Below are 262,938 nucleotides of genomic sequence, written 5' to 3'. Positions count from 1 at the left end.
GTTATTAGCCAAAAACATAGTGAATAAATATTGAGCACATTGTTGGACACAAACATATGATATCAATGGTGTGAAAACATCCATACAAGCCTAGATTACAACTTGGAGCAACAAAGGAAGCTTAGCCTAAACACATGGTGAATTTGCAATTAAAACCGTAGGATTCAAGCTCTTGATGAGTGGAGTTGGGATTTAGAGTCGGATCGTCGGAGAGTAGGCCGGACCTTCCTCCTCTCTTCTTCCTCTCTTTCTCTCATTTCTCTTTCCCGCCGTCAACTCTCTCTCTCTCTCCAATCCCTTTTCTCTTATTCTCCTCTCCCCTGACACCTTTTTTCAATCCTTTCCAACCACTAATTCTTTTCTCTCTCCCCCAAAAACCGTCCCATCCACTATCTCTCCTTTCTTTTTCTGCCACATGAAACTGCAATATTGCGGTTAGAATTAATTCACCCGGCCGGGTGGAATTATTAGGCATAAAATTCACCCGGCCGGGTGACCAATTTTGAGGACTTCCTGGAATTTTCGTATTCTGGAAATCATACCCGGCCGGGTGGAATTATTAGGCAAACAATACACTCGGCCGGGTGCCTCATTTTGAGAGCTTTCTGACAGCTTTTTCACCATCCGAGCTTCATTCTTTGTTGCACCATTTATTCATCTTCCTACACCACAAAACATACTTTTGCGAGCATTAAACTATATAAATCATGTAAAGTTAGGAGAATAAAAATGTACAATTTGATTCACATCAAATACCCCCAAACTTATTTGCTTGCTCGTCCTCGAGCAAGATCACATAAAACACAAAACTTTGAAGCTCAACTCACAAAAGTTTTTCCAAAAGTTTTCATGAGAGTGAATCACGTAGAGACATGAATGACAAAATCTAAACCCCCAACAATTCCAATAAAGATTTCCCACTCTCTAGAACCATCACTTATCAACCTAGAACTTCAAGTCAAGGTGCATGTCAAAGTAAGTCCAAGCATAGGATCATACAACTCAAGCCGTCATCATTGACTCATCAAGCATTACTTATTACATAGACTCGCGGATTTCAAATCAAACTTATTTAACTCTACCAAACTATTTACAAAACATCCACAAAATGTCAACAAAAAGGTTCAAGGTCTTAATTCAAGGTTGTAATGGGGCTAAGGATGAGGTAGGATAAATATGGATAGTGAGCTCAAAGGCTACACATTTGAGTGCCAAATTCTTCCCTCCTACAACTTCCTTCCAAAGATCAAACAACAAAAAAATTACAACCAAATTCTCACTCCCCCAAACTTGAGATCAAATCTAGACAAGATTACTTCAAACAAATATAGAAGCTTTATCTTTATTCCATCAAACTTATTATTTTTTTTTTGATAAAGACCTCGACTTTTGCAAATTTGGAGGTCGTCTTTTTCTTTTTCTTTCTTTTCTATGAACTTCATTCTTTTCACATTACATCACATCAAGTCTAAAAATGTCTACACTTTACAATTCACCACCCAACACTCAAAACTCAAGTCACCAAAGCTCAAACTTGTTTTTAGCACCCAAATAGTAGCAAGGTCCATTGATGAGGCAAAAATGAGGCTTATTTAAGTGGCTAAGTGATTGGCTAAGTGTTAACACAAATAATAGGGAATTAAGCTCAAAGTGGCTTCTAGGGGATCATGTATAGGACTAGACATGTGATCATTTGGCCATGAAGTTCAACCTAGTGCCTTATCCTCCCATATCATTAACACAAATAAATGCAAGCACACAACTCGATAAAGCCAATCGATCCAAAATAATTTCCACAAGACATATGACTTTCATACTCTCCTCAACTCAAGAAATCGGATGTAGTCACAACATGCTCTTTCAAATAAATTCATGCACAGAGTCTATCCATCCTAAGCTTCAAAGATCAAGTAAGATCAAGCAAGATTTCCAACCAGAAAGCCGAAGATCTAACATGCACCCGTCAATTACATGATTCACAACACTTTAGCATATAATACACCCAATAAACATGCATCAAGCATAAAAAATCATTCAACTTCAAACAACCCCCCAAACTTGAATGCTTCATTGTCCTCAATGCAAGCAAGGAAGAACATAAAAAGGAAAGGGAAAGAATACTCCCCCAAACTTGGCATGATATCCATAGTGCATTCGGGTGGGTGGGTGGGTGTAAGTTCCTTTGTGGGTGTGGTTCCTCCTAAGCTCCAATGTGAATCCTATCTCCATGTTGCTCCTACAAAAAGAAAAATTAAAACACCAAAAAGAAAACAAAATACTCAATTCATAAAAATACATCGAAGGAAAGAATCGAGCAAACAAAACCCTCGATTTATTAAGAGAAAATAAAAAAAAACTAAAAACTCATTGGGTTGCCTCCCAACTAGCGCCTTTGTTTAAAGATGTCACTCCAAGTTGCTCACGAGGCTTGTATTATTCTACACCTTTAACAATGAAACATACGAAGGGATTAAAACATCAACCTAATCGCGTGCACTGAACATGTTTGCGACGTATAATTCACAGTCAGCTGAACACATGTTCCATGAATTAATTTTCAATGATATTAAATTCCTGCGGAAGCGCGGGAATAAAAGATCATCTACTATAGTCACCTACTTAATCCACTATCAAATTATCCTCTGAACAATTCTAATTCGATAGCAATCCAACAATCAATCAATCCTAAACTATGTTAAAGAGACAATAGCAGAGGAATTAACATCACTACGTTATTAGCCAAAAACATAGTGAATAAATATTGAGCACATTGTTGGACACAAACATATGATATCAATGGTGTGAAAACATCCATACAAGCCTAGATTACAACTTGGAGCAACAAAGGAAGCTTAGCCTAAACACATGGTAAATTTGCAATTAAAACCGTAGGATTCAAGCTCTTGATGAGTGGAGTTGGGATTTGGAGTCGGATCGTCGGAGAGTAGGCCGAACCTTCCTCCTCTCTTCTTCCTCTCTTTCTCTCATTTCTCTTTCCCGCCGTCAACTCTCTCTCTCTCCAATCCCTTTTCTCTTATTCCCCTCTCCCCTGACACCTTTTTTCAATCCTTTCCAACCACTAATTCTTTTCTCTCTCCCCCAAAAACCGTCCCATCCACTATCTCTCCTTTCTTTTTCTGCCACATGAAACTGCAATATTGCGGTTAGAATTAATTCACCCTGCCGGGTGGAATTATTAGGCATAAAATTCACCCGGCCGGGTGACCAATTTTGAGGACTTCCTGGAATTTTCATATTCTGGAAATCATACCCGGCCGGGTGGAATTATTAGGCAAACAATACACTCGGCCGGGTGCCTCATTTTGAGAGCTTTCTGACAGCTTTTTCACCCGCCCCTCCGGTAAGAGCTGCCGCCTCCGCCGGTGCAACCAGCTCTCCCCTCAAGTCAAGCATCGCGCCTTCACCCCGACTAGGAAGACACCATCATTCACGCCCACTCGCGCTTCGTCAACAAATGGGCCACCATTGTCCCCTCCTCTCCGGCCGCACCCGCAACGCAATAAAAAACCACTGCAATTCTACCATCAAGCGCACGTGCTCCTCTTTCACCGAAGACGACAACTCCTCCCTTGAAGAGATCTGTCACCTGCCGACTCCACCTCTGCCACTTATTTCGCCCTTCCCAGTCCCTCCACATCCGGTTCTACCCACACCAGCTCTCTGCTCACCGATCCGCCCACGAGGCTTAGTCTCTCGCTCCCCGAGATCGACTCTGTTACTCACAACACTGACTCACAACCCATTCCCCAAAAATTCAACCTAATTCTGTACAATTGCTGCCACCGCAGCCAATTCAACCGATGCAACGACAAGCGGGGGTCAATTCTGTACCCTTCAGCGCGGAATCGATATGAGTGATGCATGAGATAATTCGAGCAGAGGTAAGGAATTACATAGTTGGATTGGAGAAGTAGCGACGGCGAATTGAACACCAGGAGAAGCAACATCATAAATTGATACGAACATGGTGAGCAGATCGAACTCGACACCCTTCCGCTTCAGCTTCTCGACGCACTTGGCCAACAACGCCGAGTCCTCTTTCTCCCGGGCCAGCATCTTCTCGAGATGGGATTCGGCGTGGTCTTGTGCCGGATGGCCTAGATGAAGCCCAGAAGAAGAGCAGGGAGCAGAGGGAACCAAATCAGGAGTGGCGGCAAAGGTGGGGGCGGGCAACGGCGTCGGATGAGAGTGGTGGAGTGGAAGGGGAAAAAGAGGGTGTCGAGAGAGGATAGAAGAGAGTGTTTGGAGAGAGAGTCCAAATTTGTTTTTAAAATAAGAAAAATATTAATTATTCTAATTTAAATCTCTGCATTAGTCAAAATTGTTTAAATTGCCGTTGACCGTCATCTTTAAACGGCACCGTCCAAAAAAGGACTAAATGTGGTCCGATTTCAAATGTGAGGGACCGAATAATTCAAAAGACAATGTTTTGGACCAAAATAAAAAAAAACATCAAATGTTAGGGACCATTTTGGAACTTTAGTCTAAAAAAATTCTTTTTCCAGTGACAATATAATTTAGAAAAAAAATTTATTTAAACAAACTAATACCCCCTTCGTGCTATAGAAGTATGTGTTCTTTCCTTTTTAGTCCGTGTCACAAGTATATGCACTTTTTTATTTTGGAACTCTTTTCTCTCTAATGAGTGACACTCATTCTCCACACGAACAATACTTTAATTACTTATTCTTTCTATTTCTTATACTTTATCATGTATCAAAATTCATATACAATCAAAATTGCATATGCCATCAACTATCACTTGATTCACTTCTCCATAGATAAGCACTCATTAAACACTGAAATATAATGTTAGAGGAAAAAGAGAATTGAGATTACTGAAATATTAGGAGAAGTAAGAAATTAAAGTAAGAAATTACAAGATGTGATGTGTAGTGGAATTTGACTTTTGTGAAAAACGTTGTGAAATCTCAATTTGGAGGAAAAAAAACGCTAGAAAGAGATAATTGAGTAGATGATATTGTATGAGATAAAAAACTGTGCATAGGAGATAATTACATGTTGTAAAAGGAATTTAAAAATTATTTAAAACTGAAAATCAAAAGAAAAAAAGAAAAAAAATATTAAAAAAAGGGTCGCTCGAGTTGGCGCTAGTTTTGTGCGCTCTGCAATGCAATCCTCCTTTTTAGATATTTTTTGGTATTTGAGTTTTTCTATTTTGATCATAATAAATCCAGAAATAAGTAGTGTGAATTGTGAGTATAAGTAACCGCCCACCGTCGCCGGGATCTAGCACTCCACTATCAACTATAACACTGCCATCAGTGTCCGAGTCTTCACCGTCAACGCCGACTAGCCAAAAATAGCCGCTAGATCCACTAATTTTGAAAACCCATGGCTTCTCACTCCTATTCCTCACCACCAAAGGAGAGAGATGGAATGGCCGCTGATGATCAAAAGGAAGAAACTCGATTCACTTTTCATGTATTCCCTCTCTCTCTCTCTCTCTCTTCACCTTTTTCTCCACGTCACTTTTCACCATTCAAATCATTACACACACTACCCGAAAAGCCTGCTACATTGATTTATCAATATGCATTCTGCATAAACAATCAAATTGTTACATACACAGATTATAATATTTTACATATATGCTTTTATCTGTTAGTCACTGCTTGGATCTGGAAATCATTTGCTCCATTTCGTTTAGACACCTTTGTACCTCAAATTCAATAAATTTTAGGGCAATTTGTATGGAAAGGGATTTTGTTTCAGCGGATTATTTGGTATATGTGGACCTCGATTCACATTGATATATATATGTATATGCAGAAAGAGGAGGAAGACAGAGAGATTGATCTGGCAGGCACCGAGCCTGAAAGCCCCTTGCCCCTTACTGTCACTTCAAGGGTAAATCTCTCTCCCTCTCTCTGGCTCACTTGCTCTCTGTTTAGTTGCCTTTTTATTGTTCTCTGTTGCTTTAATACCATTTCATTCCGTGAAAATTGATACGATGGTTTTGGCTTGAAATGAGATGTTTCGATGTGCAGGTACTGTATATGTTGGGGGATATTACAGCAGGTCCTGCTTATAGGTTTGCACAATGGCTTGAGCTTGTTCGCAAGCGCAGCAGCAAGTATCGGGCCTCAGGGTTTCCTCACCGGCCTCATCACACTGAGAGTATGCCCTTAAGGTTTGTCACGATTCTGCTGTGTTTGATTTTGTTTATGGATATATGAGTGCTGGAAAATTGTTTCTTCAAGTGCAATCACTCGCTAGCAAGTGTACTTGCAAATAGATTACTATGAACTATTATGATTGTTTGCTAGTTTAAATTAATTTGATTTTTGAATCCAACGTGCGCATGCAATCTTTCTAATGATAGGCTCTTTCTTCAAGCTGTCAGCCTTGTGCTTTTATGTAGCTGTTCTCATTTGTTCACGGTATATCCATCTGTTGGCTTCCTATTCTCTTGATATATCTAGGATTCACTGAATAAAGGATGGATCCTTGGTGACTGGAATTTTTGGCGGATGTGCACCAACTTATTTTAGGTATAAATAGTTGTTATTTTGGATAAGATATAAATCTTGAAACTGTTGTTGGTCAAATTCTCTCTCCTCTGTAACTCACTATATATATCTTCACCTAGGATGATATAAAAAAGTGGTTATCATGGTAATGAGTTGAGATAAGCAAGCTAGCATATGTAGAAGAGTGCTGTTGGATATCTGCATCTTCTGTAAACGATGGAGCAACATGTTTGACTTCACTTATTATTCCTTTTATGCATGGTTAATGATAATTGCTTTTTTTTAAACAATTATTGTGAATGGTTTTCTTTCAGTTTAGAAGAATATAACGTTGATTTAAAAACTTCCCCCCCTGAGCAAGCCACAGAAATCAGCTTGTGGGACAGACTTGGTAAATCTGATATGTTAGACATTGATTCAAGCTCCTTCTCATGGAACACACTTTCTTCGCTTCACCATACGGAGCATAGCAGCAGTACGGAGCAGTCTGAGGATGAAATGACTAGACCACTGGAGGTTTGTCTTTGTCAAGAAATAACATAAACTGATTGCTCTTTTTGATGGTTATTGTATCTGATGTTTCTATACATTCTTTTGGTGTAGTTGTATCTCAGGAATTCATTTTAAATCTTACTGTTGGCACAGTGTGCAGTTTATTCTCCATAGTTTTTTCTGTAAACAGATTTATGCCAGGAAATCCACACAGTTTGTATTGTTGTTGTATAACACTTAGCATTTCTTGTCCTTGATGATTTAGAATCCATAAGAAAACGAATACCTATAGGTATCCCATTTTAATAGTACTTTCTTTTTTTCTCTATATGCCAATTAAAATATAGGAACAAACACTGTCGAAACTTATGATTTACTGCTAGAAGATCTATTCCCTTATGTAAATTATACTCCCTCCGTATTAAAAAAACAGAAACATTTGAAATGGCACGAGTTTTAATGCACAATTGGTAAAGTAAGTGAGAAAAATTGGTAAAAGTAAGAGAGAGGAAAACAAAAATGAGTAAAGTAAGAGAGAGGAAGAGAAAAAGTAGTGAAAGTAGAATTAGTGGATTGTGGGGTCTATGTCCTAAAATAGAAAGATTCTAAAGTTTCTATTTTTAAGGAATGGCCCAAAATGGAAATAGTTGTTATTTTTAAAAAACGGAGGGAGTAGCTTTGTATATTCCAATGTGTTGTCTTTTCGTATAACTATTTTATGTTTTAATTGCCTTTCTACTGATTATTCTGTTATTTCGCCGGGGCAGGTCACCGTCAATTCTGGCGGTGTTGTTTTTTTCGCTCTATTTAACCAACCAGAACATGATGAGTCTTCTCTAAAGGAAGCTGCGGCAGTCATAAAATTTTCATCATCACGGATGGCTACCCAATCGGAGAGACTTGGCTATGAATTTGCTAAGTGGCTAGGTGTCAAAACTCCACAAGTAGTACCTCCTTGCTTCCATTACTCCTTAATCTTACACGTGAAACAAAAATTTATACTTGTCAGACATTGTACAAATGCAGGCTAGGGTCGTTCATAATGCCAGCCCCGAATGGCAGCAAATAAAGGAAGCTGCAGAAAAAGCAAAAGATTCTGCAATTGCAGAAGGGGATGAAATTGGTGAAATGACTTGTTCAGAACTTCTGGAAGCTCTTGAGCTTAGTCGCTGCCTTCTGGTGATGAAGTATGTATAGAAATGTCAATTGCAATGGTGCATCTAGTTATTTATAAGCTCTGCTTCTTAATAAAACTGGCATATTGGTGATCCTATTTCAGAGCACGGGGTTTCTGCATTTAATGCAACTGTTATTGGGTGATACAAATGTTATTTATATAAATGTCTATTGCAGTAAAAGATTTTCCATTGAGAATGATGACTTAGAAATCAAAATCTTATTTAAAAAGTATTTTCTGTAAGGTACTACCTGTGAGTATAAATCTCTAGCAGTTTTCTGGTAATACACCACTTTATAGTAGCTGATGCATAAATTAGAGAGCATGCATCTTTGACGATACTTAGCATATACAATTTGCGATGACGTTGCAGTTATGTCCATGGATCTCCTTTATTGGAAACCTCAAGTGCTTTTGAGTCACGAGAAGTTGCAGAAAAGACTGCAGCAGCGCTTGGCAGGATTTTGATGTTAGACCTTGTTATTAGAAATGAAGATCGCCTTCCTTGTCGCCATCTCAGGTGGCGTGGAAACACAGCAAATTTGCTGTGGGCTGAAAAAAGTGCTGGCGCAAATATGGATGCGCTAGAGTTGGCTTTCGATTCAGCAATCAATAGATATAGACCAAAAGTTATTCGGGCACTTCAAAAGGAAAGAAGAGCAACTTCTATAGACAGTAGTAGACTAAGCCCTCCGCAGCCTGCATTGGTATCGCAGAGTTCTGATGTTTCTGATATTCTAGAATCTCCAAAATCTAGCAATATGAGTGTAAAGAGTCTTTCTTTGAATGAGTCAGGATGTAATGATCTTCATATTCTGGCAATAGACTCTGGGGTACCTCGAAGACCACCAGCTGGAAAACGTACAAATGACCAAGCAAATTACCCTAAGCTAGTTGAGCTCCTCATAAATAGTTCGGAGTATGCATCACAGCTGTTGAATGAAATAACCAGTGGAAAACTGGGGACATCGCCAGAAAATGCTGATGTAACGACTGATATACGGGAATATGAAATGGCCTCAGTTGTACAATCATTCAAAAGTGGATTTCGAGCAGCACTCAGGGACTTGCAGGGATTTCATATTTTCCTTCTTACTCTTTACCAGAAACTAGATGGTCTTTTGAGAACTTTTCTCAATATTGTAAATAAATCTACTTGCGGTGATCTTGACAAAGAGGATCTGGTGGTTCCTGAATCACCGTCACAGGCCCACTTTCTACCTTCACCTAGCAGGGATCGGGGCTCCACTGATAACACTTCAGATCTAAATGATTCAGAATCACTGAGAGTAGGGCCGAGACAGCCATCTAGCGGATTTAGAGAAAGTTTAGATAGCTGTTCTCCAATATCACGCGACAATTGGCATGGAAAGTCTGGCAGGGGGAGTGGAGAGCCCTTACGTAGCTTGCGATTGACGTCAAAGCTTCGTGACTTCCACAAATTTGCAAAGGTGTGCAACATGTGTAGTAAATACAAAAATATTATCTAAATGAGCTATTGTTATTTAGTCTTTTGTGGCTGAAGACATTTAATTATCATCTATGCTCTGAAATGTTTGTAGTTTGTCATTCATCTATAAGCTGATTATTTTCTTTTCATAACATATTCTCTGGTATCAACTAGAAGCGGCAATATGTTGGAAGATTCATTGCCATATTGCAGTTGTAGTTTCTGTATCAAAATTCTTGATAGAACTTTTTAGGAGCTGCATACTTCGTATTGGGTATACTTTTTGCATCTGTTTCATTATTGGTTCTTCGATATTCTCTTTCAGATGGATGCAGAACTAAACAAAGAATTAGAACAGTGCACTGACATGCTTAAGAATGATGCAATTAAACTGTGCCAGGAGAATAATTTCACTACTGGGTTCTTTGAAGGCAGTGATAGCAATTATATGGTTGATGCTTATGAGCTAAAGGTGTGATTTGAAGAGCTAGTGCAAGTTTGATATTGATAACTCTCTTCGTCTTTCCTTGGAAGTAATCTAGGGTTTTTAATTATCAGGTCAGGCTCGAGCACATTCTTGAGAGAATAGGATTAATATCTGAAGCAGCAAACACAGAAAAGCCGTCACCAATATCAGGCAGTCTGTTTATCGGCGGGGCACTCGCTGCTAGATCTGTGTACACTCTGCAGCTTTTGGGGATTACACATATTTTATGTCTGTGCTCGAATGAAATTGGACAGGCAGATTCTCAGTTTCCTGATTTATTTGAATACAAAAACTTTTCAGTAAGTAGTGCCTACACATTTTTTCTTGCTTTTTTCACACATATAACTCTTATGATCCAGGATTTTTGCTCTTCTACTAAGAAAATGATCAAATGCTGGGCCATAATACCCTCTTGAACAAGAACATCTTCATGTAATATGTAGCTTGTGTTCAGAAACTAAAGGAGTATAATCAAGTTAAATCTCAGTTTATTGATTACATTACTTTATCCTTTTTAATGAAAAAAACCTTAATCGTATCTTTGTCGCGTTGTCTCAGTTAGACTTTCTTGACCCTGACTCATCTCTGTCACCAGATATGTGATCACGAAAATGCTAACATCAGTGATATTTTCCAAGAAGCTCACGATTTCATCAATCATGTTGAGAAAATGGGTGGTAAAGTGTTGGTTCATTGCTTTGAAGGGAAGAGTAGGAGCGCAACACTGATTCTCGCCTATCTGATGCTCAGAAAGTAAGTTCACAGTAGCATCCGTAATTCAGAAAACAAAGAAGATAGTTAATTCAGCAATGAACTACGCCATCTTTGGCATTCCATTGCTTGGAAATGTAATATTTATCTTGTCCTTCCCTAAGAAATTCAACTTGAAGTTTCGTCTATTGCAGAAACTTTACTCTATTACAAGCGTGGAATGCGCTGAAACGAGCTCATCGCAGAGCCCAGCCTAATGATGGGTTTGCGAGGATTCTGTTGGACTTGGACCAAAAGTTGCACGGAAAAGTCTCAATGGAATGGCAACATCGCAGACCGATGATGAAGGTGTGTCCGATCTGTGGGAAGAATGCTGGACTGAGTAGCAGCTCTTTAAAACTTCATTTACAGAAGGTGCACAAGAAACTATCATCTGGCAGTGTCGACAGTGCCATGACTATGGAGATACAGAAGGCACTCGATGCACTCAAGATAAGTCGAAGTGGAAGTGTCAGCCCTACCCAAAGACAATCTCCCTCAATGACCGAAGAATAAACAAGGTTTACATATTGTCTCTTTTATTCATCTCATCACTTATTCAAGAAAGAACTTTGGAGTGCTGTGCTTTCTTTCATTTCATATCGAGTGTGCGATACAAAGTTACTATTTAGGCTACTAATACATGCTTGCTAATGCTTCCCAAGACTAATCGAGTGAACACAGGTCGTGAAGCCATGACTTCTGACCAAGTCCGGTCTTGGCAAGTCTGCTTCTGAATGATAGGTTCTGAGTTGAGCAGCTCATGTATCATTTGTTCTACTTCGAATGTTCCGCTTCTGAGTTCTGAGTAAAGATCATATGCAGACTTGTTCTCGAGGACTCTGATCCTTCATTCGTAGTTGGGTTGGGTTGGGTTGGGTTGGCAAATGTTGATATCAGTCCCTGCCACAAATTATGCACAATATTGTGCTCAAGACCAGGTGGCTTTGTTTCTGAAAAGTACTTCAGTTTGAATTTATGAAAACTAACTTATTACACTTACTCGTGGACGGAGGAACTACTATTTTACAATTTTGGTCCAAGTGTTAAGAGCATCCGCAGCGGTGGCGGTTGGCGCCACCGCCGTCCGTGCCAGCGGCAAGGCGAAGGACCGCCACCGCTGCAACCGCGCCGCTGGCACGGCGCTGCTCGATGTATCGAGCACGTCCGTGCCAGCGGACGCACACGTGGCGGTCTCCCATTCGCCAACGGCATAGCCGTTGGTTTCAAACATTTTTTTAATTTTTTTTTTAAAAAATCGGATTTTTATTAAAAAAAAATCGATAAAAAATAAAAAAAATAAAAATTTCACTTCCCCAAAAAATTATATCTGTTTATAACCGTTTTTCCCCACTTTTTAATTTTTTTTTATTTTTTTTACCCCAAAAATACACACTTTCATCTATAAATACCCCCAATTTCACTCCAAAAAATTCACACTTTCACTACACAATTCTCATCATCAATCTCTCATATCCATTTTCATCTTCCTCTCACACCCTACAACACCACTATGTCCGGTAACGACGACAACCCAAGCGGCTCTCACGGTTGGAACCCCGAATGGTTCGGTTCGCAACCGTTTCATAGTCCGGAAACGGAATATTCGGCCCCTCCTCTCACCCAAGATTCGGGCGTTCCGAGTGGCTACCGGCCATACCCAATCGACGATCAAGGTGCCTCCGATGGGCGCTACGGGTGGACACCGGAGCCTAGGCCTCGCGCCCCTTCCCAAATGCCGAATCCTCCATCTCGCGCCGGTGTCCGCACACCGTACTCACCGGCGGAGATGGAAAGATTGTTCAAGGCGTACTTGGAAATCTCCGAAGATGCGGTGGTTGGAACGAACCAATCCGGCGATCACTTTTGGTGGCGCGTCTCTAGCCGGTACAATGCACACCGGCCGCCGGGAACGATCGAGCGCAACGAGAGTATGGTGCGCAACTGCATCGGCCGAGCCAACGAAGAAATTGGCAAGTTCAACGGCTATTTCATCCAGGAGTCCCGGAATGCCGGGAGCGGCCGAAGCGAGGTCGACATCATCACCGCCTCGCTGAGCACCTACCAATCCATGAACGGTAAGTCGTTCAAATATCTTAACGTTTGGTAGGAGACGCGGACGCACCCGAAGTATAAGGGAGGCATAACATCCTCCTCTAGCGGCTCCTCCAAACGCTCACGGTCGGCATCCCTATCCGACGCCGGCGAAGAAGTGGCTAGCCAACTCGCCGAAGCTAACTTGGGTAGCCCCGATGCCCAACCAAGCGGTTCCCGACGCCGACCGCAAGGTAGGAAGAAGGCGGCGGCCGAACGACGTCGCGCCGCGACTCCATCTGCCCCTGCTCCCGAACCCGCACCCTATGTTCCACCTCCACCCCCGAACAACTCGTTGTGGGCCCTTTTGGCCCAACTCAATTTGGCCGATAGGTCAACTATGACCCCCACGCAACTTCAAACGCACGAGTCCATGATATTGGGTCTCCAAAAATAATTGGGGTTGGTGCCGCCGGATGCGTAGTCTTCCTCGGGTTATATTAGCCAATAATTATGTAATTTTTAATTTTTAGTATTTTAATTATGTAATTTTTAATTTTTAGGATTTTAATTATGTCTTTTTATTTTATTTGTAATTTGTTATTTTTATTGTGGTTTTTTTAATGAATTTTAGTATTATGAAAATGTTTTTGTGTAATTGAATTTTATATTAATTGTGCTCGTCCTTGCGGAAGAGCACAGTTGTGGGTGTTGTGCTCTTGCCAGAGAGCAGGCATGAATAGTACCGCCCGGGCCCACAACCGTGCCGCTGGCAAGAGCACGGTTGTGGATGCTCTAATGTTTGTTAGTTTTGGAACTATTTTATTAATATTAATATTTTTATTTGATAAGAAAATTAAAATAATTTCTAAAATTCGAAATTAGAGTTTCAGCTTTGAAACTCATAACACTTAAATTGTGCCCTCACCAGCATCAATAGCTTCGGCCACCGTCTCCATCTTGATCTGGTTGAGAGTTGGTCGCAATCACCGACAAGGGACTTGTCTAAAACAAATTAAAATGTGTTGATTCTATAAATATTCACTTATTAGGGTTTATGAATATTGTCGATATCTGCATGCTATTAAAATTTTAGATATGAGCAAGTAGTGAGAGAAATTCTGGATCCGAACTTTTAAATGACAATATCAAAATACGCAAGACTGAACAAAGATCAAATTGATCATTTATTTTGTCCAAAATCCCCACATCAATGTAAATAATGAATAATCCCATTTCCATCTCCAATGCCCCCAACAAGACGTTCCAGAGAAAGAGAAACCGAGGCACCATGTTTTATTATCATTCTCATTGACAATTAAACACCCTCGCCATCTATTCTAGTGTAGAACTTACCTCCGAAGCAAAAAAAACTACAACACGCACTAAACTCCATATAAATCATCTTCTAACTGATGGCCTGGGTCGATTTCTTCCAAACGACAAGCAATGTGCAGAAGAAACGTATTACCAGGTAATCGACAAGCAGTGCAATCTAGAACACCACCGGTTCAGGAGATGGTTCTGGAGCAACGCCACTGCTACCATTCAGAACTATGACTTTGCCATCAGAATCAACATCAACAATAACTGAATCACCTTCTTTGATCTCACGTGCAAGCATTTTCTCTGCCATGCTATCCTCTAATAATCTCATTATAGCTCGTCTGAGTGGTCTAGCTCCGTAGCTTGGATCATATCCTTCATCAACCACCCTATCTCTAAACCTCTCAGTCACATTAAGCTCAATATCCCTGACTTCCAGTCGCTTGAACACCTCCTTCAGCATAATATCAGATATCTGCTTCACTTCAAGCTTGGTGAGCTGTCGGAATACAATCATCTCATCCAATCTATTCAAAAATTCTGGCCTGAAATATTGTTTAAGCTCCTCAGTCACTAGGCTCTTGATCCGGTTGTAACTGCTGTCCTTCTCATTGTAATCCAGATCAAAACCAATACGACGGCCTCCCTTCTCTATTACATTACTCCCGATATTTGACGTCATGATCAGAAGAGTATTTTTGAAATCTACTGTTCTACCTTTACTGTCGGTCAACCTACCATCTTCAAGAATTTGAAGCATCATGTTGAAAACATCAGGATGGGCTTTCTCAATCTCATCAAAAAGCACAACTGTGTAAGGACGACGGCGAACAGCCTCGGTTAGCTGCCCACCTTCAGTGTAACCAACATATCCAGGAGGTGAACCAATGAGCTTTGAAACTGTGTGTCTCTCCATGAACTCACTCATATCAAGTCGGATCATAGCTTCCTCGGATCCAAAATAATAGGTAGCCAAGGCTTTAGCTAGTTCAGATTTCCCCACACCAGTAGGACCAGAAAATATGAAGCTAGCAATAGGACGGTTGGGATTTTTTAGCCCAACCCGGGCACGGCGAATAGCACGACTAATGGCTTTAACAGCTTCGTCCTGCCCAATGACCCTTGTGTGGAGTGTCTCCTCCATCTTGAGGAGACGTCCAGATTCATCGACTGAGACTTTCTCAACTGGGATACCTGTCCAAGCAGAAACGATATGCTGAATGTCAACTTCAGTAACAACAGGGCCTCCTTCCCCAGCCTCAGTTTCTGCCTTGGTCATCTCCTTGTTCTTTTCAACAAGAATGGACATTTGTGCCCTAAGATCCATTTCTCTATCACGTAGCTCTCCAGCCTATAAAATAAATAACGGCATACAAAAAGCGCAGTATGCAATATCTCAGTTCCAACCCACATTTAAAATAGCAGTAATCCATATTCCGGATTTGACATCTTAACTATATAGGACAATTACATCTGCATTAGATATTATGTGCACAACTTACCTTCTCAAAATCTTGACTTCGAACAGCTTCATTCTTTTCCTTTGTTACCCCCCTGATGAACTTTTCTAGTTCCTTAGCATCTTCAGGAAGCTGAAAAAGGTATAAGAATCATCATAACCATAAGGAAGAAAGTTGAGTTAGCTATGAGGCCAGGGCTTTACCTGTGCATGTTGGAGTCGGACCCGGGACCCAGCTTCATCAATCAAATCAATAGCTTTATCAGGAAGAAATCGGTCACTGCAACATGCAAGCCGATATTCATATAAAGGTTGGAGGGAAAATGTTCAGTTTATTTGGTGTGTGCAAAAATTTCCTTTCATTTTTACATTCATAATGTCCGCAAAAGAAATTACAAATACAACATACAACTGATATAACCAGTTTCTTTTTCTTGATGATTGAGAAAAAATGGAAACAACTGTCCCAGGTCGATTGGTCCTTCAAGTACATATTAATCATTATGATAGAGAAATGTCTTACTAATTATACCTGATATACTGATGGGACAATTGTGCTGCAGCGACTAAAGCTTCATCTGTGTAGTGAAGCTTGTGGTGTATTTCATACCGCTCCCGGAGCCCTTTAAGAATCTCAATGGCCTCATCTACAGTAGGTTCAGGAACCCTAACAGGTTGAAACCTTCTTTCTAGTGCAGGATCCTTCTCAATGTGCTTTCGGTATTCATCGAGTGTAGTAGCCCCAATGCACTGCAATTACATTATTAAGTACATGGATATGATATAGTAAGCACAACGAAGATGTCCACAAATGAGATGACTATAACTAACCAAATCTACAGATAATAGGGGCAAAGTTGTTAGAATTGTATAGCATTCAGAAAAGTTTCATGTTAAAGTCAAAACGAAAATCAGTATCCAACTGGAATTCTCATCAGTATGCAAACAATCCAGGATTTATAGATTATATCAGTCCGGTGAAGATTAAAGATTTACAAGCTCTTTCACCTGCCACAGATCAGTAAATATTCTTCTTTATCCTATATACATGACACAGAGATCGCCTACCACAAAAATTATCTAACCACTAATACAAAAGAATCGAAATGCATCATCTGCGGATAAGAATGACCCGAGTTAGTTTTGGCCAGGGAAAAGATTATTGAAGTCTATGCTCATAAAGAAGAGTATACTGAACACTGAAACTAACAACCTCAAAAATCTAAAATATTCATGCTTCATCTTTTACATGGTATTCTTCTGAAGCTTACCTGCAGTTCACCTCGAGCTAATGCGGGCTTCAAAATGTTTGCAGCATCAATAGCCCCTTCAGCAGCTCCTGCTCCAATCAAAGTGTGTACTTCATCAATGAAAAGTAGAATGTCATCACTCTTCCTAATCTCATCCATCAACTTCTTTAATCTTTCTTCAAATTCACCACGATATTTTGTCCCAGCAACAAGGAGTCCCATATCCAATGTTATCACCTGATATGTAAGAAAGTATTACATAGACAAGAAATGACGAGGAATAAAAAGGAAAGGGAATTTGTAATTTGGAAAATGTATTTTGAATCTGATCATCGTCCCGTGAATAATCAAATATTCTTCCAGAAGTGGACATCAGTTTCATAATTAAAGCAACAGAGAATTCAATTGTTTACATAGATGTCAAGGCAGATGCTGTTTGATGTGCTTGGGGGTTTATTGTTCATCAAAGAGTCAAAGACAACATTTTTCAAGGATTAAAATAATGTAAAGCTTTGCGGCTATTTCTTATGATAGACATAGTAAGTGTTGGTGTAACCTTTTTCCCCTCGATAGTCTCGGGAACATCTCCATTTGCTATTCTTTGAGCAAGACCCTCAGCAATAGCTGTTTTCCCAACACCAGGTTCTCCAATAAGGCAAGGATTATTTTTTGTGCGCCTTCCCAAAATCTGGACGACCCGTTCGATTTGTTCCTGCCTTCCAGAAACTGGGTCCAATTTACCCTAGAAAGACAAAAGTAACTTCTATTATACCTCCATACAGGTCCAATCTCATAAATAAAAAAAATCAAGAAAACTTACCTCTTCTGCAAGCTTGGTTAAATTGGTACCATACTCCTCAAGAGTGGGCATATTGCTGCCAGAGCTTCTATCTCCTCCCCCAACAGCAGCAGGATCTTGATTCTCACCTATCATTCTAATGACCTATATTACCAAATGCATAATCTTTCAATTTCAAGGTAATCATAAAATGATAAAAATAACCAGACGTTAGGAAGGAAATCCCAATACTTGCCTGAGTTCGAATATTATTGATGTCAGCACCTAAAGCCTCTAGGACACGTGCAGAAACACCTTCACCCTCACGCAGCAATGCCAGTAGCAGGTGCTCTGGTGCAATATAATTGTGTCCTGAACCAAAAACATATATAAATAACATCGAAAAGGAAAGAGAATCTGTCTTCACATTAGTCACTGTCAAACAATTGGTAGCAAAGCTAAGCAAAACAGGACAACTTAACAGACCATTATCACAAACTAATAACTAAAAACTTGGCCGTAAGTCATTGAGTAATATCTAAAAAGTTAGAGAATGAAAAAAAAAACTTTGCAAGACTAGTTACCAAGCTGACGGGCTTCCTCAAGCGAGAGTTCCAGCACACGCTTAGCGCGAGGGGTAAATGGTATCTCCACAGCAACAAATCCACTTCCCCGTCCAATAATCTTCTCCACCTCAATCCGGGCATCTTTCAAGTGTATCCCAATGGCCTTAAGAGTCTTTGCAGCAAGTCCAGTGCCCTCACCAATGAGCCCCAACAATATCTGCTCCGTTCCAACGAAATTATGTCCCAGACGCCTCGCCTCCTCCTGTGACAGCATAATGACCTTGATTGCCTTCTCCGTAAAGCGCTCAAACATGGCTCGCGGAGTCATTCGCGAACTCCTCCCTCGTCTATTGACGGTGGTTGCAGCTGCCAACTTCGATAGGAACGTGTGCTGGCCTTGGTGCAGCATGGCGTCAACGGAATTAGCTCGCCGCAATCCTGAGAAACTGCTCAGTCTCGTAGGAGCGGATCGCGAGCAACACATCATAGTCGCCGACAATCTTTTACTCTCATTAGACCGAGTAAACTGCCTAGAGCTGGTTGAAGAGGAATGCAATCTGGTTGGCTGAAGTAGAGAATGCGCCATTGCCGATTCTGCTCACAACTGAAAATATAAAAGTAGGATCAGTGGGGGGCAGTAGCCCTAAACTTAAAAAATGTAAATTGGAAGCATCAAAATCCAGATTATGTAAACAGGAAAAATATCGGAAGAGTGATTAATTTGAATTTGAATGTTCGTGCATTTAAAAAGAGGCGGCGAAATGCGTACCAGATACGCCGCCACAGAAATTCAGAAACTACTAGGGTTCAGCCGGCGGAGGAATACAGAAAAGGAGAAGAAGAGGGATGGTATGTGAAGAAGGGCGGCGTTTCTGGTTTTTGAAATTAATAACTTATTCTAATTTCTAGGTGTGTAAATAGATAAATCTGTTTCCCAAATATTCCGAATTTGACGAAAACAAATTAATGCAATACCAAAGACTTGATTAAGAAATGAGTGATGCTAAATGGTCATAATGTGGTCAGTCATAAATATAAAATATTAATAAAAATTTATGCATTTAATGATATTTTACTTGAAATTAGTTCATCTTAAAAGTATTAAATTTTCAAGACTAATTTATTCATGTGCATAAATAAGGACTAGAATACAACTAATAATAAATAATTTTGGAAATATTATATTGTGTATGTGTAAGTTTCTTTTGTGTCATATTTCTTTTTTTCTTTTAATTATGTTATATTATTATTTAATTTGTATTATATAACTACTTTTAAATTAGAATATATATATATATATATTCATGATATTAAAATTATATAATTGGTATTTAGCCTCACTTACAAATGAAATAATTTAAACTATATTTTATTTAGCATAAATATTTAAATAACTTATAAATAATAGTATAAATAAAATAAATGTAAACATTACTATAAAATTATTTTATATAAAATTAATTCAAATATTCTGGAGAGAGAATGTTGTAAATTTAAATTTGAAGTAAAAAAATTGAGAAAAAGGTAATTAAGTAAAATTATCTTAGCACTAACTATTACTATTAATTTATTGCATTGATTTTTATAATTATTTACAAAAATGTCATTGTGTGGATGGCCACATTATGGCTGCATAGCATTACTCTTAACAAATAACCGAAAAATAAAATTTTATAGTATAAATAAAATTGGAGAACATTCAAATAGACAAATTTTATCTTGTAGTATTATTTGGTTATCATGACCCATTATTATATGATTATTTATATATTAGTCATTATTATATGCTTATCAATTTATCATTAAATTATGAGATTTAATCTTATAAGTTAAACAAATATATATTTAATCATAAAATTTTCAAATTCAACGGATAATATGGTCTCATTTTGACTTTATCAATACTCCATTTTTTTTCTTTTATTGATAGTCTATGATATCATTAGTTTTTTTATTTTAGTTTGATTTTCACATCTAGTAACCTTTTTAACAGAGACAATGTGGGGTTGGGATTTGCTTCTGGTTTGTTCATCAAGAGTTGTTGGGCCAGTTGATTGACTTATCCAGTGTTTTGTGTATTGGGAATTTATGGGCCAGCCCATCATATGTATTTTTATTGGATTGCTGATAGGTTTAAGTGACGAATTTGCCCTCATAGAAAAATGTTCCATTTTGCCCTATCTACATCATCCAAGAAAGCCAAATTAACATTGTGTTTGTCATAAAATAAAGTCACCCCTAAATCAAATATGAGATGGCATATAAGCATTTAGTTTTGTGCACATTAAATACGTTACCAACTGTTTGAGAATGTAATAATCAATACACAAAATATAGAATCTGAAATTGGATGAATGATGATGAACTCAGTTAGAAGTATGGCTCACTTCACATAGCTCCAGGGACACCGGGCAATGGTCGCTACCATAGAAACCTGAACAATATAATTACACCAACTCAGACATCGTTCAAGGAAAATAGGATGTGTTCGTTATGAAATAACAAGATATCTAGTGTGATATACCTTCCATTTCGATACCATGCCCATGTGATTCACAAGCGACGATTCTCTCCTTCCATTTCTCTGAAACAACAAAGTAGTCGATTCTCATTCTTTTCCCACGGTATCTGCAAAAGTTTTTAGTTGGTCCGAATGAACTCCAATACAGAATGGACTTATATGAAGAGTGACAACCATCAATCTCATCAACCCAACTCAATCTTCATATGAGTTACATTTCTAGTTTCTGGCAGGATACAACATTAAATAAACAATAAGTTCTTACTTCCCGATGGGGTTCCCTGACCAGGAGAACCCAGGTTCCGTATCTGTATCCTTGTGTAAATGTCTATATGCATCAACCAGAGCTCCCCTGTGTACACAAAAGTCTAATCACTGGGTTTCTTATATTCAAGAAACGCAGATGCTCTGAAAATATAAAAAGGTAAGAAAAATATACTAGTACTAATATTTAGACAGGTATCATTTCTTGATGTGCTTAGATATCTAATATAAGCACATCAAGATACGTACTCTTTTAGAATGGAACCAAAACGCATCCTCTCGGACAATGTGAATCCAGGTTGGCCACAATCCTACATTGTAAATATATATCTTACTTAGATCTTCATCCATAACTTTTCGCGGTATAGTATGTTTGCAAGATAATCAACTTAATAACAATATAAATTGCAGCCATTTATGCCGAGATAGTTTCGCAACATGGCTACCCTTATTGTTTCCTTCACAAGACTTACTGACTCTTGTTTCAATACTAGACACCATAGGCACCAATTTAGCTTCTACAATGCATCACCTCTTTGTTGGGTGGAACATAACCATTGAGCTTTGCTGCAGCAAAGAATTCAGGATGGCTTACATCTATATCTTGATGACTGCACGGTAGAATAGTGACAACATATTAGAAGAAGGGTATCAAATTTATGAACGTAAGAACTGAACTTCATGTCGCTTAAATTGGAGTTTTAATGTAATATACTCCAGTATGGAAGTCCATTACTTTACATTAATGTTTGTCACTAAAATTTGAGGTATGATGAAATACATAGCTAAGGGAACATTCAATTTATACAGTTGGAATTCAACCTGACTTTTTAAATGTTGCAAACAAGTACCAACCTTTCACTTTTTCTAATTAAAACTTGCCCAAATTTTTAAAGATCCAAACTTGCAAATTCCAGCTGTCCAAACCCTTAATTCAAGAAATCATAGGTTGGCCTTTGACTTCCTCAAGGAGAGTAACATTTTGGCATATGGGTTAACGTCCATTACTTTCTTTGAGTGATGAGTCTCGACATCCATCTGATGGAAACTACTGGGAACTGCTGTATTGGAATTTATCACAGTCAATAAATATTGGATGTCAAGCCGTATGTCATAAGGTTCCCCTCATTGATTCTGTCAAAGCCTAGCGTTTGATTTCTTGAATCAAGGGCTCACTGCAGGAGCTTGAAACTTCAGTTGTCAGAATATTAGATGGAAGATGATTAAGTTTTATAGGACAGTGTATAATTCAGTGACAGGTTGATTAAGATAATATGAAATAAATATTTTACTAAAAGTTCACAAAATACACCTTATAACTGCAAATAAGTGAGAAAAAAACTGTGAATCTTGAAAACCTGGGGAAGGGGGAAGTATAATTACAGCCGAAGAACCATATATTGTTGAAGGATTGTGAAATAAGAGGTTACTTATGTAAATCAAATACTATGAATTTGGAAAAGTACCTGACATTTAGATCGCCACACCAAATTAGGGGCTTATCAGAAGTTCTGGTAACAAATTCTAACATCCTCTTATCCCACTTTCTTCTCCTCTGAAATGAGGATTCCTCCTCTTTCCATCCATTGTTCGGAACATATGTATTCAATACACGGAAAGATTCAAATTCAGCCAAAATAACCCGGCCATCAGGTTCATGCTTTGAACCTAAAACGAGAATATTTGTAACTTTCTAAAATCTCATCCAAAATATAGGCTGCAGCATTTCAAAAGACAATCTCAGGCATGTCCATATGATTTTTCAGATCTTGATATCTCCATCTAATACGGAAAATACCCACTAATTAAAACGTAAAATTTATCCCAATTTTGAAGTGTCCACTTCCAAATAATTATTCAACTATGTCAAACTAAATTGGATCAGGAGAATCCTTCACCTACCAACAAATGGCCAGGCACAGTCATTCTTATTTCATGGAGTTCTCCATGTCACCTTTCTCTTTCCTCCAAGCAATTTAGAATCAGTTTACTCATTCACGCCTTATATTTGGTACTGTTGTTCCCCCTGAACTTTCATATATTAAATAAAACCTTCACATGTGATTGTTAAAATTATACACAAAATGAAAAAATCGGATACTTTTTTCCATTGAGAATCATCCAATCTTGTTTACATATACACAAAAGTATACATTATAGCATGATGCATCAGTCAAACATTGGCCTTATAAACTCCCTTTTCACTCATTACACCTTGTTCCAACAAATTTCAGAAGTTTTAGTCCATCATTTCAAAATTTTGGCATGATTTTGCAGCTATTGAATACAACTAAAGTGCAGACACTTCAAGGCTTGTAACTTATTCTCCACCAAAGACACGAGAGATGCCCCTGTCCTTTACCAAATAAAAAATTAATAGAAAACATAAACTTTTAAGCTGGAAGATACATTAGCTGGAATTAATTAACTTCCATATGCCTGGATACTCTGCTTCATATGTTATGTATATGTGAATACTTTCAAATCAAGCAAAATCTAAGAGCTACTGATGGAGTTAAGGATGTTCGTGAAAAAGAAAAGATTAAGTATGAGAAAATTTAGAACATAAACTGTAATTGAGAAGTGAGGCAGCAAGGAGCAAGGTTCTCAGGCTGACGCCTGTGGAGAAAAGTTAGTCGATGACCTCTCTAAGAGAAGTTCCTTTGGCCGAAGCCTACCAAAGCAGAAAATTTGCAGACTAAAAAGATAAATCTTGTGATTATTCTAAATAACTCCCACCCTACTGATTATATAACAAAATAAACTAGTTCCAGAAGCAAAATCCTGGACCATCCCTTTGTTCCAACCCTAAATAACTTTTTCAAATTACGGAAATAAAAGATGACAGTGGAAATGAAAAGATATTTGATTCCAAAGAAATCAATCTGTAACAACTACATCACACAACAATTAGCAAATATGAAGATAGTTAAGTAGCATATTATTGCCTGACATGAAAGTATTACTAACCAACCATGTAAAGCAAGTAGAATCACATTGATCCGCTATTCAGCTTCTCTAGTCATACAACATGGTTAGCATCAACTATTTACTTTGATAACTACAAAAGCATAAGAAGAAAGTATGTTGACTAAAGGAATTACTATTTTTTTATAGTGACTTCAGGTCAATGTGCTTGAAGTTAATTATGTCCATCATATTCCATTTGCTTTTCACAATTAGAAACACCTATCAGTTGTCCTAATGCAACATCACCAATATATTGGATTGGTATGAGATCTAGTACGGAGTATATAATAGTGAAACATACACAAAGAGAACCGCAACTGCCTAAGAATGAATCTCAAGTAGCACAAACCTGCTTGATCAAGTGAGAAAGACACTTTTTTGGGGTTGAAACACTTTTTTATGAATAATGCAGTTCCGGCATATTTTGTATCAGAAAGAGACCACCACACATTATAGTCTCTGAATGGCGCACTTGACAATGCACGCGTCACAACCTGCAGAGCTCAACCAAATAGAATTAGTCCATAAACTCAATTGCCGGAATTCCAAATGTCTGCTAATTTATGGATGTGCTGATGGCTTTGATTTCAGTACTCAAATTTCATTTTGAGAGATGAAGTAACTACTGAATCAACACTAAGTAACTCTGTAAATGGCCTTATCTTAATGCATACTGAAAAGACTGAACACTACTAGTATTTTTTTTACTTTTGTTTTCCTTCTCAAAAAGACCCGCATATTGAACCTGTAGACAACAAGTTGGAAACGGAATATGCAACTTACCAGCTTCTCCTCGCGTGAGGAGCTAGTATCATCTTTTAATTCTCTCGGATTTCTGGGCGCACCTTTAGAACCGGCTGCAGGCATCCTTACTTCCTATAAACATATTCAAGTCAGATAAACTCCAGTCTAAAGGTTCAGCTAGATATGCACAAAACATCAGAAGAAAACTGAAGAGCAGAACATGATACATCAGCAGAGTGAAAGAAGACAAGTAGGATGGATAGAAAAAAAAAAGCAGCAGCTTATAAAAGAGTGCAGATGATCCAAAAACGGTATCAACAATACTTACAAATAGAAAATGTAGAACATCTCTGTTGAAATAAAAAGCAGGGAGATGGTATTTTGATACCTGAAAGTGGCATTCCTCAATACCCCAAGCAAGTAAACATGTTTAAAATTTCTTATATACAATTTATATAGCTCGAAGCATAAATTGATCAAGGTGAACCCCAGGAATTTAATGATCATGTAAAATTTACATCCAAAACTGCTACATAAACCCTTCCCACCATGTAAAATATTTAAACCCTTCTTCCAGAACTACACAAAATAAAAATTGAAAAGCAGTAATGGAGAATCCCAGTGTAATGTAATGCACAAGACGAGCCAGAAATCACATTGCCACACGGCAATTTAGAAAATTCACAGCAACATTGTTGCAATTACTTGTATAGCAATCACGTCCGGGTCGAGATTTTGGAAGAATTTGGAGAACTCTGTCCAGTTGTTTTTTATTCTTAGCAGAAGACTGTTTGCATTCCATGTCACGAATTTCGAAGGCTTTTTCTTTGAAGTTCCGTTGTTTTCCTCATTAACGGTAGTAGCAGCAGCATTTTCTGTTGGTTTCTCGGAATTTTTTGCGGGTGAAGAAGAGAGAGGGGAGAGAGCTGCCTTCTTGCAAGAGCCATCTTTCTCAACTGGTTTGAAAAATCTCTTCATTTTTCGCTTCTGCAAACTTGTGCAAGCCCAAACTCTATACTGCGATATAGAATCCCCTTGTGCTGTTTTTTTTTTTCTTGGAACGTCAATTGGGCCAGTGGCTAGTTGGGTTTTCAAAAACAAATGTTCAACTTTCAAATTAATCGCCAAAGCTAAATCCAACTAAAAGGCTAAGAGCATCCACAACGGCGGACGTCCGGCACACCAGCAGGGAGGCGGACGCGGACGTGCGTTGCGGACACTAGAGTTTCGCGGCATTCCGGAGACGTCCGCCATTGCGGTGACACGACGGACGTCCCGATTTTTCAATTTTTTTTTTTTAAAAAATCTATATATACGGCTCGTTGAACTTCATTTCATTCACACCACTTGTTTTAATGAGTTTCTCTCTCTACTTTCATTTCTTTTGAAGATAAATGGAGCACTTTGATAGTGATTCCCCCGCCATAAGCGAGTCACGAATGCCGACTTTTCCCGTTAGAGTTGGGGGAAATGCCGGCGGAAGTGCACCGATGTCCGGGATGATGCCCGGAATGGCGCCGATGATGCCCCAACCCCAAATGGCGGGGATGATGTCCGGGTACTACAATATGTACCCCCTTGGTGTGGGATGATGCCCCAAATGCCCGGAATGAGTACCGCGATGACGGGGATTATGCCTCAAATGCTCGGGATGAGTGCCGCGATGCCCGGGATGTTGCAGGACATGCCTGCTGCTGCGGGGGAGCAGGCAGGGGGTCCACCAATCACCTGGGGACAATGCCTATCGCCCCTACAGGGATCTATTGTCGAGTGATTCCCCCCAGAGTACTCCTCTGGAGACTCAGTTCACCGACATCGAGACTTTATCTTTTGAGGAGTTGAGGCTATCTCCGGTCAGGGAGTCTCCCACTGAGATGCCATCGGCGGCATGGAGGACGCGGAGGCAAGGGAGAGGGAAGGGCAAGGGCACTACCTCGTCCGCGCATGCAGGGAATGAGGGTGGGGCGGGGGCCGAGGGGGGGAGGAAGCCGGCGGGAGAAAGAGGACCATCTGGAGCATACGGGAGTGTGTCGCGCTAACGAAGGCCTGGATCAGTGTAGTCGAGGATCCCTACGTCGGGGCTAACCAGCATATCGACAGAATGTAGTGGCGCATTAGCCGAAGCTATCTCCAATTCAAACCGCCAGGTGGCAAGCCTCACGATGGAGAGCAATGCCGGAAACAGTGGGAGCGGCTGAGGAGGCAGCTCAGCCGATTTGCCGGCATCTACCAAAACAACCTCCGCACGACAACCAGCGGCATGTCCGCCGATGATGTGAAGCTTCTGTCTCACCAGCAGTACCCCTGCAGTGAATTGGGTTTCGGATAATTCAAATATTGGGAGGTCTATCTTGTGGTGCAGACTTTCGCCAAGTTTAGTTCGGGTGTTGAAGCTGACTGGCCGAAGCGGACGAAGATCAACGCCTCCGGAGAGTACAGCAGCAGTGCCGGTTCCCACGAACTCCCTGACGCCGAGGCAGAGTTCCCGACCCCTCAATCCCGCCGCTGTCACCCGGTTGGGCAAAAGTTGCGATGCGGATGGCTAGGGGAAGCGCCAGCGGGTCCGGACCCGAGGTCCAATCGGCAGCTTCTTCCCAGATCGAACCCGAGCTCCCCTCACTCGCCCGCATACATCAACATGATTCACTTTTAATCACCATGGAGAAGTGACTTGCAGGGACTAACCCCTTATATAAGTTGATGCTGAAGGATGTCATCGACAGTATGCGGCACAATTTGGGAATGCCACCCCTGCCCGATTGTGACGACGGGACTGGAGGCGAGGACGACGAGGAGTGAGACGGGGGCCGCATTTGTCAAAGCTAGAGGTTGTTTTTTTTTAACTATGTATTTTTTAATAATTATGTATGTTTTTTTGTTTTAAATAAAATAGTTGCATTTTCTCCGCATTCGTATCGAAATTTTAATTCCGTAAATTGTTTAATTCCGCAAATTGTTTAATTTGTTGAATTTGTGAATTTTTATTATTGTGAGATGTCCGTCGGAATGTCCTTGGGGATGTCTACCATTGTGCAGTAAGATGTCCTTATGATGTGGCAGTACAGTGGGATGTCCTTATGATATGACAGTATGTGTTTTTGGGAAGTCCGTCGAGATGTCCACCGGGGCATCCGTCCCTTTATTGATGCTCTAACAATGAAAATGAATCTTTGCATTTCTTTAGGTATAAAAATATTAGTGGTACTATATTATAAAATAATAAAGTGTGCATCATTAGATGGAAATCTTTTCATCTCTTTAGGTATAAAAATATTAGTGGTATTATATTATAAAATAATATAGTGTGCACCATTTGATGGAAAGAAGATATCTACGATCTTTAAATCAAATCATATGGTCATATTAAACATATTCTTAACAACAAAGTTGTTTATTTAATTTTATTGAGTGATATACGCAAATAGTCCCTAAATTATGCGTTTTGCACGTAAACGGTGCCTAAACTTAAAAAATAACGTGGATAATTCCTAAACTAAGATGTAATCACATTTATGGTATTTTTTTTTACTATTCATTACAATTTTACATAAAAAATGCCCCAAGGCACGAACGATATTATTTTACTTTCATATTTAGGTACTGGATTTGATATTTTCTTTATCTCTCCCTAATACTAAATATTATATTTTTTTATAGTTTGAATACCTAAAATGATATTATTCACCTCATTTTTTCAATAACTTTATAGATTTGAAATATTCTAAAAAAACTGAAGGCCGCGAATAGTATTTGTACTACTAATAATCAACTACTATTACTGATAAAATATGGTTTTACGGTTTTACCAAAAAAAAATATTTAGTCCAAGCTTGATTTGCTAAAATTCCAATTGCCTCAGTCTCCATACAGTAGAAATGAAGGCACAAACAAAGTGAGGCCTAAACGCCGTCGTCAAAACCCAGCACCTCAGCTGCGCCGCCTGCAAGCTGCAGCCCAAACTCACAATCATCATTCTATTGAGAAGAGTCTCGACCAGTTTGATTTGGCTTTTCTATATTAGATAGATTTATCCGAGCTAAATTTCCGGCAACGAAAGCTTTGTTTTGTCACCACCAATCGCGGCTAGTTGAAGCCCTAACTTTTCTCATATAAAGTCAGATATTCGCTACCGGGATGAAGAATTTCGTGGATGAGAATTTCGAGCTGAATGAAGTTCAGAAACTCGAAGGTCACACTGATAGGGTTTGGGGCCTCGCCTGGAAACCAGCCGCCGGCATCGACGGTGTCCCCGCCGTACTCGCCTCCTGCAGTGGAGACAAAACCGTCCGAATCTGGGAACAGAGCCCTGCTACCGGCTGTTTCCAGTGCAAGGTTCCACCTCTCACTTTTCGTATGCTTTAATTTGTTGCTTGTGTTTCGCTTTTAAGCTTGTCAGATTTGGAGCTTGTGTATGTGTGGCTTATCTATTGACATAATTTAACAGCTCCTGATGAAATTGCTTGTGCGAATTCATAGTGATTTTGTTGTTTGGTTGGATGTAGATGTAAAATTGGGTTTTTGATGTTGTTATCGTGCAGGCAGTCTTGGAGGACACTCATACTAGGACTGTTAGATCCTGTGCATGGTCACCATCTGGGAAATATTTGGCAACAGCAAGTTTTGATGCCACCACTGCTATCTGGGAGGATGCTGGTGGTGATTTTTCATGTGTTGCCACTCTAGAGGTGATCTATTACTTTTAATCCTGTTTTTTCATGTTCATGATATTTAGGCCATCCAATGATTCCATTATGGTTCATTGTCTTGAGAGTGTTTCGTTTAAGAATGCGGAGTTAATGAAAAATGTCATCTAGGGTCACGAGAATGAAGTTAAAAGTGTGTCTTGGAATGCCTCTGGATCGTTGCTAGCCACATGTGGGCGAGACAAATCAGTTTGGATATGGGAAGTATTGCCACATAATGAGTTTGACTGTATTTCGGTGTTGCAAGGACATACACAAGATGTTAAAATGGTACAGTGGCATCCATCAGTGAATATTCTGATCTCATGTAGCTACGACAATTCTATCAAGGTAATTTTAAGAATGAAAGACTGATGCTACAAACAGTTTAGACATTTGAGTATTTTCTGATTGTTATGTGCTTAGTACTGAAATCAAGAATCAATATTTACTTTGACTGTACATTTTAATTGGTATAGGTGTGGGCAGAGGATGGGGATAGTGATGATTGGCATTGTGTTCAAACCTTAAATCAATCCAACAGGTAGTTTGTGCTCCAACTTTTATATTGAGCTATTCACAGTATGCCAAAATTAACAGCATTGATTAAACACTTATTTTCCATCTACCTTGCATATGGGTCCATCATGTTTAAGTACCCCCTTGCCCCCAAACAAAAATCCATTTGAACAAGTGTAGCTATTCTATGTTTCGTTAATAACACAATTACTTGCTTTACTAGATATTAAACTTTAGGGTGTGTCTGGTATCCAAGTTGAGATAAAGAGAAATTAGTCAAACTAATATAAATAGTACTATGAGATAGGTGAGATTGTTAATTTATATCTATACGGAGTACCAAACACGTTGACAAGGCGAGATAATTATCTATCCAGCCTAATAAGGCCTATCAAACACAGCCTTAATGTTGACTAGGATTATGATGTTAACATTTCCATTTATTAAGAAAGAGATTGTCCAGGATTATGCTGTTAACGTTTCCATTTTTCTTGTTTAATGAAGTGGACACACATCTACTGTCTGGGCTTTATCTTTTAATGCCAGTGGAGACAAGATGGTAACTTGCAGGTATTTACAATATCCATGTTGTTTCTATGCTAGTCTTGAGATATTCCAAGTTTCAGTTTACACAGTGTGTCAGTGATATATATTTTATATAGCTATAAAGACTGTCGTGATTCTAACTTCTAAGGTTAATTCAGTTAGCTTCATTTTGCAGTGATGATCTTACCATCAAAATATGGGGTTGTGACATTATAAGAATGCAGTCAGGAGATGGAAATGCACCTTGGTAAGCATCATTGTTGATTTGTGTTGGAACTTTTAGTATATGAAAGCTCCACATATCTTTTTTGTTTGTTTTCTAGTTTTGCCTGATGGAACTCAATGAATATGGAGTACGGAGATTAGAAATTACATTGAAATCTTATTGTCAACTGGTCATATTTAAAAAAAAAAGTGCAGTGACTAACACTTGTCAAATTACTGCTAGTTAGTAATGTTCAACGGGAGAAAGGAAACTAAGAAATTAAACAATTTTTAACAAAATAACTAATTACTCAGTGTGTTCAGTATGTCTTATTCAAAAATCAAAGTGGGCGGATCAATGTACATCGATGAAACTAGACCATCCTTCTTCTTCTAAGCACTCACTGTAGAAATGGTATGTGGTCACTTCTTCCAAATTTTTAATAAGTACTACTAAAAAAACTATAGGCATGATATTACGGCGCACTGTAAACAATGTTTGCTATGGTGTATATATGAATTTCATTTGATATCCCACGGAGACACTATGATTGCATTGGCAATTTGGCATAATAAAGTTTGTTTGGCTTGTCTTGATGTCTCCATATCTTCTGAAATTATTCGGTTTTCAGTGGAAATGCAATCAGGACCATTTTCTTGGATGAATGCTTCTTTGACCATCATCATTGTCGTAGATCTATTTGTACTTTTTTTTGCCCAGTTACTTGCAGCTCTCACTTATTATTATTTTTTGCGACTGGGATGACATGGTACTATTTACTCATGAACATTTTTCAGTGGTTATAGTTTCTCATATACTTCACATCTCTTATGAGGTTGACTCCATTTTCCTTTGTTGTCAGGATGCATATATCTACCCTCTCTGGTTATCATGACCGCACTATATTTTCCATTCATTGGTCACGGTAGGAAGACGTTCCTGATCTTTTCTTCATCTTTTTCTTTTCTTAGTTTCATATGTATCCAAAGTTGTGAATCATAATTGTTGGACCTAGTTTGTGTTTTATTGTCTGATTTACCAGATTTTCTATGTACTTATTTTGAGGTATTAATGTGGTAGGGATGGAATTATCTGCTCTGGAGCAGCTGATGATGCCATGCGCTTTTTCATAGAGAGCAAAGATGATTTGGTATATGTCATTAAGTTCTTTATTTTCCCCATCTTTTCGTTTCCCATTAGTTTACACCAGCCAGATCACCGAATAGCCAAAATAGACACCATATCATGGCTGAAAGGAGTTGTGCTTTCTTTTTTGTTCTGTTAATTACTACACACACTGACACACACAAACTATCTCATATATGCATATACACTTAAATATCAAAGTATGGAAACACCGATATCCCATACAGTATTTTTTTAGAACCTACCCTGAGCATTGCTGATGTATAATCAACACAAATTTTCCCTTCGAAATTTCCTTTCGGAAGACATTTTAGGTCCTGAACGGTTTGCGGCATATCTATTCTATAAATATGAATAACGTTTAAGGTGAGGAAATAATTATTCGTTTTTGTTGAAGAAAATATATCTACTAACTCGTTAAAGGAAAGGGTATCAGGTGAAAGAATTAGTATTAGCCAAAGTCCGAATTCAACAAAGCCATGTGCACATATTTTCAATTTTACAGGAAAAGTGTCTTAAAACAGGCATAAGCCTACAAACTTCAGCACTGCCCTCATAATTGTTATGCTTGTTGCATCATAGCATTCCATTTGAAGTGCATTTGTGATGGCTTAATAAACTAGTGTCTTAACTTTGTTTCTGTTTTTGTGTGTCATGGCAGGTTGATGGACCTTATTACAAATTGATTTATAAGAAAGAGAAAGCTCATGAGATGGATATCAATGCCGTGCAATGGAGTTCATTGGTAAATATTTTGATGACAAACATATATATTATGCAGCAAAACTTCCTTTATGTATAGCTTGTTACATGAACTGTGGGAACTGGGGATGAGGGTATAGATGAGGTACTCATCTGAAATGCATTATATCAAACAAACAATGCATCTAAGACTACTATGTTCTTTTCTTCCAACAGCATGTTAATTCTTAATATGGATACTTGCTAAAAGTATATGGTTTTCAAGTCTAAGGTATACCTGAATATGGTAAATTAAGATATCTTTGGACCACTTTTGCAATGCCCAGAGATGGATGCAACAATGTAAGCAGTATCTCAATACTGGGATGACATAAGTTACTTTCTTCATTATACTCTGATAATGCAAAACGGATTATAAATATATTAATCAATCAAAGTAATGCTGTAGTCCCACTCGATGTTTCTGTGTAAGCTATACATCATTGTGACGTGATTCCATCTATATGGGGTTGTTTCTCTTTCCTACTATCAGTTGCATTGAACAGGGTTGTAGGCTTGTAGCCCTGTGCTTAGATTATTTGCTATCTGAGCCCTTCACTTCACCAAGGGGGGCTTTTACTGGGTCATCGGTTGTTTTAACAATATATAAAATTATGTGAAAGATTAGATGTATAAAATTATTTGAAAGATTACATGATCCATCGTCCAACAAGTTTTAAAATTGTCAATCTACCTAAGCATGTTGTAATTAGCCTACATTAAGGAGAGAAATCTTCCCTGATATTCTGTGATCTTTTTATTCTTAGGTAAAGGCGCAACAATTAAGAAATTTTAGAATTTCTACCAATTGCTTGTTTCTATATATTTTGCATCAATAACGACATATCTAACCCCTTAATGTTTCAGGAAAACAATCGGCTTGCCTCAGCAAGTGATGATGGAACAATTAAGATATGGGAATTTATTTCTGCACCTGGGAAGAAGATGCATTTATAGGTCCATGTTTGTGTGTTATTTTTCTTGTAGAAGATAACACAATTCTAACTTCTTTCTTCCGATATTGATATTTAATGGTTGAAATAGATAATGTGTTTATGAACTTATCAATATGATATGTATGATATCCAATTTTGTGAATAAACACCTACGCCGTTGGCCGTTACAGGTGAATATTCTTGATAGTATTTATACTTGCCCTGTTTCGATGCAGTTGAAATCCAATCTTTCGTGCTACCAGTTGGAAATGCAGTATGCTATCGATTTGTCTTATTCTATTTTCTAGATACTAGTACTACTTTCTAGTGCATACTTTACTATTTTAAAGTGCTATTGCTATACATAAGTCGGTATTTATCAAGTGCAAATCATAAAAAATTTTAGTTTGTAATGGGATCGGACCCTCTCTTCACTCAAAATATTGCAAGTGAATAGTGCTTAGAAATACAATCCCACAATATTGTGTCACATAGTTATCCGTCTCTACCCCTATGTCTCTCTCTTCGAGTGCTGGGATTTCAATCCAACCTTTGGCACTTCTCTCTCTCGCTCCTCTGATGTGTTCATCATTCTACAACATAGGTATACAATAATTTGAAAAATAATGTAAAAAACAACATTATAAAAACTTTGTTCAAGCGCTATCTTATTTTCTTTTCGAAAATTTTATCCAAAGCTAAATATCTTGTTATATCCGACCCATGATACAAAACGAGCTAAAGCCGGGTCCTAAATAAGGTTAGGTATGCTTTGTTAAAAGCTTAAATCACCGATATCAATACTTAGGTATGTTTTGTTAAGAGCTTAAATCACCTAAAATCAATTTGAGTTCAGAGGAACACAAATAAACAATGGATACTTGGGAAATGGGAGCTGAAATGCAATTGTGAGACGCAATTGGAATTAAAGTGTATACGTAATCAATATCAATCTATATCCTATTCTTTCTCGTACCTTTATTTTCTCTATCAACTTTCAAGATATATAATCTTATTACACCTATCATATACGTCAGTAACGTCACTTGATTTTATAATACAATCGTCGTCTACTTATGTGCCTTACGTGTATATATATATATATATATATATATATATATATATATATATATATATATATATATATATAGAGTAGTGATCTATGGCAAACACCTCTTAACCATATAACTAGAGAACAAATAATAGCCACAAGATCAAAAAAATCAAGGGCTAATATTAATTTTCGAATTTAATGAGATATTAGCTCCCTCAATCACAAATTTACTCCATAATAACAAGTCAGGGGTATTATTGTCATTGCACAAAAAAATTAGATTATGTAAATTTTTACTTCATTTGAAGGTTAACTTCACGGACATGAAGCGAGTGGATCTGATCAAGGAGATCGCGGCGGAGTTCGAGCTGATCGCGAACCGGCTGTCGGAGACGGAGGTGGCGACAGTGGCGTCGGTGGTGGAGCTGGAGCCGCAGCATCTGGCGGAGATCGCGAAGCGCGCGCAGAAGCTGACCGGGCCGAAGAATGTAAAGCTGAAGACGGTGATCGACAAGTCGCTGCTCGCCGGAATCATCATCCGGTATGGGAATTCCGGCTCGAAATTGAGTTCAATTACTCTTAGGTTGCTGAATGTTGTATGTGAATTCAAGAATTATTGAAGAATTCGGAGCTCTGTTCATCAAAGCTAGAATTTGCCCGAGCAAAGGTGGCGATCGGTTTCAACTATAAATACGGCGAATTGAGCTACGGAAATTCTTGTAATAATAGTAATTGAAGTTCATCCTCTTCTAATTCGGCTAAATTTTCATTTTTAATTATTTATTTGATCAGAAAGAAATTTGTAAATGCTGATGCTAGAAATGTTTGATCAATCTGATTTTACTTCACTCTTGTTTAGAAAACGCTTCACTCTTGTTCACAAAACACATCACTCTTATTCTGATTTTACTTCACTCTTGTTCACAAAACACATCACTCTTATTCTGATTTTACTTCACTCTTGTTCACAAAACACATCACTCTTATTCTGATTTTACTTCACTCTTGTTCACAAAACACTTCACTCTTGTTCAGAAAACACTTCACTCTTGTTCACAAAACACATCACTCTTATTCTGATTTTACTTCACTCTTGTTCACAAAACACTTCACTCTTGTTCAGAAAACACTTCACTCTTGTTCACAAAACACATCACTCTTATTCTGATTTTACTTCACTCTTGTTCAGAAAACGCTTCACTCTTGTTCACAAAACGCATCACTATTACCATGATTTTACTTCACTCTTGTTTACAAAACGCATCACTCTTATTATGATTTTACTTCACTCTTGTTCACAAAACACTTCACTCTTGTTCACAGAACACATTACTCTTATTATGATTTTACTTCACTCTTGTTTACAAAACACATCACTCTTGTTTACAAAACGCATCACTCTTAGCATGATTTTACTTCACTCTTGTTTACAAAACACATCACTCTTACCATGATTTTAATTCACTCTTGTTTACAAAACGCATCACTCTTATTATGATTTTACTTCACTCTTGTTCACAAAACACTTCACTCTTGTTCACAGAACACATCACTCTTATTATGATTTTACTTCACTCTTGTTTACAAAACACATCACTCTTGTTCTGATTTTACTTAGACATGTAATGGGGCATGCATCCTATCTAATGACATGAACAATGAACGAATCCAACTCAATCCTCGAAACGCCGCCCGCCTCCGTCGCCTCCCTCACAGCGGCGCCCAGCTTCTCCGCCGTCTCCTTAATCCGACACCCTTCTTCCGACGCCATGAATCTCCTCACGACACTCTCAATCAACGACGCCTTCACTACTCCCGCCCTATCCTTCCACTCCCTCACCACAATCTCCATCTTCAAAACATCTGCAACCAGCGCGGCGTTGCTCGGCTGGTCGGAATGCATAGGCCACGCCGCGATCGCCACCCCGCCGTCATGCTCTCCACGCACGAATTCCACCCCCGCGATCGTGGAAGCAAGGCGAGCATTGCGGCTACGCCAGCAGCTGCACCTACGCAGATTTGGAAGGAAATCAATGGATATTTGATCGCAGATTTGAAGGAGAAAGAAAGGAAACCTACGCAGATTTAAATTTCATATTGTAATTTCCAAAATACCCTTGGCCTATTTTATATAATTAAAATAAATAATATTTGTTCCATTAAGATGTGTGGCTGAGATTTGTTCTCTAGTTATACACTTAAGATTAGTTATATCTTGATCACTACCATATATATATATATATATATATATATATATATATAGGGTAGTGATCTATGGCAAACACCTCTTAACCAAATAACTAGAGAACAAATCATAGCCACAAGATCAAAAAAATCAATGGCTAGTATTAATTTTCGAATTTAATGAGATCTTAGCTCCCTCAATCACAAATTTACTCAATAATAACAAGGCAGGGGTATTATGGTCTTTGCACATACAAAATTAAGTTACGTCATTGGCAAATTCAATTCATTTGAAAAAGAAACATTGTTCTCCTTCGTAAACGACAACAGCTTTTCATCAAAACGGCATCTTCGCCAATTCCTCCACATCATTTCCGAGTACACTTCACTCTTGTTCAGAAAACACTTCACTCTTGTTCACAAAACACATCACTCTTATTCTGATTTTACTTCACTCTTGTTCACAAAACACATCACTCTTATTCTGATTTTACTTTACTCTTGTTCACAAAACACTTCACTCTTGTTCAGAAAACACTTCACTCTTGTTCACAAAACACATCACTCTTATTCTGATTTTACTTCACTCTTGTTCACAAAACACATCACTCTTATTCTGATTTTACTTCACTCTTGTTCAGAAAACACTTCACTCTTGTTCACAAAACACATCACTCTTATTCTGATTTTACTTCACTCTTGTTCACAAAACACATCACTCTTATTCTGATTTTACTTCACTCTTGTTCACAAAACACTTCACTCTTGTTCAGAAAACACTTCACTCTTGTTCACAAAACACATCACTCTTATTCTGATTTTACTTCACTCTTGTTCACAAAACACTTCACTCTTGTTCAGAAAACACTTCACTCTTGTTCACAAAACACATCACTCTTATTCTGATTTTACTTCACTCTTGTTCACAAAACACATCACTCTTATTCTGATTTTACTTCACTCTTGTTCACAAAACACATCACTCTTATTCTGATTTTACTTCACTCTTGTTCACAAAACACATCACTCTTATTCTGATTTTACTTCACTCTTGTTCACAAAACACATCACTCTTATTCTGATTTACTTCACTCTTGTTCACAAAACGCTTCACTCTTGTTCACAAAACACATCACTCTTATTCTGATTTTACTTCACTCTTGTTCACAAAACACATCACTCTTATTCTGATTTTATTTCACTCTTGTTCACAAAACACATCACTCTTATTCTGATTTTACTTTACTCTTGTTCACAAAACACTTCACTCTTGTTCAGAAAACACTCCACTCTTGTTCACAAAACACATCACTCTTATTCTGATTTTACTTCACTCTTGTTCAGAAAACGCTTCACCCTTGTTCATAAAACACATCACTCTTATTTTGATTTTACTTCACTCTTGTTCACAAAACACATCACTCTTATTCTGATTTTACTTCACTCTTGTTCACAAAACGCTTCACTCTTGTTCACAAAACACACCACTCTTATTTTTTGAAAATCTCTTCAAACTAAACAATTTACATTTCATAAAATGAATAATTGATCAAGCTTGGGACCAAGGGCCACCTACCAATATACATACATGATACATCCCCTTTCATCACCACATTCTGATACCACAAACCTTACTTCCAACAATGCCATCCAAAAAACACAAGCCCAAGAAATCATCCATCACTAACACACCGCAGCCGCTGCCGTGTCGCTCTCAACAACAGTGTCCTTGGACGGAGTTTCTCTCAACTAACATCACCGCCGCACACAATCCGTGGCGCACCAACGCAGCTCCGCTCCCGCTGTCACCAAATCACGGCTACCACCACCAACATCAACACGATGCGACGCCCATCACAACCAACCGCCCCAACTCTGCCACGTCGCCAGTGCCTGCATCAGCGCCGCCCCAAATCGAAGGAGATTTGATCGCAGATTTGGAAGGAGAAAGAAATGAAATCACGTAAATTTGAATTTGATAATGTAATTTCCAAAAATACCCTTGGCCTATTTTATATTATTAAAATAAATAATATTTGTTCCATTAAGATGTGTGGCTGAGATTTGTTCTCTAGTTATACACTTAAGATTAGTTATATCTTGATCACTCCCCTATATATATATATATATGTAGGGTAGTGATCAAGATATAACTAATGTTAAATGTATAACTAGAGAACAAATCTCAGCCACTCATTATCTTAATCTAATGACTACATTAAATATTAATTTTCTACTAATAAAAATTATATGTGGGTATTTTGGGAAATACACTGTTCCATATTTTGAATTAGATATCATCATTTCTTGTATTTTGGGTTGCAAGTTATTGGAATCAGCGACGGAGGTTGGAGGAAGATCATCTCTTCGCCGTCGTCAAGGCCGCCGCTCGCCTCCGTGCTCGGAATCTCTCCGTAACTCTCTCTCTCACTCACACACACACAAAAGCACGCACTCTAAAATTTATTAAATGTTAAAGCCTTTGAATAAACTAGATGCCATCTGCAGAACCTCCTAGAGTCCCTCAAAATCATTTACTAGATGGTAAAGAGAACATGGCTCCATATCGATGTTTGCCGCCTCAACTAAATGAGCAAGCTGCTGCATCAGCCAAGAAATCAGCTTTTATACCAGTAACTGCGGCTCCTAAACTATCTAAAACAGCTGCAAAGCTTCCAGTGGAGCCTTTGAATCAACTAGGAGGCAGCAACGAGAATGTGATCATGATCCAACAACTGATGTCAGGTCAGGTAAGAAGCAGCCTACTGTTGAGGTTTGTGATGGAGAGAGTGTCGTCACATTAAAAGAACTGGTAAAGGAGGTGCCAATACCTGATGATGTAATAGTCTTGGATAGTGAAGATAGTGATGATGAAAATATCCCTGTGAGGTCCAAGTTGTCGATAACCAGAAGATTATAGTCTAGGAATCTGATCTCCTCTCTGTTTTTTTCGTGGCATGAAGAAGACTTTGTAAATATGAGTGAATTTTGTTATTGTTTTTTTGTTTCCTATAAATCTTTTGGTTAGATTCATTGTAAGATAAAGAAGAATAGATGTATATTTATATGAGCACAATATGTGTTTGATGAAATGTCACAGTGAGTTCATTATTTGTTGCTCAACATATCATGACTGCTCTTTACTTCACTCTTGTTAACAAAACACATCACTCTTATTATGATTTTACTTCACTCTTGTTTATAAAACACATCACTCTTAGCATGATTTTACTTCACTGTTGTTTACAAAACACATCACTTTTATTACGATTTTACTTCACTCTTGTTTACAAAACACATCACTCTTATTACGATTTTACTTCACTCTTGTTTATAAAACACATCACTCTTATTCTGATTTTACTTCACTCTTGTTTACAAAACACATCACTCTTATTCTGATTTTACTTCACTCTTGTTCACAAAACACATCACTCTTCTTATTCTGATTTTACTTCACTCTTATTCACAAAACACATCACTCTTATTCTGATTTGACTTCACTCTTGTTTACAAAACACATCACTCTTATTCTGATTTTACTACACTCTTGTTTACAAAACACATCACTCTTATTATGATTTTACTTCACTCATGTTCACAAAACACATCACTCTTAGTATGATTTTACTTCACTCTTGTTTACAAAACACATCACTCTTGTTTACAAAACACATCACCCTTATTCTCATTTTACTTCACTCTTGTTTACAAAACACATCACTCTTATTCTAGAAGATACGGGATCAATATTTGTCGTATAGAAGGATAAAACTATAGATCTAGATACGTTTCTTTTGAGTTCAATCAAAGTGTATCATGATTCGATTTCATTAGTGGGATGATTGTTAAAAAAAAGTTTCCGAAAAACAAACATAATGTTTGACTTCTCCAAAAAGAAAAATGCAAAAATATTACTACCTCACAATTAAAAGCTTAATGATATCTAACTATTTTTCAATAATTAATCTTGAGTGCACATTCGCGCTCCTGCACAGAAGTTTTCGCATGAAAATAGTTAGCAATAGAAAAATAGTAATTACGCACAATCAGCAATCACAAAATTTGATAGTGAATGAGATTTCAAAAAGTAAAGAGAAAACTGCAGAATTCATAGTCATCAAACTCGACAAATTCAATATACATATAAACTGCAGAATCAAAAGCAACTCGGCGATGAAGTCTGCGAACTACAAGATCAAACTTCATTTTTCATCTTCGAATGATATAACTCGAAGACAAAATGAAATATGCATTGCTCAAAATTTGAGGAAGCCAGAGGACTTGATTAGAAGCTTTTGGAATTTTGGATGGGGTGGAATCGGAGTGCGACGAATAGGAAGAAGAGGAAGAAGAATTGTTGATTCTAGGTTGGTAGGGCTTAGGACTTCTGTTCGCCATTGTTGAACATGTTCTTCTTCTTCTTCTTCAATCACATAAATGGGCTACAATGACAATTATACCCCCGCCTTATTTTTGTGGAGTAAATTTGTGATTAAGGGAACTAATATCTCCTTAAATTCGAAAATTAATACTAGCCCTTGATTTTTTTGATCTTGTGGCTATGATTTGTTCTCTAGTTATTTGGTTAAGGGGTGTTTGCCATAGATCACTACCCTATATATATATATATATATATATATATATATATATATATATATATATATATATATATATATATATATATAGGTTAGTGATGAAGATATAACTAATCTTAAGTGTATAACTAGAGAACAAATCTCAGCCACACATCTTAATACTCCAAATTAATGCTATGGCTTAAATAAACTTTCAGATTTTTATGAAAAAAAAACTTGTCCAAGGGCATTTTGGGAATTCAATACATCAATGTGAATTCATGAATAACATATAATCATCGTGAAATCCATGCGCCGCGCTAGCTGTCTCTGTGGCGGAGCTGCCGCAGGCTCTGCCCACTCCGACGCCTTCTTAGACGGCTCCGGCGGCTGCACCGCCGCCGTCGGTGGTGATCTCGTCGACTTCTTCGACTCCGACGCTGTATGCATCGTCCGTCGGTGGCTGTACCTCTACGTCGGACTCACCGGGATCAGCGTCGGTGGGAAATCTCTGAGGATCCAGCGCGGCGCGTTTGCGATTGGGCTAAGCCGACAACCAATCCGATCACCAAACCGGCTACGAAGGACATGTGGAAGAAAATGAGCTAGCTCAGCAGCGTCTGATTTATGAATTCGAAGCTGGTAGTGAGAGAGTGAGTAATGTGGATGGGGACTTGATTCTGACTGTCTTCAACGTTTTCTGATTTAATGGCAGATTATGGTTTGGGATTAGTGATTTTTCTGTAGGCTTTCCGCTTCTAATTCTGCCGTTGCAATCATGCTAATGCAAGAAGTTAAAACAAGGGGCAAATCATTTATTTCCACATGCCTAGTTTTCAACCTGAAGTTTCAAAGTTCTGGTCTTATTTTCTCCTTTAAATATTAAATCCACAACTATTGAGCAATCAATAGGCCGAACATTTTTAAATTATTTATAATTGTGGAAAATAGTGTTTAGCAATCAATCGGCCGAACTTTGCAATTCTCTTAAATTAGTAGACTTTCTTGGTTTATTATTTTTTAATTGTAAAGAAGGAAATACTAATAATTGTTATTTACAAAACACATCACTCTGAGCATGATTTTACTTCACTGTTGTTTACAAAACACATCACTCATTTTACTTCACTCTTGTTTACAAAACACATCACTCTTATTCTGATTTTACTTCACTCTTGTTCACAAAACACATCACTCTTATTCTGATTTTACTTCACTCTTGTTCACAAAACACTTCACTCTTGTTCACAAAACACTTCACTCTTGTTCACAAAACACATCACTCTTATTCTGATTTTACTTCACTCTTGTTCACCAAAACACATCACTCTTATTCTGATTTTACTTCACTCTTGTTCACAAAACACTTCACTCTTGTTCACAAAACAAATCACTCTTATTCTGATTTTACTTCACTCTTGTTCACAAAACACTTCACTCTTGTTCACAAAACACTTCACTCTTGTTTACAAAACACATCACTCTTATTCCGATTTTACTTCACTCTTGTTTACAAAAACAAAGAACAACACATAAATATGAAGTGATCTAATTCCAAACTCAAACACCATCAAGATTCAAGAAATCAAATTCTCATAATAGTAGTGATAAAAAATATATGCCAGTGCAGCAAACACAAAATTGAAGCAAATTAAGTGCATTATTTAGCAACAATTATCCAAAACTGAAACTCTAATCAACAAAAATCAATGATTTATGTGAGCATGGAAGTAGAATATGACAGCAGCAGCAGTGGCAATGGCTGTGACCATCCACCTCCTTCCACCGCCGATCTCCCTAATCACCATCTCCTTCTCATCAAAGCACATCTGCATTTCCTACTCCGCCAAATCTTCCGATTCTAATTTCTCCACAATCCTTTCCAAAACCTGGATTCGCTCATCTCTAGCATCCAATTCCACCATCAGCGACGCCTATTTCCTCCAATTCAGCGTCCGATTCCTGCAGAACGTGATGACGACGACGCCAACATCGACGAGAAGGTTGAATCGCGAATTTTGCAGAAGAGAGAAGAAAAGGTTGAATCGCACAATGAGGTTGAATCTCCTGCCGCCGCTGCGACAACGGCAGGTACAAGGCGGTGATGAGGATGGAGAAGAGAAGAAGAGGAGATGAATTCTAATTTGCCGACGTATCCTATTTTTGGATATGCAATGACCATTATACCCCTGCCTTGTTATTATGGAGTAAATTTGTGATTGAGGGAACTAATTTCCCCTTAAATTCGAAAATTAATACTAGCCCTTGATTTTCTTGATTTTGTGGCTATGATTTGTTCTCTAGTTATTTAGTTAAGGGGCATTTGTCATAGATCACTACTATATATATATATATCGATATTGATTTGACTCTTCTTTTATCCAAAGACAAGATAATGATAAAAGTAAAAAGAATCGAAATAGAGAGAAAAGTAAGAGCATCTCCAGTGGGCGGATGTCCCACTCGGACATCCACTAGGACATCCCAAAAACACATCCTGCCACGTCACTAGGACATCCCACCCCATTGCCACATCACTAGGACATCCCCTGCATAATCCGCCCTTCCCATCGCCCTTCCCACTAGGACATCCCGCAATAAAAAAAATCACAATAATTTAATTTTAATATAAACAAAAACTACGGGAAAGTAAAATACGGGAAAAATTACGGGAAACCAATAAACGAGCAAAAATACATAGTCATAAAACATTAAAAAAAGAGAATTTAGAAAATACATAGAATTTAAAAAAATAATAATAATTATCGGACGTCCGACCGGGACGTCCGATCCTCGCCACAGTGGTGGACGTCCGCCCGCCCGTCGCCGGGACGTCCGAGGACACCCGACGTCCTCACGGGACGTCCGTATCCGACCTTCGACCCCCCAACGGCGGACGTCTCGGTAGCCCTTCCGCGTGTCCGACCGGACGTCCTATCGGAAGGCCGTCACTAGAGATGCTCTTAAAAGAGAACCAAAAAAAGTAGTACTCCTTGTAAAAAACATTAATGGCGCTGGGTTTCAAACCAGGATAACTTTGACGAAAGAGGCATCTGCTGCGCTATGCCATTAAATGCATTTACGACTAGAAAATAAAGCAAACAGGTAATTTGATTGGACGATTCAAAAAAAATTACTATCACTTTGAATGTGACCGCAATAACATATTGAGTAATTAAAATTGATAATAATACTAGCTCCATATTTGAAAAATATGAAGATTTGAAATAGCATAAATTTTAATGCATAATTAGTAAAGGAAGAGAGAAAAATTGATAAAGTAAAAAAATTATGATAAAAATTAGTAAAATAAGAGAAGGAAAGAGAAAAAGGAGTGAAAGTAGTATTACATTAAAAATAAATAAAAAAAATTTAAAATTTTTATTTTTAAGAAACTGCCAAAATAAAAATAGTTTCTATTTTAAAATAGAAATGTATAATAAACCACGAATGCCTAATAAAGTCGACTGACTTTCTATTTAAGTTCATTCGCCAAAAATCACTATCAACTTTACACGTAAACGATTACTCAAAACTAATTAAACGAACACTAGTACTAGTTGCACGGCTCTAGGATTATATTGAAGTCAAGATTCCTACATACTAGTATAATATACTATTAAACCTAGTTGAAATTAAATAAAAAGACTTCAACGTATAAGTTCACCATCTTCTAGGCTTAGGATCATTGATTAGCGTACAAATAAAATACTAAGAAATATGACTGATTCACCATCCCTCGATAACAATTGTCATGTTCTAGGCTAAGATTATATCCAGAACCCAATCCTTACGAAATTTTCTGTTCAGTTATATCCAAGTCACATTCATTCATTTTCGTCTCTAATTTTTATAAAATTGCCAATAAAACCGATATTTACCACTAATCGGCAAGGAAATGCATACAGCTTTGGAGGAATGTAAAAGTAGGAAGATCTACAAATTATTCCACAGACGACGCCGTTTAACGGAGCAACGCAAACATTAATTCGGAAAGCGTTATAAACCTCGAAATCCAAACACTAAGGCGCAGTATTAGCGCCATTGGTGTTGGTGGTGGTGGTGGTGGTGGTGGTGGTCATCATCTTCGTGAACTCCTCGAAATTGACGAAGCCGTCCCCATCGGAATCGACCGACTTGATCATACCGGTGCATTCTTCCTCGGAGAAGCGCTCGCCGAGGCGAGAGAGGATCTGGTGGAGCTCGGCGACGGATATCTTGCCGTCGCTGTCCTGGTCGTAGAGGTTGAATGCCTCGCGCAGCTCCTTGTCGGCGGACTTGTACGGATCGGCGCTGGCGTTGCAGAAAACGGCGAATTCGTGGAGGCTGATGTGGCCGTCGTGGTCGGTGTCGATCTCCTGCATCATACGGTCGACCTCGTCGGGGGAGGTGGAGGATCCGAGGGCTTTGAGGACGCCGGCGAGCTCCTCGGCGGAGATCTTGCCGTCGCTGTTGGTGTCGAAGCGGGCGAAGACTTTGCTGACCTCGTTCATGTCTTCGAGGTACATTGAGGGGTTGGGGGTTGGGGTATTGGAGGCCATTTCTGTAGTCGCTTGATATTTTGTTATTGTGAAGACTGAGACTGGGAGATGATTGGGGGTTTGTGTATATTTATAGGCGGTGCTATTTTCTACTGTTACGCGTTCTATACTAATCAAAGATAGTGACTACCAATACATTTTTATTCTGAGATATAAAGCGTTACGCGTCGCGGAAACCTCATGTGGGTCTACTTGAATCATGCATCCGAAAATATAACTTAATTAAGTGAATATACAAAATCATGCATCGGAATATATAACTTCATTAAAATGCGTTTCCTACTTTTTATTTTACCATTACTAAATCAAACTTATGTACACAAGGGGAAGGAGAAGTGATCAATTACTAACTCAATCTCTAGTTGCTAAATACAACTAATTTAAGATCATATGATTTTAGAAATCTAGTGGTCTAAAATTTGTCACGTGTAGTTTTCGTTTTTATAAATTAAATTAAAATACATATAAAAACTATCAAATTAGGGTTTTGGATGAAAATGTCAATATAATGTTTTGAAAATATCAACACAATACTTTGAGAATGTCAACACATTGCTTTAAAAATGACATTCTACATGTATTATATTGACATATTTTATATACTATGTTGTCATTTGTTGTTGTACAAAAAAAATTAATTTTTTTTGAATTTTTTTGAATTTTTTTCAAATTTTGACATCGGAACATATGCAAGTGAGATCTCGTTAGAATCCTTATGAAATTATCTTTAATTTGATATATGTTGTGCGAAAAAATAATTTAAATCGAGAAATTTATATGCGTTTTAAAGTTATGTGATATTTTTCAAAAGTTTGTTACAACTAATTTGTTGTAAATTGCCCTTAGGTCATCGGCAACGTTGTCTATTATCCGTCTCTTAACCGTCTCATCTCTTCACTATTCATGGGCCCCACTGTACTTTTCACCCCATCTCTTAACTAAGAGACAGCATCTGCATCCTTCCATCTCTTAATCATCTCATCCCTTAATTATTCATTCAATTTCATTTTTTATTTTTATTTCCAACAAATTCAATTAATAAAAACACACTTCATTAAATAAAATAAAATTACAACTTAAAATTCTAAAAAAATAAAAAAATCACATTAATAAAATCCTAAAAAAATTAAAATTTACATAATTTAAAATCTCAAAACTCAAAGAAGCAAAAGAATATATCATCAGTTGCGACGTCTTATTCCGTGGGATCGAAGCTCGAGGCAACAAAAATTCGCGATAGACTTGGGAAGGTGAAGGATTTTATTTCGAATTTGGGAGAGAGCTCCGACGAATTTTTAGTCAGTGGATTACAACGATACTTGAAAATTCAGGGTGTTTGATTTTTTATTCGACGCATTTGCTCAAATAGATCCATGAATGGATTAAATTTGGGAGAAGAATAATGTTTTGAGATGAAGAATGTAGAGTGTTTGAGTGAGAACAAAGAGTTTTTTTATGGTGGATTAATTTGTGGGAATGATTTGATATTTATAGAAGTGATTGGGGGCTTAAAAAAATAATAAGAAGAAATTTGCAAAAATCGGCTATAAACGGCTAGTATATTTTTTGTTTTTTTTTTTAATTTTAGATTTTTTCTTGAATTTTAAAAAAAACAAAAAAACATTTTATTCGGATAAAAACGACGCCTACTCGCGGGCCGGCGAGTGGGCGTCACGGACGAACCGGAGCTCGCTACGTCGCCAACGCGTGTGGCGAGCTGTCTCGCGAGACTTCCCTCCGCGGCGAGACAAGGGACGGGATGGGGACGAGACCGGGATGAGACGGAGCCCACAACGCTGTCTCGATGCGGTTTCGTCTCTCCGAGACGAGATAGAGCCTGCAACGAGACGCGTTGCGAGTGCCCTTAATATCCTTATTGACGTTTTTTATTGATCCATATTGACATTTCAGGATTGATGATCTAGGCCCTTGATTTGAATATCTAAAAACTATTATTTAATTGTAGTTAGCAATATAACGCTCCCCATTTACAAAAACTAAACATGACTTACGTATTTTCGTACATACGTAGTTAAACACAATATCCCATAACAAATTTTTGATTTTTCACTTTCTGAAAATTGTCCACTATTATTAACTCCTTTTATTTTACTGTCACTGAATCAAATTTAATTACACAAAAAACTAACCATGACTTTATATATTTTCTGTCAAACAGAGTTAAATAGTATATACCATAACAAATGATGGCATTTTTTCCGCTGTGTCAAAAAAGGTATGAGGACACTCATAATAGAAAGAGGGGATATGTATTTATATATATTTGTGTAAATATTGGAAAGGTAGTATTACCATAATTAAATTCATCAAATAGTTAAAAGTATGGCAGTGACATTGTGGAGAAAATAAGTGGTAACTAAATTTTGGAATGATTGCTGATGTAATATATCATTATAAAGTAGAAACCACAACAAGTGATAGTACTCGATTACCTCCTCTTCCATGAAGAATGCTCTAACTATTTGTGGACTAAGCATAAGGTATATAATTGTACGATATGAACTAGAAAACGCACGGGAAACCATTTTCAACGCCATAAGTCACGATAAAAAAAAAAAGAAATCTACTTGATATATATATAGTAAAATATCGTTTAACAGAAACATAGAAAACTTAATTACTAGTATTAGAAAGGAATCTTTCATACCCAAAAGGATTATCCAATTTCCACATTTTATGTTATTTTATTTAAATATTAACTAGGACTACAAGATCTTTAAAAACTGATACTATGTGGCAAATGAAGTTTAAAACACAATATGCAACAAACAGAGCTTCACCCATAACAAATTTTCACTAACTTAATTATGTCAGTATAGTATTAATTAGTATATATCAACAGAAGTTCAGAATCCTGGCTTAAATAATCTTACCTAATGTCGAACTGCAAAAGGCAAATCCGTAAATCGTAGTAGAAAAGCAAAAACAAGCCAGTTCAAAGGAACTTATGGCAATACACAATTACGGAATGAACATTTTCATCGAGTTTAAAGAGCAACGGGACAAACAATGCACAGCAAAATATCTCATTTCTTTCCTTTTTCTTGGTAATTTATTGAAAATGACCTCAAATAAGAATATCTATCTGTTGGGTTATATTCGTCTAAAGCTAGATTCTATGTTCGTTTCCACCCACCTCTACCCTATTTTACAACAAAGCACAAGAAAAAGAAATTCCTCTGTGACCAAGCTCATGCACAATCAAACAAACTCCTATACATTTTCCTGCAAAAGAATCAGGCACTTCTGGGCCTGAAAAAACCACACCCCACCCTTCCTTTTTATACACACGAGATCTCGTATAACAAGTTCAATTGATTAGAGGTGCAGCCTGTTCACCGGGCTGCTGATGTGGGGGTATGTCACCGACAGCAGCATGTCTCCTTTGCCGTTCCCTTAAGTAAAGAACTGTAAGGAGGCAGGCGAAGAGCGTCAGAATTGTTGCATTGCCTTCCTCCATGATCACGTTCTCCACCCAAACCTCCACTTTTGGATAAACTTCCGGGAGAGAATCAATCATACCAACCTGAAGAAACACAGTCGCCGAACAACAAATAAGGCACATTAAAGAATACCCATCTTTTTTTATTGACAAAATATATAAAAATAAAACCAATACTCATTTCTCTTCCCAATAGAACCAAAAGCTATGATCACATATAATATAATTCTAGAAAGGAAAAGATATTTATACAAAACATCGGCATGCATGCACAAAACAGAAGAGCCAACATAAGTACACTAGACTCATAAGCCTCACTGGATCACGGAACTAAAAGTTTAAGTTCAAAAAATAAATGCAGGCAGTAAAGAGTAAATCCAGTAAAATAACAAAATCCAAGGATATTGGCAACGGAAAGTTATGCATGTTCATATGTAACCACAGACTGCTTACTGTACTGATATTGACCAACACTTAATCATATTACAAAATACTCACTTTTTGCGAAAATCAAAACTTAGTTACCCATGATAAACCAAAAAAAGAATAATTATGTATTTTCCGAGATTGAACTGCTAAGACCACCTTGCATTAACGACAGCACAAAAAATCATGCAAGAAAAAATAGTTTTTACCAAAAATCATAACATATACTATATCCATGGTAAAACCAGAGAAGAATAATTAGGAAAAGAGGGGGCAATCAAATTGATGTCATTATAAATCGTTCTGTATGTAACAAGAAAACATGATGCCATGTTCAGTTCCACATCACAGGCCAACATGAAAACAAGGAGAGATAAAAGTTGATAAGACTCACTAGGAAACTGTTGGCATGATTTCTTCTAATCCACAGACCAGCAAGGGAAAGGGATACAGGTAACTTTGCAGCCGGATCAACTTCTAAGGCTTGATCATAGTAACGCTTGGCGAGGTGAAGATCCAGTGGTAGTCCCAACCCATGCTCATGCATGTATCCGAGGTTGAACATGGCTTGTGCATTGGACTGAGATTTAGCATGCATATAAGCTTCAGCAGCACGATCGAAATCCCGTTCTGTACCCTATAGGGTACAAGTGTGAGAAAAAGTGTCAATAACCTCTCGAAAGCCCCATAGATGCATATATCTTAAGAAATAAGATGTCCAAGGAGTTTCACAACATTAAACAATAATCACTTATTATCGACATATATAGAATGTTAAATGCCATTACATACTCTGCCATAGTAATATGCATCCCCTATCAGCAAAGCAGCGTGTTCATTTCCCTGCTCGGAAGCTCGCCACCATAGCACACGAGCACGTTGATGCCTTTCAGCATCCGTGCAGTGCCCAGACACACCCATGCACATACTGCGTTCCCCATACTTGTCCAAAATCCAAGCAGCATTACTTTGTGCGACCTCATACCCTATCTCTGCCATTCTTGAATACAAAAGGAATGCTTTGCCAATATCACCTTTCAGATAGGATTCCAGTGCCCATCTAGACAACGAACTCCACGGCCCACGCTCTGCAACTAGTTTGTACAGAGCTGTTGCCTGAAATAAGTGCAGAATATAATTACTATATGCACCAAAAGAACTTGGTAAGTGTGAAAAGAGAAAGACGATGCACTCAAGAAGTGGAAGGGAGATGTACTCCACCACGAGGGATAATGTAAAGAGGAAATGAATTTCAAGTACTACTGCAAATCAGGCACTAAAACTTAATTCAATATTGTCATAAGGTGATCCAAGAAAGATTACCATACTTTAGACTAGGATGAGAGGAAGCATATTCTTCATTCTTACCATATGAAGATTCTTCTTGAGACCCACACCAGTATGAAACATCTTTGCTAATTGGTAGAATGCTTTCGGCTGACCTGCATTAGCAGCCAGTGCAAAGTACTTGGTTGCTATCTTCAAGTCCCGCTTAACCCCAAGTCCTTTTAAATACATCACACCAAGGTTGTAGAACCCACAAGGTTCATCATTCTCAGCAGCTTTATCAAAGTATTCTTTTGCCTGTGACAGAAGTTTGGAACATAAATAAGACGGCAGACCTCTCTGTGACAGCATGATAGACAGGGAAAGATTGGAACAATGACCTAAATATAACAGAAGGCAAACAGGAGAAACAATGAACTACAATCAGACAATACCTTGGTGTAGTTCTTTTTCTCCACTCCATAACCCTTTACATATAAATAACCCATGCCATTGTAAGCTGAATAAAGTTGTTGTCTTGATGCCAGGGTTAACCATTCTAAAGCCTTAGTATAGTTACGTTCAACCCCAGCACCTCTGGCATATATCTCCCCAAGAAGTTCCATTGACCTAGGCTCTCCCTTCTCTACCGCCTTTGAGAACCGCCGTAATGCCTTAGCATGATCACGCCTCACACCCCTCAACCCAAAGTAGTAAAATATTCCAATTTTGTACATAGCACCTGCATTGCCTTTTTGAGCCTGATATTCCAAAATCTGGAAATCTTCATCGTCCTCTCCTCTGGACTTTCTGAGAGCTTCTTTATTTTCCTCAGCGCCAGTGTGGATTCTGACAGGTTCAATAACAGGTGAATCCTTTGAAATAAGAAAACTATTAACTGCTACCTCAGCCAGTTCAGCATACAGTTTAACTGCTTTTTCATGCATCTGCAACAAATAAACGTGCGTTAAAACAACAAGATAAAGTTTACACTATTGACTCCCATTAATCTTTTTTTTTCCTAACTCATTTCTGGTTTGTTCTTTATTAAGAAAACAAGGTTCTCTCTTTAATTCATTAATCATTATATATCTTCCTCCAAGAAAATTCATGATTCCTGGAATAGATTATTCTTTCCATGACTTGGTTTAACAAGTCCCAAAGCTTATTCGTCAAAATATCCAACAAAAAGATATGGTCCAATCACTTCTGAGTTCATCTATACTTTGAATTGTTATCCTAGAATAAAGTAAAAAGCACAAAACTTTAAGATAAACAATTCTAAAATCCTACAGGAACATACTTTCTGTTTTGTGCCTAAAAAATTAAAATTCTTTAATCCACAAGTTGAAACTAAAGCAGATTCAGCAGTTGAAATATTATCAAAAGAGGATAATCACGAATCACAATTGTCCCTGTTATATTTAAATTTAAAAAATACAATATCATTTCTGCAATTGAAACATCAGGACTTATAGAAGCGTAAATCATGTCATCAACTCTATTTACATTTTGCAGTTTCATTGTTCCATCATCAAGTGAAATTATAGGGGGAAAAAATCAACACAACAAGAATACTCCAGCAGTCTTTAATTATTTCATTTATGGAATATTAACTATTCCAATTTCCAACTGAGCAACACTTCTTTGACCTGTCTGTAACCACTCTGGGTCTGGATATAAATATCTTCCTAGACTAGAACTACTTCCCTATTACCAATAATATGTCAATTAATAGCACTGAACCTCTATGGTACAAGGATAAACTATAGACACCTGAAATTCAGGCAAGATGTAATTCCACAGTCATTAAGTTGTCAATACGTAACCAGCATGGATACATCAGGAAGTTTTTCTACATAATGAACTCTCTATAGATAGTAAGTACATCTCCAATGTAAGTGGTCACAACATAACCACTTAACATCTTATAACATAATTTAATACTACTGGTCTAAACACTTGCAATAGTACATGACTAAGTCAATATGGACCTGAGCAACTTTCTTGCTCAGGTAGAGGGATCAGGTTTTTAATCCTTACAAACTCTAGGTGAGTACATTATAAGCAGATTATCATCTATGTCATTTTATAGGAGATCGAGAAGGGAAATTCCAGTTTTTCAGTTGTACTAGCAAAAAAACTGACAGGAAACAGCCATATTTGAAATGTTCAATTAAACATTCCCGATTCCTCCAGACTGGAGTACTTTCCTACATACACAAGATGAGGTGCATGTTTTACATGCCCCAGCATATACCCCATCTATTCATCTACCAAATAAATAGGTGTATATACCATCCTAACATCTCCAACCTCACTTCACCAGCTGACCTCTACAAGTGGTCAAACTATTAATGTTTCTCGTGGTACCTATATTGACATAATACTTAAGCATTACACCGATTATTGCCTGCTAGATACCAGGAAATGAAAGGTTGGAAGTACCTCATCTCATTCTGGTCTAGAGGCTTCTCTCTGACTGACACTTGATTCTTACATCACTCCATGCCAATAGAGCTTCTCCCAAATGAATATATGCTATTTACAAAGTAAGCGCTAACTTCCCGGTCTTCCCTCGATATCTAAGCCCGATCTTTTATGCATAAAGTCATCAACAGCAAAGAAGTTTCTACTCGTCCACCATAAGATTTACTACTTCATAACTTACAACCAGAGCCAAAACGCAATAATCTTATCATGACTAAAACAACCATCCATAGCTAAAACGAAAGGCTGATGCACCGATGCATCCAAATCAGGCTGGAAGTAATATGTCAACAAATTACGTAAAAATTTAAAAATAATATAGAAATCTTACTTCTTGGCGATAGTAAGTGTATGCCAATGCCATCTTAGACTGCATATTTCCGCCCTGCGCAGCAAAATAGTGCTGCAAGAATGCTTTAGCGTCGCTCCTATCCCTCCCAATCCCCATGCTATACAAAAACCCCATCACCGACTGGCCATGCGGATGCGCCAGAGTAGAAGCCGCCTCGATCTCCGCCACCGCCTCCTCAATAACCCTAAAATCCCCTCTGCTCGCCGCCTCCACCATTTTGCTCACCCCACTATAGTAAATTACCTCGTCGCCATCATTAGGGCTGGGAATTTTGGAGTTGGGATCAGGCTCGAAAAGCGGGGACCAGGAGCCGGGATCTAGGAGCCAGTCTGGCTTCGATTCGGAATCGGAGAATTCATCGAAATCGGAAACGTCGTCGGGCAGATTCGCCGCCGCCGCCGCGGTGGGGTCCGATAGATCGTCCTGGGAGAGGACGAGGACGAATGGGTGGGCGAGCGTGGCGGCGGGCAGGAGGCTGAGAAGCAGAAGAGCGCAACTCAGATGCTGGGTTTTCCGGTAGAACATTTCCGAACACCAAGTAGTACTTTGGGCTTCACGAATTGTTCCTATTCTTTGTTTGGGATGTCGATAAAATGTGGAGGTGTTCCACGTCAATGTTGTTTCTGCCCGCGAATAAGGATGTGACATGTCATCAAACACAGTCACGATTGTCACTACTCTCGGCTCAGAGGATATCCGATAGCAACTCACGTAGCTTCTCACTGTCACTTCATCAACACTAAAATCCTCCTGCCACATCATCTGGACATATAACTGGACATCCAATAGCTCTCACATAGCATTCTCATAGCCTATCCACATCACTAATAATAATTATATAATTTAATTTACAATCGTAGCAACATACGGAATTTAATTTACGAAACAAATACGGGAAAATTGAATAATACTATTAAAAATTTAAAAAGTACAATAATTTTTAAAAAAAGTACATAAATTAAAAAGTACAAGCGGTGCGAATGAAAATGACGTCCAAAGCGCGTATATATAGTGTTACGGAAAATTTTAAAAAATTTTAAAAATCTGGAACCGGTCTGATGCCGATCCGGGGCAAACAATGGCGCCGTGAGGATCGGCGTCAGCCCAAGAATCGGCGTGGGCACGCCGATTTTGACGACGTCGCTCGCAATGGTTCGGCGTCAGCACCGGCGTCCGCGAAAATTCAGCGTGTCTGTGCCGACGCCGCCAATGGAGATGCTCTCAATATTCTTGGAAAGTTGAGGTTCTCGAGGGTGTCCACGGTAGGGAGCCGCGGCGCTTGGGTAGGGGTTTGGCCGGGCCGCGGCTCCATACTGTAATAGCCGAGACTGAGACTCTCGGGAGTTATGAAATAAAATGCGAGAAATTTTATTTGAGAATGAATAAGCATTGTTATTCTTGAATCAAAATTATAAATACAACTTCCTGAATCTCAAACTAAGCATTTCAAATGTTGGAAAGAAATTTTCACCAATCTCTGTCGAATTTTCATACAAGCTGGGAAATGCGTTTAAGTCGAACTACATTATTACATGGTTGAATTCCTAGCAACTACGTCGGTCTTCAACACTAGGCCTTCTCGGCCCAGATCCCAGAAAGCCGAAGAGGCGAGTCATGGAGGAACACCGCCTCGGCAGCTAGCTATAGACACTGCCAACCAATATAGATCAGCCCTCATACCTGCCAGTCACCCACCACAGGAACAAGAAAAAGGGTAAGATAATGAGAAGATTGATAGGCAAAACAAGCAAGGTTAAGAGGCAAACCTACTTTAAGGTTTGGAGACCAAACTTGCTGAAAGGAGAAAGATGGCAGGCTGCCATCTGCCTGCGCACCGGGTACAGCAAATTGCAAAGAGAATCGCAGCATTTGCATCCCATTTCTAACCACCCTCTCTCCAGCTCTACCTGCAAAAAGGACACACAGACTGTAGTAAGTACATAGCAACAATTAAGGACTGAGAGGGCCTGCAATATGGCAACAAATGAGGCTGAGATGCAAATAAATGCATGAGTACGAGCCTGCATTTCTGCAAAGGGAACAACCACTGCCCAATCATCAGTTTCAGACGAGTACACAAGCCTTTCCCCAGGCTTTCAGTTAGACATGGGTTATAAATAGCCCCTCAACCTCTTCCTCTCTCACCATCATCACAAGCAGTCACATTCCAGTGAGCCAAGAGAGAGAGGGATCGAGGCAGCAAGAGGATTGAGGGAGACCAAGAGCCGAGTTACAGATAGCAGCCAAAATCAACACACAGCAGGTAACCTCCCAACAACTCAGTTGCATCATATAGCACACAAATAGCTAAAGCATGAGAACTTAAGAGCACAGAAGCTCAAGAACATAGGAGCATGCTTTAGAACCCAACAGTAGAGACAAAGTAGAAATCAAAGATCGGAACAGTAGGCCTTGTACACAAGTTAAGACATCAAAGCTCTCACAAATAAGCTTTGGCCCAAAGAACTTAAAGCTTGAGAATTTTAGAGCTACGAAGGAAGAAGGGACGAGAACTTAGCTCCTAGACGAAGGACCGGGCTACTGTTGACGGCCAGAGGCTGCTGCGGGACCCCTCGTGGGAGCCAGAATAGCGGCGAGACGCCGCGACGGCGCTGAACTGCCGAGGTGAGGCGGCGACGAGCAGCTGCTCTGCCCCGAACGCCACACAACGCCGAGCGGCTTGGAGCAACGTCAGTGCGGATCCCGAGAGAGAGAGCTGGAGACAGCAACGGCGGTGGCTGGAGGAGGCTGACCCGGCGTCGGCTACGCCGATTGCTCCGTGACAGTCGCGTCACTGTTTCTAGGCGAGCGGCTGTTCAACAACAGCGATGGAAGAGCGGTGCCTTCTCCCCATCGGACTCCACCGAGTGAGGAAAACCGGCGGAGGGAGAGACGCCGGTGAACGGTGATAGCCGGCGGAGAGGAGGCTAGGGCTTGCGATTTGGGCATAGCCTTTTGAGAAAGAAATGGGGGAAGAGAGAGAGATGACGGTATTAGGGAGTAAAAAAATTGGGCCTCCCCAATTCTAGAAACTTGAGCCTAAAATTATTTTTGAGTTGGGCTAGATTTAATGTGAAGGAGAAAAGAAATGGGACAATTAATTAAGCTGGGCCGAAAATTAAATATTCTGGGCCCAAGAATTTATTTCCTAAGCCACGGAAGAAAGGAACTTATAAGCCGTGAGTGAAATAAAAGCCAATAAATAATTAAGCGGACTGTAATGGTCACAGAAAGTATTTTTTTAAAATACTTAAGATGATCCGGGAGATAATTATACCCGGACAGATCGGCCAGACTCAGAATAAATTAAATCGCCGATTTAATTAAAGGTTTAAGACTTCTAATTTTAGAAGGCAGGAATTATAATAATAAGCACACGCTTAGGCATGCATTCATGCAAGATAAATAGTTTCTTAAAGCCTAATTTAAGTATATTAAATTTTGTAAAGGAACGTCGTCGCTCGACGCGTAATCTCAGGACAGGAAAGCACCGTTTTGCAGGAGTTTAAGCAATTGAGGTGGGCCTTTCTCTTCTTTCTTTTAAAGCGTGTTTTATGTGAAAACATGATTATTTGAATGAGTTGTCATGCCATGTTTTGTTTTGTGGTTGCCTATCTGTTAAATCGAATTCGGGTCCCAGTAGGTCAGTAAATCCTACTCGGACTAGTGTACACATAGGGACCGTGAGCTAGCGCTAGGTTGGCCGGTCCGTGGGTCGTGAGCTAGCGCCAGGTTGGCCGGCCCAGTGGTCGTGGAATGTGGCCACATTCCCGATTCACGCAGCTGATATGGCATATCATCAGAAGTTTAAATGACTGCAGTCTATTTTCAGAAAGAAATAACAGATTTTAGTGACCGGGATAGATTTTCAGTAAAACCCCGCGTTCACTCAGCTTGGCTGACAACTAAAAGAAAATATCTTCGGCATGAGCCCACTGAGTGCATCAAGTACTCAGCCCTGCATTTTGTTTTCCTTAATGTGCAGGTTGATTGTTGTCGAAGCCGAGGAGGTGTTGGGACAGAAGACTAAATAAGCAGAAGGATAGCTGGTGTAGTATGTCTTCATACATACTACATCTGTCTTGGTACTCTTCCGTTGCGCAAAATTTTAGAACTTGTTTTTAGCAAAGACAATTGTTCCATAACTACTCTGATTCAGTATGATTTGTACCCTCAACACATTTCAGACAATGTTTTCCTTTGATCTAAGTATCTTATGACGAGTTGAGACAGTTTCAGTATGTTTTAGTCGCGGAAAAGCTACACTTTCTTTTACTAGGGAGATGTGGTCGTGACAGAGTGGTATCAGAGCACTTTTCTTTCGCTCTGACCCAAAAACCTTCCTTCTAAGCCTCAGTCCAGAACAGTAGCACTAGGCTAGGAAGTGAACAGAATGATCAGTACAAGATCCCAACACCTCAGCTCGACACGATCAACTGCACCAGAAACAGGGGTCGACGCCCGCTCGTCCAGAAAAGAGAATTTTAAAAAAAGAAAATATTTTTCCATTTTGAGAAGGAAAATGAAATTTTCTAAGTTTTCAGAAAAAGAAAAGAAAAAAAAATAAAAATAAAAAAAAAATTCATAGTCCTAAATGGGAACGAAAATGTTTATTTGAAAAGTTTGCAAGACGCAACGTGCTAGCTGATACTTTGCATGAGATATGCTAAATGTATCTGTGATTTATGTTTAAAGAGCTTGACATGAATGTATAGATGTCATGGGGACTATGTATGTGAACCTAGAGTGCTTTAGAAAAGTACCTTAGGTGAGACTTTCAGGATCAAGTACTAGCAGAATAAGAATTTGTTACCGCCTTCCAGGGCGACGAGACCAACTAAAACCCATCAGTTTGGGCAAGCTTCAAATTCCAAGGAATTATGAGAAAGAAAAGACGAGCCAAAAAGTACTATTGTACTACTTATAGATAGCAATTAAAGGAAGTCCCTTCTTTTAAGCACACAGATAGTATACATATATATATGTTGTCACGCCCGCATTTCCTAAGGATAGGAAGTACGGTGGACCGCGACTAGGGGAGGAGTAAAGAAGCGGGGAAGAAAGGGGAGAACAAGAATATTTGACCCAAAAACATTTAATAAGAGGGAGTTCATTTCAAAACAAGGTACTGTGACGACATTCCTAAGTTAAAGTAGACAGATTTTAAATAAAACATTGTATCGGATTACAAAGCAGCGGAAAAGACCAAGAGACAGATGATGCCGGGTATGGCGACACGACACCATCCAAAAGACAAAGTAAAACACTGGTTTGGCTTCCATTGCTCAACATCCGTCATCCCCATCGCCGCTCAACCTGCACATTAAGAAAACAACATGCAGGGCTGAGTACTTATTGCACTCAGTGGACACACGCCAAAAACATAGTTTGTCATGCCATAACAGTGTAACCTTGGGGTTTTAAATGTAATGAAAATAACCCAAGTACACAAAAATATATTTCATAAACTCGACTGCGCAGTCATTTTCAGATATTGCCACCCTTATTCCCACCATCATACACTATCTGATCCAACGGTGACAAGGGGCGTGGCCACACCCCAGGTCATCTAGACCGGCCAACTTGCTCTCAGATGGCTCCCGGTCTCGTGTACACTAGCCTGAGGGTTCGCAGCCCAACAGACCCGAATTCGATTAAACATATGTGGTAAACCACTTCAGATAGGTTTCAAATCAAAACAGTTGGCAAGACAAGCAATTCACCTCCATAAACATTTCCGGAACGAAGTCCGTATTTAAGATAACCCCCATATAATAGTAGGGTAGAAAAGCCCACCTCGATTGCTTAGCTTTTAAAACAGTTCCCTTCAACCACACTTTCCTCGTAACAGTCACCCTTTTGACAGATAAATAAATCGTGATTAGAGTCAGAGTAAACGAGGTTTAAACGACAATGCATGATTCCTACGTGGATGACTTCAACATCTAACACGTTACACGTATACACACTTAACAACATCTCATAAGCCAAACACACAAAACACACGTCCGAAACACACCACGCACGCACCCAACACGCATACAACGTACCCAAGACGCGCACACGACACACACACAACACTCAAACTCCCGGCACACCCACACTGTGCAAACGGCTCACCTGGCTCGGAAAAGGTTCGGAAAAAGGCTCGGCGTCTCGGCCTGGCTCGGTACCTCGGCCGGCTGTCTCGGCCACCTGGCTCGGCACCTCGGCCGACCGTCTCGGCCGTCCGGCTCGGCACCTCGGCCGACCGTCTCGGCCGCCTGGCTCGGCACCTCGGCCGACCGTCTCGGCCGTCCGGCTCGGCACCTCGGCCGACCGTCTCGGCTGCCTGGCTCGGCACCTCGGCCGACCGTCTCGGCATCTGGCTCGGCACCCTGACTCGGCACCGTCTCGGCATCTGGCTCGGCACTGACTCGGCACCGTCTCGGCATCTGGCTCGGCACCCGTCTCGGCACCTGGCTCGGCGCCTGTCTCGGCACATGGCTCGGCACCTGGCGCGGCACCTGTCTCGGCACTGGCTCGGCACATGGCTCGGCACCTGGCGCGGCCCAGTTTACACCCCTTTTCCTCTAACCCCCGATTCTCAAACCCTATACGACAAACACACCACGCATTCTACATCCCAAAACACACCCAAACACCTGGGATCATCCCTTCAAAACTCTCCACAAAACTGCCCTAGGCTGAACCCTAAAACTCTCGGCCAACACACACGAAACTCTCGAACCAAACACTGATTTTCCCGAGCCATCTCTTGGCCAAACACATCCACATACATCACAAAAGCACAACACTCAGAAACACAACCATTGCACATGAAAACATCTCCCAAAAACATACAATTCGTGAATCTGCGCAGTTTACTTGCAAAAATCATAATAAAATCATACGACATCCAATGCAGCTGAAATTTACACGCCACACCGAAGACACATCCAAGTTCATACAGTTAAAATTTCGTACCAAAAGAAGATCGTTTGCTCAGTCAAAAAGGGGTCGGAACCCACTGTCAGTTACCAACAAAAACATGCTTCACACAAACACATAATCCCACAACTTATTCAGCATCTAACCCCTCCAAAACGTCCTACATGCATGAATTTCGAATTAAACGAGAGTTGAGGCCTTGTGTTACCTTTCCCGGATAGTTCAACGTAGTGAAAAAGCTTTACTTCCTCTTACGACTCCGATTCACGACGAAGGGGGGTATCACCTTGAGGAATCCAAGACGATGATGAGAGGGAGTGAAAGGGGAAAGGTAAACCGAGAGGGAGGAGGGCGAGAGAACTTACCGGTGAGAGAGCAACTTCGCGAAAGAGAGAGAGATTGAGAGAGAGAGACCGAAAGAGAAAAGAAAAGGAAAAGGGGGGGGATCGGTTATGAGGGAGTGGGGAGGTTGAGAGATTTGTGGGGAGAGAGGGGAGAGGGGGTTCGAAAATGGGGAGGGAGAGAGGGAAAAAGAAATTAGTTACTTAGGAGTTTTTATTCATAGCTTAATTAATTAATTCCATTTTAATTTGCCTAGGTAAACTATACCACATCCACAACAATCAAATAAACACAATTAATATTTTCCACACCATATTTTAAACACAAATTCTTAAAAGAAACATCCTTAATTAAAAGAATAAAATTCCACAACATACGGATATTACATTCCTCCCACCTTAACAAAATTTCGTCTCGAAATTTGTTAGATTACTCAAACAGTTCTGGAAACTTCTCTCTCATTCTATCTTCTGATTCCCATGTTGCTTCTTCGACTCCATGATTCCTCCACCGTACTTTCACCGAAGCAATTGACTTATTCCTCAATTCTTGCACTCTTCGATCCAAAATGGCCTCGGGCTTCTCCTCATAGCTTAGATCGGGGTTTAGGATCATCATCTCTTCCTGGTGAACTATGTGTGTGGGGTCAAACACGTACTTCCTCAATTGTGACACATGGAAGACGTTGTGCACATTCCCAAAGCTTGGTGGTAAGGCCAATCTGTATGCCACCACGCCGACTCTATCCAAAATCTCGTATGGACCGATAAATCGGGGTCTCAGCTTTCCTTTCACTCCAAAACGAGTTATTCCCTTAGAAGGGGAAACTTTCAGAAAGACCTTTTCTCCGACCTCGAATTGTAAATCGGTCCTTCGAACATCCGCATAAGATTTCTGCCGATCCTGTGCCTCCTTGATCCTCCCACGGATTTGTCGGACAATCTCTATCATCTCTTCTACAGAGTCTGGTCCGAGAATTCTTCTCTCACCCACTTCATCCCAATAAAGTGGCGATCTACACTTCTTTCCATACAATGCCTCATATGGAGCCATCTTGATAGTCGCCTGGTAACTATTATTGTACGCAAACTCAACCAATGGCAACACTTCTTCCCAACCCCAGCCTCGATCAAGCACCACGGCTCGTAGCATATCCTCTAAGGCTTGTATTGTTCTCTCCGACTGCCCGTCGGTTTGTGGGTGGAAAGCTGTACTGAAATTCAACTTAGTCCCCAACTCGCGCTGCAGGCTTGTCCAAAATCTAGAAGTGAATTTAGCATCGCGATCGGATGTAATTGTCGCTGGTACTCCATGCAAGCGTATAATCTCCCGTACATATACTTTAGCCAACTGGTCGGACCCATAAGTAGCACGAATCGGTACAAAATGAGCAGATTTGGTGAGACGATCTATAATCACCCAAATCACAGTGTTTCCTTGCTAGGATTTTGGCAGTCCTATCACAAAGTCCATTGCAATATGTTCCCACTTCCATTCTGGAATTTCGAGGGGTTGTAATTTCCCATAGGGCCGTTGGTGTAGCGCCTTTACTTGTTGACATGCTAGGCATCTCTCCACAAAAGCTGCAACATGCTTTTTCATACCGTTCCACCAAAATTGTCTTTTCAAGTCTTGATACATCTTGGTGCTTCCTGGATGAGCGGCGTATGGGGTTTCATGTGCTTCTCTCATGATTTCGATCCTCAGGCCTTCATCCTTAGGCACACACAACCTTCCCTTGTATGTGAGACCATTATCCGCTGCCTCGTGAAAGTTTCCGAGTTCACCCGTCCTCACTTCTGAGCGAATCTTTTCTAGTAACGTATCTTGCCGTTGAGCTTCCACAATTCTGGCCCTTAAGTCGGGTTCCATCACCAACGTGGCTACTATTCCTTCCACAGTCTCGGGCATTCTCACTACCTCCAACCGCATCTTACTGAACTCTTGGATTAAGCTCTCCTCGATGGTAAGAAGGGTGGCCAGCTGAGATTGAGACTTCCTACTAAGAGCATCGGCCACTACGTTTACTTTTCCTGGATGGTAGTTTATACCACAATCGTAGTCCTTTACCAACTCGAGCCACCTACGTTGGCGCATGTTCAACTCCTTTTGCTCAAAGAAGTACTTTAGACTCTTATGGTCCGTGTATATCTCACAACGGACTCCATAAAGATGATGTCTCCAGATCTTCAAAGCATGTACCACGGCTGCCAGTTCCAGGTCATGTGTCGGATAGTTCAGCTCATGGGGCTTCAATTGTCTCGATGCATATGCAATCACTTTCCCCTTCTGCATAAGCACACATCCAAGTCCCACCTTCGACGCATCCGTATACACCGCATAGTCAGTCCCTGACTCCGGCACAGCTAGAATTGGTGCGGTGGTCAATTTCTCCTTCAACAACTGAAAGCTCGCCTCACATTCTGGTGTCCAAATCATCTTGACTCCCTTTTTCAGTTGTTGTGTCATTGGCCTGGCTATCTTCGAGAATCCTTCAATGAATCTTCGATAATAGCCCGCCAGTCCTAAAAAGCTTCGGATTTCATTTTGTGTAGAAGGTGACTTCCACTCCTGCACCGCTTCCACCTTGGCCGGATCTACACGAATTCCATCTGAAGTTACTACATGTCCAAGAAAATTTACTTCCTTGAGCCAAAACTCGCATTTACTGAACTTGGCATATAGTTTCTCGTCCCTTAGAGTTGCTAGGACGGTTCTCAAGTGCTCTTTGTGCTCCTCCTCGTTCTTTGAGTAAACAAGCACATCATCGATGAAAACTAGGACAAACCGATCCAAAAATGGATGGAACACGCGGTTCATAAGGTCCATGAACACTGCCGGGGCGTTCGTCAGTCCAAAAGGCATCACGACGAACTCATAATGACCATATCTTGTTCGAAAAGCTGTCTTGGGTACATCTTCTCGCCGAACCCTCAGCTGATGGTACCCAGACCTCAAATCCATCTTAGAGAAGACACCTGCCACTCGAAGTTGGTCAAACAAGTCGTCTATCCTTGGTAGTGGATACTTGTTCTTCATCGTCAGTTTGTTTAGCTCTCGATAGTCGATGCACATTCTCATCGTTCCATCCTTCTTCTTTACAAACAACACTGGTGCTCCCCATGGCGACACGCTAGGTCTAATAAATCCCAATTCCAGTAGCTCTTGCAGTTGCACCTTAAGCTCCTCCAACTCTTTTGGCGCCATTCTATAATGTGCTTTGGATATTGGTGCCGATCCGGGCTCCAGATCGATCGTGAATTCTACCTGCCTGTCGGGTGGGGGTCCCGGCAATGCATCGGGGAAGACATCGGGATATTCCCTTACTATCGCCACATCTTCTATCTTCCTGTCTTTCTTCTCCTCCCCGTTCAAATAGACAAGGTACGCTGGACACCCCTTTCTCATCATTGTAGTGGCTTGCAGCGCAGAGACAATGGACTTGCGTCGGCTCATTGGGATTCCGTGAAACTTCGTCGGCTCTTTTCCGGGGGTTTCAAACGAGATTTCCCTTTCCCTACAATGAAGGGTAACGTAGTTCTCCGCTAACCAATCCATCCCCAAGATTATGTCTACGCTACCCATCGTCATTATTTGCAAATTATGAGCCACTAAACTGAGTTCACCTATTCCAAAGTTCACACATGCACAAGATCGGGATATATCTATAGTCCCGCCTACCGGTGAGGTCACACTCATAGTGGGTTCGGTCTTAACAGTAGATAATCCCAAAGTATCCACACAAGAAGTTGATATAAAGGAATGCGATGCACCCGTATCAAACAAGACAACTATAGGCATATTGAGAAGTGTGCCCATACCTGCCAAGTTCCCTTGCCCAGAGGTTTCTTTCCCATTTGCCGGCTGCTTCCCCTTCAAGGCGTAGGCCCTTGCTTGTGACGGCAATCCTTGGCGGCGTTGTTGCGGTGGAGGTGCAGGTAGTGCCTGGGATGGTGGACGGAAGCCTAACTGGTTCTGCCTCATTCCCATTCCCATGTTCTTACTCGGGCAATTTCGGAGGTAATGGCCTTTTCCACCACAGTTGAAGCACCTAGGGTCTCGACACTCTCCGGTATGGTACTTGAAGCACCTTCCACATTGAGGGTTCCTCGGCGGAAAGTTTGCCCTCGGTTGAAAGGTATTCTGTCTCCCGCCATTGAAGGGTGCATTCCTCATGTGTTGTGGCCTCCTGCCACCATACTGAGTTTGATCACCATCCCACCTCCTCTTCTCTTGGTGACCTGGCTGAGCTTGTAGTGGTGTCGCGTTTGTTGTCGCCACAACTCTTGGTTTAGGGAGTGCATCTTCCACGTCCAGTGCACAAGTCAAGATCTCCGAGTAGGAGAGTTCTCCTCGGCAAGCCAATGCGGCCTTTATCTCATCTCTGAGCCCGGCCCGGAACTTCACCGCCCATTTCTCGTCGGTGTCCATCAATTCGGGCGCATATCGTGCCATCTGCGCGAGGGCTCGGTCATATTCAGTTACAGTCATTCGGCCTTGGCTCAACGTGTGGAATTCTACCACCTTGGCCCGTCTGTACGTCTTTGGGACATACTTGTTGTCAATCTCCACCTTAAACTCTTCCCATGTTAGCGCTTCCAGGCGTGCAGGATTCATAGTCCTTTGCCGAGTCTCCCACCAGTAATCGGCAGCACCTGATAGTTGAAAGGTAGCGCCAGCAATGCGCTCCCTATCTGTGCATTCCATGGCCCTGAAAATACGCTCGAGACCGCGTATCCACTCTTCCGCTTTTGACGGATCTCCTTGTCCATCAAATTTTGGGGGATTCTGCCTGGAGAACGTAACTATGAATCTTTCTTGTTGAGGCGGGGGTGGAGGTGGTGGTGGTGGTGCCTCCACGTTGGGTCCTTGTCGTGGTTGGCGTGCACGTCTTGGCGGCATTCTGATTCAATATCCAAAAAGTGTTACTACAATTCTCATCCAAAAATTACCACTTTCTCAAAATTTTTCTCATAATCTTCAAGTAGTAAGATGCAACACATAGGATATATATATCAAAATCCAAATTCTCATTAAAAGAAAGGAGGTCAAACGTTGTTCTCAAGAGCAGATCGTACTGAAAGCAAAAACTGAAAAGACAACGAACTATTCTAATTCTAGACTACGACTCTATCATCCTCATCCATAGGCCCTTCCTCCGGGTCTTCGTCATCGTCCTCCTCGGGGTTCTCTTGCTGAGCCTCCTCGGGGTTCCCTTGCGGAGCCTCCTCGTAGTCATCTTCAAACCCTTGCTCACCCTCGTACATGCTCACATACTTGTCCTGATACACGACCCTCTCTTCCACATCCTGTGGGGGCTGTTCCTCTCGAGAGTCTACCAGTGCACAATACACGGCCTTCCGAAAGCCAGCCATGTCACCCACCATGTCATCGGTAGCGGCTCATGCCACGTGTACCTCCTCGCCGTTCTTTCGGCCCACTCTTTCCAGCTGTCGGGGAGCAATTCTATTAGCTTCTCAATGCCGTCATGCTCTGTCACTCCGAACTCCTGAGCTGCCCTCCAGAGGGTATCGAAGTGTGCCACGAACTCGATCAACGGTACGTGATCCTTCTTCCGGTACACTCTATAATCTCTGAGCACCCTCTGTGCCCTAAGTCTATCGCGATCACTCCGTCGCGGGGTTCGGAACATACGCGCCATCTATAGAAAAACAGAAACAATCGTCTCGCGTATAAAAACAGAGTGCATAACCGAAGAAGAGAGAGAGATATGTGTATGCAGACGTATCGCTGTTCTAAATCCAAGCCCGCTGGTGTTCGAAGGCCAAAAGTCCTTGTCTACTATCGGTCCAAAAAGCACTAGTGAAATCCTATCACGTCTAAGTTCAAACATTCAAAAGGCCAACACATACTCACATAAAAGCTCACATCAACATTCACGTCACCATTTCATCACACATCAACCACATGCTTTCATGTACATTCCACACACAATAACAGTTCATAATTCAAATAATTTCCAACTTTCCACATCACTTTGTACCCTTCCACATGTCTCAACATTTACTTAAACTTTACACAAAAACATTTTCGAATCCAAAATCACAATTTCCTCCACCTCCATATACTTTCCAAAAATTCAAAATTTTCATTACCTCATTTCAGGTTGAGTGCGATGAGTCGGATGTTGAGCCAATGACACTTTTGAAAATTTAGTCAATTATTTATTTTGACACAGGGATACACACTAAATCGAGACAGAAGAGACTCTTAGGTCCAGAGCAGAAAGAAAAACCTAGGCTCTGATACCACTCTGTCACGCCCGCATTTCCTAAGGATAGGAAGTACGGTGGACCGCGACTAGGGGAGGAGTAAAGAAGCGGGGAAGAAAGGGGAGAACAAGAATATTTGACCCAAAAACATTTAATAAGAGGGATTTCATTTCAAAACAAGGTACTGTGACGACATTCCTAAGTTAAAGTAGACAGATTTTAAATAAAACATTGTATCGGATTACAAAGCAGCGGAAAAGACCAAGAGACAGATGATGCCGGGTATGGCGACACGACACCATCCAAAAGACAAAGTAAAACACTGGTTTGGCTTCCATTGCTCAACATCCGTCATCCCCATCGCCGCTCAACCTGCACATTAAGAAAACAACATGCAGGGCTGAGTACTTATTGCACTCAGTGGACACACGCCAAAAACATAGTTTGTCATGCCATAACAGTGTAACCTTGGGGTTTTAAATGTAATGAAAATAACCCAAGTACACAAAAATATATTTCATAAACTCGACTGCGCAGTCATTTTCAGATATTGCCACCCTTATTCCCACCATCATACACTATCTGATCCAACGGTGACAAGGGGCGTGGCCACACCCCAGGTCATCTAGACCGGCCAACTTGCTCTCAGATGGCTCCCGGTCTCGTGTACACTAGCCTGAGGGTTCGCAGCCCAACAGACCCGAATTCGATTAAACATATGTGGTAAACCACTTCAGATAGGTTTCAAATCAAAACAGTTGGCAAGACAAGCAATTCACCTCCATAAACATTTCCGGAACGAAGTCCGTATTTAAGATAACCCCCATATAATAGTAGGGTAGAAAAGCCCACCTCGATTGCTTAGCTTTTAAAACAGTTCCCTTCAACCACACTTTCCTCGTAACAGTCACCCTTTTGACAGATAAATAAATCGTGATTAGAGTCAGAGTAAACGAGGTTTAAACGACAATGCATGATTCCTACGTGGATGACTTCAACATCTAACACGTTACACGTATACACACTTAACAACATCTCATAAGCCAAACACACAAAACACACGTCCGAAACACACCACGCACGCACCCAACACGCATACAACGTACCCAAGACGCGCACACGACACACACACAACACTCAAACTCCCGGCACACCCACACTGTGCAAACGGCTCACCTGGCTCGGAAAAGGTTCGGAAAAAGGCTCGGCGTCTCGGCCTGGCTCGGTACCTCGGCCGGCTGTCTCGGCCACCTGGCTCGGCACCTCGGCCGACCGTCTCGGCCGTCCGGCTCGGCACCTCGGCCGACCGTCTCGGCCGCCTGGCTCGGCACCTCGGCCGACCGTCTCGGCCGTCCGGCTCGGCACCTCGGCCGACCGTCTCGGCTGCCTGGCTCGGCACCTCGGCCGACCGTCTCGGCATCTGGCTCGGCACCCGTCTCGGCACCTGGCTCGGCACTGACTCGGCACCGTCTCGGCATCTGGCTCGGCACTGACTCGGCACCGTCTCGGCATCTGGCTCGGCACCCGTCTCGGCACCTGGCTCGGCGCCTGTCTCGGCACATGGCTCGGCACCTGGCTCGGCACCTGGCGCGGCACCTGTCTCGGCACTGGCTCGGCACATGGCTCGGCACCTGGCGCGGCCCAGTTTACACCCCTTTTCCTCTAACCCCCGATTCTCAAACCCTATACGACAAACACACCACGCATTCTTTATCCCAAAACACACCCAAACACCTGGGATCATCCCTTCAAAACTCTCCACAAAACTGCCCTAGGCTGAACCCTAAAACTCTCGGCCAACACACACGAAACTCTCGAACCAAACACTGATTTTCCCGAGCCATCTCTTGGCCAAACACACCCACATACATCACAAAAGCACAACACTCAGAAACACAACCATTGCACATGAAAACATCTCCCAAAAACATACAATTCGTGAATCTGCGCAGTTTACTTGCAAAAATCATAATAAAATCATACGACATCCAATGCAGCTGAAATTTACACGCCACACCGAAGACACATCCAAGTTCATACAGTTAAAATTTCGTACCAAAAGAAGATCGTTTGCTCAGTCAAAAAGGGGTCGGAACCCACTGTCAGTTACCAACAAAAACATGCTTCACACAAACACATAATCCCACAACTTATTCAGCATCTAACCCCTCCAAAACGTCCTACATGCATGAATTTCGAATTAAACGAGAGTTGAGGCCTTGTGTTACCTTTCCCGGATAGTTCAACGTAGTGAAAAAGCTTTACTTCCTCTTACGACTCCGATTCACGACGAAGGGGGGTATCACCTTGAGGAATCCAAGACGATGATGAGAGGGAGTGAAAGGGGAAAGGTAAACCGAGAGGGAGGAGGGCGAGAGAACTTACCGGTGAGAGAGCAACTTCGCGAAAGAGAGAGAGATTGAGAGAGAGAGACCGAAAGAGAAAAGAAAAGGAAAAGGGGGGGGATCGGTTATGAGGGAGTGGGGAGGTTGAGAGATTTGTGGGGAGAGAGGGGAGAGGGGGTTCGAAAATGGGGAGGGAGAGAGGGAAAAAGAAATTAGTTACTTAGGAGTTTTTATTCATAGCTTAATTAATTAATTCCATTTTAATTTGCCTAGGTAAACTATACCACATCCACAACAATCAAATAAACACAATTAATATTTTCCACACCATATTTTAAACATAAATTCTTAAAAGAAACATCCTTAATTAAAAGAATAAAATTCCACAACATACGGATATTACATATGTATACTAGACGATGAACCAAGAAGTTCCCAATGTCTTTACAAAGACCAAGTTATAACGAAAATAGTTTACTTTCCAGCCTGTTCGGGAGATGCATCCCTACACGGAAAGAGATCGTACCCGCGATCTAGTAAAGTGATCTAATGTGGCGTAACAAGCCCAAGTGGCTACGTGATCCAGAAGCGATACTTATAGCGTGCTACAAAGCACGATGGAGAATGTAATGTCTCACAAGAATCAGCGTTCTAAGTTATCAAGAACGATAGGAAAGATTGACCACCAGTTGCGGTTATCAGTTAAACAGCACGAGAAACCCCATCTTGGAATGTATGGTTTCCTAGAACGCGTTATTCAAGTCAGAGCTCCACAAGAACAAACAAAGAAGTGTCACATAACTAGAACCGATGATTATAATCAATAGTACTTACTTGGATTCCCAATAAGGTCCCTTCTAAGAGTCCTTTCAAAGGACAGTACCCCGTCTATTCAGACTTTAGCTTGACTCGCAAGTAACATGTCAGTATTCCTTTTTCTATGCGAGATTTGACTCATTTCCAGTTTATAGACTACAGTCCTTTGACTCATCGTTCACAGAGAGTAAAGTTTTTGATTGTGTAAGCTCCAGTCATAAATTCTAAAGTTGCTTTTATCTATTACCTTCAGAATAAGCTTATTCTTCAGACATCGTCTATGGAGACTTCTGATTGACTCACGTTTTGCAAGTAGTACGCCACTGTCATTCTTTCACGAAAGCGGTGACCCAGTTTCAGTTCCCAAAATCGGGATACTCTTATGTTCCAAGCATCGTTATTTGTTGTTGCCTCCTTTGAGCCAAAATATTGGAGATTTATATCTCGATTCCTTGGACCTATGCAATGAAATTTCATTCTTACGATGCTTACGTTGTGATCCCCAGAGTGATCAAGACAGTTAAACATTTTCCTCAGGGAATTTCATGTGGTGCTGGAACTTTTTACCTCCCTATTTTGAAATCCTACAAAGGTGAAATTTTTCGACCTCGATTCCAGTACATGTATTATTCCTAGTCTCGGAATTTTTCTGCAGCTCGAAGTTAAGGCAAGCGTATTGCACCTTTCCCTAACGAGCTTGCCCTAGCTGATTTTTCTGAATAGTTCATTTCAGTGCGTTGCCTTAATGAACCTATGAAATCATTGATGTGATTTTGTTATTCCATATCAAGATGCCTTTGAAACATGATCAATGTTCCTTCATTGCAATCGCCTACGTTTATAAATTTTCGTGGTTGATCATCTTAGGCGATGACATGTTTGAACCACTGTCCTTGATGCCCAGATCCTTTCAGTTTAATTGGACAACTGTATTGTCCTATTTTGCAGCTTACTATGGGAATTTACAGTTAATTCATTTCCATCCAGTTTTCATGACCTATCTCATGATTATTTCTAGCTCCCACCAGGGGTGAGCCTCAGCTTCTATGAGTTTGCCTGGAACCAGTTGAACTACGTAGTTCTTTGAATGAACTCAATACTTACCTTCAAGGTCGATTATCGACGAAAATTCATATAAGTTGAACAAGAGATGTTATTCTAGTCCAGTTGGGTATTCAGTAGCCCTTCAAATTTTCAGTCATACTCTCTTGTGTGAATAATAATCCAAGTTAAGACTATTAGATTAATCATTGAGTTATTGATACGAGGCTAGCAGAAAAAGGCATGGTCTCAGTTTCTTTCAGATACGCATAATAAATACGTCCCCATGGAGACACGTGCAGGAAATGATGCACCAACCAGAAGCGTCGCATAACCGACAGCAAAGCGTTAAATACTTCGAATCTACGTACCGCTTGTGACCAGCAGGTGGAAGATCGAATATTTTGTTGTATAGAGAAGCAACTAGCCTTGAGTAGAGAAATATCAAGGAATATTTGTGGATTAAATGATGTCCGAAGACGTAAAAGGCCTATATGGTAGTTTGAACGATCAAAATGCTTACTCCGAGTAAGATAAGTAAGCCACAAGAACAAAGACTCAATCATGGGCATGTAATGAAAGCCATGGAGAAAGTACGAGTGTATTCGTAGTTTATGTTTGACGGAACAAATCCCATCAGCAAAAGGGATTCGTCTAAGAGGTGGCCAGGAAAAAGGCTAAAGCTGGAGAGACATTCGGGAAGAGGAACGCGTGATAGCACCGCTACCCTCACCGTCCCTACTATGAAGGGAGAAATTGAATTTTTCCTTTTAAAAGAAGTTATCGCAAGAGAACAGGATTTAGAGCCCTATAATATAGAGCAAGGGCAAACGTTGGCAATAAAATGCGACGAATTATTCTACGATATGCCACGTCTCAATTAAGCAGCTCAGAAAGGAGCTGTCGATAGAGTTTTGTGTTAATCTGGACACGAGATCTAGATCACTTTGGAAAGTCATGCTAGATTATTTCACCATGAATCGCTCAGTCGAACCAAAAAGGGCATGGAGACAGTAGCGTTGGGAGAAAGAAGCCAACACCTCCACATGCACTAAACCAATATTCAAGGATTGACGCGAGTAGAACAAGTCTGTACTAAATCATGACGAAAGAGTCGCAGTAAGCACAAAAGCACCTTGAAAGCGGTAAAAGTAGACTACCTCAACTGAGCGAGAGGTTACGAGATCATTATGGCAGCTCAATGACTACCTTTACGATCGATGCAAGCGTTAGAGAACTCAATACCTGGCGATGAAATCTAAGATTAGAAATAGCTTCATCACCCAGACGAAATGAATTACTAAAGGAATGACTTGAATCAGTCATATTATCTCAGTCACCATATAGAATGGCGCTCAAGAAATAAGAAGAACTTAAGATCCAGTTACAAGAATAAGTAGACCTGGGTTTCATCAGACCCAGTGTATCGTTTTTGGGCGCATCAGTACTCTTCATGAAGAAGAAGGATGGGACTTTGCGAATGTGTATCGACTATCGAGAGCTAAATAAGTTAACCCTCAAGAACAAGTACCTCTACCGAGAATCAACGACCTCTTCGACCAGCTGCGAGGAGCCAGCGTATTCTCGAAGATGGGCTTGAGATCGGGTTATCACTAGCTGGGAGTTCGACAAGACGGTATACCTAAGACTGCACTTCGCACCAGATATGACCATTACGAGTTTACTGTAATGCCTTTTTGGGCTTACAAACGCCCCAGCCGTGTTCATGAACCTAATGAACCGCGTGTTCCGCCCATATTTGGACAAGGTCGTCCTAGCTTTTAAAGACGACGTGCTCATGTACTCAAAGAACAAGAAGAAACACGAGGAGCGCTTGAGAACTACGTTAGAGACGTTAAGAGCCGAGAAGTTCTATGCTAAGTTTAGCAAGTGTGAGTTCTGGCTTAACAAAGTGAACTTTCTTGGACACTTAGTGACAGCAGAAGGGATCCGAGTAGACCCTGCTAAAGTTGAAGCCGTGCAACGTTGGCAGTCACCAGCGACGCCTAATGAAATTCGGAGTTTCCTAGGACTGGCATGATGCTACCGAAGGTTCATTGAGGGGTTTTCTAAAATAGCGAGGCCGATGACTCAACAGCTCAAGAAAGGAGTTAAAGTCAATTGGACCCCAGAATGTGAAGCAAGCTTCCAGTTGCTAAAGGAAAAGTTGACCACAGCGCCAGTTCTAGCTGTGCCAGAAGCGGGAGTCAACTATGTGGTGTATACAGATGCATCGAAGGTCGGACTCGGGTGCGTGCTGATGCAGAAAGGCAAGGTGATAGCATATGCGTCACGCCAGTTGAGGCCGCACGAGTTGAACTACCCGACGGCAGATGTCACCACGGTTCGGGAACCGGCGGTTCACGGTTCGGAACCGCCGGTTCCGATTCAAGATTTGGATGAACCTGAACCGGCCCGGCCAAGTTTCGGCGGTTCCGGTTCGTGAACCGTGAACCGCCGGTTCAAGTGAACCGCCGGAACCGCCGTGCATATCCGGTTCCGGGCCGGTTCCGGGCCGGTTCGGCCGGTTCGGCGGTTCGATTTTTTTTAATTTAAAATTCAAGTAAAAAATGTAAATATATTTGCATAAATAAAATTAGAATAAAGCGATGTACAAATGCAATTTTATTGATACAAATTATAACTTCAAAATTACAAATTACAACTTTAAAATTGCAAAGTACAACTTTAAAATTATAAATTACAACTTAAAATTTACAAATTACAACTTTAAAATTACAAATTACAACTTAAAATTTACAAATTACAACTTAAAAATTATTAATTACAAAAGACTTAAAGTCTTGATTACAAATTTACAATTTACAAATTACATACTCGAAACAAAGGGGAGAAAAAAAAATAAAGGAAAAGGACTCGAGCTCAACTTAAATTTAAAATTTAAGTTGAGATGCCTACGTATCCGGTATCCTCAATGCTCAATTGCATTTTGGAATCAAAGTCCACGTAGTTCTCTTACCTTGCTTACCTATTTGGCTTGATCGGAGGAATTAGCCTACTCTTCTTTGCCGGGGAAGTAGTATTGGTCGGGTTGTACTACTTGATTGTCCCAATATACTAAAAGTATTTTATGTACCCAAACTTGCAAAGTATAGTTTTATATACCATACCGCTATATGTATTTAATACTTGCAATGTTATGTACCCAAACTTGCAAAAACGTTGTACATCTAAGATCATTTTAAGGTTAAAGTATGTGAGAAATAATTTGGTGATGTTAGAACTATTTTAAAATTATATCATAATTATTTTTATTTTGATTTTGATTTTGAATGTCATTGGAATCATTTTATGTAATACTAATATATAGAAGAATCTTAAATTTTGTGACAATAATGAAAAATAGACATTTTGCATAGTCAATATCAACAAAAGTAAAACATTAAATGATAAGTTATAGTTATTTTTTGTGTAAATAGACTAATTTGTATTTAATAAAATTGTACAAATAAATATTACTTTAGACAAAAATAAAATAAAATGACACAACTAGAATTTAAAATCATTAAACTATTTAATATAATTTTTTATAAAATAGATATATAAAGAATAAGTAATGTTTATAAAAGTCGCCGGAACCGCCGAACCGCCGGTTCGGAACCGGCGGTTCCGACGAAACCGGCGGTTCGGAACCGCCGGTTACGGTTTGCCAAAATTTGGAACCTGAACCGGCCCGTTGGAACCGCCGGTTCCGGTCCCGGTTCGAACCGCCGCCGACGGTTCTGGTTCCGGTTCGGAACCGCCGGTGACGGTTCCGGGCCGGTTCAGCCGGGCCGGTTCGGTTTGGAGACCTCTACCCGACGCACGACCTGGAACTAGCAGAAGTGGTACACGCTTTGAAGATTTGGGGACATCACCTCTATGGAGTTCGATGTGAGATCTTCACAGATCATAAGAGTCTCAAATACTTCTTCGAGCAGAAGGACCTGAATATGAGACAGCGCAGATGGCTGGAACTAGTCAAAGACAACGACTGTGGTATAAATTACCACCCAGGCAAAGCCAATGTGGTAGCAGATGCCTTGAGCAGAAAGACTGCGCCTCAAGTGGCTACTTTCCTCACCCTAGAGGAAGAGCTTATCCGGGAATTCGCCAAGATGCGACTGGAGATAGTGAGAGCCCCGGAGACAGTGGACAGCAGAATATCCACCTTGGTCTTAGAACCAGATTTAAGAGCTAGAATCATTGACGCCCAGAGATACGATGAAGCCCTAGAAAAGGTTCGTCTCAGAGTGAGGACCGGAAAAGGGGATTGTTACCGCGAAGAGGCGGATAATGCTCTCACTTTCAAAGGGAGACTATGCGTACCCAAAGAGGAGGCACTTAGGAACGAGGTCATGAGTGAAGCTCATGAGACACCCTACACTGCCCATCCTGGGAGTACAAAGATGTATCAGGACTTGAAGAAGCAATTTTGGTGGCATGGCATGAAGAAAAGCATAGCATCGTTTGTAGAAAGATGCCTGGCTTGCCAGCAAGTGAAGGCGTTACATCAACGACCCTATGGAAAGTTACAGCCTCTCGAGATTCCAGAATGGAAATGGGAGCATATAGCAATGGATTTTGTGACAGGATTGCCAAAATCACAGCGAGGAAACACGGCCATCTGGGTGATTATAGATCGCCTCACCAAAAGTGCTCACTTCATACCAATTCGTATCACGTACGGATCAGACAAGTTGGCACAGATTTATGTGCAAGAGATTGTGCGCCTGCATGGTGTACCAGTAACGATCACCTCAGATCGAGATTCAAAATTTACTTCTAGATTTTGGATAAGCCTACAGCGAGAGTTAGGCACTCAGCTGAAATTCAGCACAGCATTCCATCCACAGACAGACGGACAGTCCGAAAGGACGATTCAGACATTAGAAGATATGTTAAGAGCCGTAGTGCTCGACCGTGGAGTAAGCTGGGAGTCAGTACTTCCACTTATAGAGTTCGCCTACAACAACAGTCACCAGGCAACTATTGATATGGCCCCATATGAGGCACTATATGGGAGAAAGTGTAGATCACCACTTTACTGGGATAAAGTTGGTGAGAGAAGGATTCTCGGACCAGACTAGGTAGAGGAGATGATAGAAATTGTCCGACAAATCCGAGGGGGAATCAAAGAAGCTCAAGATAGACAGAAGTCCTATGCAGATACCCGCAGAACAGATCTACAGTTCAAAGCAGGGGACAAGGTTTTTCTGAAAGTGTCCCCATCGAAAGGGATAACCAGATTTGGCGTCAAGGGCAAGCTGAAACCGCGTTTTATCGGACCTTACGAAATCCTAGAAACAGTTGGCCCTGTGGCGTACAGATTAGCGCTCCCGCCAAGCTTCGGGAATGTTCACAATGTGTTTCATGTATCACAGTTGAGAAAGTACGTGTTTGACCCCAAACACATAGTGCACCAAGAAGGAATGGTGTTAGAACCAGATTTGAGCTACGAAGAAAAGCCAGAAGCAATTCTGGACAGAAAAGTTAAAGAGTTGAGAAATAAAAATATCGTAACAATGAAAGTCCTATGGGAGCACCACGGACGCGAGGAGGCGACGTGGGAGCTCGAGGATCAGATGAAAGAGAAGTACCCACAGCTTTTTGCCTAACCGAGACAAAATTTCGGGACGAAATTTTTTGTTAAGGGGGGTAGAATGTAATAACCGAGACTGAGACTCTCGGGAGTTATGAAATAAAATGCGAGAAATTTTATTTGAGAATGAATAAGCATTGTTATTCTTGAATCAAAATTATAAATACAACTTCCTGAATCTCAAACTAAGCATTTCAAATGTTGGAAAGAAATTTTCACCAATCTCTGTCGAATTTTCATACAAGCTGGGAAATGCGTTTAAGTCGAACTACATTATTACATGGTTGAATTCCTAGCAACTACGTCGGTCTTCAACACTAGGCCTTCTCGGCCCAGATCCCAGAAAGCCGAAGAGGCGAGTCATGGAGGAACACCGCCTCGGCAGCTAGCTATAGACACTGCCAACCAATATAGATCAGCCCTCATACCTGCCAGTCACCCACCACAGGAACAAGAAAAAGGGTAAGATAATGAGAAGATTGATAGGCAAAACAAGCAAGGTTAAGAGGCAAACCTACTTTAAGGTTTGGAGACCAAACTTGCTGAAAGGAGAAAGATGGCAGGCTGCCATCTGCCTGCGCACCGGGTACAGCAAATTGCAAAGAGAATCGCAGCATTTGCATCCCATTTCTAACCACCCTCTCTCCAGCTCTACCTGCAAAAAGGACACACAGACTGTAGTAAGTACATAGCAACAATTAAGGACTGAGAGGGCATGCAATATGGCAACAAATGAGGCTGAGATGCAAATAAATGCATGAGTACGAGCCTGCATTTCTGCAAAGGGAACAACCACTGCCCAATCATCAGTTTCAGACGAGTACACAAGCCTTTCCCCAGGCTTTCAGTTAGACATGGGTTATAAATAGCCCCTCAACCTCTTCCTCTCTCACCATCATCACAAGCAGTCACATTCCAGTGAGCCAAGAGAGAGAGGGACCGAGGCAGCAAGAGGATTGAGGGAGACCAAGAGCCGAGTTACAGATAGCAGCCAAAATCAACACACAGCAGGTAACCTCCCAACAACTCAGTTGCATCATATAGCACACAAATAGCTAAAGCATGAGAACTTAAGAGCACAGAAGCTCAAGAACATAGGAGCATGCTTTAGAACCCAACAGTAGAGACAAAGTAGAAATCAAAGATCGGAACAGTAGGCCTTGTACACAAGTTAAGACATCAAAGCTCTCACAAATAAGCTTTGGCCCAAAGAACTTAAAGCTTGAGAATTTTAGAGCTACGAAAGAAGAAGGGACGAGAACTTAGCTCCTAGACGAAGGACCGGGCTACTGTTGACGGCCAGAGGCTGCTGCGGGACCCCTCGTGGGAGCCAGAATAGAGGCGAGACGCCGCGACGGCGCTGAACTGCCGAGGTGAGGCGGCGACGAGCAGCTGCTCTGCCCCGAACGCCACACAACGCCGAGCGGCTTGGAGCAACGTCGGTGCGGATCCCGAGAGAGAGCTGGAGACAGCAACGGCGGTGGCTGGAGGAGGCTGACCCGGCGTCGGCTACGCCGATTGCTCCGTGACAGTCGCGTCACTGTTTCTAGGCGAGCGGCTGTTCAACAACAGCGATGGAAGAGCAGTGCCTTCTCCCCATCGGACTCCACCGAGTGAGGAAAACCGGCGGAGGGAGAGACGCCGGTGAACGGTGATAGCCGGCGGAGAGGAGGCTAGGGCTTGCGATTTGGGCATAGCCTTTTGAGAAAGAAATGGGGGAAAAGAGAGAGATGACGGTATTAGGGAGTAAAAAAATTGGGCCTCCCCAATTCTAGAAACTTGAGCCTAAAATTATTTTTGAGTTGGGCTAGATTTAATGTGAAGGAGAAAAGAAATGGGACAATTAATTAAGCTGGGCCGAAAATTAAATATTCTTGGCCCAAGAATTTATTTCCTAAGCCACGGAAGAAAGGAACTTATAAGCCGTGAGTGAAATAAAAGCCAATAAATAATTAAGCGGACTGTAATGGTCACAGAAAGTATTTTTTTAAAATACTTAAGATGATCCGGGAGATAATTATACCCGGACAGATCGGCCAGACTCAGAATAAATTAAATCGCCGATTTAATTAAAGGTTTAAGACTTCTAATTTTAGAAGGCAGGAATTATAATAATAAGCACACGCTTAGGCATGCATTCATGCAAGATAAATAGTTTCTTAAAGCCTAATTTAAGTATATTAAATTTTGTAAAGGAACGTCGTCGCTCGACGCGTAATCTCAGGACAGGAAAGCACCGTTTTGCAGGAGTTTAAGCAATTGAGGTGGGCCTTTCTCTTCTTTCTTTTAAAGCGTGTTTTATGTGAAAACATGATTATTTGAATGAGTTGTCATGCCATGTTTTGTTTTGTGGTTGCCTATCTGTTAAATCGAATTCAGGTCCCAGTAGGTCAGTAAATCCTACTCGGACTAGTGTACACATAGGGACCGTGAGCTAGCGCTAGGTTGGCCGGTCCGTGGGTCGTGAGCTAGCGCCAGGTTGGCCGGCCCAGTGGTCGTGGAATGTGGCCACATTCCCGATTCACGCAGCTGATATGGCATATCATCAGAAGTTTAAATGACTGCAGTCTATTTTCAGAAAGAAATAACAGATTTTAGTGACCGGGATAGATTTTCAGTAAAACCCCGCGTTCACTCAGCTTGGCTGACAACTAAAAGAAAATATCTTCGGCATGAGCCCACTGAGTGCATCAAGTACTCAGCCCTGCATTTTGTTTTCCTTAATGTGCAGGTTGATTGTTGTCGAAGCCGAGGAGGTGTTGGGACAGAAGACTAAATAAGCAGAAGGATAGCTGGTGTAGTATGTCTTCATACATACTACATCTGTCTTGGTACTCTTCCGTTGCGCAAAATTTTAGAACTTGTTTTTAGCAAAGACAATTGTTCCATAACTACTCTGATTCAGTATGATTTGTACCCTCAACACATTTCAGACAATGTTTTCCTTTGATCTAAGTATCTTATGACGAGTTGAGACAGTTTCAGTATGTTTTAGTCGCGGAAAAGCTACACTTTCTTTGACTAGGGAGATGTGGTCGTGACACATACACTGGAGGACAAGCAGAGCGGCGGCGGGGGTAGCCCATGGGCGCGCCGAGCAGTCGGCCTGGCCGAGGCTCTTGGGCGCGAGCCGCGACTCCGCCCAAGTTTCGATATTTTTTTTATTTCTTGTAAATATACCAATTCTTCTCAATTTTTTTAACCCCATTCCAACGTGGTGTTGTTTGCGTGATGTCGATAATTTTCGTTGTATAATTTATCTCTTTCTATAATAAAACGAAGATTTGGTTTTACTTTTTTTTCTTAAATTATGCATTTTTTTAATTATTATAGTCTTATAATTTTTATTCTAGTTAAATTAAAATATACCAATAATGAAAAAAAATAATTAATTTGTGACTTGAACTTGTCAACTATTAGAGCGTCCACAATAGGGGAGCCGCGGCTCCCGGGCAGGGGTTGGCTGGGCCGCAGCTCCCTATTGCTGAGGACACGGAGAGTCGTGGCGGGGGGGAGCCCATGGGCGCGCCGCGAAGTTGGCCTGACCGGGGCTCTTGGGCGCGAGCCGCGGAGCCCTATTGTGGCGACCGAGAGCCGCGGCTCCGCCCCAAGTTTCGTTATTTTTTCTTATTTCTTATAGATATACCCATTTTTCTACCTCATTCCAATCTCCAATATTTTCAATTTATCTCAATTCTACTTTCAAAAAATGGATACCGACGATGAAGAGTATCAAGTCACGGTATTGCCACAAGCCCCCTGCAGATGGGTGTACCACGTACTAATGCATACTTGATTCAACAGTTCACCAATATGCGGATGGAAATATTACATACGACACTGCAAATTGATTTGGTTGAAGAGGTCTAAAATCGTAGGGGAGGGGCGCAACGTGATATCCGTTCGCGGTGTTATTTGTGTGATGTCGATAATTTTCGTTGTATAATTTTTCTCTTTCTATAATACAACGAAGATTTGGTTTTAATTTTTTTTATTAGATTATGCAATTTTTAAAAATTATTATAGTCCGATAAATTTTATTCTATTTAAATTAAATTATAACCAAAAATGAAAAAAAAAATTAATTTGTGGCTTAGGCTTGTCCACTGTTAGGGTGGACAAGTTTTTTTTGTGGGCAGGCCAAGTTTCTTGGCCTTGGCTAATTTTTTGTGGCTTAGGCTTTGGTATGTCCATCCTATTATGGACGCCATGAGCCGATGAAGTACATAAGGATTACTCATAAGGGTGTTCACAATAGGGTGGACATGCCCAAGCCCAAGCCACAAAAACTTGGCCACAGCCACAAAAACAAACTTGTCCACCGTAATAGTGGACAAGCCCAAGCCACAAAATAATTATTTTTTTTCATTGTTGGTATATTTTAATTTAACTATAATAAAATTTATCAGACTATAATAATTTTAAAAAATGTATAATTCAACAAAAAAATTATCGGACCAAATCTTTGTTGTATTATAGAAACGGGAAAAATATACAACGGAAATTTTATAAAAACACTAAAAAAATTGTTGAGAATGAAAATTAGGGTGTAAAATGTGTGTGATGTGAAAATGTGTGGAAGGAGGTATTTATAGAAAATTTTCAAAAATAGTAAAAAAAATAAAAATTCAAAACTTGGGCGGAGCCGCGGCTCGCGCCCAAGAGCCTCGGCCAGACCGTCTTCGTGGCGCGCCCATGGGTGCCCCCCATCCCCCGCCGCGGTTCCCCCGTTGTGGACACTCTAACGGGTATAATCGAAGTTATGGGTTCACTCCAAATTGAATAGAAGCACTGGTTGTTTAGATTTTGGAACCGGCTCGGCACTTCATGTATTAATCGAACTGGAATTGATTTAAATGTTCTATTTGGTAGTGTTTCATTCAAATTAAATTGGACCCATGTATTGTTGGAATGAAATCACAAGATTGAAGGAAATCACATAAATTAAGAAATTGATACATTCCTTAATTTTTGTATATTTATTGATTTCATGTTTAGGGAAAATCTTGTCATTTATAAAAAAAATGACAGAAATCCGTGGAATCCATTCTACAATTAAAGATATGAGGACAGGCACGATTTATATACTACTTTTAGTTTGATAGTTATATGTTACTCCCTTTGTCCCAAAATAATATATACACTTTGGATTCGGCACGAGTTTTAATGCAAAATTGAAAAGTAAGAGAGATGTGAAGAGAAAAAGTAATTAAAGCATTGTTAATGGAGAATGAGTCCACCTCATTAGAGGAAAAAGAGTTTCCAAAATTGGAAAATGCATATTCTTGTGAGACGGACTAAAAAGGAAATAGTACATATTATTGTGGGACGGAGATAATATATTTTAATTTCAATTTCTAACGCCATGTGACATGATTTATATACTAGTTTCATTTTTCTTTTGACACCAATGTGGGATGGTTATATGTATATTTTAGTTTCAATTGCTAACACCATCCCTCAAACACTTCAAGGTGAAGCTTGGGGGGTTGGACTTTTTTTCTGATCGCTTAGACGACTAGCTCAATTTTTTCCGACCAGTTAGGCCATTGTCCCAGATTTTAACCCCAACTATACTGTTGGGTCAGTCATTTTTTTTGCTTTCAGACCAGATATACTGCAGGGTCAGTTAAATTTGACTGGCAACCGATGAGTCACTCTGATACAATGATAGAAATCCATGAGTTTCATCTTAAAACTAATTGGTGAATAGGCGATAAGAGGAGTGACTTATAGGATTTATTTACTAGTTTCAGTTTTATTTTGACACCGATGGGGGATAGTTATATGTTAATTTTTTTTTTTGTTTTCTCTTGACACCGATGTGGTGACCTTAAGGCCACGAGTTCAACTCCCGTCATCCGCTGAGAGATTTTCCGCCATAATCTACAATATAGGTCGAGCAGAGCAGAATTAGTTTGATTTCATCAAATGTGAGTTTGAAATACCTATGAATTGTGACCGAACCCAAAAAGAGAGAAGAAACATGTTGATTGAAGCATTCTAAACAAAACCTATAAATACAAGGTTTAGTTAAGACTAAAGAGTAAAGATGCAAAATATGTACAATGATATATCGGCAAAAAAAGTTAGAGTGTTTAGAGGTATCTTACCTATAAAATATAAAGATAACTGGCTTAAAAGTCATAAACTAAATTATCAGAGATCGGTCTCTATCTTTGAGTATATAATAGCCTTAAATCTATGGGTCAACTTTTTCATATTTCGAAATGTTTACAAATCAGCACGAAAAATTGTCATTAGACTTACCAATAAACAACCTTAAATCATTGTGCCAATTGTCTTATCTTTCAAAACGAGTACTTCCAAATCCGCATGAGGAAATTGTAACTGGCACGCTAATGAATTTCCTTAATAATAGTAATAATAAAAAAACTAGAAAAAGATAGTAGTAGTATTAAAAAAAAATAACTACCCTTCGTTATCATGGATAAATCATCACTATGTGAAAAATTCGAAAGCTTAAAACCCCATTTCAAAGGTTTAAACCCTTAACCTGAGCCCACAAACATCATCCTCTGTTCTTCCTCCGCCAAAAACTCCATCAAAATCTTAGACTAAAATCCTAACAAAATCTCATGATTCGCAACCATACATTCTAAGAGCAACAGACGGATTAAGAAGAACAAAAAATGGCAGCTTCAAGATTATTTATCTTTCTAGGGAACTCAATCCTCCACCATCCTCTCAGTTTTTCACAACCCCCACTCCTGAAATTGAACATAGCATGCCTTCCCCATTCCCTCCGCATCAACCGCTGCATCTCCTCCGCTGTCACGCTCGAATCCGAGACTCCTGCTCTCTCTGACGATGCGATTTCTGCTCACCCGTGGCCGGAATGGGTTAATTTTGTCGACCAATTGAAGGTCATAGGATACATTACTCAGAACGCCGAAGCTGCGGAAAACGGCATCAGTACGGGTGAAGAGAGTGCTGCTGTCTACAAGGAGTTGAAGTTGGTCAAGGACGCGTGTATGAACTTTGGGCGTGACCGTTTCGACATTTTCAAGTAGCTCCTCTTTTCCTTGGCCTATTAATTCGTTATGGCTATGTAAGTAGTGTGTTGAAGTGTAAATTTCGGTATGGTTTTCACTTTTCAGGTTGTTGCCGACTTCAGATATTCAAGCGATTGTAGAGCAAGGCTGTCCTAGTGTTTTCAGAAAACCGGTTAACTCCGCTAAAAGATTGAGGGCACATTTACAAATTGATGAAGGAGATGTAAGTTTATACTTGTGATATGTAAGTTTTTGTTTATTCGGGAAAATAAAGTGAGGGAGTCTGTACTTTTAAAGAGGACTTATCATTTATGTTTTGGTCTGGAATATGGATGATTGCAGGTGTGCAGTTCCTGCAGTCTTCGCAGTTCATGTGATAGAGCATATGTTTTGCTAACTGAAACTGAAGCTGCTGCACGTACAGTAGATGTAGTTCGTATGTTAATGACTTTTGCATTAGATCCACTTGTTGTTTCTGGAGACGTAGAAGATAAACCTGCTGGTCGGGAGCTTGTCGAATCATCAGCCAGGAGATTGCTCTCAGAGTTGGTCGAGCTTAGCGAAACACCTGCTGACCCTGACCTTCCAAAGCCTGCCTCTGTAGTCCACCAAAAAAAGAAGCAGTTACAGTTTGTTGATCCACCAGATACTGGAAGCTCTAAAAGTATAGATATGAAACCAGGAGATTGGGTGTGCACTGAGTAAGAACTAAGGAGAAACAATATTTTCAGATTTTTTTTATCACTTTTGCTTAGTATAAGTAAATTTTTTTATTAAATTATCATCCTCTATTTGGCTTCTTGTGTCTTACTTTGCATTAACGGATAAATTTATCCAAGTGTAGACACTCTTTGTTGCACATAATTGTCTGGTCAAGTATTAGTACTAGCTGATAATACCATAAAATTTCTAGAACTGTACCAATTTTTTAACTACTTTCAAAAGAACTGGTTGAACCTCTCTGATTTTTTTTCTGTGTGTTCTTGATGCTACAATCGCTATCATACTTTAGAGACTTCAATGAATTGGTTCATGTTCTTCTGATGAAACCTAGTGCCGATAGAGATTATTGAGTTATTTGTGTTAAATTAATTTGCTTGTAGACTACTGAACTTTCAACACTTTTTGGTTTTCATACCAAGTTTAAAATCTGGCTGTAGGTTGCACAACTATGATTTTATCTAATTTTGCAACCATAGAAGATTCTGGTCAATGTTCATGCTGACATGGATAGCTCGGAAATTGATGTGGGAAAGTATCCGACGCAGTGGTGCTATTTTATTTATCATTGATCATGCCATGCCAATTTTCCATCTATACATGTCAGCATGGCCATCAACCAGAATCTTCTATGGTTGCAAAATCAGATGAAAGCAATGGTTGAGTATTTTACAAGCAGATTTTAAAGTATGCAAAACCAAAAAGTTCTTCTTATATGATACTTTATGAGTTCATCTTTCGGTGGGGTCAGTTGTAAATAGGTCATTTGTAATGTCTAACAGTTTTCTTCTGCAGTGTATTCTTGTAAGTTTCAACTAAGTGATACATTGATGTATTCTTCCTGTTGTTCTTTATGTCTTTTGTTTGGTGAACTTCCTGTTCGGAAGCATTTGAGTTTACTTTGGCGATTCTTATTGCATTTACCACAATCTACCCAACAGTTATTCTCACTAATGATTTTAAAATATTGAAATCCCTAGCATAACATCATGGTACAAACCTATCAATTTCAGGTGCAATTTCATGAACTTTGCTAGAAATATACGTTGTCTCAAGTGTAAAGCAATTGGACCCAAGGCCAGCAGCATGTCTACTGGTGGAGGTGGTGTTGAAATGAAAAAGGGTGATTGGAATTGCGCTCAGTAAGTCCTAAGTTTCTGCTTCCTTGAATTCCAGTTTGATGATTTTATTATCTAATTTGGCCATACTGGTAATTTTTTATAATCTTACAAACTTGACTAGTGATTCTGCTATAAATTGTGAACTATGGATTATGTTTGTAGTTTGTGCATCATACGTTGTGCATATCTGTCATCATAAAAGACAATGTGCAATGATTTGGAGTGGTAATTATATGTGGAGTCATGCATGTGCCCGGATTGGGATGCAAATGAATGAAACTCTGCATTAGCTATGCGAAGCTTGACCCTGTAAAATTTATTTAATGAGGCATATCAAGATTAACAAACTTTGTATTCACAAGATTTGGCTCGTCAAGCTTAGAGCTGGTCTGTCAGTCTGCTTGTAACCTGACATTGAAGTATAAAACGAATATTTTTTTGAGATTTAGTAATATATGTAGGTAAGCATAAGTATTAGAATTAAATTATAGTTTTTGTAGATATAGCATACAATTTAGAGAACTGATTTTGTATTTATTCTTACCTAAACTGTATAGTTATTTTTTTAAATGATTGATGAATATTTTAATTTAGTATATTATGTATTAGGCTCAGCTGAGTTTGGACTTGGCTTAATAATGAATTCAGCTTGGCTACTTGGCTCAATTTGGTTAAAACCTTACCGCAATACTATGATTATGAACTAATCCAGTAAAAACAAATGTTTAGCTGAATCTATAGTATGAATCATAAATATTTAAGGCGAGGGCCTTTATGGAAGCTGCCCTGTTTCACGGGCAGTATGTATTAACACTTTTATGCAGCAAAAAGATCAGTTGGGATACCCATTATGGTGTCCGGATGGTCTTAATAATGCTTTATATGGTAGTTTTCATGCAATATATGTTTTGGTATGTTGATGGTGTTAAATTCTTTAAATTCTGTCCCACATCAACTTGGTGAAGATTACATCTAATCTATATAAGTGTGGATAACCCTCCCCCTTATAAGGCCTTTTAAGGGGTGAGTGGCCCATTTGTAATATGATATCAGAGCAGACCCAAGTCGATGATGGATTTTATCTCTTTGTCTCTTCTCTTGCCTACCCACGTGATGGAAGTCCAATGTGCCATTCCGGCCCACACGTGAGGGGCGTGTTAAAAACTCTTTAAATCTTGTCTTAGCTCATCTATATAAGTGTGGATAACCCTCCCTCTTATAAGGTGAGTGACCAATTTCTAATATGGTATCAGAGCGGGCCCAAGTCGATGATAGATTTCTCTTTATTTCTTATCTGTCTACCTCACGAGTGGAAGACTGATGTTCTTTCCGGCCCACATCGATGATGGTTCTCTTATCTCTTGCATTGCCTACCCACGTGATGGAAGACCAATATCCTTTTCGGCCCACACGTGAGGGGGCGTGTTAAATTCTCTAAATTCTGTCCCACGTCGACCTTGGTGAAGATCCCATCTAATCTATATAAGTGTGGATTTCACCCATCTAATCTATATAAGTGTGGATAACCCTCCCCCTTATAAGGCCTTTTAAGGGGTAAGTGACCAATTTCTAATAGGATGATCTCGTCATTTGGCTCATGCATTAACTCTTCCTATCCTGATGCCTTCTATGCCTTCCAATTGCACTAAACGTTGATTTATTTTCTCGAAGCTTGATTTAAAAGTTATAGTGCTTGCTGCTATGCTTGGGGGCCTTGGGGCCAATAAGATATGGTAGATTTGGTTCGATGCAGAAATTAGAATGGTTTTAATTTATAGAAATTTAAAAAATGATAGATTTGGTGAAGGGTTCTAAAAAGATAAATTTAAGCAGGAGTTAAATTCATATGTGGTGCGTGGTTGGCAAATGGCAAGGGGATCCCCCCTGAATTATTTTACTTGATGTTCCGAGTAGATTGATTGACAAGGTAAAGGCGATGTCACTACTGAAAGGCTTAATTATTGGCGCTGACTATGTTACTTTACAAAAAATCTTGATTTATTGTTGAAGATTCTTGGCATCTTGGGCCGAGAGATGATATTGATAGAAGTGAAGGTATTATTAATGTGGAGGAAATCTCACAAATTCGGCAAACATGGTTCGTTTTACAGTGGGTGAATAGCCTATTAGAAACCTAGTGCTGGGAAATAATATCTCCAATATAACCTTTTCATGTATGTCTCAAATTTTATCCCTTAAATTTTAAAAGGGAGTAGGCTGACACTGGTACAATCTATTGTAAGCTCTTACTTTTAGTTTATCTCCAACTTCCACTATTTTGTGTGCCAAAAGGAATAACAAGCTTGATAGAAAAGAAACAAAAGATGGTGGAGTTGGTGAGCGCAAGAAGAAAAATAATTATTTGTGGTGTATATAGTTACCTAAAGCTAATATGGTTGCAGAGAGCAAATGGGATGTTGGCTTGTTGATAGAACTAGTTTTTAAAATGAATGGAATTATGGAAGTGTATATCGAATTATCGATGGTTAATAATGATTTCCATCTAAATTCCTAAAATGTAAATAAAAATGATCTTCATCTATGAGTAAGGGGGGGCGTTTACTTTGGGCTATGAATCCTATGATTAGATTGATAAGGAGGGGCGTTTACTTTAAGGATTGGACAATCAAACAAGCCAAAAGTTATGCAATTGATCAAAGTATGTGGTGAATTCCTATATTATTTCTTAAGCCATCTCCCAAGTAACTATCCCCTAAAGGTTCTGTTAGAGCCTAGAGGTGGTAACAGAGTGAAACTTTGGGATTCTTGAGTGCACAAAAGAATGCGGCAATGCTGTACCCCTTACATAGCGTGCTACATTTCTTCTAACAATCAAGGACCTGTCCTGTGTGTTTCCGATTTGTAATTTCTCTTGCCCTTCAATCTCTTGGAACTTAGTAAACTTTCAATTGGTGGGGATAAGCTCTTTGTTGATGTAACAAAAGTACTTCAACGTATAAGGGAATGTTAGGAACTTGGTCTTGGATCCATCTAAAAAGCTCTCTTGAAAGCTAGGTTCCAATGCCAAGGGTAAAGGTGGTAAGTCGCTTACATGTGTCGTCTTGCAAAGACACTTCTCACATATTCTTCTTTTGGTAAACCAGTGCGTCTTATGTGTCAATTTGAGGATCTGAACACCGTCCTCCAATAGATAACAGTGGATTCTGGTTCATGGTCCATGTTTTCGACAAGAATAATTGAAAAGGTCAGGTTTGGGATGTCTTTGTGAATAATATTTCTTCCTACCCCAACCAGATTTGCTGCCCCTGGAATAGCTTTACAGTGCATTTTGTTATCTTGCTAGTCAATTTTTGGGTGCTTGGGTATCACTCTTTTTGGGTTTTTCCTTTTGGCTGGTGGTTTAATTTTCTGTCTTCCTGTGATTTAGGTGTTCCTTTATGAACTTCGCAAGCAACAGGCAGTGTTTCCGTTGTCAAGGACCACGCCCCCCAAGGCAACTAAAACCGGGGGACTGGGAGTGCCCCAAGTCAGTCCAGCTACTGTAAATGCATTTAGCCTAGTGATTTTATTTCTAACGTGTTGTTTTCCTATGTGCAGCTGCGATTTCATGAATTTTAGCCGTAACACCGTTTGCAAGTCATGCAATCGTGCACCCCCCCTGGGTTCTGCAATGGAAGATGATTTATACACAAGGAAGCCTTACTAAGTCTAGTTTAGAATTGCCAATTCAGAATACAACTGTTGAAGATGGTTTGGTTTGTGTTCTTGGTTCCAAGGTGATATATATTCCTGCAAGGTTTACCGTTGGTATTGTTTTCAGATAGTCTTAATCACCATGTTTTTCCTCTACGGATTTATTATGTGATGTAACAGCAGATCAGTCTTTCCAAAAGAAAATACTACTACTACTACTACTACTACTACTTGAAAGAGAAGCTACTGAAATGGAACCACCAGCTTCTGTTTGCTCTGCCCTTCCTTACGCTGAGGGTTTTCGACTCTACCTTCTTTTAATCTATAGTGAATATCACAATTTAATAGTTGAGCACTTGAGCTATTAAGTTATCATTATTTAACTAACTTAGGGATATAATTCGTATTTATACCTTTTAAGTTATAAAACTACTATGGGCGTATTAGTTTCTTGCTATTTGGTTACACAAAAGCCTCAATAGTCCAAAAATCGTCATCAAATTAAGATAAGGCATGGCCATATATATACTCCCAACTCCCAAGTTACATAAATAATCATCATTCATTTCATATCCAAAATTTTGCCAAGGTAAAAAATGGCTTCGTACTTTTCGTGTCCACCATTTCTATCACTCCCAAAAACAAGAGGCATCTACTACTCTACAACTTCACAATCAGTACTTCCCTCCCCAATTCAGCATGTCATCTGTTCAAACTCAGCAGAGCCGCTGCCACCGTCTGCTGCCGCGGAGCCAACTGAGTGGGTTGCTCCGACGTTGACGAGGAGGTCCGGCATCGGCGCGGGTCTCGCTTTTCTCGCTGCTGGAGTTGTTTCTCAACAATCACGACGCACAAGGTATGATTCCAGTTTTCTTAATTCAACACTGCATTTGATGATTGATAATCGTCTATACATTCAATTTACGGTTATTTACAGTAATTTATTTAACTTTTCCCATTTTCTTATTGTACGCGTACGTATAAATTACTCAAATTTTTTATTTTTTTAAAATTTGATTTTGCAGAATGTATGTGTTCTGATGAAAAATTAATGTGGAAAGGGATGGAACATGCAGAGTCATTTTATTTATGGCCAGTTATGTCATGTTTCTGTTTCGACTTTGGACTATATATGCCAATAAATTGATATGCAAGACAAGAGTAGTAAAGATTTGGTAATAGTAATGCAGTAATTAATACTCTAAGTAAGATAATTTTTTAAATCAATTTCGACTCAACCAATAAATTCACTTGTTAATTAGCTCTCTCGTATCGTAAAAATGAGACGGAAAATGTTTATTTTTTTTTTCACGAGAGAGAAACTAAGAACACTTGGGTGATTAATGGTTCAATTTGTTTTAGGTCATTTTGCAGAGATGTTGAGAAGGCAGAAGAGGTGGTATTGCCAAACGGCCTAAGGTACACAATCTTGTCTTGTGATAATGTTATAATTCCTTGACCAATAAATCATAGGCATGACATTCGAGACATAAACATCTTGACACTCAACGAAGACAGTTTTTGATATTTTAGGTATTATGATGTGAGAGTGGGAGGCGGTAATAGTCCGCGGAGAGGGGAGTTGGTGGTGATCAATGCGAAGGGAAGGGTGCAAGGCAGCGGAGAGGTGTTCATGGACAGGTGTGAAAATGGAGCAATAGGTGTTGTGTTGGGTTCAAGGCCTTATGGTAGAGGCATGTGTGAAGGTTTGGAATATGCATTCAGAGATATGAAAGTGGGCGGGAGAAGAAGAGTGATCGTTCCACCAAATCTGGGGTTCGGAGAAGAAGGTGCTGATATGGGTGAAGCTCTCCAAATTCCTCCATCAGCCACCCTTGAATATGTTGTTGAGCTTCATAATGTTTCGAGTGCACCGGCCTGATATACTACACATACATATATCTACATTTCATGTACTTGTTCAAGAGGAACAATGCTATTTGTTTGTTTGTTTTTGTACATTGAAACAAGGGTATGTCAACAAGATATGACAAACATAATTGATAAAAGTTCGTATGGTTCCATCCTAAAATTAATTAGACTATGAGACTCATATCCTAAAAATTGTCATTCATACCTTAGTTCAGATATATTGTTGCCTGTTGGGCTTGCTGAATTGAAGTTGGTATTTTTCTATCTTAAAATCAATTAGTCTAAAAGACTTGCGTCCTTCAAACTTGAAATTTATATCTTGGGTCAATCATTTTTAAAAAAGCCTGATATACTGTTGCATGGATCGGTTCATAGGTGTGTTCACCTTCTTTGATTTCTTTTGTCTAGAATTGAAACTAGGTGAGAAATGTGGCTGGGAGGCCCACATAATTAAACCAATAACCCAGTGTTCAGTGTCCTAGAAACAACCCATGTTTTGATATTATTAAATTTAATTTTGCATTTAGTTTTTTCTTCAATTTTTGTTGGCCGATAATGCCCCTTATTCATTGTTCTGTCTCTTCTCTGAAACACAAAATAGCAACTACAAATCAAAAAATTATCCCATAATAGTCCAATTGTAGAGTGTGCAAGAGCAGATATAACCAAATAGGCTTCAATTTATTTTTTGTTAATTTGAGATTTGTGCAAACTAGTTGTGGAATAAAAAGGAAATTAATGAATGGAAAATTGCCTTATGGAAGTTTTGGGCAGATTTCAACGAGAAGAAGCCTCACCCCCGCACCTTTCTATTCATGTTTTCCTTTTCCATTCAAACAAAAATCTACACTTTCAAAATTACTAGTTTTATAAATCGACCCATGAAGTCTGACCGTGTGAGGGCAACGACTGGAGCCGTGCGGAGGGAGGTGGCGTGGACGTGCGAGGATAGTGTAGAGACGGTGGTGACCTTCATTTGTTTCTTTTAATTTGGTACTGTATTAATTTGAGAGAGGAATTGAGATTAGGGAAGAAGAAGAAATGCGGCGGTGGCTGGTTGCAAAATAAAAAATGCATGGGTAAAGAAGGAATTTAACAATCAATTCTTGACTCAGAGATCGATGCAGATACAATTATCACCCTCTTTGAAATAATTGAAAAATGACTATTTCTTCAAGGTACAGTACGAGCCTGGTGTATCTCTAGGGCCAACAAGAATTAATACAAGTAAGGTGAACACTCTAAATTGAACAGAAATAAGCACTTATCTGGCTATAACAAGGAAGGTGAACACACCCTAGTTGTTTCAGTTTTCGTTTTACACCTATTTGAAATATTTTAGTAATTATTTTTGTTTAATTTGCCGAGACATAACCTAACTCAAACCACATAAATATCATGCATGTGCTTTTATCATCCAAATATCGCGATATTATATTATTGAACTGTCATCATCTTCAGGACATTTACACATCATTACTTTAAAATATTTTTCAATAAGCGTTTACTATTGAAGGAATCTTAATGCTGACTAAGCAATAATTCAACTAAGTGCTCAAATTGATTTTTAGCAAGTCAATATTTAACATTTCGATAGTCATTTATTACTGAATGAATCCACACAGATAAGTGATAATTTGATCAGGTATTCAAATTGATTTTTCAGTACCAAATTTCATTATCGATATCAATAATCCGACCACTACTATAACAAGTGGAAGAGTCAACTCTTTTTCAAAAGGTTTCAATTCCCCTGCACTAACCATTGCAAGAGACCAGCGACTAGTTTATTAGTAGATTCAATAAATAAGAATCAATTGGAATTATAAATAAAAGTAGAAGGATTTATTATGTCACACCTCAACCTCGAACGTAGTACTCCATGTATTTACTTATTTAAGATTTGTTTGATAAGGTAGATAACTCATCTATTTTAAAATTACATAACCAATTTGTTCTTATTATATTATATTTATTTATCTTCTTATCATAAATGTGCCCCAGCAATATATAATTAAAATAAAGTAATTTATTTTTGAAATAATAAATAAATACTCTGTTAGTCCTAATCTACTTGTTCCATATTCTATTTTGGGTTGTCCTAAACTACTTGCTCTATTTTTTTTGACAAACTATCATATTTATATATATTTCTCTTAATTTATTCTATCTTATTTAACTTTTAAACATCAATTCTTTAAATTTGTATAAAAACTGCATTGACTAGCTTGGTGGCAAAGGGAGTACGGAATAAAGCGGAAAAAAATACTAACCAAATACGCTAACATCCATATTATATTATTTTAAAAACTAATTATCATTTATATTTATTTCAATTATAAGTTAAGTCCGTCAGAACATATTTATTATCAATTACGTATGCTAGGGCATATTTACGTTGAATACGTATGCTAGGAGTACTTGCATTTCAAGATGCATTTTTATCATAATTAAACTACACTGGATTAAATTGAATAAGATTGAAAATTTAATAAAAATGGAAAAAAAGAAGAAAAGAGTAAGAAAAAGGGGTAATAGTAAAACGGTATTTGACTCATTTAACTCACTCCGCTTCCCACCCATTTACCACTCCTCCTCACCTCTGTTCATTTCTCACCCTGAAAACAGAGGAAAAGAGGAAACCCCAAAACCAAAAACAGAGGCGAAAAAAAAAACTCCGAGAAAAAATAAAAACCACTACAAAAACGAAACCCCACCTCAGAAAAATGGAAAAATAGAGCACAAGAGATTCTCAACAAGTATCATTTCACTGTTCTATCCTCTCTTTTTTATTCCTCTTTTCCTTCATGAACCCTTCAGATCTCTCTTATACACATATGCATATGCAAATGTTGAGCGATTACTTGCTTCTGAGTGAGTTTGTGTGATTGTTGAAGCAAGTTCTTCTCTCTATTGTGCGGGTCGGTTTTACAATGGCTGTGGAGTCAAGTGCTGCTGGGAATATCGAGGTTTCTCCATGGCTGAAATCGATGGCCGTGGCTCCAGAGTACCATCCCTCTCTCGCCGAGTTTCAAGATCCAATTGCCTACATTTTCAAAATTGAGAAAGAGGCCTCCAAGTATGGCATTTGCAAGATAGTTCCCCCTGTCCCTGCTGCTCCGAGGAAAACGGTTGTCTCCAATTTGAACAAATCCCTCCTTGCCCGCTCCGAATCGGGCCCCACTTTCACCACACGACAGCAGCAAGTCGGATTCTGCCCGAGGAAGCACCGCCCTACCCAGAAACCCGTGTGGCAGAGTGGGGAAAGGTACACCCTAGCTGAATTCGAAGCCAAGGCGAGGAATTTCGAGAAGAGTCATCTGAAAAAGTATGTGAAGAAGGTGTTGAGTGCTCTGGACATTGAGACCCTATACTGGAATGCAATGGTTGATAAGCCCCTTTCGGTGGAGTACGCTAATGACATGCCCGGGTCGGCTTTTGTGGCGAATAAGGGGGGAGGGAAGAAGAGCGAGGGGGCGATGACGGTTGGGGAGACTGAGTGGAATATGAGGAGATTGCCGAGGGAGAATCTGTCGCTGTTGAGGTTTATGAAGGAGGAGATACCGGGGGTGACTTCGCCTATGGTGTATGTAGCTATGATGTTTAGTTGGTTTGCCTGGCATGTTGAGGATCATGACTTGCATAGCATGAACTATTTGCACCTTGGCTCTGGGAAGACATGGTATGGCGTGCCCAAGGAGGCAGCTGTTGCGTTTGAGGAAGTAATTAGGGAGCATGGATATGGTGGAGAGATCAATCCTCTAGGTAACAACATGGTTTTAGCTTTTACCGCTTCATGCAGACTACAGACTGCTTTAATTTGGTATATGCTTTTGCTCGCACAAAATCACCATATTCTGCTCAAATTAGGTAAAGTTCTTGAGATAGTTACTAAAAATAGGCGCATCAGCTGACAACAGTGTCTGCATATGATCTTGTATTCTTGCATTAAGAACATATGATATGGCATAATAGTTTTCTTGTAGTCGATTTCGAACCTAGGCATGTTACATGTCTTAGAATGATGTGTCCAGGTGTTTCACAGACAACTTTACTTAATATTCATTCAGTTGCTACAGGATGTTACATACTCCCTCAGTCCCAACTAAGATGGCACACTTTCCTTTTTAGTTTGTCCCAACAAGATGACACATTTCACTTTTTGGTAACTTTCTCTCTCGAATTAAATCAATTAATACACCCAACCACTTTTTTATCTCTCCAACTAACCACACTATCCAACAACTCCTAAAATCCTGGTCCGACTAAGAAATGTGTCATATTAGCTGGGGCGGAGGGAGTATTAAATGTCACTCTCTGAATAATGCTCAATTGGTTGGTTTTGTGTAAAAAAAGTGATGGTAAGGCACTAAGGCTTAACCAGCTTGGTTTGGTAGAACCTTAATAAATTTATATCCAGTTCCAGTTTCATTTGTCAATTTCCTTAATAGGTAAATGACAGTTACTGACTATGCTCCTTCTTGTCTTTGTTTTATATTTAGCCAGGTTAAAACTATTCATTGTATTCTTAATTTAGAATATGCAGTCACACCTCTTTCGGGAGATGCTTTGGATTTATAAACTTAGATTACTTGCTATATATGCTAAAGTGATAAATGAGGCCATTTTAGAGCGATTTTTTCCTTATCTGCTAGTATCTTTAATCTTTATTGATTACTATATGTGAACTGTGAATTCTGCCATATGTTCTCAGAAATGATAAATGGGTACTTGAGTGGTATGGAAACAAATCACTTCCCGAGTTTCTTAAGCACCACTAACTGTGAATTACTATATATCTCAGCATCAGTTTCTTAAGCACCATACCCCCCCCCCCCAATGGCTTGTAGAATGGAAAGAAGCACTTTTGCATTTGTCCCAAAAAGAACATTGATCAATGAATGGTCTTTTGCTGGCCACTGTAGTAGCCACCTAATAGTATGGTAGTAGCTGCTTCTTCATTTATGGTTGTTGGTTCTCTATATTACAACAGATTGATACCTTTAACTGTGTTGGTTTGTCCACTTAAGTGGGCCTGAAGGAAAGTGATTTAGGAAGAAAGTTCTAGCTGTTATGATTAACGAATGAATGAGAGATGACACTCATGAAGCATGTTCACAAATGTTACAAATTTTTAACTGCTATTTGCCCTTTTGATTTTTCTCTAAAGGTCGATTAAATTTTTAACTAACAATATATTTTCTTAAAAATCAGATTGTTTTGTATTTGGAGCTCGGTTTAAATCTCCATATAAAGTTTACAAGTGCATTTTCTTTCAGTTACTTTTGCTACTCTTGGTGAGAAGACCACGGTCATGTCCCCGGAAGTGCTTCTTAATGCTGGTGTTCCGTGTTGCAGGTGACTGTATTTGCTCTGTATTCCCGTGTATCATTTAATGTCAATAGAAGAATATTCGTAGCTCGTACAAAGAAAAACAATGACAGTGAATAGGCAATGACATGTCTAATCTTCAATGTTTTTATGCCCTTACTGTTTAGGGAGTATGATTTGTGTTCTTATTTGAGCAAAAGGATTTAGTTTTGTTAACCCCTGGCATTTAGGTATGTGTTTTTCTTAGGTTAGATTATACTTGGTACTATTTTATTTGTAGAATATATTGAACACAGGTGTGTGATAAAAGAATGTAAGTACTCTTGAGGACTTAGCTTACTAACAAGACCTTTTATATTATTTCTATCATGCATAACACCTTGGCAGCAATTCTGGGGAACCTAAATACTAAACCAAACGGGCTAGCTAACAGAGTCTTACTGGTAGCCCACTAATTCAATGATTGGGCACGAGATTTAAGAAAGTGATGTTAAAGAGTTAAGAAGAGAGAGAATAAAGTAGAGAAGTGAAGAGTGAATAAAGGCGGAGAGAGAATAAAGTAAGAGAGAAGAAAGATGTTATTTTTTGCCCCAGTTTAGGTGGGACGTCACAAAAATTAATACTCCTACAAATCACTTATGATGGAACGGAGGGAGAAGTTATATACTGCCCAATACCTCCAGCTGAAGGAATGTTTACTACTTGAATAACACTGCAGTAAATTAATTAGTTTCCCCAAAAGATAAATAGTTAAACTGTGATAACTCAATAGTATGGCTGTTTACTACCAATTAATGGTCATGATATCTTTACTCCTCCAGTCAGTGGTTACATTTGAGTCATACTTATGCATGTTTGCTCGTGGATTTAGGCTGGTTCAAAATGCTGGAGAGTTTGTAGTCACTTTCCCAAGGGCTTATCACTCAGGGTTCAGTCACGGTAAGGCACTCATCACAGTTTGTCCTATTCCAGTATTTATCCATCAAGTTTGCTCACTTTGCTGTAAATAAAGTTATTTGTGATTATAGAGACATGCTTAACTTGCCTATTTGATATATCAATTTTAGGATTCAATTGTGGAGAAGCTGCTAATATTGCTACTCCTGAATGGTTGAGGGTTGCAAAAGAAGCCGCAATTCGTAGGGCAGCTATAAATTGTCCTCCAATGGTTTCTCATTTTCAGTTACTCTACGACCTAGCACTTTCATTATGCTCAAGGTTTGTTTTCTCCTCGAAGTTGAATGCTTTTTTGTTCGAGTTTAGCTATTTTTCCTGAATGTTTATTATATTACAGGCTTGGTTGTTAAGCTTCGTTCTGGAAATTTTAAGTTCATAGTTTTTAGTTTTTGATTAATTGTTTAAAATATTTCTGACTTATTGTACCAATCATGTGTGTGTGTGGGCATGTTGAGATTGAAGAAGTGCTTTTGTACTTATAAGTTACAACCTGTTTCCTATGGTCAACTGTGCTTTATTTTCAGCATATTTGTGTCTAGGTCCTCTTAACTCCCAAGTCGGTCCCCATCATCATCTTACAAGCTTATTATATTCACCTTCACTTCAATTGTATAAAATGTTCTATCTTGGATGTGTCTATAGGCACTTTGGGATCTAGCTATCTGAATGATACCAACTACAGGCAGCATTAGGTCAATCATCATTATAGATCACAAAACTTTGTCTTGTTTAGTCTTAGATGGCTTTTCAATTTCTGCAGCCACTTTAAATTAGCAAGTTGAATATATTGAGGTAGAGCATGCATTTTCTATAACTTCTTTTGAGATCCTTTTGTCTTAAGGAAGATGGTTTATTACTTGTTGTTCTCTTATTACATCATGTAGTAAAGTTCCATTAGTTGTTCATTACGAAGTGTGAATTTAATTCCTTCTTCATTTTGTACATATGTTACGCAGAGTGCCAAAGAGCATTGCAGTGGAACCGAGGAGTTCCCGCCTAAGGGATAGGAAAAGAGGTGAAGGTGAAACATTGATCAAAGAACAATTTTTTCAGGACATGATACAGAACAATGATATGCTCAGTTCTCTTGGGCAAGGATCATCCGTTGTGCTTCTTCCCCAAAATGCTCTGAGTTCCTCATTTCGTTCCAAGACGATGGTTGGGTTTCAGTCAACAACTAAATCTAAGCTGTTCCCCAGCTTATGCAGTCCCGATCTGGAGTTGAGGAATACAGGCTTCAGTTCTCATGATGAATCTACACTGGAGAGGAATCAGAGCCCAAAACAAGCAAGGAGTTCTGTGGCGAATAAAAGAACATTTTCTTCTTTGTTTGGTATTAACATTCCTTCACCAGCTCCAGATGCAGAGCAACAATACTCTGCATCAAAGAGAGCTTCTCAATGTCAGCAGGGACTTTTTTCATGTGTCACTTGTGGGATTTTATGTTTTGCATGTGTGGCCATTGTTCAACCGAAGGAAGTAACTGCGCAGTACCTAATGTCAGCTGATTGCAGCATACTTCAGAATTTGGGAGAAAGTGATAACGAGGGTGCTAACACAAATCTTTCTTTAGGTATGTTCTATATGAAAATTTTTAGTAGAATGTTCTTTACTTTAAGTTTTATTTTGCTTACAGATATCAGCTGAATTCTTGTTTCCTTGTCTCATTGTTAGTACAAGAGTATGGTCATTTTCTTTACCTGCTTACAGGATTTCTATGATCATATACGTGGAAATATCAGAACATATTTGATACTTTATTGCATACATATGTGCTTTGTTCCCCACACACCTAGTCTTATATGATCACTCAAACGTGTTCGAATAATATGATACTACTATTTAGTCATTACATAACAATGCACTGCCAATTACCTTTCTTTAAATAGATCTGAAGGCTTTGTATGCTTTGCACTGCATTTGATTTGAAAAAATAATATTGAGAATGAAAGGTAAGAAGACCAAGTGAGTTATTAATATGCAGGATTTCTGGTGTTATTTTGAAATTAATATAGAAGCAACTTATTTTTTCCTGTATATTTTTTGTGTTCATTTGCAGGATTGATGCATATGAATACCCCAAATAAGCATTCTGCTTCTGATAGTGGCATTCGTAGCGAGCCCTCTTCACTCAGCCTATTAGCTTTGGCATACAGTGACTCCTTGGACTCTGAGGGCGAAGATTGTGAGGTTAATGATCCCATTGAAGGCTGTGGAACTAGTAAATCTGATGACTTTAGATATGGAGATGCTTGTGAGAAAACTGAAGCAAAGATCAACTGCAGGAAAGAAATTTCTTATGAGTTTGATAGAAACAATTCTTCAATGATTGAGTCAAATTCTTTTACCAATAGGTTTAGTAGACATCAGACAGAACCTCAATTTGACATCCCGGATTCTTTAACTTGTAAAGCTGTAGGAACACCTAGAAGTGGTTTAGCACCACGACAGCCCACAACTATGCCTTTTGTTCCAAGACTAGATGAAGACTCTTCTCGTTTGCATGTCTTCTGTCTTCAGCATGCTATGCAAGTGTGCAAGCGGCTCAGTCAGCTTGGTGGAGCTGATGTGTTTCTTGTCTGCCATCCAGGTGAGGTTTTGCAGATCACATGTGAAATGATGCCTAAATATTTTTATATGCTCTGCTTGTACGAATTAAAATAAACGGGTCTGGATATGCTTCTTTCACATAAGTGGTCATATATGCTTAGTGCAAATGAAATTAAGAAATATGCTCCTTCCAAGCAATGAGAATCCTTTGGCTTTTATCCTGTATAATTAGTTCTCGTGATGATTATGGTGGCTGAAAAGGATAATTAGATACTACTATCATTTAAGATTATTCCCAATTTATTTTGATCAGTCTTTACGAGCATCCCCTGATTTGTTAGTCTTTTCCCAATATACAGACTATCCAAAGTTGGAATCACAGGCCAAGAAAGTTGCAGAAGAACTAAATAGTGATTACATCTGGAATGAAGTTTCGTTTCGGGAGGCAACAGATGAGGATGAAGAAATTGTACGACGAGCTCTAGAAAGTGAGAATGCAATACACGGCAATAGAGACTGGGCTGTGAAAATGGGCCTCAACCTATTCTACAGTGCCAATCTTAGCCGCTCTCCTCTGTACAGCAAGCAAATGCATTACAACTCTGTTATATACAATGCCTTTGGACGCAGTTCGACAACTGATAGATCCACGTCTGAGGGTGAGCTGGAAGGAAGGGTTTTGGGAAGGCAAAGGAAGATAATTGTTGCTGGAAAATGGTGTGGAAAAGTCTGGATGTCGAATCAGGCTCATCCACTGCTGGTCAACAAGGATTCACAAGAGCAGGAGCAGGAGCCGGCCATTGCTTCCTGGACCAAACCTGATGTGAAATATGTCAGACGATCAGAATGTAGCGGCCTAGCTGCTGGAAAATTGTCTGCAGTCCGTAAAACTAGTAGAAAGAAGACGAGTAATGCTGAAAGCTGCTCATTCATGGAAGAAAAATCTCCGGAAACTGAAAAATCAGATAAAATGAGAAGTTTTTATTGCCACAAGAAGATTAAGAGAAAACATGGATCCAGAATGCCGAAAGAAGATACTCCTGAGGTAGAAAATCAATATGAATCATCTGAAGAATCTCAACTCCAGCATGGAACCAAGAGATTGAAGAAGGAGAATCTTGAAGATGAAGATGAAGATGACTCTTTAGAAGAAGAGTATCCTCTGAGTAAATCCTGGAAGCAGATTAAGAGCAATCTGAGAGCGAGGCAAAAGGAAAAGGAGACTTCTGATGCAAACAATCTAAAGAAAGGCAAGACAGAAGAGTCCAACTCACACAGCGTAGATGAGATGGAAGGCGGGCCTAGCACACGACTCAGGAAAAGAACCAAGAAACCTTCCAAAGATTCAGGAGCCAGAACGACCAAACCAAAACCAGTGGTGAAGAAGCAGAGAGATACGACAACAAAGAACACTCCAGCAGGAAAGGCACCGACCAGCTCTAACAAAGGCAAAACGAGGGATGAGGAAGCAGAGTACGCATGCGATTTTGAGGGATGCGCAATGAGTTTCTGCTCAAAACATGAGCTCACTTTACATAAGAAAAACATTTGCCCTGTGAAAGGATGTGGGAAAAAATTCTTCTCTCACAAGTATCTTGTGCAGCACAGGCGCGTTCACATGGAGGATCGCCCTCTGAAATGTCCGTGGAAAGGGTGCAAGATGACATTCAAGTGGGCGTGGGCTCGTACGGAACACATCCGTGTTCATACAGGGGCTCGTCCGTATGTCTGCACCGAGGCTGGGTGTGGTCAGACCTTTCGTTTTGTGTCTGATTTTAGCCGCCACAAGCGCAAGACAGGCCATGCTCCCAAGAAAGCCAGGGGATAATTCTGATTAACAGATGGTAGGTCTAGACTTTGTAACTCTTATTTCGTTTCTTTCAATTATTGGGGGTTCGGATGATTTTTGGGCCGATTTATCAGCTTACTTAGGCCATTGCTTTGATGTCAAAAAAGTATTTTTATTCTCTGCAAAAGCAGAAATTGTAGCATTGCGTCTGCAGTCGTTCTTGTGCAACTGTTTATTCATCTCCCCAGTGTAGTTTTCACCTTTTAACAGGTCCATAACTTGTTCTTACCTTTAAAATATTTTGCTTGTTTGCTGATTTTAGTTAATTTTTAGGAGTATAAGGGAATCTGTTCCAAATTTTAGTGATTTATAAATTTTATTTAAAATCTTTAGCGGAGATTGATGTAGCACATGTAGACTATGATCCACTTCAAGCTCTCCAACGACTCTATTCGATTATGCATTTATAGATTAAAGATTATGCATTTGTTACACTTAATAGTTATGTATATCCTCTATTTTAACTTAGTTGAGTTATATTTATATTCAGGATTTTCCAACTTAGCTGCATTATTTATTTTTCTTTATGGCAAAAAAACAAAATGTGGCAAACAGAAAAATACTAATGGACAAATATTAGGTTACTTAAACGATTACAATAATTGACCATTTCTTATAATTGTAAAATGATTAGAATTTGATCAAATTTTTTAACATATTTATGAATCCTAAACCTTAAGTTAATTTTATTTAATTCATGTTTATTTTGAATACATTTTCCTTTTTATTTTCTAAATTGTCCTTTGGGAACATCTGATAAAATTAGGAGGAGAAAGGATACACGCATAAATCCTTTTTTTCTAAATTATTTTCTCATGCAACAATTATTTAAGAATAGAAAAATATAAAAAATACCCAATCTATTAAGGGCTGAGTGAAAGAGTAATCACATTTACAAATAAAATACCCAAAAACAGTGAGACTGATACCCAGCCTGCCTCGCCGCATACCGTCGCAAGCCGACCGGTCACAGCGCCTCTTCTGCTCAATAGTCAGCAGGCAAAAACCCTTGTAAGGCTCTACAAACTTTGATGCTAACCGCACCATCTCCGACATGGCAGCCGCTTCCATCTGTAGGAATTTTCGGCAGCGCGTAATCCCCTCAAAGAGGATCCCGCACTCATCCCTACTCTCCACCTCTGCACCTGCCTTCTCCACTCTTCCTCTAAGAGACCAAGGTTCTACATTTATCTTTTACTTTATTCTTGCAATTATGCTGCCTCCCATTTTGCGAAAATGACTTATTCTCCGGAGATATTTTTTTTGATTTATATCTATTCCAGAGGAAATACGCAGGTCGACATGGTCAAAGCTGTTCCTTTTCATACCGGGGGCCATCACTTTTGGTCTTGGCACTTGGCAAATCTTCAGAAGACAAGACAAGGTTAATTTCTTTGTTTGAATGTGACTACGTTCCCAATCAATCTCTATGTAATTTATCTCTTTCGACTGTTTCTTGTTCAATATTCTCATAATAGTACTGTATGATGCTAATGTTTGACTGCAATCAATTTTGTTGATCATGGTTTTTGAGTTGCTCAATTAGCTTCTCTTATGGATCTGCTATAGGTATTCTCTTAGTTACTTTGGTTGCCTTGTACAGATAAAGTTGCTCGATTACAGGCAGAGTAGACTTGCAAATGAACCTCTTAAGGCCAATGAGATTGTGGCTTCTACTCAGAGCACGGATTCACTGGAGTTCAGGAAAGTGCAGTGTAAAGGGGTTTTTGATGAGAAGAAGTCTATCTATGTAGGCCCACGTTCCAGGAGCATTTCTGGTGTGACTGAAAATGGATACTATGTGATAACTCCTCTTATTCCACTCCCTGGTGATCCTGAAAGGTAGCATTGCCCATGCGTTCTTGATTGTATGATGATTATCAGTTGTTCTTTGATGGGTTCACTATACATTATGCTCTGCTTCTTTAGCTCTGGTTAAACCTTTTGCAGTATACAATCACCTATACTGGTAAATAGAGGATGGGTTCCGCGGAGTTGGAGGGACAAGGCTTTAAACTCTTTTGAAGATGAACCTCAGAATAGTAGCACACCCACCTCAACTGAAGAGAGTCCTACCACGTCCTGGTGGCGTTTTGGGTCTGTTAAGCGTAAAGATCTAGAGGTTGTAAGTTGTAACTACTAACTACACTTCCCTCACCTTTTTTTATCTATGTCATTGGACGATGTCCATGTATCACATCAAAATATATTTAATCTGGTAGGAGCATGTTCCATCTGTCATCCCTGTTGAAGTCATTGGTGTTATACGTGGCAGTGAGAAGCCGAGCAATTTTGTTCCCTCAAATGATCCTAATGCCGCCCAGTGGTTTTATGTGGATGTTCCAGCGCTTGCTGATGCTTGTGGACTTCCAGAAAGAACACTCTATATTGAAGAGATCAGTGAGCATGTTAATCCCCGAAGTCCATATCCCATACAAAAGGATCATCATATGCTAATTCAAACCTCTAGGATGCCGCAAGACCATCTTAATTACGTACTGACATGGTATTTATCATCCCTCCTGTATTTAAAAATATCTGCATGCAGATCACTATCTACTTGCTGCTTCATGATGACTCTCTTTTCATTAGCTTTGATCGATTGCCCTTTTAGTATCTTGCTCACTTATTTTGAATAGAGTCAGTCAGCAATTCTTTTAATGTTTTCGGTTTTCCAAACCCAGTCCATAGCTTGTTTTCATCATATTTTGTGTCTAATCGCGTCTGATTGTAAAAATACGTTTTAACTAGTCTTGGTCAATGTTATCAATCTCGTATGGCGGTTTGCCTAAAAACCGCCACAGGGATATGGCGTATTAGTATGGCGGATATGGCGGTCAATAATTAAATAAATAAAATAACACTTATATATTTATATATAATTCAGAAATTAGAAAATAATTAAAATATAACATCTAAAACACTTTAAACAATTAATAAAGTATAAAATACAACTCTAACCTCCATGTTTCTTGCATAATGCCTCATTCCTAAATACAATACACACACAATGTTGTCAAATGTCGGATATGACAGTGCTATGGCAGCGACATGGTGCTATGGCGTTTCCACCTCTGAACGCCATGCCATAGCGCCATGGCGCCGCCATATCCGCTATTTGATAACATTGGTCTTGGTGGTGTGTATGTAAGCATAAAAACTGAGGGAATGTTCAGCCACTCTTTGGAAAAGTGTTTATTGTAGAAAAAGAGTTGCAAAATTGTGAAGTAGTAGAAGTTAAATAGATGTTTTTTCCAATTGAAGGAGTAAAAGCACTGTCAGTGTGTACGGTAAGTCTAAATTATCCTTGGTTTCTAGAATGTTTTTTTATTGAATGAAGTTTAATCATATTAGTCGTGTTATATTCAAAGAAATGTTGTCATATAATGAGTTAAATTGCTCCATATAAGTCTACACACATTGGAATATTTGTTGCAAAAAAATGGCCGAAGACTCATATATGCTAAATTATCACCCTTTTTAGAAAATCTATCTTGCACTATCAACTAGGAAACTATGCAAATCCACGTAAGTCAAATTTTCAATAGTTGAATGTTGATTATAGTCGTTGCTCATTTGGCTTGGATATAGAGTACATGCGCAAAATGAACTGTCTTATCATTAGGTAGGTTTAAATGATGTTGCTTGGAGGCTGAAATGAAAAGTTGTGAAAATTTGAGCCCACACAGCATTAAAATATTATTTTTACACATGTATTTCCACATTTAACTCACAATGATCCTAGTAAGCTTTAGCCTTTATGGTACCGGAAAAAACTTTCTGGGTATATGTTTACATAGTTTCTTGTACTTTGGGTAATTAATTGGTCAAAGTCTAGTTTAGGAGATATACAAAAATGGGTGATACTTTGGAACTTATTTGAGTATTTGGCCAATCAAAATCATAGAGTGTTATAGATCATGATGTTCATGTGATGTGCCTACTAACATCTCATATATATGCGACTCAGGAAGCTTAAAAATCTACTCACTATACAATTGTCCATTAATATAGTACTCCCTCCGTCCCCAATTAGGACTCACTCTTTGACCGGGCACGGGTTTTAAGGAAGTGTTTGGATGTATGGTGTAATAAATGGAGTTAGGTAGTGTAATGTGGGACATCTTAGACTTTTAGGGTATTTTTGATGTCCAAATATAGTAAGTAGGAAGAGTGACTCTTAATCGGGGACGGACCAAAATGGAAAAGAGTGACTCTTAATCGGGACAGAGGGAGTATAAGGTATTTGCAACTTCGCAAATTTATATATAGTGTATCTCGCTAGAAATAAACCACATGTAAGCGTATTATAGGAAAATGTTAACATTTATAGTCATATAGTTTATTTAAAAAATAGAAATATCCAGCTAAAAAAAAATTATTATTTATAAACATTTCAATATTTTTATTAATTGAAGCATGTTAAAACTGGGAATATGTAATAATACATATTCGTAACTTGTCATTTTTTTGTCATTTTGTCATTTTCACCACAGTTTTAGACTTAAGTGCAAAGTGCAGTCCAAAAATAGGGATTGAAGTCACCACCAGCTAGTTGTTGAAAGGAGCAACAGTATTCTAGAAATATGCAAGGACTTAAATGTGTTTATTTGGAGATGTCGTGATCATTGTAGTGCTATCTCCTATTACTTCAGTTTGATGAAATAGTTCATGACCAATCTCACGTTAGTTTTGTTTGAATTGGATTCGTTGAAGCAATAACTGATCCGTGTATACCTTTTGGGGATGCTTGTGGTGTCCTTTATGCAGCACTCTTCCTTCCATGAATTCCATGACGCACAAGATGTTCTTAACTACTTATGTTCATAGGTCTGCTATAGGTGATTCTGTTAAGCATGTATTTAAGGGATGATATCTAGCTTTTTTCTCTTTCAACAAGTGCATTTGCTATTCATATAGGTGACATGCTAGTATGCTACAAAATTCTTCTTTTGGTGTATGACTGTTATGTCACTCCCTGTTCCTTTCCCTCTTTATTCATGTTACCTCTTGCAAACTTCCTTGTCGCTTCTTTTTTGGTCATGATTATCATGCATCTTAACAAGGTCAGTGGAAGAATATGAATAAAAAGGAAGAACGAAATGTCTCTGAAGTTGAAATAGAAATTTACTTGTAGGTGATATTGGTGGATTTATCTTGCTATATGGTATGAAACTGCTTTGTATTTGTCATAGCAAAGAGCCCTCGACTTTATGAAATGACTGCCGAACTGCACTATATCTCTATCGCCCTAATACAGATGTGTGTGCAGGTACACTCTTTCAGCTGCAGTTACTATCATGGCTATTCAGAGAGTCAAACCAAGGAGGAGCAGAAGATAGCGCACCATTTTCATTATTGTCCGCACCCTAAAACCTTGGCAAATGGTGCTTTGTACTTTGTTGCCCAAACACACAGAAACACCAGTATGATAGTATGATATTACTGCTGCTTGCTGCAGTTGGTGGAATAAATTTGAGAAGCAGCAAATAGGCGATAAAGATCCTGCAAGATTTAAGTTGCAAGTTTTGTTTCCATTGTCAATTGGCTGATAAAAGCTTTGCCATGGATGTTTCCAGTCTTAATACATCACTAACATATATAGTTTTGAATCTTTTGGTGAACTCCTATTTTTCGAGATCGAATTGTTGCATGACCATAAATTCTTTATTTGAAATTTAAAAACGAGTCCAACATGACCTGACTAAACAACGAGTTTGCAATTATTTGGTTGATTGCATTTGCAGTAAAGGCATTTGGTTTGCCGCGGATGTCCCGACAGACATTTCAAAAACTCCTCATGCTACGTCATAAGGATTTTCCACTGCACTGCCACGTCATAAGGACCCAAGGACATCTCGACGGACTTCCCATAATAATAAAAATTCATAAATTCACCAAATTAAACAATTTACGGAATTAAAATTTTGACACAAATACGGAGAAATTGCAACCACTTTATTTAAAAAAACATACATAGCACAAAAAAAATTAAAATTAAAAAATGGGAAGTCCGCGCGTCGCCACAATGGCGGACGTCGGCACGGACGTCCCGCGACGACCACGCCCCTCCCGTGTCCGCAAGCCACGGGCGTGTCCGCCCCTCTCCGCCCCAATGCTGGACGTCCCGCGTGTCCTTCCCCGAAGCCTCTCCGACGTCCGCCGGGAAGGGCGGCATTGCGGATGCTCTTAGAGCAGTATCAACATTTCTAATTGTTCGATATCAGATGTAAGCTTAACTTAAAGCCTAGATTAAGGGTTTGCTTCAATATTGCCAAAATTATAACCTTAATCATATTTATGTAATCCACTAATCTATCAAGTTAAGCCATTGTTATCTAGTTATACAAATCTAGTTTCTATCGGTCAATAACGAAAAGTCTTATCTAAGCATGCTTTGACATGAAACCTGAATTTTTTAATCTTATAGTATTAGAGCATCAGCAGTGGCGCGGAATTCCACGCTGAATTCCCAAAAACACCTCCTGCCACATTATACGGACTTCCCCTACACTGCCACGTCATAAGGACTTCCCACTACACAGTGGCGGATATCCCGAAGGACTTCCCGAAGGACTTCCCACAAGTAAATGCAATAAACGGGAATTCCGCGTGGACGTCCGTGGGAGTCAACGCAATGGCGAACGTCCGCACGCCCGTCGCGACGGAATTCCGCGTAACGCTGCGGAACTGCGCTGTCATCTGCGGAATTCCGTATCCATGCATAACATGCACAATGGTGGACGTCCGCCGTGAAATTCCGGCACGCGATATTCATCTTTCTTATCAAACGGCTATTATTATTTTTAAATGTATCACTTTACCTAGGGAATATATATAGAAAAACAGGTGGCAGTGGCAGTGGCAGAGAAACATAATAAATTATTAGTAGTAAGAATATTATATATACACACTGCACACACGTGAACTAATAATCATATACAGAATCAACGAAAATCTCTCTCTTGCTCTGTGTGTGGACAGGAAGAAAATGGAATTGAAAGTCTACTGCGATCGCCTGTCTCAGCCATCACGCGCAATCCTCATCTTCTGCAAGTAATATTTACTCTTTTTACAAGTTCGTCTTCCCTATCCCTAATCATGAAATATTGAACCTACTATCTTTTTTATTCATTTGTTGTGGTAGAGCAAATGGGATAGAATTTGAGGAGGTTAAGATTGATCTTGGCAAAGGCCAACACCTCTCTGCCGAATATGCAGGTTCCTTTTATTTGCAATTAATTCACTTCTGTTTTTCTATTTCTCTTAAATTTGTGTTTTCTTATTACAGCACTCAATCCCATGAAACAAGTTCCAGCTATTGTACATGGTGATTTCAAGCTTTTTGAGAGGTATACTATGCATTTGTTAGATAGTACGTATCAATTTTGTTTAGTTTGTCTAACGAATATTCCTCTTAATTTGCTTACCAGATGATGATGTGTATTTTTCGAGCTTTTATATCAATAAACTAATAACACACAAGTAAATCAAATAGCTCTAAAATTACAACCTTTCTGCAAGAGTACAGATGTAGTTGTAGTGAAACAGTGTCGAACCACAGAGAGGCGTAGGTTACTTAATTTGAGATTGATAAAATAAAATTTGATAAAGAGAAGATAAAACACAGAAAGATCAACAAAACACAAACTTTAGAAAATAGGATAAGAAGAAAGCATTGCTCCTATATGTCTCGGGCATATGAATTGGGATACTTCGATGGACTACTACGATCAAGACTATACTTAAGAGGATTAAGTTTGTTTTACGCTCCCTATCCGTTGAATACTTCAAGGGAATTGAATACCTAGGATAGGCTGAACACGTCTCTCAAATTCTACTCTCTAACCTATCACCACTACTAGGTCGCGTAGCAAGCTTTAGATTAGTTTCTTCAATTGTCAAACACGATAATTAAATCAAATTAACTTAATGCCCACACGGAAGCGCAGCAGACACCAAATCAAATTTACAGATAAAAACTATCGATCCACTCGAGACTATCTCTCTGAACAAGTATCCAATCTCGAGTTCCTTGCATATGAGTAAAGACCAAAATCTATGCTAAAGAGGCAATAGAATAATGGCTACAAAATTCTACCTATCTAGACGTCTCAAGATTAGTAGAATAATTAAACAATTCATAAACAAGAATCACGCATAAATTAAACCATAAAAGTCATCAAAGTATCCAACAATTCACCCTACAACATATTCGGAGCAACAAAGGAGATCTAACCAAACATACTAAAATGAATTACACCAAAAGAACCGTGAACCGTGAACACCATGGTGTTCTCCAACTCTAGATGATGGATGATCTCCGGAATGAAGGGTTTTGATCGTTCCTTCCTCCTCTTTTCTTTCTTCTTTCTCCAATTTCCTCTCTGATGCTCTCTCCTGATTTTTTTCTTTTTAATTTCTTCAACTCCCGAGAAAACTGCCAAATTGCAGTTGAAATTCCAAAACGCCCGACCGGGCGAAATTAAAAGAGAAAATCGCCCGACTGGGCGAACTGCTTCTGGATGCCTCGCGGAAAACACCCGACCGGGTGATTTGGTGATATCAAAACACCCGACCGGGTGTTGCTTCTTAGGGGTGGCAAATCGTGCGTGTCGGGTCGTTATCGTGTCGACACGATAACGACACGAACACGATAACAACAAACACGAACACAACCTGTTAAGAAAATCCCAAACACGAACACGACCAGCTACCCTCAGACACGAACACGACACGAACCCATTAACGACACGAACCACTTCGGGTCAACACGACACGATAACAACACGTATTGGAAAGTGATTAAATATTTAAATATTTAAATGAGATATGACCATACGAGACTATAAGAGTCAATTTAATAAATATTAAAAAATAAAAATAATAAGAATTAATAATATTAAAATATAATTTGTTAACGGATAACACGAACCCTACACGAACACGACACGAACACGTATTATTAACGGATAACACGAACCCGACACGAACACGACACGGAATTTTCGTGTCCTTAATGGGTCGACCCGATAAGGACACGAACCCAATAAGCTCTGACCCAAACTCATTAATTTTGTGCCGGTTCGTGTCGTGTTATCGTGTCGTGTCAAAAATTGCCAGCCCTATTGCTTCTGGACTCCTCATGCTTAACGAATTTCGCCCGACCGGGCGAAGTTTCTAGACTCCGAATGCTTTCCTAATTTCACCCGACCGGGTGTTAGTTCTGGAATCCTCAAGCGTGCACTTCCGGCGAACTTCCAGCTTTAACATCCTAAACTTCAATCAAAGCACGATTTGATGAGTTATAATTTACATATAAATGTATAGTCTAAGGGGGAAAAGTATAGGAAATATGTTTCGCATCACCAGTGAAGCAAAGAAATTATTTTATATAGTCAGTGGTTTACTGACTCTATTTTTAATTGGATTAGTTATCCAGAATTCAACGTTCATATCTTATTCATAATCTGTATAAATCAAATATGGCTGTTGCTAAAATATTACTATACTAGTATAAGATAAGAAAAGCCAAACATACTAAAGTAGGTACAAGTTAAGTCTCACATACACTTAATTACTTGTTGTTTTTGGTATATCTATTCAAAATATTTTTTCCTTGTATGGTGCAGTCATGCAATACTTATCTATCTGGCTTCTGCATTTCCTGGAGTTGCTCATCATTGGTATAATCACCTCTTCTCTCTTGTCTAAATTTGTACTCTATCTAGGAAAGTTTGTTGTATAAGAAGGGACACAATTTGGTGGAAGCACTATATATGCAACATCAGTTTATAAGATTTGAGCATAAACTACAATCCATTATAGTGACCCAGCGATTTTTGAGCAGGTACCCGGCAGATACACGCGAGAGAGCAAGGGTCCACGCAGTGCTAGATTGGCATCACACAAACCTGCGCCGTGGTTCTAGTGAGTTTACATCTATATCCAGAGATTTTCATAAATTCATTACTAGTGATTCATATCAACAAAAAATGTCTCTTACTATTATTCTTTTCAGTTGGATTTATCTTCAACAACACTATATGTTTGGCATTTGGAATTCCTGTGAACCCTGAAGCAGCAGCGAAAGGCGAAAAACTTCTCTCAGCATCTCTTGCGAGAATTGAGTCATTTTGGCTCCAAGAAGATGGACCATTTTTGCTTGGAAATGCAAAGCCCACAATTGCTGATTTAGCTTTAGTATGTGAGCTCATGCAACTTGAGGTGAGTGAATAACATTACACCCTAGCTATGTGTTATCATTGATTCAGGGGTGTTTAGTTTAGTTTTTGTGATATGGATAATGATTCAGGCTGGAGACAAGGATGATCGAGATCGTATACTGAGTCCCCACAAGAGAGTAGTGAAGATTGCAAGTGCACCTCATTTTGAGGAAGTTCATGCGATAATGGGTCCAGTGAGAGACAAACTGAAGCAATTGAAGACCCAAGCTATTGAAAAGTTAGAGTGAGCTGAAAATGTAGGTGTGTGATAAAATAATAAATGAGGGTATGCCAATAAGACTAATTAAGTCTGCTTCTTCAAATACTTGAACACTCAAACAATTTGTTGTTTGAGAGATGTGTTATCAATATGCGTCTTTTTTAGATATTAAAAGTAAAAAAGTCTGTCAAACAAAGGAATTATTTCCCTTTTTTTTGCCTCTTTGCATCTCCTATTTATATACATACATATACATGCATACTCACAGTATTTCCCAATCTCAATCTTGATAAATGATACTAGTAATATTTAATGAATCCTCTTTGCGTATTATATATTCCAAACACACAGCTGAATACAACAATAAGTGTGGACAATGTTTTTCAAAATATTTTCTCTTAAATTCATAATTTTCTATACAATAAAGTGACTTAAATTAACATAACAAAATATGACTATTTGTACGTGTTTGATTAGGCCAAAGTAGCACGTGAAAAGTTGATCACGAATTTTAAAAATTTTAAAATACTCAGAGAAATTGCATAATATTTTCTCTTAAATTCATAATTTTCTATACAATAAAGTGACTTAAATTAACATAACAAAATATGACTATTTGTACGTGTTTGATTAGGCCAAAGTAGCACGTGAAAAGTTGATCACGAATTTTAAAAATTTTAAAATACTCAGAGAAATTGCATATCTTCACAAGATATCGGATATTAGGGTTAACCCAATATAACCACTTAGCAATATTCATCATAGTACTTTTGCACCAGCCGGGAATCGAACCCGGGTCTGTACCGTGGCAGGGTACTATTCTACCACTAGACCACTGGTGCCTGTTGTTTACTGGTAGCTGTTTCTTTTATTTCAACTTCGAGCTTCTCAGGATACTACAATTTTGATTTGCTCATATCTAGGTAGCACAAATGACTTACTGACCCAATAATGAATTCTTCGCCCCTTAGTCCCATAAAAATATGGACAATAAATATGGTACAAGAATTAAGATAAAATTAGTAAAGTAAGAGAGATGAGGAGAATGATGGTATGGTAAAGTAAGAGAAATGAGGAGAATGATAGTTAAAGTAGTGTTAGTGGATAGTGAGACCTACATTATTAATTTGATATAACCTTTTAAAAATGGAATGCACATAATTTTGTAAAAATGGTGAAAATCGAAAGTGCACATATTTTTACGGGACTGAGGGAGTATAAGTTTTGAGCATTCAAGAGAAAGTCATGATGAGATGAGACGAGCCACTTGTAATTACACTAGATGGTAAGTGGGAGTGCGATGAAGTATGGTGTTGATTTCTAAAAGATTATTTATAATAGTCACAACATATAAAACTAGTGTTTTATGCAAGTCTTTCATTTAAGTAATTTAATTTGATCTAATTAAACTAGTGGTACATTTCAACTCTTATTAATCTGAACGATTTTCTTTATTATACGTTATTTTTACTTGAGGTAATAGAAATTATATTTTGTAATTTCGTTACAAATGACACATTAGTTTAGGCACTTATTTTTAGATAGTAGTTTTTAGTGGATAAATGTAAATTAGGTATAAGAAAAAAAAGTATAGAACAAAGTAAAAAGGATAATAAAGTAAGAGAGATATAATGTTGTTTTATTGCCATAAAAAGAAATATTTCGCTTATAGTGAGATGCTCAACAAGGAATACCCCTCACTTATGATGGATGCATCTAAGGAAATTTTATAATAAAGTCATTTTGAAATAGAATATTTTAGAAAAATAATAGCAAGAAAATATATAACGTAAATTTGAGATAGAATATGATGGGGTCTTTGAAGTCTGAAAGTCTGAAACCCACGAGTTCGTTTGTTAAATTTCGTGGATTAGGATAGAAATTTTTTATCATGATAAAATTTCAATACTAGACCGACCACACACAAATATGCAACCTGGCTAATCCAAAATTAGATAGGCTGGCCTGGTGAATTGATCCATGTGCTACTATTGAAAATCTTTTCGCACAAGCTCGTGTTTCACCTCAATCCGTGCTCCATGACCCTCCAATTCATCGTTCTCCAATCGATTCAAAATAGTACGATATCTGCACTGTGAGGACAATGATTCCCCACACTTAACTACTCTTTAAGGAAATAAATTTCACACTCTAATAAATTGTTACTGCATCATATTTCTTCATAAAATTAATCATATTTTATCATAAAATCAATACTATATAATATTCTCTCCGTCGTAAAAAAACAGATTAGGTTTACAGGTTATCTGAAAAATTAGACCAAATTTAAATCTAAAAGGTTTTTAACTAATCATATACTACTAATAATTACAATTCCTTAACAATACTTTCCTTATTTTTTTTCTTTCTCTTATTTTATTAATTAAAATTTGTATTATCTATATGTTTATCTATTTTTTCTTTCTCTTATTTTATTAATTAAAATTTGTATTATCTATAAGTTTATCTATTTTTTGAAAAATGGAGAGAGTGAGATAGTAACAGAGTAGTAAATAGTAATTGCTATGCTGTATAACTGTATTGGATGATAGTTTTTGCGCCACTCACTAGTCAATACCCAGCTTCCGCTAATAGTTTTTGCGCCACTCACTCTTATATCGATTCTCTTTTCTCCAGAGACAATTAGCTTGGCAATGGCTTCCACGCCATGCCCAAATCTTTATATTAACAAGATACTTTGCAGAAACAGCTCGATTTCTGTCGTGGGTTTATTATCATGTCCATTTCAGCAACCGAGGTCTCAGATTTTGCTCAAAGGTCAGTTCTTCGCTACTTTTCTTAATTGCTCTACTTGATGATTGATGAATTTCTTTAGCGCTTGATTGTCACTGTAGTGAGGAAGGATGACTGAATCTTGTGTTTTGTTAGATAATTCTGTTCAGTAGAGTAGCACAGTAAGATATCTGATAAAACTGAACAGTTGATTCTTAAAGATTGAGGCGAGAAATACCTTATTTGAATTGTGCGTTAGGGCTCCTTGCCCTCAACCATATCAGTAGTGGTCCAATTTTGTCTTCTTTATGCTTAAGGAGCGTTTGCTAAGCTTATTTAGAGTGCTTATAACTTATAAGCTCTTCCTGTTTATAAGCCTTTTGAAGAGCTTATAAGTTGTCAAACAAATTGAGCTCATAACCTAGAAAGAATCGTGATATAGAAAAAGAAAATCCTAGTTAAAGAAGGAAATTTAAAGAGATATGAAACTGGAAGAGTATATGTTGGAAGGTGTGTGATCAAATACTAACTTTTTAAAGTAATAACTAATAACTAAACATCAATTTTGTATGTTCAAAATATCAACATAAAGGCATAAATTTATCAATCTTTCTTGTGTTGATAAATTATGTCTTTGTATTGATATTTAAATTTACATGTTGTATTGATATAATTATGTCTTTGTGTTGATAATTTTAATACATAGAATTGAAAGTTATTAGTTATTACTGTAAATTAGTTAGCACACTAACGCAACCCGTTGTTGGAAATAATAAATCACAGTTATTTTTATATATTGGCTGTTGCTTATAAGACTGTACTGTATTTTGGGGAGTTTGTAAGATGTTGGAACTTATTTTCACAGCTATTTAGGAGCTTAGGAGCTTACTTTGCTAAACAGCTCATAAGCTCAGTCGAACACCCTCTAACACATCATCTACAGATCTGACTTGAAACTCCACCACAGAGCATTGCTTGTAAGTCTCTCAAAAGACATGCATATGGTTACCCTCTGTGATGGAAAATGACAGTAATGATATAAAGAAGAAAAGGAAACCTTAGAGTACACAAACCGTACACTTATGGCCGAGCCTCATTAAAACTCTTCTGGCGAAAATCCCAGGTGAGAAACACCGGAGTGGGTAAAGGAGTACTGCTACTAGTGAAGCTTGACTCACAATGAATAGACTCCATGATTTTTCTTTGTCTTTGTGAAGAAAGCAAAGAGAATGAATAAAGCAAAGCCTAAAAGTATCTGTAAGATGGTAGAAATGCAAACTCAGAAGAAAATCCCAAGAAGAGGTTGGGTAAGGGGGAAAATATAATAAAGGAGGAGCTCATAGAAATAAAATCTACCACTGAATTATTTGGAAACTGAAGGCTGAGATTATTGCTCTCAACATAAAGAATAGAGAAACTCAAATATCAGGTTACTCTGGTCTGGATTTATAAACTGAAGTCAAATAATGTCCGTCATACTTAGCTTACTTTATTTTATTTGTTTTGTAAGTATGGTGTGCATGACTGATGACTGTTAATTTGACAAAACAGTTTGATTGATTCCTTGCCAGTTTCAGTGCTCTCTTTACTTGCTTGTTCAGTTTGACTTTAAATGTCCAATGTATTTACAGAAAGGATCTGTTCTCAAGACTTCTCACACGAACTTTCCCCTTGCCTGAAGAGATCTTCTTTTTCTTCAATGTCGAAGAAATCAATTTCTATAATCCCAAGATGCAGTGGTTCTTCTAACCTAAGTGAGGATGAAACCTCAAACTCGGAGAAGGCATGTCCAGACACCATGAGTTGATGTTTAACTGATGTCTAAGTTCTTCAAATTCTTTATGTATAAGAGTTTCTCATTCCAAAATTATCTCCAAACACCATTTTCAGCATACTACATTGTATTTCCATGAGAGATTCACTTTGGTTGATGAAAATTTTCCTCCAGAAATTGCACATAAACTAGACAAAGCATCAATCACTGGGTCAGGTTACTTAAGAGGTCTAGTGGAAATGATACCTTATCCTATTATCAGTTAACAATCAATCATATCATATATGGTGTGGCTATGAAATCATCTTAATGCTTTATTTTGGGAATTCTCTTGTCAGGTAAATTTTATTACTTGTTCCTACTACTGCAGAAACCTTTTGGATATTCAAGGAAGGATGTTATACTAATAGGAGTTGGGCTTACCGTTGTTGGCATTGGCTTGAAAAGTGGATTGGAGGTAACCTAGCTTATATGTTGATGCACATCTTGGAATGTCAAAATGCACATTATGTAGAGCTTGGTATAAGTATAATCATTATCTCTTTCTGAAATCTGTGCAGTATGTTGGAGTTGATCCCTTGCAGGCTGGAAATGTTGTTCAGTTAGTTCTGGTTTTAGGTCTTACGATAGGTTGGATTTCAACATATATTTTCAGAGTCTCAAACAAGGAAATGACATATGCCCAACAGCTACGTGACTATGAAGACAAAGTGATGCAGGTGAAGTTATACCAACTCATTCGTTTCATTTATATTTGGTGTCCCATCAATTTTCATTCTCTACCTTCTGGCCATGAACCAACCAAATATTACAATTTCATCATCTCCTTTAAAATCAGGTTCAAGTCTTCCTTTTGATTATTTTTTTTGACGATATCACGACATTAATGATTTAATTTATATCATGCACAAAGATATTGTTCATAGTCCTGTGTGCGAACTATTGGAAATAGAATAGTAGTAAGTGGCAAAGTCTGATGATGTCTGAAATCATAGAAATTAACATATTTTATGGATATATGGACAGACAGGACAGTACATAACAAACTTTCACAGGCAATTAGTCGATAAAAAGAACAACTCAGTTCGCCCTTCTTACTTTCGTATGAAATGAATGACTAACTGAACATTCTACCAAATAATTTCTTTTCAATATTGTCATTTGCTAACTTTTCACATGTCTTATGTGTCACTAACAGTTTCTATCTCAGGAGTCTCAGATATCAATTCTTATCTTTTTTTGGTATTTTGATGTGGAACTTAAGTTCCCAAAAATATAAGGTGTCATAACATGAGAATAAACAATAGTTTCTTGTGGAAGCAGAAAAGACTGGAGAGTCTAACAGAGGCGGAGATAGAAGCATTGCTTCAACAGGTTGAGGAAGAAAAGCAGCGGTTGGCAGGTGAAGAACAGGTTAAATAGTTGTTTCATGTAGTGTATATGCATATGAAAATAGAATGAGAGCAGCATGAAACCTCCTGAAACTGAAACTTGTGTATAAAGTCATCTTCATGAGTTACAAGTACTTTTGTATTCACTAGGTAATGAATAGTGCAGAAGAGTACATGAAAAGTGTGTGTTTTTCATGCCGATGCCCTTATGAAATGGGGCAGAAGTTCATAACAAATTGAAATGGATTAAAAATATTTTTATTTTTAAACGAATTGAATATTTCTTGGAGGGAGTATATTTTTTAAAAAGTGACTAGAATGGATATTTTTATTTTTATTTTGTGGCTATCATTAATAGTAGTATAGAGCAATAATGAAAAACATGGTTTGTCAACACAAGAAGTTTCACTTTATTAACAATCGAATTTATTGAATTCTAGCACAGAAGAGTTAGACAGGTGAATTAGTATAATTTCTTGATTTCATCATCGGAAAGTCGCAGCAACCATCTCAGTCGATTTACTATTGGAAAACATCTAATTTCATGAAGCCGAGAGAAATTATACTTGCAAACCGAAAACGAGGGCTTCCTTTTCATGCTGATGACTTGTGTTTCCTAGCCAAGAGATGAGTGAAAGGAGGCTGAGCATAAGTTTCGTTGAGAAACGCATTAGCCATGGCCCTGTTCATGGCCTCAGTCAGATGAACTCCATCCCAGTTGATATACCGAGTAGGCGTGCCACACGACGAGGCGGAAGGCGAACCGCATGCATTCAGATAGTCGAAGTTGTAGGCCCCCCCGCCGTGCCCACAGCACACCTTGTAAGGCTCTGTGATGCCGCCGTGGCTCTTGGGTTGCTGATCACGCTGAGGTAGGCGTTGTAGTAGTCTAAGTAGACGATCGTCGCGTGAGGGAACTGTTTCTGCAACGCATCCACCTTCGGTTTGAGGACTGTGTTGTGACTCGAACTTTGCTTGTTAGCAGTGCCCACACACCCAGCGATGTCTCTGTCGTTGGGAGGTGCTAAGTACATCGACAACGTTAGGCACCCCGTTGACGGTAGCCCTTGCACCACGACATACTTCGCACCCTTCTTCATCAACGCCTGTTCAATATATCGAACCACAAATCGTTTTGTAAACATAATTTTACAATCAACTTTAATTCGATATATTTTGCAAAAAAAATTAACGTCCCTAATGTACGGGTGAACATTTGGTTTTTTAACCAAATTGAACTGAACCGAACCGAAAATGCAAAATTTTATCAAAATTAAAACTGTACTGACCCCCAAAAAGCCCAAATCCAGAACAAAAACTGATCTGAACCAGAAAAAAACCGAAATTGCACAAATGTAAAAAAAAAAAAAAAATTCCAAATAATCTAAATACTACAACCTAAACCAAAACTGCACAAACGTATTTAAAAAACGAAAAGAAACTGAGTCTGAAAAATGAAAATAATAGGAGTATAATCTTCATACTTCATAGTATCTATATACCATAACAGTTATTAATATAAACCAACAGAAGTAGAGTTTGTTTTATGTATAAGTATATACTCCATCCGTCCCCAAAGAGTATGCACTTTGGGTTCGACACGGGTTTTAATGCATTATTGGTAAAGTAAAAGAGAGATAGATAGAGAAAGTTTTTTAAGTATTGTCAGTGATGAATGAATCTCACCTCATTACAGAGATAAAAGAGTTTCTAAAATTGAAAGTGCATACTCTTTGGGATGAATGAAAAAGGAAATAGTGCATATTCTTTGGGGATGGAGAGAGTAATAGGAGTATATGTAATGTTAAAAATAAATTCGATTTATAGATTTTTTTTTCAAATTTTATACCTCCAAACCAAACTGAAATTCAATAAAACAGAACCAGATTTTGATATTTCGGTTTGAATCAGATTCGGATAACGGGTAGTTTGAGTTAAATAAAAGAGCATCCTCAGCCGTTCCCATGTGAAGTTACCTGTAGAAAAGCAGTGACGCTGTTGATGGCGAGATTTTGGATGGATTGAGAGGGAACGGAAGACCCAAAGCTGTAAGCGTAGTCATTAGCCCCAATCTCACCAACCCAAATCAACGCGTCCTCCAAAACAGCCTCACACACACTCCTTAGGCGTGCTGGTTTGGTCTCTGCACTCTCTCCCTCCCAGAACCTTCTCGAACCAGGCCAGCTGCGTCGAGATCGACTGCGGCGTGATGTTGAGCGTCATGTTGTTCTTCGCGAAGAAGCTGTGGACGATGGCCGTCGAGCCGGCGACCGCGAAGTTGACGCTGCCCGTGGTCGATGGCGACATGAGGCCGAGATAGGGCGGCAGCAACGGGAGCGACGAAGTCGATGACGAGACGGCCGTCGGAGTAGCGGTTGGTGGGGCGGTGGAAGAACGTGCGGCCGTAGGGGAGGTTGGAGACGAACATGAAGCCGCTCGGGCCACTGTTGGAGTGGGTGTTGCCCGTGTCGGTGTAGGAGTCGCCGAAGGCGTAGATGTTTTTGAGGAGGATGAAGAAGATGGGAGCGATCTCCATTTTTGTGTGTGTGTAAATTGGTAGTGTGGTTGGTTAAGGTTTATATAATTAATGAGTGATGGGATCAATGATGGTTATGCATGTGAGATCAATGCTGGGCGATGGAGATTTTATTTGTGATTCATCTACCTTTTTTTCATGTTTGATCGTCATAACCGTCTCATTAATTTCTGGTTGTGGAGAATGAGATGATAGTCTCTAACTTCACCTATTTCCTAGTTAAATTCAGACGTTTGTTTGCATTTTGGTTTGTCACTAATGCTTTATTGTCGACTTTATTACTTTGATATAAGTATTCATTAAAACAAATTATTATTATAATCAAACATATATTATTATTACAGTATTATTATTATTATTAAGAATTGAAACTAAAAAAATGTAGAAGAATAAAATATAGACAATTCACTTATCAAAAAAGAAGGAAACCTAAGTTTGCGGCTCAAATGTATTGTTTTCTAATTCAATGACATTAGTAGCACAATAATACAAAAATCATAAATAGCCACAAATTAATATGTTTGCACTAATATTTTAAATAGCACACGAATTAGATCATTTTTTTTTTCATATTCACCCACCATTTTAATATTATATTTTTCATAATATAGCTACTACTTTGTTTATTTAATAAGCGTATGGACGAGGTTTAATGAGTGGGAATTGAAAGTGGGGTGATTCATGTGAGTAGTTGAGAAGCAAATTCGTAGCTTAATGTTGAGCTGCTTTATTCGGCGGGGAGTAGTTCTTAACCTGAAATTGGGGCGTTGCATGTAAAAATTGGGGCGTCCCATTACATGCATTGGAACTTCATACACTCTTCAAACTTAATGACTCACGACTTTTTACCTAAATTTATGTGCTCATATTCATAAGCTTTACCAAGATCTGAAGTAATTTAAATAGCCCGTGTGCTAGCTAATATACGGTCCACAAATTTCCAATTCACGGTTTCAAATTCAATTACACGAGAATAAAGTCTTACAAGAAGAGAGAATAATTACTATTTCCGTCGGTATATGTGTTTGATTTGCATGCGAATTATTAGTACTAGCAAAGCAAGCACCGATGCATATAAGCGAGCACTTATCAAACATAAATAATTGAGCCGGAGGAGGGAGAATTTTTTTGAGAACCTAACAATCCGAGGATAGAGGAATGTTTTAATTTAGTGCAAAAACAAATCCAAAAAGAGAATCCTCGGTAACTTATTTATGTTATTTTCAAAAATATTAAATTAGGACACAAAAATTGTCTTCGACTCTTGGAACTCTAAATTTGACGAGTTTCTCATTGATATTGAGTCTTTCCTTGTATGACGAACCAGATTTGTGGTTCTTGTGGGGAGGGTAGGTTCCTCCAATACTAGGGGGAGACCAACTTATTAAAGGTGGGGATAATGTCTTAACATAGTACAGTTTATTGTCAATTTTGCAAAATTTTCTTATATTTGCTCCTCAAATTTGCCTCATTGTATATAATTTTGTCCCCTTTCATTTATAACTATGGCTTCGCCCATATTCCAATGAGATTTTTATGTATGCACCTATGATCTCTCTAGCGAATAACAGATTAACCTATAAGTTCACATTAAAAATAAGAAAATAATTAAATTTATCACAAGACCACAATCAACTTTCTCTGTCTGATCATCTCAGTGGGTTACTAGTTACTACTATCCAAAACAACATGAGGTCCTCAATAAATCTAATTCTTAATTAAATTTGTTACTCCATCCATCCACTATTAAATGTCTCATTTTTACTTTTTCATCCATCCGCAAATAAATGTCTTATTTCACTTTTATAGTTATACTATTTGATAAGTGGAATTTCACATTCCACTAACTCATTCTACTCACATTTTATTACAAAATAAATATATAAAAGTAGGTTCCATATTTAACTAAATTTTATACTTATTTTACTTTATAAAGTTAAATAATTTCTTATAATATGTGCTAGTCAAATATGAAACATTTTATTTTGAAGAGGGGGAGCATATCTTAAAATGGTTTAATGGAACGAAGTAACGGATACGACTATGTTGTGCCACAATTGTTAAATGGGCCCAAATGGGCTAAAAAAATGTACCTTGAAAACCCATTTAAATGGGCCTACTTACTTCTATTTCCCAATTTCAATACGTTGAGCAGAACACTGCTTGACTGAAGTCTGAATATATTCACTAACATATTAACACATAAATTGAGAATGAAAAAGTAGGCGTTCTGCAATTGTTCTTGCCCAAAATGTATACACTCATGAGTTGTCACCGGCACATAATCAAGAAAACTGGTCTGTTCTCCCTCTCCTTTCAATCCCACCACTATTCTCACAGCTCTCCACAGATTGAAGCCGCAGCTGCGGAAATCTGCAAGATATTGAAGCATAACAACTGGCAATTTCTGTTGGAATCGTCGCATTTTCCACGAGACTTGAATCCAGACGTGGTCCATTCGGTGCTGCAAAGAAGCCATTTTTCGCTTCATCCGCGGCGCCTTCTCGATTTCTTCGATTGGTCGAGTCACCATCTGGGTACTGCTCAGAGTCTCCATTCTTATTCGATTCTTGCATTGGTTTTGTGCAGTTCTAACCTTTATGCACCTGCCATAACTCTGCTCATGATGTGAATCAAATTTACATTTTTATTCCCATAACTTTACATGATTTTTATAGTTTGATGCTTGCAAAAGTGTGTTTTATGGTGTAGGAAAATAAATGAATGATGAAAAGAAACAAGGAATGAATCTCGGATGGTGAAAAAGTTGTGCAAAATTTTCAAGTTGACAGACCGGGCAGAAAGTGCTCAAAATGAGGCACCCGACCGGGTGTATTTTATGCCTAATAATTCCACCCGGCCGGGTATGATGTTCAAACTACGAAAATTCCAGCAACTCCTAAAAAATGGCCACCCGGCCGGGTGAATTTTATGCTTAATAATTATACCCGGCCGGGTGAGGCGTTTTCAACTGCATTTTAGCAGTTCTCGACAGTTTTGAAGAGAGAAAAAGAGGGACGGATGGGATGGGTAGCAGGAGGTAGAAAGGAAAGAAAAAGGTGAAAGAAAAGGGGGGCTGTCAGGGAGAGAGAGGGAGGTGACGTGAGGAGCATTAATTATTTCAACAAAAATTGTGGGAAGAGAGTTGACTTAGGAGGCGAATTTCAGAGAAGTTTCGACCGTCATTGCGACGCTCCGTTTCCGAATCTCAATTCCACTCAACGAGAGCATGCTTCCTACGGTTTTTGTTGCATATTTCACCATGTGTATAGGCTAGGCTCTCTTTGTTGCTCCGAGTTGTAATCTAGGCTTGTGTATTTGTTTTAACACCTTGAATCGTATGTTTGATACCAACAATGTGTTTGATAATTAAAATGCTACGTTTTTGGCTAATGATGTAGTGTTGTTAAATCTTAACTATAGTCTCTTTAACATAGTTTAGGATTGATCGTTTGTTGGTATGCTTTCGATTTAGAACTGTTCAGGGGATAAATTGATAGTGGATTAGGTAAGTGATTATAGTAGACGACATTTATTCCCGCGCATCCGCAGGAATTAAATGTCGTTGAAAGTTGGTTCATGGAACAAGTGTTCAGCTGACTGTGAACTATACGTCGTAGACATGTTCAGTGCACGCGATTAGGTTGATAATTATAATCCCGTCGTATGTTTCGTTGTAAATGGTGTAAAACAACGCAAGCTTAGTGAGCAACTTGGAGTGACTTGTCTTTCTCGTATTAAAAATCTCGTTTCAGTAGTTTAAATTAGTTAACCATCTCAAAATCAAAACAAAATATTTTTATGCTTGGTGTAGTCTTATTAAGCGCAAGCAATCTCGCCTCCCTGTGGATCGACACTTGAAATACTACTACGATACTGTATTCTTGCAGTAGTGTAGTATTATTAGAGTTAAAATAATTGAACTTGATAATCTTTATACATTGATTAAGAACTCTAAAATATCACATCAAGTTTTGGCGCCGTTGCCGGGGAAGGCAATAGATTGTTTAATTTCTAGTTTGTGTTTTGTGTTTTATTTGATCTTTCTTTTTATTTTGTAGGTACTCATTTCGTTTTCTTTGGAGGTGATAGCTATCTACCACGTCTGGACTTGAAGACGAAGGAGTATATTTTCTAGGTGACATCTTTTTATCTCTTAGTTAGATAGTTTAGTTTTCACTTAAGCACACACATTTTATAGTACTTACCCCGAAGTTGTCGAGAGGTCTCGCTTTCGGTAATAGGAAATATTTTGTGCTTGTGCTTGGTGTATTTTCTGTTGTATAGGTAAAAAAAAAAAAAAAAAAAAGTGAATGCACACGCGATCACAGGGTACACCACCGTTTGGACTACTCTGTTATCAAAGAAGAAGTAAGGTCAGAGGTTCAGAGTTTGAGATATTCCCGGACTATTCGAGTCCATTCAGAAGTAACCGACTCTTTGGTGAAGAAAGGGATCAGGATTCAGACGGTGAATCAATGGCAGATCACAATAAGATTCCACCACCCGTGGTGAGGTTTGGCGACACTCTGAGATCGGGAATTGAGTACCCAGGGGAGTGTGCCTACGCAAACGACAACGTCAACATTCCACCTCACTACATTAGTTTGGTGAATGGAGGAAACCTTTTCCACGGACGGGATGAGGAAGATCCGGTGAGCCACCTCAATGCCTTTTATGAGCTGACAAACTCGCATAGACCTCCAAATGTGGAGCATCATCGGATTAAGAGGGCCCTATTTCCATTCTCGTTGAGGGAGAACGCAAGAGCGTGGTATGACTCACTCCCGGGCTACAACATAGCAACGTTCCAAGAGTTGAAGACGTTGTTCCTCTTGGAATACAATTCTCCTATGAAGATTGAGAAGTTGAGAGATGAGATCACTTCATTCCGACAGAAGTATGACGAGTCTTTCGCGGAAGCCTGGAAGAGATTCACGGAGTTGATAAGGAAATGCCCAAGTCACGGACTAGCTCCGGGGCATGACCTTTTGAAATTCTACAAGGGACTCAACAGTGAAGGCACGAGATTGGTGACCGCAGGTTCGAATGGGAACCTAGATGATCTAACTCACGATGAGGTGAGGGCTTTGTTTCAAAGGCTGGCCAACAATCAACGGAATTGGCACAATCCAAGGCGAGGGGCTGATAGAGCGGGAGATACATTTGGTGCTACCAAGGATGCGGAAAGAGTGACCGCAATTGAGGCTCAACTGGCGGACATTAGCACTCAAATGTCGTCGATGACAAAGGCAGTTAAATCTCTTCAACTGACTCCTCAACCCCAAGCTGTGACGGTGATGAGATGTGGGTTGTGCCAAGGCGGGCATCATACTGATCAGTGCCCAAGTCTTCAAGGACCACCTGTGGAAGATGTGAACTATATTGGCAACAATCGCCAAGGGTTCAATCAAGGCAACCAATACAACAATCAGCAAAATTGGAGGCCTCAACAAACGGGATGGAATCAGGCTGGTCCTAGCAACAACTCGGGAAATCAATGGAGGAACAACACTCAACCGCCGGGTTATGAGAAGAAGCCAACCGTCGAGGATCAGTTGGGGCAGATTCTCTCTTTCATGACTAAGAGTCAAAAGGAGAACGAAAATTTCAAGGAAAGGACGGTGGAAAAGTTTGGGCAGATGGATGCAACAATGAGGAATCTTGAGACGCAGATAGGGCAGCTTGCCACGGCATCACACACGAGGATTCCTAACACCATCCCGAGCAATACCGTACCTAATCCGAGAGGCAATGAACAGTGTAAGGCAGTGGTCTTGAGAAGTGGTCGTGAGTTGGATTCGACACCATCAATGGACGGCCAAGGTACTTCCGGCATCTCACACGCAGGGGCGGATGAGATGTTAGGCTTGCATTCCTCGCACGCAGGGGCGGACGAGGCATGTAAGGGAAGTCCCGCGTTGGTGCAGGGTGCCCAACATGGTCAAGAACAGGCTGCATCCGGCAGCAAGGAAAATGGTGTAGAATCCGAGTTAAGCGAGAAGTTTTTGGCAGAAAAGAAGGGAAATCAGAAAGTAGAGATGAGATCAAATGGACAGCTGATGACAAGTCCGGCATTAGACCCGAAAAGCAAGTTCAACTTCCCTGATCACATTCCTCCTCCACCATATCCACCGAAGAGGAAGAAGAGAGCTCCAAAGGAGAAAAGCTTCGAGTGGATGATGAACGTGATTCGAAAAGTGAATGTGGATGTATCGTTGGTGGACCTCTTCACTAATTTCCCCAAGTTCTCCAAGTTCTTTAAGGACATGATGGCAAACAAGGAGAAACTTCAAGACGAGGGAATAGTGGCATTGAGCATGAATTGCTCACAATTGATTTCGGGAATGATGCCCATGAAGAAGAGGGATCCGGGAAGTTGTGTGATTCCTTGTGAGATAGGCAACACAATTTTCACCAAATGTCTATTGGATCAAGGATCGGGGATCTCACTGATGGCATTGAAAACAGCACGTGCCATTGGACTGGAGAACAGAATGGAGCCCATCGACATTGCTCTACAACTGGCTGATCATTCCATTGTGAAGCCCACTGGAATAGTAGAGGATGTCTTGGTCAAGGTAGACAAGTTCGTCATCCCCGTTGATTTCATAGTATTGGATATGCCCGAGGACAAAGAGGTGCCAATTCTGTTTGGCAGACCGTTTCTTGCCACAGGGGACGTGTTGCTAGGAGCAAAGGACAACTCGGTCACGTTTAGAATTAATGGTGAGCAAGTGACCATTAATGTGGAGAAAGCGATGAAGCATCCTAGTGATGCAAAAGCGTGCTTTAGAGTTGATGTCCTCGACAAGTGTATCTTTGACAAGATGCGTTGCTCGGCAAGTATAGAAGGAAGCGTTTATGATAAGGGGAGCTTGGAAAGAGACTTTGGTTCGACAATTAAAGTTGATTTTGATTTTGATGAAAGTGAGGATGCTCAAATTGATCAACCAAGTCTAGAGAATGAATGTGTGGTGGATACTTTCGTGGCGGATGTGCAGCCCTCAATTGAAGTACCACCAAAGCTAGAATTGAAGCCACTCCCGACAAATCTGAAATACGCATTCCTTGGTGAGGATGAATCTTTACCGGTTGTGATATCGGCGATGTTGAATGATGAAGAGGAATTGAAGTTGATAGAGCTACTGAAGTCACACAAGAAAGCTCTAGGTTGGTCCATTGCCGACATCAAAGGAATTAGCCCCGCAATATGCATGCATAAAATCTTGATGGAAGATGGAGCTAAGCCGGTAAGAGAGAGACAAAGGAGGTTGAACCCACTTATGCAGGAAGTGGTTGAAAAAGAAGTGAAGAAATTGCTGAAATATGGGATGATCTATCCCATTTCCGATAGTGAGTGGGTTAGCCCGGTACAATGTGTACCAAAGAAAGGGGGAATAACCGTGACCGTCAATGAGAAGAATGAGGTTTTGGCAACTCGATTGGTGAACTCATGGAGAGTTTGCATGGATTATAGAAAGTTGAATACGGCGACGAGAAAAGATCACTTCCCGTTGCCATTTCTGGATCAGTTGCTCGATAGGATTGCGGGTTATTCCCATTATTGCTTTCTAGATGGATATTCGGGGTACAATCAGATTGCAATTGCCCCGGAAGATCAAGAAAAGACGACATTCACATGTCCTATTGGAACTTATGCCTTCCGTCGGATGCCTTTTGGTTTGTGTAATGCACCGGCTACATTCCAACGTTGCATGATGGCAATTTTTTCTGATATGAATGAAGACATCATGGAGATCTTCATGGATGATTTCTCCGTCTTTGGATCCTCATTTGACTTTTGCTTAGAAAACTTGAGACGGGTCCTACAAAGATGTGAAGAATCAAATCTCGTGCTCAATTGGGAAAAGTGTCAGTTCATGGTCAAGGAAGGCATAGTGTTGGGACACAAGGTGTCAGAGTTGGGGTTGGAGATGGATAAGGCGAAGATTGATGTGATCTCAAAGTTACCTCCCCCAACGAATGTGAAGGGCATCCGTAGTTTCCTTGGACATGCGGGATTCTACCGACGTTTTATAAAGGATTTTTCAAAGATTGCAAAGCCACTTTGCAACTTGCTTGAAAAGGATGCCAAGTTCGTCTTTGATGGGAAATGCCTTGAGGCATTTGAATTGCTGAAGAAAAAGCTAGTCGAAGCTCCTATTATTATCACACCCGACTGGTCAAAGCCGTTTGAGCTAATGTGTGATGCTTCGGACTATGCTGTGGGGGCCGTTCTAGGCCAAAGGAGAGACAAGGTTCTACACGCTGTCTACTATGCTAGCAAAGTACTCAACGAAGCTCAACTGAATTACACCACGACAGAGAAGGAAATGCTAGCAGTAGTGTATGCTTTTGAGAAGTTTCGTGCTTACTTACTTGGCACGAAGGTGGTAGTGTTTACGGATCATTCGGCTATCAAGTACTTGATGAACAAGAAAGATGCAAAGCCTCGGTTGGTGAGGTGGATCCTTTTACTACAAGAGTTTGATGTGGAAATCAAAGACAAAAAGGGGACCGAGAATTTGGTAGCCGATCATCTGTCTAGATTAGAGGGATTGGAAGAGACGGAAGATGAAAGAAAGAAAAGGATAAATGAGAAATTTCCCGACGAGCAAGTGTTGCAAGTGGAGGCTCGGGAAACATATGTGCCGTGGTTTGCCAATTTGGCAAACTACCTTGTCACGGGCATTATACCAGAAGGGTTGTCATCTAACCAAAAGAAGAAGTTTTTGAGTGACACCCGCACATATGTTTGGGAAGATCCGTTTCTCTTCCGGATTTGTAGTGATGGAGTGATTCGAAGGTGCGTTGGAGAGCATGAGCACCTTCAGATTTTGTCTGCATGCCATGATTCGTTGTATGGCGGCCACTTTGGAGCACGACGAACTGCTTTTAAAGTGCTTCAGTCCGGATTCTTTTGGCCATCGATCTTCAAGGATGCAAAAGCCTATGTAGAACGATGTGACAGTTGCCAAAGAGCCGGCAATATCTCGTGGAGGAATGAAATGCCGATGAATAATATTCACGAGGTAGAACTTTTCGATGTTTGGGGAATAGACTTCATGGGACCGTTTCCCAAGTCTAATGGGCAGCAATACATTCTCGTTGCTGTCGACTACGTATCTAAGTGGGTAGAGGCAGTGGCCTCGGCAACCAATGATGCCAAAGTGGTGTTGAAATTTATCAAGAATCACATCTTTAACCGCTTTGGGACACCACGAGCCATTATCAGTGATGGAGGAACTCATTTTTGCAACAAATTGTTTGAAAACCTCCTAGGAAAGTATGGTGTCCAGCACAAGGTTGCTACCCCTTATCATCCCCAAACAAGTGGTCAAGTTGAAGTCTCCAATCGTGAGATAAAGCGGGTGCTTGAGAAAGTTGTAAGGCCGTCTCGGAAGGATTGGGCTCAAAAGTTAGATGATGCTTTGTGGGCATATCGAACGGCGTACAAGACCCCGATTGGAACTTCGCCATACAAATTGGTCTTTGGGAAGGCTTGCCATTTGCCGGTAGAGCTTGAGCATAAAGCTTTTTGGGCTTTGCAAAAACTCAATTTGGATTATGATGCTGCAGCCGAGAAGAGGATGTGCGACATGAACGAGATGGATGAGTTTAGGCTCCGTGCATATGAGAGCGTTGACCTCTATAAGGAGCGGGCTAAGAAGATTCACGATGCAGCCATTAAGCCTCGTCAATTCCATGAGGGACAACTGGTCCTTTTGTACAACTCTCGGCTTAAACTGTTTCCGGGCAAGCTCAAGTCTAGATGGTGGGGTCCTTATGTGGTGCACAAGTTATACCCCTATGGTGCTGTGGATGTTCGGGATCAGAAGAATGGTAGCATTTGGAAGGTGAATGGCCAACGTTTGAAGGCCTATGTTGGAGTTGAAGGAGGCATGGAGACAGAGGAAGTGACTACACTAGTGGACTCAAGAGTGTAGATCAAGAATGAAGAAGGTCGAGCCAACGACTATAAACAAAGGCGCTGATTGGGAGGCAACCCAAGTTTTTTTTTCTTTTATTTTTGATTTCATATGTTGGAGGTTTTGTTTGCTCAATTCTTTCCTCCAACATTTATTTTGAATTGAGTGTTCTTTTTGTGTGTTTTGTTTTTGTTTGTTGTTTGTGTAGGAGCAACATGGAGAAAGGGCTTACATTGGAGCTTATGAGAGAGTACACCTACAATTGGAGATACACCCGCCCTCCCACCCGAATGCACTATGGACGTCACGCCAAGTTTGGGGGAGTTCTCTTTCCCTTTACTTTTAATGTTCTTCTTTGCATGCATTGGGGACAATGATGCATTCAAGTTTGGGGGGGTTGATTTATGCATGATGCATGTTTGTTGGGTGTATTTTATGCTAAATGTGTTTTGAATCATGTATTTGACGGGTGCATGTTAGATCTTCGGCTTTCTGGTTGGGAAATCTTGCTTGATTTTATTTGAACTTTGAAGCTTAGGATGAATGGAATGGGTGCATGAATTTATTTGAAAGAGCATGTCATGATTACTTCCGATTTCTCGAGTTGAGGAGAGTATGAAAATCGCATGTCTTGTGGAAATTATTTTGGATTGATTTGCTTTATCGAGTGAAGTGCTTGCGTTCGTTTGTGTTAACGATATGGGAGGACAAGGCACTAGGATGAACTCCATGGCCAAATGATCACATGCCTAGTCCATCAAATGATCCCCTAGAAGCCACCTTGAGCTTAATTTCTTATTCTTTGTGTAAACACTTAGCCAAACACTTAGCCACTGAAATAAGCCTAATTTTAGCCTCATCGAAAGACCTTGCTACTATTTGGGTGCTAAATACTAGTTTGAGCTTGGTGGTTGAATGTTGAGTGTTGGGTGGTGTATTGCAAAAGTGTAGACATTTCTAGACTTGATAGAAGGTGAAAAGAATGAAGTTCTAAGAGAAAAAAAAAAAACAAGAAAAAGAAAAAGACGACCTTCAAATTCACAAAAGTCGAGGTCTTTACAAAAAAAAAAAAAAAAAAAGAAATAAGTTGATGAAATAAAGATAGAGCTTCTATGTTTGTTTGTGTAATCTCGTCTGGAATAGATCTCAAGTTTGGGGGAGTGTGGGTTTGGTTGTAATTTTTCGTTGGTTAATCTTTGGAAGGAAGTTGTAGGAGGGAAGAATTTGGCACTCAAATGTGTAGCCTTTGAGCTCACTATCCATATTTATCCTACCTCATCCCTAGCCCCATTACAACCTTGAATTAAGACCTTGGACCTTATTGTTGATGCTTGTGGATGCTTTGTAAATAACTTGGTAGAGTTAATGAAGTTTGATTTGAAATCCGCGAGTCTATGTGGTAGGTAATGCTTGACGAGTCAATGATGACGGTTTGAGTTGTATGATCACATGCTTGGACTTATTTTGAAAAGCACCTTGACTTGAAGTTCTAAGTTGATAAGTGATGGTTCATGAGAGTGGGAGATCTTGATTGAAATTGTTGGGGGTTTAGACTTTGTCATTCATGTCTCTACGTGATTCATTCTTTTGAAAACTCTTGAAAAAAAACTTTTGTGAGTTGAGCTTCAAAGTGTTGTGTTTTATATGATCTTGCCCGAGGACGAGCAAGTAAATAAGTTTGGGGGTATTTGATGTGAATCAAATTTACATTTTTATTCCCATAACTTTACATGATTTTTATAGTTTGATGCTTGCAAAAGTGTGTTTTATGGTGTAGGAAAATAAATGAATGATGAAAAGAAACAAGGAATGAATCTCGGATGGTGAAAAAGTTGTGCAAAATTTTCAAGTTGACAGACCGGGCAGAAAGTGCTCAAAATGAGGCACCCGGCCGGGTGTATTTTATGCCTAATAATTCCACCCGGCCGGGTATGATGTTCAAACTACGAAAATTCCAGCAACTCCTAAAAAATGGCCACCCGGCCGGGTGAATTTTATGCTTAATAATTATACCCGGCCGGGTGAGGCGTTTTCAACTGCATTTTAGCAGTTCTCGACAGTTTTGAAGAGAGAAAAAGAGGGACGGATGGGATGGGTAGCAGGAGGTAGAAAGGAAAGAAAAAGGTGAAAGAAAAGGGGGGCTGTCAGGGAGAGAGAGGGAGGTGACGTGAGGAGCATTAATTATTTCAACAAAAATTGTGGGAAGAGAGTTGACTTAGGAGGCGAATTTCAGAGAAGTTTCGACCGTCATTGCGACGCTCCGTTTCCGAATCTCAATTCCACTCAACGAGAGCATGCTTCCTACGGTTTTTGTTGCATATTTCACCATGTGTATAGGCTAGGCTCTCTTTGTTGCTCCGAGTTGTAATCTAGGCTTGTGTATTTGTTTTAACACCTTGAATCGTATGTTTGATACCAACAATGTGTTTGATAATTAAAATGCTACGTTTTTGGCTAATGATGTAGTGTTGTTAAATCTTAACTATAGTCTCTTTAACATAGTTTAGGATTGATCGTTTGTTGGTATGCTTTCGATTTAGAACTGTTCAGGGGATAAATTGATAGTGGATTAGGTAAGTGATTATAGTAGACGACATTTATTCCCGCGCATCCGCAGGAATTAAATGTCGTTGAAAGTTGGTTCATGGAACAAGTGTTCAGCTGACTGTGAACTATACGTCGTAGACATGTTCAGTGCACGCGATTAGGTTGATAATTATAATCCCGTCGTATGTTTCGTTGTAAATGGTGTAAAACAACGCAAGCTTAGTGAGCAACTTGGAGTGACTTGTCTTTCTCGTATTAAAAATCTCGTTTCAGTAGTTTAAATTAGTTAACCATCTCAAAATCAAAACAAAATATTTTTATGCTTGGTGTAGTCTTATTAAGCGCAAGCAATCTCGCCTCCCTGTGGAACACTTGAAATACTACTACGATACTGTATTCTTGCAGTAGTGTAGTATTATTAGAGTTAAAATAATTGAACTTGATAATCTTTATACATTGATTAAGAACTCTAAAATATCACATCAGCTCACCAAATTGGCTGAGGCCCAGCTTCCTGTCTCCGATATTATTGACTCAATTCTTAAACTTTGCAATGAATCTGAGAGGTTTCGATCGAGGGGGATTGTGTTTGAATTGTTGATTGATGTTTATAGGAAAAAGGGCATGTGGAATGAATCTGTTGCTGTGTTTTTGGGGATTAAGGGCGGTGGTTTTAGGATCAGTTTATTGTGTTGTAATTCTCTGTTGAAGGATTTGTTGAGGTGTGGGAGAACGGAGTTGTTTTGGAAGGTTTATGGGGGAATGTTGGAAATGGGAATCAGTTTAGATATTTACACTTGTGTGAGTGTTATTACTGCTCATTGCAAGGTTGGGAATGTAAGAGAAGCTAAAAGGGTTCTAAAAGAGATGGAGGAGAATGGGTGTGATCCGAATGTGATTGCTTATAACACCCTTATCAAAGGGCTATGCAGAAGTGGTGCCATTGATGATGCTTTGCAGCTGAAGATGGAAATGGTTGAGAAGGGGTTGGCTCCTGATCATTATACTTTTTCAATATTTATTGACTGGTTTTGCCAGCATAAGAGAGCTTCTGAGGCAAAGTTAATTTTGCAAGAGATGTATGAGACAGGCTTAAACCCTGATCATATTGCATATACTGCAGTGATTAATGGGTTCATGAAAGAGGGTGCTGTGGATGAGGCCTTTCTAATCAAGGATGTAATGGCTTCGCGAGGAATTAAGTTGAATTTGCTAAATTATAATGCTATTATACATGGTCTCTGCAACAAAGGTAACATGGAGAGGGCAGAAAGTCTAGTATTTGAGATGATTAAATTAGGAATAAACCCTGAAATCCAGACATACAATTATCTGATTTATGGGCATAGCCGAGAGAGTAATATGGAGAAGGTCTTGGAAATTCTGGCTTGGATGAATGAAAGAAACTTGGCACCTTCAATATACACCTTTAATGCTATAATAGATGGATTGAGTCACACAGGAAATCTCGAACAAGCCCACCTGTTATTGTGCAATTTAACTGAAAGAGGTATCACACCTAATATTGTTAGCTACACTACCATTATGAAAGGTTACACGAAAGAAGGTAAATATGAAGAGGGAATGAGGATATTAGATGATATGTGGGAGAAAGGCATTGTTCCTGATGTTTTTTGCTATAATTCTATTATTATTGGTCTTAGCAAATCCAAAAGGATGAGTGAGGCACAAACTTGTCTTATTGCAATGCGGAAGAAGGGAGTGATACCGAATGCCTATACATTTGGGGCATTTATTTCAGGATATATGGAGATTGGTGAGATGGAGATTGCAAAGAAATACTTTGTGGAAATGATTGATCAAGGTATCGTTCCTGATCTTCATAATTATACAGCTTTGATTGATGGGCTTTGCAGAAACGGGGACATAGTGCATGCTTTTTCCATATTCAGTATTATGCTAGAACGACGTCTACTTCCAGATACGCACATTTACAGTGTGCTTATAATGGGCCTTTCGAAGAATGGGAAACTGGTAGAAGCAATGAGAATCTTCTCCTGCTTCTGTGATAAGGGGTTGGTCCCTGATATATATGTTTACACTTCGCTCATTTCTGGCTTTTGTAAGCAAGGTGATATGTCAAAGGCTTTCAGTCTTTTCAATGAGATGTCTCAAAAAGGTATCACTCCTAACATTGTCACTTATAATGCCTTGATGGCTGGGCAGTTTAGGTCAGGTGACATAGAGAGAGCCAAGGAGCTATTTTCCGGACTGTCTGATAAAGGTTTGATACCAAACAAGGTTACATATGCTACAATGATTGACGGGCACTGCAAGTCTGCAGATTTGGATGAAGCATTTCGTTTGTTTAAAGAAATGCAACTCAAGGCTGTTCCAGCTGATGGGTTTGTTTACAATGCGCTTCTCAATGGATGTTGCAAAAATGGTGATACACAGAAGGCTTTGTCTCTATTTAATGAAATGAAAGAGAGAGGTATAGCATCCGTACTTACATTCAACACAATGATTGATGGATATTGTAAGTCTGGAGTTTTTACCAAAGCAGTTGAGTTGATCGAAGATATGATTGATAAGAAAATTATGCCTAATAATGTGACCTTCACAATCATAATCAGTCATTACAGCAAGATGGGTGAGATGGAAAAAGCAGAGAAGCTTCTTTCAGAGATGCTGAAGAGGAATATAGTGCCAACAAATCTAACATACACTTCCCTTTTACATGGTTACAGCAAAGTAGGGAACATATCCAAGATGTTAGCCATGTTTGAGGACTTGGTGGCAAAGGGTGTTGAGCCTGATGAAGTTGTGTACAAACTGATGTTTGATGCATTCTATGAAGGTGGGAATTTGGATAAAGCACTAAAGGACTGGAATGAACTTTTGGGCGATGGTGTATTAAAAGGAAAGGTTAGTGAAATGCTGATTGGAGCATGGTCTGGAGATGAAGATATTTCGACTGTACTAGCAATACTTGCTAAAATGAGTGAGCAAGGGTATAAGCCTAGTGTTACTACATGCAGTATCTTGGCCTATGGTTTGCAAAGAGTAGGATACAAAGAAGAACTACATAACATTATTGATGCCATGGTGAGCTACGGTTGGATTCCTCCATCGATGAGTTTAGTTGACTTGGTCAACCAATATCAACGAGAATATATCCGAAGTGATCATCCCCTGCAAGGAGCACCTGGAGTTGCTTGTCAGATTTAATCCTAATTGAGATGATACGGCTTTCAACATTTTTTACCATCAGTGCTTCATGAAGCATCTGATGTTGTTCTCTCCATATTGGCATTGAGTATTCATCACTTTCTACCAGAGGTATGCTGCTTTCTCAATTTGCATAACTACTGTTCTTGGGAAAATATACATTTCCAACCTAGCATTTGACCGGATCCCCAAATTTGTCCCATCCTTCAGATAGTAAACCCTAATTTGTCCCATCCTTCAAAAGAAAAAAAAATGTTGTACTTCGCATTTGCTAAATTTCCAAATCTATAGGACCAGAGCAATATTTTTGTGTGTGAGGAATGCTACTATCTTCTCAGATTCCGATGCTTTTCAACAGAAATTATAAAAATGGGCTGGAAAGTAATATTCAAACAACACGATATCTTAGAAAAAGCACTCAGATCAATTTCCTAGGTTTATTGCTCAAAAGGAGAGGATCTGAGTAAAGAGCAATTTAGTTTATTTTCTGATTGCAAGTTAAAAACCTAGTAAATTACCTATTTAACTCTACAACTTAAATGATTCTAGCTGTTATGAGCTAAGAAGCTACTTATAATTGTAACTGGACCAAAAGAAGAATATTTTGTTGCTAGACTTTATTCCCTTTGGTAGATCCTTACAAGTTCAGCTGTACTGTTAGGCCCTGATGAGAGAAATTGGAGCGTACAACGAAACTCTTCGGTCACAGGTAACAGGTAGAGGCTTCTCTCTTTATCATTATTAAGTATTTCTCATATGGTTTCTTTCATATGCAATAGTTTCATAAGCCTATTTCTCTAATGCTATATTTGGTGATGAAGTTTCTGCTGTATTCTTAGGGATCTTGGTAATTGATATGGTGGGAATGGAGATAAATGTTTAGCTTCATAATTTGGAACAATTCCTTAATTAGTATTATCAGCTTGATATCCCTATACTGGGAAATTATGTATCATCGCATTTTGGAAGAACCAAAGTATATTCATCCTAATTCTCCTGGACTACACCCATTCCCATTGTTGTTCCCTTTACTAACCAAACATCCCCTTGAGTTGCATTTATCTTTAAGGATTTGGAAACTTGGAATGCTTCTAATCTACAATAACAATTCCATCACAATTATATGCGTAGTGTGAGGTTGAAATCGCAAGTGCTGACTACATTTTTTACATTAGATGCATTTCCATCAGTGAAGCATTGGTCATCCTTGATCCATTAATTTATTCTTCTGTCATTCAATCTTATTCATTTTTCCTTGAGCAACGTGATTGAGTCTTCATGTAAGCTAATTAGCCGATGTTCTCATTTGAACTCTTTAGCATGAAAGTTAAGTATTTTAGTGCATTTAATATTTTTCACATTTGTATATCAGGCAGAGCTTGTGCTGAATGACAAACTTATGCATTTCACTAATGTTGATGTTCAAGATGTTAAGGTACTTCTTATGCCATTTCAATCTATTTCATGTTTATTATAATGTTCAGTTCTCAGATCTTATTCATCTACTTCTTTTTCATCTCTCTTTTTCTGACTCCTCTTTCATTGTGGTATTTGATAAGAAGCCAAATCCATTAATGGAACTTTAATGTTCAATGTTGTGTCAATGATTCAATAGTTCCCGTGCTTATGTCAGGTACTAGAAATTTAATTTTCAACACTCAACTACCATTCCTCGAAATTGAATATCAATCTATAATTAAGAAAAGTTAGTAGACCAAAAATCCTGTTACACTCTATTTGCTTCATACTTATTTTGATTTGGTGTCAGTGATATAAACATTCGACTATTGGATTCTTTGTTAACTACCGATGATGATGTTAAAATAGAGTTTTTCTTTCTCTAATAATACTACTTGTAGAAAGTTAATATTGATTTTTTTTAGTTTTGGATTTAATTGAATTTCAATATTACCTTCATTTTCAAGCAAGTCTAAAGTTCTTTGCTTTGAAGTTTTTCTTTTCAGACTGTTGTCCATATGTCAAGGGCTGGCAAGGTTTTCCGTGTTGTATCAAATTAAACCACAAATTCCTCTGCTTGTGCAGGCCCCAGTTAATTCCCCTTTAGAGTTTCGGCCCAGGCCGAGTGTTTCCTGCGTTAGCTGGGACCTGCGCGTAGACCAAGGGTGAACACTCATCCTTTATGGCATGGACTACCAGAGTGATGGTATTCAGTCCTGTTCGCTCACCATGGTTTCGACCCCAGCCATCTACGGGACTGCACCTTGAACTAAATCAGTTTTCTCCATAAAATTTACAGTGAACGAGATCGCGAGGTATTACATGATGCTTTAGTGATGATTTCTCTAGGTTCTGTTGAATAAGTTTTATGGAATGTACAACATAAATTTACCTATGTTGATGGTTCCCTGAGTTTCTGTGAATAAAAAAAAATTATGTATCAATAGAAATCACCTCTGATGAGTTTTATATGCTTCGTTGATTGCTAAATATAGATTTGTGAGTTGGCCTTCCCTCTAGTTTTTACGTTTACAATCTATGCCAACTTGTTTTGTGAAGACAAGATCTTGGAGATTGTTATTTTTTAATCTATGTGGATAAAACTAGAATCAAACTGTTCTTTGAAATTATGTTATTGTGGACGATTTATAAATTAATAACCTATATACAACAATGACCTTCACTCAATACAAATAATTCCCATACACGTATTACGTATACATGTGCATTACTCACCAAACTCTCGTCGGGCCCATGAGGCCCGAAATCTCCTCCCAAAGCCCGACAGTAGCCTCCTGAATGACAGTAGGACTGCAGGCCGCGACAGTCCAATATCCGGCCCGAATCTCATCACTGAGCTGCTCCCTCTCCCAAGCGCAGTAGCCATGGAAGAACCTAAGCTCCTCCGCCTCAAACCATGTTCCTCTTCACCATCTCCGCCGCACACCCCACGCTCTCCTTATTTCCGTAGTACACTCCCTCCATCACCTTCTCCAGCACGCCCTCCCCTCGTGGGCTCACCAGGAACATGGCCTCCTCCACCGGGCCCCCGAAGAACATTGGTTTCTCTGAGAATGGGCCCTACGCTGAAGGCTGCGTCTCCTTGATTGACATGAGCGACGGCCAGTTTAGTATCTGGCCTGTCGGGCCTGGTGGTCCCGTAGACAATAGCACGACTACCGTCCGCTCGAAGATGTGGACTCCGTCTAGCTTCTCCATGGCGATCAACAGGCACCCTCTCTCCGGCTTGTAGATGTTGTGGGCCCATTTGTTTCCGGCAGTCGGTTCACCACCGGGGAGCTCCTCCAGCGGCGGAGCTCGTTCTCGGGCCACCAGTTTGGCTCAGAAGGCCCGCCAGTCCGTGCTGACAGACAGGCCTTCTTCGTATTGGGCTGGTCCCGGCATGCAACCTGTCCCCCCCCCCCCCCTCCAAAGAATGCAACTTTAATTAGTTCTTGATTTTAAAGGACAAGAAAATGAATTTAGGAAAGAAATAAGAACGTTACATGCTACAGAAAATGGAGCACCAAACTTTCTAGTTTCAAAGTTGCTGCACTTTTTCAATGTGGAAATCCTGCCTCTTATTGGAGAAACAAGGTCCATGGTTGTGCTTGATGATGAGAGAAACCAAGCTTTAATTGATGATCTAATGTCTAGATATGATCACTGATAAGCATATAAGATAGGAAGCCCTAACTTAACCCAAAACCATGGTCAAAGGTAAAGGGTTGACTCCCTATTATATGCTATTCCACACTTTCGTGTGAAACCGATGTGGGATCGTATCAATCCATCCCTCTTTTAAACCGGACGTCCACGGACGGCACACGCCACGGGCCCACCATCCGCTTTACGGCCCTTTTTCCTTTCGGGCCCACGTTTTTTTCGGTGGCACCCCTTGGTCACACCTACGGGTAGCCCCTTTCCGTAGGACATCCGGATCCACGTTCACCGCACCAAATTGATAAGCATATAAGATAGGAAGCCCTAACTTAACCCAAAACCATGGTCAAAGGTAAAGGGTTGACTCCCTATTATATGCTATTCCACACTTTCGTGTGAAACCGATGTGGGATCGTATCAATCACTCATTATATAATGCATGCAAGAAATGGACATAGCATAATAATATTACATATCTATGGATAAGAGAAACTTTTGTGCTTACTAAGATGTGGAGTGAGATTCAATTTACACCACATAATGCTCCATGCCCCATACTTTGAAGTGGATATATCATCTTTATGTAAAGGCTCTATGTAGACCACAGAACAATATTTTTACAGATAATTGGTTAAAAATGTACAGTGATAGTATGTGGCTTCTTTCCAGCCATTCTTTGTGTACATTTTACCTTCATTGTTGGCTGGAAAAGTGCATTAAAATGATAGGGATTTAAGTACCCATCCCTTAAAAACTACCAATTGACCTTTATATATTTGCAAACTAAACGAGTATAAACATCTTTACATTGTTCATTAATCAAATATAAGTTCAGTTTATATACAACAAAGAATAAACTAGTCTACATTATCTACAATACTTTGTCTTCTTCTACTCGTAAAGATATAGTAGTAAGGATCTCGCCGTCATCGATGATAATTAATTTAGCAAAAGTGCTATCTGGCAGCATTTTTCATGAGAGCAAGGATCTCGGCGTCATCGATGGCTGATTCTGTGACAAGCTGAAGAGGGGTTTTACCACTTTTGTCGACAGCTTCGGGGTTGGCTCCCCTGCATAAAGTAGGTAAAATTTGAGTATAAACTAGATAATGAAATACTAATTTAGTAAGTACTCCTTTAGAGCATAACAAAATGATAATGAACACACAACATAAAATGGCTATACCTTGTGAGCAAGAGTTTCGTGATTGCATTTCCACCTCTTGAAATGCTATGATGCAATGGTGTTTGACCCTTGGAATCACAAGCACTGATATTTGCCCCATTCTGGAGGAGCAGTTCTACCATGCTGATATCAGCTGAATGACAGGCTAGGTGAAGCAGCGAACAACCATCAAAAAGCTCGTCCTCTTGTAGTCCTAGTGATCTCGTGGTGGTATCTTCCATAGCAGGGACACTCAGATCAGGATTTTCCTGCTCGTTTGATTTCATTACATTTGCTAAACTTATAGACGTTGCAGATGTTCGTTGACCATAAACTGCATTGACATCTGCTTCTGACGAAACAATAAGGCGGTAGACAGCTTTCTTGTCATTTTTACTGACGCTTTCCCACAATTGCTCAGCAGCTGAAAGAAGTTGCTGACTGTCCTTTAGTTTGGGAACAAAAGTTTTTTCTACATACTGCAGATCGAGACAACACTAGGATTAGTTAGCACAGCTTAGAGCTAAGCACATGGCCTAGAGTTTCCATGTTTAGAAGACAAGAGAACCAAAACATACGAAAGCCTATATGGTAGGAGAGATACCTTTGCTGTGATGTACTTCTCCTTAAGAGCTGTTTGACCAGCGTGATGAGGTTTGGTGAAAAACTGTCTGTATTTCTCAGATTCAAACGACCTGTCATAACATATATATATAATTATACTTTGTTTTTAACAAATTATGAAAATGAACAAGTACAAAAAATTAAACCCCGATCACTGCAATCTTTACCGTATTGGTAGTTCATCAGCTTGAATAGTTCTATTTGCTCGCAATAATCCTTCCCATATGGAATTGACAAAGACATTACCCAGCGCTTGAAACATAGAAATGACGGAAGGTTCCCAGACTTTCACATCAAGTGTTAAGGATCTTATCTGTTAGTTAAGAAAAGGCTGCAAGATCAGAACCTAACAGATCCATGAACATGATCGGTATTTTCATGTTCAGTACAGGATCAAATAAAGAAATTAAGTAACAAATCTGATCAACAGATCTTTTGAAACTGGAGAAAAAAGTCCCTTTACTTCAATTGAGATAATGAAAACCGGTATGCCTAAGTCCATGATAACAAGTGTTACAACACCATGTGAAATAACTAAAAAAAGAGAAATAATGTTAGGAAAAAGACGATGCATAGATTCTGCTGGTGATGGTACACTAGGACTAACAATAGATTCTAAAGACACTCAAGTAGTTATCGGCTGAAGGCATATTTCCAAATGAAAGTGGAATTAGTAGAATGTTTGAGCTGATCAGTTAGCTGACAAATCCAAACCATTCAGAAATCACAGAACCAACCAAAAGAATACAGTTCCATCAAAGGGTTCTAAGCTACCATAAGAACGTCAAGATGTATTTAACTATGGCTGAGCTATATCATTGTTGAAGAAAAGAAGAAATGTAGGGGAGCCTTTTTCTAGCAGCAAAATAGGGACGAGAGCAAGAAGATCATATTGCCTGGGAGAAAAACTTAAATTCAGCAAATTAGAAAGGAAGTTGAGATTGGATATAAGAACTACAAGTGTAGTGGTAAACAGAAATGGTTTCTCCTCAAAGCAAAATTAACACAAGGAGCAGAACCGATGAAGATGAGATTGTGTGAGAGCATAAACATACATTTGGTGGACATAATGAAATAGCTAACTAGTTGGATATGAATAAAAGGGAGATGAAACATTCACATTTAATTAATAATGTGCCTGATTAATTCATAACAACTTGCCTTAGATACATGCACTCCAAGGTTACGATGAATGCCAGAGCATTCAATGCATATAAGAATACCAAAATTCAAGGATGCCCAATCAGGGTCAGGTGCACCGCAGTCGGCACATTTATCATTTCCAGGCACTTTACTCAATGCATCGATTGGCTTCTCCTTTTTCAAATTAGCTTGAAACTTTAGAGTACTTCTGGTGGCTTGCATTATACTTCTTGCTGAACGATCTTTCTTAGTTTTAAAGCTTTGGGTAGTCTTTAAATCATGATCTAGACTTTCTACTGAACCGCAGTCACTACCTGGACTGAAACAGAACTGTCGACCCACAAATAAAACACGGTACAAAAAGATGCAAAGTCCAGCTAATGACAAAAATATAGATTGTAGTGACAAAGTACAAAAATGGCCTAAGTGAAGAATAAAACAAACACTTTTGTATGATTGATGTAAACTTCAAACTTTTTGTACCAATTTTGAATCATACGTTACTACAACAAAATTGTTTAGTTGACACAATTTTACAACACCAATAGATGTATCTGTATCTATATTTTTGGTCATACATAAAAATGTAAATAAATTTGGTTACATTTAAAAACAGTGCAAATTTCTACACCTATCCATGTAACTAATTTGGTACATCCAAAGATATCACAAAATATGTTTGTTACACACTGTGTCACAATATATTTTTGCTCTCTCTCTCTCTCTCTCACACACACACACACACATACAAAATTTTATTTTATTACTTTATTATTGAAAACGTAAACTTTTCCAAGAACTACACATGCCATAAAAAATAACATTAACAACACATTTGTATCTATCAAAACTAGCTACATAATCAAATTACACTAAACTCAATTTTTTAAACATGATGTCATAATATTATGCAGTGAGTCTAGTGACATGTACAAATCTCATAAATATTATGTCACTGATAGAAAATTTTGTTCTAGTGACAACTGATAGCATAAAATTGTCCCAACATATTATAAAACAAAGAGTTATCCATCTTTTGTTTAATTTCTTACCACTTCGGGTGCTTGTAGCAAAGAAGTAATAACTCCTGTTATTTTTTCTATCCAGTCCATTTGCTCTGCTGAATCCTCTGCCTGCATCAGTGAGAAACTTTAAAGAACACAAGCATTATGTCTATTGAGATACAATTAATGTGTGATGCAGTTTTTTTTTAAAATTTATCCACATAAATGAATCAGGAAAAAGCCACAAAGTTTGGCAAAAGATTACCTGTAAAGTGTAGTTTTTTGAAGGTGAAATAATCCTGAAACAAAATCTTAGGTCAACCTGCTCCTCATCGACTTTTATTGTTGATGTAAGCAAGTTCACCGTATGACGTGCTACAGATTTCTCATCGTGTACACCGCCGTGGTAGTGAGAAGAAAGCCACCTACTCAATATCCCGGAGCCTGAATCAGACGGGGTATTTTTGTGCATGGGAGTCTGGCTGCTGCCTCCATAGAACTGAGGCCCCAACAATTAAGTTGTAAAAATAGGATGCCATATAAAAGAAACGGCACTCAGCTAACAGAAATGGCTAACGCGATTCAATTCTTATTCTATGACTTACTGGCCTACTCCATTGCTTCCGATAATAGTACAGCATTCCTCGGCTGTCAAGAACAAAAAATCTTCTCTTCCAGTCTCCTCTCAAATTGGAGGAACGTTTAGAGAGATATCCTTGTTTGATGGTTTGTACCTAAACTACAGAAGTCTTAGCTAGAGTGTGACAAAACTAAAAGTAGTAGTGCGTAATATGGCCATTAGCATGCATTTGGTTTGATCGGTAAAGTATGATTGATATAATGATCAAACTTAATCAAATGTATTGTTTGCCTGAGTCAGCTAGCAATCTAATGATCTTATTGGGTGAATACTTATCACCCTAAAATTGGGCCGATTATTTAATCATCTTCCAATACTGTCAATTCTACCATTCTTATCATTCCACCTATCAAACCAAATGCCCCTAAGAATATATAATATATTGCCATAAGATGTACCTTTCCCCCAGCAGCAGCATGCATCACTTCTTCTATCACTTTCTGAGAGCTTCTAAAAACAGGTTGTGTGGCATCTACACGTGAAGATTCAGTAGGCCTGCAAACTGACTTTTTTCCTGCTTCATCAACTTGCTTTATGTAATCTTGCATCCGTTCATTGAGATTCGATATCTCATGGTTCGAATTTTCCCTTGCCTCTTGTGCAGAAGCCAGGACCTGCAGTATAGCAGCAGATTAAGTTTTTCAAATAAAGAAAAAATATTGTAGGTTACTCAAATGAAGTAAATATTGTAGGAAATGTTCTATCCATGAAAAATGAAGAAATGATACATCTTCACAGACTGAGATGCAACATATTAACCTGATTAATGCAGGGCTCCATTTGATGCAATAGCTCGTATCCCTGACAATGGAAAACACCAACATCAATATATTTTACATGACAAACATTATGATCAATCAATATGGGATGTCGATTATACATCATACTTGCTTGAAATAACGAAGATGGGCATCCATTGTGTTGCCAATGGCCTCTACAAACTCATACTTCTTCTTTGCCTCGACAGCTGAAAGGGCGCCAACCTAAAAATGTAAACATGTATTTTGTTCAAAACATCTTACTACTTCCTGTTCAGATCACTACTTACATTAACAATGCGCAGAAAGATGCCAACATACCAGATTAAAGCGTGTTTGCTCAAAAGTTGATCTTGCATTGTGGCATTCCTGGAACGTCTCTCTACCAAATTAGTTAACAACTGATGGTTACCCATGACAACTATCTGAACATTTATAGCTGCTTAAGAGAATTGTAATCAATTGTAAATACGGGAAATGATCATATACCTCTTCTAGGGTGCTAGCTATCTCTATCCTTGCACTTTTTCTCAATGACAAAAATTTATCTCGAACCTGAAATGTTAATTATTAATTGCTCCATCATGTTTCAATAACTTACATACTCATGAGTTTGGATTATGGTGAATCTAAAGTTAAGAGTACTATACAAAAAAAGTCAAGTCAATGAAAAAATTCAATGATTCTTGTCATACTTTTTTCCATTATTGTTGGAGCTTGGATATATTATCAGTACAAGCTGTAGTTTACAAGATCTCGTTCCTATAATGGATTGCGTTATCTTTTATATATAAAATAAAAGTACAACCAATTGATGAAAATACAGAAAATTTTCTACATGCTACCAGAAACATGCTTTAAGGAGATTAACTTACAGCTAGCCTAGGGTTGGAACGGTACGGTATACCGCGCCGAAATGACCATACCGCATACCGTACCGTACCTTGCGGTATGACAAAAAACCATACCTTTACCGTACCGCTTTTGTCGGTATACCGCAATTGCGGTATACCGAAAATTCGGTATACCAAAATTTAGATATCGTTACCGTACCGCTTTTGTCGGTATACCGCAATATGCGGTATACCGTGATTTCCGGTATATACCGCAATTGAGGTATATACCGTATTTGCGGTATACCGTGTTATTTGAGGTATATACCGCAATTGCGGTATGATGCGGTATAACGCGGTATATACAAAATGCATACCTTTACCGAGGTACGGTATGATACCGTACAGAAAAGTACGGTATACCGAAAATTCGGTATTTTCAGTATTTTTTTCGGTACGGTAAGTGCGGTATTTCGGTATATTTTGCCAGCCCTAAGCTAGCCTAACAAACATTCACAGCTAGTTTGAAGGTAGTAATACATCATATCGTTCTTTAAAAACTAAATGTCAATGCAAAAGCTAAGGATTCTGACTATGTTTGTACCTTTTTTAGTATTACTTCATATCGTTCTTTAAAAACTAAATGTCAATGCAAAAGCTAAGGATTCTGACTATGTTTGTACCTTTTTTGCAAAATATTGTGTTTTAAGGATCTTGATTTTAGGGTGAGATTAATATTTTCTAATTTCTCTCCTTTATTTGCGTAGGAATCTGTAACTTACTCCCTTAAAGAGCCTTATAAGAGGGAAGGTTTATCGAAACTTATATAGAGGTTACATGATCATTACCAAGTCCATGTGGGACAAGGGTTCAACACACGCCCACACGTATGGCCAGAATGATCATCGGACTTCCACATGTGAAACAAAGAAATCCATGAACTTGGGCTTAATGCCACGTAGAAATTGGTCACTTATTCCCTTAAAAGGCCCTATAAGTTATAAGAGGGGACAACTATCCAAACTTATATAGAGGAGACAACTATCCAAAACTTATAGTGCTTTAGTTAAATGTTCTCAAATTATTTTTAAAAAAATCTTATTGTTCAATTATTACTTTGAGTGTTCCATAACTTGGCAATAAATCACAATGTCAGTGTGATGCATCAAGAGTTCATGTTCTCCAGTGCCCTTTCTATGTTATTGAGATATCAGAAGTTTGATAAATCTTGTTATAGATGAAAGCAATAATGAATGTATGCAACTTTGTTTTCATGCAGCAATTGAAGCTATAAAAGAAAATGAAAATAACTTCTCTTGTAAGAGATCATTTTCAGAGATGCATGGTTTTGCAAAAATGTTCTCTATATTGAAATTGTATCAAATGACCATAGATTAATGAGATCATTACATAAATACATATCTGAGTAGTTCATCTGAGATAAGATTTAGATAATTAGAAATATAAGCTATATGGGCTCACAGTAACTAGATTAAACTAATTTTGATGAAAATTAGAAAATCTTAATATATGTAGAAAGAAGAAAAGCACCAACGGTCTCATCACAGCTACATTTTATCCTATTTTAATCGCACATACCTGATCATAAATAACAGTGGCCTTGTCAAAGCGCTTGTGGGCTTCCTGAGTGTTTTCACAATATCATTTGTGAGGTCCAAAAATTCATAAACTTAAACAAGAATAAGAAAAAATCTAAACAGTGTGCAATTAGAGAGAAAACGAAATTTCTTTAGTTCAATGCAACCTTGATCAAACTATAAACAGATCAATCAAATGGTTAATTAACTTGCAGCATAAAATTCTTGTCTTTATGACCTCAAACATATAAAAAAAAAACTTCAGCAAAATGTTAGATTTCTTGACAGGGACATGCTTAATACAGAAAAGGCTGGCCATATGCATGCAAAATCCCTAGGCCTATCATCATCGAAGGTTAACAAAGAATCCAATAACAGAAATCTGTGAATTTACATAAAATACATGGAATTGAAATGAATGGAAGTACCTTAATGTCGTGAACAACATTAGCGAATTGTGTAAGTTTCTCATTCAGTACAAGCTCTACCTGATACATACAGATGCAAAAAATAGTGAAGGCGCTAAAACACTTACTTGCTTCCTAGAATGAGTTCAGACTAGAGCATATTGTCTAAAGAAGCTAAGGTAACATGAAGAGTCAGTTACATTGCTCAAGGAAAATGTATAAGATGGACGAAATTTGAAGTTTAAATAAATGGATCAAAGAAAAGGCCAGTACTTTCATGATGGACATGCATCTCTTTTAGATGATGAAAAGGTTTCAGCAACTGCAATCTCCTCTTCACTGAAAATTAATGAGATGGTATGTTTGACGAAAAAACAAACAAACAGAGAAGCTAAAGCTCAGATCATGCTTAGAAATTTTAAAAGACACTAAGTATGGATGCACTCATTTGTACTTTGAACTTGGTTTAAGCCAAACGTTTTGGGTGAGAAAGGGAACGGAACCCACAATTTGCAATGACCGGGTGTATTGATATCTTCTGCCAACTAAGTGAATAGCTAGCTCTAAATGATACAAACGGAAAAGAAATCTATTTCAACCTCACAAAAAGCTGTTGCATCTAAATGATAAAGAGAGAAGCCTCTACCTGTGACCGAAGAGTTTCCTTGTATGTTCCAATTTCCCTCAGTACAATTGCAAACTTTTCCATATCCGGGCCTAAAAGTACAACGGAACTTAATTAGAATCTACAACGGGCCTGAAAATTACTATCAACAGTAACACAGTTCCTTGTTCTGTGAGAACCTGTGTTCAGTTAATCTTTGCTGTGCAAATTTTCATTTTGTATCTCATATTGAGGCAAAATTTTCACCAAACTAAAGCAGCATAACATTATGAAGGTCATGGGGATGACTCAAGTGATGAAAAAAATAAAAAAAAAACAAGAATTAGTTTTGTTAAGCTCATATGGCAAAACAAATGATTTCTGAAAGCTTTACATCAAGCCAATTACTACATAGAAGCTGCGAGCAAATTTATAACTTTTAAAATCCAACCTTCATAAGGAAATGAAAGTTTCTACTTCTGAGTTTCCCCATTAAAATGGAAGAGAACTATTTTCTCAGATGTCTTTCCTACCTCCAAACGCAACAGAGATAGGATCATTATGTCCTCCTGCAAATGTTTCAAGGCCGCTTGCAAAAGAAATATCTTTATCATATGCTTCTCCAAGCCCATCTCTGTGAATCCCACCAAATAAAAAGAGTGTAATAATGGCAAATTCTACAAAGAAGCAACAACTATTAAGATTTCACAACAAATCAACGTACAATTAACAATATAGGATGGCGAAATAAATAATGTAATAAAAAAAGCACCCATCATGTCAAAATATTGCATGGTCAACCACGGCTTAATCAGTCAGCACCAGTTAACAGTTTTAAGAAATACGGAGTACTTTAATACCGGCACTATAATATCAGATTGGAGAGGAAGATTAGAACTATACCTTGATAGAAAAACAAGGATAAAATTTCTTTGGCAATGATGGTGGAGAACTTTCCTATTAAGGCTTCAAGAAATGAATATAAAGAAAATTAAGTGAAACTACTTCTTGACATCTGAAGCCAGAGTATTCAGCCCAACAAGCGCAAAATTATATGCCAATGCCAAAGAAAAGCATAGCTACTTCCTTCCTCGAGTATAATAAAGGTTATCAGTTTTATGTGAATACGATATATGCATGTTCACATTTTATATTAGATGACTAGATATCAGTAAAAGAACAATATTAGATACATAAATAAAAAGCATGGTTTAGGACTTACACGTATTTTCGACAACCTTTATGAAACTTGAGACTTCTTTCCTTTAATGTGTCGGCACTTTCTTCCATCAACTGGATCTGCTTTGTTAAACAAGATAATCCATGTTAATCAAGTCCTCATAGATAAACCACGAGATGTGCTATCAACGTTTAGTCATTCACAATCTTCAATGCAAAATTGCAATAATAATCAGACAAACTAAGAATTGTAGCCAGTGTTTCTGCTTGACCAGAATCCAGATACTTAATGTTTAGGACAATAATGCAGTCTATTTATTAGGAAATCTGAAACTTCAATAAAACACTTAAAACTTGGGTGACTGAACTCTGTGTTAGGAACCATTCCATATTATACAGTGTTGTTAACTGATTTCTTCTCTCCCCAGTCAACAAATCATATGTTTGAGCACCTTATTTTCACTCTGCTATTCACAATTGGTGCTCCCTACTAAATAAATTATCATAGAACACAGCTTTAATCCAATAACTCAATAATTCCATAAAAAATTGGTTAACTCAATAACTACTGTCAATGTCGGTTGGGCCGTTTTCAACTATAATGTGCCGGGTCTATTGCACAATACGGACTACACATCCTTTCATATTATTTGCACAAATGTATTTCGCACTAAACATCATAATTCATTAATTATAACCTTCAAATCCCTTATACATTCCCTAGGCTGAAAAGTATCATTCGCCAAATAAGAAGAAAAAATATGAACCACGCTTCTATATAATGCAGAGACAAATTGCAGAATGGAAACTTCATTCAACATTTTGAATCTATTGAACATGAATAAGACAAATGCTGAAAAAAATCTACAAATTAACCATGTACATGAACAAATTGATAGAAGAACAAAAAACAAAAACCTGTTGACGGAACATGGGCGAATCGTCCAGCCGAGCGAAAAACATGTTTCCTTCTTGCATCTCAAATGATTTCAAACACTATATCAATTACTCTAATTGATCACTTCATCTCAGAGGAAAAAAAAGATGGCATAATCTCCCCACAATGCGATCAGCAAATTTTAAATTAAAGATCATGCTTCTGGGCAAAATCATGACGTAAAACTGTATAACAGATCAATTCTGGAATGAAGAATAGAGATTAATACAACAAATGTAAACAGGAAAATCAAATATGATGAACAATAAATAGGAGCGATTATGGTTCCGGAGCAGAAAATGAAGAATGGGTGGTGGATAGGTAGGGGAGTGTGTAAAACAGTGTGATTGTTTGTGAGCATATTTTAATTTTAATTTTAATTTTTGTTTTAATATTCTAATCTTTGATCTTGGTATAATAATGAGAGCGGGAAGTCTTGCGATAGGATATAATGTCTCTTTTATTATGTCACACGGATGTACAAAATTAGAAAGTATAATAATACGAAATAAAATAAGCCATACACAATTTTTATATTCAAATTTGGTACGTAATTCTTGTAGACTAAAAAATACTAGTATTAAGTAGTCCCATAATATGGAAATCAGCAATATTTTTTCATTAATTTGCTGTCTAAACTGGGCGTGGGTCCTTTTATATTTTCATTTGTCAAAAGAATTATTGATTGGACACATCTTCTCATACTATTAATAACTTATAGTGGTATGGATGGACTATTGAATTTTTTCCCGTAAAGTAGCGCACCAAACTCTAATTGTTAAGATGATCAGGAATTAATTAATTAATTAATTGGTATTTTAATTAGGAGTGGTCGCTTGATCTCATTCTTGTAAACTCTGATTACACTTTTTACATTCAAATTTAATATGCAATTCTGGTAAGTCGTAAACCATGTTCAAGACTAATACTAAGAGCATCCACAATGACGGATGTCCCGAACGTCCGTCATTAGACAACATGCATACGGATACGGATGTCCGCTGCGGACACCGGAGTTCCGCAGCTTTCCGGGACGTCCGTTGGGGCGTCCGCCATTGCGTTGACACGACGGACGTCCCGGCGGATGTCTCGATTTTTTATTATTTTTGTGGATGTCCGTCATTATGTAGTGGGATGTCCTTATGACGTGGCATGAGGTGTTTTTGGGAAGTTCGTCGGGATATCCGCCGGGACATCCGTCCCATTGTGGATGCCCTAATATGTCCAAGAACTTGATTATGATTTGACTTCGACAACTACAATCGTCGATATATCCTAAATACTCCGATAAATTAGTAATTTAGTATGTTTAGTTTAGAAAATACTATACTCCTCTTATTAATTTCATTATATACAATTTAAGTTATTCCAATTTAGTTATTCAGTTATGAATTAATTATCTACGTTTTGAAATATATAATTATATATGTATATTATATTAATGAATTGAGTATTGATTATAGGTGTGTGTTTCATGTGTTCGTGTGTGACACTAACAGTAAAAGTTAAATTAAGTGTCGTGATTCGGCCCAGCATGTAAATGAACTTTGTTCCTTGCAAGTTGAAAGGTACAATATATATAACCCACAATGTAAGTTGATTAACCAACCAAAAGTTTAAATCTTAAGTTTTTTTCTACACGATCACACGTGCACGGTGTCTACTAATTAAATATTCTATTCTAAACTAATTCTCTATATGCGTTAATCACATTGGAAAAAATATACTTATTTCAATGTATAACAAGGTGAACATTTCGGCTGAAGTCTGGTTCATACATAATTATTGTTGAATTAGTCTGAGTTTATTTATATGGTAAACATTATTTAATTAATTTTTTTGTGAATATATTGATTCAGAAATTAGTAATTAAATTGTCAACTACTTACTACTTAAGTAATGTATACGCATATTGAGATGTCACAATTAATGCTGTTTCTTTTATTTTCCTTTTATCTTTTTATTTTATTTTATTAAAATAAATGTACTATAAGAAATTCAAAATTAAACATGGAGGAATAATTCTCAATATAGAGATAAAATGGAGAAAAAGATATTTCTCATTCAACAAAAACTCAAACTTACAAATGAGGGAAAACTATCTATTTATAGTTCTATGCAACAGACTATAGGCATGTACACGAGAACATGCTAACACATGGACTTGATCCTACACAATCAAACCCTTATAACTAACTCTAACGGTCGACTTATTTGCTAGCTCACTCCCACGTGTTTCTCTTTATTCTTCACGTTGATCTTCGCTGCTGCATTCTTCAATATGTACTTTTTAACATCACTAAAAGAAGTCTATTTATTCAAAAAATTGGAACTTTATAATTTAATACTTACAATTTCAAAAATGATGAGACTAGTAGTAAATTAAATGACTATTATGTATTTCTAAAAAAAATATTGAGGAGAGCGTTTTACAAATGATAAAGGTGCTTAGTAAAATAGTTAGTAGACAGATTATAAGTAGTTAGTAAAATAGTAAGTATAATACGATCTTTATTGACACACATATTCAAACGAAAATCCTAGGAAAAAATGGTCGTGATAAAAAATCATGTTCAGACATGTCCTTGTCTTTAATTTCCATCTATATATAACAGTTGAGCAGCATAGTTGAAGGCAGAAACAATGCATGGGAAGAGGCCCCTTCCTTCCAATGAATCCGAGGATCAAAACGACGTCGATCCATTTTTCCCGATTTACTCATCCGCCAGATCGCAGCTAGACATGTCCGCCATGGTCACCGCCCTCTCTCAGGTTCTCGGTTACACCGGCGAGAACCCACCAGAGTCCACCTTCGACACTTCTCCGCCACTGCCTCATCTTCACTCATCAACCGAACCCCAAACTCAGCCCGTTCAAGAACAAGGTGTGATGCTATTTTATGTACAAATTATAGGAGTATATGTATAATTAGCAGTGTGTGTGTGTGTGTGTATGATTGTGTTTTTCAAGAGAAATTTTATGCAATCACAAATCATCTAATCAAATACTATGCGACCTTTAAATTTATATTGATTTATCCATAAAAAAAATACTGCAAAACCCTCAATCTTTTTTATATTCACTGAACTAGTACAAATATTTTGTTGCACATGAAATGATGAAGGGAGCACTCAAAATCCAAGGAGGAGGAACTACAGAGGGGTCCGACAGCGGCCGTGGGGGAAATGGGCGGCGGAGATTCGCGACCCGAAGAAGGCCGCGCGCGTGTGGCTCGGCACATTCGACTCCGCGGAGGCCGCAGCCCTGGCCTACGACGAGGCTGCGCTAAGGTTCAAAGGAAATAAGGCCAAGCTCAACTTCCCCGAGAGGGTTCAAGGCCGGACTGAATTCGGCTACCTAACAACCGGGCGCGGCGCCATGCCTACTCAGACTCAAACTCAAACTCAAACTCAAACTCAAACCCGAGCTCCTCCGAACCAAGAGAACTACCTCAACGTTCATCACTACGAGGAACTTCTTCGCGGCGACTACATCAATAGCAGCTATGGCTATGGGAACTCATCATCATCATCTTCCTCACAAGGGGTTTATGGAGGAGGGCTGCCTTTTGTTTCGATTCCGATGGCGGCTTCTTCGTCTTCGCTTGCGCATGGTCAGGAAGATGAGCAGAGAGAGCAAGATTGTGTGGGGTTTCAGTCGCACTTCGGGTCTAACTCGGGCTCTGCTGAAAACTGGGAGGAATATGAAACCAAGAATACAAGGAGTTACTGTTTCTTTTGAGGAAATTAATGCGTGTCGAATTTTGATTTCTCATCCCACACACGGGAATAGTAAGGACTACCTAACTTCATTAGTATGAAGTGTTTTGGAAGTGTTTCAAGAACAAAACCGTGAGGACTTAATGCAAAAAAATAGACAATGTCATACTAATGTGAGTTCGGATGTGCATCGACCAACGCTCACACTCACAGTGTATTCGCCAGTGTATCCGAGTTTCTTATATATAGGGTATTTCACAAGATATCTCTTACCTATTCCTTTTTTGTGTTTTTATTTTATGTTTTTGGTTTTGGGGGATATCTTGTAATGTCATAACGTGTCGTTATATGTAACACGTAGAATTTCAGTTTGCGTTTGCATTAATATTTAAACAAAAGGTGTGTTTGCACTACTATGCCTCGTGCTTTTAGTGTCGAATTTTTACATTAATAATGGATTAGCTAGGATCGATTTAAAGGCTGACTCATGAGTCTCATGTATAGGTTCAGACACATGAGACCCGTTTGGAGACCACACCTTTAATTGAAAAAATGTCTCGAAGATATGGAGTATATATACATTAATTAAATCATTTACTGATGTACCATGTAGCCATGAAAAGTAAGGTTTAGTTATGATATGTAGAGCTACGCATATAAAGCAGTTAGAGGCCTATATATCGTAGGCTGAATTTAGCTCTAATATCCCATGCATGTTGGCCATAGATACATATTATCAAGCGATATAACACTTGAACGAGGGTTTCAAGTGACAAATTTCTATTTTATTTTAAGGTTGTAAGAATATTCGATGTCCTATTCGATTACCATTTACCAACCATAATCAAACCACATTTGCCCCTAAGAAATTTAGGGATCTAACTTCTTATTCAAGAAAACCAAAAAGATTAATCATAGATATATAAGTACTTTGTAGAACTCCTAAGCTCTTTATCAATATAATCACAAACTTATTGTTATAAGAGAGCAAATTGAAGGAAAAAAATCATGTTGTTTAATCAAATTTTAGTCAATTTTACAACTTAAAAATCAGTAGGAAACTAGTACCATTTTTTTGATGTTGTACAAATGCTTGAGCCATGGAAATGGTTAGTAACAGAGTAGAAGATTAGACGCAATTCAAAATAAAAAAAAAAAGAACAACAAAATCAACATATTGATAAAATCAAACACTGTATATAGAAGAATAACAACAGACAAACACAAAAATACATAAGCAAATACACACATGATTTGTTGTTATCTCCCGATCTCACACCAACTCCGATAGATAGGAGCTTGATTGTCAAATCTTTTAGATAAATGAAGGGCCCCAACATTTTTTCAAGAGAATATTAGTAACTTATAGTAGAAAACAACTCATGTTCATATCTCAATCAACAAGCATTACTTTCATCAACTTATTTTCAAAATATTATCGTATAAAGCATTTATACTGGAGCGTATAGTTTTTTGAAAAAAATTAATTAATAAAATCACTGATATATGATTAGTTAATCTTATGTGATTTTTCATGCGTGGGTCAAACGTTTGAATTTTACTAGCTACATCCCTATATGTTTGAATCTATAGTATATAAATATTGTTTAACAATATTGAACATGAGATGACATCATGTCACACTAATTTATACTCCGATGTTCTAGATAGAGATCTTATTTGATAAAAGAAAAGATATTAAAAGCTTAAAATGAAGTTCTTTTTGAAAAGCAAGGATAGCACACGTACGTACCAACTCTCTTTTGAAATATTAAGATCTTAATTAGTTGTAGAATTACAGCTCTTACGAATAGTTAAGCTAAAGCGGGCTAAATTTCATAGGTAAATTAATGAAAAAAGAATAACATTAATGAGAATAAATTGAAGTCATGACTTGTTTGATAATTATATGTCTACTTAATCCACCCATCAAACTAACTATAAGACTGTTTTAAACGAATATCGTAAGTATGTGGGGCCACCGTAGTTCGACGAAAGTAAATCAATTATTGGTATTTAGATATTAAATTAATTACACCGATGAAATACACGAAACCATTCAGGCATTCACATACCATACCATAAACGAAGTATTTGAGGATTTCGAAATCATTTAAACATTTATTTGTGAAATTGATATGGGCATATACATAATTAACCAACCACATATATTTGCATGAATACCTATATAGTAGTAGTAGTAGTAGTAGTACAACTTCTATAACTAATTACATATATATACATGCGTCATTACATATAATATGGAAATACATACATATTTATGTATACCAAATACCAATATACTACTTTCGTTGACAAAAAACAGTTTTGGTAGTAATAGAGACCAAAATTATTGAAGTACTCCATTGTTAGTGAAAAATAAAATTTACTTTATTAGAAAGAGAAATTTATCATAAATAGATAAAAGTTAATTTTTATTAACGAACTAAAATGAAATAACATGATTGTTTTTTCTAGACCAAGGTGTATTTAATTACTTACGTTGAATACTAATTGACTTAAAAATGTTGTATTCCTCTTATTTGTCCAAGATACATTTCTTGATAAATGTTTAAAGTTATGTACTTTTAGGAATTTGAAACTATGTATAAATATGCTCGACTAATTAGAATTTATACTTTATGTTTGCCTGCGACTTATTCGATTAATATGCATGTTTTGAATTTTGATCAATACGAATGAATGGCTTGTAACTTTCTAAATGAAATTAAAGCCTTTAAAGTAAATAATGAAAATGTATGCATATAAATTTATCATTTTTATTTAAAATTAAATTACATAATTAAACAACTTAATTCGGTCAAATTATTTTTTTGTGTTAATCAATAGTACGGAAAAGCATTATTCGTTTGTTAAACGCGTCATTGACCCTTTTATACGCCAAAGGATAGAATCTAATTCAGTTGGGATGGAATTTGGAACCATACATTTAAGAAAATTTTCCGCAAAGTTCCACGAATTAAAATTTAAATAAATTTTACTGATAAATTTAAACAATTTTAATTGGTTCTCATTTGGGGAATGAGAGCTAGATTGTGTTCCACAAATTTTCTTGTGCCACCATATCTTACTATTATTATTTGAGCAATTGTTATCAAAATAAAATTATCTATGATAACTATAAATCATATTTAACTTTATTTTTAAACAAAATTAATTTCAGATTTACAAAAACAAATAATAGTAACATTAAATCACACTAGAAAATAATTATATATCATCTATACTAGCGTGGAATAAACCCTGATTGATGATTACAAATTTACAATAAAGTACTCCATAAAGGTTTGAAATTGATGAATTAACGATGAAAGAAGAGAAAAATATTGAAATAACTCATAATTAGGCTCACTGGATCTCAACTCAAGTACTATCACTTTCGGTAATAGAAATAATTGACACAGCTTTCAGGAATCACCTCAAATCCAAAATTAATATCATAAAAATCAAATACTCCTCCATCTATTCCGCAGTAGTGGAGGAGTTTCTTTTTAGCACGTGATTAATTTAAGAGAAATCGTGTTAAGTAAATGAAGAATAAAGTAGGAAATGAAAAAGGTAGAAAGATGGATAAAGAATAAAGTAAGAGAGAGTATAGTAACTAAGAAGAAATATATTGACTTTTACTTAAAAAAAAGAGAAATGACTTCATTATTATAGAACGTATAAAATTGCAAAATGACTCTACTACTGTGGAACATAAGGAGTACTATATATTATGATCACTTCACCTGTGAGTCAAGATCCCTCTGAAAATGCGTATAGCTAAAAATCCTTAATTAGTTAGGCAACCGGTAATTTTCACTGTAATACAGTAGATCAATGGTATCTCTACCCCACTCCTCTCTCTTTTTTTTTACTTTTAATTTGTTTTATTATTTAAATACAATTATTTTGAATTTTAGTTGTTGGCGTTATTGTGTAATTTAATTATCAAACAAAGTAACTATAGTTCAGTAGCCCCACTCTAATTCCGTTTGAAATTAATGTCCGGATAAATTGTATGCAGATGCACTCGTTTTTCAGTAGATGAATAATAACTCACTGCATATTATTAACCTATGTGTATTAAATAGCGGACCATTTCATGTAGTTAATTATACAATATTTAATTAAATGCATGTTTCTGAGCAGAAAACTAATTTCATACAACTGTTTTAAAAAATAGAGTAAATTTCATTTTAAAAGTGAGTAATGCTCTAGATTTCAGTCAATGTTCATATCATATGTAACAGGGGAATAAAATCTTAACCAAAGAAGCTTCCAATTCATGGCGAACTTTTTGTTTGGAAAAACATAGATATATTGCTTTTTGGAATGATCTTTTAGCTGTAAATAATTAAAGTGTGAAAACTTAGATCAGAGCACGTACGTTCCCACCTACTTTATAAGTTATAGTAACATCTAAATAGGTAACACGATATACTTTTATGTTTGTTTCCTATCGAAGCAAAGTATATTTATGCATGTCCTGTATTTCTAAATAAAGAAAAGGGAAGGAGAAAAGAAAAGAAAAATAAAATAAAAGAGCATGGGCAGAGAGGGAGGGAGACTTGCCTGGGAAGCCAATTTAGATACTCTTTCGGCAGTTTCAAAGTTTGAAAAAAGAGAGTGAGGTTATGAAAAAAAAGTCTAAAGTTGTATTGATATCGGTATCATATTAATCCACTGATTTATAAAAGAAAAAAATGGCTGCTGCAGCGAAAGGGAAAAGAGCGGCCTGCGGAAGGGATCACCTCATGCATTGTATACTACATTATATAATACACCATTAAAAAATTGACAAGTGAATCTTATTTTATGGAAAGAAAAGTTATTTCCAATATAACCTTTCCACTTAAGTAAAGAAATTAAACTACACTAGATATCAAAACATTTTTATTGAAATCAATTTCCGTTAATTATGCTCAATTTTAATTAAAAAACAAAGTAATTTCAATCAATTTTATTATCTTGATACTGTGTTTTTTCTAGAACTCAAACATGATCGTTTGATACAAGCATATTATATGCAGAAGCTATGTTTATAATAAATAAATTATGAACCTTTAAAATTTTGTATATTAAATATTTTCTTACTTTTTAGTACTACTATTTTCTTTCTTGTTACTTGAAGTTTTTCCAATAATTTTTTCTTTATATGATATTTTGATTTTGATTTTTAAATTCCTGCTATGTATTTGTACTTATTTCATGATATACAAAAATTACTAATATATGGACTAATGTTGCTAATACTAATTGCGATGTTATTTTAGCATAAAATACATAAAAATTAATATATATATATATATATATATATATTATTGATATAGCAGCTAACAAAATTATGAGGAGATAACCTTTGAAAAGAAACAAGATTAGTTATTAAAATATGTTGAGAATTAGTGAAACTAAAAGATGTGTAGAAACGAAGTGCAAGAAAAATTATTTGAAATAACTTTTCTTTCTATAAAATGTGATCCAACATTACTTTTTTTTATTTAAATTAAACATAATTAACTGAAATTGATTTGAATACATACGTTTTTTATATTTAGTTTAGTTTAGTTTAAATTTCTTTACTTGGAAAAGTTATATTGAAAACAACTTTTCTTTCCATAAAATAAGATCCACTTGTCCATTATTTAATAATGTATTATGAAATGTAGTATACAATGCATGAGGTGATCCCTTCCGAGCTGCTTTTGCTTTGTTTTCTGGCAGATTAGTAGTAACACATACATAATATAGCAAATGTGAAAATCAAGAAAATCGAAAAAGGTCATCGAATTCGGCCCGATCTTGGTGTTTTTTGTTGACCGATCAGTTTTCAGCATAATAATCATATATGTGTATATTGTCGTCCTCCAGTTTCACTATTTTCTTCACGCTGCCTGCACCGTGCGTAACATACTTGCACGTAATTCTGTATCTATTGACTTATTCAATCAACATACTATAATGCACTCTGCACGCTTTGTGGTTTTCAAATACTACTGAAATTTTGACATATTGTCATCACACAAACACAAAGAAGATAATTTATCTGAAACTATGCAGCAATATGTCCGGATTACTAATTATTTACTTATTCAAACACACTCTCAAAATAGACGATGAAGCACAATCTAGTAAGATACTTCATTTCCAACTAATAAGCCAGGGCTTTGAATCACTACGACCACATTATCGGTCATTTCCTTAATAACACTCAAATTACATGAGTCATTGCTATTTGCTTATTGATGGCCAATAACTATCGAAATATAATCATCTTAATATTTACATTTTACTCTTTCCGTCGGCGAATATGAGTCTCGTTTTTATCATTTTAGTCCTTCCGTGAATAGGAGTTCCAGTTTATTTTTACTATAATTGGTAATAGGGCATAACATTCCACTCATTTGTTTTACTCACATTTCATTTAAAACTAATAATACATGTGTGATCCATATTTTACTAACATTTTTCCACCAAATTTTATTAACATTTCTTAGAATCCGTGCCGTCAAGAAATGGAACTCCTAATGACGGACGGAGGGGTACTTATCTCTTGAGAAACAATCACATGAATTATCAGAAGTAGAGAAAAGATGTAGACTAATTTTGAAACATTTACCATAAAGAATGCTCTGGCACATATTTGAATTTCCAACCTTATTTTAAGATATGCCATAGATGCTGAACCAAAATCGTAAATTCAAGCCCAATGATATGAATCAAACAGGCCTTTTGTTACCCGCAATTTACATACAACTCAGAGAACCTTGAGTCTTATCTATTTCAAGTTTGGATAAAGGCAAGATTTTGAGAGAAAAATCGCCAAAAAAAAGTTGGATAAAGTCTATTTTCGTCTTCTTCTTGGACTATAAGTCTTTTTTTATCTATAAGGATCACATCCTTATAATGTATGGCCCATACATCACGATCTAGGACCCAGGGCTATTTATAAAGCCATTTAATTTGTTCTACAGTTTTGGAGCAACTAAGTACTAGTCTATGTGCTACCAATAAATTGACTTAGTGCTATCAAATCGATCTTCACACGAAATCTAGTCTATGTGCTACCAATAAATTGTTTTTGAGGTAAACACTACTCCATCTGTCCGCCGTTAGGAGTCCCGGTTACTCTTGTTTATAAAAATGATAATAAATAGTTAAAGTGGAGAAATGGTAAAGTAAGAGAGAGAATAATGTTGTGAAGTAGGTTCGAGAAAGTTTTACCATGTGTGTGTTCACCATTTGTAGCTTATGTTTAGTTAGTGAAGTTTTTCCTTGTTTATATATATGTGTAATTATTCTTGTTTCACCTAGCATAATTTAGACAACTCAATTTGACTAAACTGCACTACAATAAACTCTTCGTTTATTTAGCCTCTTTCTTGTATAGTAAGCCCAAATGAACATATTAAATTAAGCCCTAAGCCCTGATCCAATTGATTAAAGTATCATAATTTGTGGAGTACTTATCTCAGCCCAAATATTTAATTCAGGCCCAATAGTCAAATTGTTTGTTTGAGCCAGGTGTGTTGTAGCCTTGCAGGAGTATATATCTCAATCTCTATCTCAATCTCATTTCTCATTACTCAATTATTCCTCAGTATACACAAGCAAAGCAACTAGAAGACAAAGAAACAAAATTACCCCACACTGAAAAACTCAACAGACAGGCAGATCACTCGGGGGAGGAAGCAAACACTGAGAAGGCTCTTTCCCACTCTTGACAATAAACTCCATAGCCAGCCCCCACGACGTGTGCTCCTCAAGATGGCAATGAATGAACCACACCCCCGGATTATCCGCGTTGATCCTGATCGCCGCCCACCCCCCCACCGCCTTCCTCTCCGGCGGGTCCACCACATTATACTTTTCGAGCTTTTATATTAATGGATTAAAAACACACAAGTTTAATTAATTAGCTATAATATTACAACCTATCTGCAAGAGTACAGAGTCAGCTGTAGTACTTCGAGTGTCGAACCACAGGGAGGCGTAGATTATTTAATTCCAAAACAAACAAAAGACAAAATTAAAAAGGACTTTGTTTTAAAGGTTTTGATATCTATAAGCTAATAATAAAATTAAGCTGCAAGTTAACTAAGGAAAGACTAATCAGATGGGAAAAACATGTCACTCCAAGTTGCTCATTAGACTTGAATCATTCTACACCTATATCGAAAGCACATATTTGGGATTAATTAATCAACCTAATCGCGTGCACTGAACATGTTTGCGACGTATAATTCACAGTCAGCTGAACACTTGTTCCATGAATTAACTTTCAACGATATTAAATTCCTGCGGAAGCGCATGAATAAAATATCATCTACTATAAGAACTTACCTAATCCATTGTCAAATTATCCTCTGAACAATTCAAATTCAACAACACATCAATTGATTAGTCCATTCAAGTTCATGTTAAAGAGACGATAAACAAGGATTAAAAAATCTATAACGATAGAGGCCTCTAAAGTGATAGAATCTAACATTAAACACATCAACGATGTCAAAACGTGAATTCAAAGGTGTAGAAACATTCAAACAAGTCTAAATCACAACTTGGAGCAACATAAAGAGCTTAGCCTAAGCACATGGTAATAATAACAATTAAAACCGTAGGAAGCTTGCTCTTGTTGAGTGGAATGGAGATATGGAGATGGATCGTCGGAATTTCTTCCTTCTCTTCTTTCTCCTCTCTTTCTCTCCTTTCTTCTCCCCCTTTTTCCTCTCTGCAAAAACGTCCCCATTTGGGCATTTAAAAATTTCCAATTAAACTCCCCTCAACACCCTCTGAACTGGCACGTGTGTGCTCCTCACTTGTCCAATTTCATCCTCCAAACCGTGCCCACCTTTCTCCAAAGCAACCGCCTCTTTTTACCTTTGAAACTGCCGACACTGCAGTTAGAAATAATCCACCCGGCCGGGTGGATTTTTAAACAACAAATTCACCCGACCCTGGTGATAGAAATTCCACCCCTTCTGGATTTTCGATGCATTCTGTAACTGACCCGGGCGGGTGTTAAACGATGCTGGGTTGACCCGGATGGGTAGTGCGATGACTGCTGCTGTGCTGAATTTGGAACTATTACGCAGTGCATGCCAACTGTTTGGTGAAATGCTTCAAAGAGAATTTTGTCCTTATATTTTACATAGCACACCAAGTGTTTGATGGAATGTTTGAATGAGCTCCAGCTACATCCTAATCTTCGATGAAAACACGATTTTATGAGTCATAACTTACATAAAAATGTGTAGTCAAAGGGGAAAAATATAGAAAATATGCTTCGCATCAATGAAGAAGTTATGCCCGTGCACATGTATCGGGTGGTTCTCCGGATTCAGCAAGTTGGTATCCTGAAACACGATTTCCAGCCTCGTCCCGAACTCCGCGTTCATGTTCTCGGAAACAGAGTCCACCCCGGTGTATTTGTACACGTGGGGAGGGCAATCTGAAAATTAGAGGCATACAAACAAAGGATGTCATTTCAACAACCTCTTACCAGAAATTTCTTTAAAATCCTATGAAGTCCTTAACTTCACCAAAATAATGGACAAGAATAAAATATTTGCGTTTTTTAATTTTTGTTATGACTTATGAATAATAAAAACCCCACTTCAAAAACACAAACAAAATGAGGAACGAAGAGTTCTCCTAAATCTACAGCGAGCAGACACCTCCAGCTCCCAAGTTCAACCCACATATATAATCAACCTTCATCAATTAGTAGCTTAATACGAGCTACTAATTTCTTTAGCTTAGCCCGTCAACATATATCATCATCGCAGTTATGCTGCATTTAGCACTCTCCAAGTCTCCATAGACCGTGGAAATAATATGAAACTAAAATAGATTCAGACTGCCACCCACTTTAACACTTTTTAAAATATATAAGTGTCTGAACTGCTAAGACTCTACGACCTCATCTAATGCAAACTAACCAGTGATTAGAGCCCTCAGTCAACCGCCACCTTTGCCATATCCAATTTATAGGTATTTAATTAGATTGATGAGCAAAGCACCCACATCCTCTTTTGTTCTTTTATCACTTCTATTGTAGTGTTTGTAGTTGTAGTTGCTGTTGTTACGAATTAAATAACCCCCACTTAAAAAAAGCACAAACAGAATGAGGAAGAAGAGTTTTCCAAAATCTATTGCGAGCAGACACCTCCAACTCCACATATATAATCAACCTTCATCAACTTGCACTGCACTATAAGGATGAGCAAATCACTGCAAACAGAAAACTACTTCTGACGCATAGTATCACATCATGCGGCCAACTATATCTATTCTTGGACTATTTTTTAAACATATTTTTATTGACCTGCTGCAGTTCCAGCAAAAGTTGTGCTAAATTTTTTAGAAGGGGAGAAAAGCTACATGTTCCTAATATCGGATCCGAATTGAAACGGATTATTCAGAGGCCTGCGCCCTAAGTTACACCTAGTTCTCATGAGCATAAAACCTAATTTCAGAAGATAAACAAAATCACACTCAAAACACATTCCTTACAGCATCTAAAAAAATCGATTATGTTAAAAACAGATGCATAACAACTAGCCGTCAACTGTAAGAGCAAGAGCAATTTTATCTTTCACTTACATATTCTGGCAACATTGGGGTCCTCCGACTGAATTTCATCGGCAGCCTGCAAAATCGCATTGATGTTGGTACTCCGTTGAAGTGAGTCAGGTACGGCGCCGGCGATGCCGCTGGGTGTCCGCTCGTGGCCGGCCCGCTGGTCGCTCCGCAGCGCTGCGCGAACCAGCCTCTCCCAATTGTCCTGAGCCCTAGCCATAATTAAACTACTGCAAATTAATCCAATTCGTGAAGATCTAGTCGGAGTTGAAGGAATGTGCGATGGAACTCATTTGCTGGTGTCGTAAAGCAGACTTTGATCGATGGTGTGGTGAGAATTCCGACGCGCAAAGGAAGATTCAAAATATGCTTGACGCTGGTGGGGTTTCGGAGAAGATTTTATCTGATAAAGACGTAAACCCTCAGACTTAGATGAGAAGGATCTTAGACTAATTGAATTGGTAAAATAATCATTTTTCGTTCACATTAATTCTTTAATCTAGTAGTCCTATTATTTCAACATCCTAAATATGTGTTTTTCATACACGTGATGGGTAAAGTATCGATATTTATGTGCTACTACAGAAACACATTATAAACATATTTATTTAGTCATTATTTTGCTAGTAATTCTTAGATTTAATATTTATTTATTTATTTATAAAAATAAGAAATAAAAACCATAAAACAAGAAATGTTGTCAACTTTCCATATTATTTTGCAAATTATAGTAATACTATTTTTTTCAATTTTTAGATTCTTACAATTTTATAATATTAAAAAAACATAAATTCCAACTTTATTTTACATAGTATACTAGTAGTATATTATACTCTATGATGGTAATGGTAAACTGAAATATCAATTCACAAATATTATAATCTATGATGGTAAATTGAGATATGAAGAAGAGTTAACGTGAAAACACAACAATACGGAATTGATTTCGTTGATTGGCACAACCTTCTTATTGGTATCGTCTTTCAACAATCAAAATGTTCTCAAAGTAATGCAAATAGAATAATAGAGTAGTGGAACATTATTTGATATGGAGACAACATGAATATCAACAAATTGAAAATTACAATGACTTCTACAAGTTCCTACCAATTCAATATTCTTAAGGTCATATTTTTCAACATTTTCTATTTACACGCGATGTTGGATAACCCGAAAACATTAAGTTTGTCTTGTATTAATCCAATATTTTCCAACATTTCCTATTTACACGAGATGTTGAGGTTAATTTGTAGGTTCACTCTCTCATATTTCGATCATTATTTAAAAAAAAACAATTTCCATCATAAATTATGCGAATTGTAGTATTGGGTAGTGTTGCCAATGATGAAAAAAAATTATTGTGTATAACTCATAAACACGCTCATTACTGAAGACCTATTTTTTAATTATGAATAATAGTGTAAAAAGTAAAAACTCTCCTCATAATCAATTTCAAGATAGTGAATACCAGGGTGAAATAATAAGTATGGACATTTCAAAGGTATTTACATGAGTGATATTTTTTAATTTGAATATCTCAATTTAAACATTTAAAAATTTATTTATCGGCACGCAAATAGCAGCAGTAGCTAGCCAATAGTATTAATATAATTTGTACGACTACTACAATTAAGTGGTCACCGATGATATAGAAATAAGATTTGTTGGACTCTCCTTCACATGGTAGAGATAGGTGAAGATGATGCGTTGTGGAGAACATCTATGGATCCTCTGCGCTCTGTTCATCTCCCTCTTCCCAGACCTCTCAACCTGCTCATGGGATTCCATGATATACGTAGGTTGCACTCAGGTGAAGTACAACCCCGGCAGCCCCTACGAGTCAAGCCTCAACTCAGTGCTCGCCTCGCTCGTCAACTCAGCCTCCCTCTCCAACTACAACACCTTCAACATCCCGACCGACGACAACGACGCCGTGTCGGGGCTCTTCCAGTGCCGCGGCGACCTCACCAGCTCCGACTGCCACAGCTGCGTCGCGAACGCTGTCTCGAGGATAGGCGGCTACTGTATGGGGACATGCGGCGGCGCCCTGCAGCTGGACGGCTGCTTCATCAAGTACGACAACGCCTCCTTCGTCGGGGCGCTCGACAAGACTGTGGTGTCGCGTAAGTGCGGCCCGCCTAGTGGCGCTGGCAACGAGAGGGATGCCGTGCTGGCGTATCTGGGAGGCGGCGGGGGGCAGTATTTTCGGGTGGGGGGGTCGGGGAGGGTGCATGGCGTGGTGCAGTGCGAGCAGGATTTGAGCAGCGGGCAGTGCGATGAGTGCTTGTCCGAGGCCATCCAACGGCTGAGGACGGAGTGCGCGACGTCTCCTTGGGGTGACATGTTCTTGGCCAAGTGTTACGCTCGCTACTCCGTCGCTCAGACTCAGGCGGCCACCGGCTATGCAATGCCTGGTTCCCAAAGCGGTAAGCTTCGTTGCAGCCGCTTCCTAGCGATCGCGCTTTATCTTTATTTCTCTACCTACTTAACGTGTCCTAGCCTATTATGATTTCGACTCCTCTTGAATGCTCCGTCCTAATTTTTTGTTGATTAATTTACTAAGGTAGCTCCTACAATTTTTAATCTATCGTTGTGTGATTGATGATCTCTCTTTTTTTTTCCCTGTTTCTGGTTGTAATTGTTATGTGAAAAGGAAAGGTTGCTGCTTTTTTGCTTTTGTTGGTGTGATTTATTTCGAATTAGTAGTGTACTCTTCTCATGTAACTTTCATATCAGACGAACAAATTATCGAGAGAAAAGGGACGTATGTTGTAAAATCTATGAATTTATATTCTCAAAGCAGTTTTTTGGGGGAAACAAGAGAACATATGTAACTGGACTTACAGGCACGAACATGATGATTCAAGTAGAATAATATTCATGTATAAGTACATAACCATAATCAACTTCTAAAAGAGGTTAAAATCACAATGTAGTAATATCCCTTAGCTTATTTATTTGATTCTTGCGACGGATGGCGCATTTATAATGAGTGAATAATATACACGAACACGAGTAAACTATAGATCAACCGGGTAAAATATCATCAGCTACCAAGAATTGGTATTAACGTGTTTAACTCATAGCAGAAGCAAGAATGAATAGTAACTAATGCAAGAATGAGAATAATTTTGCTTGGATTTCTTCATACAAGGTTTATGAATATATAAGTGCATTTTGTAACTCTAATGATATCAAGAAATGGGAAAATAAAAATTTGAATAATATTAGTTAGTACATCTTAAAACACAATCAAGTTTCTAGAATGATGAGTACATGATTTAACTCGTGTGTCAAATCTGCTGTGTCATTTAATCTTAAAGATAGATATGTCTGACAAATATTTTTCCTTTGTTTTGTACGTGGTCTTATGTAGACATGCCCACCGGTTCCGGTTCCGGCGGTTAACCGCCGAACCGGAACCGGCGCAATATTCCCGAACCGGAACCGTCGCAATTCGGTTCGCGGTCCGGTTCAGGTTCAAGATATTTCGAACCGGAACCGTCACCGAACCGGCGGTTCGGGACGGTTCGGAACCGGCGGTTAACCGTGGAACCGCCGGTTCCGGCGCTTAAATCGAGGCAGGGGGATGGGGGCCGGTGGTGATCTTCAAAACCGGTCGAAACCGCCGGTTTTTCGGCGGTTAACCGGCGGTTAACCGGAAAAACCGGCGGTTAACCGCCGGTTTAGTGGCTTTCGAGGCGGCGCGGAGCACGAGGCGACAATGGAGCAGCTTTTGCAGACGGTTCGTTGACCGAACCGGCGGTTTTATTTCGGAAACCGGCGGTTTTGGCCCGGAAACCGGCGGTTCCGCCGGTTCCGGCGGTTTTCCGCCAAAACCGCCGGTTTTGTGAAAATTCAAATTTTTTTTTTTTTAAATTTCAAATTCGAATTCTTCCATTTTCCCCCTCATTTTTTTCTATAAATACCCCCCTCTATCCTCATTTACATTCACCCCACTCTTGTGTTAATAAGAGTTTCTCTCTTCAATCTCTCAATTCTCTCTCTTTGTCTCCAATTTCTCATTTGTGCTATTGTGCTTCCATTTAATTACGCAATTGCTACTCTTATTACGCATTGTTATACACTTATACAGTTATACTTGTTCCCGTAGTTCTATAAGTTGTCTTTCTTTCTCAATTACTAAAACAAAAAAAAATATATTATTCCATATTTCTACATTTCTACATACCATTCCAATATGTCTTCATCCCGAGAAGGTCGTGTTGATAAGGGAAAGGGAAAGGCCAAGAGGCCATCTCGGAGATCCGTTATTGATGAAATTTCTCAAATGAACATGGATGAGTGGCAGGTTAATATTTATTATCTACTAATTTCATTAATTTTGAATTACATTTCATTATTGTTCATAATTTTATTTTGTATTTACAATACAAATATTATTTTGTAGGCTCGAGAAGAGCAAGATGTGGCACATGCTATTGCTCTCTCTCGCTCTCAATACCAAGGCGATGCTTATGTTGGTACCGGTAGTGGTGCTCCCGGTCGCGGTGCCTATTCCCAACAAAGTCCAACCCCCGTGAATGTTGATGAAGACGATGATGATGATGACGACGAGGAGGAGGGGGAGGAGGTAGAAGAGGTTCAAGAAATGCCACCCCCACCACCACCAAGGAGTCGGCGTGGTCGTGGTCGTGGACGTGGACAACCTCCTCAACCTCCTAGACCAGCTGAAAGGTCTTTAACCTCAAACATCTTCGTGAAACATTTCAAGAGGGTACAAGATAGTAACGATCCAAACACTTATAATGTGTATTGCAACTATTGCGAAAACGTATACACATTCCGAAAGGGTGGAGGGTACGGTACATTTACCCGTCACCTGGAGAAAGCGCATCCGGTCGAGTTTGGTATCGCTCCAACCCAAACTCAACTCAACTTTCAACATGGAGTCGGAAGTGGGACGACGGGTTCATCCCAAACATCAGGTATGTGTAGCAATACTCTTTTGAAATATGATCACAAAAATGCTCTTAATGTGATGTCTAGATTTGCCGTTATGAAACATTTTCCATTCAATGCTTTTGATAACGATGCTTTTGAGTCGAGTATGCGGCAAGTATATAATGCCGCTGCAAGAAAATTGAGTCGAACTTCAATGACGCGAGCCGTTGTTCGACAATGCATGGAAAAGAAGGCGCAATTAGGTACGTTTATTATTAACTTAGGGCATAAAGTTTCTATTTGTTCTGATGTGTGGACTGATTGTTTTTGTAAAAATTCGTATATGGGCATCACAGTGCATTTCGTTGATCACAGTTGGACTTTAAACAAACGTTTGATTGCATTTCGGGAATTTCCCGCACCACACACTGCACAAGCAATTGCTCAATTGATCATTCAAGTTTTGAATGAATTTCAATTGATCAATAAAATTTTTTCTATTGGTTTTGACAATGCTAGCGCTAACACTGCTAGCATAGATGATTTAATCAGTGCATGTTCTCCTGTTATTGATGGTAAATATTTCCATGTGCGATGTATTGCCCATATTTTGAATTTGTGTGTTCAAGATGCCATCGATTTGTGGCAAAAGTATGTTGATCCTATTAGAACTGCTGTGAAGTTGATTCATAACAAAGCTCCTATTGGTAGAGCTTGGAAGAGATATTGTCATGGTAAGCAATGCAGGTACACCAACTTTCGTTTGGATGTTTCAACTCGGTGGAACTCGACATATGATATGTTGGAGTCGACTTTGAACCACATTGAGTATTTATGTGATTTTTTTAGAAGTTGTCCTCATGTTCCTTCTGATTTGATTTTGATACCCGCTTGTTGGGACCACAGCATGGATTTATTTCGATTATTCCGCGCTTTCAAAAATGCCACTGTTGAGTTATCCGGTGTTTATTATCCTACTTCTGTGCGCGTTTTGGAGCATTGCATGTATGTGGCAATTGGTTTTAAAACTTGTGTGAAAAATACTCAATTCGTTGGGTTGAAGGCTATTTTGTTTTACATGGTTGAAAAATGGTTAAAATATTTTTCACGTATTCCAAATGTGTTTTTGATTGCAAAATGCTTGGATCCAAAGTGGAAGTTGCATGGTGTTTATAAAATTTTAGACATGTACTATGGTTGTTTGCACGCTTTGGATTTTTCTCAACTCCGCGAAATGGGCTTGACAAGAGGAGAATGCTTCGAACTAAGTATTCCGGATGTTGATGAAATCAAACATAGGTTAGATAGTGCACTTCGTTCTCTCTACGCGGAATATGAAATGCGGTATAACACCGCTCACCAGGTACGTGCTCCTCCTAGTCCTTCTACATTTGATTTTGGTGGAGGGATTTTTCCAATGTCATGATCGATCCCGACGTAGTATCACAATTGCAAGATCTATACGGTACTACAACCAATAGGACTAGAGCGACTAGTGAATTAGATATATATTTGGAATCGCGCTCTATTTTTCAAGATGCAGGTCCTCCTACTCAACAAATTGACGTCCTTAATTGGTGGGGAACACATGACAAAGAGTTTCCGATACTCTCCATCATGGCTAAGGAGATATTCGCCGTTCCCGCTTCCACCGTCGCCGTTGAACAAGCTTTTAGTGTCGGCGGTTGTGTCCTAGACGACAAAAGGAGCAATCTCTCCGCCAAGAACATGGAAGCCACTATGTTACTTGACGATTGGGCAAGTAAAACACTTGCTCTCTTTATAGGACTAATAGCCGGAGTTACAATGCTCATTGTTTTCATCTCATTCTTGGGTAAAAGTTTACAGAGAAAAGGTAACTCTCCATCTATCTCATAGAGATAGTGAGTAGAATTGTATCACAGCTATAATGTAGTTCAATTTTTAAATTCAGATGGTATGTAAATGAAGGCCACTTGGAGGGAAAAAGTGTTATCTTATCTGGTAAGTCAATTTGACTTGATCTGGTGGTTGCTTTTCTTTCTTTTTATTATTTTCTTTTGTTTGCTTTAACTTTGTGCAGTTTAAAGTTTGAACCAAAAGAAAGTTAATAGTATATGAAGTTGATGTACATGCATAGCCAATTAGTGCAATAAAGCAAAAGTAAAGAGACAAAGATTCCCACGCTCCTACCACTTTTCCTTGTTGCAGATTTGCGTTTTGCCTCTGTCTCTATGTAAGTTAAAAAGGCACTATTACTTGTGTATACTATACTATTCAGACTGTAATAAACCCTATCACAGTTAATCATGATCATATGATATGAATTCTGTTGATGATATGTTGCTGAGCCTGAAAGATAAAACATGAAATTAATGATGAGTAATTCTCTGTGTAAGCAGACTAGAGATATTACAGAGAAAAAAAAAGGAGATAACAACCCTGTTTGGCAGACATGTGTTTCTTGGTAAAGTTATATGGCCGGTGCATATGCCTATGATTAAAGCTAGTCACCACCAACAGTGAACGGTGGGACAAGATTTACTTTGAAAAATTCTAAGGCTTTTTTCAGGTGCATCCACAATATCCTCAATAAGGATATAGTGTGCGTGCGTGCGTGTGTGTGTATCAGTTGTTTCATCCAACACAGGACTTTGGCCAACGCTATCGCTGGATTGAACCAAAGTTGGTTGTATGTGAAGAATGATCTGAACAAGTGATGATACAAAGCGGGACACAGTTATAGGAAGAGAGGATTTCTACAACAGCTGTTTGAAGAACCAACTGTGTATATGCGCCAGGATCCTGGAGCGGATAGAACGGTTTCTGGCCTTCAGATGGACCACCACGTGATGCTACTTGAGCTTTGATATGTGGTGCTCACTTGGAACTGTGAGTTATTTAAGGGAGAAGTTACATGAAATTCTTAGGTAACCCTCAGCAATATCCCAGAATTAACATTTCACGACTATCGAGGAGACTAACTACCTAAACATGGAAGTATCAATGATATGAAGGAGGAAGAAGAGAACATATATATAATGAACCTCAAGAACTGAAGAACAAGACTCATCCACAGTTTTTCTCTCTATTGCCAAAATCAAATGCTTTACAAGTAGAAAAGGCCTATCCTTTAAAAGTTCGATTTCAAATGAAAGGATACAATGTTGAATGCCAAAAGAGTATTAAGTTTTCAGCTACAATATGGTGGAAATCAAGATTAAAGGATTAAAACTATAGTAATGGAGTATTAGATATGGTGGAAACCTAAATTTAAATTAAAATTAATACCAGCAAGCATCAATAGTAATGTTATAGTGGAGTAAAATTCAGAAACAATCTGGAACAAGCCAATGAAGTAAACATACCGCAATTCACAGAGCACGGGGATCGTCATCTCTATCGATGAAGTGCTAGCAGTAAATAGTCTATAGGCAATAGCTCATTGGTCCAAATCAAGAATGCAAGGTTGGCACAAGCTTTCAGCATAAGATCCTGATCAGAAAAAAAATGGACCTTGATTAATCACAGTTGTTTCAGCATATGTAGAAAGAATAGGAAATAAATACAGTACTTCTAATCAAGGAATTCATAGTTCATTTCCTTTTTCATGTTCATTGTTGCAGAGAGAGAAATCATAAGGAAATGATGTTGCAGCAGAAGTGCTGCTACAAAAATCTCAGCAAGAAAGTTACTACTCCAACATTGTAAACTTTATAATCTTTGAAATGAAGGTCAAAACATATTTTTTCTCAGAAAAGATGGATGCCTCTGATTTCAGGAATTCTATATCATTCTAGTGTGTGAATATGGTTCAGAGATAAAACATAGATCATGGAGCTGAAGTAGTAGAAGGGAAGCGGCATAGGGTCATGGTGGTGGAAGGTATCTGTTCCAGAATTGATTGAAGTTATAGCAGCTTCCGCAATATCATGAGTTCTAATATGATGACAAGACTCAAGAGTAGTTAGTGTCTGTAAAAGCAAAATCAATTGATATTCTTCATGTAGAAAAACTCCCTCATTGACCTAAAAAGGCATTAGTATAAGAAGAATATTTTACACCATCACCATCAAACAAATTGACTTAAAAGACAAATCTAGTAGTATATGCTTAATAGTAATACGATGAGAAAATCAAAGAATGAGAACATAAAATTTTATTTGGGTGAAAACGAAATAAAGTCATATGCTGGTTATTGTTACCCTCAAATTCCAAGTAGGCTGTTTTTACAGGGTCCTACTTAATTTGATTATTACATACCTAATGCTCGAAAAAAAGGATTTAATTTTAACTTATTGGACATTTATTTTGCGAGTCATTTCCGGAGGTTTAAAAAGTAAAAACATCTTTCAAAATTTTGATTTCGTTTCAACCCGGTTGAAATTTTTCTAACAAATTTTACTTTGCATTACCACGGGTTTGACTTGTTTAGCGACAGAATTATGGATAGCACGGTATTTATCTAATTATTCGTGGATGATTGGACTTGGAGTTGGTTAGGTTGTTGATTATTTGATATGTTGATAGAAATACTTGATTTGTTTATAATTTTAGAGGAGCTCCACTATTGGGCTGTTTGATGACAATAGTTTTTAATTAATAAAATGACAGGCATATTCAACTTGAGTTTTGAGGAAAAAATTATTGGTCGGTGGTACAATCGACTGCTCAAACTGAATTATGATTGTTTACTTTTTTGTTCACTTTATACAGTAGTACTTGAAATGTAAATGAAAAGGACAACTCATATCTTCCTACCATGTCATAGAAAAATATAGACATAGAATCCTCGTAGAATGTTTTATTTTATTTGAATAGTAATAGTAATAATAATAATATAGACATGGACTGTTATTGGTATGAATAAGATGTGATTAAAATGAGGGTGTGAAATTGTATCACCAACCGACGAAGTGAGTAACGATAAACAGATTAAACACTGACACTGCTACTGACATAGCCGAGATGGATGCGACCGGGCGATTCCTTTTTAGTCATCACATATTACAAAAGCAAAAATTAGTTATAAAATAGTACTCCTTAAACTCTAACTAAATACTAACAAAGTTTAATCAACTATAAAAATCAGTTGCCGGTAATAAATCCTAACTAGATATACAAGTAAAAGTAAGGAAAAATCAAACAAAAATTTATACAAGGAAAAACTCAATAATACTGAAGAGAAGTTGGGTGGGGAGGGTGTTTAGTCTAAACTCAAAACTAATGAGGTGTATTTGCATGTTTAGTAATTGTTGATGAGTTGAGTTAACATTGTTGCAAAATGGGTGATGGTGCACTAATCTGTCATAGGTCTCTTCCCATGGGGGTCTGAAGCTGAAGCTGCAGTTGCAGATGCAGATGCAGATGCAGATGCAGATGCGGATGCAGTTGAGTTGAGTGTGGAGCCAAATGATTGAGATTGGGAGGAAGCAGAGGATGCAGATGCAGGAGCAGTTGGCCGGCGAGGAAGTGTATACCTGGTCCCAGGGTGTCCAGGCCTTGACGGTTCTTCAAGAATGGCCGGCTTCTTGGACAGTATCAAAACCACACGGCTCATATCAGGCCTTGTTTTAGGGTCGGACTGAACACACAGCAACCCTATCTGTATGCACATTACCACCTGATGAGGATCTGCTGAAGACACTATTCTAGGATCAACCACTTCCATGATCCTCTGCTTCTTGTAAAGCTTGTATACCTACAATTTCATTCACCATCCAATCAACCACTGCTACTACTATCTCTACTACGAACTGAGGAGTATTTACCCATTCAAGCAAGCTCCGACACTCAGGATCCCGGTTGAATCTTGAGTTCTTCTGTCCGCTTATGAGCTCCAGAACTACAACCCCAAAGCTGAACACATCTGCCTTGTCCGAAAGATGGCCGTGCACCAGGTATTCAGGTGCCATGTAGCCACTGTACACACACATATTTCAGAATTGAATGAGTACATGTATGACTATGCAATGGTGAATAAAACAAATGGTATTGATGTGTACTTGGTTCCAGCAACACGGGTGTTGATGTGTGTTTGATCTTCAGGATATAGACGCGCCATTCCAAAATCACTAATCTTGGGAACCCACTTGTGATCAAGTAGGATATTGCTAGGTTTGATGTCACGGTGTATGATGCGGCAGTGAGCCTCTTCGTGAAGATAAACCAACCCCTTTGCAATGCCGGTTATCACATCGTACCTCCGCTTCCAATCAAATTCATCTCCTCCGCCATCACCCTCTACGCCAAATTCCACCAAACACTCGTTAACTATAACTTGATGATCACATATACAATTGAGAAACGGAAGAAGAAGAAGAAGAAGAAGAAACAGGATATTACTGAATAGAATCTTATCGAGGCTCTCGTTGACGACATATTGATAAACAAGCAGCTTTTCTGCAGCGTGGATGCAATATCCCAACAAATTCACCACATTCCTATGCTGCACACGTGCCAGCAGCTTTGACTCGCTCAAAAACTCTTTCTTCCCCTGCGCTGAGCTGCGCGACAGTTTCTTCACAGCTATTTCTCGCCCATCAACCAGTTTTCCCTGCCAATTCAATTCCCCCAATTCAAATCCAATCCAATTCAATTCAATTCAATCCAACCAGCGCTCCATTTTTGTTACCTTGTATACCGGACCAAAACCCCCTTCCCCAAGCTTCAGAGTGGGGTGGAAGTTGTTCGTGGCTGCAACCAGGATCTCGAAAGGGAATTGCTTCTGTTCTTGAGCAGCAATTTTCTCCAAGTCCACCTCGTTCGGATCTTTTGCCCACACGCAAATCACATCAGAGAATTCAGGTGATTCGATACATATGTAGAAACAAGAGTTGAATGAATCACACTTACCTTTGGTTGATTTAGAAGTGAAGGGCTTGGCTATGGCTTTGAGAAAGCTTTTGTATTTGGCCATCTCTCATTCTCCCACTTGGTGATGAATACGAATTCAGGTCTCCGTTGGATTGATTTGGAGTTTGGTGATGATGATTACAACGCGGCTTCGCTTCATATTGATTTAGTCCTACCAGTCCAAATATAGAAACACAGAAAGGTAGTTTGACTCTTCAATTCTGTTTCCGTTGACTTGCTTAAAAATGGGAAAGTATGTCTATTGCAATTTCAAGATTAGAACACGTAAACAAATTAAGAAATCTAAACGTCTCAACTTCAATTTCTTAAATCACTCTTACTTGTTGATTAGGACTGGGACGGCAGACTTTAGTTTAATTTTTGTTCATTCAAATATATGGTGAACTTCACTTCACTTCACCTTAAACAGTTCTAAAAAAGTTGAACATTGCAAGGGTCTAAAAGGGACATGACATCATCACCCCAATTCACCATCTTTTATGTAGTACAAACAAATACTGCATCTCTCTCAGCACATGTATACACAACTTGCAAACTATAGTACACATCAATTCTCTATCAATATGAATAAACTAACAAATTGCATTCTATGTGACTATAACTTCTCTTATAAAAGACCACTGCTCCCAAATGGATTAGTAGTTTGATGATATGCAGCAGGAAACGCTTCGAAACCCATCTCACCAAAAGGATTTTGTTGGCCCATCAGGAGATGCTGTTGCTGTTGCTGTTGTGTTTCCGGGTATACAGATTGAAATGGATTGTTATGATTTTGAGGTATAGCTGCCATTTGAGCTGCTGCTGGATGCATAGGAGCACTGTTCGACATTGCAAATGGATCGCTAGCTTCAAATGGATTAGGAGCAGCTGCTCCATAAACCGGTTGTTGGGACGCTCTATACATGCCTTCGTTGTATAAGCTGTCGAGTGTGAGTAAATCCAGTCCTCCTGCCTGCCATTGTAACATCCACAGGCCAAAATTTGTTATGCATTCGTGTAACGAAAACACTACAAGCCCAAATTTGTGATGCATTCTTTAAACTATCAATAGCACAAGAAGATACCAATTGCCGCTCCTGTACTGATGATAAGTTCGTGCTGGGAGTCGTTACTAGCGCAAGTTCCCACCCAGTAGGATCAAACCCTTTCGCTTGGGAGGCATCGGTGTCAACTGTTACAGTGCCTGCAGCATAATAAGATAACAACCAAGGTAAAAAAGTGACTGCAGAAAATAGTTGTGAAGCGGAAGAACTTTAACGAGTATTTCTAAGCAGGCAGAAGAATTTCAAAGATCGGTATGCAGGAACTCTAACCAGATGGAACAATAGCTAGAGCCAACGCATTGGTTTCCTCGATTGCAGATGCATCTTGCATGGTCACGTTCAACCCCTGAAATTTTGTAATTCATGCAAATAAAAGCATAGAATGATTGGATAAGAAAATGTTCATATATATCCCAAATAATATTTACATGAGAAGTGGAACTCACCAATAGATCATCAAATTCCAAGTTGGCAGGTGGGTGCGGAGAAACTGCTGCCTCATCAGATGAGATGGGAACTTCAGCAGATGGTGGTGGCAAGGCTTCCTCCTCCAGCTCTTTTGTATCTTTGGGAGATAGAGGAGCATCCTCTTGCTTGTATGTCAGCAATAGCCTTTCGGGATATTCCTATTTACGTACAAAAAAGCCTCACACCTCAACGGGATTGATTTATGAAGGGTACGTGCAATAAAAAGAAACGTGCAACCAAGCAATGTATAAGAAAAGAGGAGAAGAATTCTGACCAAGGCCACACTGGCAACCGAAACCATTCTAGGAGCTTCTCTTATATATTCTTCCATCGTTACCAGAAAGGACTGTGGAGGCTGCGGAGCAATATATTTCAGTCAACTGTGACTCTTAAATTTTGATGCATTAAACATGGAGTAATAGACAGTGCTTACTTACCTCTCTCAACACAGGGAACTGGAAGTTTCTAGCAAGCTCAAGTCCTTTACATATATCATAAAAATTAGAAAGACCAGCAGCCTGTGGCAACATCATAAACAATATATTGTCATGCCAGAAAGTAAGTCGAACAGTGTCATAGTTTATATATTTACGATAGCAAAAGAGCCAGAATTGAAAAGGAATAATGCTGGATCAGTAACCTACCTGCTGCCCTGCTCTTTTATACACATCCAGTGCTTTGACGGCTTCATGCCTTGGCATCTCAAAAAACTGAAAGCAAAACAGGTAAGGACACACTTTTCAATGAGAGCAACAAATATGAAGCCCTAAAAAAATAAACAGTAGAACAGTTTTCACATCACCTTGTCAACAAGATTGATTATCCCATCATTTATGGAACAATATATTTTGAAACTCTCTTTGAGTACCTAAAAGAATTAATAAAGAAGTCATCAAAAGAGTGAGTTGCCTCAAATAATGATATCACAACATAGCTATTACAGTAAGAGTTTTGAAACAGAAAGAAAGTTATCAATCAACACTGTCGGTTCTCTTATTCATACAGAGAGTATAGATTATAGAAGCACGATTAAAGGATTTCACATATATACACAGTTGGTGATGGAAACCACATACCAAAGCAAGAGAGTACTGAACCAGGTAGTTCCCTACTGCTACTCCCTCAGGCTGTAAATCATGAATGGCAAATTCAGTTTTGAGTTGCTACTGTCAAAATGCAAAACTGGAAATTTGCGACATGATAACAAGGCCATAAACCAAGGCTGGTTATGCCAAAATAAACAATTAGTCATCAAGTCTGGGACCACCTGACATCCAATAAGACGATAGAGTAGTTGTTGTAAAGCAGGCAACTGCTCTAGAAGTTCTTCACTACTCAAGTCTCTAGTTCTACTGTAACCCTGTAAACAAATTAATGAACAACAGCCATCACCCATTTGATATGGCCTAAAACAATGTCATCCATGTGAAAGAGAAGACAAAAGTAAAAAAGATGTATACAAAATGATTCAACTAATTGTCACTTATCAGCTTCAAACTACAAGAATATAACAGGAATAAAACTTTATGTTAAGAAATTCCCGGAGGAATATGTTTAACAAGTACCAAGATCAAATCTTATAGGTTAACATGAGCATATCCATATATACACAAAGCAATCAAGCATCGATGACAAAAAAAGTACCTTATCCTGCCCTTGTGCAGGTCCAGGAAGCCGTTCGGCTTCAATGTCATACCCAAGAATCCTAAAACATTCAAGACGTTCTTCTAGGAACTGTGCATATGTCCTTACCCAGGCAGAGTAATCCCAAGCTGCAGTAGAGAAGTACACATTATGATTATCATAGTCTAGCAGGCCCCCTTGGCATTTGCTTTATGCTTTATGTATGTTTAGTGTCTTAGGTAAGCCTTCTTAAGGTGAAAGTATACAAAATCACCCCCAAGAACAGAGCTACATACCAATGGGGCTTGAATCATCTTTGAAATTGGACATTTGGAGGACTCGGCCCCTCTTTTGGAAATTCAGGACTTCCACTTTAAATATAGGATCACCTTCTCTCAGTGTTCTATGAATAACTATTAAAGTCTTCAATGCAACCTGTTGCAGTAAAAGATAAAACTGTCAAAGTGTTGCTTATATCATGCCTCTCAGCACTATTTTGTAGTACACCAATAGATAGCGAATCAGAACCATATAATCCAAATCAAAGAAACTGTATCATCAACGGGTTTCTAAAACAGAAGAAAAACAAAAGCTGCATAACAAAATCAAAAGGCAACCTTATTAAACAGATTAACCAAAGTAGCATGAGATAAAAAAAGCATAGCTTTTTGAAGATCCAACCAACACTTGATTGATTGAAGAAGGAAAAAACATACATAAGAGTCAACAGAAAACAGAATTTAGCAATTCATACCGTCCAGTTGTGTGTTTTTGCCAGTCGTCTCGAAAGTGCATGTACACAGTAGGCAACATCAACACGAGGCCGCATTGCCGATGTGACCGCCATAATATCTGCAAGAAGCATACGAATACTAATAATATAACTGCCAGTGTTCCCATTTTCAACAAGGCATTAAAGCTTAAACTAAAACAATTTTTACTTCCCCTCAATGACAAAATATACAAAGCCTCATCAATTTCTGTATCTGAATTCCCAAGACCAAAGTCTCCCATTAGGAACATTAAAAGTGGAGACGCTGTGCAGTTTTTGATAAAACATAATCTAAGAAACTTTTCTTGGCAATCAATAAACTGAAGTCTCAACATATCCTAATGTTCACACCCCACACCATATAACCAATGAACCAATTATCCTTGAAAAATCAGAAAACTCAAGGGGAAAAGGTGAATAAATCTGACCACATAAATAACTGAATGGAAAAAGAAAAAGAAAGAATAAAAGAGAGAAAATGACTTCTGAGGTGTCTCTCTTTTGGCGGTTGCTCCACATGATTGGTAGCCTTGACGATCGCCACATCCACATCCTGTTTCCAGAAAACCAAAAAACAAATCTTTATTGGAAAGAAGCAAGATTCTGTAATGGAAAGTACCAACAGTTGATGGGAATAATGATCGAAACAATGTAGTTTTTCCGAAGATTGTTAATGGGAAAGAAAAAGGGTGAATTGGGACCTTGAAATCAGAATTGACACGGGCTAATCCGACTTTGGTGTGATCTTTAAGAGCACCGTATGCTTTCCTCCATGTTTGTAATGTCCCCATCTAGCTTTTCCTGTTCACCTTCTCTTCGATTCGTTGCTTTCTTCAACCTGCTAAGTACGAATCGGCAATAAGTCGATTGTGAATGTGAGAACTGGAAAATGTACAGCGTCTCAGAAACAGGAAATTTTGACGCTTTGATTGGTTGAACAGACAGACTGGTGGGTTTTGGCGGCACATCCATTACATATGTACATGCTTACGTGTAATATTCTTTGACATTTCTTTTCCTAAATAATACTATCTCATTATTACGCGGAAGTTCTAGACCATCAGAGTGTCCACAATGGTAGCCCTTGAAGGCCACCAAATGTGGCCCGGCCACTATTCGTGGCTCTCTTGTGGCCTTCACAATGGTAAAGGCCACGAAATGTATAAAAATAATAGGACCACGAAATGTGGCTCTCTCAAAAAAATAAAATTAATTTGTTTGCTTTTGTAATAATATTTTTTAATTTATGTCTAATAAATTTTATTAGTCTTTTGGGCACGAAGATTAAGGAATGAGGGAGTATAAATTTAATTAAAATAAAATAATTTGGATTGTAAACAAAAAAAATTAACCTAAAAAAAATGTAACAATAATTTCGTTGTATTATACTCCCTCCGTCCCGCACTACTCGCACATTTCCTTTTGGGCACGGAGATTAAGGAATGAGTGATAGACAAAGTCAACAATTACGGCTGTAGGTATAAATTGTTACTAAAAATGGAAAGAGTGCAAATAACTTGGGACGCCCAGAAAGGAAATAAGTGCAAGTAGTGCGGGACGGATGGAGTATTAAAATAGGAAAATTATACAACGAAAGTGATCTAGTTTGAAAACACTGGGGGAAACCCAAATCACTCTACGGTGCTACTTCTACGGTTAACGGGCGTTCTCGTTGAAGTAGTCCTCCATCAACCGACGGTCAGCCCCGGTATGATCACGGTCGAAAAATCGCCGATGATAGAATCGCCGATGGACCGCGGCCTCCGCCGCATCTTCCGCCTCGTCGGCTTCACGTTGCACCGCTGCTACAAGGTTTTGGAACTCCAGATCTACCGCTTGTTGGAATTGTTCATCGTCGGAATCCATAGTTCCAAGGTTGTAGAAATTGGAAGGAAAGATTGGAGCAAAATGGAAGTAAAATGGAGTTGGAAAAATGGAAATGAGAGTGTATATTTATAAAGTAATTTTCGAAACTTAAAAAAAAAAAATCCCGCGGCTCACCCTCGGCTCCCTGCCCTGCGCCCTGGCTCTCGGCTCTCTGCAATGGGGGGCCGCGCACCGAGCCGCGGGCCGCGGCTCCCCCATTGTGGACACTCTCAAATCTCAATCTCATTATTCTTTGACATTTCTTTTCCTAAATCACCAACTTGCGAGGAGCCTCTTGCTTCTGCGCAAAAAAATCTGTTTTTCGTTCATCGGCTTGTTGAACGTCTTCCCGAAGGTTGGTCACAGAAGTAATCGCGTACTAACTTTGCGGCGGCTTCCTCCCCATACCGGGTTCTCACAGAAGTAATCGCGTACCAACCTTGCGGTGGCTTCCTCCCGATTACGATGGATGTAAATCCGGGATTGCCTTTGAAGCGCCGCGGCTTCCTCCTCCTTCCTAGTCGATCTTCTTCTAGCGATTCTTCCATTATTCGACGCATTTGTTCAAGTGAATCCATGAATGGATTAAATTTGGGAGAATAATAATATTTTGAGATGATGAATGTAAAGTGTTTGAGTGAGAATAGAGAGTTTTTTTTTGGATTAATTTGTGGGAATTAAATTGGGCGTGGGCGTTGTGGCTGAAAAAAATTAAAATATCTTAGATAGAGGAACGAATTAATTATACTCCACTTGAATATAAAATTGTGGTTGTTTAAATAAATAAGAGTCGATACAGCATGGTCTATTTTGGATGGCTTACCTCTCAAAATAAACAAATTATATGGGTCTATGTTGCTGCATTTAATTATATAGAAAAAATTTAGTAATTAAATTATGTGGCACTAATTAGCTTAGAGAAACGTCTGGAAATGGTCATTGATACAGAAATTATTGAAATGTGTACACATATACTATAATTAACTTATTCTAGTTATATGTCCTAAGGCTAAAATTAATTTCTAGTTATATATGAATTGTTGAATGCAGTGGCGGATCCAGGACCCGAAAATGGCGGGGGCGGAACTTATATTTAAATATTAAATATTTAATTTAATATTATTTTTAATAATAAAATAAATAAATATTATATTAATATTTAAGTAGCACTAGCTTCATTAATAAAATATAAACATGCTTCAGCTTGCAAATATGTATTATTCAATTTAAAATAAAAAAAATATATAAATATAAACATGCTTTAGCTTGCAAATATGTATTATTCATTTTAAAATATAAAATTATTGTAAATATATGTACATTTTAAATCACTGTAAATATTATATACAAAAGTGATATAAGTAGAGCACTAAATATTTATATTTCAAAAATATTTAAAATGTTTATTTTGTTACATAGAGAATAATTAAGATGCATGGATCAAATTATAAGTACTATATGATAAAAAAGACTTTAACACAAGATTAAAAATGATTTTAACTAAAGAATAAATATAACAACATAATATATGCAACTTAGTAAAAGTTTAGATTCATAAAGTATTTAAAGGTATTATTTTGATAATAAGAAGAAATATGAATGGATAAAATAAAAAATGAAAAATGAAAAAAAATATGTTTTTGTTGAGGATTGAACCCTAGACATCTTAGTTAAAAATCCAACAAACAAACCATTGAACTACTACATTTTATATGACATTTATTGAAAATAAAAATATTTCTACACTCTACGGAGGGGGCGGATATGCTATTTTCGGTTTGATTCAATGAAAAATTTAGGCTCTCCGAACGGTCGGGTAGGGGCGACCGCCCCCACCTGCCCCCCTGGATCCGCCACTGGTTGAATGATACTCCAGTTTGCAGCCATCGTCATGAACTGGCTGAGAAAAAGATGGTACAAGAGAAACCTACTTGAGATGTATGTACACTTCATGTTCGTTTTCCTCTTCTTTTCCGGGGTAAGTATTGTTCCTTACACTAAAGCCCTTCTTGGTATGATGGAATGAAATACAATTCCTTCTTTCATTCTACTAATTTGTTTGGTACGATGGAATGAATGAATGAGAGAATGAAATGAAAATACAAAAAAATTGCCATTCCATTAAACCCTTATTTCATTCGATCATACCAAGAAGGGCCTAATGGTACATTCTCTTTGGTTATAAATTTATCTCTGTTGCTTCGGATTGCGGGCAGAGTGCTGCTTTGTGCACCATTCCTTAATGAAGTATCCTTGGTCTGTACCAACAAATCCTTCAGAGATCAAAGCTGGATTGTTGAAGTATCCTTGGATACAAGTATGAATAGCTCATCCTATTTATTTCATGTAAATCAAACAGCATAATTAGTTCCACTCTTTGTTTACACAAGGGCATTCATTTTAGACACAAGTCTGCGGCCGGCAAGTAAAATAAAAAATTAAAAATCCACACCAATTCACATCAACAATTTTGACTGTGAAGAAAAGATATTCTTCCTCATCTGGCGGCCCAATAAGTTTTGGGCCTATACATAGCCCATTATACTCATGGGCCTTGTGATTCAAGAATGCAAGCAGAGTTGATCGATTATGAGATTATGGACCCCTCACCACATGAAGAGGCATAATGATGTCTTTAAACAACCAACTCTCCTTTATCCTCTCATCTCTCTATATATAGAAAGGATGTCAACAAATTTTAATATGCAATGTGATGTCCGCTTTAAAAGTAAAATATAATTATAAAAAAATAAATAAAAATGTAGTATTAGATATTATGTCTTAAAATCACTGCCCTTAAATATCAGTTATACAAAGATAAATCAGGTATGTAATTATTGATTATAATTCTAATAAACACGTATATAGAATATTATTATAAATATTAAAAGTGGTGTTACCTTGCCTAGTTTTTTTTGGTATAATATTATCTTATCAAGATTTTATTGAGATCTACTCACACGAAATCAAATCAATTATATGATACATATAATTAATAGTATCAAAAATTGATTATCAGTCCTTATAGAGAATCTAACTTATAAAATGAACTTTAAAAAAATAATATTATCAATAAGGCAGTATTTTGTTCTCAACTAATAAACACAAAGTTAATACTACAACAACATTAAAAATATATTTGTTTTAATGATGAAGGGATTTTTAGCCGCATTGTGTTTGGTGATTATGGTGTGATTATGGTGGCGACGCAGGTTCATGAAACGACGGCTTGTGACGTCAAAGAGCTGCAATCATGTTATTTGTCGTTTAGTAGTGGAGGAGAAGTAAAACCGATAACAGAATGTTGTAGTAAAAGCTAAATGAGCAAGGATCATGCTTATGTGAATTCCAGAACGATCCATCATTGAAGCCCTATATTCAAGATCCCAACAATGTCAAGCAGCTTCTCGCCAACTGTGGAGCCCCGCTTCCTGTTTGTCCCTCCGCTTGATGTATATCATTTTATTCAAATAAATTTATATTCCACTTTTTCTTGGAATGATGTAAATGATTGAGAAATCAATATGTTACTATATTAACGTTTTCCCCTTTTTTTAATGTTTAATTTTTCAATATTTATAATCATGGTTCAAACTTGAGTTTATGATATTAACATACATACATATGATCTAAATTCTGAAATACTACAATAATGTACTCCACTAATTATCCCTCGCCTCTAGGCGAATCTAGCATTACAAATGCCCCTTCTCAAATTTCGTTATACTATATAACGAAATTTGTTTTGATATTTTACTAAATACCCCTCTTTTAATTCATAAAATTAAAGTACTCCATCCATCCTAAGATATTATACTCGTATATCACTTTAGGATGTCCCAACATACTTAAGTCATTTCTATATATGATAAAAATTTATTTTATTACCAACCACACTTACACCACTAAACAACACCTCCTAAATTCTTGTACCAAAAGAAATGAGTCTAATATCTTGGGAGGGAGTATATCTTTTAACACATCCCCCATCCTGTACACGGGGTTTCTTTGTGTTGTTTTGTAGTTCTGATGACTCATTTTTTTTTTTGGAGTTTTTAATGATGAATTAGAATATTGTTCGAAAAAAAAACAACATGGGGGTTGGTACAAAAACTTGTGCGGATGCCCCGACCATTTCAAATAAGTTACCAATGTGTATAGATAATAGATGAAATAGTTCGAATTCTAGGGATTTATTTATTGGGCTTTTCACCTTTGTAGTAAGTGAGATTAATATTGATCATAACTTTTATTTTATGAAGTGAGGAATCGGCTTAGCATGAATTTAGCTAAAATAACCCGAACCAGCTTGAGAGTGTAGCTCGAAACAATGAGTATTATTTTCAAATATGTTAAGATTGTTATAGTATAAAATATGATCTAAAATATAATAGGGATGTTGACATTTAATATTAGGAAACTATTCAAAAAATTTATTTTAAACATAAACTTTGAACCTTGTATATAATATCACGAGGTTAATTAGTTGTTTAATTTTTTCATTAGTGACAAAAATGTAACTATATTGAAATGGGATGGATAAACATATCTAGTCTAAGGACTTTGTAATCACAACATTAACATTTTTCAGTAGTAACCATATCTTTTATGATTTAATAACAAATGAAATATAACCGGATTTTGTCATTGGTGTAAAAAGTAAACAACTAATCCTCAAATTCGTGATATTATATATCAAGTTTAAAGTTTGTGAAAAAAAACAAATTTTTTAAAAGATTTCATTATATTAGACATCAATATCCCAATATAATACTCTCTCCGTCCCATTCAGGATTTCCATGTTTTTTTATTAATTTGTCTCACTCAAGATATTCAATTTCTATATTTATAAAAAAAATTCCACTCTTAGTCTCGTTTTATTAAAATATTCAATCAGTACTTTTCCCTCTACTTTATCAAATAGCTCTTCCTAAAATTCTACACATTAAAAAATATGAAGAATTTAAGTGGGTGGCCGAGAGAGTACTACTAACTAGTAAACTAAGCACGAGTAAATGACAACTTGAATTAAATAAAAAATTCTCATTTACGGAGTATGTACAGGGAAATTGAACCTACAAATGCATTGGAATAATTCTTGCACATTTTTCAATTTGGCGTACAACATCAGCCTCAGTGCATTTGCCTAGTTTTTATAAATTGCCTATGTTGAGCAATTATAAAATTTGACTGCGAAAAATTGTACGGTCAACTGTTTCATTTACAAAGTTTAAATTTTCAATAGGAGTCGCTACTTAATGTAATCAAGAAAAAAACTACAACCTGATAGTTTTATAAACTAAATCCGATAATTTTCAAAACGCATTGATTCTCATTTAATTAGTATTAATAATTAAACGGGGCAAAAATGCACCATAACTCTGAGCCCATTAGATTGTCAAACCTAGCTTATTAAAAAACTTGCTAACTAATTCAAAGGGCGTAGTAAAAAAGTGTCAGATTTATTCATTCTTAACCATATAGTTAAGGGATTGATCTACACTAGAAATAGACGAATAGTTACTGGATTCATCAATGGAAGCTCTTGATGTACTAGAAAAAAAACTGGCTAATCTAAAGCCTACCACAATAAAAACTAGTCATTTTCAGTTTTATAGGATTTGCTATTTAAGTAGACATAGTTGACTTAATAATGTACCCATAATCAGCGTTTACTGCCCAATTTTGAACCCATAAATAATGGAGTAATATATTTGGAAAAACATATTTTTAACCCATCTGAAATGTTTCATAACTTTAATGAGATACTACATAGAACTAATACTAACCCGCTAATCATCAATAGCCCTGCTAGATTGTAAAATTTAGTAGTAGTAAGTATTTTTTAAGTAAATTTTTATATCTAATGTAATGAATCTTACTATTTTCTATTTAAGTTTTATAATTATTTTTAATTTTTACGGTACTGTTTATCAGTTTTACATTCAATTGGCAAATGTGTTTCCTAGTTAATAATGTTAGTATGCCTTGAATCTGTATAGATTATATTTCATAATTGGGATATGATTATGTTTACTAATTACGATAGAATCTCATGTGTGCCTATTTATATAGGAGTAGGGTACATAATTATGTGATCTGAGATCCAATCTAAAATCTATAGCCATAATAGGAAAACACTATATTCTCCGTTTCCTATCCGTAGAGATAGCCAATTTGGTGAACCACGTAACTTCGTATCTCTAGTTTCTGTTTGTCTCTTATACGGCTACTCTATTATATGACAATAAATAAAAGCACGAAAAGATGGAAAGGGCAAATACATCAAATCTGGTTACTGTAGTAATTATTACTCCATAAAAGCAGAAAAGGCAAAATTGACCTTATCTGTTGATCTGTAATTTAACAGCAGTAAAACCTAAAAAGGCAAAATTAATCTTATCTGGTTGATCTGTTTATGTACAGTCGGCAATAGCCCCCCACCTTCACGAGCCTCTCTCCCTTTCGGCCTTTCCTCTGCCTCTCTCTTTTATTGTAGTCCCCATTTAGCATCAATTTTCCACAACCTACAATTCCACTTACACATCTCTCTCTCCCCATAATATATGAAAAGCAAGCACTTCTTCTAATCCTCGATCCTTCTTCTTCTCGGCTGCCGGAATAAATAGAGCTGAGCTTAGGATGAAGCGGGAGTTTGAGAATTTCTCGAGCAGCGGCAGCTGCAGCTCCTCCACCACACCTCAGATGTGGCCCTGCGACGCCGATGACGAACTCTTCGCCGTTCTCGGCTACAACGTCAAATCCTCCGACATGGCCGAACTCGCGCAAAAGATCCAACACTTGGAGCAACTCATGGAACAAGACGACCTCTCGCCGCTCGCCTCCCACACCACTCACTACAACCCTTCCGATCTCTCCTCCTGGCTCCAATCCATGATTTCCGCCCTCAATCCCACCCCTGATTTCGACTCGGATCTCACCGCCATCCCGGGTAAAGCCGTCTGCCCTAGCCCCCAATCGCCGCTGCTGAAGAAATTGAAACTTTCCACACCAGTGACCGAGTCGATTGTCATGATTGACTCGCAGGAGAACGGCATCAGACTCGTTCACTCCTTGATGGCCTGCGCAGAGGCCGTGCAGCGCGAGAATTTCAAATTGGCTGAAGCTCTGGTGAAGAACATCGGATTTTTAGCTGTGTCGCAGGCAGGGGCAATGCGGAAAGTCGCTACCTATTTCGCCGAAGCCCTAGCTAGGAGAATTTACAGATTGTATCCAACAAATCACCACGACTCTGCCTTGACAGATTTCCTGGAAATGCACTTTTATGAAACTTGCCCTTACCTCAAATTCGCACATTTCACTGCAAATCAAGCAATTTTGGAATCCTTCGCCGGTAGAGATCGAGTCCACGTGATAGATTTCAGCATGAAACTGGGGATGCAATGGCCGCCTCTTCTCCAAGCGTTGGCATTGAGGCCCGGTGGACCTCCTAGATTCCGGTTGACGGCGGTGACGGCCGATAACACGGATCAATTACAGGAAGTAGGACGGAAATTGACTCATTTGGCCGAAACGATCAATGTGGAGTTCGAATACAAAGGAGTGGCTGCGAATTCGTTATCAGATCTGAACGCAGCGATGCTAGACAGAAGAGAAGGGGAAACAGTGGCGGTGAATTCAATATTGGAGCTGCATCCATTGCTTGCGCGGGAGGGGGCAATCGAGAAGGTTCTACGAGTAATCAGAGAATTGAAACCGGCAATCTTAACAGTGGTGGAGCAGGAGGCGAATCACAACGGGAGCGTGTTCTCGGATCGGTTCACGGAGGCGCTGCATTACTACTCAACGCTCTTCGATTCGTTGGAGAGCTGCACGAGCGATGAAGACAAAGTGATGAGCGAGATGTACTTAGGGAGGCAGATATGCAATGTGGTGGCGTGCGAGGGTGCGGAGCGGCTGGAGCGCCACGAGACGCTGTCTCATTGGCAAAGGCGGTTGGGAGAGGGCGGGTTCGAGGCGGTGCACCTGGGCTCGAACGCGCACAAGCAGGCTAGTATGTTGCTGGCCTTGTTTGCCGGCGGCGATGGATATAGGATTGATGAGAAGCATGGCTGTTTGATGCTTGGTTGGCATACAAGGCCACTCTTTGCTACCTCTGCTTGGAGACTTGCTTCTTAAATTTCGTATTTTTTTCCGTTATTTTTGTTACATATGTTGTGTTTAATCAATATTTGATTCATGCAAAGCTTTGATTATGTTGAGGGTAACAAATTGGATACTCTAGTGGTATCATTTCTTCATTATGATTGCTACAATTGAAATTGAACAACGCACCTTTCCAATACTTCATTCACTGTCGACTTGCCGCTGTGCCAGCTCATTTCTTTTGATTTTGAGATTGCTAGATTTCCGGTCCTGATATCACAACTTTGAAAGTTATGTGGGGTTGAATGCGACGTCTCAGAATAATTAAAACACACCATGTTTACATTAAAGTTGATACGAAATATTAAAGATTCTTTCCCTTATTGCAAGGACATTTCAGAATAATTAAAATACACCATGTTTACATTAAAGTTGATACGAAATATTAAAGATTCTTTCCCTTATTGCAAGGACATTCTTTAATCCAAAATTCGCATCGCACTATTAAGAGTATCCACAATAGTAATAGCGTGGACACTTCCACTCGCCCCGCCACTTTTTTTTCCACAACCACTTCTGATTTGTCCACAACCACAAAAAAAAGCTTCCACGGCAATAGTGGATATTTTTTTGGCCACATTTCACTTTATTTTATTCTTTATATATTTTAATTCAATGAAGATTAAATTATCGGACTATACATAATTAAAAAATGCTATTTAATAAATTAAAATTGAAAACTAAATTTTCTTCGTATTAAAGTAAGGGAATAATTATACAACGAAAATTTCATCTATGGAGAATCACAAATGTTCTTCACGCTGCGCCCCCTCCCCTACGTGCCCAGACCTCTTCAATCAAATCGGCTTGGAGTTGGGTATGTGCTGTGCTCATGCGCATATCAGTGAAACGTTGGAGCAGATATTCATTACTACGTGGTACCCCCATCTGTATCGGTGCGGAGACAACACTGTGACTTGTACTTGCACCATCTTCCGGTGCCCAGCGCTCTGCAGCAGATCCTTCATCTTCTATTATCATATTGTGCAATATGATACATGCTAACATAATATTCGTGACATCATCTTCGTGCCAAACTCGTGCCGGGCACCGTATAATGGCCCATCGTGCTTGGAGCACACCAAAAGCTCGCTCAACATCCTTCCTAGCAGCCTCTTGTTTTCGCGCAAAATATTATTTCTTTGGTCCAACCGGTTGGCGAACTGTCTTGACGAATACAGGCCAACGAGAGTGATGTGTAATTTTCGAGTTCAAATATTGTATGCAAGATCACTCAAGTTTACTAAAATAACTCTAATATTACAACGACACTGCAAGAATACAGGGTCGAATGTAGTACTTTGAGTGTCGATCCACAGGGAAGGTAAAGATTAATTAACTCCTAAACACAGAAAACACATGCTAATGAGGTATTTTGATTTGAAGATTTTGATTAAAAGATTATGCAAAAACAATTACAAAAGATTAAACAAGCAAGACGAAATAAGAGAAGAACGTGTTACTCCAAACATTCACGGATAAAACGATGATTTATTCTAATATCCAACTCTATCTTATGAATTACGGGACTTCAAAATCAGTTCACAATGCTAGCACTAAACATGCTTGACATACGAAAGCTTAAGAATAGTTGAACACATATTCTAAAAACTTATTTTCGTTAATCTAAGAATCCTACGGGTGCGCGAGAATCAGAGATCAACTACTATTAGCACATGAAATCCATTACCAAATTATCATTTGAACAAATCTAATTGATAATTAATTACCACAATGTTCCAACTTATTCAAAGTTAAAGAGACATTCAAATAAGCCTAAAGATCTACTACAAAAGGTGCACCAAAAGTAATAGATTCAAACACTAAAATTGTGGTAAAAACGATCATAAGATAAAGAAGAACATAGCATAAATCACATGAACAAATTATCCAATTACATGTTTGGAGCAACACAAGATTTTCAGTCGAGCATAATTAAATTAGGAGCAATTGACAATGGAAGAAAAACCCTATGATTCATGGATGGAATAAGTTTGAAGAATCCACAAAACAAATCGGCACTTCTCCTTTTTGCAATTCAAACCTCAAAGTCAAACTACAAATTTCTCAATTTTGTCAGTAATCAATGCTCCCCCAGCACATGTCCCATCAATCTCTTTCCCCTCTTTCTTTTTCTCCTTTTTTTTCGTCCTCTGCCAGCCCACGTCTCCCCTTGGGAAAAACGAAACTGCAGTATAAACTGCTAATTTGCAGTTCGCTCATCAGCCCGGCCGGGTTGAATTTTTGGGCATAAAATTAACCCGGCCGGGTGACATAAATTCGACCCCTCCTGGATTTCTCATGCCTCGCGAAAATCACCCGGCCGGGTTGAATTATTGGGCATTAAATTGACCCGGCCGGGTGGCCACTTTTGAGAGCTTTCTGCACAGATTTTCACCCTCCGAGCTTCCTTCTTTGTCTCACCATTTACTCCTCTTCCTACACCATAAAACACACTTTTGCAAGCATCAAACTATATAAATCATGTAAAGTTATGAGAATAACAATGTAAATTTGATTCACATCAAATACCCCCAAACTTATTTACTTGCTCGTCCTCGGGCAAGATCATATAAAACACAACACTTTGAAGCTCAACTCACAAAAGTTTTTTTTTTTTTCAAAAGTTTTCAAAAGAATGAATCACGTAGAGACATGAATGACAAAGTCTAAACCCCCAACAATTTCAATCAAGATTTCCCACTCTCATGAACCATCACTTATCAACTTAGAACTTCAAGTCAAGGTACACATCAAAGTAAGTCCAAGCATAGGATCATACAACTCAAACCGTCATCATTGACTCATCAAGCATTACTTACCACATAGACTCGCGGATTTCAAACCAAACTTCTTTAACTCTACCAAGCTATTTACGTACATCCACAAGCATCAACGATTAGGTCCAAGGTCTTCGTTCAAGGTTGTAATGGGGCTAGGGACAAGGTAGGATAAATATGGATGATGAGCTCAAAGGCTACACATTTGAGTGCCAAAATCTTCCCTCCTAAACCATCCTTCCAAAGATAGAACAATAACAATTTTACAACCCAACTCACACTCCCCCAAACTTGAGATCTATTCTAGACAAGATTACATCAAACAAATGTCGAAGCTCTATCTTTATTTCATCAACTTATTCTTTCTTTTTCTTTTTCTTTTCTTTTGTAAAGACCTTGACTTTTGCGAATTTAGAGGTCGTCTTTTTCTTTTTTTTTCTTTTCTTTTTCTAAGAACTTCATTCTTTTCACATTACATCGAGTCTAGAGATATCTATACTTTACAATTCACCACCCCACACTCAAACTCAAACCACAAAGCTCAACTTGTATTTAGCACCCAAATAGTAGCAAGGTCAATCGATGAGGCTAAAATTAGGCTTATTTCAGTGGCTAAGTGTTTGGCTAAGTGTTTACACAAAGAATAGGGAATTAAGCTCAAAGTGGCTTCTAGGGGATCATGTGATGGACTAGGCATGTGATCATTTGGCCATAGAGTTTATCCTAGTGCCTTATCCTCCCAAATCGTTAACACAAACGAACGCAAGCACTTCACTCGATAAAGCAAATCAATCCAACATAATTTCCACAAGTCAAGCGATTTTCACACTCTCCTCAACTCAAGAAATCGGATGTAATCACGACATGCTTTTTCAAATAGATTCATGCACCCATTCCATTCATCATAGACTTCAAAGATCAAGTAAAATCAAGCACGAATTCCCAACCAGAAAGCCGAAGATAAAGCATGCACCCGTCAAATACATTGATTCAAAACACCTTTATCAAATAATACACCCAAAAAACATGCATCAAGCATAAAAATCATTGACAACCCCCCCAAACTTGAATGCGTCATTGTCCTCAATGCATGCATAGAAGAACAATTATAAAGTAAAGGGAAAGATAACTCCCCCAAACTTGGCATGAAGTCCATAGTGCATTCGGGTGGGAGGGTGGGTATATATCTCTTTGTGGGTGTGCTTCCTCTTAAGCTCCAACAAATGTCACATCTCCATGTTGCTCCTACAAAAAGAAACAAAACCTACAAAAAGAAACACTCAATTCAAAATAAATGTTAGAGGAAAGAATTGAGTAAACAAAACCTCCAACATAAGAAAACAAAAATAAAAGGAAAAAAAAAAAAACTTGGGTTGCCTCCCAATCAGCGCCTTTGTTTATAGTCGTTGGCTCGACTTTCTTCATCCTTGATCTACACTTTTGGCTCCACCAGAGAAGCCACTTCTCTTGCCTCCATGCCACTTTCAACTCCAACATAAGCCTTCAAGCGTTGGCCATTCACCTTCCAAATAGAATCACTCTTCTGATCTCGAATGTCCACAGCACCATAGGGGTACACCTTGTGCACCACATAAGGACCCCACCATCTTGACTTGAGCTTGCCCGGAAACAGTTTGAGCCGAGAATTGTATAGAAGGACCAGTTGTCCTTCATGGAAATGACGAGGCTTGATGGCTGCATCATGTATCTTCTTAGCACGCTCCTTGTAGAGATCAACGCTCTCATATGCATGAAGCCTAAACTCATCCATTTCGTTCATGTCAAACATTCTCTTCTCAGCTGCCGCATCATAATCCACGTTGAGCTTTTGCAAAGCCCAATAAGCTTTATGCTCCAGTTCTACCGGCAAATGACAAGCTTTTCCAAAGACCAACTTGTATGGCGAAGTTCCAATCGGGGTCTTATACGCCGTTCGATATGCCCACAAAGCATCATCTAGCTTTTGAGCCCAATCCTTCCGAGACGGTCTTACCACTTTCTCAAGCACCCGCTTTATCTCACGATTGGATACTTCAACTTGACCACTCGTTTGGGGATGATAAGGGGTAGCAACCTTGTGTTGGACACTATACTTTCCTAGGAGGTTTTCAAACAACTTGTTGCAAAAATGAGTTCCTCCATCACTGATAATGGCTCGAGGTGTCCCAAAGCGGTTAAAGATGTGATTCTTGATGAACTTCAACACCACTTTGGCATCATTGGTTGCCGAGGCCACTGCCTCCACCCACTTGGAGACATAATCGACAGCTACGAGAATGTATTGCTGCCCATTAGACTTGGGAAACGGTCCCATGAAGTCTATACCCCAAACATCAAAAAGTTCTACCTCGTGAATGTTATTCATAGGCATTTCATTTCTCCACGAGATATTGCCGGTTCTTTGGCAACTGTCACATCTCTCTACATAGGCTTTTGCATCCTTGAAGATCGATGGCCAATAGAATCCGGACTGAAGCACCTTAAATGCGGTTCGACGTGCTCCAAAGTGGCCGCCATACACAGAATCATGGCAAGCAGATAAAATCTGAAGGTGCTCATGCTCTCCAACACACATTCGAATAACTCCACCACTACAAATGCGGAAGAGAAACGGATCTTCCCAAACATACGTGCGGGTGTCACTCAAAAATTTCTTCTTTTGGTTAGAAGACAACCCTTCTGGTATAATACCCGTGACAAGGTAGTTCGCCAAATTGGCAAACCACGGCACATATGTTTCTCGAGCCTCCACTTGCAACACTTGCTCGTCGGGAAATGTTCCTTGCTGCCGGATGCAGCCTGTTCTTGACCATGTTGGGCACCATGCACCAACGCGGGACTTCCCTTACATGCCTCATCCGCCCCTGCGTGCGAGGAATGCAAGCCTAACATCTCATCCGCCCCTGCGTGTGAGATGCCGGAAGTACCTTGGCCGTCCATTAATGGTGTAGAATCCAACTCACGACCACTTCTCAACGTCACTACCTTACACTGTTCATTGCCTCTCGGGTTGGGTACAGTATTACTTGGGATAGTGTTAGGAATCCTCGTATGTGATGCCGTAGCCAGCTGTCCAATCTGAGTCTCGAGATTTCTCATAGTAGCCTCCATCTGCCCAAACTTTTCCACTGTCTTGTCCTTGAAATTTTCGTTCTCCTTTTGACTCTTAGACATAAAAGAGAGAATCTGTCCCAACTGATCTTCGACTGATGGCTTCTTCTCATAACCCGGGGGTTGAGTATTGTTCCTCCATTGATTACCCGAGTTGTTGCTAGGACCAGCTTGATTCCATCCCGTTTGTTGAGGCCTCCAATTTTGCTGATTGTTATATTGGTTGCCTTGATTGAACCCTTGGCGATTGTTGCCAATATAGTTCACATCCTCCACGGGAGGTCCTTGAAGACTTGGGCACTGATCAGTATGATGCCCGCCTTGGCACAACCCGCATCTCATCACCGTCACAGCTTGGGGTTGAGGAGTCAGTTGAAGAGATTTAACTGCCTTTGTCATCGACGACATTTGAGTGCTAATGTCCGCCAGTTGAGCCTCAATTGCGGTCACTCTTTCCGCATCCTTTGTAGCACCAAATGTATCTCCTGCTCTATCAGCCACTCGCCTTGGATTGTGCCAATTCCGTTGATTGTTGGCCAGCCTTTGAAACAAAGCCCTCACCTCATCGTGAGTTAGATCATCTAGGTTCCCATTCGAACCTGTAGTCACCAATCTCGTGCCTTCACTGTTGAGTCCCTTGTAGAATTTCAAAAGGTCATGCCCCGGAGCTAGTCCGTGACTTGGGCATTTCCTTATCAATTCCGTGAATCTCTTCCATGCTTCCGCGAAGGACTCGTCACACTTCTGTCGGAAAGAGGTGATCTCCTCTCTCAACTTCTCAATCTTCATAGGAGAATTGTATTCCAAGAGGAACAACGTCTTCAACTCTTGGAACGTTGCTATGTTGTAGCCCGGGAGTGAGTCATACCACGCTCTTGCGTTCTCCCTCAACGAGAACGGAAATAGGGCCCTCTTGATTCGATGATGCTCCACATTTGGAGGTCTATGAGAATTTGTCAGCTCATAAAAGGCATTGAGATGGCTCACCGGATCTTCCTCATCTCGTCCATGGAAAAGATTTCCTCCATTCACCAAACTAATGTAGTGAGGTGGAATGTTGACATTGTCATTTGCGTAGGCAAACTCCCCCGGGTGCTCAATTCCCGACCTAAGAGTGTCGCCAAACCTCACCACGGGTGGTGGAATCTCATTGTTCTCAGCCATTGATTCACCGTCTGAATCCTGATCCCTTTCTTCACCAAAGAGTCGATTACTCCTGAATGGACTCGAATAGTCCGGGAAGATCTCAAACTCTGACCCTCTAACCTTACTTCTTCTTTGATAACAAAGTAGTCCAAACGGTGGTGTACCTTGTGACCGTGTGTGCATTCACTGCTTTTTTTTTTTTTTTTTTAAACCTGCGCAACAGAAAATACACCAAGCACAAACACACTATATTTCCTATTACCGAAAGCGAGACCTCTCGACAACTTCGGGGTAAGTCCTATAAAAAATGTGTGCTTAAGTGAAACTAACTACCTAACTAGAATTAAGAAAATGTCACCTAGAAAATATACTCCTTCGTCTTCAAGTCCAGACGTGGTAGATAGCTATCACCTCCAAAGAAAACGAAATGAGTACCTACAAAATAAAAAGAAAGATCAAATAAAACACAGAACACAAACTAGAAATTAAACAATCTATTGCCTTCCCCGGCAACGGCGCCAAAACTTGATGTGTAATTTTCGAGTTCAAATATTGTATGCAAGATCACTCAAGTTTACTAAAATAACTCTAATATTACAACGACACTGCAAGAATACAGGGTCGAATGTAGTACTTTGAGTGTCGATCCACAGGGAAGGTAAAGATTAATTAACTCCTAAACACAGAAAACACATGCTAATGAGGTATTTTGATTTGAAGATTTTGATTAAAAGATTATGCAAAAACAATTACAAAAGATTAAACAAGCAAGACGAAATAAGAGAAGAACGTGTTACTCCAAACATTCACGGATAAAACGATGATTTATTCTAATATCCAACTCTATCTTATGAATTACGGGACTTCAAAATCAGTTCACAATGCTAGCACTAAACATGCTTGACATACGAAAGCTTAAGAATAGTTGAACACATATTCTAAAAACTTATTTTCGTTAATCTAAGAATCCTACGGGTGCGCGAGAATCAGAGATCAACTACTATTAGCACATGAAATCCATTATCAAATTATCATTTGAACAAATCTAATTGATAATTAATTACCACAATGTTCCAACTTATTCAAAGTTAAAGAGACATTCAAATAAGCCTAAAGATCTACTACAAAAGGTGCACCAAAAGTAATAGATTCAAACACTAAAATTGTGGTAAAAACGATCATAAGATAAAGAAGAACATAGCATAAATCACATGAACAAATCCAATTACATGTTTGGAGCAACACAAGATTTTCAGTCGAGCATAATTAAATTAGGAGCAATTGACAATGGAAGAAAAACCCTATGATTCATGGATGGAATAAGTTTGAAGAATCCACAAAACAAATCGGCACTTCTCCTTTTTGCAATTCAAACCTCAAAGTCAAACTACAAATTTCTCAATTTTGTCAGTAATCAATGCTCCCCCAGCACATGTCCCATCAATCTCTTTCCCCTCTTTCTTTTTCTCCTTTTTTTTCGTCCTCTGCCAGCCCACGTCTCCCCTTGGGAAAAACGAAACTGCAGTATAAACTGCTAATTTGCAGTTCGCTCATCAGCCCGGCCGGGTTGAATTTTTGGGCATAAAATTAACCCGGCCGGGTGACATAAATTCGACCCCTCCTGGATTTCTCATGCCTCGCGAAAATCACCCGGCCGGGTTGAATTATTGGGCATTAAATTGACCAGGCCGGGTGGCCACTTTTGAGAGCTTTCTGCACAGATTTTCACCCTCCGAGCTTCCTTCTTTGTCTCACCATTTACTCCTCTTCCTACACCATAAAACACACTTTTGCAAGCATCAAACTATATAAATCATGTAAAGTTATGAGAATAACAATGTAAATTTGATTCACATCAGAGGGTATATCCCATCTGCCAAATAGTATCTGATAAGTCGTATTCTAGGCCTTGGTTACTGGTCAGTATGATGTGCATAATTGGATTATATCTGCAAAATAGTTGCTTAAGTGTGCAGGATGAGTGTTCTAGCCAGTAAGCAAAGCTTCGGATACTTCAAGTGAAAAGGGCGTCAGAACGATTACATACTGACCAGGATGCATGCAAAAAAATATGGCTCGAGATGGAGAAGAAGGATAGCTGGGGCTGGTCAACCGCAATTAAGGGCAGAGAAGTCATTTCGCAATGAGGTTTTACCCTAAAATCAAGGGCAAGCCTCCATATAAAAGGAAGCCACTTGGAGAGATAAAAAGAATCATCATCATCCACTCTTAGGTAGAAATCTCTCGGAAGTTCAGTTCTTCAGTCCAGTCCAGAGTCTCATTCCTCGCCATAGTCATGATCACCTGAGTTCCAGAAACCTCCGGAGTTCCAGACGTTCTCTTTCCAGTCAGCACGATCGTAGTTAGCAGTTCCATCACCCGGAGTGGCAAAACAATCTTTATTTGCTTTCTAGTTAATCTTGTTTGTTTTCTCTACGTTGGATCTTTCGCATTTCCAGTATTTTGCTTATTTTGAAGACTTGGTTGCGATCCAACGTTTTCTACATGCTATGAAGTTGTTTCGTTTCGGTTGTATCGTTGTTCTTTCTTCTTTCTGCCTAGTTAGCGTAGATCTAGCATTTTCGGTTGTCTCTAGTGTTAAATCGCATATTTCAGTTTAGTAGTTAATTTCTCTAAGTTAGCTGGTTGTTTACTGTTTGATCGCGTTAGAAGATTGTTACATGCGAAGCTCAGTTTACGTGATTCTTACCACCTTGCATGTTGGCCGGTAGGCGAAGTTTCATTTTCAGTGTTTGAGTTAGAGTTGGAATTTTGGTAGTAGATCTGTGTTCTGAAGCTGTTAATCTGTGTTTTCATGGCGTTGAATCTGGTTGGTGATCTGGTTATTTTCATGTTGAAGAAGATGACATCTCCATCAAGTTTTGGGACCACTTTGCTTTTTAGTTGCTTTTTACTTTTGTCCTTCTCTTTTTAGCTTGTACCCTACAGATCTGTCAGCCCAGTCACCATAACTACCACTTATTCTCTGACCTTCAGTTTAGTCTTTTATAGAAACCAAGTACTTTTCACATATTTTTTCTGTTACACCCCATAAACCAATTTCCACGTACGCAACCACATGTCGACCACCCTTCACCCGTCTTAGTCAGTAGAGTACCATCTTAATTTTCCGTCTAGGTAGAAACTCAACCCAAGCGTGGTAACTAACCAAACCTTCCAGAATATCACCACAATCACTCCAAATCGTCACCATCTCTGTGGGATTCGACCCCTACCTTCACTATACTACCCAGTAGAAGAGGGTTGAGAAATTATTGATACCAGGTTCAGGATTAGCTGGGGCTTGTTTTATCCTGATCAGTAGGATACACCTGGGCTTGAACGACACCTGACGCAAACCTGCTCTTTCAGTATCCCCTGTGGCACTGCGTTCCGTTGGCTACGAATCTGATTTCTGGATCCTCCCTCCGGCACTTATCATTGAAGAGAGGCGATGTCTGCAGAACGTTGATGTCGTTGTTCGAACCTGCAACACCGAAATACGCATGTCAGATCCGCAAACGGTAGTCAGCAACGACTTCCAGAATCATCGATGGATGTTTGCTTTTGAAATCCGTAGTGAACTGGCCTTTCCACGCCACCGGCAGTTTTTCTACTCGCAATGCTTGCAATTGATGCTGTCTATCATCCCTGGGAAACCGTGCACCGAACCGTGCATATCTAGCAGTCTATGGCACTCATTAGAGGTTGGCTTTCGTAGGAACTTCGGACCAAAGATTTTTCGGATGCCCTTACAAAACTGTCGGAGCACCTCTAGGCTAGTCGTCTCACCCATATGTAGGTATTCGTCGAACATATCAGCCGGTAAGGCATAGGCAAACTGTCTAATTGCAGCGGTGCATTTCTGAAAAGTAGACAGCCCGATCCGGCCAGTGCAATCACTCCGGAGGGTGAAGCACCTCTACAGCGCCGCCAATGTCGTCGCTATATGGGTAAAGAGCTGTTGCAACATTCTGAAACGCCGACGAAAAATCTTTGGTGGGTAACGGGGCCAAAGTAGTCTACCATCAGCCGCTGGTGCGCTCCGGTATGGTCTCGTGGGATTGTCCGACGATGATGAATCGCATGAGGGAGCGCCGCCTCCGCCAATTCCGCCGCCAGCGCCGCATCCTCCTTGTCGGCTTCCCTCCGCACCTCTTAAATAAGAGAATCTTACGTGTCATTCCACAAATCATCCATTTTTTAATAGCAATGGAATTCACAAATTTTAGAGAGACAAAGTAGGAATAAAGAGTTGGAATGGTGTGAAAATAATGAGGGGAATGGGGTGTATTTATAGGCAATTAAAATAAATTTAAAAAATAAAACGAAAAAAAATATATGTTCACCGCCGCGGCGCTCCGGCCGCGCAGTAGACCGTCGCGCCTATCACCGCGCCGCTCCCCACCCGCCGAGTTCTCAGCGATGGCCTTTCCGCCCCCTCCCATCCGTCCACGCCGGGGCGGACGTGTCCGCCACAATACATCGCCGCGGCTGCGGCGACTCCAGCCCTAAAAGTGTCAATAATTCTTTAACCAAAATTCCTATAATTGTTTAAAAGTAACTAATTCTATAAAGATAATCACCAACACTTATACAAAGAAAAGTACATGAAAAATGAAAGTAACAGCACATAGCTATTCATAGAGCCTTTTGATTTCTCAAGGACTTCCATGCTCATTTAGTTTGATTTCTCAAACTGTCAGTTATCTCCAAACAATTTTCATACGCATTAATAATTTCTCAAACTACCAGTAATAATTTTCATGGTTGAGCGAGTGAGATTACAGACTTAATACTACTATTTGAATTGCTAGTTTGGTACGATCATGTTGTGAACAAATCAATCTATATGATATTGACGAGAGAAAATATTCACGATGTTTGAAATTTTGAATTAATGCGAGATAAATATAAAATAATCCATAAATTCGACCAAACGTTGTAATTGTGCAACTATAATGCAAGATGACACTTTTCAAAGCTAGTTTCTACAGTATATTCTACATGCATTTAAGAGTGTGTGGAATAAAAAAGGAAAATGGGTAGAAAGTCAATAAGGCAGACTTCCACTTAAAATAATGCCCACCACCACATATTGTCCCCTTGCCTTTGAATTCTATTCCAACTGATATTGAATGGGACATATTGCTTAACTCTATCATTATAATTCTATTATTTTCTTAAATTCCAGGTCAAAAATAAGTTTATTCAAGCATATTATTTGAAATTGTAACAAGATTTTGTCGTTAAGATCATTTGCATTGTCATGTGCCAAGAGTTATAAAAGAAATCACCATCGCTAATGTGATTAGAGAGGCTGTTTGAAATATGGGCATAGGATTCCAACGTGTTAATGTTTTCATTGAAATAATGGGCAGAGAGTGCTAACCATGAAAATTGGTATGGGGTGTTCAAAGAATTACCACTTACCACCAATTCAAGTTCTACAAAAAGGGTGTTTTTATGTTGGATAGAGTTATTGGAGCAAAAATGTTGTAAAGATAAACATGGGTAGTGGTCTTGATTGTAGTATATTGGTATTAAGTTGTAGATTTTCACAAATTTTTCTTGGGCCTCGAACTCGGCTTGCAACACTCCACTTCGGAGAAGCCCAATTTTAGCATGCGCATAGAGATGATCCATTAAGAGCTCACACTTTATCCAACATAGTCCACCCCTATTCAAGAAATTAATTAAATTTGCTAATGTTAGTGTCATGGCTTTTTAATTAAATATCTCTAGTAAATTATTTATCTCTATTCCTAATGCTTACACAATTCTATCTTGACCAAATGTAGCCCATTTCAAAAATTGACCCCATAATCCCCAATGTCAAATAGAGATGAAAGAACAACGTAGCTCTATTTGTTTGTTATGCTATTCTATTAACTGTAATTTTTCATACTCCTATATTGAACGTAGATCATCAATCACACGAAACAGAAGAAAAGAGTGATTGTACGGCTACATATTTTCGAGGTTTTTAAGTTTCCTGTCTCAAGCGGCTGTTGTTTACGAAATACTGATATTTATCTGGATTGAGTTTATATTTTATTTTCTATTACAGATCTTAAATTGGGGCTGAATACAAGCCACAATTATTATGTCAAATATCTACAGGTATATAAGTATATTTGTATTAGTGCAAAGAAGAAATGTTTTAATTAATTGGTGAGCAATGATTCTCAAAAGACAAATCACTTTTAATTCAACAACTTGATACCTATTTGTGGGAAAGATGCGATGTTTTAGGATCTTAATTCTTCTTAAAAAAGAGTGCAAAATAAAAAATTTAGTGAGAGAACGAGATAGAGATGTGAGAGCGAGAGCGAGAGTGAGAGTGAGAGTGAGAGATATATCAACACAAGGCTATTTATTAATGGTGTCGAAGTGGGGCCCAGTGAGTAAATAAATCAAGGCTTGCGTTGCGTGGGTTGGTTGTTTCAAGCGGCGTCGTATCGTAGTTCTTCACCTTTCCCAAAATCCAGCCGATCCTCATCTCAACACCGACCGCGCATTGCAATTCTATCCTAACCCTAATTGCATCTTTTCCATATAAATCCTCTCTCTCTCTCTCTCTCTCTCTCTCTTCATCATCATAAATTCATAATCCAGAATTCTCCACTATTAGAATTCCAGTTTTCCTTTGGCTCCATCGCTAATAATCTCGAATTTTCTCTTAATCCAGAATTCTCCACTATTAGAATTCCAGTTTTCCTTTGGCTCCATCGCTAATAATCTCGAATTGTCTCTTCATCGTGAATGGTGGAAATCCCCTCTTTGTCGTTAATGGTCGTCCCTTCTTCATCCAGAAGGGGGATTTCTGTTTCTTTCTGCTTCGGATCCTGCAAGGAGGGCTGGTATTACCGCTGCCTCGGCGTCGACCCGTGAATTCAGTGCTTTTGGTCCCCCCCCCCCCTCCGCGAAAACAATAGCGATTCGTTTTTGTGAAGGATTTTCGTCTCTTCTCTTTTTCTCGGATTCTCACTCCTCCTTTTTTTCCCATTGAAATTGAAAATAAATAAATAAATAAAATGTTGCTTCAGAAGCAGAAGAAGAACCAGGTGGCGAAGGGCAATCGGTTTCTGATCAGCGTGAATGTGCTGGGGAGCGCTGGGCCGATCCGGTTCGTGGTTAGCGAGGATGAGCTCGTTGGCACGGTGATCGACACTGCTTTGAAATCGTATGCGCGCGAGGGCAGGCTCCCTGTGCTCGGATCCAATCTCGATCATTTCATCCTCTACTGCCCAATCTCCGGAACCGAAGGTATATTGTTACCGTTAATTATGTAATTAAGGGCAAAATCGAATGTTAATTGGTGATTAATGATGAATTGGATGGTAATTGAATGTTTTGGGCGCAGCTTTGGTTCCGTGGGCGGCGATTGGATCAGCCGGCGTGAGAAACTTCGTGCTGTGCAAGAAACCGCAGACGGATGATATGAAGAAAGCGCCGCCGCGGAAGGCGGGCGGAGGTGGGATTTGGAAGTCATGGTTCACCAAATGTCGAAGCCACAAGATATCTTCTCACTAGAATGAGGATTTGGAGTTTTTTTTTTAATTTATTTATTTTTGCAAATCAAACATGTCACATGTTTGAGTCAATAATGTAAACCTTGAGGTCATGAATAAAGTTGTTTTCTTCATTATGTCTTCGGCCTATGTTTGATTACATCACAAAGATTTCCCAGTAAACTGTGCAACACTGAAACTCATAGCAAATGGTTATGGATTTGTTTCGTTTATTTAAAACTTTTATGCGCAGCTAATTGTTATTAAGTGATTCTGAACAAATTTAAAAGGTTTGAGTCGTCACAATTAATAGGAAAAAAAAGAGTCGTCACAATAATAGGTCAATAAGTTCTCCTACAATAAATAGGTAAATGTGTTTTAAGTTTTAACGGTCAATTAATAGGTCCCCTCTCCATGATATTTGAATCCCCACAACCGACTAATAGGGAGTACATGTTTGACTCCCCTCGATCAACAAATAGGTTAGGGTTCAAATTCTGTAGGAAATCATTATTAATTTCTTTAACTTAATAAACTCATTGTTATTAATTAAAATGAAAATTATAGTACGACTTCATTGCGGAAAGAAGTGGAATTCCAACCAATCAATCATCATCATCGACTCATCGTTATCTCTGTTAAAAAAGCCCATTCTTGTAATTCTCAGTTCTCAACAAACAATTTGAGACCAACCAACTCGTTATACCGTATTTATTTGAGAAATAATGTTTGTTTTATTGGGAGAAAGAAATTGGTGGGCAAATGTAGGAACGTTGATGTAGATGATGCTGTCCTTGATCAATTTCTTTGTCATCTACTCTGTCCTTAGCGACATCGATCTTTCACTCTTTACAGATGCAACTCCGACAATGGAAATTACCTGAACTCAGCTGAACAAGTGGAAGAGGGTTGAGACGGAGAAGAAGCGAGGAGGAGGAAGGCATGGACGACAAAGTGGCTGTGAGAAAGCTATGCAGCTTTATGTGGACGAAATAGGTGTAGTACTACTATTTTGGCTCAATAACCAATTTTCTTATAATATTCATCGTGATGTTAAAGTCATATTTATTATTAAGAGGTTAGTATTTAAATTGGAGTCTTTGTTTTGCTATATCTTGCCATTAACATAAATAGAATTAAATCAAGCAACACTAGCTACTTTTAGGATATGAAATGAATGAATAGATCATGGGTGGTGGACAATAGAAGCATTGAAGCAATGGACAAAAAATAATGGTTGGGGAGAAAATGGTGGGAGAAATGCATGTATATAATAAAAGAATGGAGGTGGGAATGGAAGGATGAGTTAGAATAAAGTCGATAGGAGAAAGAGGTAAAAAAAATTAATTGATAGGCGTAATGTATAGAATAGGTGATGGTCAATGGCCGGTGGTATAGGTTCTCCTTGAATATCTGCAGTGATCTTGAGCAGCTCTTTGTCTATCCCTTCAAACTCTCCCACACTTGTTTCGAGATCAAGGAGAAGAGAAAGAAGGAAGGAGGAAAACCAGCAGGATCAACCAAGGGTGAGAGCAGCGGAGGAAAACCAGCAGGATCAACCAAGGGTGCGGGCAGCAGAAAAAAAGGATCAACCAAGGGTGAGGGCAGCGTCGCTGAAGCCAAGCTCATGGATGTGCTAGGACTAATCCGGATCAGGGTGCGCCGTGGGATCCATCTGGCCGTGCGCGACACCCTCAGCAGCGACCCCTACTGCGTCATCTCATGCTCCAACCAGAAGGTCAAGACCAAGGTTGTCAGGGGCAACTGCAACCCTGTGTGGAACGAGGAACTCACTATCTACATCAAGGATTTCGATTCTCCCATAGTGCTCGTATGCTTATTACATGTCTCGGAGTTATCTGACCTAAAATGAAAAAAATCACCAAATAGAGGCGGATATAAAAAAGGATTTAGTGGCAGAATTGACCCGTGACAATTTTTCTTTTACCACAGATCCACGGCCAATAATATCTTATCATATTTTATCTTATCTATCTTCCGCACTAAACAGTGCAGTATTGTTAATTAGGGATGCATGGTTTTGTTTATGCAGTCTGTGTTCGACAAGGACACGTTCACGGTGGATGACAGCATGGGGAGCGCGCAGATAGACATCGATCCGCTGATAAAATGCCTGAAGCTGGGGCTGCAGAGCCTGCCGGAAGGGACGAATGTGGAGAGGGTGCTCCCGACCAAGGAGAACTGCCTGGCTGAGGAGAGCTTCATTGTGTGGACCAAAGGAGGGAAGATGATACAAGACATGATCCTCAAACTCAATGATGTTGAATCCGGACAAGTCCAACTCCAGATTGAATGGATTGAGATTCCTGGCTGCAAAGGCCTCCGTGTCTAATCCTCTAATCACACAAATTAAACCTCCCCCCTTACTATTTTAATTCTCTCACTACCTCTTTAATTCTTTACCATTTCCAATTTGTACTTAAATTGTTTTATTGTTAGAACTGGCTCATTTTCATGTTATCCAATCAATAATTTCACAATCAGAAAACAATAGATTTCCCCATTAAGTCAATTACTATTAACGCCATAGATAAGAAATTCCTCGTCTCATTCGTATGCTTATGTGTATATTCTCCCATGTTTCATTGACAAAAGAAAAAAATTCTATAGTACCCATAGAAATCCATGGGTTTGATCTTAAGACCAATGGGTGTAGGAGGGGAGGCCCATGAGACTTATATGGTGATTTCAGTTTTTTATGAGCACCGATATGAGATTGTTATATTTGTATTTTGTATTTTTAATTTCAATTGCCAATAAGTACCTCATTTCACGTAAGTATGTGGCATGTCATGTCACCAATGTGATATTGAAAATTGAATCTAGTGATAGATTCAATAAGAATTTGAAATATTAAGTACAAAATTGATATTGCAAAGATAATCATATATATGATAATTATTATAAAATATTAGAATAGAATTTATATTTAAGCAATATTAATGAAATTGGTGTTACCTTGCCAAGTTTTTTTTGGTATAATATCATCAAGCTTATCAATATTTGATTGTCGTTTATAACAAAAATCTAATTGAATACTCCTTCCATTCCAATTTAATTGGCACCATTTGATATAACTCGGGTTTTACGAAATGTAGTAGAAAATGGTTGAAAATATTATTCTATATGACATATGATCTCAATCGTAATTTGGTTCTGTATTGCATTGAATTAGCTTTCTTCGTGTTTCATTCTCTCTTGTGAGCTTCATGATACCACAATAAACTCAGTAACTAGTAGTACAATCTTGCAAATACGATATTTAAAAAATTATGGGTCTAGATAGACAAGTTCCCCAGAATTTAAAACAAAGAATCCTAATTAATACCTATCAGTTATCTTTAGGCCTAGTGTCATCGAACAAACATGTTCTTGTAGGCATATTTGGTGCAAGATCAAATACATTAATTATACTTTGGACAGACTCAGATAGCTATATGATACAAAGAATTGCACACAACATGATGGTTTATTTATATTTGAGAAGGATACAAACCGGCATACAACATTGATAGTTGATGATAGTTAAATCGAAAATGATAGTAGTAGGTTTGAATTATTTAAGCAGGGGTGAGATGGTGAGTCTCGATATCTTTGGTGACACGAAGGCAGAAGTCCATGAGTGAGTGAGGATCAGCAACATCCTGGTTGAGCTTCTGGTACTGGAGAGTCCACGTCACCAGGTTGTCTTCCCCTTTGGTGTCGACGTGGACGATCAGTTTCATCACCTTGAACTGCTCCATCAAGTCTCCTTCTATCACATTGAACGTCACTGACTTCTTCTCCTCATCTATTGCTTCTATTATCTCCTTCGCCACCCTCTCTTTCCCATCTGCATATGCATATATTATATACTAGTACATGTCATCACGAAAATAAAACAAACTACATATATAATTAACTTACCATGGAAGTAGTTCCAGCAGATGACGGATCCAACGGTGCCCCATTGGCCTTGATGGAGATCACATGCTTTGACCTTATCGGGACACATGCCTGATATCTTATGTGGTTTCTCTCTGAATAGTTGGTGGAACACATCTCCATCAGATTTTATGCAAATCTGAGATACCAACTTCTTGCAAACCTCATGAGCCATTCTCTCTATCTCGTTCGGATATGATGAGTTCGTATGCACATCCCCGGCCTCTTCATATAGGCAACGTGATTCTATCGTCACATTCTTTACTCTATTTTGCTAATCTTCATGTTGAAGCTGTCGGCCTTACTATGATTTTACTATATTATTCCTTGCATTGGAATAATTAAAGTATTTCAACATAGCAATAATGCAAGAAAGTTTAATAAGTATAAAATGGAATAATAGCAGTTAATGATAATTGCATCCATATGGGATCCTCCTTCCTTAATTGGCCCATGCATGAATTCACGTTGCATTTATATTTTCTTAGTTGTGTCCATCATAGTCGATATTTTAAAAGAGCATAATTCCCTGTCATAAATATAGCGGCGAAATTCTAATTTTTGAAGAGATCTATGGACTACGATAAAGCTTCCTAGCTTTGTGAGAGACGTATGGGTCTCATGCACCTTTTACTTGAATTGATCAGAGTCCAGAAGTAGTAGTAGAAGAAGAAGCAAATGAAAGACACATATGTCTCATACGTGTTTCATAAATACGCATGAATCTCATGCGATTGATTAAAGTGAAAGATGCATGAGGCTCACACATCTCTCACACAAAGTTGGAATTTAACAAAAACTTCCTAATCTGGAAACTCTATCGTAGATCTCTCCAAAAGTAGAAATTCGCCTAAATAAATATATATCTAACCTACAATTAAAGAGGCAGTTTCTCAATCCACAATTAATTGGATGAGAGTTGTGTACTGTAGTAATCAGTCATCGATTAGATCGCAGCACATATATGACTAAAAGTTTCTGCATTTTTTTATTTCCGGGTGGAGCTGAGTTGTGGCAGATCGACTGAAGAATCATATTCCAAACTTAATTAATTGAGAGACTCTCAAGGAAAGTATATATTCAGTGGTCAGGTACTCAGGTTGAAATCATTTTTATACTAATTTGGTAATAATATTGTAATAAAATATTTCGAAAGAATAGACAATTTATCTTGGAATAAATATTAAAGGGTTTCAACAATTAGTGCCATTTGTGGAAAAAGTTGTGGTGTAGACTGTAGAATCCAAATAACTAATTAAATAGTACTCCTAGTAGTATCACTTTACAACCTAAGTCTTCATCTTAATCAACATATATTAACTAAAGCCCAATTAAAAATTAAATGAGCCCATAACTCTCCAAGCCCAATAGATTGGTCCAAAATGCATTTAAGTTCTATATTATGCTTTCACATCCGAGAATGAAATTGAATTTAGTATCATCTCTCCAAAGATATAGCAAGCAAAAACAAACACATTATTAAATTTTATTTTCAATTATTTGTTTGATTAAATAACTATTCCGGCGGGATAGTTTAAATCTAGTTATTACTTTAATGAATGAGATCGGATCAAGGTTTCATTTATCATATAAATAAATTTATATCATAAAGTGAAACATGAAAGGTAAAATTGAAACAGAAAACCAAAAAGAAAAATTACAATCCTAGGAGACATTATTGACTTATTTCATATTGCAAGTGAGTAGCAGCCATAAATTCATGCACACTCACTTGTTTACCAAATCAGACGGATTATTTTCACCCCTCACAACAACTGAAGACTTAGAGAAATTGTTCTTGTTATCTGAAATAAATCCATTCTCATCGCTACGTTCTTGCAACGAGGAGTGTGACATTGCTCCCATTATCTGCACTGTTAGACTCCCACCTACAAGAAATAACACTCCTCAATTTGATTTCTGGGTTATATACCTCTAAACTATTTTCACATTGATTATAAATCAGGACAAAAAAAAGTATGCAAGGAGGAAAATAAGTGGGTCTACCAAGAACCAGAGCAGCTCCAATCCATCCACTCACTCCCCATCTCTCACCAAGTAAGAACCAAGCGAATCCAGCGCCCCATACAGGTTCCAGCCCATATATTATCGCAGTTTCTGTAGCCGAAACATCACGCATCGCTGTCATCTGCATAGTGCCATTAATTTATTCGCTTGCCAACAGTAGAATAATCCATAAGGTAACGGCAACACAAGAAACCATACCTCCACCCATAAGCACAAGCTTGTTGAAAAAATCCCAGTATACAATGCAGGTATCCAAGGAAACGACGAAATCCAGTCTAAAACTATTGCCGGCGTCCAAGAAAATGGATTTGATGCAATGATGTCTCCAGCTAACCATCCTTCAGTGAAGTACCAAAGGGTTGATAGAAAGGCAACAACGCATATCTATATAGTTTCATTAGCTAAACTTTCATGACAACCATGAAGATTAAAAATCAGGAAAAATAAAGAGCTATGACCTCACCTCATATCCTAGGAGTGGTAAAAGATTTTCTCGTTCTGTGCTTCTTGAAATATGCTCAGTTCTTAGCATATGAACCCCAAAAGATACTGCACTTAAAAAGTTCAGCAAGTCTCCAATCTGTAAACAAGTACAACAAATCAGCCGAGAGATATTTCGTGTACACATATGGACTCCGAATGGATGAAGCAAAGCAATTCAAGGAAACACAATGTATCTGAATAAAAATGTAATCCAGAGCCATACTGAAGAACAATCTATCATGGTAATCATAGGTATGAACCTAGTAGACACTTACGCATGGAGGTGACCCACTGGATTCCAGCATTGCAACTCCAATGATCGATGCCAGAGCTCCAAACCATGTATATATAGGTATCTTAGATCCTAGAATGCCATCAATCAAAGGCACAACAATTACCTGAACATCACAAAAATCAGAAGAAGCTAAAACACTCAGTACTCCCAATTGACAATGCCTTGTTAGTTGTTAGCAACATTCTTTGATTGTACAAAAAAATCTTGAGAATTCTCACAGTGAACATGGCAAGAAATGATGCTCGTCCAGCATCAGATGTGAGAAGTCCAAGGGCTTGCAGGATGTACCCTAAGCTGACCCAAAATCCCAACTCCAATCCTGCTTTACGAGTATGAGAATCATTCCTAGCTTGGAACACGAACGGAATGAACGGAATGGCAGCCACAACAAACCGCACAACTGTGAAAGCCTCAGGGTCGATAATAGCTTCAACTTCCTTGACAACTGGAATGTTACTAGCTGCAATGACATGGTTACACTAAGTATCCCTTTAATTTAGGCATTTCACTTTGACACCATTTGCTATACTTAAAAGTTGGCAATGGCAGTTTATCAAACTCATCCAACATGTTTAAACTATAAATTTGCACACAAATTTCACATCAAGCATGAAACAATATCACTTGTAAGGCTATCTCAATTAGCAAATAGGTTCTAATTCTCGGTGGTAATAAACGTCACTGTTTAGATTCAGCATCAATGTTCTTAATATGGAACCTTGTCAAATTTCCCTTTCTTTTTTCACACTTTAGTCAACGCATATGCCATGTGAAAACCCGATCAATAACAACAAACTAGACTTTTCTCTCTAAAAACAAAAAATTGCTACAATAACAACAACAAAAATCTCAAATTCAGAACGTTACCGTAAATAATGGTGATGCAATTGAGCAAAATGATGCTCCTCACTTTCTTCGATGCGAAGAATATCCTCCGCCACAATGCTCGCTTTCCAAACACCGGTTTGAAACTCAACTTTCTACCATCAAATCCGCTCCTGTTCAATGGAGAATCGAAGGCTTTAACATTTTCCGGATCAGCGTCTACGACTACCAATTCCACTGATTTCCCGCTCAATCTCTTCTCCCATTATTGGATTTGGAGCCGTTATTGACAGAAAAGCAGCATGAAGAGGATGATTCGAAATTCGGAGACCCAGGGATAGCAAGGTGGCGGTTATTGCAATAGATTGGGAAAATCGTGGATGATTGAAGAGAAGTTGCAGCGGCGGAGCTGAACGGCCGCTGCCATGGCGACGGCGTAGCCATTGGTTGGGGGAGCTATCAGCATAGGACAGTTGTGAGTAAGATTTCTTTTACCACGGATTCTCTACAGTGCCCTACACTACGGTAGTAGTAGCAATTAAAAATTAAGAAAATCGAACCACCTACTAAACCCCACGTTTTAACCTTACCTATCCTCCGTGTTTTAAAAACCGGACCGATCGGTGAACCGGCAAAGCTACTGCTTCATGGTTCAACCGGTCCAACCAGTTCAATCATTGGTCGAACCATTTTACTGTTGCAAATACATATAGTTAAGTATACAATATACAAAATATATTAAATTTACATATAATTAATAATATATCAAAAATATTAACCTTATATTTTAGTTGTAATATAAATATTAAAATTTAGTAGTAAATGACTAAATTTCATAAATATTTTTGTTGGTAAATAAAATTAAATATATGATTCATTAGTTATTGTAGATAAAAAATTTAATATTTTATATATAAATAGATAAATTTCATTGTAACTAAAAAAGTATATTGAACGAAATAATATTATATTAAGCAATAATTAAATATAAATAATTAGTTATTTTATGTAAAAATATTAATATCAATGGTTAGTGTATATAAATTAAATATATAGTACAAGAAAAATATTAATATTAAGTAATAATAAATTATATTTACATATAAAACATATTAAATTTATGTGTAATTACAAACTCATATATTGTAAAAATTCAGTGATTATTAAAGCATAATTAAAATATATATTATAATTTAGCAATTTCTTAAAAGAATATAAAATTAAAATGAAATATTATTTTATGTGGATAAAATTATCATTTTTAGTGTATAAGAATAGTTAATGTTCATATTATTTCAAAATAGTCCTATGGTGGAGTGTTAAAAGTGTTGGTATATAGAGAAGAGGTCATGGGTTTAAGTTCTGCCAACAACAAATTTTGAAAAATTATTTTGTAAAGTAAAAACAGGTTTCCGGTTCACGGTTGAACCGGTTTGATTGGCCGGTTTCGCCGGTCAGCAGCTGTTTAACATGTTGGCGGTTTGTAGGGGTGAACCGGACCGGACTGCCTATCGGTTCGCGGTTGAACTGGTCGAACCGGCCGATCCGGTCCGGTTTTAAAACATTGCCTATCATCAACGTGTTTTTAATCCCAATATACGACTTTGTGGCATTGTTTGACTATATGAAATCCATATCAAATTAATCTCGCTATAAAATAGAAAAACTCCAGTATGTTAACTTCTAAAAAATCCCTACTATTTCAAACGTTTATTTTAAAATGTATACATGCATTTCACCATAAAGTATTAGAAAACACTACAGTTTACTTCTGAAAAATCCCTTCAATATCAACAGTTTATTCTAAAATGTATACATGTATTTTAGACAAGTCACAATTCACGACAACGCGAAAAAATGTAAATTTAAACAACTAATTTGACACGTGAATAGTATATGTTTGATTAATTTGTCGCATGTATATTGTGAGTAGGGATGTTAGTCTAGCCTAAATTTGAAGAACAAATACAAATAATTTGCTAAATTAAAGTATAAGTGCTAAAAAGATATTGGTTAATAGAGAATCCAATTAGCCCGCTCAGGTTGGCGGGTTAGACATGCTAGAAGTAGAGTTATAATAAACACTCCTCTTATTTAAGGTTTTACTTTTTTTGTTTGTATTCCAATTTTATTTTCCTTCATTTCGATTGCGCCGTGTCTTGGTCAAGAAAAAACACTTTCTCATTCTTTGTTGTCTTCACATTGTTGTCCACACTGATGGTGATTGGCGCTGCTCCGGTCCCGAAATTCACCGCGGCCTCCTTTCCCAATCGTTGCTCTATCTTACTCTCTTTCACACGTCATTAAGAAGAGTATGATTGAATTGGTCAACCGTAGAGTGGTAATGCCTGAAGCTAAAGGTCTCATATTTGAGATCACTGTTGCATAAGGTCTCAAATTCAAGATCACTATGGAGCTATCTTTAAATTTGTGTTTATTTGACCATAAAAAATGTAAGAACGGGTGTTTAGGGTGTTTCCAATCGAGTCAAAAATAACAATGAGCTAATGTGGGGATGAAGAATGTAAGAAGGGGCAGAGTGCAAGGGCATGATAGGTATTTGCTCTATATACTGTCATTATTATAAGTATTAATTCCTCTCATTATCCAACAAAAGAGACATGTACTACATACATTTCAAAACTCGTGTTGCTTGAGATGGCAAGTTTATTTAGTTGATATTAAAAATAGTACTCGTATGATGCAAATTAACCAACCACCAACCATGTGTAATGCTAATATGAAATGGGTGGGTGTTGGTGCTTGAGCTTCATCTCTCATTAATTGCAACTTCATCATGATCACTCATTTGTGTCGTGCGTTACTCTCCCTTCATACATACATAACCATAACCATAACCATAACCATAACCATAACCATAACCAAAACATATACTAGTAGTATACGATCAACAGCTTTCAAGTTTCAACATTAATATTAAAATACACCATATTCATTTACAATTTTCGAGCTTCAACAAAGAATCTTTCAGCCTTGAAACCATCGCTTGTGGTCTTATGGATTTGGTAGAACTAAGAAGCTTCCAATTTCAATACCTTCTTTTTAAGATCCCACCTACAACAAATCAACACTCCTTTTGGAAAAGGTGAAGGCAAACCAAATAATCTGAAGTAGTTTGTTTATTGTGTTTTTCCTTGTTTTTAACAGTGACTAATACAGTAATTAATTAATACGTTATCATTCTTTTATGATTTTTTTAACAAAATAAAATAATCAGATTGAAACAAATAATTTGTTCATCATCATGGAACTGATTTATCGGAATTCTGAGCGGTAGCGTGTGGAACTTAAATGGCCTTTTAATGCCTGCATAGCTGGATTGCTCTAAACGAGTTTGAATAAAATAGTACAAATAAATGAATGTGTAATTAATTGATGTTCGGTTGCAGAATTTTTTAAATCTCGTGGATGCGTGAGTGAGAGATATAGATATTGGAAGCATTTAAGTCAACAAAAACATATTGGACTTCTAGGAATAATCAATCCTCTATTATTCAATGTTACTATTACATTATCTTGCAAATTCACCCTTTCTTTCAAATTCTTTTCATCGTAACGTCGCATTGTGTTGTATGATAAAATCTCATATCTCCACCGTAACCCAACGAACTACATTCCAAAAAATCAATTGAATGAACAAACGTGACTAATTTACTTTTCTAATGGACAAGTGACGATCAAATATATCACTCAGTTTTTCCTTTCCAATTCCCATATTTGCTAAGTAAATACGTATACAGTGCACAAAAACACATACACCATACTATCTTATTACTCCTTGTACTTTTACGTTATATTGCACTAGATCTTTATACAGTACATTTGTTTTAATTAAGAATCAATTTATAGGTTGTTAGTTTGATTAAGATTAACCACTTCTAGAGTTCGGGTAGACACGACCATAAAAATATTTATGCCAACCGGTGATGTGTTAGTATTAGACAACGGATTAGTTGTATCAATTAAATTAGGCGATGCAATAAGATTGAGACGAGTTCTAATTAAAACAAATTTGTTTACGAAGTCGTAAATCAAAACTAAAAATATATACAGGGAGCCATGTGTATGTATTTTGGCAGAATTTAAACAAGCTTGATCTCTCCTAGAGAAATTCGAAATGTAATCAGTAGACAATAATGAGGTATATGCAGATTTACATAGAGAGCGTGTGCAGGTAACACTGTCGCACCTAATAGTAATTAATGTATAATCAGTAGTTAGCCTTAGCCCCCTAAAAGTTTCGCAGATACCTTAATTTCCTAGCTTTTCTTGTCCCTTGATGACATAAAATCAACATTTTCTTAGATGCTACGCTTTACATAAGCCGTACTATCTAATATCTATGCACACACAATTTTTTTTTTAAAATTATCAAACCTATATTTAAAATTTTAAAGTGTATGGATCGGTTCTTCAGCAAGAATTTTAAGCAGCAGAAGGAAAACAATAGAATACTAAAAAAAGTTGAGTAGATGAAGAGGAGTAATTAATTGCAGCATAAATGTTAAAAATAATAAATAAAATTGAAAACTGCTAAAAGAAGAAACAATGGCATTAACATCAATGGCAGGTAGGCTTGTAGCCTTGTTTCTTCCTCCTCCTTTTTCCGTCAGACCTCATTTAACAATCGCTGAGAAAGCTAAAAAGGGAGGTTGCTATAATTAAGTCTAAATCAGAAGGAAGAAAAGAACAAAAAGAGAAATGGCAGAGATAGCTCTCCCCTCTTCTTCTTTTATTTTTTTCCCCAAAAAAAGTTAACTAACCACAGTAGATTGAGATAGAGGTGGGGTTGGGTTGGGTTAGTTGTGGAGAGGATTAGGGCCTGTGTGTATTAATCTCTTGTCTTCTTCATAGAGTGGCTGTGGACCTCTTGCATGGTGGTGTGAAGAGCCATGAAACCGAGCTTTTCTCGCCGGAGACCACCGTGAGCGGGCTTCCTCCGCCCCCGCCGCCGAGGATGATACAAAAAGTAGTGAGAGTATCAAGAGGAAGAAGCTTAGTGAAAATACTACAATTCTTGCTCTACAATTGAACCTCCTTCTCCTCTTCCTAATTTCAGCTGACATATTGTATAGATGTGGAATGAGAAGGTGAGGTGAGAATAGAAGAGACAGAATGGGATATTCTAATAAACCCTATTCATTCATTCATAAATTAAAAGGAGAGAGAGGTGATGACTCCTTATCTTGTGGGTTTAGTAACATGATCTTGACCCTTGATTCCTGGAACCTTCTTGTGCACATCTTGGATTCTTGATTAGTAATAATAGTTTGGGGTTTATGGTAGTAGTAAAGTAGAGAAAGAATTAATGGGTTTGGAATGGTGATGGTATTGTCGAAATATGTGTTAACGTGGACTCTTGTTTTGTGGTTGGTTGGACAAACTATGACTCTCCTCTCCAGTATTAATCTGCGGATCATATATGTATAATTTAATTAATCTGCAGATCTCTCTCTCAAATTTTCAAGTTTCAATTATGCAGTCAAAGATTTTGAACTGAGACAACGTTACTGTTGCAAATTGATAATCTTCGAATTAAACTAGTATGTGCCAAAAAAATATTGTTTGTGAGTTTGACCGAGCGCCTATATGTTTAATAATGCGGGATATATATATATAGAGTCGTGATCAGATGATAACCCCTAAATATCGAAATAACCCTATAACCAAATCTGGACCACACATATTTCTAATCATGCGGTTGAGATTCAAACTTAGATTTACTTCATAAAAAAAAGCGCGGGGTAAAACTGTCATTTCTCTCATTTAATTTCTGAATTTTGCCAAATATCACGTAAAATGATAAAATGATAAAATGATAGGTTTATTGCATAGAATGATAGTTTTGAGATTCAAACTTAGATTTACTTCATAAAAAAAAGCGCGGGGGTAAAACTATCATTTCCCTCATTTAATTTCTGAATTTCGCCAAATATCACGTAAAATGATAAAATGATAGGTTTATTGCATAGAATGATAGTTTTGTCGGATAGAATGAGACTCTGAGTTGATAAAATGATACTTTTAGCTTATAAATGTTAGGTTTACTGCATAAAATGATAGTTTTGCCGGATAGAATGATACTTTCAACCGATAGAATGATAGTTTTGCCTGGTAGAATGATACTTTCAGCCGATAGAATGATAGGTATTTTTGGTGTATAAAATGACATTTTTGTTTAATAAAATGATACTTTTACCTGATAAAATGATAATCTAAGCGGATAAAATTACAGAAACCTTATAAAAATGATAGTTTTTCCGGATAGAATGAGACTCTGAGTTGATAAAATGATACTTTTAGCTTATAAATGTTAGGTTTACTGCATAAAATGATAGTTTTGCCGGATAGAATGATACTTTCAGCCGATAGAATGATAGTTTTACCGGGTAGAATGATACTTTCAGCCGATAGAATGATATGTATTTTTGGTGTATAAAATGACATTTTTGTTTAATAAAATGATACTTTTACCTGATAAAATGATAATCTAGGCGGATAAAATTACAGAAACCTTATAAAAATGATAGTTTTTCCGGATAGAATGATACTCTGAGTTGATAAAATGATACTTTTAGCTTATAAATGTTAGGTTTACTGCATAAAATGATAGTTTTGCCGGATAGAATGATATTTTCAGCCGATAGAATGATAGTTTTGCCGGGTAGAATGATACTTTCAGCCGATAGAATTATAGGTATTTTTGGTGTATAAAATGACATTTTTGTTTAATAAAATGATACTTTTACCTGATAAAATGATAATCTAAGCGGATAAAATTACAGAAACCTTATAAAAATGATAGTTTTTCCGGATAGAATGATACTCTGAGTTGATAAAATGATACTTTTAGCTTATAAATGTTAGGTTTACTGCATAAAATGATAGGTTTGACGGATAGAATGATACTTTCAGCCGATAGAATGATAGTTTTGCCGGGTAGAATGATACTTTTCAGCCGATAGAATGATAGGTATTTTTGGTGTATAAAATGACATTTTTGTTTAATAAAATGATACTTTTACCTGATAAAATGATAATCTAAGCGGATAAAATGACAGTAACCTTAAAAATGATAGTTTAGCTGAAGAAATTGCATATAAGCTGATAAAATGATACTTTAACGTGACAAAATGACATAAAACTGATAAAATGATAGTTTTGCCGGATAGAATGATCATCTGAGTTGATAAAATGATACTTTTGACTGAATGATAAAATGATATATGTTAGGTTTATTGCATAGAATGATAGTTTTCCCGGATAGAATGATACTCTGAGTTGATAAAATGATACTTTTGACTGACTGATAAAATGAGCGAAATTCAGAAATTAAATGAACGAAATTTGGATACGTAAATTTTATCATGAGCGAAATGATATATTTACCCCCGCGCTTTTTTTTATGAAGTAAATCTTGAATATCAACCGTGTGATTTTAAAAATGTGTGGTCCAGATTTGGTTATAAGGTTATTACGGAAATTGTGGTTATCATTATAATGCACCCCTATATATATATTGGGGTTATAGGGGAGCGTTATTCTCCTATTCATCCCTTAGATCCTTTATTCTTCTTAATATGAGCCGTTAGATCTCATTCATCAAAGGTCCAGATGATCTGCATTATTACACTATAATGGTGCATTATTAGTCGGTGTGCATTATTCAACAGAAAATCTGCATTATTACACTATAATGGTGCATTATTAGTCGGTGTGCATTATTCAACAGAAAATCTGCATTATTAAATGACACGTGGCACTAATCTAACCGTCGGATGACAAAATCGTGGGGTTGAGATCAAGAAGGAAAAATGAGAAAATATGCAAAAAGGAAATGAATACATCCATATATATATATATATATATATATATATATATATATATATATATATATATATATAGGGTTTTGATCCATGCAAAACCATTCTTAATACAAAAATGCAGAACCAAGCATACAAAAGTCATTTTTAGGTCATTGTAAGCTTATTTTTACGTCATTATAGTAAGGATGACATGAAATGATCTTAACATGACCTCAAACCCAAAGTTTATAATATGACCTAAAACTGCTTTACAATGACCCTCCGTGTTTTTGTTTAATTATTGACCATTGGATTGTCAAATCTCATGGTCAGGATTTGGTCTGGATTTTGTATTGAGATCAAGTTTTGTATTGATCATTTTCCTAAGGGTTTTGATATATATATATATATAATTCCATATTGGTGGGCCTTGATACTAGGTAGGCCCAAAAATATCATTTATGTATCGACTAGGTCCTTTGACTTTTCATGGTCAACAATTTGATTTCTTTTATAGAATATAGTATTTTAAATGTATATATTTGTGGCGGTTCAAATTTTCTAATATCATACTCCTACTGTACTATAGTCCAGCTGTATTTTGGGCCAAATAAGAGCTGAACACTTAGATAAGGCCCGTTTATGATTTGTTGCATTAAATTAGTTTAAGCCTATAAAATAAGCTTCAGATTCTAATTCATTGACATACATGACTCAGGCCTACAAAATTGTAGTACATCTTTATCAGGCACTCCGGATCAAATCCAGAAAAATAAAAGAAAAGAAAAGAATGCGACAAAATTTTCTGAAATTGGTATATGACCAAGAGAATATGCGACGCATTACGCATTTTTAAAGAAGATTCCTTATTTCAAATTCGCATATTTTCCTTAATTTATTGCCCAAATCCCTTTTTGCGTTCCACCAGTTTCCAAATTCGTCCCTGCGCATTGCCATTATCCAGGTATATTTTGGGCTCTCTTTCTCTACCAATATCATTTATAAGGAAAGTTCCACATTTCATAATCTTTAAACAAAAGTAATAAGCCTTTTCTAATTTTCCATGACATGCTCATTATATGTAAATTTTATTTGTATGCTTAATTAATTATCTTACTGCATGCTTATATCTATATATCACAATTCGAATCATGCGATCATCGAATACTGTTAATTGTTTGAGTTATTCAAATATCCCATGTGGTTTTTTATTATTTAATTGTGGTTTGTGGGCTTGCTTATTTCGTTCCATCTCCAAAATTGAACGAGAATTCTAAATGGGTGATGTGATTTCTCCTCGCCCACGTGGAAAATTATTCTGAAATATTAATAAAAAGATTAATGTTTTTGTGTTCACCTCAAGATTAAATAAAAATTAATGTTTATATATTGTACTGTTGTACACCAAATTGGTATGTTTCTGTTCTCTGCTTAAAAAGATGATTGTTTTTGCCTCTGTCTTGTTGGGAATAGTTGTACCTCTACTTGAGAATTAGTGGAATGAATCTTGTGGTGAGACAATGACACACTACAAGAATCAAGGATGTATGTTACTGTTAATGAAATAGGAGTAATGGTGTAGCACTTCCATTTTTCATTTCTTCACCTCTTTCCAGTGATACTTGACTATCATGAATAAACATTCCCCTATTAAAGGATTGTTCATTAAATATTTTATATGTATTTGATACTATAATGTATAACATGCCTGCCTATTTGTCCTCACCAGACCAGATTTATGCTATATTGTCCAAGAAAACTTAAGCTTTAATCAGTGAGCTTCCATTATAGTTTCCTCAATAAGAATTATTCTAGATTGTTGATATAATATTAATGTAAGTTGTGAAATATTCTCAGATTCAATAGCTGCTCATGACTGATTCCCAAATAAAAATGATTCCTGAGAAGTCTAATAAAGCCTTGGATGGAATACATGGAATGCAATTGGTTTCTCACTCACCAGTTTCATTCCAAGAAATAAGCAAACATAATGATTTAGCTTGTGGAGTCTCTAATACCGGCACAAACCACCAACGGCCTATCGTCCAGTAAGTGAAGAGATTTCAAGGTGCCTAAAGTTTTAATCTTTTCACCAAATGTTGTCAAGGACACAAGGTTAGGTACTGAGAGTTTTGTGTTTGCCTAATGGTAAAAATGATGTTGTAATTTAGGAAAGTGTCTGCTTATTTGAGGCCCATCCGTTGTTGTACACATACTGGTATTGCAAACTAACTAGCTGTCTTAACATTGGTTTTTCTTTGTTATTGGAATATTGAATCTATTTCTATGTCCAGGTGATCTAAACATTTCTGAAACTGTGGCTAATGTGCTCACTTCACTGCCTTTTATTGCCATTGGACTCCAAGCCCCAAGGTGATTTTGGTACATAACTCGATAAGTTGCATATGTGTCTTGTTGTATTCATAACCTTACTCTGCTTCTCCTGCAGGAAGAATGTCAATTGTAAAATATATGCAAATTCATTGGTTGGAGTAGGACTTGCATCGAGTTTGTATCATGCTTCGAGAGGGAGATTGAGGAAGTATCTCAGATGGGCTGACTACACTATGATCGCAACAGCTACCGTGGTATATAACTCTGCCATCTATTGCATTGGATGTTCATCTTCTTGAAATTGGTTAATTATGCAACACTTTGACAGTGCCTATCAAGAGCGCTTAGGAACGAGAACCCGAAGTTGTTGATGACAGCATCGGCTTTGTTTCTCCCTATTCAACCCCTCATGGTTTCAGCAGTCCACACAGGAATCATGGAGGTATTATTTCTATATCTAAGTACTTATCACTACCACTTGCATCTTGAATGTAATCAAGACTTCTCTTGCTATACGCGATGTGAAAGCAGATCGATATTGCATTTATTAGGAGATGTCCAGCATTAGCTTTGAGATCATTAGTGATGAGTTGCATATATAATTAATGTATATATACGATCAGGTTGCATTTGCTAAGAGAGCATTTGAGGATCCAGAATTGAGGATGGCTCATAATGTGCATAAGATGTCGTCGTTGCTAGGCGGGGCGTTTTTCATGGCTGATGACTTGCTCCCCCAAACTCCATTTCTGCATGCTGCTTGGCACCTTGCTGCTGCTGTTGGAGTCACCACTTGCAACAAGCTCTTAGACTAATATAAACACCACCTTCATTCATTTGTTGCTGCATTCTATAATTGAAAAATAGCACAACTAATCTTATCAGTGTATCTTTTTTAGTCTTGCTACTGCAAGTAGTTACATATATGCATGAGATTGTGTATATGTTGCAGCTCCTTTGCTGCTCTAATATTAATTTATTTTTCATTCTGAATTCTCTGATCAGTTATGAATAGTTTTATTAGGTGAATACTAACTAGCTACTATACCACAACAGTTGGAATTTGATTGAGCAAATAATTCTTCAATCACTCCTAATACAGTACTCCATAATGTACTAGCTACAGTAGCACACACAATTAACCGAAATAGTAATAATTACTTAATACTAATTGTGGGTATTATATGATTACTAAACTACTATTATACACGCGGGTGTCAAATGAGACACAAGATTGAAAATAGAGTGAATCAACGCAAGACACATAGGATGATAATGATATAATCTTCATTAATAATAATGCCAACATGTATAAATGCTAACAACCTGATCAGGACCAATTCACAAAATCACTCCAATCTTTAAATATGTAACTGCTAATATAGAGCGAGATGGTCTACTAATTAAATAGTACTACTAACACTTGGGTGGTCGACTGGCCTGGGACTCGTCCACCCTTAACTTTATGATCAGGGGGTCGATCTCTAACTTTGGGTATGAAGCAACTTTAAATCTTTAGGTCCGCTATTGCATCTATTGAGGTGCCTACATATCAGCGCATAGAATAGTGAATACTCTTGATAATTACAAATAAATAAATAAATAAATAAATACTTGTATTGCATGCACGCCCGATTAAGATAATCTGCAGCTGCAATTATTTTTTATTAGTAGTACAAATTAATGTACTATGTCACAATTAAACTAGCTAGTGGTACTCATTATTACATAATAATAATAATAATAATAACTGTCATCAATAATCTGTTATCGATAAAGAGTTTTCGCAGGCATAGATTTCGGTGTGATTGGTACACCGATAATGGCAAGAATAATTAGGGGACGAATGCATATAAATATTTAGAAAGTAAATTATTCTATAAGAATTACTTTAAAAACTAACCCTATAAGAAGTATTTATATTTTTCAACTATAAATTGTTAGTATTAATTATTGGATGGTTTCCACAGTAATATTCTTTACTGCACCACACCATAACTAACAAATTCGTATTTATTAAAAAATGACATTAATTACTAATATAGCTACCTATATAGAGCCGTCATTAGTATTTGAGCCACATTCATTAGTAGCTGAGCCGCCGGCTGGTCCCGAAAGATACATCATAATTAAACTTTTGCGATATTAATACTACTATTTCTTTTAATTGTAATTTGGATAATGAGACAAATATGTCAAATAAATAAATGGATATTGGCTTCTAATTGAATTATACTCTGATCAAATGTCACACTATAATGCATGACAATCTTTTATTTTTGTGCAAGTATAATAACTAGTGTCCATTACAAAACGCCACAAGATCCTGTGTAATAAAACAATCCTTTCAATATCACGTCACAACCAAAATAATTAGCAGCAGTGTACAAAACATGCATGCTAGCTAGAAATAATAGGCAACGAGATGTTAAAATAATGCAAATATATAGTTAAGTAGTTGGACATAGACGAAAAAATTTAATAATGTGTGGTGATATGCATGCACGAAAGCATAAATGTAATAGAGGTTTAGTAGTATAAGTGAGAGGGCGCCATAACTGAATTGGATCAATAATTCAACAAAATGTTAATTACACTAGTATGCAGGAATGAGTTCGATTAAATTAAAGGAGACGCCATTAATAAGGTTGGAGGTATTGAAGAGACAAAAGAGAAATTGTGGCAGGTATGAGAAATTAGTTGAGCATTAATCAAACATCATTAATTCATTTTATATATAGAGAGAGAGGGAGAGAGAGAAAGACAAGATGGAATGTGAAGAAATGTGAAAAAGGAGAAGCAAGAAATTGAAGTCCCAATGACACAGTCCTCATAATCTCATCATTGTCACGTCGCTATTAAGTATCCATCTCCCAAAAAAACCTCCCAGAATTTCACGCCTCTAAATAAATTTCACCGTTGTATATAGTAGGAGTATTAGTATGGTCAACCTACCTATTCTTGTTTGTTGTTTCTTAATTTTCTCTCTCATTAATCTGCAAACCTCTCCCTTTGTTTCCTCGTCAAGTCTCCATCTCTGAGCCTCCCAAACCCTATTTGTCTACATTTTTTCTTGAGATAACACAATTCACATTCCCATTCCAATTCCAATTCTACTGTATATATACACATACATATAGCAATACTAATGTGGACGATTGCGATGGATAGTAATAGCACCAAGAAGCTCCGCCCTCTGATGCCGCGCCCAATCTATTCATCTTCTTCTTCTTCCTCTTGCTGCTGCCTACCAAACCCTAATATCTGGAACAACTCCTTAAGTAAGTAATTAAGCACTGATCAATTGCTTCATTTTTTTAAATTTAATTATCTTCAATTCATGTTTTATGCAGGTGATCATCACCACAAGAGAGAGATGTCGACGGCGGCGCCGCTGGTGAGCACGAGGTGGAACCCTACGCCGGAGCAACTGCAGGCGCTTGAGGAAATGTACAGGCGCGGAATTCGAACTCCGTCGGCGGAGCAGATTCAGCAGATCGCAGCCAAACTCCGACGGTTCGGGAAAATCGAAGGCAAAAACGTTTTCTACTGGTTTCAAAACCACAAGGCTAGAGAGCGACAGAAGAAACGTCGTCAGCTTGAGCTTCATCTCGCCGCCAAAAAACCCCCACCTGGTAACTAATCCATTATTAACACTCCAAAAAAACACTGTTTACCGAGCAAACTATTATACCGAGCAATTATAGTTACGATTTTATAATTTAATCAATGCCTACACTACATGCAAATATACTTGGCCTAGATGAGCACATTAATTAGTTTAATTAAGATAGTAATTAAAGAAATTGATGTGGTTTTTGCAGGAGTGAGCAGGAGATATACGGAAATTGAGCAACACGGGAAGGTCCCTATAGGCTCAAACTGTAGCACACCTTCAGAGGTAAAGTACACAGTATTATGAATTATATAAATACATACAATTAATAGTACAGACTACACAGTCACTGAAGCTATAGCAATAAGACTTTTTTTTAACTTAGGTGCTTAAATATTGATATAATAGTATAAGTGCTCGAAGACCAAGAAGGTGGGGAGGATAGGTCACAAGACATAAGCAGAGGCAAAATTATGGGGCAATAATATGTATGTAGGTCAAAAAATTGAATTTGGGCAGGGAAAAGCATTGTATATTATGGAAAAAAGAATGAAAGTAAAAGCTGCAGTGTATACTTTCTGTTGAGGGTGTTGCCCCCAAAAAGTTGAAGAATTCCTCGATTTAGGTGCAAAATTCACTCAGCTTTTCATTAATGTACAAATTTCCAGGATTCTGCATCAATGCATGGCGCAGTGATTGCTGCAGGCAGTGGAAAAGATGGATGGAAGAAGCACAAAGAATTGGAATTGAATTGGCAACTGGATTTGGATTTGGATTTGGATTTGTCTAATTCTTCATCTTCTTCTACTGGACAAGAGAACACCAAACCCTATTATCCCTATCACCACCAAACTACTACACTTCACCTCTTTCCCAGCCCACAACAAGAAACCACCCTTCTTCACCTTCCTCATGCTTTAACCAAGCCTTCTAACTTCATCGAGTTTCTTCCTATTAAGAACTGAATCCTTAATTCACTCTGCTGCAACTCTCTCTTCTACCTAGTGTGTCTTGTATATGTAACATTAATTCTACTCATTTCTAGATTACCTACCAATATGTACCATCTTAATTAGCTTTCATTTACTTACCTACTATACTTTGTGTTTGTGCCTATCTAGCTAGCTATCCATCCATCCATCTGCATCATGTATGCATGATATGTTTTGTTTCGTGGATTAGACATAATAATTATGTCTTGTGAATACTACTAGTATTTTCTTGAACAGATTTAGTATGGTACTTAATCTCGGATGCTGCCACACATGATTAATCTCGGACCAATTCAATCACGATTCTCTATCAATTTAAATATAATCTCGACTGATCAAACACCATCATACCAACTTAGTTTAAGTGTACAGTAATTATTTGAGAAAAAAGAAAACTGGACATGAATGTTGTAGTAGCACGACACCACCTCAAAGACTTGTCCATTTTCTTGCAATGCTGCTTTCGTTTTTCTTTAATATCATGCCCCCCTTGAGTGCAGTATTATGTTTATATTTTGGGCCACTGTATTTTTCTTTTTGTGTATTTTCCACTGTTTGTGCATTTTAGGAATGAATAGCATGCCCAAAATGATCTGATAAAGGCTCCAATGAATGAGACAGAAACATATAAAACAAACTAGAAAATGAGCAACAACAGAAGGTGGATAAAATAAGAGCAAGGAGTCATTTGATAAAGTAATTAAGATTATGTCAGCACTATTGCTATTATTATTAAAAGTTAAGCAATTCAGCCATTAATAAACTTCAGGAAGCATACAGGGGCTCAGCTTCTACCTTTCTTCTTATCCTGAAATAAACAACAAGAGTGAGTTATCAACCTTATAGAATGAAATCTCATCATTGATCAATCGAGACTCACCAATTGTCATCGACCCATTTACATCCATCAGTATCCACCACATGGAGGCTGTATGCATGTCGAGATGTTGAAGACTTGTTCTCGAAACTGCAGAACAACACAAAGATGAGTAATATATATTGAGCAAGCTAAATGATAAATAACATTATGAGTTGGAGTCAGCCAATGGACCTCTGATGAATAAGATCCCCATGAATGACTACCAAGGCGCCAGCCTTTACTTCAATCGAAACAAAATCTTTCTGGTCATACGATGGAGAAGGTTTATCGAAGTGAACACCTGTCTCATCCCTAATGAATCTTCTGACGAGGCCAGCTGAGACGAAAAAACAAGAAAATTTTGATTATTTTGAGACAATGTAATGGAGAATTAAGTGAAACAAGATTTTTACCTTTATGAGAGCCAGGAATGGCCCAGAGGCAACCATTTGTGACTGTTGCATCCTCTAGAGCGAGCCACAGCCCGGTGCAAGTCGGTGGGTAGGTGTATAGAAACGAATTGTCCTGATGTGGCACTACTTCACCACCAATTCCAGGTTGCTGGGAGCACACAATTCATGTAGATAGGCATACATATGTAAAATGCACTCGGAATTGAGATGTCCCATACGGGAAGAATCACAAATATAACAAGAAAAAACAAACCTTGAAAATGTACATGGACTGAATGACTATTGGCCTTTTGTAACCTAAAGAGCTCAACAAACCCGTTGCTTTTTCTGAAGTTGAGAAGCTCTTGAATGTAGGATCAAGTTCATGCAATGCTGCAAGGAAAAAGGTACTCGGGTAAATGGGAACCTAAATAATACTCATAAAATATTAAACCAAAAACTCACACTGTAGACTATTAAAATCTGTTACAAAGACTGAGCAATACATAAGATTAATGATCAGTAGCATACCATGCCCAACTTTATTTATTGATAATTGCTTCGGTTGCTTCAAACTCCCATCATCACCAAATGCTTTTTCTGTGAAAACAAACAGAACAAGACATAATCAAGCATGAACCACAGCTACAAGATCTTAATCAACCGACACGTAATACATCTCTAAATCAAGCGCTGATGGCATGCCTAGACCTAGTTGAAACGCACAGGCCGGGTATTAGACTAAGCTTCTCGTTTCAAATACTCTAAAAATCGTATATGATTCGTGCATCGTGGCCAACCCGATGTGGACGTATCAAGCTGAAAAAGATAAATACAGTGCCCGAACAGAGTAACTCAAATTTGATGACCAACTCAGTAACAACTAACATAACATCTTATAGAGCAATCATTGTGAATTGGAATACATCATATAATGTATAGGTAGAGCATAAATAGTCATAGAATTAAAACAGATTAGAACAATTGCCACAGGTAACAATAAATCAAAAACTTGTGAACAAAATTAAGAATCCGAAAAGGATAAACCAGTGCAACATCATACCTTCAAAGAAAAAGGAAATCTTCTCAGCACTTTCGAAGAAGTAATCATCGGTTGTCTGTTGCTGAACCAAAGGAACAGAGAAGTATACTTGATCAAAATTAAAGAGGAATAATTGGTAGAAGACGAATAGAGCAAGATTAAATCTTTACTTGGTTGGTGGTGGAGAAGATAGAAGCTTGGCTGGAGAAGTCAAATTCTTCGAGCAATTGATCCATTCTTGACCTAAGGGATCTAATCTCATCGGCGCTGGAAAAGGAGTCCAAAACCAAATAACCTTGAGAGTTGAAGAACTCCAGCTGGTCTGGATTCAGGTTTCCCGAGATTCCCATAACTGATTATGTTTAAGCGCCGATTGTTACTGGATTTGTTTTTCTTCGAAGGAGAGCTGAAAATATCGTGATTTCGACGCCTGTTGCTTATCAAAGAGGAGAGCCCTATTCCTATCTGGCGTAAGTCAATCCTCCGTCATATCATCGTGTTTTTCCATTTTCCATTTGTTTTTTCAGGTTCTTCATTTATTTAGTATTTCACGTTATTTAACAATATAATTATAACCAAAATTGGAGTCCAAGATCAAGAGAGGAATCATTTACATTTTCTCTATTTTTCAAATATCTCACTTAAAACATTATTTTGCACTATCTTCTTTCTTAATTTTTTTTCTAGATCTAAAATATGTTTAATTTACATAGTATGGTCAAACCATATTATTAGTATAACATAATGGAGTAACAAACTTGTGAATTTTGATATGCGTAATTTTATTCATTCCATATAAATTTTTGGTATGCATAGTACTATATAAAGTTTGAATTCAAATTATATCAGTTTTTTAGTATACATATAATGAATTCGGTCACTTTATATCATCATATCAAGCTTCTAATTTGATATCAATTGCAAAAACTCTGACAACAATCAACTCTCGGTCACACGACAACAACTAAGTCGTCGTTGTAGCTAGCGACGAAGTGTCGTGGCCCCTGGTAGAGTCGAAACACCGTGGTCTAGGTTGTTATCTTCGTTATAGGACATCTCACTAATTCTTTGAAATGTACTGAAATGATAAAAAGAATTTAATTTTTCTTAATCAAGTGAGTATTATTTTCTCCAGTGAAGTAAAAAAAAATTAAAGCTCTTTTGAAAAGATAAGAAAAAAAATAGATTTAGAGCTCTATTGAAGAGATACTCATGATCACTCAGAACTATCTTATTTTTTGAATAGTATATATGTACAGTGGAAGACGAGCAATGTACAATTGAGAAAGCAACAAGAAGTCGCCCTCCTTTGAATTATGTGTGGTCTATTCACAACTTAGTTAGATACAGGTGTTGATTGTCGTTGTAGAAGTAGATGTATAACTACTACTGCCCGTGTAGCTCAACTCAATCCTCCACTAAAATTAGGGGCAATCACATCCCTTGCTTTTCAACCCTTTTGCACCACGCCAAGAAATGCCATCCCTCCAAAGACAAGGAAGAAAATCCAAAGAATCACTAACAAATAATAGGACAAACATCAACCCTCTGCTTCTCTGTAGCTACCTAGTGCGATCATGTTGGCAATGACGATCTTGCATTTTCGCTCTTGTCTGCTTTGCACATGCAATCTGGACAAGGGAATGAATAGATCGAATCACTCGGCCTCTTCAACTGTAACCCCTTTGAGACACTATTTGCTCGCATATTTACCATCTGCTTCTTGAAGTTTTTCCACCTGGGAAACACAAATTACATTTATATGTACACAAGTTGAACACAAACTCAAGCGGAGAGGCAGTCAGAAAATCAGACACTTGATTACCCGGTATTTGGATTGTCAAATAACAATGCCAACTTCCGCTTATCTGGCCTGATTGTCCTGGAATGTCCACCATATAAGTATCTTCGATGCCCTAGCAGTAATTGCAGAAAGTTCCCACCTTGAGTTGGTACAAAAACTTCACTGTGAAGGCAAACCGTGTAGTCTATAGCAGCCATTCTGGAAGAGTAATTCTGGAAATAAAATATAAGTAATTTGGGTTAAGAAACACATATTGATTGATGTTCTGAGAAGTTAAATAAACAAAATGATAGCTGTAGAATCAATACCTCAAATGGAGCTAGTTCCTCCGCAGATGCCAGTGTTTCTTTGGTTTGTAATAACGGAAACATTTCCAGAAGAGGAGCCATATACTTCTCAGAGTTGTATATCTTCCCGGACGCAAGATAAATAGAAGTGCTTTTCCCAAAGCCCATACCCCTCAGCATAAGACCTACCTGATTCATTAACATTACTAGGAACCAAAATGAGCTTTGCAAAAAATGAAATGAACAACCTTGAAAGAAAATAAAAAACTTATGCATAACATTAATAAAGCTTACTCCTATAGTCTCATGGGGTGGGAGGAACTGAATAGGATAATATAAGTACTGCGTATTACCTCTAAAGGAGTTAATGGACAACTTCCATTTAGTCTGATTGCTCCAGGAATTATGATTCGGCCTGGTTTAGTAAACTTCCCTTTCCATCCTCTTTCTCTTGCAGCAACCATGTCTAATTTTTCTTGCACTCCGCCATCATATACGCAACAAGAGAAGGCAACCATATCCTACAGAAGAACACGCTCAATACTTCATTTTGAAAGAGTCAAACACATAAACTCCCCTGACCCACCTCCTCAAATCGAAGATGCACAGATATATATTTGCCACCATTTTTTGCACTGTGCTTTTTCATTCTTTCTACCAAAAGTTCACCAAGAGCTGATATAGGATCTGCAAATTTTAGTGCTTGATAATTCGCCAAGCATCTAAGTCTTTGTACGGCTGGAGGAGCATCAGTAGATAGCCGATTTGCAAAAGGTGACAACCTTATGATCCTGATTAGCAAGTACAGAAGGATTGGATGCAAATCCAAGAAGTGGAAAATTAAATAACAGAAACTGAGGCATACTCAGGCACAAACTATAAAAATCAATTTAAGAAACAAGAAAGTTAACCAGTAGTGTTGCATCAGTCTGTAAGCCATGAACGAGATGCATCAAAAATGGGAAGATAACGAATTATTTCAAGACAAAAGTATTCACACCTAACCGTTTGTGTGGAGCAGAAAGAGAGTACACATAAGATCAGCATCAGCAGCATTCCATTAGATGGACCTAATGAATCGGTAGAATGGTAAGATTGATATCGATAAGAATCAATCCCCCCTTAGCTTTGTCTTTAGTTATTTTATGTTTATTTTGATTAGTTTCTAAGGTTTATCTTTGTTGCAGAGTACGTAAGTAGTATTCTCTTTAGAGTTTGAGTAGGGTTAGGGCGTAGAGGTCTTTGTGAAATCCTTCTAATTACGTTCTTGAGGTTTAAAAAGAGTACCCAGGGGATCAAGTCATTGTGGACAGCGTAAGCTGCAGAAACTTTGTTGATTTGTTCTCTTGTTACGTAATATTCTCTCAATGTCATTCATATTTATAGTTCACTTGCAGTTGCTGCCCTGTTTTTGTGTTTTTCCCTGCGTTTCTAGCAGTAGCCGCACACCCCAGCCACCATCGGTCCACCACTTTCACTCCATATCAAAGATAGATGAAAAACAAATCATATCACTGAAAAGTCATAAATGCGTTGGACAGATTTATTTTATAACAATGAAAGTGACACAAAGTCTGGAATGACACTGAGAAAGTTTAAGACTCACTTTTCTTCAAGCAGTTTTGGAAGAACTGTATCCTTGTAGTAATTTATTGATGACCAGGCTTGTATTCTGAAGTTGTACACGTTGCTTAAGTTATAGTCAAACCGCTCCATTATGTTTCCTGGAATTGTCTTCACTATTCGAACATCAGTTTCCAGCATCTTTATAAAAAGTTCTTCGTCGTATATATCACTGAATTTGCTGTACATTTCAAAAACCTGAATAAGTATCTCTACCTTTTGAACTACAAACATGTCAAATGAGATTGTTTTTTCCATAAGGCTTTGAACAGTTGAGGCAGGTTCTACTTATGTTCTAGTTGGGTGGGATTGCTTTACCTAGATATCTCATATTTTGTCTTCTCATATGATGACAATAACTCTCACGGTAGAACACTCTCACAGCCAATATACAGAATTTTATATTTGTCTCAGTAAATATGCAATTCATAGCTGTATTTCATTCACAGATTCAAAACATTGCAGAAGTTATGATATTGCTCACCTTGAATCTCTCCAAATACTATGGAAATGGAAATATGGAACTATAAGAGTTGCATTCAGGTAGGCAGCCACAGCCACAGCATTGCATATCTGTAAACGCCACCAACAATGAGAGATTGATGCTGCTATTCCAATTAATGTAAACTATGACAAGACTGTAGTTGAAAAATAAAGAATGCTAACAATAATCTTTACCGATGTTCTCTGCTGATTCAACCCACCGTTGGCCTCAACAAATATATATCCATTTGACTCGGGTAAGCCTACAAGAATAATGTACTACTATGTTTTTACATAATTTTTACATGCAATAATATAACAACGGTACACGAGCATATAAAAATACGCAAACTCTATGACTCAAGCTGCAATATGTCAGTTAACAACAATCCATTAGTCTTCTGATCATGTGTTTTGAACCAGATTTTCTAACAAAAAAAATATACTAGTATACTACAACAAATCTTCCAACGTTGATGCCTAAGCAGGCTAATAGCGCCTAAAATATAAAACTTAGAAGATACTAAATACTTACTCCCTCCGTCCGCGAATAGGAGTCCTGTTTTTCCATTTTGGTCCGTCCGCGAATAGGAATCCCGGTTCATAATTACTATAAATGGTAAAGAAGCCCCACATTCCACTAACGCAATCCACTCACATTTCATTTAAAACTAATATATACAAGTGGGACCCATATTCCACTAACTTTCTTCCACCCACTTTTCTTAGCATTTCTTAAAACCCGTGACGGAAAAAAAATGGGACTCCTATTCGCAAACGGAGGGAGTATGAGCTATCTTTACCTCCTGATGACTTTTTGATGCATGGTCTCCATTCACCACCTTTATAAGAGTTTTTCCATATACTGGATATCTACAGGTAAGATGAAAAATCCCATTAATAGCATTGAACAGATGAGCCGTGGGCTGTTTAGTAGATTTTTTTGGAAGTAAGTTCAAATATGATAGCATCCATTTCAAAAGTATATAAGGGATTCATGTTTCTTCCCAGAGATAGCATCTCATCTTGTATCATATGAATTGAGAAAAGGGGCGAGCTCATATCAACTAGTACATTTGTTCAGCATATAAGCATTGAACCAGTCTGCTTTTCTCTATAATAAACAGACATGGCCAAGCAAATAAACACATCTTGATCATCATTGTACGACATCATGGATGAATAGCCACTACACAATCCACCTAAGCCACATTCCTGGATTTGTTAGATTGGATTAGGAAATAGATGTTGCTTGGAAACTGTTCTGTGTGAATCTAGATGCTCTTACGATTGCAGAACCCAACATTCAAAAATCGTGATTCAATGCACATCGGTTTCTCATCAATCTTACATTTCCTTAATCATGTAACTTGTGCGCTATCAAACACCCGAGTATAACAGTTCTTAAAATGATTCCAACTCTCTTTGCAGATTCTAGCACATTAGCAAGAGAAGCAATTGATGCATTTAAAATTCTAAAATGAACAGGCACAGACGGCGTACCAATATAAAAAGTAAAAACAGAAGTAAATGACAGGTAATGGGTAAAATACTAAAACTGAAACACAGGAAACATTATGCAGCTAAAAAAACTAATGCTTTTACAGTAAATCACAGATCAAAACAACAATAGCAGAGCTACAATGGCCAAGAGCTCAAAATCACTAACACTTGAGATCACTTTCACCTTGAACAACCGAAAAGCACAAGTAAAGATCAATAAGGAGAGCATGAAGACGCAATTCAATAGAAGAAGATGCCAGTTGGCAGTTGCAGCACTTACTAACCGCATCAACAGAAGAATTGTCAGAATCCATCTCGGATCGCAGCTTGGCGTAGAGCTGGGGGCTCCTATAAACAGAGCCAGGAGTATGCCTCAGCTTAACAACGGGGACGATATCATACGACACCGTTTTCGCCGAAAGGTAAAGCAGGGGAGCAAAGAGAAAGAGGCCCTGGCTCTTGAGCAGTAGGGAGAGCAGGAACCACCCGAGCCGCTGGACGAGTGATTTAGAAGCTGGCCGGACTGGCTTTGCGGCACGGCGATGTCTCGGAGAGCGGTTGGGCGTCCGGGGAGACGCCGGCGGCGATCTCGGGCTGAAAATTCCGCTGCTGGGGAATTTGTACGGTTTCATCGCTTTTTTATTCGCATTATAGTAAACAATTGGCGGTGATCATCAATATATCCGGAAGGATTCAAAATCGTGGATGAAATTAGGGCAATTATGCAGATGGAAGAAGAAGAATAGTGAGAGAGAGGACGTTGATGCAGGATTAACGGCGTTGATGTGGACGCAACCATCCCAATCCAAGCAAGGGATTTCATTCACGATTCCTTCCTTAATTAACTACTCCTAATCCCAATTAGTTAACCTCATAATACCAAATCACTCTCACAAGCCTAAACAGACATACATACATACATACATACTATTAGTCTATTACAGCTGAATGACAGCAAACAACACGTGCTTGCGAGACTTGTACCTCTCTCTTCTTGTATAACATTATTATCGCTTTATATTATTTGTTGATGTTTATATAGTCTGGATCCAGATATCCATGTTTTACATCTTTTTCATTGTTTCGTATTTCTAGATAGTATGTATTAGTATTATAATTTATTTGAATATGTAAAATTCAGCAACCATTTCTTTTGACAAACTAGTTATGTAAAGAATATGTATTGCGTGTCACTAGCACCAAAATGTAGTGTTTGCAGCACTCAGAAAAGTGTTTTTTTTGGGTACCATACTATTTGGGCTACAAATAAAATAAGGGTGTCGAAACATATACACGCAGGTATTTGCACCCGAATTTGCAGATGCCCGAACCAGAATATACATAATTTGTGCTACTCGATCCTGACCTGAAATGGTAATCGGGTACCAATACAGGTATCCGGAATCCGCAATCCACAATGTGTTTAAACCTGGGCGATAGATATGCATAGAAATTCTGGTAAACCTTGAATGATTTTTCAAACAATGTGTGGTATTCTCTACAAGTATGCAAATGGTGGATCAAGTAGCAACTATAAAAGAATAAAAATAAGAGTGGACAAGATTAATCACTTTTGTTCCACCTATTGCAAACTGCAATGAGCTCTTCCTCAAATTAGGACTAATATAATGATGTAGCATGGGAAGGCTCGTTCTCAGTTGTTGTCTCCGCATGTTATTGGCCTTGATGCTTGTCATTTGTACACCCAATTGAAATGTGTTATCTATTTTGCATATGGTGCATCTCCTCCTGCTTAGCGAAGAAACAAAACAGCAGGTCAACATAACAAATAATTTGCTAAATTTAATGACTACCTCCTGAGCTCTCTCTAACATTCAAGTGAAATATTTTGTTGCAAATCTATGAGCACGAAGAATAGTCTCTTTGTTTAAGAATGTTAGATGATTGGTAGTATAGTATTTTTATTCCCATTATATTCGATCATTTTTTATCATTCCTCATCAAAAGAGAACTATATGATGGCTTGAGCGATTTGTATAAGTATATGATTAGTAAAATGTAGTGTTTGAAGCCGAAGACCAACCGATTTCCGAGCTATTGGATTCAGCCCAACTACGAACCTATTGGTAAGTGGTACTTAAATATACATGATCCATTTCAATTTGTTTAAATACTTATTTATGCTAATTTGATTATAATACATTGTAAATCTTGGTTATTTCTAACATATACTCCCTCCATCCAGTAATTGATTTATACTCTAAATGTTTTATTCTCCTACTTTAATTCTATTTAAACTTAAATTAATAAATATTTTTTTAAAAAAAAGGTCATATCCGATAGAAATCAATTGCTTGTGGCAGGGGAGTGTGTAATTTCATAACACTCCATACAACAAGAGCCGAATTAGAAGAGCAGAATAACGATGAAAGCGAAATATTCGTTGATTATTGGAATTCAAGAAAAAGAGTTAACACAATGTGCAGCCTCACTAGACACAACTCCAATACTCGCAAATTCAACATTTGATATCTCCAATGAATCAATGGTGCAGGGTACCCAAAATATCTTCGTCCCTATACAAATGGTACCTGCTTCCCAAGCAAACCAATTAGCAACGCAGAAAGTGAGAGAAGAGGAGAGAAGAGAAGAGAGATAGCATTGGTAAAATGAGATCTCACTCTTTTTCGCCTAATTTGATTTCCGTCCCGCCATATTCAGGCAACAGAACTTCGTCACCTTCCTTCACCGCAACCGGAATATGATTTCCGGCAACGTCGCGACCTCCCGGTCCGACTGCAATCACCTTTCCAGAGTTCAACTGCAGAAAAATCCACGCCGGTAATTATAGATCCACGATTCAGAATAAGATAATATAGTTAGGAGGAAATGTGATTTAACCTTGGAGGATTTCTCCGGGAGGAGGATTCCAGCTGCGGTTTGGGAAGGGGGCACTAATTTCTCCACCAGCACTCTGTTCAAGGTTGGGATTAAGCGTTTCGCCATTTCCGATTGATGAACTTCAACAAGGGTAATTGAATTGGAAAGTGGAAGTGATGAGGGACGAAGTAGAAGGTTCTAGGGTTTTACCAATTTCAGATTGGGCTACTTATCTCGAATTGGGCCATCTCTTTGTCCAATTCGTACTATATGGGCAATTTAAAATCAAAGCCCAAACTTATTGGTCTTATTCTAGATTTGGAAATAGATATACAATTATCAAATCTCGGAGCTCAAAAGGTCATCCGACTTATCCTTTATGTGTCAATTTCATTAGTCGAATCGAACTTATAGTAGTTGAGTAATTGAGTCAGGTGTTGACACGATTGTAGCTGAAATGTCGATAGTTTTAATTGAAATGCCCCTTCGTCTTTGCATATTTTCATTATGGAACTACATATGATTGTGGTGAATTGTTTTGAACAACTACTTATTAGTTTATTTTATGTATGTTTCACAAAGACTCAGAAGAAGACAACACCCAAATTAAGCCTCTACTTTAAATATATGGTTAATTTATAAATATTTCATTTTTTATTTAATTCAACTTAGATGATTGATCTTCCTTAAATTACACAAAAATAGCTTTGAGCCTAGTAGTCTTTGTGTGGCTACTTATCTTTATTGGAATAATTAATCCAATTATTTTGTACCATGGGATATAACCCATTATCCAACAATATGAAGGTACGTTTTCAAGATCAGCAGTGAACTCAAGTTGAACTAATTCAACTCCAATTCCAACAATATGAAGGTGCATTTCCAAGATCAGCAGTGAACCACAACTCGGGCTGCAAAAGCGCAGTTTCTTACATAATAATGGCAGTGACAGTCATGGTGACTCTCCTCTTCCTCATGCCCATCTTCCGGTACACTCCCAATGTCATCTCGGGGGCAATCATTGCCACGGCTGTCATCGGCCTAATAGATCCCCCGGCTGCTTGTGAGATATGGAAAATTGACAAATTTGATTTCCTAGTCATGCTTTATGTCTTTTTTTTGGAGTCCTTTTCATCTATGTTGAGCATGGCCTAGCCATGGCAGTTACTACTACTACTCAACACTCTAAAACATTATACTATAATGTTATGCAAATTGATGTGCAGGTTGGATTGTCTAATGTGTCCGTGGGAAGGTCCTATAATGTTATGCAAATTGATGTGCAGGTTGGAAGGTCCTAGTAGATGTCCGACATCCGTGCATTAGAGATGCTCTTAGTTTACTCAAATTCATAATATAACTATTATATTTATAAAAAAAAGTTGATCTACAAGATCTGAATTAGCACAGGAGAATAGCAAATGAAAACAGCAGTGAAATCGAAATATTCGTTTATTAATGGAATTCAACAAAAGAGTGAACAACAATGTGCAGCACATCACTACTTCAATAGACACTAAACTCCAATACTAGCAAATTTAACATTGAGATTTCCGATGAATCAATGGTGCAGAGTCCCCAAGATATCTTCATCCCTATACAAATGGTACCTGCTTCCAAACCAAACCAATTAGCAACACAGAAAGAGAGAGAGAGAGAAAGTGATAGAGAGAGAGTATTGAAAAATGAGATCTCACTCTTTTTCGCCTAATTTGATTTGTGTCCCGCCATACTCGGGCAACAGAACCTCGTCGCCTTCCTTCACCGCAACCGGAATATGATTTCCGGCGACGTCGCGACCTCCAGGTCCGACTGCAATCACCTTTCCAGAGTTCAACTGCAGACATATCCATGTCAGTAATTACAGATCCATGATTCAAAATAAGATACTACAATAAACATGAAGAAATATGATTTGACCTTGGAGGATTTCTCAGGTAGGAGGATTCCAGCTGCGGTTTTAGAAGGGGGCACTAATTTCTCTACCAGCACCCTGTTCAAGGTTGGGATTAAGCGTTTCGCCATTTCCGATCGATGAAATTCAACAACAGCTGCAGATAATTGATTAGGAAATTGGTGAAGAATATGAGGAAGTTCTACGCTTGGGTTGGGTGTATAAATCTCTAGGGTTTTTACCAATTTCAAATTGGGCTCGACTTGGGCCGATGTTCAATCCAAACTATCTGGGCAATTTCAAATTAAAGCCCAAAATCATCATTGTTCATTTTAAGATACACATACATTTGTCATAATTTTTTCTTTTTATCCTAATCATAAAATTATAGACTATAGTCGTTGTGTTTCTCAATTCATTTTTCATATTAATATCTACTATTCTATTTCTATCAAGCGGCATCAACTCATCATAATTTAACAAGTTAAAGTTAGACGAAATAATTTGCAAGAATGTGGTCGTGCCGGAGTGGTTATCGGGCATGACTAGAAATCATGTGGGCTTTGCCCGCGCAGGTTCGAATCCTGCCGACCACGCTCTTAAATCATTTTTTAAAATATTTTAATCTATCTTAGTTATTAATCTTCCTCTTCCTCATCCTCAAATTAAACGAAAATAGCTCTGAGCCTAGTTGTTTTTGTGTGGCAACTTATCGTTGTTGGAATAATTAAGTTTTCGTAATTCAATTCTATTGTACCATGGGATGATCCATCATCTTCAACTTGAACTAATTCAACTCCAATTCGAACAATATGAAGGTGCATTTTCAAGATCAGAATTGAACCACAATGTGGGAGATGGCAGTGACAGGCATCGGCTGCTTGTGAGATATGGAAAATTGACAAATTTGATTCATGGTTTGTGCCTTTTTTGGAGTCCTTTTCATCTCCTTTGAGCAGTTTCTACTAGTCAACACTCTCTAAACATTATAATTAACTTACAATCATCTAATTTAGGAGAGGTGATGGAAAAACTCCAAAGATCCGACTAGGCGAAAGAGCTAACAAGGCCTAATGGCCTGTTCTTGACAGTTGAGGCCTTCTTTTATCATGCACCCAAGATCAATTCTTCCAACTGTGTATGATTTCATCATGAAACTTGAGAGCCCCAAATATATGTCTCAATTTAGCACTTATGCTATCTGTTCTCTTATTGGATTCCACACTTAGGCCCTTTGCCCATCTATATTTGTCAATGAAAATTGAAATTTACTTCAGTTTGTCCAGACACCCAATTTCAGCCATGTAAAGAAGATGCATTTTTCTACTTATTCTTTTTTTTAAAAATATATTTCTGATGAGCACTCTACAAATTGGATAAATATGTGACGTTCAATTTGAAATTGAGTTTTACTACATGTAAAGGATGTTGAAAAATAGTCAAGGTTTATCACTGAGGATCAACCTGTAGAAGACAAAAACATGACGGGGGAAAAGAAGACTTTTCAAAGGCTATGGCACCTGAGAGTTGCTCTACATTTTAACTTTATACACCACACTATTGAATGAAAAATAATGACCTTTTGCTTAACATAGTAGTAGGAGTAGTATGAATTTATAATGCAGTGAACAGAAATTCCATCAGTATGAGATTCTTATTTCCATTAAGTCATCAAATGTCAACGACTACCTTTTTTCCCCACCAACACTCTTATCCATCCACCACCCGAATCAAGACAATCAAGTGCAAAAACTTTACAACGAATTCTATGTAGTATATTTAAATTTAGACATTTTGGTGAGATGCGCAAAGGCGTGCTTAGTGCTTAAGTACAGCACTATGGCTGCTTTAAGCACAATTTCTAAGAGCACCAGCATCGCGTCTCGATGCGGGCTCTATCTCGTCTCGGAGAGATTAGACCGCATCGAGACAGCGATGCGGGCTCAGTCTCGTCCCCAGCTCGTCCCGTGTCTCGGCGCGGAGAGGCAGCGCGCGAGACAGCTCGCCACGCGCGTTGGCCACGTGGCGAGCGTTGGATCGTCCGTGACGCCCACTCGCCGGCCCGCGAGTGGCCGTCTTTAATTTCCATTGAATATGTTTTTTTTCGTTTTTTTTAAAATTCAGGAAAAATTTAAAAAAAATCCCAAAAATATACTAGCCGTTTATAGCCGTTTTTTAAAAAAAATTAATTTTCTTTTGTATTTTTTAAGCCTCCAATCACTTCTATAAATATCAAATCATTCCCACAAATTAATCCACCATAAAAAACTCTCTATTCCCACTCAAACACTCTACATTCTTCATCTCAAAACATTATTTTTCTCCCAAATTTAAACCATTCATGGATCCATTTGAGGAAATGCGTTAAATAATGGAAGAATCACTAGAAGAAGATCGATGTAGGGAGGAGGAAGAGGAGGAGGAGGAGGAGGAGGAAGTCGCGACACCTCAAAGGCGATCCCGGATTTACATCCATCGTAACCGGAAGGAAGCCGCCACAAGCTTGGCACGCGATTACTTTTGTGAGAACCCGGTATGGGGAGAGACCTACTTCCGTCGTCGTTTCCGCATGCGGAAACCGCTATTTATGCATATCGCAAATACATTGGCAGCCCGGGAAGAGTACTTCCAAGAAGGGTTCGACGCCGTTGGCCGTCCCAGTCACACAACGCTCCAAAAATGTACTGCAGCAATCCGTCAGCTTGCTACTGGACAAACGACGGATTTGTTCGACGAATACCTGCACATTGGGGAAAGCACTGGGAGACTGTGTTTGATGAACTTCTGCAAAGGCGTCCGGGCATCCTTCACCGACGAATTTCTCCGAAAGCCAAGCACCGCAGATTGTCAGTTTCTGCTCCGACTTCACGAAGAAGTGCACGGATTCCCCGGGATGCTTGACAGCGTCGATTGCATGCATTCTGCAAAGGCGTCCGGGCAGCCTTCACCGACGAATTTCTCCGCAAGCCAAGCACCGCAGATTGTCAGTTTCTGCTCCAACTTCACGAATAAGTGCACGGATTCCCCGGGATGCTTGGCAGCGTCGATTGCATGCATTGGCAATGGAAGAATTGCCTTGTGGCGTGGAGGGGGTCATACACGAGCGGCCACAAAGGCACCCACCCCACCGTTATACTCGAGGTCGTTGCCGACTACCGGCTATGGATTTGGCATGCATATTTCTGGGTCATCGGATCGAACAACGACGTCAACGTGCTCAACCAATCCGACCTCTTTAGCGAAGTTTTGAATGGTAAAGCGCCGACCATCAACTTCATCGCTAACAACCGCCAGTATAAAATGGGGTACTATCTTGCCGACGACATCTAACCCAAGTGGCCAACCTTCGTGAAGACGTTCAACAGGCCGATGAACGAAAAACAGGCTCTTTTTGCGCAGAAGCAAGAGGCTGCTCGCAAGGATGTGGAGAGAGCATTCGGGGTTCTCCAAGCTCGATTCAACATTATCAAATACTCGGCTCGTACGTGGTTTATGGAGAATATGGTCGACATCATGTATACGTGCATAATCTTGCACAACATGATTGTCGCTGACGAAGGACCTGGGGCGGGAAATTGGTTCGACCCTGAAACCCCGGGAAGCTCTACCGCAAGTAGTCCGCCTCACAGTGGAGTGCATCCGTCTTTGCAAGAGCGGCTGTCTGTTCGGGCAAGGACATGTGATTCTACTGCCCACGCCCAACTCCAGGGGGATCTAATGGAGCACAATTGGGCAAAATTTGGCTACCAGTAGACGTACATGATCGTCATTAGACAACTCTTTCTTCAGCTTCTTTGAGTTTTAAATTATGTATTTTTTTTATTTTTTTTAGGATTTTATTAATGTGGTTTTTTTTTTATTTTTTTAGAATTTGAAGTTGTAATTTTATTTTATTTAATGAAGTGTGTTTTTATTAATTGAATTTGTTGGAAATAAAAATAAAAAATAAAATTAAATGAATAGTTAAGGAATGACATGGTTAGGAGACGGTTAATAGAAGGAGGGATGCAAGTGTTGTCTCTTAGTTAAGAGTTGTGGTGAAAAGTACAGTGAGACCCATGAATAATGAAGAGATGTGACGGTTAAGAGGCTGGATGCAGATGAACTAACTTGCGGATGCGTGCAAACGCACGCTGAATTATCGGCTAATAGGTAGTTAACAAAACAATAAATTTTGTTGTTTTCATTCGAAATTAAATTTAAATAAAACAATACGACTATGCTCCTCCCACTAAATAAAACTAGTCATAATAATAATAATTAATTATAATAATAACGATTAATAATAACAACTACTAAATGAAAAATTTACCATAATTGGATGCGCATGATAAGCAGTTAAGCACAAACGAGCGCAGAAAAAGTCTCTTTTGAACTCAACGCAGTCCACGTCATCATCAGCTCATCCTTACAGTGCATATTAATGGGTTTGACTTTCTGCTAAGTGATATTCTGATAGTGATCTGTTTTTTTCCAGAGATTCTCTCTCTTCCCCAACCCCCTCTCTCAAATTTTCCATTCTTTTGGATACACCGCTAATTTCAGCTAAGGAGAGAGAATCAATGGAGGGTCTGCCCTCTGGTTATCGCCCTAACGTTGGAGTATGTCTAATCAATGATGGCAATTTGGTAAGTAGAGAAGGGCAATAGAAAAGCCCAATCTTTGTTACCATGGGACCAAAAAACGCCTTCTTGATTTAGTATACGTGTTAGTGTTTGTGCATTTCTGAGTAATTTGATAATGGGTGGTATGTTTTCAGTTTGCTTTATTGTTTCATGCTATCAAAATGCAATCTTTTTGGTTCCATTTGATTAGGAATAATGAGGGTATGTAGAGATTTCTTGTAATTTTCATTTGATGGACCAGAAAACTGAAAATAATCAGTCTTGATTCCCCCCCCCCCCCTTATGATTGGAAACTCGTTTGCTAATAATTTGATGAAAAAAATATGTTTCCTGTTCTGATAATATCCTAAGTTATTTAGTTTATCCCAAATCCCTCTTATAGTTTGGTATGGAGTAAAGGTTTTTATATGGCTTAATCTTTTGCTCCTTTCTCCATTCTTGCTTGTTCAATTGATTGTTATATCTCTCCTGTTTTTGATTTGTTTCTAGGCCCATGTTAAATTTGAAAATATTAATTTGATATGCAGGTATTTGTAGCATCTAGACTGAATGTTCCTGGAGCATGGCAGATGCCCCAGGTAAAGCCACAGTTAGTTTGAACTTTGAAATACAGATAATTGTTTCACTTAAATTTTGATTTAAAGTTACTTGCTAAAATCTTTATTTGATTGTAAGTGTATATTTGGATGTTGAAACCACTAAAGAAACCATTTATACAAAGCTGCTTGTTTATGTATGTTGAGCATCTCGAGCTTGCTTGTGTGAAAGGCGCTGGTAGTCGGTTATATGATAAAATAATTCAACGATAGTAGTAATTTGTTATCTGATATTTCTTTATTGACTGGAGATTTTTTGCATAACTTGCATAGGGAGGTATTGAAGAAGGAGAGGAACCGAGGTCTGCAGCAATCAGAGAATTGAGGGAAGAAACTGGAGTAGTGTCTGCTGAAGTAATAGACGAGGTTTGTTAGAGTTGATGTATCATGGTACTGCGATTTTTGCTTTGGTTATCGAATGTTTATGCAAGTTTTTGAAGTGGAGAGTTGGAGCCCTATGAGTGCTCCATGGCTCTGTGTCAGGGCTGCTATTTTATTCACTTTATTTGTAGGAAGCAATTCGTTCATTCTCACTATGTGATCACTATTGAATAAATGAGCTACTGACGTTGATTATTGGCTTAGAAAGTGGGAACAAGTTTGTTACTCGTTTCTCAAGTCTTATGAATCATCAGGTTCCTGAATGGTTGACGTATGACTTCCCTCCGGCTGTAAAGTCAAAAGTGAATCGACTCTGGGGTGGAGAATGGCACGGGCAGGCACAGAAGTGGTAAGTTCATGACCCGATGCCTGTATCAATAAAACCATCTATAGTTCCTGCCATAATATTCGTTTAAATTTGTAAATTTGGTTAACATGTAGTTCGAATGTTGTCAGATTCCTTGAATACTACTCTTCTAGCTGTTGAAGAGTCGATTTTGGGAATGGCTTGATGTACTTGAACAAGCACGTGTGACATGTCGTTTAGATTTTGCGCACCAACAAACAAGAAATTTGGACTTTGGGGGTTCTTATTGATACATATTTGCCTAGACTACATTTATCAGTTTATGTAGTGATGTCTCTCTGTGCCAAAGTTACCTCATCTCGTGGAAAACAGCCGCTGTGCCAAATTTGGAGCACTAGCGCGACTCAACATTCTAGTGAATGATATGTTATCAGTATTTTGATACAACACACAGCCTCACCAATGACTTAGTTGATACTACAATTTATTTGTCCACAAAAGCTTATTTATGGTGATTTGTTAATGGACATTGCTGATTGAATAATGACACTCACAGGTTTCTGATGAGATTCACAGCAGAAGAAAGTGAAATCAATTTAGCAAATGGTGAAGCAGATCCAGAGTTCTCAGAATGGAAATGGGCTACCCCTGAAGAAGTCGTCGAGCAGGTATTCTCCCATTGCTGACTCTCAACTCCCGTCATCTTCTTCGACAGAAGCTAACCGTGTTTTCATCACGACCAGGCAATCGACTACAAGAGGCCGACCTACGAGGAAGTCATGAAACATTTCCAGCCTTATTTCACTTCTGGAAAAGCTACAAAGTGTTACTCAACCAAATGGTGAAAATTACACATACACCTAGTCTCGCCTTGCACCTTCTCTTGTTGTTGTTGTTGTTGTGGTCGTCGTCAACTTTGCTATAATTATTACAGCATATGTACTCACTGTAAATGTATATGGGGCTTCAACTTCCAGATTAAGTTTCTATTTCTAAAAAATGATTCCTCAATAGTAGTATTGTGGTTTTCTATGTTTCATATCATTTGATGAGCCCACTTGTGTTTTATTGTGCTGCAAATAAAAAAGAGATGCTATTTTAGGTTATTTTAAGTTGAAATGGCTGATACTATCAAATAGTGTAAATGAGTTTTTCTAAAGAAAGTTGATCAGCCTCTGACACAGGGTCTTCAATCTGAGAAAATATTCATATAGTAGTACTACTTTTTTTAGTAGGTAAGATTTTTAAGAAAATATCTCACTTATTATATGGTATTGAGGTGCCTTCTATATAACTTTACCTTCATAGTCCTTTAAAAAAAATCTACTTTACCTTCATTGTCTAACTTTTTTATGAAGCTCTTGACTTTACAAAAGCTTAATAACTCTATAACCTATATAACCACTTGATCATAATGTAATCAATCAACTCCATAAAAGTAAGTAAATATTCAACAATTTCACGCAATTTGATGTAGTAGGTCGTATCGTATGTCATAATATCCAAATCCTCGTTGAATGTATTCCATGATTGTGAATAATACGCCGCCGATTTCAACATTTACGCAATCCACCGACGAAAAGGTAATGCTAAACTACCACTTGCTTGCCAATTTACTCCGCCAAACACACACACGCGAGGGTGTGTGCGTTTTTTTGGCGCAAACTACAAACTATTTTAATCGATTTATTATATTTTAATAATTAGTTGCGTTTGTCCTTTTCTATAAACGAATGGACGCAGGGGAGGTTGTATATACATCGAAATTCTGGGCCATCTTCATTGACTGCTTCCTTTCACCAACATCTCGCTCCATTGGCTCTATGTATTTATTTATTTATATATCTTCCATTTCCTTTAATTCTGGCTCAACTTCACAAATTGAGGGTATAAATTGAGTGATTGATACCTCCATCTCTTTCACTCGCTCTAGTTGATTTCAGTTCACACAAAAATTGGTGGAAGAAGCTTTGCTTTTTTGTTGTGAGTATATTATATGGACGTCGAAATTCGCCGGGTTATTGGAAAAGATCAAATCTTGCAATAGTTTAACTATGACGTGTGTCTGTGTGTGTATATATAGATATAAATATTAATGATCCCCCTTTCCTTGTATACCAGATCACCATTTCTCTAGCTGAGAAAGCATAATTTTTTCACATGGTTTATCTCTAGGAATATTATATAGCCCAGAGAGATAGCTCTTTTAATAAGGTATTCAATTTGCCCTTTCAGTTGCATTTACATTCTTGAATGGGCTTGTGATTTTAAGCTGACATTCTCTGGAGCTGTGTTGGAAGGAAATCTCTTTATCTCTCTTATATTCTCCTTTGGAGATTAATGATTCAGGTATTGATTATTTAAAGCTCATTTTTTCATCAAGTTAAGATCTGGTTTTTGTGTTGTGCCTAAATCTCTTGTGCTAAGGTATTTTGTTTTCCTGGTCAATTTGTCTTTTCATAATTGAATCTAATAGAATTCCCATAACGTAGTTGTCTTCTTTTGGTGTTGGTATTCTTACTGACAATGTGCTGTATTATATTGCTACTCATATTTTCTAATGGAAATAGTCTGTTCAAAATATGGTTAGTGATCATCTTAAGCATCTGACAAAAGGGATTTTTTTTTTGGTTTCCCCTTTGAAATTGGTGTCATTTTGAGGTTTTCAAGCACAAATAACTGGTCTTGTTCTCTAATATATTGATGTATTCTTACATTTTGTGAAAATTTTGTTGTTCACTTATTCGTATATGATACTGTATTGGCTGCAACTTAATATGATTATTTGTGACGCCCTTTGCTATGATTACGGCTTCTGTCGCTCAAGAGCTCAACAGTATAAAAACCTCTATAAATTTGCTCTTCTGCTGCTGTGTAAACTTTCTTCAATGCTAGGATTACTGAATGCAACAAAAGCTTTGGAAACACAGCCTTATAATATGGATGATTGAACTTTAAATGTCATTTCAACTTTTTTTTTTGGGTATTGCTACAACATGGTTACAATTTCTATTCATTTAGTATTTGAAGTTCTCATTCTTTCCCATCTGAAATTCCCATGTTTCTTATAGAAAGTGCTGATGTTTCTTTTTGGCTGTCAGAACATGCCTTTCAAGGAATTCTTCACTGAATATGGTGAAGCAAATTTATATGAAATCCAGGAGGTTGTTGGTAAGGGAAGTTACGGTGTTGTGGCTGCTGCAGTTGATACTCACACAGGAGAAAAGGTGGCTATAAAGAAGATAAATGACATTTTTGAGCATGTCTGTGAAGCTACTCGCATTCTTAGAGAGATCAAGCTCCTCAGGTTGCTTCGGCACCAAGACATAGTTGAGATTAAGCATATCATGTTGCCTCCCTGTCGGAGAGAATTCAAGGATATCTACGTTGTGTTTGAGTTGATGGAAACGGACCTCCATCATGTAATCAAGACAAATGATGATCTTACACCAGGGCATCATCAGTTCTTTTTGTATCAGCTGCTTCGAGCTTTAAAGTATATCCATTCAGGTATGCATTTCATCGACTTAGCTCCTTTAGTTCCTTGCACTTCCTGTAGCTACTAAGAACTCTGAATTTTCTTCTCCACAGCAAACGTGTTCCACCGGGATTTGAAGCCCAAAAACATCCTTGCTAACGCAGACTGCAAGTTAAAGATATGCGACTTTGGGCTAGCTCGTGCATCGTTTGGTGATGCCCCATCTGCTGTTTTCTGGACTGTAAGTCATTTATGCTGTGATTTCATGGAGGATATATTATCCTCTCCCAAAATTGTTGGATTAAGGTGATTTAATTATCAATTTTGTAATTTTGTCCAAATGTTGTTTATCTGAAGGATTATGTGGCGACCCGGTGGTATCGTGCTCCTGAACTTTGTGGTTCCTTCTTTTCCAAAGTAAGTTCCCATTTCTGGAAATTACAAGAGGCTACTTCTTTGATAGCGAATGAGATGTTGAAAAGTCGACGTGTTCAATTTCCTCAATGTTGTTGCCTATTGCAGTATACCCCGGCTATTGATATCTGGAGCATAGGATGCATATTTGCTGAAATGGTCACTGGCAAACCATTGTTTCCTGGGAAGAATGTTGTCCACCAGTTGGAGCTCATAACTGATCTTCTTGGCACACCTTCTCTTGAAGCTATCTCGAGGGTTTGTACCTTCATCATGACTAAATTCTCTCTTTACTTTAAGTCGTGATAAATTTGACAAGTTGAATTATTTTCACACATATAGATTCGAAATGACAAGGCCCGAAGATATTTGAGTAGCATGAGAAGGAAAGCACCTATACCTCTGTCGCAAAGGTTCCCACATGTTGATCCCCTGGCTCTCCGTTTACTTGAGCGCCTAATTGCATTTGATCCCAAAGATCGTCCTTCTGCTGAAGAAGTAAGGATTCATATAACTACGTATTCATTGTCTCAGCTGTCAGCAAGGATGTGTTTGCATTGACATTGGTAAAAAACCGTACTTGACAGGCATTGGCAGATCCATATTTTTACGGGCTGGCAGATGTGGAAGATGAACCATCAACACAACATATCTCAAAATTTGAGTTTGAGTTTGAAAGAAGAAATTTAACGAAAGAAGACGTGAGGGAATTGATATACCGAGAGGTACGAGCATTAGTAGTGAAGTGTGAATGATATTATACTTCTTGCATTAGCTGTTACTTACGCTGTATCTTAATTAAGCGAACAGATCTTGGAGTATCATCCACAGATGCTCCAGGAGTATCTCCGTGGCGCAGATCAGATTCACTTTATGTATCCAAGGTCGGGCGACAAAAATATTTGTGTTAACTCAAGCACTTTATCATTCATTGTTATTACAACCGTATATATCTTGCTCAATTTTCTCTCATCTGCAACGAGTCCGTGATTGGTGCCTTAAATTAGAGTCTGTGATTTTTCAGTGGAGCGGATCAATTTAAGCAGCAATTCTTCCGGCTTGAGGGACAAGCAGGCAAAGTAGGAGGACCACCAATGCGGAGGCGATACGCTTCCTTGCCAAGGTAAAAGCCATGCATGATTATGGTGGCAGCACGTTTCTTTTAAGTTTAGATGCTGATACCCTGATGTGATCTGGTGGCAGGGAACGCGTATGTGGGCTTATTGACGAGGACCCTGATCAAAGTGATTCGAGAAGTCAAGCTGTGGTGCCAGTTCCACGCCCAGTCCTGCAGAGCCCCAGGACCTCATTGGAGATCAAAAGATCAGAAGCTCCAAAGGGCAGCGTAAAAGCTAAAGGTGATAAAAAAGTATCGTGCTACAGCGCCCGTTGCTTGCTGAGAAGTGATAGCATCAGTGCTTCGAAATGCATTGGAGTGCAAGGGGAAGACTACCTGTGAGGTTAGTCTACTGATCACTTTGTTACCTTAGGTAAAATCAGCCTTAAATTATAGCTGCTGCTTCTTGTTTCTTCGATCAGGTGCAATTGCCCCCCGTCTGGTATCCTTATCAATGATCACTGTGCTCGTGCAAACAGGTCATAGATTTGATAGTTAGTTGTGCAAGATTTTTTATTTATTTGAGGTTTTGTTATTGCTAATTGTGTGTATTATCATTGAGACATTGTTATGATGATTTATGAAAAAAGATTTGCATTTGAAATGTTTCATATTTTGAGTTTAGGGTAAACAATATTTAATATCACTTTGAAATGTTTCATACTTGAAAATTAATTTGAACTAGATTAAAATTAGTCAAATTTATCTGCTACGAGATTGGACTATGAACTAAATTCAATATTAAATCGTTAAGTGAAAACGTAACTTAATTACAAGATTTGTTTGAATTACAAAATCGTAACTAAAATTAGGAAAATAAAATAAAATAAAATAAAATTTCTAGATTACTCTGATAAATGTATGTAAGTAGGACTGATTTGGTTGCTCGATTTTTAAAAAAACAATTAAGTAAAAATAAGTCAACTACGTCGAACAATCGGATCCAATCATCCGGTACATTCCGACAAATCCAAATTAATCATGAATGACGAAATTCAAATGTACATCAACCCATTCCAAATCAAGAATATAGAAAACTCCCAAATGGAACAGATTTTGACGAATGTAATGGCCTTTGGAGGCGGATTTGCGGAGAGCTCCGAAATCGGCAATCACTGAAAAAGCAAAATTAATCACTTTTCCAATGAAAACGGAATCGGAAGCACAAAGCCGTACTATGATGCCATTGTTAATGTAAAGGCTAAAACTGCTGGGCAGCCGCAGAAAACCTGCGGGTATTTCAGAGCCACGAACTTTGATTCGTTCAAGCTCTCCCCTTTATGCGGTTTTAGCCCGAATCTTTGCTTAAACAAATGCTCAATACGGAAAACAGACGTGATGCGGAGGTGGCTGAGAACCATCAACCCTAATTAATCTACAGAGTTGGAGAGGATGGGCCTTTATTTATAGTATGCGTGTAAATTGCATAATTGCTTATACATCCTTCTACTCTATTTATATTACTATTTAGTCCTGCTTTTTTTGCGATTTTATCTGTTTGAACAAATTTAAATTTAGCCCCAATTTCATTGCAATTATTGAAGCATTTATCCGGAAGCCATGGCTCGCATTACTCAGTAGCCCTCCAGCTGCCCAAAGTTAGTATCTTTCTGAACTTACGGTTGCCATGGTCAATGCCGCTTGTATTTAATTTTACAATTTCATCTCCTTCGCTAGGATTTTATGTCGTGTGATACAGACCAAACAAGAGAACTCATCCCAAAAGACTAGCCTGTTAGGAGAGAGAGCTCATTTAGTCTATATACCCCACATCAGTTGTTCTCACAACCGATGTGGGAATTGAGTCCGTAACATTCGACCCTCCTTTAAGGGCCAACGTCCTCGTTGGTCACGGCCACGTTGGTCACGGCTGGTTCTTTGCCAGGCCACCACTCCGTGGGCCACCACTCCGAGTTCTCGTTGGTTACGGCCACGTTGGTCACGGCGGATTCTTTGCCCGGCCACCACTCCGTAGGTCACCACTCCGAGCGGCCCCAAACGCACTCGTTGGTCACGGCGAGTTCGTTGCCCGGCCACCACTCCGAGCCGTTTGGGCTCTCAATGAAAGCACCAATTGTTAAGGATGAAGTTCCTTAACTCGTAGATTTTGCGTCGAACGTCACTGGAGCTTTTACCCGTCGATCAATCCCGCGTCAAAATTATGATTTTGTGCGTTTTGCACGTTTGAAAGGAGTTGATACGTGAATATCTCCAAGAATATCTCCAAATCTCTCTTATTTAGTTTAGTATTGATTTAGCATATCTTTTCATATTTATTAGGATTATTTTCTTGTTCCTTAAGTTAGGGTATCCACTATTATAAATAGTGGACATTGTTATTCTTTTGAATCATTCAATCAAGAAGTAAACTACTTCCTCTCAATCTCTCTATTCTCCTTTCTCTCTCGTCCAAATCTTCCTCCAAACTCTAGTTCTTGCGAAATCGTCCGGTTGAGGAACTTCTTCCTTAACAAGTGGTGCTTTCATCGTGAGCTCTTCCTCCAATTACGTCATGATGTCACGCAACTATGCCGATTATCAGTCCGGACAGCTAGTTTACACATATTGGCAGCAGCCATATCAATTCTACGCTGCCCAAAAGCCGCCCACTCATAACCAATATGTCGCTGCTCACTTATGGCAGCAGAACCGTGCCTCCTTCGACCAGCGGGACAGGTACCCCCCGCAGCTAGACCCAGACCCGCCCGACTCCGTGGATTGGTGGCAGCCATACCATCCCTACAACCAGAGCACGCCCGCTGCCCGTCAGCCTCACGCGTATCAGCCGCAAACGCAGACCTTTATCACACCCTTCGGACAGCAAATTTCCATCGACATGGACCCAATCGACCAATCACTGAGCCACCACACAGCGCCGCTGCTTGCCGCTGTCCCGCCACAATCCGGCTCCACACATCTGCCTCTACAGGCCAGAAAGTTTACTGATTCGGAGCAGCAACGTGATCTCCACAATATTCCTAGTCTCAAGGTTCGATCGCTCTCCCCTGCCCAAATAGCCGCCGTAAACGATTACAACGAGAAGTTACGTGTGTATAGATTGGACCAAGCCGCCCTGCTCGCCCGTGTGACCGCTTGGTTTAGGGAGAATATTGATGACAAAAATCTAGCTGAGGATGTTCCCGAAAATGTTGCTCACAATGGGGGCGCTAATCTAGAGGTTCCAAAGGGCAAGTCCCTAGAAGAGATCGTCAAGCCAAACGACAAGCCCCTGGAAGAGATCGTCAAAACGGACAATATGCCACCGAAAGTGATCGTCGGGTCATATGATGAGAAGATTGGTGATCTTATTATTCCAGAGCATCGGGAATTGGAAATACAAGAGGATATAGAGACTTTTGTTGAAGAGAATGTTGTCTGCTATGAGGATATCGCTGTCCTAATTACTGGTCTGTTTGATAGACATATTGGAGCAACACAGATAAACTCCAAGAGTTCAAGATCCCATATTATGTTCACAGGCATAATTGAATCATGGTGCCGGTCAAGTTTGCAAAGTTCGATCCGTTATCAACAACGACGGCTCAAGTTTGATCCAGGAGGAGAAGCTTCTGTTAGCGACCATCTTCATGGCTTCGTGGTTCCCACCTTGAGGACAAGGTGAATTTCAACCGTGGGGGAGTTGATACGTGAATATCTCCAAGAATATCTCCAAATCTCTCTTATTTAGTTTAGTATTGATTTATCATATCTTTTCATATTTATTAGGATTATTTTCTTGTTCCTTAAGTTAGGGTATCCACTATTATAAATAGTGGACATTGTTATTCTTTTGAATCATTCAATCAAGAAATAAACTACTTCCTCTCAATCTCTCTATTCTCCTTTCTCTCTCGTCCAAATCTTCCTCCAAACTCTAGTTCTTGCGAAATCGTCCGGTTGAGGAACTTCTTCCTTAACATCGTGCCTCTTTCTGCATGCCTTTCTTGTCCTTAGCTGTATTTGTTTATCTGATAAAGTGTGATATTCACTTATTCGTTTTACTTTTTAGGGTGCGTTTGATTGCCCTGAGAGGGTGAGATGAGATAAGGCAGATGTATTAGGTTTTGCATGATATGGCTGATAGGCCTTATCTCATTCGGCCGTTTGATTGCCCTGAAAAAGTTCGTAAGATACGTTATCTTGTTTTTGATTTGTCATTCGAGAACTTATGATAACAGACATATTTGCCTATTTTGTCCTCCAAAACCTTTTACATTTCCAATTTCGCCCTTGAACCCTAAATCATCCGTATATCGAATTCAATCAGGCGCCCAAAATGTATTTCCCGCGCCAGTCATTGTTATTCCTTCATTAAGCTGAAGATTTCAGGCGCCCAAAACCTTCTGCGAAATCCCCTCTTCTCTACCCGAAGATTTCCAGACTTCAGGTGTGTATTCCTTTCAACATCATTTTATAGAATGTATGATATAAGCCGATTGGTTTGACTATATGAAATTAAGTTTCCCATGGCCTAAATTCTGTATGATTTAGTCGGTATTGGTGTCGGTTTACCTCACGGATTCAATGACAGATTAAGCATAAATTTTACCGTGTAATACCTGCAGTTGTGTAGATCTGATTGGTATTGGTGTCGGCCTAAATTATTTTGCCTTGTTATACCTGCAGTTGTGTCGATTTGATTTAGGCGGTATTGGTGTCGTCCTAAATTATATTGCCTTGTAATACCTGCAGTTGTGTAGATTTGATTGGTATGGCCTCTCCGCTCAATGACGGTAGCGACAACAATGGTAGTCCAGATGGTAATAATGTATTTGTTTTATGTAGCTCTTACTATGCATACAATTAAATTAGATAGTCAGTTGATTAGTGCATTCCCGCAATAGGTAGCAACGATTTGTATCCGAACAGGAACTCAAAAGCTGATAGGTCGAGACGCATATGGTCGGTTCGTGAGGAGGAGATCCTAATGGCAACACTGAAAGAGTTGGCAGCTAACGGATGGAAATCCGACAACGGGTTTCGCTCTGGGTACCTCGTTCGCGCGAGGGAGGCGATAAAGAGTGAATTTCCAAATACCGATATCATGCCACACCCCCACATATACTCGAAAATAACCACTTGGAAGAGGAATTATGGATCACTCAAGATGATGCTTAACCACAGCGGCATTGGCTTCAATTCGGATGGTACATACCGAATTGAATGCGATGATGAGCAGTGGGCTCTATTTGGCAAGGTATGTACTGTGAAATTGGATGTAATTTTTGTAAACGGTAATTTTCATGCGTGCATTCGATCTGGAACAGATTATATCCACTTGATAATGGACTCCATAACTTTTGATATGTGTGCTGTGATCGTTTGTATCCAGAAAGATCGACATGCCAAGTACATGAGGAACAAATCGTGGCCTCAATATGAAGACTGGAAGGAGGTTTTTGGTCAGGACCGTGCCGATGGTGAACGTGGTGTAGACGTTGCTGCTGCTGTGGGCACAATATACGGGAAAACAAATGCAACTCCAGTCGATGATGTCATATCCCCCCACATGACCTTTGCAGAGCTATTTCCTGATGAGCCAATCCCGGACGGGATCCTTCCAGAGATGATCGATGACAGCCAATCTGTCACCGAGGGTGGAGTACCTGGATCTGCTGCTAGTGTTGATGTCGGGCCAGGAGCAGGGGCCGGGGTGTGTCCAGCACCCGCGGTGGGGGCTTGCTCTGGCTCTGCATCCGGGGCAGGCCTCAAGGTTACCAATAAGGTTGTCAAGAAGCGAAAAGTCGAAGACAAGATGGATGGCGTGCTAACTCTCATGGGACAGATTCACACCCACACAAATGAGCGTTTGAAAGAAATTTCCAAGAGGATAGGCTACGAGTTCGATCTAAGCAACAAGAGGGCTGAGGTATATGAGCAATTGAAAGGTATTCCAGGCTTATCTCTTAAACTACAGTTCTATGTTTGTAAGAAGCTTGTTAAAGAAACCGAGCTTCTTGACCTGTTTCGGGGTTTGCCTGAAATTGCCCGTGCAGCGTTTGTGTTCGATCTCTTGGAAACCGACAACATGTTGTAAAGCTGCTCTGACCGACGTTATGGTTGCTGTTGTTTAGTATTTTGTGGTGTGGAAGTTGGTTGTTATCTTTTGCTAATAGTAATGTTAAACCTCTTGTGTATCTGGATTTCTATTCCTTTGGCAACAACCATTCAGCATCTGCTTTTGTATGGAACATGATTTTTACTCTACGATTCCTTGTGGCAAAACGACTCTTTGATTTTCATATTTGTAATATTAGACTATAAATTTTGTTATGAACGCAAACATCCAAGTTCCACATAAACGCTAACCGGAGACATAAACGCAATATCGAACATAATCATCAAACATTCGACATCCGTTCAAGGATTGTCTTTATATTAGATTTTAATGACCCATTGAAATCTTACAACCATGCTCTGCATCGTGGGTGAAAACACAAACTTCGTATATCGAATGGCATTGAGGGTGCAATGTAACATCACTTCGGCAAATGCCGCCACGATGGTGCCGGCATCGGGGATGTGACTTCATCGGAGTCGGAGGTTGAATAAATTGGCTGAACCCGATTTGGTGCGTCTGGGACGTCGGAATCAGAAATCACTATGACCTCCGCACTATTGTCTGAAATTGCTATTACCTCTTGAGGGAATTCTACCTTGACGTCGAATTGGCCAAAGAAGCTCGCAAGAAGGCTGAATCTGGTTCGTCCCGATAAAAATATGCCATGGCCGAAGCATCCCGCTGCCATGCAAGATTACGAAAGAAGATATAGTTACGGTTTCAATAAATTCGCTCAAGTTCAGAAATAATGTTACAATTATGTAGTAAGACCAACCTTGAATATAAAATTCCACGTCGAATCCGAGGCAAAAACGATCTTGTGTTGAGGATTCCACTGGACACCGTTTGTCTTCACCAATTTTTTGAAACTTATGTACCTAGCCTTCAACAATTTAACACGACCTGCTATGTCGTCCGTTGTAAGATCCATTCCAAACGGATGCATAATCACATCACGGACATTGCGGGGTACATCTTCAGGCACATTGCCATCTTCCCATTCACGTCCGCGCCTCAACGTGATTAGCGTTGAAAGAAGCATGGCATCCATCTCTGGCGTCCACTTACCCTTGTAGAAGAACACTGCTTGTGGAGGAATTATGAAGTTCATTGTGTATAGTGTTTTATGCTTTTCAATGGATGATGATAATGTTGTAGAGGCTGGTTCTTATACGTTTTACACAACCATTATCAATACCATTTACATCCGACAAGTGTTTATGATTTATGGTTGAGCAATAAATAAATTATAGCTTGCTGAGGCAATCAAGGAGCCAAAATTTAGGATTAAATTAATTTGTAGTATTAATCTTTTCATCATCTAATATACTAGTATATTTATATTCCTCTTTGCTCCACGCTTTCTGCTCTTTGTGTTGATTATTGAATTTTGTGGTGATTGTATTCGTTTTTGTTGCTTTATTGACAATTAATGTAAATTTCTTCTAGATCAAGTATCAAACATTTGAATTTTTATCATATGCAAATAAAATGCACTCGGTGCGTCATGCATACTTCTTTTTTCCTTTGAATAAATGTTCTATTTTTGTATGTTTTTACCATTGTGCTTCAATACTAAATATAAAGATTCTATCACTACGATTGTTATACTTAGCACATTACAGTCAATTTAGCAAGTTATCCAAAGTGGAATACATTTTCTCTCAGATTCTTCATGAAAAAATTACTAGGAGTAATATGAATATAAGTAGAAATTTAAAAAAAATTGACATTAAATAAGAATGATATTAGATAAATCTTGAGTTGTTGAATGATTTCACATACAGTATAGGTTATGATGGATCTTGACATACAGAGTATTTAAAAATCTAACTTAATTTTGTAAATTTAAAATGAAACATAATTCATTTCAATAAATTTGAAAGCATGGTTTGGAATTTAAAATATTTCTTATATATTAATAAAAATCTAATATATATGCCAAGTGTAGATTGGAAAGTTAATTTTATTGCATTTTATTACTATGCAGTTATTCATTTTATCAAAATTATCATTGAAGCATCGAATCAATTGTTGAAAAAGTAGACAGTAGTTAGACAGATTCCTATCATGTTGTAAATCTCTTCACATTCAAAGTATATTTTTCGGACGATTGCGAACACTTGTTCAGGAATGAAGAAAGGGGATATGTTATGTCAATGTACTTTTAACTAGGGGCCATTTGAGAGATCACTCTGCATTGAAACTTTTGAAGAAAAAAGTGGGTTAGGATTCTTTGATAAGGGATAATAAGAGAAGGTAGGAAGATAAGCGAGTCAAAAGGGGGTATGCTTTGAGCTTTTAGAAAGAGAGGAAAAAAAATGATGCGCCCACAAATCACAATCCTAGCCTATATAAATACCATCCACTCTTGCTAGGGCGGTTGTGGTTCCACATTTCAAACCCTCCTTTTATGTCATGAGTCATGACAAATACTTGCACGTGATTCCCCACATGAATTCATTGAACATGGCACAACCCATTACCCGTCCTCTCTAAAATTATATTGATTCTTCAATCCTTGTAAGGTTAGTGTCTACTTACATGGTCCATTCATATATATATCATCACATATATAGATTCCATGGACCTTAATTTTGGGAAACTATTACTATCAAGAAGCCTTAAAACATAAACTTCCACAAGCAAGGTAAATTTTTTTGGAACACATGATGACCTCTCCTCAACTCGGCCCCTAGACATGCCACGTGTTGCGTTCGATATGTAGGCACGTATGAATATTGCATGTGGTGTGATGAATCCGCGAATTTCTGATGTTAATAAATGCTGGTAGAGAATAAAGACTACGACACAAAGAATTTACGTGGTTCGATTTACTGAAGTAAATCTACGTCCACGGGAAGAAGGGAGGGCAAGATTGTATTGCTTGATCTGGGATTACAGCTTACAACACAGACTTGCTATATGGTATTTTATCTCTAGAGAGCTTAACCTTTTTCTATCTGATCTAAGTTCTATTTATACATTGAACTAAGATCGTGGCTTGCATCACCACTAATGATGGTTGTGGATGTCGTGGAGGTCATGGAGGTCCTGCATGTAGCGTAGGTCATGGCCTACGATCGTGGCCTGAGTTGACACCACGTGGTAGTGGGTGTGTTGGAAGTTGTGGAAATCCTGTATGGGTCCACTAACTCCTTGTTCGGTCGAATACTGAGACCGAACTGCTTTGGTTGCCGATCTGAGAGTAGAGCTTGATGCCGACCTGAGAGCAGAGCTTGATTGGTTGGCTTTTACCGAGCTGTAGGCTGAGGCCGAACTCTTACTGAGACCGAACTGCTTTGGTTGCCGATCTGAGAGCTTGATGCCGACCTGAGAGTAGAGCTTGATTGGTTGGCTTTTACCGAGCTGTAGGCTGAGGCCGAACTCTTTGGTAATGCCGAACTCATACTCTTCCTTGGGCTTTGGAGAGCTTGATGCCGACCTGAGAGTAGAGCTTGATTGGTTGGCTTTTACCGAGCTGTAGGCTGAGGCCGAACTCTTTGGTAATGCCGAACTCATACTCTTCCTTGGGCTTTGGGCTGATGGGCCGTCATTGCTGTTGGGCTTGTTTAGTACGCACCCCATCACTACCCCCCCCGAAGGGCGAAGTGAATCACTTCGGCGAAGTGAGTCACTTCGGCATTCTGGATAAAGGCAAGGGGGAGGCTGATGTCAGGGGACGTGCCTTGCATGTGACTGCATTAAATGCGACAGTAAAATCCGGCCGTTGAATCCTGAAAAGGTGGGATTCGAAACGGTGCGACGATTTTGAAGTCTTCGCCGAATCTGATAAATACCTCCTTTCTTCATCATTGAAGCACTTTTGCGACTGCTTCTTCTGCACTCTATCTCCTTTGCGTAAAAATTTCCTTCCGCTTTCAAGAATTTCTTCAGATTTTGCAAAGAGTAAGAACCATGTCTTCTTCTTCTTCTTCCGAGTTAGGTAGCGGTAGGAAAGGGGGCAAGGGGTCTTCTAGCCGGAAAGAGTCCGGAGAGAAGACTGTAGAATACTTTCACAGCGTCTTGAGTAAGGACACCGTGATATCTCTACACGAAAAATATCTTCTTCCCGGGGGGAAGGCGGTGGTTCCCGACGATGATCATAGGGCTAACGACCCGCCGGAGGGTTATGCCACCGTTTACGAAGCCTGCTTAGAATGCGGGCTTCGTTTCCCTCTTCTCCCACCTTTTGTAGAGCTTCTTGATTTTTTTCAACTCCCTTTAGGTCAGGTGACTCCGAATTCTTGGAGGCACTTGTCGGCTTTTGCTGCCGAACTCCGTAGGCTAGATAAGGATCTGTCTCTGCGGGCAATCCTTAATTTTTTCCAATTTAAAAGGAAGGGATCTTGGTTTTACTTGATCCCCTTACAGCCTTTTAGGGCATTCTGCAAAACCAAGTGGCCGAAATGGCAAAACCGCTTCTTTTTTTATAATAGGACAGCGGCTCCGGGCTTTCCCTGGAGAGGGCCGAAGTCCGTGATTCCTCATCCTCGGTTAGAACCGTTGGCCGAGCTCGAGGGCGAGCTCAATAAGATTCCTATGATTAGGAAACAATACTCGGAAACTGAGCTCGTCAAGGGCGACCTCGTGTTCAATATCTCGTCTTTGGACGAAGAAACTGAGGGTGAGGATTTCTTTTTTATGCTTTACTGCTTTAGCAGCGAAAACTAACCTTGTTTCCTTGCTTTTTGGCAGTGTACATGCTGAATAAGGCTATCCGAAAGTCCTCCGAGCTTGTGGAGCCGGAGAGGCAGAGAGCCCCTCGCTCGGCGTCTGAAGCCGAGAAGAATCCGAAGAGGTAAAAAACCTCTTCTTCGGATCCGAAAGTGCCGGAGTCGTGTTCGGCTAAAGGGAAGGGGAAATTTCATGAGTCCCCAAGAGTGCCGGGGAAAGACCTGGTCATCTCCGAGGTGGTTGCAGACATCCCGGAACACGTCCCTGAGCCTTTTCAATGGCCGACGAATTTTGTGGAGGTAAGC

General features: G+C 38.4%; 32 protein-coding genes, 2 long non-coding RNA genes, 4 other non-coding genes and 2 pseudogenes across 49 annotated transcripts; 21 read left to right on the top strand and 19 right to left on the bottom strand.

Moving 5' to 3' along the window:
* The first annotated feature begins 5,157 nt into the window (after nucleotides 1-5,157).
* LOC121750741 (dual specificity protein phosphatase PHS1-like) lies at nucleotides 5,158-11,711 on the top strand. Of its 3 annotated transcripts, none has more exons than XM_042145341.1 (12): nucleotides 5,158-5,466; nucleotides 5,815-5,892; nucleotides 6,033-6,175; nucleotides 6,830-7,031; nucleotides 7,775-7,951; nucleotides 8,034-8,194; nucleotides 8,558-9,635; nucleotides 9,960-10,106; nucleotides 10,193-10,420; nucleotides 10,717-10,874; nucleotides 11,027-11,392; nucleotides 11,537-11,711. In XM_042145341.1, the coding sequence occupies exons 1-11, from the start codon at nucleotides 5,377-5,379 to the stop codon at nucleotides 11,385-11,387; spliced, it is 2,823 nt and encodes a 940-aa protein (XP_042001275.1). In that variant the 5' UTR covers nucleotides 5,158-5,376; the 3' UTR covers nucleotides 11,388-11,392; nucleotides 11,537-11,711. The 3 variants fall into 3 exon arrangements, with proteins under 3 accessions (XP_042001275.1, XP_042001274.1, XP_042001276.1); XM_042145340.1 differs by having other exon boundaries at nucleotides 5,159-5,466; nucleotides 11,556-11,711; XM_042145342.1 differs by lacking the exon at nucleotides 5,158-5,466 and adding an exon at nucleotides 6,468-6,536 and having other exon boundaries at nucleotides 5,515-5,892; nucleotides 11,027-11,711.
* Nucleotides 11,712-14,069: 2,358 nt separating this feature from the next.
* Nucleotides 14,070-19,159, bottom strand: LOC121750742 (ATP-dependent Clp protease ATP-binding subunit ClpA homolog CD4B, chloroplastic-like). The gene is made up of 10 exons (XM_042145344.1): nucleotides 19,054-19,159; nucleotides 18,303-18,888; nucleotides 17,975-18,090; nucleotides 17,761-17,883; nucleotides 17,497-17,682; nucleotides 16,962-17,177; nucleotides 16,223-16,440; nucleotides 15,895-15,970; nucleotides 15,734-15,823; nucleotides 14,070-15,582 (listed from the first exon to the last, which is right to left on the bottom strand). Exons 2-10 carry the CDS (start codon nucleotides 18,868-18,870, stop codon nucleotides 14,401-14,403), a joined length of 2,775 nt encoding a protein of 924 aa, XP_042001278.1. The 5' UTR covers nucleotides 18,871-18,888; nucleotides 19,054-19,159; the 3' UTR covers nucleotides 14,070-14,400.
* A 1,364-nt stretch (nucleotides 19,160-20,523) lies between these two features.
* LOC121750711 (DNA-(apurinic or apyrimidinic site) endonuclease-like) lies at nucleotides 20,524-25,792 on the bottom strand. The gene is made up of 9 exons (XM_042145304.1): nucleotides 25,489-25,792; nucleotides 24,823-24,915; nucleotides 24,389-24,533; nucleotides 22,536-22,737; nucleotides 21,602-21,680; nucleotides 21,319-21,380; nucleotides 21,071-21,157; nucleotides 20,809-20,912; nucleotides 20,524-20,718 (listed from the first exon to the last, which is right to left on the bottom strand). Exons 1-9 carry the CDS (start codon nucleotides 25,759-25,761, stop codon nucleotides 20,651-20,653), a joined length of 1,113 nt encoding a protein of 370 aa, XP_042001238.1. The 5' UTR covers nucleotides 25,762-25,792; the 3' UTR covers nucleotides 20,524-20,650.
* Nucleotides 25,793-28,614: 2,822 nt separating this feature from the next.
* LOC121753254 (protein CIA1-like) lies at nucleotides 28,615-33,792 on the top strand. Its single transcript, XM_042148473.1, has 10 exons — nucleotides 28,615-29,115; nucleotides 29,322-29,468; nucleotides 29,598-29,816; nucleotides 29,945-30,009; nucleotides 30,489-30,554; nucleotides 30,706-30,777; nucleotides 31,598-31,660; nucleotides 31,816-31,885; nucleotides 32,543-32,626; nucleotides 33,490-33,792. The coding sequence occupies exons 1-10, from the start codon at nucleotides 28,918-28,920 to the stop codon at nucleotides 33,577-33,579; spliced, it is 1,074 nt and encodes a 357-aa protein (XP_042004407.1). The 5' UTR covers nucleotides 28,615-28,917; the 3' UTR covers nucleotides 33,580-33,792.
* Nucleotides 33,793-45,182: 11,390 nt separating this feature from the next.
* LOC121751457 (calcium-binding allergen Ole e 8-like) lies at nucleotides 45,183-45,963 on the bottom strand. Its single transcript, XM_042146208.1, has one exon. The coding sequence runs from the start codon at nucleotides 45,911-45,913 to the stop codon at nucleotides 45,395-45,397; it is 519 nt and encodes a 172-aa protein (XP_042002142.1). The 5' UTR covers nucleotides 45,914-45,963; the 3' UTR covers nucleotides 45,183-45,394.
* A 2,981-nt stretch (nucleotides 45,964-48,944) lies between these two features.
* On the bottom strand, nucleotides 48,945-54,499 carry LOC121753202 (ERAD-associated E3 ubiquitin-protein ligase component HRD3A-like). Its single transcript, XM_042148408.1, has 6 exons — nucleotides 53,890-54,499; nucleotides 51,524-52,015; nucleotides 51,171-51,386; nucleotides 50,595-50,918; nucleotides 50,197-50,439; nucleotides 48,945-49,460 (listed from the first exon to the last, which is right to left on the bottom strand). The coding sequence occupies exons 1-6, from the start codon at nucleotides 54,433-54,435 to the stop codon at nucleotides 49,245-49,247; spliced, it is 2,037 nt and encodes a 678-aa protein (XP_042004342.1). The 5' UTR covers nucleotides 54,436-54,499; the 3' UTR covers nucleotides 48,945-49,244.
* Nucleotides 54,500-83,711: 29,212 nt separating this feature from the next.
* On the top strand, nucleotides 83,712-90,019 carry LOC121752997 (zinc finger protein VAR3, chloroplastic-like). Its single transcript, XM_042148124.1, has 6 exons — nucleotides 83,712-84,249; nucleotides 84,341-84,458; nucleotides 84,578-84,936; nucleotides 85,969-86,097; nucleotides 89,465-89,563; nucleotides 89,635-90,019. Exons 1-6 carry the CDS (start codon nucleotides 83,873-83,875, stop codon nucleotides 89,741-89,743), a joined length of 1,191 nt encoding a protein of 396 aa, XP_042004058.1. The 5' UTR covers nucleotides 83,712-83,872; the 3' UTR covers nucleotides 89,744-90,019.
* Nucleotides 90,020-90,113: 94 nt separating this feature from the next.
* LOC121752998 (peptidyl-prolyl cis-trans isomerase FKBP17-2, chloroplastic-like) lies at nucleotides 90,114-91,739 on the top strand. Its single transcript, XM_042148125.1, has 3 exons — nucleotides 90,114-90,586; nucleotides 91,093-91,149; nucleotides 91,264-91,739. Exons 1-3 carry the CDS (start codon nucleotides 90,327-90,329, stop codon nucleotides 91,610-91,612), a joined length of 666 nt encoding a protein of 221 aa, XP_042004059.1. The 5' UTR covers nucleotides 90,114-90,326; the 3' UTR covers nucleotides 91,613-91,739.
* A 2,463-nt stretch (nucleotides 91,740-94,202) lies between these two features.
* On the top strand, nucleotides 94,203-102,496 carry LOC121751864 (lysine-specific demethylase REF6-like). The gene is made up of 7 exons (XM_042146656.1): nucleotides 94,203-95,367; nucleotides 96,882-96,960; nucleotides 97,805-97,872; nucleotides 98,001-98,151; nucleotides 98,847-99,463; nucleotides 99,950-100,480; nucleotides 100,800-102,496. Exons 1-7 carry the CDS (start codon nucleotides 94,536-94,538, stop codon nucleotides 102,266-102,268), a joined length of 3,747 nt encoding a protein of 1,248 aa, XP_042002590.1. The 5' UTR covers nucleotides 94,203-94,535; the 3' UTR covers nucleotides 102,269-102,496.
* A 662-nt stretch (nucleotides 102,497-103,158) lies between these two features.
* On the top strand, nucleotides 103,159-107,913 carry LOC121751053 (surfeit locus protein 1-like). 2 transcript variants are annotated; one of them, XM_042145767.1, is made up of 6 exons: nucleotides 103,159-103,467; nucleotides 103,573-103,673; nucleotides 103,893-104,131; nucleotides 104,240-104,414; nucleotides 104,512-104,795; nucleotides 107,562-107,913. In XM_042145767.1, the coding sequence occupies exons 1-6, from the start codon at nucleotides 103,344-103,346 to the stop codon at nucleotides 107,629-107,631; spliced, it is 993 nt and encodes a 330-aa protein (XP_042001701.1). In that variant the 5' UTR covers nucleotides 103,159-103,343; the 3' UTR covers nucleotides 107,632-107,913. The 2 variants fall into 2 exon arrangements, with proteins under 2 accessions (XP_042001701.1, XP_042001702.1); XM_042145768.1 differs by having other exon boundaries at nucleotides 103,162-103,467; nucleotides 104,240-104,411.
* A 1,279-nt stretch (nucleotides 107,914-109,192) lies between these two features.
* LOC121753188 (glutathione S-transferase T1-like) lies at nucleotides 109,193-112,947 on the top strand. Its single transcript, XM_042148393.1, has 7 exons — nucleotides 109,193-109,345; nucleotides 109,437-109,510; nucleotides 109,581-109,641; nucleotides 111,922-111,975; nucleotides 112,140-112,219; nucleotides 112,311-112,516; nucleotides 112,605-112,947. Exons 1-7 carry the CDS (start codon nucleotides 109,281-109,283, stop codon nucleotides 112,761-112,763), a joined length of 699 nt encoding a protein of 232 aa, XP_042004327.1. The 5' UTR covers nucleotides 109,193-109,280; the 3' UTR covers nucleotides 112,764-112,947.
* A 559-nt stretch (nucleotides 112,948-113,506) lies between these two features.
* Nucleotides 113,507-113,577, bottom strand: TRNAG-GCC. The gene has a single exon. It is a non-coding gene; the product is annotated as a tRNA-Gly (tRNA).
* A 1,716-nt stretch (nucleotides 113,578-115,293) lies between these two features.
* On the top strand, nucleotides 115,294-118,929 carry LOC121753079. Its single transcript, XM_042148242.1, has 5 exons — nucleotides 115,294-115,513; nucleotides 117,100-117,251; nucleotides 117,613-117,699; nucleotides 117,803-117,961; nucleotides 118,566-118,929. Exons 1-5 carry the CDS (start codon nucleotides 115,390-115,392, stop codon nucleotides 118,662-118,664), a joined length of 621 nt encoding a protein of 206 aa, XP_042004176.1. The 5' UTR covers nucleotides 115,294-115,389; the 3' UTR covers nucleotides 118,665-118,929.
* A 115-nt stretch (nucleotides 118,930-119,044) lies between these two features.
* Nucleotides 119,045-121,169, bottom strand: LOC121752587 (annotated as a pseudogene).
* A 2,207-nt stretch (nucleotides 121,170-123,376) lies between these two features.
* On the top strand, nucleotides 123,377-132,147 carry LOC121752039. Its single transcript, XR_006040231.1, has 3 exons — nucleotides 123,377-123,706; nucleotides 125,231-125,307; nucleotides 131,310-132,147. It is a non-coding gene; the product is annotated as an uncharacterized LOC121752039 (long non-coding RNA).
* LOC121753468 lies at nucleotides 126,035-126,141 on the bottom strand. The gene has a single exon (XR_006040442.1). It is a non-coding gene; the product is annotated as a small nucleolar RNA R71 (small nucleolar RNA).
* Nucleotides 132,148-133,766: 1,619 nt separating the features above from the next.
* On the top strand, nucleotides 133,767-139,270 carry LOC121752038 (pentatricopeptide repeat-containing protein At5g61990, mitochondrial-like). Of its 6 annotated transcripts, none has more exons than XM_042146916.1 (5): nucleotides 133,767-136,951; nucleotides 137,502-137,549; nucleotides 138,213-138,275; nucleotides 138,403-138,473; nucleotides 138,884-139,270. In XM_042146916.1, exon 1 carries the CDS (start codon nucleotides 134,273-134,275, stop codon nucleotides 136,838-136,840), a length of 2,568 nt encoding a protein of 855 aa, XP_042002850.1. In that variant the 5' UTR covers nucleotides 133,767-134,272; the 3' UTR covers nucleotides 136,841-136,951; nucleotides 137,502-137,549; nucleotides 138,213-138,275; nucleotides 138,403-138,473; nucleotides 138,884-139,270. The 6 variants fall into 6 exon arrangements, with proteins under 6 accessions (XP_042002850.1, XP_042002846.1, XP_042002845.1 ...); XM_042146912.1 differs by having other exon boundaries at nucleotides 137,502-137,556; XM_042146911.1 differs by having other exon boundaries at nucleotides 137,502-137,556; nucleotides 138,400-138,473.
* A 155-nt stretch (nucleotides 139,271-139,425) lies between these two features.
* On the bottom strand, nucleotides 139,426-140,866 carry LOC121750798 (annotated as a pseudogene).
* A 342-nt stretch (nucleotides 140,867-141,208) lies between these two features.
* On the bottom strand, nucleotides 141,209-151,729 carry LOC121751421 (ADP-ribosylation factor GTPase-activating protein AGD3-like). Its single transcript, XM_042146158.1, has 19 exons — nucleotides 151,335-151,729; nucleotides 150,460-150,536; nucleotides 149,771-149,871; nucleotides 149,280-149,350; nucleotides 148,655-148,714; nucleotides 148,228-148,272; nucleotides 146,285-146,350; nucleotides 146,117-146,164; nucleotides 145,925-146,020; nucleotides 145,797-145,838; nucleotides 145,436-145,651; nucleotides 145,003-145,131; nucleotides 144,663-144,896; nucleotides 144,446-144,526; nucleotides 143,412-143,723; nucleotides 142,418-142,563; nucleotides 142,231-142,321; nucleotides 141,648-142,105; nucleotides 141,209-141,532 (listed from the first exon to the last, which is right to left on the bottom strand). The coding sequence occupies exons 1-19, from the start codon at nucleotides 151,392-151,394 to the stop codon at nucleotides 141,418-141,420; spliced, it is 2,448 nt and encodes an 815-aa protein (XP_042002092.1). The 5' UTR covers nucleotides 151,395-151,729; the 3' UTR covers nucleotides 141,209-141,417.
* Nucleotides 151,730-154,005: 2,276 nt separating this feature from the next.
* Nucleotides 154,006-155,441, top strand: LOC121751332 (ethylene-responsive transcription factor ERF113-like). Its single transcript, XM_042146052.1, has 2 exons — nucleotides 154,006-154,237; nucleotides 154,478-155,441. Exons 1-2 carry the CDS (start codon nucleotides 154,096-154,098, stop codon nucleotides 155,092-155,094), a joined length of 759 nt encoding a protein of 252 aa, XP_042001986.1. The 5' UTR covers nucleotides 154,006-154,095; the 3' UTR covers nucleotides 155,095-155,441.
* An 8,109-nt stretch (nucleotides 155,442-163,550) lies between these two features.
* Nucleotides 163,551-166,119, bottom strand: LOC121750534 (callose synthase 10-like). Its single transcript, XM_042145083.1, has 2 exons — nucleotides 165,681-166,119; nucleotides 163,551-164,526 (listed from the first exon to the last, which is right to left on the bottom strand). The coding sequence occupies exons 1-2, from the start codon at nucleotides 165,874-165,876 to the stop codon at nucleotides 164,333-164,335; spliced, it is 390 nt and encodes a 129-aa protein (XP_042001017.1). The 5' UTR covers nucleotides 165,877-166,119; the 3' UTR covers nucleotides 163,551-164,332.
* Nucleotides 166,120-167,278: 1,159 nt separating this feature from the next.
* LOC121751614 (plasmodesmata-located protein 6-like) lies at nucleotides 167,279-168,331 on the top strand. The gene has a single exon (XM_042146399.1). The coding sequence runs from the start codon at nucleotides 167,356-167,358 to the stop codon at nucleotides 168,163-168,165; it is 810 nt and encodes a 269-aa protein (XP_042002333.1). The 5' UTR covers nucleotides 167,279-167,355; the 3' UTR covers nucleotides 168,166-168,331.
* A 4,567-nt stretch (nucleotides 168,332-172,898) lies between these two features.
* LOC121751615 lies at nucleotides 172,899-174,659 on the bottom strand. The gene is made up of 3 exons (XR_006040131.1): nucleotides 174,115-174,659; nucleotides 173,909-174,035; nucleotides 172,899-173,430 (listed from the first exon to the last, which is right to left on the bottom strand). It is a non-coding gene; the product is annotated as an uncharacterized LOC121751615 (long non-coding RNA).
* Nucleotides 174,660-175,595: 936 nt separating this feature from the next.
* Nucleotides 175,596-177,598, bottom strand: LOC121753388 (putative serine/threonine-protein kinase). Its single transcript, XM_042148678.1, has 6 exons — nucleotides 177,396-177,598; nucleotides 177,175-177,311; nucleotides 176,886-177,096; nucleotides 176,546-176,783; nucleotides 176,312-176,462; nucleotides 175,596-176,241 (listed from the first exon to the last, which is right to left on the bottom strand). Exons 1-6 carry the CDS (start codon nucleotides 177,457-177,459, stop codon nucleotides 175,840-175,842), a joined length of 1,203 nt encoding a protein of 400 aa, XP_042004612.1. The 5' UTR covers nucleotides 177,460-177,598; the 3' UTR covers nucleotides 175,596-175,839.
* A 252-nt stretch (nucleotides 177,599-177,850) lies between these two features.
* LOC121750308 (putative clathrin assembly protein At2g01600) lies at nucleotides 177,851-182,278 on the bottom strand. The gene is made up of 15 exons (XM_042144823.1): nucleotides 182,024-182,278; nucleotides 181,806-181,875; nucleotides 181,305-181,402; nucleotides 180,847-180,985; nucleotides 180,572-180,699; nucleotides 180,195-180,287; nucleotides 180,004-180,054; nucleotides 179,730-179,795; nucleotides 179,572-179,637; nucleotides 179,365-179,445; nucleotides 179,202-179,282; nucleotides 178,906-179,085; nucleotides 178,730-178,805; nucleotides 178,481-178,599; nucleotides 177,851-178,368 (listed from the first exon to the last, which is right to left on the bottom strand). The coding sequence occupies exons 1-15, from the start codon at nucleotides 182,111-182,113 to the stop codon at nucleotides 178,024-178,026; spliced, it is 1,683 nt and encodes a 560-aa protein (XP_042000757.1). The 5' UTR covers nucleotides 182,114-182,278; the 3' UTR covers nucleotides 177,851-178,023.
* Nucleotides 182,279-189,609: 7,331 nt separating this feature from the next.
* LOC121752397 (DELLA protein GAI1-like) lies at nucleotides 189,610-191,493 on the top strand. Its single transcript, XM_042147444.1, has one exon. It carries the CDS (start codon nucleotides 189,831-189,833, stop codon nucleotides 191,325-191,327), a length of 1,497 nt encoding a protein of 498 aa, XP_042003378.1. The 5' UTR covers nucleotides 189,610-189,830; the 3' UTR covers nucleotides 191,328-191,493.
* A 6,422-nt stretch (nucleotides 191,494-197,915) lies between these two features.
* On the top strand, nucleotides 197,916-198,022 carry LOC121753466. Its single transcript, XR_006040440.1, has one exon. It is a non-coding gene; the product is annotated as a small nucleolar RNA R71 (small nucleolar RNA).
* A 6,674-nt stretch (nucleotides 198,023-204,696) lies between these two features.
* On the top strand, nucleotides 204,697-206,042 carry LOC121750194. The gene is made up of 2 exons (XM_042144677.1): nucleotides 204,697-205,660; nucleotides 205,758-206,042. Exons 1-2 carry the CDS (start codon nucleotides 205,429-205,431, stop codon nucleotides 205,925-205,927), a joined length of 402 nt encoding a protein of 133 aa, XP_042000611.1. The 5' UTR covers nucleotides 204,697-205,428; the 3' UTR covers nucleotides 205,928-206,042.
* Nucleotides 206,043-207,219: 1,177 nt separating this feature from the next.
* Nucleotides 207,220-208,438, top strand: LOC121751460 (protein C2-DOMAIN ABA-RELATED 7-like). Its single transcript, XM_042146212.1, has 2 exons — nucleotides 207,220-207,736; nucleotides 207,959-208,438. The coding sequence occupies exons 1-2, from the start codon at nucleotides 207,281-207,283 to the stop codon at nucleotides 208,256-208,258; spliced, it is 756 nt and encodes a 251-aa protein (XP_042002146.1). The 5' UTR covers nucleotides 207,220-207,280; the 3' UTR covers nucleotides 208,259-208,438.
* A 938-nt stretch (nucleotides 208,439-209,376) lies between these two features.
* LOC121751366 (kirola-like) lies at nucleotides 209,377-210,025 on the bottom strand. The gene is made up of 2 exons (XM_042146096.1): nucleotides 209,833-210,025; nucleotides 209,377-209,758 (listed from the first exon to the last, which is right to left on the bottom strand). Exons 1-2 carry the CDS (start codon nucleotides 210,023-210,025, stop codon nucleotides 209,487-209,489), a joined length of 465 nt encoding a protein of 154 aa, XP_042002030.1. The 3' UTR covers nucleotides 209,377-209,486.
* A 1,390-nt stretch (nucleotides 210,026-211,415) lies between these two features.
* LOC121751095 lies at nucleotides 211,416-213,746 on the bottom strand (the record flags this gene model as incomplete). Its single annotated transcript, XM_042145811.1, has 7 exons — nucleotides 211,416-211,739; nucleotides 211,858-211,999; nucleotides 212,077-212,262; nucleotides 212,342-212,458; nucleotides 212,637-212,759; nucleotides 212,875-213,116; nucleotides 213,524-213,746. Coding segments are annotated over 7 exons (1,194 nt in total), but the record flags the coding sequence as incomplete, so codon positions are not given.
* Nucleotides 213,747-222,081: 8,335 nt separating this feature from the next.
* On the top strand, nucleotides 222,082-224,615 carry LOC121751094. Its single transcript, XM_042145810.1, has 7 exons — nucleotides 222,082-222,271; nucleotides 223,165-223,355; nucleotides 223,479-223,525; nucleotides 223,602-223,680; nucleotides 223,757-223,895; nucleotides 223,970-224,083; nucleotides 224,265-224,615. Exons 2-7 carry the CDS (start codon nucleotides 223,180-223,182, stop codon nucleotides 224,454-224,456), a joined length of 747 nt encoding a protein of 248 aa, XP_042001744.1. The 5' UTR covers nucleotides 222,082-222,271; nucleotides 223,165-223,179; the 3' UTR covers nucleotides 224,457-224,615.
* A 1,810-nt stretch (nucleotides 224,616-226,425) lies between these two features.
* Nucleotides 226,426-228,356, top strand: LOC121751337 (WUSCHEL-related homeobox 3-like). The gene is made up of 4 exons (XM_042146055.1): nucleotides 226,426-226,922; nucleotides 226,995-227,276; nucleotides 227,466-227,542; nucleotides 227,926-228,356. Exons 1-4 carry the CDS (start codon nucleotides 226,790-226,792, stop codon nucleotides 228,220-228,222), a joined length of 789 nt encoding a protein of 262 aa, XP_042001989.1. The 5' UTR covers nucleotides 226,426-226,789; the 3' UTR covers nucleotides 228,223-228,356.
* Nucleotides 228,357-228,911: 555 nt separating this feature from the next.
* On the bottom strand, nucleotides 228,912-231,060 carry LOC121751336 (phytanoyl-CoA dioxygenase-like). Its single transcript, XM_042146054.1, has 8 exons — nucleotides 230,713-231,060; nucleotides 230,564-230,624; nucleotides 230,032-230,100; nucleotides 229,775-229,893; nucleotides 229,522-229,669; nucleotides 229,301-229,445; nucleotides 229,130-229,216; nucleotides 228,912-229,057 (listed from the first exon to the last, which is right to left on the bottom strand). The coding sequence occupies exons 1-8, from the start codon at nucleotides 230,890-230,892 to the stop codon at nucleotides 229,015-229,017; spliced, it is 852 nt and encodes a 283-aa protein (XP_042001988.1). The 5' UTR covers nucleotides 230,893-231,060; the 3' UTR covers nucleotides 228,912-229,014.
* A 668-nt stretch (nucleotides 231,061-231,728) lies between these two features.
* Nucleotides 231,729-237,206, bottom strand: LOC121752512 (protein ESMERALDA 1-like). Of its 2 annotated transcripts, none has more exons than XM_042147627.1 (10): nucleotides 236,527-237,206; nucleotides 235,543-235,612; nucleotides 234,935-235,002; nucleotides 234,741-234,829; nucleotides 234,240-234,437; nucleotides 233,220-233,424; nucleotides 232,987-233,154; nucleotides 232,655-232,822; nucleotides 232,368-232,558; nucleotides 231,729-232,280 (listed from the first exon to the last, which is right to left on the bottom strand). In XM_042147627.1, the coding sequence occupies exons 1-10, from the start codon at nucleotides 236,872-236,874 to the stop codon at nucleotides 232,118-232,120; spliced, it is 1,668 nt and encodes a 555-aa protein (XP_042003561.1). In that variant the 5' UTR covers nucleotides 236,875-237,206; the 3' UTR covers nucleotides 231,729-232,117. The 2 variants fall into 2 exon arrangements, with proteins under 2 accessions (XP_042003561.1, XP_042003562.1); XM_042147628.1 differs by having other exon boundaries at nucleotides 236,523-236,657.
* A 1,417-nt stretch (nucleotides 237,207-238,623) lies between these two features.
* LOC121750751 (10 kDa chaperonin, mitochondrial-like) lies at nucleotides 238,624-239,388 on the bottom strand. The gene is made up of 3 exons (XM_042145357.1): nucleotides 239,105-239,388; nucleotides 238,885-239,024; nucleotides 238,624-238,794 (listed from the first exon to the last, which is right to left on the bottom strand). Exons 1-3 carry the CDS (start codon nucleotides 239,207-239,209, stop codon nucleotides 238,746-238,748), a joined length of 294 nt encoding a protein of 97 aa, XP_042001291.1. The 5' UTR covers nucleotides 239,210-239,388; the 3' UTR covers nucleotides 238,624-238,745.
* A 1,129-nt stretch (nucleotides 239,389-240,517) lies between these two features.
* LOC121751512 (10 kDa chaperonin, mitochondrial-like) lies at nucleotides 240,518-241,194 on the bottom strand. The gene is made up of 3 exons (XM_042146259.1): nucleotides 241,004-241,194; nucleotides 240,781-240,920; nucleotides 240,518-240,693 (listed from the first exon to the last, which is right to left on the bottom strand). The coding sequence occupies exons 1-3, from the start codon at nucleotides 241,106-241,108 to the stop codon at nucleotides 240,645-240,647; spliced, it is 294 nt and encodes a 97-aa protein (XP_042002193.1). The 5' UTR covers nucleotides 241,109-241,194; the 3' UTR covers nucleotides 240,518-240,644.
* Nucleotides 241,195-241,491: 297 nt separating this feature from the next.
* On the top strand, nucleotides 241,492-241,573 carry TRNAS-AGA. The gene has a single exon. It is a non-coding gene; the product is annotated as a tRNA-Ser (tRNA).
* A 3,835-nt stretch (nucleotides 241,574-245,408) lies between these two features.
* Nucleotides 245,409-247,992, top strand: LOC121751511 (nudix hydrolase 25-like). The gene is made up of 6 exons (XM_042146258.1): nucleotides 245,409-245,605; nucleotides 246,130-246,180; nucleotides 246,472-246,564; nucleotides 246,834-246,928; nucleotides 247,443-247,554; nucleotides 247,630-247,992. The coding sequence occupies exons 1-6, from the start codon at nucleotides 245,540-245,542 to the stop codon at nucleotides 247,729-247,731; spliced, it is 519 nt and encodes a 172-aa protein (XP_042002192.1). The 5' UTR covers nucleotides 245,409-245,539; the 3' UTR covers nucleotides 247,732-247,992.
* Nucleotides 247,993-248,345: 353 nt separating this feature from the next.
* On the top strand, nucleotides 248,346-252,506 carry LOC121751510 (mitogen-activated protein kinase 9-like). Of its 3 annotated transcripts, none has more exons than XM_042146257.1 (12): nucleotides 248,346-248,469; nucleotides 249,122-249,235; nucleotides 249,988-250,396; nucleotides 250,478-250,605; nucleotides 250,722-250,781; nucleotides 250,887-251,036; nucleotides 251,121-251,276; nucleotides 251,366-251,503; nucleotides 251,589-251,662; nucleotides 251,803-251,901; nucleotides 251,982-252,238; nucleotides 252,318-252,506. In XM_042146257.1, exons 2-11 carry the CDS (start codon nucleotides 249,227-249,229, stop codon nucleotides 252,235-252,237), a joined length of 1,479 nt encoding a protein of 492 aa, XP_042002191.1. In that variant the 5' UTR covers nucleotides 248,346-248,469; nucleotides 249,122-249,226; the 3' UTR covers nucleotide 252,238; nucleotides 252,318-252,506. The 3 variants fall into 3 exon arrangements, with proteins under 3 accessions (XP_042002191.1, XP_042002188.1, XP_042002190.1); XM_042146254.1 differs by lacking the exon at nucleotides 248,346-248,469 and adding an exon at nucleotides 248,632-248,869; XM_042146256.1 differs by lacking the exon at nucleotides 248,346-248,469 and adding an exon at nucleotides 248,632-248,869 and having other exon boundaries at nucleotides 249,008-249,235.
* Nucleotides 252,507-262,938: the final 10,432 nt, after the last annotated feature.

This window comes from Salvia splendens, chromosome 10 (genome assembly GCF_004379255.2).
Source record: "Salvia splendens isolate huo1 chromosome 10, SspV2, whole genome shotgun sequence".
NCBI classification, from domain to species: domain Eukaryota; kingdom Viridiplantae; phylum Streptophyta; class Magnoliopsida; order Lamiales; family Lamiaceae; genus Salvia; species Salvia splendens.
Note: the sequence above shows the minus strand (reverse complement) of the source record. Positions and strands in the feature narration are given on the sequence as shown.

Excerpts from the sequence above, each read along its gene's own strand:
- LOC121750741 (XM_042145341.1), top strand. The coding sequence starts at position 5,377 with ATGGCTTCTCACTCCTATTCCTCACCACCAAAGGAGAGAGATGGAATG. Across the intron at positions 7,952-8,033 it reads TAGGTGTCAAAACTCCACAA|GCTAGGGTCGTTCATAATGC; the intron begins GTAGTACCTCCT and ends GTACAAATGCAG. Across the intron at positions 9,636-9,959 it reads ACTTCCACAAATTTGCAAAG|ATGGATGCAGAACTAAACAA; the intron begins GTGTGCAACATG and ends ATTCTCTTTCAG.
- LOC121750742 (XM_042145344.1), bottom strand. The coding sequence starts at position 18,870 with ATGGCGCATTCTCTACTTCAGCCAACCAGATTGCATTCCTCTTCAACC. Across the intron at positions 17,178-17,496 it reads AGACTATCGAGGGGAAAAAG|GTGATAACATTGGATATGGG; the intron begins GTTACACCAACA and ends CTTACATATCAG. Across the intron at positions 15,824-15,894 it reads TCCGACTCCAACATGCACAG|CTTCCTGAAGATGCTAAGGA; the intron begins GTAAAGCCCTGG and ends TACCTTTTTCAG.
- LOC121750711 (XM_042145304.1), bottom strand. The coding sequence starts at position 25,761 with ATGAAGAGATTTTTCAAACCAGTTGAGAAAGATGGCTCTTGCAAGAAG. Across the intron at positions 24,534-24,822 it reads CCTCACGCGAGGAGAAGCTG|GTTGTGACGCGTGCATTGTC; the intron begins GTAAGTTGCATA and ends TGAGCTCTGCAG. Across the intron at positions 21,681-22,535 it reads TGTGGCGATCTAAATGTCAG|TCATCAAGATATAGATGTAA; the intron begins GTACTTTTCCAA and ends TCTACCGTGCAG.
- LOC121753254 (XM_042148473.1), top strand. The coding sequence starts at position 28,918 with ATGAAGAATTTCGTGGATGAGAATTTCGAGCTGAATGAAGTTCAGAAA. Across the intron at positions 29,469-29,597 it reads CATGTGTTGCCACTCTAGAG|GGTCACGAGAATGAAGTTAA; the intron begins GTGATCTATTAC and ends AATGTCATCTAG. Across the intron at positions 30,010-30,488 it reads ACCTTAAATCAATCCAACAG|TGGACACACATCTACTGTCT; the intron begins GTAGTTTGTGCT and ends TGTTTAATGAAG.
- LOC121751457 (XM_042146208.1), bottom strand. The coding sequence starts at position 45,913 with ATGGCCTCCAATACCCCAACCCCCAACCCCTCAATGTACCTCGAAGAC.
- LOC121753202 (XM_042148408.1), bottom strand. The coding sequence starts at position 54,435 with ATGTTCTACCGGAAAACCCAGCATCTGAGTTGCGCTCTTCTGCTTCTC. Across the intron at positions 52,016-53,889 it reads ACACTTACTATCGCCAAGAA|ATGCATGAAAAAGCAGTTAA; the intron begins GTAAGATTTCTA and ends TATTTGTTGCAG. Across the intron at positions 50,919-51,170 it reads TCAAGAAGAATCTTCATATG|GCAACAGCTCTGTACAAACT; the intron begins GTAAGAATGAAG and ends CACTTATTTCAG.
- LOC121752997 (XM_042148124.1), top strand. The coding sequence starts at position 83,873 with ATGGCAGCTTCAAGATTATTTATCTTTCTAGGGAACTCAATCCTCCAC. Across the intron at positions 84,250-84,340 it reads GACCGTTTCGACATTTTCAA|GTTGTTGCCGACTTCAGATA; the intron begins GTAGCTCCTCTT and ends TTCACTTTTCAG. Across the intron at positions 84,937-85,968 it reads GGAGATTGGGTGTGCACTGA|GTGCAATTTCATGAACTTTG; the intron begins GTAAGAACTAAG and ends TATCAATTTCAG.
- LOC121752998 (XM_042148125.1), top strand. The coding sequence starts at position 90,327 with ATGGCTTCGTACTTTTCGTGTCCACCATTTCTATCACTCCCAAAAACA. Across the intron at positions 90,587-91,092 it reads CAACAATCACGACGCACAAG|GTCATTTTGCAGAGATGTTG; the intron begins GTATGATTCCAG and ends AATTTGTTTTAG. Across the intron at positions 91,150-91,263 it reads GTATTGCCAAACGGCCTAAG|GTATTATGATGTGAGAGTGG; the intron begins GTACACAATCTT and ends TTGATATTTTAG.
- LOC121751864 (XM_042146656.1), top strand. The coding sequence starts at position 94,536 with ATGGCTGTGGAGTCAAGTGCTGCTGGGAATATCGAGGTTTCTCCATGG. Across the intron at positions 95,368-96,881 it reads TGGAGAGATCAATCCTCTAG|TTACTTTTGCTACTCTTGGT; the intron begins GTAACAACATGG and ends ATTTTCTTTCAG. Across the intron at positions 100,481-100,799 it reads GTTTCTTGTCTGCCATCCAG|ACTATCCAAAGTTGGAATCA; the intron begins GTGAGGTTTTGC and ends CCCAATATACAG.
- LOC121751053 (XM_042145767.1), top strand. The coding sequence starts at position 103,344 with ATGGCAGCCGCTTCCATCTGTAGGAATTTTCGGCAGCGCGTAATCCCC. Across the intron at positions 103,468-103,572 it reads TCTTCCTCTAAGAGACCAAG|AGGAAATACGCAGGTCGACA; the intron begins GTTCTACATTTA and ends TATCTATTCCAG. Across the intron at positions 103,674-103,892 it reads TCTTCAGAAGACAAGACAAG|ATAAAGTTGCTCGATTACAG; the intron begins GTTAATTTCTTT and ends TGCCTTGTACAG.
- LOC121753188 (XM_042148393.1), top strand. The coding sequence starts at position 109,281 with ATGGAATTGAAAGTCTACTGCGATCGCCTGTCTCAGCCATCACGCGCA. Across the intron at positions 109,642-111,921 it reads GATTTCAAGCTTTTTGAGAG|TCATGCAATACTTATCTATC; the intron begins GTATACTATGCA and ends TGTATGGTGCAG. Across the intron at positions 111,976-112,139 it reads CCTGGAGTTGCTCATCATTG|GTACCCGGCAGATACACGCG; the intron begins GTATAATCACCT and ends ATTTTTGAGCAG.
- LOC121753079 (XM_042148242.1), top strand. The coding sequence starts at position 115,390 with ATGGCTTCCACGCCATGCCCAAATCTTTATATTAACAAGATACTTTGC. Across the intron at positions 115,514-117,099 it reads GTCTCAGATTTTGCTCAAAG|AAAGGATCTGTTCTCAAGAC; the intron begins GTCAGTTCTTCG and ends ATGTATTTACAG. Across the intron at positions 117,700-117,802 it reads GCTTGAAAAGTGGATTGGAG|TATGTTGGAGTTGATCCCTT; the intron begins GTAACCTAGCTT and ends AAATCTGTGCAG.
- LOC121752038 (XM_042146914.1), top strand. The coding sequence starts at position 134,273 with ATGTGGAATGAATCTGTTGCTGTGTTTTTGGGGATTAAGGGCGGTGGT.
- LOC121751421 (XM_042146158.1), bottom strand. The coding sequence starts at position 151,394 with ATGCAAGAAGGAAACATGTTTTTCGCTCGGCTGGACGATTCGCCCATG. Across the intron at positions 148,273-148,654 it reads ATGTTGTTCACGACATTAAG|GAAGCCCACAAGCGCTTTGA; the intron begins GTACTTCCATTC and ends GAAAACACTCAG. Across the intron at positions 144,897-145,002 it reads GGAAGCAATGGAGTAGGCCA|TTCTATGGAGGCAGCAGCCA; the intron begins GTAAGTCATAGA and ends TTGGGGCCTCAG.
- LOC121751332 (XM_042146052.1), top strand. The coding sequence starts at position 154,096 with ATGTCCGCCATGGTCACCGCCCTCTCTCAGGTTCTCGGTTACACCGGC. Across the intron at positions 154,238-154,477 it reads TCAGCCCGTTCAAGAACAAG|GGAGCACTCAAAATCCAAGG; the intron begins GTGTGATGCTAT and ends GAAATGATGAAG.
- LOC121750534 (XM_042145083.1), bottom strand. The coding sequence starts at position 165,876 with ATGGCTAGGGCTCAGGACAATTGGGAGAGGCTGGTTCGCGCAGCGCTG. Across the intron at positions 164,527-165,680 it reads CCCCAATGTTGCCAGAATAT|ATTGCCCTCCCCACGTGTAC; the intron begins GTAAGTGAAAGA and ends TCTAATTTTCAG.
- LOC121751614 (XM_042146399.1), top strand. The coding sequence starts at position 167,356 with ATGATGCGTTGTGGAGAACATCTATGGATCCTCTGCGCTCTGTTCATC.
- LOC121753388 (XM_042148678.1), bottom strand. The coding sequence starts at position 177,459 with ATGGCCAAATACAAAAGCTTTCTCAAAGCCATAGCCAAGCCCTTCACT. Across the intron at positions 177,097-177,174 it reads GTTTTGGTCCGGTATACAAG|GGAAAACTGGTTGATGGGCG; the intron begins GTAACAAAAATG and ends TTGAATTGGCAG. Across the intron at positions 176,784-176,885 it reads CCTCGATAAGATTCTATTCA|AGGGTGATGGCGGAGGAGAT; the intron begins GTAATATCCTGT and ends AATTTGGCGTAG.
- LOC121750308 (XM_042144823.1), bottom strand. The coding sequence starts at position 182,113 with ATGGGGACATTACAAACATGGAGGAAAGCATACGGTGCTCTTAAAGAT. Across the intron at positions 181,403-181,805 it reads AAAAGAGAGACACCTCAGAA|ATATTATGGCGGTCACATCG; the intron begins GTCATTTTCTCT and ends TGCTTCTTGCAG. Across the intron at positions 179,796-180,003 it reads TTCAGTACTCTCTTGCTTTG|GTACTCAAAGAGAGTTTCAA; the intron begins GTATGTGGTTTC and ends TAATTCTTTTAG.
- LOC121752397 (XM_042147444.1), top strand. The coding sequence starts at position 189,831 with ATGAAGCGGGAGTTTGAGAATTTCTCGAGCAGCGGCAGCTGCAGCTCC.
- LOC121750194 (XM_042144677.1), top strand. The coding sequence starts at position 205,429 with ATGTTGCTTCAGAAGCAGAAGAAGAACCAGGTGGCGAAGGGCAATCGG. Across the intron at positions 205,661-205,757 it reads CCCAATCTCCGGAACCGAAG|CTTTGGTTCCGTGGGCGGCG; the intron begins GTATATTGTTAC and ends TTTTGGGCGCAG.
- LOC121751460 (XM_042146212.1), top strand. The coding sequence starts at position 207,281 with ATGGTCAATGGCCGGTGGTATAGGTTCTCCTTGAATATCTGCAGTGAT. Across the intron at positions 207,737-207,958 it reads TCGATTCTCCCATAGTGCTC|TCTGTGTTCGACAAGGACAC; the intron begins GTATGCTTATTA and ends TTGTTTATGCAG.
- LOC121751366 (XM_042146096.1), bottom strand. The coding sequence starts at position 210,025 with ATGGCTCATGAGGTTTGCAAGAAGTTGGTATCTCAGATTTGCATAAAA. Across the intron at positions 209,759-209,832 it reads CTGCTGGAACTACTTCCATG|ATGGGAAAGAGAGGGTGGCG; the intron begins GTAAGTTAATTA and ends ATGCATATGCAG.
- LOC121751094 (XM_042145810.1), top strand. The coding sequence starts at position 223,180 with ATGACTGATTCCCAAATAAAAATGATTCCTGAGAAGTCTAATAAAGCC. Across the intron at positions 223,526-223,601 it reads CCGTTGTTGTACACATACTG|GTGATCTAAACATTTCTGAA; the intron begins GTATTGCAAACT and ends TTCTATGTCCAG. Across the intron at positions 224,084-224,264 it reads TCCACACAGGAATCATGGAG|GTTGCATTTGCTAAGAGAGC; the intron begins GTATTATTTCTA and ends ATATACGATCAG.
- LOC121751337 (XM_042146055.1), top strand. The coding sequence starts at position 226,790 with ATGTGGACGATTGCGATGGATAGTAATAGCACCAAGAAGCTCCGCCCT. Across the intron at positions 226,923-226,994 it reads TATCTGGAACAACTCCTTAA|GTGATCATCACCACAAGAGA; the intron begins GTAAGTAATTAA and ends TGTTTTATGCAG. Across the intron at positions 227,543-227,925 it reads ACTGTAGCACACCTTCAGAG|GATTCTGCATCAATGCATGG; the intron begins GTAAAGTACACA and ends ACAAATTTCCAG.
- LOC121751336 (XM_042146054.1), bottom strand. The coding sequence starts at position 230,892 with ATGGGAATCTCGGGAAACCTGAATCCAGACCAGCTGGAGTTCTTCAAC. Across the intron at positions 230,101-230,563 it reads GATTTCCTTTTTCTTTGAAG|AAAAAGCATTTGGTGATGAT; the intron begins GTATGATGTTGC and ends TTGTTTTCACAG. Across the intron at positions 229,446-229,521 it reads CATTCCTGGCTCTCATAAAG|CTGGCCTCGTCAGAAGATTC; the intron begins GTAAAAATCTTG and ends TTTTCGTCTCAG.
- LOC121752512 (XM_042147627.1), bottom strand. The coding sequence starts at position 236,874 with ATGAAACCGTACAAATTCCCCAGCAGCGGAATTTTCAGCCCGAGATCG. Across the intron at positions 234,830-234,934 it reads TGAATCAGCAGAGAACATCG|ATATGCAATGCTGTGGCTGT; the intron begins GTAAAGATTATT and ends TGGCGTTTACAG. Across the intron at positions 233,155-233,219 it reads TGCATCTTCGATTTGAGGAG|GATATGGTTGCCTTCTCTTG; the intron begins GTGGGTCAGGGG and ends GTTCTTCTGTAG.
- LOC121750751 (XM_042145357.1), bottom strand. The coding sequence starts at position 239,209 with ATGGCGAAACGCTTAATCCCAACCTTGAACAGAGTGCTGGTGGAGAAA. Across the intron at positions 239,025-239,104 it reads TCCCGGAGAAATCCTCCAAG|TTGAACTCTGGAAAGGTGAT; the intron begins GTTAAATCACAT and ends ATTTTTCTGCAG. Across the intron at positions 238,795-238,884 it reads ATCAAATTAGGCGAAAAAGA|GTACCATTTGTATAGGGACG; the intron begins GTGAGATCTCAT and ends CTTGGGAAGCAG.
- LOC121751512 (XM_042146259.1), bottom strand. The coding sequence starts at position 241,108 with ATGGCGAAACGCTTAATCCCAACCTTGAACAGGGTGCTGGTAGAGAAA. Across the intron at positions 240,921-241,003 it reads TACCTGAGAAATCCTCCAAG|TTGAACTCTGGAAAGGTGAT; the intron begins GTCAAATCATAT and ends ATATGTCTGCAG. Across the intron at positions 240,694-240,780 it reads ATCAAATTAGGCGAAAAAGA|GTACCATTTGTATAGGGATG; the intron begins GTGAGATCTCAT and ends GTTTGGAAGCAG.
- LOC121751511 (XM_042146258.1), top strand. The coding sequence starts at position 245,540 with ATGGAGGGTCTGCCCTCTGGTTATCGCCCTAACGTTGGAGTATGTCTA. Across the intron at positions 246,565-246,833 it reads CTGCTGAAGTAATAGACGAG|GTTCCTGAATGGTTGACGTA; the intron begins GTTTGTTAGAGT and ends ATGAATCATCAG. Across the intron at positions 246,929-247,442 it reads CACGGGCAGGCACAGAAGTG|GTTTCTGATGAGATTCACAG; the intron begins GTAAGTTCATGA and ends TGACACTCACAG.
- LOC121751510 (XM_042146257.1), top strand. Across the intron at positions 250,782-250,886 it reads GTGGTTCCTTCTTTTCCAAA|TATACCCCGGCTATTGATAT; the intron begins GTAAGTTCCCAT and ends TGCCTATTGCAG. Across the intron at positions 251,663-251,802 it reads ATTCACTTTATGTATCCAAG|TGGAGCGGATCAATTTAAGC; the intron begins GTCGGGCGACAA and ends GTGATTTTTCAG.